The following is a 252,450-nucleotide window of genomic DNA, read 5'->3' as shown; positions in this document are numbered from 1 at the left end:
AAAGTCAAGCACTCAGGGTGCAGGAACAGCATTCAGGATAAATGCTTACAGCATCGAATATTCCAAGGAAATTAGCTGTGGCTGTGCCAATTGTGGCTTTGTCTTTACTTACATGATCACGTAACTGCAGTAATTTTGGGAAAGGTGGCTGACTTCTCTGTGTTGCTTATAGTCTTATAGTCCAATATTGTCCCATTATTTTAAACTATATACATACAATATATGTATACGTATAAATCACATATGGAGTTCTTCCTATTTCTGAAATATTTGCCTTGATATGATCCACTTCTTCTGCCTCCTTTTGAAATAAGTTGACTTGCCCAGAACGCAGACAGGAATTTTATCATCTCTTCTAGTCTTGCCTTTCCTAAGTAATTTCACCTTTGGATAATTTTCCCACATGATTCTTTTCCTTTTGAATCTTGTCCTTGAGCTTGGTCTGTTGCTGAAGGGGTTTGTTGCAATAGAGATTTCGGAACGCAAGAAAGAAAACAGATAATAAGTGGTAATTTTTCACAAGCTACTCATTCTTTTTGTACTCTATCACTTAGTAACAAGATTTTGGCCCTAAATATGGCAACAGAACTGTTCCACCAGTTTTATAGGCAGATATTAGAATCATAGAATCATTTAGATTGGACATATAAGATCATTAAATCCAACTGTTAGCCTGGCACTGACAAGTCTACCACTAAACTATGTCGCCAAACACCATATCCACACATCTTTTAAATACCTTCTGGGATGGTGAGTCCACCAATTTCTTGGGCAGCCTGCTCCAGCATTTTGTAATCCTTGTTGTGAAGAAATTTTTCCTGGCAGCGTATCTAAATCTCCCTGGTGCAGCTTGAGGCCATTAAATCTCAACCTATCACTGTTAAGTGGGAGAAGAGGCCAACCCCCACCTCACCACAAGCTCCTTTCAAGCAGTTGTGGAGTGTAATGAGGTTTCCTCTGAGCATCCTCTTCTCCAGGCTGAACAATCTCAGTTTTTTCAGCTGCTCCTCATAAGACTTGTGCTCCAGACTCCTCACCAGTTTTGTTGCCCTTCTCTGAACATGTTCCAGAGCCTCAATGTCTTTTTAAAGTGAGAGGCCCAAAACTGAACACAGCGCTCAATATATGGCCTCATCAAAGCTGAGTACAAAGGGAGGATCACCTCCGTGCTCCTGCTCACTTGACTGATACAAGCCAGGATGCTGCTGGGCTCCTTGTCCACCTGGGCACACTACTGGTGCATGTTCAGCAGAGTGCTGACCAGCACCCCCAGGACCTTTTCCACTAGTGACCATTCCAGCCACTTTGCCCGCAGCCCGTAGCATTGCATGGGATTGTTGTGTGCAAGGTGACAGCTATGTAAGTAAATCCTTTCTGCTATTATTACAGTTAAAGGTCTGAAGGTTTTAAGTAAGAAAAAGCATACTCCCACTTTTCTTTCACTTGACATAGCCATGTTTCCAAACCTAAGTGTATATCAAGATATAGAAATAAAGAAAAAAATACTATTATTTCATAAAAGAGAGTTTGCGTGATCATTTATTTGGGAACTATTAATGAATTACTCACAAGATACATACATCAGGCAAGAGGGCTTGTCTAGGTTATATTTAAGGGTCCTGTTCAGTGGTTTTATGATTCTAAAATGCATGAGAAAATATATGACTGTCTGGAGGTGGTATTTGATGGGCAAAGCAAGAATTTCCATGCCCATACTTGAATATGCATGCCATGTTAGCTGGTGTATGGATAATTTATTTGAAAATTCAAAGAAACTATAGTATGTTAATCTCAACTGAAGATAATGAATTGCTGAGACTATTAATTACCTATAATGTTTTTCTACTCACGAGACTTCTGAGTACTTTGAACACAAGAAACTGGGAGAGGGATTTTTTTAAAACTTTTTCTTAAGAACTTTTCCTTCCCCATCCCCTCTGCCAAAAAGCCAGCTATAAGGAGAAATACTTGAAGATTTAAAAAGTACAAAGGGCATGGCAATATTCAAAAAAAGAGCAGGTAACAAATTGTTCAATTAATCTGATTCACATTCTGCCAAGTATCTGTCAAGTGAGCTTTTTTAATATTTTTTCTAATTTTAAAAATTTTGCATAAAACATGTATAAAACATGGGTGAGTGTGTTCCTAACAGCACTTCAGAACTACTCAGAGAAGCATTTCCTGCATGATTCGTATTATGTCTGCAGTCATCATGTTCGTTAACAGTTTAAGAGGTTATACAAGATCTCAGTGGGATAGAATTAACTTCTTTCACAGCACCCTGTATAATGTTATATGTTGGGTTTGTGAATAAAACAGTGCTGCTAGCACCCCAGGGCTCTGGCTGTTTCTCAGTAGTGCTCGCAAAGACTCTCTATTTCTCACTCTGAGCAAGTAGTCTGGGTAGGAACATAGCTGAGATGGCTTACCCAACTAGGACAGAGGGATATTCCATTCCATATAACTTCATGCTCAGCATTAACAACCAAGGGATCTTTCAAGTTAGCCTTTCAACAGAGACTTGCTGGGGCATGGGTCTGCTTGTGGGAGATGGAGAGCAATTGCCTTTGTATCTTTTGTTTGATTTTCTGGGTTGTTTTGTTTTGTTTTCTTTATTTCTGGGTTGTTTGGTTTTCTTTGTTTGTTTCTTTGCCTGTTTCCCTCTTTTCTTCACTTACTGTACTGAAGAACAACAATTTTCATTGTTGGTCTTCCTGTTCTCTCCTGTCTCCCAGGGGATGGAGCCAGTTCTGCTGGCTGAGTGCAATCCACATCAGAAGTAAAACATACATTCAATATCAGTAAAACGACAGGTAGTACTAAGAATTGTGACATAATGACAAATGAAAGCAGAACAGTCAGAAAAAAATGTCATATGAATTACCAGTTAATTTTTGAAGTACAGAAAAAAACACATTTTTTTTTTTCTTCAGATTTACATTAAGACAGATTTATTCACTGATTCACAGAATCATAATGTTTGGAAAAGACCTCTAAGATCATCTAGTCCAACCATCCACCCATCTCCACCATATCCCTCAGTGCCACTACCATACATAGCACCTCCAGAGACAGTGACTCAACCACCACGATGGGCAGCCTGTTCCAATCAATTTCTTCTCTTTTTGAGAATAAATTTTTCCTCATATTTAACCTCAATCTCCTCTAGTGAGACTTGGGTGCATTCCCTTTCATCCTATTACTAGTTACATGCGGAAAAAGTCCAACCTTCACCTCCCCACAACCTTCTTTCAGGTAGTTGTAGGGAGCTATCGATAAGCTCTTCCCTGAGCCTCCTCCAGACTAAAAAATAACAGTTCCCTCAGCCACTCCTCACAGGACTTGTGCTTCAGACTCTCCACAGCTTCATTACACTTCTCTGGACTTGCTCCAGAGCCCCAATGTCTTTATAGTCTTTATCTGTGAACATGCCTCTTGTTTTTATTGTCTCTCAATTTTCTGGATCTCTATGAATTCTTCCTTGGATAAATGTCTTCAGAAATGTTAATTGAATATGTTAGTAATTTTTCACTCTAGAAGATGACAGGTTGAAAACCAGTAGCAACTCAGGTGGCAGAATATCTTTTGATTATGGCGGTATGACTCTATCATTTTCTTACTTTTTTTAATCCTCACAAAACAAGGATCTCTCATAATCAATCCAACCTCCTTTGTCAAATTTTCAAGTAATGAATAGCTTCTAATTTATATTTGCTACTGCACATTTTATTCTGCCTCCTCTGCTCATCTGTTATATTGATATTTTAATTTACTGAATGCATTTCAGCACTCTGTCAGGATTAGGTTTTAGCCAATTCTGTCATTAATTTGTAGCATTATGGTTTTCAGTCATCTGATGAACATTTTGAAAAGAACACCAGGATGCAGTCCCAGTCAGTGTAATTCAGCTGCCTTCAGACAGTTCCAACACTGAGCAAAGGACTGAGGGCTGATGGATACAGTATGGCCCACTGGAGCGCAGGTGCAGACCAGGCAGGTATTTTAGCTGCTGTATGTTGTCCCATGTTTACAGAATCACAGAATCACAGAATTGCCAGGGTTGGAAGGGACCTCAAGGATCATGAATCTCCAATGCCCCTGCCACACACAGGGCCACCAACCATTCCACCTAATGCTAGACCAGACTGCCCAGGGCCCCATCCAATCTGGCTTTGAACACCTCCAGGGACGGGGCATCCACAACCTCCCTGGGCAGCCTGTTCCAGTACCTCACCACTCTCTCCATAAAGAATTTCCCCCTGACGTCCAACCTAAATCTCCCTTCCCTCAGCTTAAAACCATTTCCCCTTGTCCTGCTGTCACTCACCCTTTCAAAGAGTTGATTCCCCTCCTGTTTGTAGGCTCCCTTTAGGTACTGAAAGGCTGCAATGAGGTCACCCCGCAGCCTTCTTTTCTCCAGGCTGAACAAGCCCAGCTCTTTCAGCCTGTCCTCATAGGGGAGGTGCTCCAGTCCCCTGATCATCTTTGTGACCCTCCTCTGGACCCTCTCCAACAGCTCCCTGTCTTTCTTGTACTGGGGGCTCCAGACCTGGACGCAGTATTCCAGATGGGGCCTCACAAGAGCAGAGTAGAGGGGAACAATCACCTCTCTGTCCCTGCTGGCCACCCCTCTTCTAATGGAGCCCAGGATACCATTTGACTTCCAAGCTGCAAGGGCACACTGCTGGCTCATGTTAAGTTTTTCGTCTACCAAGACCCCCAGGTCCTTCTCCACAGGGCTGCTCTCAAGGACCTCTCCTTCCAATCTGTATGGATGCTTGGGATTCCTCCGGCCCATGTGCAAAACTCTGCACTTTGCCGTGTTGAACCTCATCAGGTTCACCCGGGCCCACCTTTCTAGCCTCTTGAGGTCCCTCTGAATGGCATCCCTTCCTTCCACCGTGTCAACCACACCACCCAGCTTGGTATAAAAACTTATCCATCGAGTGGTCTACCCATCAAATCCACATCCCTCCATTTTGGAGAGAAGGATGTGGTGGGGGACCATGTCAAAGGCCTTGCTCAAGTCCAGAGGCCTTGCTCAAGTCCAGGATATTTGTGCAGCTATGCCATTGTCATGAAAGTTAGCAAACCTAATGTGCATCATAAATTATAGCATTGCTGAAGCTGCTCCATGTAACAAGGTATTTCAACACCGTAACTAGGCAAGTTACAAGCCAGTGGTGCTATCAGGGTTCTGTGGAGGCCTGGGCACAGCGGTCCACAGAGATTTCCCATGACAGTATAGGGCAGCAGCTCAGAAGCTGTGGCCAGACATAACTTTTATCCACAGATTAACAGCATTATTTTCAACTGTCTTTGTTACTTAAACATGAATGCATGTGTCTAGTCATCTGGCTTTTTCCATTAACTAGGTTTTTGCAGTTCCCCAAGGATTTACAATCAGGCAGTTGGAGAATGCCACCTTCCTTCCACTGCTTTCTCTCTTCAACTGGAGAAAAAACTCAGATCTGTCAGAGCACTGTCCTTTACTGTGGTGAAGCCAAATTCTCTTAATGCAAAAGGAGAATGGTTTAAGTGCCAGAAATAAGCTTTAATTTTAACTTAGCTTTTTAATAATCTAGGCAAGACATGTATGTATATAGCTAGGGAGACTATAAACCATTTTTTTCAAGGTAATAAACTGTTGGGTTTGTTGTTGTTGTCAATTGTTTTGTTTGTGTTTTCTGATACTTTGAACAAATTTTGTATGACCATAATGAATGACAAGTGAGAAGCATAAAAATTGCAGGCTGCTTCTGTTCAATGCAAGGTTTTTGACACTGGGTGTCACTATTGTTTCGTGCAAGGGAAGACGTTAACTACTTGCTGTAGAAGTAGAATGAGCTGTTACATGGCTGAGCATCTTTATCAGCTGTGAAGTCTGCAATGCATTAACTTAAGAAAGAAGATATAGCTAATAGCGCATTTCTTCATTATTACAGCTTACATCTCATGAGATTAGAAGTCATAAAGCCAGTAATGTTGAAAGCCTAAAAACTATTCAAACTAACACGGTCTAGGAATCAAGCAGTAAAATCTCTTCCATTTATGATATTATTAAAGATTTATTACATATATAGAAGTAGATTTTGACATTTTTCAATGTTATGTCTGTGCATATTTGAATCAGGCGCACATACTTATGACCCAAGACTAGAACTGCATTTAATTTTTAAGCTGCCAAGGAACACAAGAGATTACATTTTTTAAAAGTCATTATGATATTCTACCACAGAAAACCCAAGAGAGAGATGAGCCTCATTTTCTAAGGCTCTTTTTGTGCACTTCCTGTTCTGAAGACCTTGAAATCTGTATTGAGATGTAGTGGAAAATTGGTAATGTGAAAGTAGAAAGTCATCCTGCACATAAGGGTTATCCCTGAGGAATGGGAGATGATTTTGTTTTAAGACTGAATGGCTTAATATCTCTGGGTGGAGAGATGAAGACTGTGTACGTATTTATCATGCTGTTAATCAGATTTTGTCTTTTCAGAATCTATATAAGTATACAGGAAGAAACATCCACAGTAAATTAATTTTGCCATCATGTGCAGTGATACTGCATAATTCTGTTAACTATGGTTATCCAGTTCCATTTTAAAGCTAGTTATCTTTCTCGATCGCAGAACTATGGAAAAGCTGTATAATTTTATCATATTTCATGATTGGATATCACCTACTTGTCTTCAGATAAAATTTATTCATGATCAGTTTAGCTGCCGATTTCATCCATTTTATGTTAGTTTACATCACATCTGCAACATAGTCTACAAAGCTCTGGGATCGATATTACCTTGTTCTTTCAGCTTTGGAGTATTAACTGCTATCAATTGCTTTTTATCTCAATGTAAGCTAAAACAACACTGAAAAATACCAAAGAGCAGGAAGTCTGATTACTGTATTACGCAGTTGACATGTTGGTGTGTGTGCATATATGACTGATAAGCAGTTAGGTAACAGAGTAAACAGGAAACTAGCTAGTAAAAGCATTAATGAGGTTTAAACACTACTGTGATATTGATCTAACAGGGATGTGCAGACTGGTTACAGAAATAAGGCACTTAAGATAAACAGCACAACTTGATCACATGGGAGTGAAAAGAACTGAAGCCTGAGTGCCTGCTTCATATACAGAGAGGATATTAATTAGATAAACAGGTGATAGAAAATGGTATGTAATAAGGAGGTGAAAGGTACCATAAATTCTATATGAAGGAAAACTGTGCTTTGGACTGAGTTGTTGGATGCCACTGCACACTGTTTGTTCACCAACACTCATTATTGTTGTTGTTACTTCTGATACTACCTGAAAAAAACCAGGGCTTGGATAGATTGCGTGGCTGAATGTTATGTAAAATCCTTTCTGAGAGACAGGAAAATACTCTGGAGCAATGAATATTAATACTGTGTGCAATATGAAAGTCCACCTCTGGAATACCCAAGTCAAGGTCCCAGAATCCTTAGCTGAAGCCACTGGGAGATTCAGAAGCTCTTTTGTAGAGAGGTTACCTTGAAGCTCTTGTTTTTGTCTGTGTTATCTGGATGTCTATTTTGCAGCTTCACTTCTTTTCTGCTTGCTCTTTTTCTATTCATACAGAAGACTATAGAAACTCAGTGGAAAAGCAATCATGACTGAAACAAATAAAAAAGAAAATAAGAATATGTGCTGTTGAAGCATATATGTACAGTAAAGGCTGCAGATAAGTGATAAAGCTCATAATAAATTGCACAGAAATCAGACTTAGTACGGAGAACTTTGTCAAAAAGAATGTGAACAGAAGTTTCCATATCCTCCATCCATGTAGATCTGTGGTTTATAACAAGATACTAGGGTGCTAAAGTTATTCCAATAAGAGGCAGTAAGATCTCCTTACCTAGCAGAATGCATTGAGGAGAATTATAAGCTCATTAAGATAGGGACTGGAGTCAGCTGGAATTTTGAGAAGGATCTATCTGCATTTTCTCTTCTAAAAATAATAAATAAATAAATAAATAAATAAATAAGACTTTTGCAATTATACAGCTGTATTTTACTGGGGCACAACAAAAGCAACATCATTTTTAGGCAGAAAAACTTGCACCTGCTGGATGAGACCTAAAAATCTGTACGAGACAATCTCCTTTCTGTACTCTGTGTTCTTCTAGAGCTGGTCTCTCCAGAAACTTTTAGATACCACCTGGACTGCAGGCACTTCATGAGGGGAATGGCAAAGAGACACTGTAAGTCTTTCTTTTGAAAGCACTTTCTATGACCTGCCTTTTAAAGAATACTATGCAGCTGCCTCACCATCTAGCACTTCTTGCCCATCCCATCCCATCCCATCCCATCCCATCCCATCCCATCCCATCCCATCCCATCCCATCCCATCCCATCCCATCCCATCCCATCCATCTGTTTCTTGAGCTGAGCTATCTCCAAGTTCATCTTAGCATTTGCTCAGGCAAAGTGCAGGTGTTGGGAAAAGTAGCCAACCACCCTGCTGCCTTTTCCACAGAAAATTACAGAGTCAAAGAATCATAGAATCAAAGAATGGTTTGAGTTGAAAGAGACCTTAAAGATCACCTACTTCCAACTCCCTGCTGTGGGCAGGGTTGCTAACCAATGGATCAGACGGTCTGGGGCCCATCCAGCCTGGCCTTGAACACTTCCAGGGATGAAGCATCCACAGGTCTTCTGAGCAGCCTGTGCTAGTGCCTCACCACCAGCTGAGCAAAGAAATTCCTCCTAATATCTTATCTAAATCTCCCTTCTTTGAGTTTAAAGCCATTCCCCCTTGTACTGTCACTATCTGCTCATGTAGAAGCTGGTTCTCCTTCCTGTTGATATGCTCCCTTGATGTACTGGAAGGCCACAGTGAGATATCCTTTAAGTCTTCTCCAGGCTGAAAAAGCCCAGCTCCCTCAGCTTTTCTTTGCAGGAAAGACATTTGATAAATGACAAGACAGTAAGACAGAGATGGTCCTGTACTGCATGAGAGCTGCTAAGGAATTCCAAATGCAGAAGTGAGGAAAAAGATAAGGGAGGAAAAAGAAAAAGGATCCGAGTTGATATTCACATGGGAAGCTGGCACCCATGTAAATGCATGCCACTACTGTGAAATTATGATTGACATAGCCTATCATTTATCTGAAGTTATGGAGGCATATTTGGCCATGTAAACTTTATCCATAATTTTACACAGTAAAAGTGTGTGTTACTTCAGCAACTTTTTATGATTAAGCTGAACAAATTCTCATCCAGTATAGCAGCTGGAGGAAAAGACAGTGAATAACTTTCAGTTGTCTTCACTTTTAGCTGACTGTGTTTTGTTTTCTGTGACCATTAGAGCAAAGCGTAGGTTTGGTATTTCAAAAGCATTATTTTGACAAAGCAATTTGCCTTTATTGTGTATGACTCTCCTAATGTTGAAAATTTGGTAATTGACGAAGCTTATTATTTTGGGTATACTAGTAGCTAGTAACTGAAGACTGTCACAGTTTAGATCACTTGCATAAATTATCACATAGAATATGAGGCAAGGCAAGTGACATCATAAAATTTTACATGAAATACATAGACACCTTTGTTTGTCCTTGGCCCTTTGTACAGCACATAATGATAATGCATGATTGTTTTGCCTCCCTACCACTTACCCCTTCAGGTATCACTATCTGATATTTGGTGATACATTACAGATACGTATGTAGTTTCATACGGACTTTGATTCACAAAAATTTACAATGTCAAATTTTCATATATCAAAGAGCAAAATGTAAGTCACTAAGGATCAGAAGTGTATTCAGTACCCAGTGAAGAGTTCTTGCTCCTTGAAGACCAGAGGCAATTATCCCACAGAGATGAAACTGCGACTTATAATTCAAGAATATTGATGTTTCATGTTACAAACCTCGTGGTAAGGGAAGGAGGTACCCAAGAAGAACTACTTAGAACCACTGAACACCTGAGAGCTCTATTTATTATTTTACAAGTTTGAATAAGGAAATTAATAAAGAGAGTGTAGGAGAGACTAAAAGCATCATTTTTTTCCTTACACAAAAGATTGAAGCAGAGGTCAGAACAAAAACATTTGGAAAATAGTAGGACGAGGCCAGTTTTTATAGTAAGCCCAGAGAAGAAAGAGAAATTGAGGAGAATCTGGCCCTTACACTGAAAACACAACAGAGATTCAAACCTTTGTCTATACAGCAGGGGAGATTCGTATCTGAGTCTCTCTTTCAGGATTAATGATGAATGATGAAACTGGGGAGTAGAAAATTTTTGAAGCCGTTATGTGTTTGATGAATTATACTGTAACTTTTCTAAAGATACTGTTCTTCTGCAAAGAAGTGACTCTTTGCGGTGGGTGGGAGGAATAACTTCAGAGAGTAAGTTCCCCAGCACACTGGCTGTCTATGAAGACATAAAAGAATATTCCCACACAGGGAGGAGAAGAGACTTTCTCTAAGATAGAACGAATGCTCATGCTTAGTAACAGATCTCAATTTTAATGACAACAGTAAAAGGCTCCTCAAACAAGAAATGAAATGTCATAAAATATAATTTGTAATTTGACTTTTCCTTCAGATGATATTATAGAATATGAAAAGTCTACCTAATTCTAACTGACTGACTTGCTTGTTTGAAAATGGAAGTCAGGATCCAGTTGCTCTTGACTTGCAATTTGTTGGCTGAAATTCTCATTTGTTTGTACTGAAGACAACATGTATGTATAGTCATATCATATCTTGCTGGTACAGTAAGATAGCATCAGCAATTCATATTATGAAAAAAATATTTTAGGAAAAATTTAAGCATGCGATCTGGCACTCTAACATGGAATTAAAAAAAAAAATCACAATTAAACATATGTCTTATTGTTAAATGAAAGACTTAGCCACTTATCTGCACAGTTACAGACATAATATATAACATACACAGTATGCATATAGTATATAACATATACAGTATACACAGACATAGTTTATGAACAGTTGGGTGAGATCTAAGGGTAACTCTTCCTTGTTCTTGTGGGGGACTTCAACTTCCCAGGCACCTGCTGAATTTATAGTATAGCAGATATGGAACAGTTCCGGAGGTTTCTAGAGTGTGTAGGAGATAACTTTCTGACACAGCTGGTGAAGGAGCCAACGAAGGGAAGCAAAATCCTGGACCTGCTGTTTGTTAATAAAGAAGGTCTTGTGGGGGGTGTAAAGGTTGGAGACCATCTGGGCCATAGTGATCATGAGATACTAGATTTCTTGATCCTTGTTGAACCATGGAGGGGAGTCAGCAGAACTGACACCTTGAACCTCTGGGGGGCAGACTTTAACCTTTTTAGGACCATGGTTGAAAGGGCCCTTGGGAGGTAGTTTTGGAGAGCGTGGGAGCACGGGAAGGCTGGGAATACTTTAAGGAAGTAATTTTAAAGTATTCTGACCATCCCCAAGTCATGGGAGACGAACCAATGGGCAAGGAGGCCGGACTGGCTGAACAGAGACCTTTGGCTGGAACTCAAGAACAAAAGTTTATGGTCTCTGGAAGAGTGGGCAAGCAACATAGGACGATTACAGGTATGTAGTGAAGCTGTGCAGGGAGAAAGTTAGAAAAGTCAAAGCCCAGCTAGAACTGAATTTGGCTACTAAGGTAAAGGACAACAATAAATATTTTTATAAATACATCAACAGTAAGAGGAGGGCTAAGGAGAATCTCCATCCCTCGCACAGCATGGTGACCAAGGATCAGGATAACGCTGAGATACTTAATTCCTTCTTAGCCTCAGTCTTTAATAGTAAGACTTGTTACTCCCTGGGCACACAGCCCCTGCACTGGTAGATAGGGATGATCTTGCATGATCCATGGTTTTGGACCTACTCCAAAAGCTGGATGCTCACAAGTGCATGGGGCCAGATGGATTGCACCCCAGAGTGCTGATGGAGTTGGCGTATGTCGTTACGAGGCCACTCTCCGTCATCCTTTGGCAGTCCTGGCTAACCAGGGATGTCCCAGCAGATTGTAGACTGGCAAATGTGATGCCCATCTTCAAAAAGGGTCAGAAAGTACTCAGTACTGGTGAGGCCTCACCTTGAGTACTGTGTTCAGTTTTGGGCGCCTCAGTACAGAAAGGACATTGAGGTGCTGGAGCAGGTCCAAAGAAGGGCAACGGGGCTTGTGAAGGGCCCCGTTAGAGGGGGCCATATTAGAGAGTATGCCTTACGGGGAGAGACTAAAGGAATTGGGGCTGTTTAGTCTGTGGAAAAGGAGGCTGAGGGGAGACTTTATTGCTCTCTTCCAATATCCAAAAGGTGCTTACAGCAAGAGCGGGGTTGGTCTCTTCTCACTGGTGACAGATGACAGGACGAGGGGAAATGGCCTCAAGTTGTGCCAGGGTAAGTTTAGGTTGGATATTAGGAAATGCTTCTTTACAGAGAAGGGTTGTTAAGCACTGGAATAGGCTCCCCAGGGATGTGGTTGAGTCACCATCCCTGTGTGTGTTTTAGAAGTGTTTGGATGTGGTGCTCAGAGACGTGATTTAGCAGTAGGTCATTAAGAGTTAGGGTGGTATGGTTAGGTTGTGGTTGGACTCGATGATCTTGAAGGTCTTTTCCAACCTGAGTGATTCTATGATTCTGTGATTCTTTATTCTTTATTTCAGCTATTGCATTGTCTCATTCATTATGCGACCCTTATGACAGAATGCAGCAGGTCAAACCGGTTGCACAGGGCACTGTAAGAGAGAAGAGAATGTTAATGTTACTGCTTCACTGAATACCTGGGTAATCTACAATGTACAACTTATATATTTCCCAAAGTAAAATACCCTTTCTAATTTCTTTTGCAGATGCAATCATGTTAGCTAAAAATGATGGCTGGAAGTTCTACTTTTGTTGAAAGGGAGGAAAAAAAAATGTATAAACGTGACACATTATTTCATTTTATGCTCTGCATCACACCCTGCCCTAAGGTAGAAGGCGACCTTTCAAAAGCCCCTTCCATCTCATGCTAGATATTAATCCCTCCGCTGGTAGTGCATAGAAGTAGCAAACTTCTTGTTTGTTTGAGACCTTTTTCCACTCAGCTAGACAAAGCTCCTCAAGCTGATAAGCTTGAAAAGCTGTCTGCCTGAAGATGGCGGTGTTTCATTTGAAAGAAGAAAATTTGCAAGGGTTGAAAACTTGGATCCTATTTTATTATTCATTGTACCACAGCACGTAAGTGACAGGCTGTCAATAATTAAAAGGAGGGCAGGAGAGGAGAGAACACGTTTCACAGCCTTCTCACCCTGCCATAATTTTTCCTTCTCTCTCAGCATGAAGATTCTCTGTGACTGTGTAGTAATAATCTATTTACAGGCATTACAGCACCTGAATTCCAGTCTCCAGCAACACTTCTACTAGGAAATCTTTCATTTTCTTCTTCTTTTTTTTATATTTTGTTATCATTTGCCAGTTCAGATTTACAGTGAAGCAACTGTGCTTAAAATATTGGTGGTTTATTGCTTCCACTTAATTTTTTTTGTTGTTGTTTTTGAGAATACTTTGAATTTACAGTGCTAAAAATCATTTTGTATAATCACATCGGTATGCAGCTTTGAAGTGGCTAGAACCTTAGGAGAGAATAAATTTGATAAGTTATTCAATACTAACAGTGGTTTTCTTCAGTAGCTCACAGAATCATTACAGGTATCTTCTGGCATTTTTTCCTTACATGATTATAATGTGAAAATCTACTTGTATAAATAAGCAAATACACCAGATCAAATAAAAATAAAAGCTATCTTAATACTTGGACAATACTTATTTTTAACTATCTGTAATTTCTGTCACTGGTTTATATGGGTGCATTAATATCTTTTTACCGCTGTGATTGCAGACTCCACAGTACAGAGGTTCAATGCAAGACATAAGAAAATGTCATGAGTACAGGAGTTCATGTCTGGTTACAGAGTTGAAGAATTAGTTTTTGATGACGTGACTACCTTTCAATATTTATGAGCTGCTTCCAAACAAGACCTGTGATTTCCAGACTGGGTTATGAGACTCACATATTCGGACAAAAGGTAAAACTGGGGCTTGCAACCAGCAGTGTGAATTCATAGCTCCTCACCATAACCAGGGGTAAACCTTCGCACCACAAATGTGCTTCTCTAGACCGTGAGATTTGTTGTGTATCTCACACGGCAGACTTAGGTAACCTTCCTTGAAGAGAGGAAGGGCAGAGCACACAACCTTTCATTTCCTCTGAAAGATTTGACCTCTTCTGCTTCTCACTTATGGTTTCTGTAAGAAGTTCACTTTCTGCACTGATCTTGCTTACAGTACTTTTAAGATCACAGACTTCGCATCCATTTGATACGCTAATGCGTGCTGATCACATCCTTGTTGCCACAGACAGATATTCTGTGTCAGGAAAGGGGCAACAGTTTTTTAGGACTCTGGCAGCAGAAAGAAGATACAAAATGCAACAGCGTAGGAATCAGTCACGTTTAGGTCACATTAAAAGAATTCACCATGCCATGAGGCACCGCTTGCTGCCCTCTCTTCCTCCAGTGTGCACTGGGTGTCTGTGGGCAAGGCAGTGTGCCCAGGCCTCACGAAATCAGACGTGCAGACATGCCATTTAGCTCAGTAATTATTTACCAGTGATCAGATGAGTGGATGTACGCAGTCCCTACAGCTAATTGTTGCAGCTCAGAGTTCCTGTAACCAGCGTGAAACAAAGGAATGCTGGGGGAAGCACAGTGCCTGCAGCTTGTGATGTTCCAGTCCCCATGACTTGTGCGTGTTTACAACTGCACTGAGCAGTGGAATCTCTTGGCGAGCAAAGAGCAATGCTCTAATTTTGCTCCCACACATGTGGAAAGATACAAGAATTGTTACCTGGTGTTCCATACGCTATGGGATTTTTGTGTGGGATTTCTGGTTTGTGTTTGCGATTTTTGGTCCTTTTTTGGCGAAGGGGTCATTTCAAGGACACATAGAGCAGTATGGAAAATTTCTTACTGCGTGAAAACATGACATTCTAAGTGGTTCCTGATTTTAACTGGGGTCATTATTTCTAATCAAGGGCTGTCAGCAGATTTCACTTCATTGGTTTTGCACTGGAGAGTGATCTTGGAAAAGGCATGTAATAAAATAAATCACTGCAATGTAAAGTGTTACAGGAGATGGGAGGAATTTTAAGAACTGGGAGTTTTTGGGGGGATGGCTCCCAAACAGGATTCACACATGTTCCTTCAGGTAGAAACAAACAAAGAAAGCCCACACCGCATCCCACCCATCCCTCCCCTCTTCCTCTTTTGCATCTCTGAGGAAGATGAGTCAAACACTGGTTTGTAGGCATGCGCAGGTGGAGAACACACACAACTATTGTCTAGGTATGGGAGTAGATGCTGATGTCTTCTGAGAAAAATCCACTCCGAGAGCCTCTGATTTTTGTTATAGAAATAACTGTGGCGAGCAAGGGAGCATTTTGTCTTGCAAATCCCTGAGATTGTAAGATAGCCCACTGTAAGATTTTATGGTAAATTTATAAACTATCAATTTCATTTACATCAAAATCTCTTGTCTGAATTCTTCTTCATCCCTCTGTCCCTCCCTCAAATGTTTCTATTTCTAGCAGCCAAGAAGCAGAAAGGTTGCAGAACAGCCAACTCCCACTTATTACTCTGTATGTATTACTCTGATCAGTATCTGTTCATGAGGCTGATTGTACGAACTCATAACCTTGGTAGGTGTATAAACAAAAAAATAAATGAAATTAAGCATAGATAAAATATTCTTGGAAAAGATGGTCTTCGGTAGTGTGGCAACATTTTCAGTTGGTGCCAAGTCTCTGCAGTCTCTGTCTTTGTCTTTGCCAGAATTCATGTTAGCTACTACTGGCAAAATCCTACAGGCAAACCAGCCCTTTATCTGGAAGTAGCAGCTGCAGCACCACATTTCAGATAAACCACATCTGTCAGTAACCTCTCAAAATATCATCACCCTGCTCGCATAAGAGCAGCTATGATCAACATCTGTACTTGTGCAAATTGCATACCCCTAAAACCAAAGGAATACCTAATAGGCAAATACAAAGAGATGGTCACCTTGACAGGTTATATGAATGCTGCTAAGTATGTGTTAGGATAGTACACTTTAGTAAGATGGAATGTATTCTTAAAGAGTAGATATATATTGATTGACATGCATGTATCTTCCACCTGTCACCACAGCAAGGACATGTATTATTAGACAAACTAGCTTTGCTAGGAAATGAAAGACATTTCTAGGTGCATAAGGCTCTTCAGGTTCTGTGCAGTCTCATAGCAGAGAGCTGGAAGGGAACAAAGTCAAATGAATAAGAAAATGAGCTTTGCATGCTTGATGTGTACTTTTAAATTTTTTCTACACCTGTATTTTTAAAGAGAGTTGTTTTGTTTTTTTTCCAAATCTTGAATGTTCTGCCTGACACTGTGAAACTATCCCAGATTCCACATGAATACTGCACTTAGGTTGCTGAATGCTGAAAAGGCAATGAAGACTTTCCAGTTTTTATCCACAAGCAAAGTCCAGCTTAGCTACATGAGACTGAAGATAATAAGGTCACATCCTGCATTATGTACTGTGACAATTCTGCTGCACTAGGTGTAAGAGGAGTTCAGGAAATGCTGGAGACAGCTGTGAGTAGCCCTCATCTCTCAGTGCAGGACTTACAAAATTGGCTGCTGCTTTGCTCTCCCTGTGTATTTGTACAACAATTTCTAGAATACTGGCATGAAGGGAGGTCCTGAGCTGTTGACAGACTGTGCCTAGTGAAACAGGACTCTAGACTGAGAGGAAGCCCATAATGCCCCAAGGAAGGGAGAAGTGCTGGGGCCTGTCTCCCACCCGTGTACAGATGTGCTGCAAAAGATGTGCTCTCTTTGCTACTTAGATTTTATTTATCTGTCTGAGACTTAAAATGCAGTTTGCATACTTGTGATTAAATATACAAGGGCTGCAAAGCTGGGAAGAGAAAAAAAAAAATAAGGCAAGACTTCCTGTCCTTGAACGGAAAACTCAGATTTCAAAAATCTGTCTTGGACATAAAAGCTCTTTAGTGGAGGTTCAGATTGGATAAGAAGAATTTCTTTTCAGAAATGCTCTGGAGGCACTGAAAGAAAAGGCAGATGCAGTACTTAAGGATGTGGTTTAGTGGGCAGTGTTGGTGGTAGGTGGAGAGCTGGATTAGACAATCTTAGAGTTCATGTCCAGCAGTAATGACTCTGATTCTGTGATTCTACTCAAGATCAAAACCTTCAAAGTACCTAAAGAAAACCTGAAAGCCGTTCTTTCATAATCTGAATAAATTGACTATTTTCATCTATATGGAGGAAAACTTTTCACCCACCTGAACTCGAATGTTTGGAGTCAGCTTTTCATTCAGCAGTCTTCACCTCAGAATGCTATTGTTACCATCCACAAAATAATGTGTATTCCTCTCGTAGTAGCACGTGCAGTGTGCAGCATAGTTCACATCTATGATGAATATAACTCAGAAAATTAAGAGAGGTAGCTCCATTCTGAAGCACAAATAAAGAACAGTGTGGCATGGCCATGGTGGTTGCAGAAAGCTGAACATCATTATGGAAAACTAGTACCAAAACACCTGCTTGTCAGCAGTTACAAGAACTTGAGCATATGCTACCTAATTTTGTAGAGTGACATACCCATTCTTCCGAAATTTAATATTTACTCAGCTTCTTTTTAGAAACCTGAAAACTGTCTTGCTATAAAGTGAGGTTATTTGGAAGTAATTGCATAAATTGCTTGTCACATATGATATTCCTTTACTGCTTGAGAAGTACTCTCTCAGCTGCAGTTTAATTTGGGCAGTAGCGCCTAATATTCTTTAATTAAAGATCAATATTCCCCATGGATTATCCTATGCTTTATCCTTTGCTTTGTATTATCGTGTAAATTCTAATAGGTTATGATTATGTTTTTGGATAAGTATTCAGAACGAAGCTACTCACTCAGATGCTTTGGTCATGATTTTGCTGTTTAGAATAAACTAAACACACCATTCCTGGATGTGTTTTAAAACCATTTGGATGTGGTGCTCAGGGGCATGATTTAGTGGAGGGATGTTAGAGTTAGGGTAGTATGATTAGGTCATGGTTGGACTTGATGATCTTTAAGGTCTATTCCAACCTGAGCAATTCTATGATTCTATGATTTCTATGATTCTATGAATTCTGTGACTTATGAAGGCAATTTTTATTATTATTATCATATAGTTAAAGTTGTTCTGTGGTGACATATACTCCTCCAGAATGATTTGTGTAGTGGCAAGAGTTTTAGACAGATAAAAGATACTATTTTAACAGGTACCTCAAAGGGTGTTCATAGAGGTTGGAAATCATATATATGCATGAAACAAAGCTGTATTAATTGCACGAGATGTAGTTAAGTTGAAAGATGTAAGAATGAACGAGGGCCTAGTAGGAGCTGTGGTTTTGGTATGAAGACGTCTGGAACACAGTTAAGATTAAAGGAAAAATGCACTTGGCTTGACTTATTTTAAAGTTTCTTACACTGTCTTCAGGTTACTCAGATACTGATTTTATAGTGCTGCCAATAATAAGGTGTACGGACTACTAGCTTGTAAGATCCACAATACAGTACAAGCCAAGAATGATGCCAAATAACTGGTTGCTAGCCTCTCTGCTGTGCAAATCTGTGTTGGTGAATGGAAAAGTACATTAGTCCTACTCTTCAATTACTGAGATGCAATAGTAGAGCATGCACAAAGTATTTTTTTCTTTTCTCCATAAGGCATTTGGAAATAATATTCAATGCTTTTTTTTTTTTTTTCCCCCAAAGGAAGTTTATTTTAAGATACAAAAAAAAAAAAAAGGACTTTCTCTTAAGTTATTTTAGGATAGCTAAAATCAGAGGCTGCAGATTAAAGCTTTGATCTGAATGTGAGAGAATAGTGAAATACAACTATTTTGGTTTGCCAATGCCCTTTTCAGCTAGCAGACAATTTACAAGGACAGTATTCCAGCAATATTTTAAGCTTTGAAACTTGGATCTCTTATCAGTAAAAGCATTCTGATGTTTCCATTCAAATCAACTGCTCCAATCAATTGTTTGCTGATCGCTTGATTTGCCTGTTCCTTTGATAACAGGCTTTTCATAATTAATTGTTGTACATTTCCACACACATCAATGGGGCACTTTTGGGAACAGTATAGCTGAAATGGAAAATGGATTCCTTAGTAATGGTTACATAATACTTATCTGTTTGGAACTTAATTGAAGAGATAAGCTTCCTCTTCTCTTCTGTTAGTTCACAGCTCTCAAACAGCTTTTCTTAAGGAAGGGCCTTAAAGTAAGCACTGGCAGTCACAGCCACCAGTGAAAGGAGGACAGAGGGGTTTTCTGTTGTCTTAGAAAGGAAGTCTTAGCCAAGTGAAATAGCAATGGCTTCAAAAGTGCAGGGAAGGGAAAAAGAATAATGTGAGCCTTTTCCCTGCTTACTAAGGGCACTGTACTCAGCAAGTGTGTCTTTTATAGGAGGCTTCTAAAGATTAATGAATCCAGATTCACGTTACCACGAAGAGGGGGAAAAAAACCCAAAAACACTTATCTGTATTCACAGAAGGGGAATATTACGCAGAGGCAGGATAAGAGCAGGATAAGAGTCACATAGGGAAGCTGTGGCAGAATTAGAAATAAAATTCAAAATGCAACAGTCATTTTCTATGGTTTCACTTCCCTTATTTTCCCCTTAATGGGTGCTGGGAATGAATTTAGTTCCACATCTTTATATTAGAAACTCAGACTGAGGAAGTGGGGAAGAAGTGTGCAGAAATGTCTTGCTTCCCTGAGCAACAGAATCTCTGAGACAAATCCTAAAACTCCGTAGTGTCTTAAAATGTCTGAAATGATTCAATAACTTTAGGATTAAGTGTTCTAAAGACTTCATGTTGCAAAATATGTTAAATAATTTCCAACTTTGAAGATGAAATTGAAACAGCTTGAAGAGACATGAGTCTACATATAATTTTAAACTATTTTTTGACATACAACTTAGGATCTATCAGTATGAAAATCTCCACAATGTAAGAAAATTTAGTCTTCATTAGGATATAGATGAAAAATTATAAATCCATCCTCCTTCCTCTACTGCACTGCATTTGATTTAAGAGAATTTTAAAGTCGTTACTAGCTTTTACTTTTTTGTTTTGTTTTGTTTTCTTACCCCTTTAACCAGTATTTCCCAGCTTTTGTTTCTCAAGAAATGCATTGTTTATAGGATCTGAAACCACTTGTGGCCACCGGAGTTACCAATCCTCGCAGCCCATGGTGACAGGATGTACCATTAGGATGTTGCCTTTACCACATCAGTTTTCTCCACAGCTTCACAGGAACAACTGAAAGTCAGAGGCAACTTATTCAGAAGGGGAAAAGTATTTTAAAAAAATAATAAGTCTAACCATGATTTGGGAGACTAATTGTGATGCGTTGAATTTGATTGGGTGCCAGACACCCACCACGTCTCTTTTTCTTCCCACCCTCAATAGGACAGGGGGAAGAAATAAGATGAAAAGCTTGTGAGCTGAAATAAGGACAGGGAGCTCACGCAACATGTAATGTCATGAAGAAAACTGAGTTGACTTGGAGAAAATTAACTTCTTGCTAATTAAAAAAAAATAGAGTAGGATGGCGAGAAACAAAGACTAAAAACACATACACTCTCTTCTTCATCTCAGGCTCAGTTTAACCCCTTCAAGACTGATTCCTCTACTTTCTCCACTCTGAAAAAGAAGGATAGAAAATGTGGGTTTTGGTCCATCCTCCCCTCAGGGGTGAGGGAAGCTGCTGCTCTGCACATGGAGTGCCTCCTGCCCTCCTGGAATAGTGCTGCAGTGCCACGACTGGAAGGCTGGTTTCTGGGCTGAGACAGGAGAAGAACTGACTGGTAAAAGGCAGTGAGAAAAGGCAGAGTCCCGCGTCCTGGACATCCATGGCAGCTCAGGAGGCCATAGAGGTCTTTCCTGAAGGACAACCTGAATTATCCTACCAGAAGAGTGGCAAGAAGGGATCAGCCTATCAGTCCTCTAGATTCAGTCTGCCTCCATTTTGTCCGTGTTTCCTAAAACCTTCATTCTATACTAGTTGGCATTCAAATGAAAGGCAACTTTAGTCATCCAAAGACAATCTGTGGCACAAGTGGAACTACACAAAAGATTCGCTGGGGTCCCATTGTAATTCCAGTTGTACTTCTGTATGTGATATACTAGCTGCTTCTGTCATCTTGCTTAGTCACAGAGCTTTCAAAAAATAAAAAATAAAAAATAAAAATTGCTTTGGCTGACATGTATTTTTTGTAATCCATTTCCTGAGTATTTTTTCCATCATTTTGAAGTGATTCATTTCTGGGGATAGAGATATTGTTATTGAATGTGAGCTAAGAATAACTGAATAGGATGATCTCATTTTATTTATAGCTTTGTAGATAGAGATTAACACCATAGGCCAGGGGTTAATGTCAAATTGTTTTCTGCTATGCTGTGTAACTTACATTGAATTACAGCAAGGACCTCTACAATGGACAAACAGTTATCCCCTCCCAACAATCATATTATGTGCACTCCTAGTTTTACAGCTTCTAAAAAGAAGCTGTAAAAGAAGAAGGTAGAAGGAGAGCCATAACCTGAAGCTGAATTCCTGGTTTGAATCCAGACCCCACCCGCCATAAATGCTTACTAACTGTCACAGACCTGTGCATTTCTTTTTTCTTTTCTGGGGTGACACTACAGTTAGCAGTACAGATTAGACTAATGTATTTCTTGCTGATGTGAAACAGCTCTGATGGTTGGCCCAACTACGTTCTTTTCCTCTTGCCATGCTGCGTGTGTTCTGATAGCAAGCAAGAGGCTCCAGGAGCATATCACAAATGACATAGTCCATAAGGGAGTGCTAAGCAAAAGCAGAGTTTTCCAAGGCAAGCTGCTCTCGCATAGGCCTGCCTCTCCTCCAGCTGTGAAAGAAGGGCACAAGGCACTGTTTTGTTTTTTTTTTTTCTTTATATGAAAATATGAAAATACTAAATCTCAACTGCGATACTTGGAATTACTTTCTTCTCAGTATGCTAGTTTGATTCTTTAATCACAACTACGAGTGCATCACATTGGATGCAAACATTTTGCCAGAGGAAAGAAAAAAAAAAAAAGAGGTCATGAGATTTAACTGTTCATCCACACTGCCTTTGTTACGGCCAGAATTCCCCACATTGTTCCAAATGCCAAAGAGAAAACAGAAAACAAACAGAAGCTACTACTCTTTCACCAATACCATCTGCATTTTCATCATCTGCATCTTACATGCCTGTTATCAAAAAATTGTTCTCAATGGCTCGGTTATGCTGCCGTAGCCATATGATGCATATGCTGAGGAACAGTTTGCCCAGAAGTGTTTTTGGTTGGGCCTTATGTTGTGCTGAACAATTCAGAAGTAGGTCAATTAAATATTACCTGATTACAATTAAAGGAAAATCTCATCTCTTTGGCATCAGCTCTGGAAACTGTGGATGCAGTATCCTATGCCACTTGCATGGGTTGCCATGCACTGATGTGCTCAGTAGTGTCAAAGGTACCAGGGACAGTTGTATTTCTAATATATAACAAAGAATTTCTAATTTAAAGAATTTCTGGTTTTCATTAGCACTTTTTTTTTTTTTTTTTTTTAATTATAAGGCAATTCCAAATCATTGTTTTAAGCTTAGTTGTCGTTTTTAGAATATTCAAGCTCATGTTTTGATTACTTGCACTACATGCTGTGCATACAAATACAATTAAATGATTATTTGCACTCAAGCAACCACTAATTTTAACGTTAACTCTGCATTTCTGAATACATCTGATGGGGTGTTAACACAAGCAGAAGAATCGTGGTGCTTGAAATGAAAAAGCCTTTATATTTTAAAAATCTCAGACAATTCTGTTATTTGCTAAACACAGATACTTTGGAAGGACCCTCAAAGTTGCAAAGGTCGACACTGAACCGTATAAAATATATGTGTGTCTCGCCACCCTCACAGTAAAGAATTTCTTCCTAATACCTAGTCTAAATCTACTTTCTTCTGGTTTAAAACCATTTTCCCTTGTCCAGTCACTATCTGCCTGTATAAAAGTCTCTCCCCAGCTTTCCTAGGCCCCCTCCAGTTACTGGAAGGTCACTATAAGGTCTCCTCAGAGCCGCCTTCTCTCCAGGCTGAAGTGCCTCAGCTCTCTCAGCCTGTACTGATAGGGGAGGTACTCCAGCCCTCTGATGTTCCATTTTAGAGAGGTGAAAATTTGCACCGTAAGCCGTACCCATAAATACAGATTCTATACTCTCTTAGAATTCAACAACAAGTGCATTGGATACAGTGAGCTCAAGGTTAAAGCCGTATTTATTAAGTATATAGAGCCATACGTACTATGAGACAGTTAGATGAGTCACTGGCAATTTAAAATTGCAAGAGAACATAAAACGTGCAAGTCTGAGGATGCAACAGTATTGAGCCTCATTCCCAGGAGCTAACCACAGTAGAGGTTAGAGTACCCTACAAATCTGGGAATTTTGTGTACTGAGTTGAACCATCTTGAATCAGGAATGGTTTGAAAAAACTATAATAATAATTAAAAAAAGACAACACAAAATTAGTAGAAAAGTTTAGGCTATTTGAGTCATTTTAGAGTAAAAAAGTGTTTGGGGGGAATTTGTGAAACCCTGTATTGATTTTCTACCTGCATTTTCTTAAAGTAGTCAAATAAGTGGCAACATTTTTTGGAAATTTGCAGAAGAAATAATGACAATGAATGCTGAAAGGACTCTTTGTGTTTGTCCATTTATTACCATTCTGAAAAAAACACAAGCCCAATACTTGTGTTCAAGCAATTGTAATATTTTTCACTTCATTTTTAAGTCTTAATAGGAGAATGTGCAGTAAGTACTCCTGTTGCAATCAGGACTGTAGAGTTTCAAAGCAACCAGCTGCAGAAGAGAGCAGAACTTCAGCAAATATGGAATGGTTGAAGTTATACTGCAGTGATACTTACTAATAAAGACCAGCTGAACAAGGTGTAGCATGGCAATTGTGCTTTCAGGGATCACCTGCACAGTGACTGCTGAAACTGGAGTGCAGCTACAGGACAGCAGAAGGCAGTGGAGCTCAGCTAGGTGTGCCAGTAGCAGCAGTCCTGCTTCTGCAATACCCATAAAACCCTCTCTCAAAGCACACAATAGCAAAGGAGTTTCAATAGACTGTGCATTGTAACGTAGATAGTATGTATGTTTTGCCAAGATTGAAAAATGTTTGTAATAAATTTCTCATTAACAGCCATCATGATAAACAGTTAATATAACAGATGCACTCCAGCTGTCTTTATTAACTTGAGGACAGCAATTAAAGTAGCATCTGTACTTAACTAAATATAGAGTGTGTAAACTCTCTCCTCTAACTAGTTAGTAGTTATAACTAAGAAATGTTTTCAAAATATCCACAAAATATCCATGTTATGCCACAGCTGTACACCTCTAAAAAGAAAAATAAATTAAAATTACACAGTTCCCTCCTTTAAAAAGGAGTCCCTCCTTCCATCAGTCAGTTGTCAGGACATACTATTTGCTTGTCTTTCAGTTACTGCTCTTTGGTTTCAAATAGAAACTGACTCTAAATATGAACCTAAAAAGGAGCCCTCTTCAGATGAAAAATTATTCTGTAGTAGAATAAAACAGGGCATCATATAGAAGTACATGAGATAGATATTAGCCAAGGGAAGGCATGGAAAGGTGTGAAAAGGGCATGAAAAGACTAAGAGGATATGAAAGATATGAGGGTTTTATAGATAGGAGATAAAGAGAAAAATCTGCAGTCAGGACCAGCAAGCCTCTGCTTTCACCAGCTTCTATGCTTAAAGCAGACATATATACAACAAAATATAAAGAAGATGGGATCATTTTGCTGAGCAGTGAAGCACTGATTTTGTGGATCACAAAACCAATCATGTAGTTTGCTTGTTGTACAGAGTTGCTCAGTACAGAGCTGCTGTGTATCAGCAGCTCACAATGATATAGTTATTATCTCTCCTCTGGTTTATCTATGCAATAACAAACATACATTGAAAACAGAGGTAAAACCAAAAGTATTCCAAATTCCAATATTATTGCCTAAAAAAAAGAAAGTTCACCAGAAGACAAAATTTCAAAAGTTACAGCTAGTTTGAAGTTACGTAGGTTGCTCCTACCGTAATACCTCCTATTAATTTCCATAGAAACTACAATAGATACAAAGAGCACAAGAAAGCTGTTTGATAAAGAAAATTCTCAGATACATAATTTAATACTATTTTCAGCATAGTCACCACCATTAACTATGCATTTTCACTAGTGATCAACAGCAGCTTGTATGTTGCACTTACAGAAATCTGCAAGACAAGATTTCTCTGTCGTGTCATTGTCTCTGTTACTGAAACAACACCCACCACCTCACTGTGCTCACATCCACTGTTTGATCTCCAGAAACATTCAGCAAGCATCAATGAATGTCAGGGGGTGCCATTTTTTTTTCTACATGGAGGAATTCCACAGCACACCTTTATTCATCTGCACTTCCGTGTCAGATGCCATTTTGTCAGGCTGCCCCTCTGCTGTCATCTGTCACACAGCAGCAAAATGTAATGGAATATTGGTGGGAATGTTCAACCTCTGCTGCCATACCACCAACACCTGCCTCTGATGTCATACACCAATGTAATAAAGAAGAAGGCACTAGTTTAGGAACAGCCTTCTTACTATTTAAGAAACGAATGCATTCATGTTTGTAATGAGTGTATCAAGGAAGATGAAGAACAAAACTGTACAGAATGTGGAGGCAAAGGAATAAAGATTTCGGTATATTTTGAAATATTACTTAATTTTATTTTATTTTTATTTTTTTTGCAAACTGACAGAAGCTATTTCTTGTACAAGCATGTAAGTACAAAATCAGGATAGGTTTACGAAATGATCTAAAAGTGTAAGTACATTCTCCAAGACCACCTAGAACTAAGCACCTTAGTTATCCAGTTCATTGAATGTAGAGGATTAGGAACCTCTAGAATGAGATTCACAGAAATCAGTATGCTCAGAATATACTTAAGAAATTGAGACTCAAAAGACAGAATAAAGAAGAGCATTTGGCACCCAAATCCTGCTGGAATATGTATTTTGGTTGCATGCCTACTTGTCAGCTTTGCTGCCCCTTTGCATTAGACAGAAGTACCAAGTAATAAACTATTTACAGCTTGCTCTTTTTCTATCCCCTCAAGGGTGTTTCCTTGAGGAGGTGAAGAAATTGATTTTTCTCTGTCCAGTGGTTCTCGTCTTATGCTTGCGTTCCTTAAATACAGTCCTGTAACTGAGCTGGCATTGGAACAACCACTGATAATGGATGAGATTTAGCTTTTTCTGAGCCCCCCTTTTTAACTGAAAACCTGAAAAATACTGAGCAAAAAAAGCTATGAAAAAGTTATGTTCCATTTTCTACTGCTAGGATTCTTTGCTTAGGGCAGCTTTCATAAGTATTCTTCCCATTTTTTTTTTTTTTTTCATTTACCTAGGAGAAAAAGATAACTAGAGAAACATTTATGGCTTTGAGAGAGGGGAATGTATTAGGATTTGATTTACTTAAAATATAAGAAGGCAGAGAGCAGGAAGTAGCTTCAAAATGCTCAAATGCTACAGCATTGAATCAAAAATCACATTCCTGAAAACTCATCTACGCAGACTTTTCTCTGACATCAGATATTTGCTATAGCTTACATTAACTGTTGTGTAGACAAAAATTAGACTGCAAGGACAAAGAATAGTCACAGCAAGCAGATTATATTTAACCTCTATCTGGCACGTAGATTAAAACAAGATGAGAAAAATAAGACCATGTGTGCACTGAATATTTTATATTTACTGTACCTCTGTCTTTTTTGCATTATCAAATTTAATTATTGCTCAATTAACATAATCCTCTAGATCATTACTGAATAAATGATTTATGTTTGCTATCATGCTGAGTCCTCATATCAGAACATTCATTGATATGAGTTTGCCTGATATGAGAAAGAATGTTCTTCCTGATTCTGTACTGCTAACCAAGCAGTATTTGTTGTTGTTTCCGTGAATTTTTGTGTTGTACAGTAGGATGGGTTTTGTTCAGATACATTGCATTGCCTCCATCCACTTAGACTGTGTGTCAGAACAGATGCATAAACTCTGGTGTTCTCTGCTTGACAAACTTCTGCTAGATTTTTCACTTGGACACATACATACTTCCTACCAGCAGGAGGTAAAGCTCTTTAAAAATGCAAGGAAAAGACAAGTTTTTCAGTGTTGCCTTTACTCCCTTAGCAGTTCTGCCAGGTTAGATGCTTAGATATCTACTGTTCAAATAATTCCATCAGACCTAGTAGATTCCTATTTTAAACAAGCTCACAATGCCAACACGATGCCCAAGTGCCTTCTATTCCTATCAAAAGAAATGTTGCAGAACATTACTTTCAAAGGTCAAAAATGATCTTGAACCTCTCCAAATACTGAAGAATCACACCATTGTGGGGCAGTAATTGTACAGACTCCTTGCAGGCTGACAGGCTGAGTTGGTTCTAATTCCTATATACACCTAATCTGCTATTATTACATTAAATCTTTGTAATACTGAGTTCTGGACTTTCAGCCCTTGATACAAAATTAAAAGAAAGTAATTTCCTTAAAGAGATCTCTTTCCACCTTGGTGTGGATTGTAATATATGCTTTGAGTTTACAAGGAGTGCATCGATGGTCTAACATCGTGAATAGCAAAACAAGCGGCTTGAATGCAATCAGGACTGGTTTCATCATGTGCAGAAGTGAAAGATGAGTGCACTAGTACTTCACTGTTCTGCTGTGGCTACAACTAGATCTTCAAGCACAGCTGTAATGCGCTCTATATTCCTAATGCTCAGGTTTGCAGCACATTTTTCAAACTGATCTGGAGGTTCGTATGTTTACAAAACATGTGAAAGCTTTATTGCTCAAGTGCTTGATAAATTAACAGAAAGAAGTACTTGTGCTGGTAGCGAGGAAGAAACAAAGAACTCAACATTTTAAACCAAATGGAAGCATATAGGAATGATTTTCAGAAACCACGAGGTATGAATGCACTTTAGAGAAAATATTGCAGACAGTTATTTCCATAAAATGTATATGCCATAGAGTATTAAAAATGCTGATGCGTTGCAAGAGGGTCACACATTCATTTCTGGTAGAGCTCATGTCAGCAGAGCATGCAAAGCTCACCCAGGTAAATGCAAGCCCCCCATAAAAACAACTGAAACCTAGAAGTTGGAGCTGTCATACAGAACCTGAGAAATCCTCTAGTACATACAAAAGGTCTTACAGTGTGGTTTCTCCTGCAGCTTTATTAATTGTTCTCCACTACATTAAGGACAATGAAATAAAAATAAAAATAAAAATGTGATTTTTTTTTTTTTTGTTAAGATCCAATGCTTTTTGACTTGCCTTATTTTTTGAAATGAAAATAAATTAAAAAAAAAAAAAAAGCACAAAGTATGTAGGATTTGTGTTAAAAAAATTTGGCATTTGCAGTGCTCAGCAGAATGGCTGGCACATCAGTTACAGAATGTGAAGGCTGCATTCCCTTCTCTGCTAAAGCACTCTGTGCTGGGCAACAGTGCAAAATGAACTGACACCAGGTAGTAATCTCCACAGGAGTACTTTTCTCCTCCAAGGGAAATCTACATTTTTACTGTTGCTCCTCTCAGTGGAGTAAGTAAGAAGAAAAACAGGTGTGTGGGGCTCAGCTAGGGCTTCAGAGGATCCAGCAGGCCCTGCAGTTGATCCCTTGCACATGGAGGCTCAATTGCAATTACAGCGTGGATCTGTTCATGCTCTTATTTCTCCATTGGCTTAGAGGCCATGTTTTGGGCAGTTGCAGGGGGTTTTCTATTGTTCCAAACACAGTTGCTTCATGCTGGAGAACTTCTTATCTATTCAGACTTTTTCAAGTACTTAAGGAAAAATCCCAGAAGTTAAAGCCCGTGTTCAAAGTTTTTGTTTGCTTTTTTCATTTTTTACTTTTTCCCAACTATTTTTTTGCTACTTTTATAGTCAGTCTACTCTTCAGAGGAATTGTCTCTTTTTACACAAAATAGTTCTCAGTTCACTCTCAAGGGGAATCCAGGAAAAGCATCAAGGCAGTGTAACTGAACACTGTTTATCCCCTGCCTCTGCAGCAGAAGGAAGGTCATTTCTTTGCCATTGGTTCATGTCTGTAGCAGCTGGAATAGCTCTCTTTCCCACTCCTATTAGGTATGACCCAGAAATTGCAATCAAAATTGCTTTTAATGTGAAGCAGTTAGAGGACAGAGACATTTACTGAGACTTGAATTCAGATTTGAAAGACAGAATATAAACACCCAGAAAGAGAGAGGAAGCACCACAAATCTGCCAAATTGAAGAAATATATTATCAAGCAGATGGGAATGAAGACCTTTAAACACAAGTCCCATTTGTCTCACTGGGAACTGTAATTGTAATTCAGTCAGCCAGAAAAATGTGTCCCATAAGAGGGTCATGTTTTGTTTTGTTTTGTTTTTGCCAACTTGTTGGCATGGTCTTATAGGACGCCGAGCTGATACATGCTTGTCAGTAAAAGGTAAAACATAAAATTACTGCATTCTTTCTGTCTCAAGATTACTTCATAAACGTTCTTTCAATTTAGCTCTTCATCTCAAGAAATAGGTGTCCATGAAGCAGGAAGAAATGTTCATCACTTTTGAATGTTATATGTCTTTTATGAGAAATAATTGTGACTTGCTTATATGTATTGAGATTATTACTTCTTTTTTTTAAAAAAAAACCACAAAACAGCTGGTAGTAGTGATCTCAGCACAGCACACAGTTAGAACTGGATATATGGGACAACAGTGCTAGAAATGCAAATGAAAAGTTGTAATTGAAAGCAAAAGGTTGTTTAACTCTATTTAGTCAAGCAGGTAATTCTGACCTGAGCAATCAAACAGTTTTAATAGTATACTTCAACCTACAGAGAAAGATCAAGGGCACATAGAATTTCTCACATGGCTGAAGTAATGAGACCGTTTTAAGTAACAGAAGATAAACCACTGAAAATAGAGATAGATTACATAAACGGTAAATTAACACAGTGCAGTAGTTAAACTTGATGGTTGTTCTGTTTAGCAGAAAGGTTTGTAGACATTGTATTGTCTGCCAGAATTCAGGAATACAGAGATCATATTTATTTCGCTTGTTTAACCAGATCCTTGTGACTGAAACTCTTCCTCTCGGCTTTTTCTTTATCTCCTTTTGCAGGGACTCCCTATCCTTCCTTTGTTCTTCCCAAATTTTATTTTGCGAGGACGCTTTATCCTTGTTTCTCCTTCAATGACTGAAATTGGATAGCAGTACATTTACAAACTGCCCTTCAGTTTTGCCTGCCCTCTATCCTGGGCAACCATTTTCCATTAAAAGAACTGTCTCACTTGGTCAGGCCGTTGATCCAGCTGTCAATGGCACTCTGACATCAGTACTCATCTCACCCAGTTTAAATCTCCTAGTATTTTGAAACCAGATAAAAGGTACCTAGGGTCACTTACTGCAACTCCTGCAATTGCGTTTAGAGTTTAATATAATAATAGGCTTTTAAAGGTAAGTGGGGTATTATTAATTACTTATGGCAACTTCCAAAAACTGAATCAGTTCTTTCAGTTAAGGCTTCTCGACTGCACCTAGCCCCAGGACAGCAGAGCATGCAGGGCTGCAAACTATCTACCAGAACGTCTAAATCTCAGATGTGGAGCTTATATTGTTGGAGCTTCTGCTTTGCTTCTGACTGTCTGCAAAAGATAATGTGGCCTAAGTTTTCTCTAGTAAAGCTGAAGAGAAAAACTCCAGTCTGCTTTGCCCAAACTGTGGAAGTAGCTGAGGTTAAGTCTCAAATACTCAGTTCCAAAATTCAAATTTACATAAAATCTTCTTAAAAGTCATCTCAAATAATAGGGGACTTTTGACTTCTGAAGATCGGAAGAACTGAGAATTCTTGTTCTTACATTGCTGAACAAATGTATATTTTGTTAAGTGTTTTGCTCCTTAAATTGTACCACTCAGGTCCGGGAAGGCTCTGGCACAAAGCTTTCTAGTGGGAAAACTCAGTAGATTTCAGGTTTTAGATTGCAAACTAATTCAGATTTCAAAAGCAAGCAGCTCCTTATTTTTATTTGAGGGGCAATGAAGCAAGGGGAGATTAACTGGAATTGAAGTAGCGGGATGAAGTAGACTGTGTAATCGTTGACAAAGAATTGATATTTTTAGCAAGAATTTGAATACCTTAGGAACAACAATCATCTATTTTGAGGTGTTAGTGAATTTGGAATAGCTCATTCCTACTACTTTTTTTCTTAAATATAATACTTGGATATCACAGCAAGACCAAAGCTGGATTACAGTCAGATTCATGTCAGATGTCACTGCGCTAACTCTGGCAGATCTGATTACCATGCATACAGGGTGCTGAAGGCCCATTTATTCCAGCCCAATAGCAGTAAATCCTTTTGAACCAAAAGTGGGCAGATAGATACCTCAGAAATAGTTTTTTCACTTTTTTATGCCATGAAACTTGGGAAAATAAACTCTGCTTGATTGAACTGGCACCAATCGGAGCTAACTCTGATGTTCTTCACTAGTGACACCAGATAAAGTAAACAGCTAGGAAAGGAAACAAAGTCCAGAAAGATGTGTTGTTGTAGGCAGCAGAGATGGAAAGATGTTCTTGCTTCTCCCAGACTAAATCTGCATCCTCATCTGTTACATTTTAGTTTGGAAGTAGTGACACTTGAAAGGAGGTCTGGAGAGCAGTGTGTATTTCCATTGGTTCCTTTGACTCTTTCCATCCATAACCTTGACCTTTGGCTCATTCACTTCCCCAGCAGGCAGTTTTTGGAAATTAAATAAAATACTATTTATGCTAGTATGTTTTGAAGGGGAAAATGAAGTTTTCTGCTGGCAAAATGTATGTAGATTCTATTTTTTATTTATTTTTTTAATCAACTTTCTGAAATCTTATTCCTGCAGTCAAACCTATCCAGAGAGGGTGATATTGTGTTAAACTTGAGCCTCCCAGGACAGATTTGTTAGAACATGGGCAAGATAATTTATAAATAGTAAAAGACTAAACCAGGAACAATAAATATGATTTCCTGCCTGTTCACAGAGTTCCTGGACTCCATTAAAAAAGTATATAATAATCTTATTAAAACAAAAAAGCAAAAAACACACAGTCAATTACCTTGCATATAGCAATGTAAATTTCACCACAAGTAATTAAAATATTGAAATTCATATTCCCTATTTTGTAATGCATTTGTGCAAGATTAATGTGTGGCAACTAATATTTGCCCATTTAAGCAGAGACTCGTGAAGGGCATTTCCATTTCTGATCTTTTCTTTCTGCTCTCATCGAGTTTTACTAAGCTACCTCAAAAATATTAATGATGTTTTTGCATGATATCCAGATATAATTTTTGAGGACCAAGAGTTAAATCAGATGAATAAAATGGTCACATTGAAACTACCACAAATGGTTGTTTCTCTTTGTTACACGTATGTGTTTCCTGCGCAAGAGAAGAAAGCTCATTAGCAAAAAACAATTTCTTACTAACAAACCTCACTTTAAAAGCTGTTGATCAGGGTAGTTTCCCTTTTTATTAGATTCCACCTATCCTGGGTTGAAAACAGACAAAATTAAAATTCTGTCTTGGCAGAATCCTGGCTTCTACATAAAAACAAAATGTATATGGTATTTTTTTTAGTACAATCAACTTGAATTCTAGAAAAACAAGTACTATCCATATATATCAAATTGAAAAGCCTTTAAGGTTCAGTGATATTCCTTCCTGACATTTCAGGTTTAGCAGGAGGCTAATTAGGCACAGTTTCAACACCACTGTGCTGCTTTAATGCATAGCACAACAGGCCAATTTTAAGCTACTTACAAACTTAGCAGCACTAAGAGATACCAGCTTGAGACTTATGGCAAGTTTAGATTGCCTTTTTTCCTTGCACATTTACAAAACATACTGAAATTCTGTTTCTCAGCATAGACTAATTGGACAAACTTTTTTCAGTGATGTGCACTTAAGGCCAAAACTTAGAAAATGTTAATTTATTTTATATGATAGCGTTTAAGCACAATGAAAAAGGTAACATCCAGATGTCCATATCCACCAGGGTTTAGGAAAGTTGCTCACCAGTCTGGTTTGTCTTGGTCATTACACATTAAGCACTACATTTATATATTTGGACATGGGTGAGCTGAGACTGCCAGCATGGCTTCACAAAAGGAAGTTGTGCCTGACCAACCTGGTGACCTTCTGTGATGGAGTGATGGGACAAAGAGAAGGCAACTGATGTCATCTACCTGGATTTCTGCAAGGCTTTTGACATGGTCTCCCACTGCATCCTTATCTCTAAATTGGCAAGATACAGATTTGAAGGGTGGACTATTTGGTGATAAGAAATTAGTTGGAAGGTTCCTAGTGCTGTTCTATACAGTGTGAGAGATGATTTCCAACACAGCAATCTTGTTTTTTACAGTTTTCTAGATGTGTTTTTTGCCTTTCACACATTATTTTTTCTCTGTAAATTTATCATTCTTCCCTTTAAATTGCAAATAAACAGGATGAAGAGCATAACATATCCAAGATAGTCAATGGATCATACTATCCTGAATATTTCTTACTGGCGTCTAGTATTGTAAAAATCTTTTTCTCATTCATGAGTGGTGTATGTGTTTGGAGCTGATGTTCAGCAATTTATTTTTGAGACTTTCAGACATGTTTTCCACTTGACTTGGCTGACTCAATACCCAAGACAAAACTTGGATTTGTGTTTGGAATACGACAGATACTCCAATCTTTGTTTCAAATTGTTATCTTTTAGAGCAAAGTCTAATGAGTTCATTTTAAATTAAGCTAAAACACAGATTTGAAATTCAGTGTAAAGTTTAAAAGCAACTCTTCTGAAGGATTTTGTAGCTTTTGGAAAATGTTTCCTTTTGCATGTGAAGTGAATACACTTTGTTATTTTCACACTTGAGGATCCTCCATAACAATGTGAAACTAGCTGTAATTTTCATCAGTCTATGTATTTCCTTGTCTATTACCAAGACTTAAAAAGCTTGCATTAGCATGGTTGGATACAGACACTTGAAATTCTTACTTCTCTCAGGATCCTGACTTCTTGATAGGATATTGAAGTCCTATCTACTTTTATTTCCAGTTTGACCTGCTGCACTTACATGGTTTTAATAAAGGGCTTTGTCTGTTTCGATTACTACTTAATATTTTCTTTTTCCCCTCCTCAAGTTGTGACTTCTTGCTTATTCTCTCAGAAATCACTGTATACTTCTGAATCAAAGCTGAGAGTTTCCTGGGAATTGATTTCACTGTCTCTTCTTCTGAACAGGCTTTTTAGAAGTGATTATTTTTTCTAGGACAAGCTGCTCCAGTTTAACTCTCTTTGCAGAACTTCCCACGTTACAGTATTTCAGATGTACCAGGATGGTGCAACGTCCAAACATCCTCTGACTGAATAGGAAGAGAAGACAAGGTACTCATTTGTAAAGGGAACACAGCTTTGTCTTTGTTTTCTTGATATTTTAATGTATGTTGTTTCTACTCTGTCACTAAACTTTTCTATCACATTCACATTGCGTTAGGAAAAAGAAAAACAGTCACAAAGAAAAGACTTGACTTGAAGGCAATTGTTTTGTGTAATTAAGCACTTGAAAACTCAATTTCAACTTGTCCATATCAACACATACTGTGATATCTTTACATTTCTAATTTTTTACTGCAGGTCATTCTTCTTTTCTCAGTGTACTGTATAGGACTCCTTGCTGCCAGTAATTAACAGGTCAAATGTTGTCTACTGTCCTTCTTGAACAGGATCACAGGGAAGAGAAGATGCCTGTGGGTACAAATCTTCAAACTCAGCCCTATGTATGCTGCAGATCTCATAGTCTACACAGCCAGAAGAGAATAAAGAAAACAGAGCTGTAATCACCATTCATTGATTTAGAAATGTCATGCCAGCCACATTTCAGACACTGTACGGTATTAATACTAATCAGCATACATTAGCAGCCAGAAATGTTCACAACTGTTCTAACAGCTGAGTGCCTCCGAGCTAAATTGAATTCATCCCTCAGACACCCATTAACACCTCTCCTTCCCATTTAGATAATAGAACACAGTTGTTCAGGAATGTTTATGAAACGACATTCATTTGATTAATAAGTGACCTTGACTGAATGAGAATATATGCTCTCTGGAGTTTAAAGGATCTCCCCCTTTTCCAGCAACCTTGTCAGGGTTACAGCACTCCAAATCCTTACAGAACTCATAGGTGTGCAGTCAGTAATTATTGTGGGTTCCTGACAGAGGTGGCGGTTTTTGCTTTTTGAAAGGTGTTTGGGAGGATTGTTGTTTTTTTTTTTAAACAAAATTTCACATCCTAATATTCTAATTGTAGAAAATAATAAAGAAATCTGAGAACAGTGATCTGTTTTTAAAAATAAATCAGTATAATTCTTTTTTTTTTTTTTAGTAGCTTAATCCACTTTGAAAAACTCACTGACTCCAGTGGAACATTCTTATTAAGATCAAATGAAATATTGAAGTTTCATATATTGTTAATTTTATAGGACTTTATATGATTAATTAAGGATATTGGAAACCTCTGATACAACGGCGGAAAAAAAATCAGCTTAGTATAGGAAGGCTTTGTAGAGCTGCATTATAAGAGTTTTTCAATAATAGATTAAACAGACTAAATAATTAAAATGTCATTTGATGGAAGTCAGACAATTCTCCTTTTACTTCAGCATTACACACTGAACTGTATTTCAGCTCATAATATGGAGGTGATCCTTCCTCGTCTGTTCTTTCCTTCAAGGAAAACTTCAGTCAGGATTAAAAGCAAATGACAGTTGTTGACTACAATGTTTATTTGCAAACTTCAGTGGGAAGCTGGGTTCAAGATTCTTGGGCATGCCTGACTATGCTTACATTCAGATGAGTAGGGGAAATTACAGAACCACACCTGGCTTTGTTCTGCAGGAGACACCTGGGATGAGAAGATGCAGCCTCTGCTGACTGTCTCCAGGGAATGCTTTTACTTTTGAGCTCATCAGCCCTGAGCAGCAGTAATTGGTTGTGTCTCTGGCAGAACTGGAGGCCTGAGCTGCAGAATCTCCATCGCAGCAGACCCAAGTTTTTAGTGCACAGCCTGAAAGACACAGTGGATGAGGCAGCAGCACACCCAACCCAGCATGTGGCACAGAGCTGGCCTTGGTGAGAGGCTGCAATGAGCCTAAACTGGGCATTGCTGCCTGATTCTGAATAGACACTGGAGTGGAAGTCCTCCACTTTGCAAGGCAGTGCTGTGAGCCCATCACTGCCCTTGTTTTTCCTTTAAAAAATTTTAATGCAAATCCTAGTTTAGAATTTTTTTCCCACTGCAGATTTGCCAGTAACTGTTACAAGATATTTCCTTTCTGTAGAACAGCTGCTTATACTCAATCTTATTTAAGTGAGATACAAGTAGAAGTAGAGATATTCCGAAGCTGGTTTGTAGCTATTTGCATATGTTAATTTCAGTTTTTTTGGAAGCACATTTTCTCTGTTCCATTATTACAACTTCTTCTGTATTATTTATTTTTCTCTCTGTTGCTAGAATTGAAAACTCAGTCACGTAAGATCATCACAATGTGGAGATCACTTGTGTGCCTTTTCTAAGGATATTCCCTGCACTTATCAAGGATCTCCTGCAGTTCGCAGTTCAGTGACCATGGTACATGTAATACAATGTTCATCCTTTCCAAGTGAGCAGTGCTCTGCGCCCTACAGCTTAGAGGTGAGCTGGGTCTGTGGAAGTAAGCTACTGCCCTTGAGATTTTAGCAGTGGGATATTTGCCCTCTGGCTGTATTTGTGAACTCATCACAAGCTGTAGCACAGTACTGTGGGATTTCCTGCTCCAGGGATTGCATATGCCAGGGAGAGGTGCTGTGCCAGGGCACTGCAGAGGCAGGAGGTGCCAGACAGAAGCCAAACACACCCTGAGTTTCTGGTATAAATCTTGACAATCCTGAGTAAAGTTGAAGACTTCTGAGAAGACCAGGATTTAGCCCTGAAAATAGTCAAGAAAATGAGCTTCATAAGTAGGTATGGCTGACAGAGCATAAGGTAATGAACGTAAACGTTCTGTTTCAGTCCTGCCAATGTTCAGGAAAATAGGGGTTAATGCAGACAAGAAAAACACAGAGCTGCTGTTGAATAACATATGTGGAGTTGTTAAAAGGGCATCAGCACTGTTCTTCCTAATTAGAACATCTGGCAATAGTCCAGGCTTTTGTCTAGCTGCTTGGGTCAAAAGTGTAGCAACAGTCTGAATGTAATATAAAATAAACATCACAATGGGTATTATACTGAGTGTAATAATAGTTTGGCATGTAATGCATCATTATCTCTCATTAATTTTCGACTGGCATGATAGAAAAAAACACAGGGCCTTGCCATTGAGTTTAAACGTAGCTGGTCTTGGGTTCACAGAATTTTCTTTCGACCTTTGATTCTTCCACCACAATCTTTATGCTTTAACCTTTATTGATATAGGAATGGACCTCTTTAAATTTCTAGTAGAAAGGAGAGATGGAAAATCTAAATTACAGCTCCATAAATAGAAACAGAGTAAATGTAAAACATTTTTTTTCACATGTGTAATTTGTAGAAATTATTTTCTCTGATCATAAAGGCTTCAGGCTGAATTTCAGTTGCCAGAGGCATGCTGGTTGTGAAGTATAGTGTTGGAAATTAAAAAAAAAAAAAAAAAAAAAAAAAGTTGAAAGATAAACGTTTAATTTGTGACTATCACTCACTTTACATTTCAGAATGATTGTTGAGTACCCATAAGATGACCATGATTGCCAATCCAGTGATGTGAGCATTCAGGAAACCCTACCTGAATCTGCTGCAAGCAATTAATGTTGGTTGCTCAGTTAAATGAATCAACACCTGTACCCAATACAACAACAGATGGCATTATTTTTATATTTTTGCCAGCACTGATGTTATACCACAGCATAGTAAATCTACAAGTAAAGCACCTAAATTTAAAAGGTATTGTGAGAGAAGAATGCTGGTGTGATGAAAAATTAATCATTTTCTTACCTTCAACAACATTTGATATGAGGAAGAACAAAAGTCTACCTACAGACCCAATTTCAAAATCTGCGCACTTGTTGGCAGAAATTGTGTAGTAGTTTGATATAATGTTTCCTACCTGAAAGCAAAGAACTATACTCTGCAATGATAAGATTCTGCATTTCACTTAGCTGCTTCCCATTTCCAGATTCTCCTCTACCTGTGCATCCCAGAATCCCTTTCCATGCACACCATTAGTGTTGCCAGCAAACCCCCTTGCATGGACAACCTATGCAGAAAATCAGGGAACTAATCTGACCAAAAAATCACCTGGCAAAGCAGAAGTTTCAAAATGGAGATTAGTATCTACATGCTGTCCTCCTTTCCCAGGTAGTTGTACTTACACAACTGGTGGTATTACACAGGGCCAAGGCAAAGAAATAAGCAACATGAAAACACGGTTCACAGAGGGGCATATGTTTTTAATCCATCAATGATTAATAAACCAAGATTTTAAATTGAACTTTGTTTTCTGTGGTCATTGCAAGCTCCCAGAATATATTGTTGAAAAAAAGGTGAAAAAATTTCCTTGAGTTCAGTTGCAACTGAGTTTATTCTTACTCAGCTTTGCCTGCACCAAATTCTCAAGGAAAAAGTAACAAAATGAAGTCCTATTTCAGATTTTTCAGGTTTTTGCTCTCTCAAGTTTTTTTCCTGATTATTTTTGTTTTGTTAATATAAATACTAAAGCCAATCAAGAGATCTGCTTGGTTTCACTGAAGGTTCAGAAGCTATATGTCCTACCTGCAATATTTGTTAAAGAGTATAAAATGTTCAAAAGTTAACACTCACCGAAGGACACTGTTAGCTTTATTTTACCAAACTTATTAAGGAAAAAAAGACAAATTTCACTGGATATTCCAAAGTGATTCATCCTCATTGTTTGAGAGAAAAAGAAAAAAGCTATGTGCTAAGAAACCAATTGTTCTAGACCTGTTTGTAATACATTGCTCCACAGAGGCAGTTCCTTCCAACTGCAGGGTGATTCAATTATGACTGTGATAAAAAAAAAAAAGGCAGGAAGAGTGAGTTGGTATTTGGTAGAAACTCTGCATGGCTTGGAGCAAGGCTTGTTGGACTGTGCTGTTCGAGACTGGAGAGCTGGCAAAGGTTGAGGACAGGTGGGTATACTGACAATGCAGCACAGACAAAGCTAAGGCACACAGGATAGGTGGCAGTGAAAAAGTGAGCTCTTTACTTGCCCAGAAAGGAGAACAAGCAGTACCAGAAGACCATTTAATCCCCACTGAATGCAGTAAGAACTTGGGGAGCTCCTGCTGGACAGGACCAGGTTAGGATGATGTGACAGCTGAAAGAAGGCACGATTTATGTGAGGTAAATTTACTATGCACTGTAAGCTCAAAAGGGTTTTGTCTAGCATGTCTTATTTATAAACTGTTTTAGGCATAAATATTGGCCTTTAGAAAAAAATCCTATGGATAGTGAAAGAAGGAACAGAACTGTGACTAAACAGTGAATTTCCACATGTATTTAAGATCCTTGGTCTGAAATAAATGCAATAGCAAATTCCTTCTGAATGATGCTCCTTCACTTTATTAACCTTCAGGTTAGCATGCTATATATAAAAAAAGACTGATTCAGATTAGGTCTAGAGGTGAATTGCAATGCAGTTCATATAATTTAAATTCAGTAATATACTTCTGATTAATTGTTTTGATAAAATGATTATGTGCATAAATAACTGGATCAAGCACTACCTCTGCATGGTAAAGAAGTGTTTGGGTCATCTGGAGAGAGTTCTGGCAGCTGGCAGGCAGTGAGTTGATCAGCACAGAGAAAACTAAGCTACAGCAGAGGAATATCCAAAATCCAACATTAGGTACCTAGTGCATGCTGGTGTTGGAAACAGAAGTACTCACTGACTTTAAATAAGAATTGGGATAGACTGCAGCTCATCTGGAATGTGAAAGGCTGTTGTTTCAGCTTAAGTGCCTTAGCATGGGAACTGCTAACTCTTAAAAAGACATTTTTGAAGTCTCCAATATATCTTCTGCTTTCCCACAGGAGTAAGTTAGGACATTTAAACTTATCCTTCTCATAACTCATTTCTTTCACATGATAACAGTTTTGCAATGAGCTCCTCACCCAGCACTTTGGTGACATATTGTGCCCGGTCAGTCTGGCGGCCTTCTACAATGGAGTGACTTCCTAAGTTGAAAAGGCAAGATTGATTGATGTCATCCACCTGGTCTTCTGCAAGACCTTTGACATAGTCCCATACCACATCCATATCTCTAAATTGGAGAGATATGGATTTGAATTGTGGATTATTTTGAAGATAAAGAATTCGCTGAATGGTTGCAGCCAGAGGATCTTAGTCAATGTCTAGGTAAGGATCAATCTGAGCAGTGTCCTCCAGGGGTATGTCTTGGGGCTGGTGTTCTTTAACATTTTTATCAGTGACAAAGAGAGTACCCTCAGTAAGTTTGCTGATGACACCAAGCTGAACAGTGCAGTTGATAGAAGAAGGAAGGGATACAATCCAGCAGAATCCAGACAAAATAAAAAAGTGAATCCAAGTGGACCTAATGAGATTGAACAAGTGCAAGGTGCTGCTCCTTGGTCAGGACATTCCCAGATATATGTACAGACTGGAAGATGAACTAAGACAAGGACTTGGGGGATCCTGGTAGAAAAAAGCTGCACATGGGCAAGCAGTATATACTTCCAAACTGGAAGGCCAGAAGGTATCCTGGGCTGCATCAAAAGAGGGGTAGCCAGCAGACAGAAGGTGATTATCTCCCGGAGCTCTGCTCTTGTGAAACCCCACCTGGAGTTCTGTGTCCAAGACCAAAACCTCCAGGATAGAAAGGATGCGGAACTGTTGGAGTGCGTCCAGAAGAGGGTCGTGAAAATGATAAAATGCCTGGAACACCTCTCTTCTGAAGAAAGATTAAGGAACTTGGACTTGTTTAGCTTGAAGAAGAAAAGGCTCCAAGGAGATCTCATTTCTGGTCTTTCAGAATTTGAGGGAAGCTTGTAAACAGGAGGGAGATAAAATTTTTGCACAGGGATAGGATGAGGTGGAGTGCATTTAAATTAAAAGAGCAAAGATTTAGATTAGGTAATGGGATGAAATTCTTTACTCTGATGTTGGTGAGATACTGGAATAGGCTGCCCAGAGAAACTGTGGATGCCCTCTGCCTGAGAGCGTTTGAATGAGGCCCTGGACAGCCTGATCCATTGGTTGGAAATCCTGGCCATGGCAAGGAGGTTGGACCTTGATGATGTTTAATGTCCTTTCAAACTCAAGCCATTACATGATTCTATGCTTTAGGGATATACAGCATTTATTTGATGTAGAAAAGACACTGATGTTTTCTTTTTGGAGACTAATCCAAATGCATTCAAGATGATTTGATTTCAGGTTATTTGAAGCAGGTAATGACAATTTTGACATACAGTAGCATGCTATTTCTTTTTGAATAATCTACATTTTCCAAATACATTATGACAACTGATTTTCACCCCTTTCATATGAATATTTCAATAGGTTTCTCTCATACATTAAGAATTATAAACTTAGGTAGGATTTGTTGCCTGTTCATATCATTAGATATCTAGCCACAGAACTAGCTGAAGATGTAGCATCCTATTATTCATTAAAGAAATGGTTAGTAACTTGAGGCCTTCACTGAGTATTAGAAGCTTACATATTCTTTTGGACCTAGAGAATGCATGGTTTTAGCAGTTTGGGTTTTGGTGTTAGATCAGATTTTAAAAAAAGACTCAGGTTACCACCTGTGAAATTTTGAAAATTCTACTCACAGTAAAAAAAGCACTGATAAATTCACACGCAATAACTTCCAGCTTCTTCTTTCCAAAAAAGCTTAACTGTAGAGTGAGAAACTTGACTATGAATATCTTTGAGATTCAATAATGTGCTAAATAATATTGGTCTTTTCAAAAGTCTGTCTTGTTTGTTTCAATAACAGAGCCAAAGGAAGTGAGAGGCAGCCAGATGGCCAGAACACAGAATCTTATGAGAAAAAAAAAAAAAAAATCAGTGTGAGAAGATTATATAATAGAACAAAGTATTCTTTCTTCATCAGAATATCCCTTTTTCCTCAAAGGATGGAAGACTGCCAAACTTGCCATCTTGCATTAGAAATGTCACCATTTGTTGTAAATGTGAAATGTAGCCACTTTCAGCCATTTGGTATTAACCCATCAGCCATACCAGCTTCATCTTCAGTGAAGTGAAATGAAGGGGAAAACAATAATCTGGTAACTTTTTTGTCCTACATTGAACTGCCCTAGTAGTCTCTGATTTCCTGCGAGAATGTTTCTCTTTTTATCTTTTTAACCATACCACAACAATGCCCTCACATCTCATAGAACATTTTCACATTATTTAGTTCAACCAGTACCATCTACCCAGTTACGAGGCAGAGGTGAGCGTTCAATAATAGAAAGATGAGTCTGCTAAATTGCTCTGTTATACTCATTTTTAGAACTGCAAAGTACTTAAAAAATGTGATACCAAATACTAGTGTCTGTTCCAAGAAATAGGAAAGAAAAAAAACGTATCACACTAGTATAAGGATTAGAAGATTATAATAACATTGGAGTATATAATAAAGTGTAAAAAGAAATCAGGCAATCAAATTTAAATTACTTTTTTATTATGTAATCATAGAATTGTTGAGGTTGGAAAAGACCTCTAGGGGTCAGCTGGTCCAACTCCCCTGCTCAAACAAAGTCATCTAGTGCAATATGCTCAGGACTGTGTCCATATGGTTTATGAGCATCTCCAGGGAGGGAAGCTCCAAAACCTTTCTGGGCAAATTGTAACAGTCATGCATGTGCACAATAGTGTTTCCAGATACTCAGAGAGAATATTCTGTGCTCCAGTTTGTGCCTGTTGCCTCTTGCTGTGGCAGGGGGCACCACTTATCTGCTTGAATGATTCCCAGGAATAAGGCCCTGAAGAGAAGAAGCACCCAAGAAAGTTGGTTAATTTTCAGTGATAACCTCCTCCAAGCTCACGAGAGGCTCATCCCAACAAATAGGAAGTCAGGCAAAAATTCCAGCAGATGTATGTTTGTGACAGATTTGCTCCAAGCCAAACTAAAACATGAAAAGGAAGCACACATTGGGAGAAAATACAGAGATACTGTCTAAGCATTCAGGGCTGAGGTTAGGAAAACCAAAATCTAACTGGAATGCAATCCTGCCAGTGATCTCAAAGACAACTTAAAAAGGTCTTCTGTATATACATGGTTGGCAAAGGGAAGACAGAGAAAATGTGGTCTCACTGCTGAAAGTGGCAGAGTACAGTGAAAAGATAAGGTATCAAATGCTTTCTTTGCCTCGGTCTTTGCTGGCAAAAGAGGTCCTAATGAGGGGAAAGCAGCTATAAAGATTCTAGACATCCTGAATGAAGGGTAGCTGATCATCCTTGTCCTGAAGCTGCTATAGCTTCTTCAGGCCAATGTCCTCGAGGCTCTCCTTATCTTTTCCTCACATGGCAGCAACACTAGTTACCCTGAAATTTCTCAAAGCTTTCCTAAGCATTCCCTGATGAGCCCAAATCAAGGCACAAATATTGGATTACAGTTTCCTCTATGTTAGGATCATCATCATAGAACCAATACCCAGTCCCGATCTTTGATTAATACGTCGTCAAAAGTGTGACAGTCTCTATCCAAGACAACCTGTTTTTCCCCACTGTCTACTAAGAAGAGATCTAGTTCAGATGAGGGAGATATGGGAGATCGAACTGGGTTATATAATCAAACTGCTACACAGAAATGTTATATAAGCCCTTTACTTGTAAGAGAGGCAAATTCATAGTGCCTTCAATTTACAGATTTTAAAGTCATTTAAGAAGTGAAAAAGTGAGTAACATTATTCTCATCATACAGGCAGGAAAAATACATATAGAATCTGTATAATCAACAAGAACCTGCCTGCCGTGTTCATAAAAATCTGCACAAGTAAAGGTGACTACTCTTGCTGTCACCACTACTGAAACACACCATCCACTGCATCACTGTGCTCACGTTCACTGTTTGGTCTCCACTAATGTTCAGCAGGCTTCAATGGATGTCAGTGGGTGCCACTTTTTCTGCATGAAGGTATTCAGTGACACAACTTTGTTTCATATGTACTTCCATCTCAAAAACCACCTTGTTAGGCCTCCCTTCTGCTGCTACCTATCACATGGCAACAAAATGTGATAGAATTTGGCAGGAAGATTCATCCTCTATTGCCATACCATCAACATTGTCTCTGATGTTGTGGGACAGCATCACTAAATAGGACACATTACTTTCCAAGCAGCCCTCATAGACATCAGATCACCATCTACTATAGCTTTAGTGCTCCAGTCCAAACTGGAAGAATATAAGAACAAAAATCTTGTAGTGAATATTCATAGAAAGATGCTGCACTCTTCAAAAAGCAGCTTAAGACTGCATCAGTTCAAAAACTGGAGTTAGCTGTAACACTGTGCCCTGATCCTTGTTTAAAAATAAATAAAATGTCACCCTGATCTGTACAGCTACATGATGATTTAAAAGCAGTATAAAATCTAATAAGACGCCCTCAAATTAGGAAGTCAGCTGAAGTGACAACTGATAGATGTACATGCTCAGTAAAAGGTCTGACATCTTCTCTGTACCTTTGCGCTGCTTTCCCCAGTCCCATCATCTTAGTATTAATATCCAGACTGAACTTTAATCAATTTGCTTTCAACCATGCCACAGTCTCTGCTAAGCTCTTAATGAGATGCTTGATCACACTGTCTGTGCAGGATGAGCCGCAGATACAAGATGAGTGCACGCAGTCGTCCTGAAAATGTTTCTACCTATATTTTCTCATAGGCGGTCTTAATTGCAATTCCCTAATACTTATATTGAGCAGAACCATGACAAAGAATCCCATAAAGTATCCTTCAGGGTAGAATAACTACAGATCATTTAATGATTATTCACTTGCTTATTTAATAACAAAAATCTATGCAGAAATCCCAACACTGCATACAGCAGGTTTTTACAGGATGTTTCAGTGCCTCAGAATGTATTTAATTAAGTTTTGACTCTTTTTTGCTTTGGAGGATTCTTGTATCCTACTTTTCTACAGTCAGGATTATTGAGTTTAACTGCTTATACTGGAAGAGAAACTATATCCACACAGCCAATGATGATATGATAGAATTGCAACAGCCTGAGGGGTTTCTGAGAAGCATCTTCCATATATTGTTTCCCACTATGGGAAACAATGGATTGGTGTAATCAGCTCCCATCCTCCAGCAAAATAAAATCAAGAGCAGATCAGTGAGAAAGTAGTGAGAAAGAAGCATTCTTAGGTGCCTCTTTTCACTGCATGCATTAATTGCCATGTCTTCCTGTGCTGCTTCTCTTCTAAATGATTTACCATTCTGCTGATGTTACCATGCTTATTGCCTAACATAATCATATGCTTTTTCAGACTGAAGCAAACCAGTATTACAGTGGTGACAGTGGGATTTCTTTTTAATAATTCAGTGATAATAAATGGCATTAATGAGTACCTGCAAGACACAGTGACAGTATATACATAAATATATATGCCTATTCATATTGCTGTGCAGTATATTTGTTCTTTTTTCTTGCATGATGGTTTGAGTGGCAGGATTTTGGTATCACGGTGCTGCAGGGATGGTCTCTATGAGAAGAAACCAGGAGCTCATTGCACTCTACAACTTCCTGAAGGGAGACTGTGATGAGGAGGGGTTTGGCCTCTTCTCCCAGGCAACAAACAGGACAGAAGGAAATGGCCACAAGTTGCACTGGTGGAAATTTAGATTGGACATAAGGAGAAACTTTGTCTCTCAGAGAGTGGTCAGGCAGTGGAATGGCTGCCCAGGGAGGTGGTGGAGTCGCTGTCCCTAGCAGTGTTCAAGAGGCATCTGGATGAGGAGCTATGAGATCTGGTTTAGTAGGTTGTGGTAGCAATGGTAATGGGAGGATGGTTGGACTAGGTGATCTTGTAGGTCCTTTCCAACCTTGTGATTCTACAATTCTATGATTTTATGAGCTACCCAAGTTGGACACTGCTGGCTACAATCAGGTTGGCTCCAAAAGTGTTGGCACTGGCATGGTACTGGCCAAAGCTGAGCTCAGTAGTCACGCTAGTGGCACTCCATGACAACAAATTTATAGTAGGACCTTAGTCCTTGGATGGACCCACAGCAGACCAAGTGGATGTGGCCTGCAGGAAGCTACTGCCCAATGGAGAGCCCCTGCAGGATCAGGCTCTGGGCTGGAGCTGCAGCCTGACGAGAGGAGCCTGCAGTGGAGCAGTCTTTTCCAGGAAGGACTGCACCCTTTGGAGAGTGGCGATGGTGGAGCAGTTCTTGAAGAATTGTACTGTCAGAAAAAAACAGGTTGAACCAGTTCACAAAGAACTGTGCCCACGCTGGAGCAAGGAGGAGACTGAGGAGGCAGGAGTAGCAAAGAGGAGATGTGATGGACTGGGCACAACACCCTTCCTTGTCCCCCTCTGCCTCTCAGGTTTGAGGGGAATTAAAAGATCAGGAGTGAGGTTGAGCCTGGGAAGAAGAAGTTAGCGTTGGGAGCAGGGAAGTTATTTTCTGTTTTTATTTCTCACTCTCCTCCTCTGTTATTACTTAGCAAAAAAATTAAGTTTCTTCAAGTTGAGTGTGTTTTGCCCATGATAGTAATCACTGTGCAATCTCCCTGTCTGAACCCTGACCCGAAAGCTATGTCATCTTATTTCCTCCTTGTCCTGCTGAGTGGGTGAGAGAGAGGCTGGGTGGCCATCTGGCAGCAAGACAAGGTCAAACCACTAAATTTTGGTGTAAAACGTCTTTTTTACATTGTTCCAGGAGAGTAATTTTCTCTGTATTTTCCATTCCTTTTTTTTTTTTTTTTTTTCCCCCTCAATTCTATTCCTAAATAATCTTTCTCTGAACAAACTTTTAATTTTCATGTTCTCAGCCATATTTTTTTTCATACATATGCTGCTGGCAATGTAAGAGTTAATATCAGATATTTCTACTTCTGAAATAAAGACAATATTCTGCAAAATAAATGGAATAAATCCTTATTTTTGTAACTGAAACGTATGAAGGACTAGAATGTATTTTAGATTAAGTTTGCAAATCACACAAAACTGGGAGGAACAGTTCAGACCGTTGAGGGCAGAAAGACCTTGTAAAGATTTTGACAAATTAGAGGCTGAGTAATCACAAAGTTAGTAAGATCAAGTGCCAGATTCTGCACCTCTGGCATGGCAGCCCTGGTTACAGACTGGGGGGGGAGAGGCAGAAGAGCAGCCCCATGTTTCCATCTGGATCTGGGCTCTCTGGCTGGCATCAAGATGAACATGAGCCAGCAGCGTGCCATGACAGCCCAAAAGGCCAACCATACCCTGAGGTGCACCAGGCCCAGCACTGCCACCAGGAGAGGAAGGGGTTGTCAGCTCTGCTCTGTGCTGTGCAGCCTCACCTCCAGCACTGGGTGCCATGTGGCGTAATTTTGCACTAAGGATATAATAATACTTCTATCTTTTCCCCCAGTGGTTTTACCTCACAAGAAACACATGAGTTGCAATAGAACTCTTTTATATTTTGCAACCTGCAGGTGCAAGGACATCTTCCTTGAGTTCCACATATATTGTTCTAGAAAGTTGCCCACTGTGACCTAATAAGTAGTGAAAATCTTCCAAACTGGGGAAAAGCAGCTGAAAGTTAGTCAAAAGGTCTCAGTGATGAAGCTGATGGTGGAAAACAAGGAAAAAGTAGGTGGGCACTTGACTACTTTTTTATCCTAGTTACCACTGAGCATGCCCAAAGGGACATTAGTATATATTAATTAGTCCTTGATATGGAATGAATATGTATGCTAATGTACTGCATATGCATGTCTTAACTGTTTAAATATAGAACCTGAACTCTGAAAGAGTGAGCTTGACAAGGTCAAGTCACCCCATACATATTGTGAGAAATAAAGGAATGCTTCTTTCTGACACTGCACTGGAATTAGTTTTCCTGGAAACTGTCACAGCGTAAGAAAGACAAAAAAATTATTTGAGAGCGTCCAGAGGAGGTCTGTGAAGGTGATGAAGGGTATAGAGGCAAAGATGTGTGAGGAGCAGCTGAGGTCTCTGGGTGTGTTCAGCCCAGGGTGGGGAGGCTGAGGGGAGGCCTGATGGCGGCTGCAGCTCCTCGCAGGGAGCAGAGGGCAGCGCTGAGCTCTGCTCTGTGTGACAGCGACAGGGCCCGAGGGAACGGCATGGAGCTGTGACAGGGGAGGGGAGCTGGAGGTCAGGGAAAGGGGCTGCACCACAGGGCGGTGGGCATGGAACGGGCTGCCGAGGGAAATTCAGAAGCATTTGGGCAATGCTCACAGGGTTTGTATTTTGGGTGGTCCTGTGTGATCCAGCTGTTGGAGCCAGGGATCCTTGGGGGTCCCTTCCAAGTCTGGATATTCTGTAAGCCTATGATCTTAAATCAACGACTTTTAGGACAGTCAAGGTTGGAAGGGACCTCAGAAGATCATCTGGTCCAGATGCTGAAATCCACTTATATCATGACTTACTTAGCAAACAGCTGAATTACTGCATATCTTCTTGTGCAGGAATGAAAGGCAATTTTTCTATTGGTTAATCTTCCATACAGCTGTATATATTTTTTAATGTGCTGTATAATTGCTATATATTGCTGTCACTCTGATGTTATTTACTGGAACTATAATAGTGTTCAAAGGTCCTAACTGAGGTCAGGATCCCATTATAAAGCTGCTCCCAAGGTGCAGCAAACCATGAGCACATATAAATCACTTAAAAAGCAACACTGGCACAGTATGGCACAAACAGATATTTGGTAAACCATTTTTTGTATGTCTTTCTGCAAAGCCTGAGATTTGGTTAGGGCTCCTAGAGAAGAGATTGAACAAGATGATGAGATTTGTTTACAGACAAAAAGTTGCCCATCTCCTGGGAGCTAGTCAAAAAGGGAACAAAGCCACAAAATTAGATCTCTTATAGACAAGAGAGAAAACAACTGAAATCCAACTTTGCAAAAGAGAAGCTCACGCTACCACAATCTTGTTTAGAAAATAAAGTAATACTTAAAATGTCCATATCTTAGAATCTGTGGGCTGTCAGCAAATCCCTCACAAATCCTCCTCGCTGTCAGACAATTTAAAGATTCTGTTCCACCAGTTCATATCTGAGCCACCTAAAAATTTGGCATGATCCAGGTGAGGATGTGTATGATGACACACAGATTCAGAGCTGTGGGTTGTTTTTTTCTTGATTTTTAAAAGAGATCACATGCAAAAACATAGAAAACATAGTTTCTCCCTCTCTCTTCTTCCTTTGCTTTATAATTTTTGTTTGTTTGTTTTGCCTTTTTTTTTTTAACATGGGATTTTTTTTCTTTATTTTGTGCCTTCTGGATAGTCTTGCTCTGGGGACAAATCAGAATTATAGAGTACGATGCTGGAAAATTGCTACATTGCTTTTGCAGAAGTGAGAACATGTGCAGTAGTGGACACAATAGAAACTACATGAAAAGATGCAACAGTCTGAATACGAAGTCGAAACAAATGGTATTTGGAATAGCTATTCTTCTCTCTGTCACATATTTGTATAATAATAGACATAAATCTAATCACTTAAACACTACTTACAGAAAGTGGTCACTAGCTCTGTGCTCGTCTTTCTGGCAGCTCCAGGCCTTTGTTGTGATTTCAAGAAGTTAAATACTGGCATGTGCAACACAGCAGTCAGAGAATGCATACTGTATCATACAGTACTAAACTAAAAAAATCAGGTCCTAAGGGCCTCAAATTGACTGTCAAAAAAAAAAAAAAAAAAAAAAGTAGATATTTTCTAATTTATTCTGTCTCAGTTCTCTCCCTGTCAAATTAGAATAATAATTCCTCTCCAGCTCATAGAAGTGCTCTGAAGATAAATTCATTAAGATTTGTAAAGCACTCAGCCACTATAGTGATGAGCACTACAGGAAAGCCCAAGAGGAAATTAAAAATTCTGTCTTCAGAGCAGAACTTAAAAATGTGGCGTGGGACCATACTGAAAAATAACAAAGAAGCAAAATGGTGAATAGTTACTCATTCAGTGAGCACTATCTATTATATTGTGCACAGCAGGAGACAAGAGTCGTGGGAGGAAAAAAGTGTATGTGATTAGTTAATTAAAGCCAGGCTCAAAATGTGTACTTAAAAAAAAAAAAAAGGGGAATAAGGGGCAGGTGGGCAACATAATTCCAGTAACTCCAACATTTGAGTATTTTACATTCATATAGCAATAAACTTTTAATGTTTATTATGGAAAAAAAATAACAGTTACCTACATTAATTCTTTCCACTGATATAGAATAACCGAGGCTATAGCTATGTCCATTGTTACAGCTGGTCTCCGAGTTTCAAAGATTTGATGCTCTATCCCTCCTCTCTCAAATCATCCTGATATTTTCATTACAATGCGTGGGATCCTACCAGAGACAACTGATGCTTTACGAATGTGACATATAAAGTGAGTTGCTGTTGAGATAATCTCAAGAAAATTAGTTGTATCTAATCCATGGTACATGAATGAAATCTAAATTTTGATTGCTGAGTTATCCAAGGAACATCAATCTTATCTGAGAATAAATTATGCTTGAGTATATTTGTTTTTTTTTTTTTCCAGTGTAAATTCTCTTGTTTAAAGAACTAACAGACTGCCTACAGCATTCATTAGGTATTAAATACAGGAAAAAAAAATTACCTTTATGTATTTTTGGTTTTGCCTTCAAAAAACCACTTTTTAAATTCTGTTGAAATTGCTCTGATTATCCTATATCTAGTAATTGTTATGGAATTTAAGCAAAAATATCACTTGTAATAAATAGTTAATGCGCTTACAGTAATTGTTCTGCATATCTGAATGTAGGAAACAATGAATAGGCACCCAAATGGATATGCCATTAATATATCTTTTTTTTAACCTCACTGTCCTGCTGGTAGAAATCAACTGCTTTTCCAAAAAGGATGAGTACACTTATTTGTTGTATGAAAACATAGGATAAATTCCAAGACAAAGGAATGAAACATGTGAAATGAATTTTCTCTTCTAAAATGAACATTGCTTTCATTTCCTTCTTGATGTATGTATAAAGAGATCCTTCCTGTCAGTGTTTCAGCAGAATATTTGATTGCTAGTGTTAAGTATCATTATGCATAAAGTTGCATTCTGTTTCAGACCAAATCTATCAAGACTTGCCAGTGATATTTTTCTTCATCTAAAGCTTTAGATTCCACTTACCACATACTTCCAGTGCTATGGCACCTTTTTAGATAGTCCCAGTGTGCATCCATGGATAAAGGGACTTGACCAAAATATTTATATACTTTAGCCTCCAGCTGCTGGAGTGACCAGAAGCCTCATTAACAGATGAGGGCCAGACTGTAAATGTTGCTGACTCAGCCACGTCCAAGTCGAGCAGCTTATGATCATCCTGGTCATCTCAATTGTTATTACATGCTCTCAGGCGGAACCCTGTAACACATCAGTGATCCTGAGCATCATACAATTTATGTATGATGAATGTTTCATGTAATGTTTCGTATTTGGGTACACAGTACAATTTCTGCTCTCTGAGTGATGCTCACGTGCTGATGTGCTTCAGTGGCTGCAGAGCCAGCAAATAATGACAGAGAGGAATAAAAGCTGTAAGTAACCTTGGGCATGTTTAGGGAATCGGTAGTTGGGATAACCACCTTGGCAAGGGCTAAGTTTTAGGTCTCTTCAGCATATACAAGTCACTGCTCCTTTTAGAAGAAACATGCAAAGAAGAAACACTCTTCCTTTTTTCCTGCCCCAGAGATATGAATGTACTCTGAAACACCATTGCAACTGATGCTAAGTGGTCTCTGGAAGCTATGAAACATCATATACACTCATAAATTAAATAAAACAAGGAAATGTTTCTGAAAATTGAGGCCAACCAGCACAGAAGGATTGCTGCTTTTCTTGTAAGGTCTCTAGGCACGTACCCCAAGCATGGTCCACAAGTAAACCACCTTCTGGAGGATGGAAAGGCTTCCAAATATTTTCACTCCCAAATCATGTGCAAGAATAACTACGAGCAGTATTAAGCACAGGACAAAAATATGAGAAGAATTATATCAGTATAAGCCTATCCTAAGAGTTTGGTAAGCTTAGGATTTAATATCCAAGAAAGTAACCTTTGTTGCCTATCACAAATTACTTTACCCACAAATCCAACTGCATTTACTGTCACTTTTAATCAGAAACATACAATCGAGTGCACAGTTTTTATAGCATTTTTGTTTCTGGGGAATGATGAATGCTACATAAATTTAGATGACTTTATTATTAGGTATTCCAATCTTAAAGTATTCTGGAAAGCACAGCATGATTTACACAGTCTTAATCAAAGGTTTATGCCAGAATTCATAGCTATTACCTGGCAATTTTAGAGAAAGTTAACAAACTTAATGCTAAGTTGGAGTGTGAGGCATTTATCCTGCTAAAATAAGAGGCAGATGCTAAGCAAAATTTCATGTAAGTTAAATTTAATCTCCATAAAAGTGCAGGTAGCATTATACAAAAATCACAAGAATGGCTACCAATTAAACAAATAGAAGCAACTTAGAAGGTGAACAGTTGAACTTTGACACACATCCAAATTGATGGCCACCTCACAGCTTCATGATCTTATTGTCCATTAAATCTAAACTCTGTCTCAATCAGTAAATTCACAGTAAGGAAAAGCACTTATGATTGTGATTATTTTTAATTCAGCTTATCAGATAAGAATTTTCAACTGTAGCTATCTCACAGTTTCCACCAGAGACGGACTGAGAGAAATGAAACAAAAACCAGATGCATTTACAAGCCTTTACAGATCTTCTAGAGAATTGTCATAGATTTTCACAAAAACAATGAACTTTTCAGACAGCTTGTTGGTGAGACTTAACATCCATTATGCATGGCAGCCAATTTGTGCCAAGTAAGCAATGAGACTCAAGATAAGAAAAACAAAGGATTTCTTCCTGGATTTAATGATGTAGCTATCATCAAATCCAGCTATTAAGTGAATATAGAATTAGGGACGGATATGACTCTCTGGCTTGCACTAAGTTATACCAGATTTTCTGTAGTGCCATCTGGTGACAGCTGGCTTCAAGTAAATATTCATGTGGCATTTCAAGATGAATGTGAGAAACATTTTTAGATAGTGCTATTGTTTTAAAAAACTTAAAAAAGAAAAAAATACAGAAAGGACAGATACCACTGCTTATACTTACACGAATGATTTCTGTACTGAAGAAATAAAAAACAGGATTGCAGGGAATGTAGTAAACTTATTAGAAGTTTGTTTAATTGCATACAAAGACCTATCTTAAAATATACTCATTAAAGTTGCTACAGCAGATACTCTAGGGGAGGGAAATATCAGGGTCATGATTCTCAAAACTGCTAATAACACATTAACATCATACAAGATCTGCACAACAAAAGCATGGACAGAATCCAACATCCTTGATCAACATTCGTTTGTTCTAATCCTTAAACTTTTGAACTACCTTTTATCTTTGCTGTTTTCAACTTCATTCACTGAATATATTGCAAGATCTGGCATGGCTTTAAACATTCTCTCTTGTAGTATTCCTATATCCAGGTTAGGCTTTTATGGATGCAAAAACTAAAAAACTGGGGATCTGCGGTTTGTAAGATACCTGAAGGTCCTTCTATGCAGTAAGCTTAGCACAGTCCAGCTGTATGGCTGGGCAAGAAAGAAAGCCATCATCAACCTGGACATCACTCACTCAAGCACAGTGAAGGAGCTACTCAGCTTTATGCCACATTTTGTAAAGAACAATTAGAGTAATATTTCACCCAGGTTGGAATGCCTAATATGAGAAATATTGACAGACCAGAGAGAGTTAAGCACAAGGCCACAAAAAGGGTCTCCATCTCTCTCAAATATTAATTCCTAGTAACCTGCTGCTAGGATACTGAGTGCATCAATAGATTTTCTAATAGAGTCTTAGAATCATAGGCTGGAAAAGATCTCCAAGATCATTTAATCCACTGTCCACCTACCAGCAGTATTTCCCCACTAAACCATGTCTCTTAGTACAGCATCTAAATATTTCCTGAACACCTCCAGGAACTGTGACTCAAGCACCTCCCTGGGCAGCCCATTCCAGTTTCTAACCACTCTTTTGGAGAAGAATTTTTTCCTCATATCCAATTTGAACTTCCCCTGGCACAACTTCAGGCCATTCCTTCTAGTCCTATCACTAGTTAATGAGGGAGAAGAGGTTGGCCCCCACTTTGCCACAATCTCCTTTCAGGGAGTTGTAGAGAGCAGTGAGATCTCCCTCGAGCCTTCTGTTCTCCAGACTCAACAATCACAGTTCCCTCAGTCATTCCTCATGCAACTGTCTTCCAATCCCTCAACAGCTTCATTGTACTTCTCTAGACATGCTCCAGGGCCTTGATGCCTTTCTTGCTGTGAGGATCCCAAACTGAACCACCGAGGCGTGGCCCAGAGTTGAGAACAGGGATACAATCACTTCCCTGCTCCTGCTGGCAACACTATTTGTGACACAAGCATCGATACCATTGGCCTTCTTGGCTACCAAGGCACACTGCTGGCTCATGTTCAGCCTCAACCAACACCCCCAGGTGCATTTCCTCCACACGGTCTTCTAGCCACTTTGCCCCAAGTCTGTAGCACTGCCTGAGGTTGTGGCCAAAGTGCACAATCAGGAACTTGGTCTTGCTGAGCTTCATCCCATTGGCCTCAGTCCAGCTACCCAGCCTGTCCAGATCACTCTGCAGGACCTGACTACCCTCAGGCAGATAGACACTTTCTCCCAAGTTGGTATCATCTGTAAACTTATTGAGGGTGCACTTAATCCTTTTGTCCAGCTCATCAATATAGATTAAAAAAGACAGGCTCCAAGTGACCCCTGGGGAACACCACTTATAAGCATTCACCAGCTGGATTTAATTCCTTTCACCTCCCTGTGCGCAGCCCTCCACCCCATTCTCCACCCAGCAAAGAATGTATCTACCCAAGTTTTGGGCTGCCATCTTTCCCAAGAAAATACTGTGGCACACAGTGTCAAAGGCTTTGTTGAAGTCTAGGTAGACCATGTCAACAAACTTTCCCTCATCCACCAGTCAGGTCACTTGATCATTGGAGGTGACCAAGTTGGTCTAGCAGGACCTGCCCTTTGTGAACTCATGCTGGCTGTGTCTGATCCCATTTGATCTCACACAAGGTGAGATCTGTTCCATAACCTTCCCTGACACTGAGGTCAGGCTGGCAGGCCTGTAGTTCCCCAGATCCTCCTTACAACCTTTATAGATGAGAGTCACGTTGGCTAGCCTCCAATCCTCTTGGACCTCTCTGGTTGCTGACAGATGGTGGAAAGCAGCTTGTTAGCTACTTCCACCACTTCCCTCAGCACCCCCAGTGGATCCTCATGGAATTGTGACAGTCCAGGTGGAGTAGTAGGTTTCTAATTGTCTCCAAATGAAATGTGGGAGGTTTATTCTGTTCCCTATCCCAGACTTCCAGGTCATGGAATAGAGTACCCTATGGATATTTGGTATGTTTTTTAAAGACAGAAGTAAAGAAGGCATGAAGAATCTCAGCCTTTTCCTTATCCTCAATGGCTATGTGCTCTGCTGCATCGCCAGTAAAAGCTGGAGATTCTTCTTAGCCCTCCTCTTACTGCTAATATCTTTGTAAAAAAGTTTTTTTTTTTCTCTTTTACTACACTGGCCAGGTTTAGTTCAAGCTGGGCTTTTACCTTTCTAATTTTCTTCCTGCATATCCTTACAACTTATTTGTTCTCTCTCTGCCTTGCTTGACCCTTCTTTCACATGTGGCAGATTTTCTTTTTCTCTTTGACCCTCAGAAAAAGATCTCTGTTCATCTATTCCTGTGTTCTTTCCCACTGGCTCCGTGGCTCCATGGGATCCTCACACACACGGTGGAGCACCACCCTCCTGCTGGTCATAGAAGTTCCAACTAAGCTTAGCCCAAGACTTTTGATTCTTAGGAGTGTTGCACATCTGCCCACACATTTTACAGATGCTGACCTGTTGGCTAACCTCTTGGCTTGATCTTGGACCTGCCTGATCCTCACTGATTTATGAAGTATCCTGGCTTGGGGCTCCCATCCTAATTTCAGCAGCCCCCACCCACACTTCTCCTTCCTTTGGTGGGGGTGGTGGGATGGCCATTGAGGTCTCCAGAATTCTCCTCGACTCCATGACTCCTGGGGAGACACTGGCCCTTAGAAAGCACCTAGCTCTCCCTGTGACTTGGCACCTCTACTCAACTACATTTTGAGGAGGCCAGCTGTCCGCATTTACATAAAAATACTCAAATTTAGGAGTCTAAATTGGCACTATGGGAATAAGGCACCTAAACTTGTCACACGGTGACAAATAATTGTGGAATTCACACATAGTAAGGGTTCAAGATAGTAAGGCTTCCATGTCTTGCTTGAACTGAGACAGAATACTAACATCAGAATTTGATATTTACAAATGGATTATCTATAGAAAAGGTGCCACTGGAAACACCAGATTATGTATTTTATTTGAAAATCCATTTTAAAGTCTTATGCAATAATTAAGCTCACCACAGTGCAACAAGGCCAGACTTCCCACACGCTGTTTTCAAGGCTGGGCATGTTGTTCCATTTATAAAATATATAAGAAAGAGACTCAGATAAATATGTAAAATGTATCTTTCCATGTGCTAGCTTGATTATCTAAAAGGATCATAATAAATCAGAACAAAACTGTATTTTCTGTCTGAAAAGGCTTATTTTTTTAGCTAAACACTAACACTGTTCCAGACATTTAATACAAAACATCCAAGCAATTTCTGTAATTTCATATTTAACAGCACGTGAGGAATGCTGATAAGCTACAGACATTTATTCTTATATTGCACTTATATTAGCAATCTTAGTGCAGGTTCTACTAAAATAGTATCAATATAATCGTAGAATACCTATTTGAGCAGGAAAAAAGCTTGTGTATTACAGTCAATACTATCATCACACACTGTACAGATAAAACAGAGATAAGGTTAATATTTATGAAACAAAGCAAACAATTATCTTTGACATCAGACATCAGACAAAGGATGAAATATAAGTAAAGGAAATTGTCTGCACAAACAGGTGTCCCTGGAGACTTTCAAGGTGAGGCTGGGCCAGGCCCTGGGCTACCTGATCAAGCTGCGGATGTCCTGTTCATTACAGGGGAGTTGAACTAGACAACGCTTAAAGGTCCCTTCCAACTCTAAGTATTCTATAATTCTATGATTCTATGACCTCTCCTCATCATCAGACTTTGAAGATGTCAGGTTACTCAACTCACCATGTTGCTTTGGGTACCAGTTTATACACTCCTCATCCTAAGTGCTTCTCCTTAGAAAAGACACATAAGAGGAATGTAATCTTACAAACCTCCCTTTTGTGTCCTATCTGCCTTCTCATCGATTTTCAAGGTAATCAAGATGTTGACGTTTATCTTTTCCTGAAGAATTATCTTCAGCTGCTACTTTCATTTTAGAAAGACTAGTACCCTTCACCACAGTAGGTATAATCATAAAATGTTTGGATGGATTAAATCATCATACATCAAAAGGAAAATGATGTTTTAAAGCAAAGGCTCAACACACAGTTCATGGATCAAAATCTCCTAACGATTATTTTGTTTTGTTTATATTTATGCTTATCAGTTTTGTTCAGAAGGTAATTCCACCATAGCTGTGTCAGTTTGACCTAGGGCAGTGGAATATGTTGCAGCACAAGAGAAGAGACATGCAGTGTGAGAAAGAGACAGGATTACCTGAAAGGGAAGTTCCACTTCAATGTGCTTTTTTTCTTAACTATTTCATCCATTTATAAAACTATATGTGCAGTGAAGCATTTAACATAGTTAAGCATATGTGAAACTACACTTTGTTTCCTCCTCAGAGTAGACATGGCAGTGACCAAATATAAAAATTTATGTATGTAGAATCTATTTAGAAGGATAGCAGACTCTTTTTTTCAAGCTGGGTCATTTCCTTTATCTGCTTCACAGAACTGTTGCATAAACTTCTGAATGTCTCTGGGCAGAAGTGATGGAACAGCACAATGGGGAGTAAAGAGAAGAACACCTGGTGGTGGAAGTTTTCGTAGAAGGTGTAAGACTGATCTAAGTTATTCTACCTGCAGACTTCACATCATGAATCTACATTCTGAGAGATAAGATCAGCAGAAAACTCTCAGTGCTTTTATTTTGTATTGACCAGGTGGTTTTTGGACCACGTGAATAATAAATATCCACACCTTTCTCTGGTCCATATAACTAGGAAGCACAATAAACATTTCATGACTTTCTAGGTGAGACATTTAGCTGAGACATTATCATTATTCCCCAAGCTTACTAGTAATGTACAGCTTTTAAGTCAGGAAGTGAAGGGGAACTTGAAATAATTCTTCAGAGCAGATCAAACATTTTTTTTTTTCAGAAAGAGAATATTACAGATTAGCAATTCTTGCTCCATAGAACTAAAGGAGGGAAAACAAAACCAGAAAACAGTGCATCAGTCCACGATGCCACCTGATGTACACAACAAACAGGGGCTTGCCTATTAAGAATAGGGGTCCAGTGTCTGTAATGACTTTACATAAGCTTTGTAAGTGACTTTTTAAATTGGCCTAAGTGCACAGGACTGTATCCATGGAGCTTCTGACCACTTTGGTTCCCTCCCACATCACTAACCGGTGCAGTGCATCATTTACACCCCAGATTCAGACTACAGCTCTGTTCTGGGTATCGAGCAGCATATCTGTGACTACCTTTTAGGTTGCAGCATATGACTCTAATTAATGATAACATCCATACATTTATCAGGAATTTAAACACCTTTAGGAAATTGGAGATTTGAATGCTTGTCCTTAGCAACAGATTATGCCTGGCTCTCCATTACGTGCTTGTTTTCTATTCAAGTATTATCAAGAATCACTAGCTCTTTATAAGAGTGAATCATGCCTTCAATTTTCTCAAATCATTGGTAATCTTCCCTTTTGACTGCTCAGTTTTTCTTATTGTCTTTGAAATTAAACAGAACATGCTTGCATCTATTTTTTTCTGGTGCGAGTAAACTGAAAGTCTGAATTCTCTCAAAGATGTTTTTTTGCAGAGTCCATCTTTCACATAACTATTACAACTAATAAATTGTGTGTGTCTGTACGCCTGCTTGCCTGCATATGTAAACACACATATATGGAAAGGTAACTCACATATAAATGACAGATGTTCTCTTCTGCAAACCCCACTGTCTTCTATTTAGACACCATGCCCAAGGGAGGCAATTATTCAAGGTAATCTGTAGATGCACAGGAGAACAATAAATAGTAGTTACTAGGGTTTAAAACTGGGAAAACCCTGTCAGGTTACTCTGAGGAAATCTCCAGGCACATTAAACACAAAATGTGTGGTTTTAAATAACACAGCACAGACTTGAAAAGGGTCTGAAGGCAGCACTATTCAGATCGTGGTGTTGTCATAGCAACAGACATTGAAATTCAAAATATGAAGCACAAAATGGGGGTAGGAGAAAAAGAAGGGTAGAGAACAGAAAAATATCAAGTAATCATGAAAATCTTTAAAAAGAATATGAAAATCAAACTTGCATGACCAGTGATAGAAATAATTCAGATATACTTATTCTGCATATTACTGCTTGCATTTCTTTACCTTCTCCATACAACAATTTGAAGATGCTTTATAAATATTGATAAGCTATGCCTTCTAACATCCCTCAAGGAAAGTATTAAAGTTACTATTTATAGATAGAAATACTGAGGAAGAGAGAGAGGTTTGTTTGAGTAGAATGCCTATGGCAGAAGTGAAAAGAAGAAGTTCATCTGTTTGCTCCGCTCTGCGCTCACTTGGTCTTCATTTTATTGCTTTAACATGCCTAGGTTTTATGATGTTATTCTCTAGTTATACAATAGAAAGTAAATTTCATGCATTTTCATAATAGTGGTAGTAAGAGTACTCTATATCTAACACAAAAGCTCCAGTCCCTTTCCACAGTGTGTGCAGTTATTAAAATCCATCTATAATATTCTGATATAATAATATTAATGGTAATAATAAATACATAGAGAATAAGTAAAATAGTAAATCCTTTTTTTTTTTTTTCTTCCCCCTCCCCCCAAGATGTAGAATAATACTGAAAAATACACTCATTCATGCCCAACTCATCAAGGAGCCACAGCAAATGTAACTTAACAGGAAAGAATTAATGTGCAGTTTTTGGGGATTAAGGAATCTTGTTGGCCGAAAACTTGAGATTGCCAGAGATTTTTTCTATTTTTATCCCTCACTGATGTCTCTTTGCAATATTTTATTCTACCTCTATAACTACTTATCTGTATTACTAACTTGTGTATAATAGAATTCTGAAGTATATCCATGAGAATTTTTGATGTTGAATTTTGCAGTGACTTCCACATTAATTTAGCATCTTGAAGGAGTGATAATGAAGAACTTTCCCTCTCTCTCTGTTTCCTACATTTTTATATCCCTTCCAGGCATGTAATATAATTTGAAGCTGCTGTCATTCTTGAAGTAATATAACACTACAGTATCTGTCTCCTAAGACTAACTTTAAGGTTTTTCAGTATCAGTATCAGCAGTATAAACCAGACAACTTGCATGTAGCATTCAGGAAGTTTAGGCAATGAGCGATAAACAAAGAAATTAGATAAAGGTAGAGAGGAAGCTTTCAAAATTATGAAAATGTGCTGACTGAACTACGGGCTGGCAACATACCAGAAGACTGCAGAAAACAAACAAACAGACAAAAATACAAAAAGAAAACAACTACTGAAACCTAGAGCTTGACTGAGTAGAACAAAACTTCTACTACTTAGGAAGCAAACTCCTTGGGATTTCTAGGGTCATGATAACTCTAGAAGGACTAGATCTATTCTAGTGTCACAATGACTGAAAATCATCTGGTAATTAGGAAGCTAGCAGAAATTAAAGCATGAGTTCACAGAGGATAAATAATGTGAGAGGTGGAGACAGAACCAAGGTACTACACCGAGTTCTTCACGATATTCTCCTTGACAAATACTATTGCTCCGGACAGTTTGACCAGGAAGAACTCTGCCTTGGTAGGTGTTGAGGTGCTGTTCCACAGACCTCAGCATTTGTCCAGGAACTCACTGAGCTCCTCTAGTGCTTTCTATATTTTGCAGCCAGGTCTGAAGCCATGCTTCTGTGCTACCACTGTCCATAGCAGATTCAAGGAGTAACATTGACCAGATTTACTTCAGCATAAAACTATGGATTTAACTTGAGTAGGAGCAAAGTGGGGAGGCTAGAAGACAGTATATTTGGGAATTTTGAGTGAATGGGCTGAAGCAAGACCTTTCATTTCCCTGATCCTCTTTTTCACCTTTGGATACTTGCAGAACTTGGTTCCTCTCCTTCCTGAGAGGGGCAGAAGAGATGATGCATTGTGCTGAGTGGAGAAGATGTCCGGGGTGGTGAAAACAGAGGACTATATCTTCAGTCTGGTAGAAATAAAGCTGTCAATTCTGGCTAAAAATTGCAGTGCTAATGTACTTCTAATGCTTTCCACATTCAGTTATCGGTTGCAATTTCTAAATAAAATGAACAATTTGAATTTCAAACAAGCTTGCATATGTCTGCACTACACTGCACTGACTATAGTACAGGCCTATATTTCTTTTGTATTTATTTAATAAACGTATGAAAGGTTTGGAAATTTAAACTTACCACAAAAAGAAACCAATAATCCTTTCTTCCTCAAAAAGCTGAGACAGCCCTTCAGTAATTCTAATTCTAAAAATTCTAAGCAGAACATTAAAAGAAAAGGTTTCTTTTGTTGTTTTTTTGTTTGTTTGTTTTTGTTTTACCCTAATACACGTGTACCAGTTTTCATCTGTTTCTGGGCTCTCCGGGAGAGTTAATTTACCAAACAACAGACATAATCATAATAGGTCTTCTTCGACCCTTTAAGAAGCTTGACTGAAGCTATCTGCCCAGTACAATAGGACACAGCTGAAATCAGACTGAGTAAGGCTGTTGATACCTGCACTTTTCATAAAATCATCGATTATTTCAATTTTTTTTTTTTTTTAATTCAAACTATTACACAGTTGTAAAGTACCTGCAGGTAAAACACATCTTAAACCACCAATGTTTTTCATACACGCTGGCCTAAAAACAAATTCTAGCTCAGGAAGCCTTGGTTTGGAATGTGTTTGCTCTGCCCACGTCCTGTTTTCCAGGCCACTGCTGTCAAAACAGAGAAGATTGAAAACTTCACTATTCATAAAGTTTTCCCAAACCTCTTAAGTTAGTGTCACAGTAATAACACCACAGCACGTAACTCTGTTTTGTTTTCCCTTGGTGCTGCCTGGTCAGCTTGTCAGTTATCTCCTCACAATTTGCCACATTCCCATGGCATTCTTATCTATGATTTACTATTAAAAAACCCACCAGCTGTCTAAAGGCTTGAAACCCTCTGTACCTGCAGCTCAGTGCTGCAATTATGCAAATATTCAGCTGCTAACGCCTGAACCTAGCCGCCTACCTCACTCTCAGCTGTGTTTTCTATGTGGCAATATGGGCATTATGAGCGCGTGATGCTCCGAAGAAGACATACTTATTTTCTGAGATTGTGGAGCACGATTTTTCAGCGCTGTTGTATGATTTATCTCTTTATTCACACTATTTCAGCAGGCACTTCTCAAGATGCCTCGCTCCCTAGGACGTTCAGGACTTTTTCCGTCGAACCTCACCCGCTACCGGCGCCATCCAGGTCAGGTTAGGGGCGTACCCGCAGCACAACCCCCGCAACATGGGGGAAACCCATCCACCCCCCCCCAGCCCTTGACGCCGCTCTAGTCCCGCCCCTCCCCGCCTTCCGCCAATCGAGTCGCTCTGTGAGCCAAGGGGCGGCAGCTGTGTCGCGTGTTCCCTCGCCGATTGGCCGCTAGCCACTGAGCGTCACCCGGGGGCGGAGAGCGCCAGGAGTGGCTGAGCGGGAGAAGGCAGCCGGGAGCTGATTCGCCGCCGTCCGTCACGTGGTACCGGAGGGGTTGTGACGCCCGCCGTGGCGGAGGGGCTCGGCTTGTCAGGTAGGTGGGTGCCGTGCGCGCCGCCGCCGCTGGTGCCCGCGCCCCGCCAGCAGCACCGGGCCCCCGGGAGGCGACTGCCCTCCCCACGCCCGGTCTGGCCCGGCCGTGCCGCGGGGCGGGGGGACGGGGAGCGGGTAGGCCAGGCCGAGGCCGGCCAGGCGCGGGGCTTCACCTGCGGGCGGGGCGGGGCGGACGCCGCTCGCGCTTCCCTCCCCAGGGGCTGTGGCGGCATCCTGCCGCCTCCCCCGGCCCGGCGCGGGGCGGCGGCTCCGGTTCCAACCCGCACGGCGGCGGCGGCGGCTCCGCCCCGCGAGGCTGGAGGCGCGGCGGGCGCCGTCCCCGCCCCCGCCCTAGGGACTGCTGCCGGGGCCGGGGGTCCGAGCTCGGGGGAGCGGACAGGAAGAGGGCAGCGCCCGGCGGCGGCACTGTCGCGAGCCGAGGGTCGGCGGCTGCCGCTCTGCCGTGTGTCTGCCCCGCGAGCGCCGCATCCATCCCACCGCTCCTTGCTCCCCTCCGGCGGTGCCTTGAGGGTTGGGGACTTCTGAACTCCTTGCAGGTTCGGTTTCGAGGGCGCAGCAGGCGCTTCTTAGGGCCGCAGTGTGCGTGTGATGTTTTCAGGATCCGGTCCGGGCAGGGGCACCGTGTGAGCTCCTGGGCTTGGTGTCTTGGGGGACATGACAAGCTCACGGGTTTGGTGCATGAAGATGAAGCGTGCAGAATGGCATTACCTGTTCTTTTCCATGCAGTAATGCTTCTTTTCCAGTGAACTGCTCGTTAATGTGGACATTTCTGGGTTTGTTGCTCTTTTCGACAACCCGTTTTCTGTTCTCCTAACAGGAGAAAAAGGAAGTGGAACCTCCCAGTGATGTGACATAACTTTCCCACGCTCTTTAACAAACTTCCTCAGAATAACTCTGATGCTCTGCCTTACCTTGTTTTCAGTATCTTTGAACTAATTGAAGTATGGGCCACATCTGAAACTCTTGATTTTCAAGACCAAAAAAACTTAATGGGTGTTATTATAAGTGTACTGACAAGGTCAGACACGGGTCCTACAGAGATCACTGACGTGGTGAGCTGTGTGTGCGAGTCTTTGGAAGGTGCGAGGAGGTGGGAAGTTGATACTTGAAATCTGTCTGCAGTCGAAACAAATTGCTGCTGATACACCTATTATGGGATGAGTTATGGTACCTGTTTCCCCCTTTAACTAGTTCAATTTTGATCTATTACGGCAAGCTGTCAGTGGTGCTGCAACTTGAGGATGTCCAGTTGTGCACTGTTATCCCAGAGGAGCTGAGCGTTGGTGGTACTTCTTAGAAGGGAAAGGTATAAGAAATAAGGAGAATAAGGGAAAGATATATAAGAAGCCCTATATGTGCAAGGTTCCTTTCTGACTGACCAAAAGCTTGGTAAGGCCTTCAGTTGCATCAGGGGAGATTCAGATTGGATATTAGAAAAATCTCTCAGAATGAGCAGTAGTGCATTGGATCAGGCTGCCCTGGGAGATGGTGTAGTGGCTGTCTCTGGAGGTGTTCAGGAAACAGATGCGTGTGACACTGAAGGGCATGAGTTGACAGTGGACTAGATGGTCATAGAGGTGTTTTCTGACCTTAATGATTCTATGATTTTATGATTTAATTATCACCAAGATCTTCAGAATCATAGAGTGATTTGGGTTAGAAGGGACCTCAAGGATTGTCTAATTTCAGCATCTGTGATGCAGGCAGGATTGCTACCCCCTCAATCAGGCGCTATCCAGCCTGACCTTGAACCGCTCCAGGGATGGGACAACCACAGCTTCTCCAGGCAGCCTGAGCCTCCTTGCTTTCTCACGAGCATAACTTCATTCATTACTGAATCTCTCAGGAACGTTCTCCTTCAGTTGGCGTTTGAACTCCTGTGTTAAGCACATCTGAAATCTCTCTGTCACTTGACTGTGAGCGCAGGCTGGAGTAGGGGATGGGAGGATTCTAAGGCAGGGTGATGAGAAGGAAAAGTGGGCCTCCCTTAGGAGGATGACAAGTTCACATGTGCTTCACTGTATGGAGGAGACTGAGCACAGGGAAGCAAGAGCATGTGACTGTGAGCTGCATGTCAGCAGGAGCTAGAGTTTTATTTCTCTTGCTGAAGGCGTTCTGTGCCTGTGTTAGTGCTTCACAAAGCACGCAGGAGAGTTTGCTGACAACAGGCAGGCTGGTTCTAGGATCCAGCCCCAGGCAGGCTTCCCGTGGCCTGTGCTGTGCCTGCGCAGAGACCCCACTTCCTGCCTGCTGCAAGGGGAGGTGGGCCGTCCTGTTGGCCATGGGCTGGCAGCTGGCCTGCGCTACGCCTTACAAGGAGGTGGGCGAACTGCATGAGGTCACCGCTTCGCAGGGAGGAGGATTTTCTACAGTGTGTGGGAAGTGGGTCTGGAAGAGGAAGGGGTAGTCTTTGGCTGAGGGGAGGGAGGAGGAGCGGCAAGAGGAGAGCTGAAATTCACTTCTGCAGAAAGTAAACTGTGTACGCCCTCTTATCTGGAGATAAAGGAGGCTGCCCTGTAGTACTGCTGAGTTACATTTTTCATGTATTTGCCTTATAAACATAGATTCAGAAAACTTGAGCAGGGAGGATTGTTAAACAGGAGAGGGAGGCTTGGAATGGTTGAGTATTTGGCATTTAATTAGGGAGTAAAAGGATTTAAAGTACTATGTGTGTAAATATGCATTAGGTGACTACAGTGTCTTAGAGAAGATTTATTTTGAGAATTAATAGCAAATTATTGGAATTCATGACATTTATTTTTGGATTTTAAGAAAGGATGATTACCTTTATTTTTAAGAGATACATGTGTGGTGGTGCACAGTGTGCAGTGCACAGGAGGTCTTGTAAGTGCTTACCATGCAGCGTGTGTCTATAATTACTTGTTTTTTCTTTAAGGACAACTTCTTGTGACGAGGAGTTTGGATTGCCATCATCTCATATCATGAAATCACATTTCAGGGTACGGCTGTAATTTTTTGAATTATTTTGACAAGTTCAAGTGCAGAATTAGGTTTGTTTCAAGTGCCATGAGTCTGAAGCAGTTTAGATTTTCTCAGTGCTGGGTGTTTCTCTGATAAGTTCCTGGTAAGTTTCTGCTCTGTGTGGTTATTAATCTGAGTGATTGAATCATCATCTACTTTAAGTCTCAGACCACTGTTTCATCTACAGTTGCCAGTTTCCTTTACATTACTGCCTTTCTGCACTACATGGAAGTGCCAAATGGTTTAACTTCAGTTTCCAGCTCACTTTCCCACATCTGAGCTTGTTACTAACTGGCTCACTGCACTTGTGTAGTTGACACAGCCGAGCACGGAGACAGCTCCTCATGCTCATTGCTGTTCTGTGGCTTGGTGACTGTTCTCTTGCCAGGGGTACTAGTTTGTCAGGGCTCCTCATCTCCAAAATGGATTAATCAGCTTGAAAGGACATAGTTCTGGTTGCTTAGTCATGTCTGTGTTGTGAGCTTGCTCCTTGAGCAGCAGGGATATTTTGTTAGGCTTTAAGATGTCATTGTGCTTTTCTGCTGAGGGCAGAGGTACTGCTTGGGCCAGAACTTGCACTTAGTTTCTTGTTTGGCTGAACATGGTGTAACAGCAATAGTTGTGTGCTTTGAGACATTCCTGTCACATAGCTCTGTGATGACACTCTCACATGAAGCTTTCTACCATTACAGGAAAAATGTCATTTAGGATATGCTTTACAATACTGCTTTCACGATAATGTAATCCATTTGGAACTACAGTCTCATTAGGCACCAATAATGAAAATACGTAATGAATAACTACTTAATTGTTTTTATTGTTGAACATTTTTCTACATGATGTTCAGATTTTGTTTTGAAAACTGTCCTTTCACAAGGTCTTTTGTAACTTTCATCATAAAATCTTAGTGCCTCCAGCCTTTATTCCATATTATGGTTTTGGAAGCTATTTATTTTAATGGAGCTGAGCCATGAAGAAATTAATACTTAGCATCAAAATAAATTACCACAATTAAGGCCTAATGAAAAATCAATTATCTTTTAAATAGAGGCAACCCGTAAAAGGTTTGTGAATTGTTTACTGTTATGCGAGAACTCTTCAACAGAAGAAGAAATGGAATCCAGAGTAATATTAATGTGTATTAATCACAAACCATTTGTTCCTTGAAATTGCCCATTTGGAAGCTGGGACACACAAAATTACAGCAGTGAGCTTGATGGCATGGTGGAGATGAGCCCCTCTGACAGAATGCTGAGTCATCCCCAGAGCTTTCCATCCTCTAATAAATGAGTCGGGCATTTATTGGGGTTTGTAATTACATGATCACAAAATGCATGTTCCAAGGAGGGTGGCATTTAGAGTTTCATCCTCAATTTGTGACTCTCTTAATTTCACTACTTGATTTGTCTGGTCTGCTACTTTTCTTCAGCTCTGTTTATGCATCACTTTTTGCTTTAGAAAGACTGGAAAATCTGATTCCATACTTCTACAGCATATTGAAATTCACGTTGTTATCGTATTTACATGGTTTGCAGTTTGTACTGCAATAGTAAGTTGTTTTCTCTCTGAACAAAACAGACTGGACTGGAGGACTATGAATGTTATTTTCTGAGTATTTAATAAAGGCAGGGTTAAGTTTATTTGGTGTTTAATGCTCAGACAAGTAACATGTCAATAGTATTTCAGCTGGTGTTGAGTAAATAAGTTTAACTTTGGTGACCATATGAACAATTAAGAATACAGTCTTAGTATAAATCTGCTTAGTCTTTGAATATTTTGAAGCCTCTCTTATCTGTTATGCAATTTTATGCAGATTTTTTTATTCTTTTATTTTTTTATAATGAAATTAGTGTAGTATCTTGTTATCAGATCTGTTAAGATACAGCCTTTGAATATATATATTTTTTCTTTTATTTTTTTTCCCTTCAGGGAATATCTGACTCTATAGCAGTAGTTTCTGCTTGGAAATGTTCATTAATGTAAGATAGTATCCCCGTTAAACTTGTTCCAGAGAAGGGGTGCAGTCAATAAGATGATTAAATTTAAAAAATGTGAAAGCATGGACAATTCTACAAAACACTGAATAAAGGTATTTAAAAAAAATAAAATTGTCCTATCCCTTCAGCAGACTGTTACGACAAGTGCTTTTGTAGACAGTTTCAATGAAAATCATTCAGCTTTGGAGTGTCCTTCTACTGACAAAAAGCTAAAAAGCATGAAAGCAGAACACACCTGTGCTTTTTGTTGGTGTGAATTTGTTATGTGTTAAAACACACACACACACACTCACACACTCACACACACACACACACACACACACACACACACACACACACACACACACAATGAATGGTGTACTTTCTTTGAAGGAGAGTTGCCTTTCCATCATTTCCATAATATATATGTTTATTCACCAGTTCAATTAAGAAGATATGGTAACTGAGCAGATGAAAGGAAATGCTTAATTTGCAAATTCAACAAGGAAGCAGTTGAAAGTTGGAGAAAAATGGATTTGATGGATAGACAACTCCCTGGATAAAGGATTGGCTGGATGGTTGCACTCAGAGAGTTGTGGTCAGTTGTGCAATGCCCATGAGGAGACCAGTGACGAGTGTTGTTCCTCAGGGATCACTGTTGGGACTGGTGCTGTTTAACATCCTTGTAGGCGATGTGGACAGTGGGATTGAGTGCACTCAACAGGTTTGCAGACAACAGCAAGCTGAGTGGTGCAGTTGACACGCTAGAAGTATGGCATGACATCCAGAGGGTCCTGGACAAGTTTGAGAGGTGGGCCTGTGCCAACCTCATGAAACTCAACAAGGTCGAGGTCCAGCATTTGGGTTGCGGCAATCCCAAGCACAGGTACAGGTTGAGTGGAGAATGGCTTGAGAGAAGCCCAGAGGAGAAGGATTTGGGAGAGTCAGTTAATGAAAGATTCAACGTGAGCCTGCAGTGTGCGCTTGCAGCCCAGAAAGCCAGCCATATTCTGGGTTGCATCAAGAGAAGAGTGACCAGTAGGCTGAGGGAGGTGATTCTGCCCCTTTACTCTGCTATTGTGAGACCTCTACCTGGAATACTGCTTCCAGTTCTAGAGCCCCCAACATGAGAAGGACATGGAGCTAATGGAGCAGGTTTAGAGGAGGACAAACAGAGATGATTACAGAGACCTGGCTGGAGCACCTCCTCTACGAGGACAGGCTGTGAGCTGGGGCTTTTCAGCCTGGAGAAAGCTCCAAAAAGACCTTATGGCAGCTTTCCAGTACATGGAGGGGGCATCCCTGCCTATAGCAGGGGGGCTGGGACTAGATGATCTTAACCCTTCCAACCCAAACCATTCTATGATTCTATGAAATGTGCAGTTGTGAAACTGTAGAGAATTAAAGGTTTGTAAGAAAGTGACAGGAAGGCCTTTCAGTGACCATTTCTGCTTCTTGCATTGGGTGAATGTTGAAACTGGAGTGGGAAATTTCTCATCAGTAAATGTGTAAAATAAATCTGATTAAGAAGCTTATTTGACATCTGAGAACAGGTCATTTGTCCAGATTAGTCTTTTTTTTTTTTTTTTTTTTTTTTATAATTCAGAGAGGAGAATTACATGCTTAACTCTGGTCAGAAATCTCAGTTTTATACAGTCCTTGTCTTCCTCTGCAGGTTAAAAATAAGAATATCATCAGTCTGTCTTGATTGTGTCTGCAGTATGGTCCATGAAGACATTATGGATTTAGCTATTTAAACAGATGGTTGTTACCAGTTATTGCAGCAAGATAGCTCATGTCTTACTGCATGTTTTTTCTTAGATTAAATTGGGATTTCAGATATAAAGATGGAGTTAGTGAAATTCCTGTAAAGTATCCTGGAAAACAGTAAGGCAAGAATTAACAGAGGGATTTAAATAATTCTTGCAAAAAATACAAATGTTTCCGTAATTTTTTATTTTTTTTTTCATTAACAAAAAAAAATGGTATCCTCTCTGGAAAGAATACTTTTGAAACTCAGAATGAAATACTACTGTAAAAAACAAAAACCAAAAAAACCTAACAAGCTGCTGTTGTAATAAGTTCATCTAGACTGAGTCTTATGTATGCAAACACATTTCCACATCAGGCATTTATGCATGCCTTTTTTTGTTCTTGTGCACTTCAGCATCATTTTTTTCCAGAGACATTGGAGGTAAAATGTCTGCATCTTGCCGCATTTTGCTCTGACATCCAGGATGTTATAAGTAAACACAATTAAAGCTTAGTCCCTTTATACATTTTCGAATGTATATAATGCATTTCAGGAGTGTTCTTTATAACTAGGGATGATATCTGAGCAAATCTGACTGAACCTGTAAAAGTAGGATAGCTTTTTTCATGTTTCCTGAAGAGTTGTAAGGTGTTTGTATTAAAATTTGTTATGCATGTGAATTTGCACTGCAAGAACGATATTTGAGAAGCTGCAAATGTCTGGTTCAATCATCTACCTTTTGAGTGACTGCCCTTATAGTGAGAATCACTTTATCTCATCTAAAAAAAGGAGTTACCATAGTAAGCATCTTTCAGGACGTGGAACATACAAAGGAAAAGTCATCCAGATGAGTTACAGCAAATAAAAATTTCAGGCAGTGTCTTTTATCAAATTACATTATATGATTTATATCCTGCAGTGTAAGAGTCTGGCAAACCAGCTATGAGGAAGGGACTCTTGGACTTGTGTTTCTTATGGGCTAGTTTCCTGTGTAAAGTACCATGAGGCTGATCTACATTTAATGTGGTACAGTGCCGAGGAAATAAGTGGCCTCAGGAAAACTGAGTGAACTATGAGTTAACTAAACAGAGTGTTATATAAATCAGAAGGATGTAGTTAGCTTAATGAAGGAGGAAAGAAGCAGCCACCACCGTACTGCTTTCTGAGTTTCTTTTTATTGAATGATAAATACTGTTTTTCTCTTACAGAGACCTGTATGTCATATATTACAAACCATTGGTGAGTCTTTAGTCTAATTGTTTTGGCTTCTGGAAGAAATTCTGTCTGATGTTGGGCCATAGGGAGAAAATAATACAGTTGGATCATAGCAGCCCTGTGCAGCAGAGTAGGCTTGGGAAAGGGTGGCTTGAAATTTGACTGTCAGAAAGTGGGGTAGAGGGTGCTGGTTGTCAGTCGGCTGAACATTGGTGAGCCAGCAGTGTGCACAGGTGGCCAAGAATGCCAGCGTCATCCTGGTCCTTTATGTGGCATTGGTGAGGCTACACTTTTGGTGCTTTGTTCAGTTTTGGACCTCTCTCCACAAGAAGAGCATTGAGCTGCTTGACTGTGTGCCAGGAGAGCACCAAAGATGGTGAAGGAATTGGAAAACATTAGCTATGAGGATTTACTGAGGGGACTGAAATTTTTTGGTCTAGAGAAGAGGAAGCTGAGGGAGACCTTATAGCCCTTATAGGTTCTGCCTCTGCTCTTATACCGCCTATGTCTTCCTCTGATGTTATAGGTCAGCATAAGAAAATATGAGGCCTTACTTTTGGAGCAGCCCTCACAAAGTACACACAATTATATATTGATAATGTATAAGTCTGGAGAGTGCTATTCAGGCTCCAGTTGGTCCAGGAGAACCTCATGAAGTTCAACAAAACCAAGTGCAAGGTCTTGGACATGGATTACGGCAATCTCCACTACCACCAATACAAGTTTAGGATTAAAAGATTGAACACAGCCCTGCTGTAAATGGCTTGGTGGTACTAGTGGTCAGGAAGCTGGACGTGAGGCAGCTGTGTGCCTAGAGAGATGTGGACTGTTTGGAGCATGTCCAGAGGAGGTCCACAAAAATGATCCAAGGGATGGAACACTTCTTCTACAAGAGTACACTGAGTACTGAGGCTGTTATGCCTGGAGAAGGCTGCAAAGGACCTGAAAGCAGCCTTTTAGTATGAAAGGTGGGCTGTATGAAAGAAGGGACAGACTCTTTAGCAGTGTCTGTTATGACAGGAATGGGAAAATGGTTTCAAACTAAAAGAGTGTAGATTTAGACTGGATATATGGAAAAAATCTTTTATAGTGAAGGTGATGAGACACTCAAACAGGTTTCCCTGAGATGTGATGGAAGGTCTGTCCCTGGGGACACTGAAGGGGGCTCTGAGCAAGCTGATACAGCTGTGAATGTTCCTGCTGACTACAGTGAGGTTGTACTATAAGGATTCGGTGATTTTGTTTTCAAATTCCTTTATCAGAACAGAAATCACAGCTGCGTATTTTTCACTGTTCAGAGCCATGAGTTAAGCCATTGTATCAAAACGCATACAGTTTTTTTACCTTTGTTTGTGTCAGTGCTGGCCTCCCCATGCCCTGGTTTCAGCTGACAGAGAGTTAATAGTGCACTGATGATTTGATTGTTGCTAAACAATGGGCAGGTGCCCAGGGCCGTTCCACTGGGAAGAACTGCCCTTTTAAACTGCAGGGAGGGGGTGGACTGCATTGTTAGCCATGCTGGGCCACATGCCGTCTGCAGGCCATGGGTTGGACATGCCTGCTTTAGATATTTATAAACATTAATCGGATCCTCCTTCAGTCTTTTCTGCAGGCTGAACAGACCCAGGTTACTCAGCCTTTCCTCATATGAAAGATGTTTCAGCCCTTTATCATCATTGTGGCCCTCTGCTGGACTCCTTCTAGGAGATCTCTATCTTTCTTGAACTTGGGAGCGCAAAATAAGACACAGTATTATGGTCATCAGGGCAGAGTAGAGGAGGAGGATGGATCACTTCCCTCAACCTGCTGGTCATGGTCTTTTTAATGCACTTCAGGATACCATTGGTCCTCTTGGCTACAAGGACACACTGCTGGCTCATGTCTAACCTGCAGCCCACCATAACACCCAGGTCCTCTTCTGTTGGTCTTTTTCTTCAGTGATGGGTGATATGAAATGAGAAAGTGTCCTCTAGCTATGCTAGAGGAGGTTTAGATTGGATACTAGGAATAATTTCTTTGTGGAGAGGTTGGTTTAGTTTTGAAAAGGGCTGCTGAAGGAAATGGTGGAGTCCTTATTCAAGGTATTTGAGGGATTTGTGGATGCAGCACTAAGGAACATGTTTTAGTGATGGGACTCAGTAGCTCAGCTTGGTAACCAGCAAGCCTGATGATGATTAGGGTCTTTTCCAACTTAAATGTGATTCTCTGATTTTGAGCAACTGAATAAAGAAATGAAACAGTAGCTTCAACTTCTTCCTAACCAAGTGAAGATGATGTCTAATAGAATAAAATAAATTAGTAAGGGAATATGTGATTGTGTATAGAACAAATCATTAGTAAACAAGGTTATCACAGAAATGCTTAATTTCAGCATTGATTTTTACTGCCCTTTTAATTGCAGTTATTTCTGTCCTCACTATTCATTCAAGACCACTCCTCTTGAAAATGTCACATTTGACTTGTCTTTTGTTGTTCCTGCTTGTTTAGAATTTTTTGTAATATACTTAAATAGCAGCATGAGCCATTGATCTCTGTGTTTATAGGTGTTTTTTTTTTTTTTTTTGTCTGTTTGGGGCAAACTTTTTTGTAATTTTAGCATTGCAAGCTTCTTTGTAACAGCTCTCTACTTTAGGAGATAGAACCTTTGTAACATTAGAATAGCAGAACTGTTTATACTTCTTCAGAAGACCTACCAGCCACATAACTATAATAACAAAAAGTAGATAAATGAATTAGATTTTTTTAGGCTAGTATTTCTCTGCTGTTTATCAGACCTCATCAGAGAATGCTACTGTTAATTACATTAATATATTCATGTGAGAAATTTGTGTGTTGGTCCATAGTTTCATTCTTGCTTGAATTACATTAATTTTTGAATATGCAGGGTATGCATCATACACATATGTGGATATATATGAATGCATACATACACATACAGAAGGAGCAGAGAGAGTCATGTCCTTAGTTTGGATCAGTACAGTTAGAAAGATGGAACAGCTACAGCTTTAATTTGGGATTTTGACTTTCCACTTTGAAACAGGTCAGAATAAAAGTGACTGGAATTGTTCTTCATAAGCTATGGAACCCCCCCATTCCAATTTTGAATAAAAAAGTGGAGTAGCCATGATCAAAGGAAGACTACAGGAACATAGCTGTAAAGGGAAAAGCTCCGCAGAGAGCTCGAACATTTAAGAAGATTGGATATATTTGATCACAGCTTCTGTTGAGATAGAATCGTTTTTACCAGCCTCATTCTGTTTTTCTGTTAACATCTAACGTGGAGATAATTGTTGCACCACTGCTGAATACAGAGTTCAGAGGAAATTCTTTGTTCGGGTCCTTTCTATTCAGGCTGTGCTTTTCTTTGGCTTCCCTTGCAGTCTGTACCCTAATTTAAAGGAAGTTTAATTCCTGGAAAAAGATGGGAGGAAACCCTTCTTTATTTGTAATCCTGTGGAAGGTAATAAGAAACTAGGTGCGTGTCCCCTTTGTAAGTGAGCTGTGGGGTCAGTGTGATGTTTTTTATGTGGCATTGCCTCTTTCAGAGTTACTGGGAGTGCTGCATTGAGTCCTTGAGGCACAGTGGCGGAGTATGATTGTGGCAGTCTTGCTCTGCTCTTCTGAACTCTTCCGTAGCTGCCTTCACCTCTGTTTACTCTTCTGCATGGTGAAACTCAGTCTCAGTCATAGTCAATGGTTCTGGCCCAGTTCAGCCTGATTGTGTGACTAATGGGGCAAGTGAACCTGCAGACCCATTCCCTGAGATAGGTCTGAAAACAGAACTGCAACAGTGAGCTAAAGGAGACAACTAATTTACTAAATATGATAGTGGAATGTGAGAAAACACAATATAATACAATATAATTGGAATTGAAGCTAACAAATAAAATGGGAGAGAGGGTGTCCAAAACCAAAGGCCTTACTCTCATGCTGAGGGCAAGACAGGTAGGTAGCAAAGCTGCAGTGATGAGCTGTGGAAGAAGAGGCAGTCTTGTGACTCACGAGCAGTTTTCCCTGTGAATGGAAAATGGAAACAGAACAGTGAAGTCTTCTGGGATGTAGTTCTTCTCTTCTGAGAAAGGTACCCGAAAATATCATCAATCCACGGAACTGGAGCATTAACTCTTTAACTCCCAGTACAGTGTATGATGTTATGGTGTGTAACACCAGTAACAAAAATAATAAAACCATGACAATCATCTGCCTTGCTGTTTGCCTCTGGCTGTTGGGTAGAATATTCCTCATGATGGATGCAGGCTTGGTTGAACAACTGCTCCTGAAGAGCACCTACTGTGTAGCTCACTGCCCGAGTGCCAGCTCTTGCTTGTTATCTGTTTTTACAAGAGTCTGAGATGGTAGTGAAGTGGCTGGAGGCCACGATGTGTGAGGAGCAGCTGAGAGCTCTGGGTCTGTTCAGTCCAGAGCAGAGGAGCTGAGGGGAGGCCTGATGGCGGCTGCAGCTCCTCACAGGGAGCGGAGGGCAGCGCTGAGCTCTGTTGTGTTTGACAGTGACAGAGCCCCAGGGAACAGCACGGGGAGCTAGCTGTGTCAGGAGAGAAGCAGGGAGGATGTTAGGGAAAAATTCTTCACCAGAGGGCAGTTGGTTTGGAGCAGGTTCCCCAGGGCAGTGGGCATGACTGTGCTGGAGTTCAAAGGGTGTTTGGACAGTGCTCTCAGACATAGGGTTTGAATTTGGGGTGGACTTGTGTGGATCCAGGAGTTGGAGTCGATGATTCTTGTGAGTTCCTTCCAGCTCGGAGTATTCTTTCATTCTGTGATCTAACATAGAGCGTGCTAAGGATGTTTTCAGACCATAAGGAGCTGGGAGTGGCTGCAAGTGTGGTGGAGAATGAGAAAGTGAGAGCCTCTGGAACAACGCAGCCTGTGTCATTAGGTCAGCAGGATAGTAGTATACAGTGGTTCATAGATTGAAATAGTATTTTACTGTTGGGAAGAAAACAAAAGCACTAAGGTTTGGAAGTCACATGAAGCAGCCTCTGCTCTTCTCAGTGCTGGCAGTTCACCACCAGTGCTCCTTATTAGGCTGTGAGCTAAACTGATTTGGGAACCAAATATGAGGGAATTTAGGGAGCATCAGTGGTCTAGAAAATGATTTCAAATAAAAGACTGAAAAAATTAGAATTGGTTAGGCAGAAAATTATACGCTTAAGTTGCAAAGTAGATAGTCTCTTTTCTCTAAAGTCACAAGAAAATAAAATTTGGTCACCGAGAAACTTTTTCCCATGCTAGAAGCAGAGGAATGCTGAATTGGAGAAGACAGGCTTAACAGAAATCTTTCTACTGTGGGTAAATGTCTTTCTTTGGTGGTAAAGGAAAGATTTAGGTGGTGACTTTAGGTCGTGTTATGTATTGTTTCTAACTTAATCCCATCACATCTATTACTATCACTTGCATGTTTGAAAACAATGCCTTCAGGTAAGTGAAGATGTTTTATAATTCTGACCAGAGAGGAGTCTAAAAGTGGTTTTATTCTTTTTGATAACATCACTGCTGCTTAAGAAAATTGTGATATTCATCTACCTACAGGTGAGAGCCCAGTGTACGAGTTCGTCTGAGTGAAGTCCATCCAGCTCAGAACTAGCTGTTGAGAAAGGGCTGTTGTCACAGATGTAGAATATTAGTGCATCGGGCATGTTTTTCCTGCTAGTGCAGTTTGGAGATGTCTTGAGGTAGATGTTCTGTATGTAAGATTTGTTTTATGAATTTTTGTAATAATTTTTGAACTTGTTTGTTTCAAAATATCTTTAGGCATTAAATTCATTCAATTATTCACTTAGTGAAGAAGTACTTAAGAGCAGCTTTTTAAAGTTTCATTTGATGTTCCCACATTCTTGTGGGAAGCAATTCAGACATCTGATATATCATGCCACTTTTTGCTATCACTTTTTTTTGTACTTCGATCTGGCATATTGTGGTTATCTGTTTTGCAAGCTAAAAAATTCTCTTTACTTTCTTTGTGCAGAAGCTGTTCCATACTCTGATCAATATTGCCTATGCTTCATGTTCTTCATGAGACAGAATAGAGAGAGAGAGGAACACCGTTCTTACCAGCAATCTAAGAATATATTCTCTGATGTTCTCTCTTCCCTTCATATCAGAGAATATATTCTCCAATATACTGGATATTTCCAAACCTGACCACTTCAAAGCGCTGAACAAATGTTTTTGAAGTTATATGCTCAGAGACAACCAGAGTATTCTCTTGTGTGATGTTAAGCAACCTAGAATGCTGCACAGCATTTACTGATACATTTCTTCACCTGCTGTTTTACATGCCTGTTTCTCGATATTCTGGAGTTTGTCTGCAGGAGTTTGTTATGAAGCATCAGTTTTGATTACTTTTATTTGTGCTATTTACAAGCTTAAGCACAGATATTATATGAAATAGTAGATATTTAGGTGACCAATCCAAATAGATGAACATGGCCTAGCACAGATTCTGATGATGCTTCTGCCTCCCTCCCCTGAGGAACTCAATTCCTTATTCCTGCTTACAAGGGCTTCCCTTCTGTATCAACTTCCTAGTAGATAATGCAGCTGGAACTTTTCTGATGTGTTTTCTTTGCTACCAAAATTTTTTTGATTCTCTTGTGTAGCGGTTAGTTTGCTCCTGTCATTTAGACGAGTATTGGAAAGGTTTTATGCTACCAGGTTCAAATTCTACAAATGACCTCCATGTAGATGAAAACAAGCACGTAGACATGAAATCAGTAGTAACCAGAATTACAAAAAGAAAAAAAAAAAAAGGTAGTAATTTTTGTAGTATTTTTGTAGTAATAGGCAAAAAACCTCCTTTCTGATATGCTGAATAATATTGTGTTTAAAAAAAGATGTGAATTTTACCTCTGTGCAGAGAATGGAAAATGTAGCTTTTCTCTGTTTCAGTAGCTGTGGTCTGTTGTTTTATTTTTGGAAACAATTATTTTAGCATATGTGTTTTTTTTTTTTTTTTTTGACAACTGCCTTCATTCAGATGTTGATAGTAGTATGCATTTTACTTCATGTTCTATCTGAAGCAAGAAAAAGGCAAGAAAGGTTTTTCTGTCCAGTGGAATGCTGTCATTTCTAATTGGTTTATATTTGTGATGGGAGGATAGAAGCCAAATTTATGAGAGCTGTTTTGAAGGTAATGATGTTGGCCCATGGTGTCAGAGGTGATATCGCTAAGTAGAGGTTGAACCTTCCCACCAATATTCTGGTATATTTTTTTTTACCATATGACAGATGGCAGCAGAGGGGCAGTCTGATGAAATGGACACAGAAGTGAGTATGAAACAAAGTTGTGTCACTGAATTTGTCCATGCAGAAAATATGGCACCTATTGACATTCATCATCAACACTTGCTGAATGTTTAAGGAGATCAAATAATGGATGTGAGCACAGTGAGGTGGTGGGTGGTGCATTTCAGCAGTGACCAGACTCCTCTCTTTCAGACTTTCATAAGCATGACATGCAGGTTCTTGTTCATTGCTGGTGAATGTGCCCAGCTCATGGTGGCTACTTTGTTGAAAATCAATGCTTTGTAGCTGAGAATTTGCTCTATTAAAAAGTGTTCTTGTGTTCTTTGTATTCGTTGTAGTTTCAGTGGAAATAAGTGGGAGGCAGTACTTTTGGAACAGCTTATGTATTCTAATGTTTTGCTCTTGATGTTTTGTTCTTGGTAATTGGTGGAGACTTTCTTTTATGTTCTTAAATCTTGTGCTTTGCAACTTATTGCAAGTATTCGCTTCTTCTATTAAAGATGGTGAATACTGCAGTGACTCTCATCAAGTGCATTTCTTCCTCCTTTCAAACAAGTGCCCATGACTGTTGTTTTCCTTGCAGTGATTGAATGTAAGCATTACTTACAGTCTTTCCTATTTTTGGTCATGGAGAATGAAAGTTTTGTATTTATGTTAGGCAGCACTGTTTCTAGAATGTCACTAAGTAACGAGAAAGGAATACTAAATAATATCTGCTTGAATGATATTTGTTCACATTCTGTCCTTTTGTAAGATTTAAAACATGTGTTCTATTATTAATGCTTTGTTTTAAACTTAAAAAATAATATACAAAAGATTCCTGATTTAATTTTAAAAAGATATGTTATGAGATTGTGTGCAAATGCTTAGGGTGAGTCGAAATGTACAGAACAGCTTGCACTTGCAAGCTACATGCGAACCATCTTTCTTATTACTTTTATTTTATATACTTATTTAATATAAAACTTCAAAGATTCAGCCTTATATTGCTGTTTGCTTCACCAAGATTGCAGTTCAGAGTTGCAGCTTTAAATTTGATTGCTGTAGTGTTTTTAACTGTTTGTCTTTTTTGTCTTTTTACTATTCTGGATATTACAGTAGCTAGGGCCACAGAAGAAATTTTTGTGTTTGTTTGATCCCTTTCTCATGTTGCTGTTTGTTTTATTACAATCTAGTGAAAATGTTGCTATAAAGTTTTTCTTGCAAATTTTGTCAGGGAAGTTTTAGTTTCCTGTGCTTTCATTTTTCTTATGGATGTTTTTTTTCTCCTGTTCTTATCAAGAGTAAAGTGCAGCAATAAATTAATTTGTCTAATTTTCCAGCCTTAGTACACTGTTTCAATAGAAGAGTTTTTCCAGAAAGAAAAGTAAACAATTAAATATGCTTTAGTTACTTGAGTGTAGAAAAAACACTTCGTCTCTCAAAAATGGTATAAAGTGATAGCACATGACTACTTACAGTCATTTGAGAAGTCTTCTGAAATTTTTGTTTTCCTCAACTATATATTTTTTGTTTTTTAAATATTTTCTGTGATTAGAAACTGAAAATGGAAAGCAGTGTATCTCGTTCTAATTTTGCAATGTATTTTAAAAATGCTGAAATAAAATCCAAACTGTATTATCTCTTTTTCTTTCAGAGAGCTCCTAGAAAGTGAAAGTATATTTCTGAAAATCAGAGGAAGTAGCAGCTGATGTAAAGAGAAGTATACTAAGGATCACTACTCGGGGATATTTTTTAAGGTACGTGCTCTGTATTTTGCAGAAAAGTAATCCTAAAAATAAGCTGCTTGTTTTGCCATGGGTAGAGTAATATTTCATACTTATTTTGAAATGGTTAGGCTGGGTTTATGTTGCTCCTTTGGATGTTTATTGGTGGCAGTAGCTCTGTGGAAGCATTAGTTCATCTCGACTGTGTTTGTACACTTAGCATCAAATGTGTGTGTGAATAATGTTCTGTGTATGTGGTTAGCATAAAGAAATGGTAGTTAAAACATATGTTTTTTGTTTCATGATGTAAATTCTGGGAGCAGTTCCTATACTAGGAGAAATTCAATAGTCTAATTTTTATTTAGTATGTAAATGGAAGGCTATGGATGATTTGCTTCCTTGTTTTAATGTAGAATAACTAGAATAAGCCTCACAGGTGGACTGTGTAACAAGCTGATCACTTTTTATAAAATAGTTTTAAAATTTTTGTAGAATCCTTGAATTTGAGTATTTATTTCTCCCGAATTCATGTCCTTCTCCGTTTTCTTTTTTTTTTTTGCATTACTGTTAACATTTCTAGAAAGGGACTTCAAAACATAAACAATCAAATATGCTTTAGTTAGTTGTGTGTAGAAAAAATACTTCATCTCTCAAAACTGGCATAAAGTGATAGCACATGACTACTTGTCATGTAGTGACAGTGATTTGGAATCTATGTTTAGGAGTACGGGAGTTCTTAGCAGATCAAGAATGAGAGTGATGCTCTAAGCATACTGTTTTCATTCCATCTGCTGGGGATGCAGGTGAGTGCTATGCTTCCTTCTGAATATAATCAGGGGCATGGCAAGCTTCTGTTTTGTGGTTTCTTGCTTGCCTGCCTTGGCCTGGACAATTCATCACTCACATTACAGAACCACAGGTTCCAAATGATGGAGGTGGATCCATCGTTATTTTTAAGATTAGCAGTCACATTTTTAGATATATTTCATAGCAGTGTGTTAGAGAAGACACAAGCTGTTAAGGTTAGGAGAGCATACTGGGGAAGTATTGCTATGTATGTGCTGTTCTTCTCTGCTTGTTTGCTTTTGATCATTGTTAGGCAGCCAGTACCTTTGATCTGACACTCTGCGGACACTCTCATGTGCCGGGGGATAGACTGCAATCTTTTAAGTGCAGATTGTTTGTGAAAACTATTTTCTTCAGTAGCTGAAATCCAGAAAGACTAATAACACTAGAATATTGGCTTTATTTGTTGAAAGGAGTGTTACAGGATAGAAGAATTAACTGACTGTCTTTTAAGCTTTTTTCTTAATACTGAGAAATTTTAACATTATTTCTTTAGAATCATAGAATGATTTGGGGTGGAAGAGATCTTAATGCTTTCTAGTTCCAGCTGCCTTGCTGTGGACCACCAGATCAGACTACCCATTCCACCTAGCCTTAAGCACCTCAAGGGATGGGGTATCTACTTCTCCAGGCAAACTGTTCCAGTGCTTCACCACCCTCTGAGTGAAAAATTTCCTTCTAACATCTAACCTAAATTTCCTGTCATTTAGTATAAAACCATTCTCCCTGTTCTGTGACCAGCATACTCTGGAGCCCTTCTCTTCTCCAGGCTGAACAAACCCAGCTCCCTCCACCTTTCTTCATAGGAGGTTTGTTCCAGCCCTCTAGTCATTCTCATGGCTCTCCTCTGAACACTCGTCAGCAGATCTGTGTCTTTCTTGTGCTGTGGGCCTCAGGCCTGAGACCTCTGCCCTCATGAGGGCAGAGTAGATGGGGACAATCCTTCACTATTCTGGCCACCCCTCTTTTGATGCAGCTCAGGATACTACTAGCCTTCCAGGCTGCAAGTGCACACTGCTGGCTCATGTCCAGCTTTTCATCTATGACGACCCACAAGTCCTTTTTGGCAGAGCTGCTCTCTGCAGACTGCTTCTCCCAGTCTGTCCACATCTGGAACTGTCCCATTCTAAGTGTAGCATCTTGCACTTAACATTGTTGAACCTCATTAGGTTTATGTAGGTCCTCTTCCCAAACTTGTCCAGGTCCCTCTGGATGGCATCTCTTCCTTCTGTTACATAAACTGCATTGCTGAGCTTGGTGTACTGTCTGTATCAGAAGACACTGAAGAGTACATGTAATTGATAAAGATACTGAAGAGCACGTTGCTGTGGTAGTGGCTGAGCTAAACCACACAGTATCTTCACTAACTATCTAAATATGGAACTGTTCGAGAATGGTTGCTCATTTGCAGTGCATTGTTGAATGTACTTGAAGAGCTTACTACTTTTCAATGATTAGCTTGTTATTTTGTGAGTGATTGTAAAAAAGCAAATTACTTATTTTTTTTGTATTGGCTCTGCAACATATTTTAACTGTTGAAACTTAGCAAATATTGGCTGACCAGTTTGTATATCCACTGGTTTTATAGTGTGTATATCTCAAAATAAAAACTAAATTAACTGAGGCTCAACTGTCCTTTTTGATACCACTTTTATGAAACATGCTAAAATTCACTGTAAGACATCTTTGGCATGTGAAATGCAAGATAAATTGTGTGGGTATCTACCAAAGATAGAGGAAAGATAAAGTTTTTTTTTGTTTGTTTTCTATTTTTTTTTGTATGAATTCGTCATATTGTGTTTCCATCTAGATACTTCAAAGCATGGTGCCATCTTAATTTTCTTTCCCTTTAAGAGTAACTATACTTCAATGTCTTTTTGAGGGATTTTTTTCATAATATCCTTAACGTTACCTCCCATTGTTTCCACAGTTAATTGTTCCTTTATTTACACACTGCGTTGCACAGCTCAATTTTGCCACTAGTAATAGTGATCATGGGGAAGTATGAGGAGAAGTCGACCAGAGACAGCAGTCAGGCTTGTCCTCAAACTGCATCTCCCACTGATGTGGTTGGAACAGAGCACCAGTTTGATGTGTTATTGGTCTGACCCTGAAAGGCAGCTATCAATTTATCTGTCCATGCTAAACAGGGAAATATCATACCTGGAAAAATACCTGTCTGCATTAGTGCCAGTTGAAGTCTTTCCAGTTAACACTGGACCTTTGAAATAGCTTTGCACTTTTAAAAAGTATTTTAAGTACAGATTACATAGAAAATGTTTACTAAATCCTACAATTTTGACTTCAGATAAACAACTGTATAATCTACTGGTTTCATTTGTTTCCCATATAGAATGGAAAGTGTTGGGTTTAGTTTCCAAACCATTAAGTAGCTTGGATCTTGGAGATGTGTTATGTTAACTGTTTTTTTTTGCATCCATAATCCATAATCAGGCACATAAAATGCACCTGATATTAGCTGAATTTTTTGATTCAACATTTTCACATTTTATGAGGGTGCACAGAGGCTGTGCTGAGAATCATCAGCAATAAAATTTTATCCTTCATAGTCGTACCAAATCAGAGTTTTATCACTTTTGTAAAACAAATTTTTCCTTTGCTACTTCTGTCATAGTGTGTGGAATAATTGAAAACAAAGATTGCTGTCTAGTATGTTCTTGTAAAGTCTAGTACAGTTCTTGTCTGTGTACTCAGGCATCTACTGCTGTAACCAAGTTTCTATTAGTTAGTAAAGAGAGATTAGCAAGATGCAGTTAGTTGTTATTGGATTTCTGTCCTATTGATTTTTGTGATCTTCTTGCTCCAAACTAAGTCAGTAGAAGAAGAGTGAAATATCATGCTGAAAATGTTTCCTGCCTCTCTTGCCCTTCTGCGTCTTACAGTGCAAGGCCAGACTTCTTCTGGAGATTCAGTTCCAATCTTTCCTGAATCTCAGATGTAAGAAAACAGGCTTACAGCTTCTCTTGTTGCTAATGTGCTTGGCAGCTTAGTGAATGTACTAAAATGTGCTAAGAGAAAAAAGTTATTGGACACAGAAGTAGATGTAGATTTAGGTAGTGTTGAAAAACTGTGCAAGTCATGCTAGGAGGTACATGCTCTAAGACTGTTTCTTTTATGTGTCATACTAAAATATTATCTTTGTCAGATGCTTCTTTAACTGTGAAAATGATTTAATTAGTACAACTAGTAAAACATAGTTCATCCTTTTTAAATAGAGCAAGTATAAATTATTCATAGTTGCTGCTTATGATTGGGCTCTTACCATTCAGGAAGAATTTTGAATATGATGTGTGGCTGCAAAGTTAAGAACAAGAGGAAGCTTGTGGCAGCTTTAGGGTTACTCATATAACCTTGATGTCCTTCTGTTGTGTACATGCATAATAACCCGGTGTTGCTTGTATTTTCTTTATGGGAGCTTTTGTTTCTTTCATCAAATCGCATGGCTTCTGAATAGGTGCGTAATAGATTTATCAGTAGAGGATGGTGATGTTTAAAAACTACTACAAATGTGTATTTTTGACCTGCAGCACTTCTTATGAGATTATTGAATGATGTTTGTATTGTGCAACGAGACTGGATTGCTTTGGGAGAAAACTGAAATTAAGGACACTGCCCTAGTGTGTTCATCATGAGAACAGAGGAAGGTGGCATAGGAACCTGTCCAGGGGTATCTTTTTTACTTTTGGCAGGTTGACTCTCACTGTTAACACAGTGTTTAGGAACAAACTGTCTAGTGATTTTCTAATTATCCATTTACTGGAGATGCTACACCTGAGAACTGATGGTTTATTTGGAATTTTCTGTGTTCTTTGGATAATATCCGTAACAGCCAAATGTTTCGGGTCGCTAGCAGTGAAACAGTATAATGGCAGTTCTTATCATGTGCATAAGTGTGTGTTTCTTTGCTTAAATAAATCGGTTTGGTCTTCAGTATCTCATAGGTACTTTTATGTGTTTCCTCAAAACTCCACCTTCAGTTAGGGAAGCACTGTTATACAACTGTGTTTTGAAGAAGGGAAACTGAAGGACACAAACTGATATTAATTAATCTGGCAGTTGAAAATAACAGGGCATGAGGTCTCCTTCAGTCATAGCTTGGTGTTTGGTTCTCTGACATTTCTCTTGGTTTGCTTTAAGACGACTTAATGTTGTGGTTAAGCCATTTCAGTTTTAAGTGTTAGCAGATGCTCTTTGTAACTGTAAAGCTTTTTTTGTTTTGTTCCTCATGATTTTTGTTTTGCTTTCAGATGTGTTGAGGAGCCTCTGTTTTCACCTGTACAGTTTATAGTGCCTTAAAAATGGGGTTTGGAAGTGACTTGAAGTATTCTCATGATGCTTTATTAAAACTGCAAGACTGGGAACTACGACTGCTCGAAACGGTCAAGAAATTTATGGCCATGCGTGTAAAAAGTGATAAAGAGTATGCCTCCACTTTACAGAATCTTTGTAATCAGGTAGATAAAGAAAGCACTTGTCAATTGGATTATATCAGCAATGTATCCAAGGTAAGACTGAGGAATTATGAACTTGGAATATCCTTAGAATTAAATGTTTGATTTTTATGTTTGTTTTGTTTGAGTTGGATTCTTCATGATTCATCTTCTTGGGAGTTAATGTTTCTGAAGTGTTTAACTCCTTTTAGTTCTTTGTTGGATTGGGGAGCAGTTGAATTCCAGTCTTGCTTTGAATTTAGTAAGTAAACTGGAATCCTAAATTCTGAAATTTTGATATTTTATGTCTCCATGCTTCGCCTCCTACTTTGTTTTGAAAACAGAATATGTTGCAGTGAGCTTTTAAGACAGTTAAATATAAACTATTGTTTATGTTGTATAGAATTTGTGACAGAAATAGAAAAATGCCAGGAAACTTAAGGCAAAGCATAGCATACCAACTGTTATTCACACCACAGTGTGTGATGTTAAAACAAAACATTAATTCAGGATGTTCCTTGCATTTGTGAAGTTATTTTCCATCAAATTTACAATAACTTTGTTGACCTTTTTATAAAGATAAGGCTATGCTTTCCCCAGGTTATTGTCAGACTTGGAGTAAGTACAGCGAAGGTATAGATGAAGGAAACTTCCCTGTTCCACCTGCTAGTAATCTTTCCTCTTGACTTGGATTCCTTTCTGACTACAGAAAACAATTCTGTTTTATGGCTTATTCAATTTTTGATCCTTCTGCTGCTGCAGTGCTTACACAGTTCCTTCAGTCTGGCATGAGTCCTGATCTCTGCAGGAAAAGACTGGTTTGGGGACAAGTTAAATTCTACACAAAGCAGTTTTTATGCAGTGAGCTTATGAAATTGCTGCTTGAGATCAAGTTATGGCATTGCAGCAGGAACATTAGTGCTCTGTTTGCAGCCATCTCGAACAGTACTAGTGAAAGTAAAGTGACTGTGTGGCTTGAAAGCTGCACTGAAGTAGCTAGCTTGCTTCAGCTGCCCTGAAATAGCACTGGGTAGTGTTTATCTGTAATGAATTCTGTTGTTGCCTGCCCCACCCAATATTTCTTGTCTTGCAAGCTGCTGCGCTTGTTTTTTTTGTGTTTGGTTTTTTTTTTTTTCATCTATGTGTTTTGGTGATGTGTTTGAAAAGCTGTTCACATAGTTATGTATCTTACCCACAGTTGTGATGATTTTGGTAAATTTACATAAAGCATTTTTGTTCACTGATGTATGGCAAAATCACGTATTTTTTTTCAAGCTTTCTGCTGTCAGATCCCAGAGTTTTTACAGAATTACAACAATACCATTAATAGTTCTTGCTGTTGCTGCCCCACTGGAATTGTTCTTTTGTGGTGGCAAAAATGCCTTGCACAAAACAGAGTGGATTCTGGCTAAAATGATGAAGGAGCACTGGCACCAAAATGCTGAGCGTTGCAAGCCTTCAGGTTCACCTTCAGGTGATTAGCTCTCTGCTCAGTGCAGTCACTCTATAGTGACTTGTGTTTTGTTTTGTTTTGTTTTTTCCAGTGAACACATAAGTTGTAAGAAGCTGAATATGTGCAACCATTTTCTGTTCAGGTTAAACAGAAGCATTTGTTTCACATTTTTAAGTGCTGTTTTGGATGTTGCTACTCAGGTTAATCTTTCAGTTATTTTTGTTACTTTTATTTCATTTTTCCATCAAGGAATTGCTGTTTTCCTCTTAAGCCCCTGATCTCTGATCTTTCACATAACTACAGAAATATTCACTTAATACTGATAGATCATTTGCATAGGCTTGCCTTGAAGTTACACTGTCAGCTTGGATTTTATGCTAGCAGAGTGATATATTGTCATATTGGTTTTAGTAGGTAAAATATCTAAGTTATTGTTTATTTACTTGAACTGTTTTAATATATATTGCTATTTAATTATACTTTTTGTCTCTTTCTGACATTTTACAGAATTAAAATCTGACACAATTTTTGTGGGATGTAAATTAGTATCTTATATCTCCTGAATTAAAATACTATCTCTGCATATTTATATATGTTGTTTTGTGTGCACACATGTCTAAAAATATTGCAAACAATTTTATATTTTACTGCTTTTGCTGGATTATGAGTTTTTATAGGAAAGGAAGTGCTTTGCCTTTTCTGATGACCCCACCCAGCTGCTTTTTTGTCCCACATAAATTTTAATTTTTGTAGTTTTTCTTCTGTTATAACCTTTCACCTTACCTTCTGCTATTTTAAAACAATAAAATTATACAGAACACAGAAATTTTGTTCAACCAGTGCTTTCTCATGTGAAAAAAAGGAATATGAGGAAAGGGAAAATGTGCAAATTATTTTATTTATTTTTTAAATTGACCAGTTTTCCCTTGGTGTCAGTCTTGGGTTCATTTTTAAATAGAAGGACAGGTTTTTGCTAGGTTCCAGACTTAATTGGGCTTGTTTGGTGAATTGTAGGCTGACTATTTCCTTAGAATTGATTGAAGCTGTGTTTTTCAGTCTGGCAATAAATCACTGTTAGGAACACACTGCTTTTATTACTTTTTCACCTCTGAGAGTGCTCTGATGAGCTTTTCTGTAACCGCTCTTCTCATATGTATTTTTGTGTTGTTTTTATCGTACGCAGCTTTGTGACATGGCTTCTGAAGTCATTTGGAAAGTTCTCTGTAAATGGAGAGAGAAACACTTTTCAGATGTAACCAGTAATCTTCAGTCTCTGAGCTTATTATATAACACCATGCTTAAAGCAGTTATGCCAGCAGTTGCTAGAATGCTTATCAGCTAAAGGAAATATTATAGATGGTTTAGTGCATACAGGAATTAATGTCTTTCATTTTGTTCTCTAAATTACAGTCTGGCTAGCAGCGCTGTTGTGTATATGTATGTATGCATGTGTATGTATGTACATGCTCATATAAACATACATATATACATATTTATATATGATAAAAAAAAAAAAGACTAGATCTGCCAAACAAATGAACTTTGTAAGTTTTCATGATTTAAGGAGGATTTCTACCTTTAAAAATATTAAGACAAATGCAGTTAAAGCTAGTGTGCTAGCTGCATTCAGTAACTGGTAATTGTATTGGAAACAGCCACGCTGAAATGTTAACTGCAGTACAGCAGTCTGTGTTATTGAATTATATGTAATGAATCCAATGCTGTTCCTATCAACAAAGTGTAAAGGGCAAGGATTTTTAAGGGTAACAAATACTTCCATCTGAACTGAACTCTAATTCTTGACTTTACTTCTGCAGTGCATCAAAAACCTCTCTGCTCAGCGCTCAGTTTTTATCAAAAGCCATGATATGTTAAGCAATCCTGAAAATAGACTGATGGGATGGCTAAAGAAGTTATTAAAGTAATGCTGCAGAGAGCCGCTTGGTTGCCGTGACAGGGAACTTCTAAGCTGTTAGCAACATTACATTGTGCTGCTGCTGGTGGCTCTTGTGCTGTCAATTATGTGAAGCAGCTGGCAAATGGTGTCCTTTTGAACAGTAATAATTCAAATGCATATCACTGTGAGATATTTAGAACAGGACAAAGAAGTCGTTTATTGATCAGAGTAAATGATCAGGTGGTGGGAAAGCAAAGAGCACAGGGATGTGCTTGTCAGATGTGTTGAAGATGTGATCTGAAAAAAGCTGTAGAGCTTTCATGAGTGTTCAGAAGTGCAAAGAGTACTCTGCAGAGTGACTGTGTGATGCTGCATTTTTGTCCCTGGTGCTTTTTTTATGAGTTTACGACTAAGTTCACTGCGTGATTTTGGATTTTGTCACAGGAGAATGAATTTTTGTGGAAGATCTCAAGTGAATTTGGGAAGTTCATTTTTTAATTTTTTTTTTTTAAATTATTATTATTTTTTACTGAATGTATATTTTACCACAGTCCATTTTCATTGTTTGGTTATTTGTAAGCCAGAATAAGTGACTCTTCTCTCCTGATTTTATTTTATTTTTTACAGTCTTGGTTGCTTGTAGTACAACAAACAGAACAGCTGAGCAAAATAATGAAGACACATGCAGAAGATCTCAATTCTGGGCCTTTACATAGGCTTACAATGATGATCAAGGATAAGCAGCAAGTGAAGAAGAGTTACATAGGGGTTCATCAACAGATTGAAGCAGAGATGTACAAGGTATTTTATTCAGATGCTCTTCATAGATTTACTGAAATTTTGTGTACTTAAAAAATAACACTGAGAATTTTTTTTGATTTTTTGTTTTTGCTATTGTAAAAGTGGTATCTAGACTGCCTAGTTCAAATTTTAGTTCCTTCCTATATGTTTTCTCACCACAGCTACCTGACAAGGCAGAGGAGGAAGTCTTTCTTCTGTATGAATTTATTTGGTCAGATAGTGTAGGAAATGCTCCTAGAGGATGATTCTCATTTCCATCTCTTTTACTTTTCTCATTTTGCTGTAGACATCCACTGAAAGCTTTTCTTATTGAGTGATTTTGGCAGCCTGGACTGTTTGGGGTGGAGATGGGATTCTAATACTTATTCTAAAATATAAGTCAATTGTAAACCAAATATTAAGGCTGTAGGTGGAGCTCCTCAGGACCCTTTCTATTGTCAGTTGTGTCTGTGATATTGACAGCACTGTGTCTTGTCAGTAAAGCTGACAGAAATCTCAGTTTAATTCAGGTGCTCTGGGGGAAGATTAACTGTAAATGTGAAGAAACAGATTGGTAGTCTAAAAGGTCTCATGAGAAAAGCACTGTTTCTTTTAGAAGAGATTTAGAGATCTGGAGTAGTACAAAACATAACATACGAGTAATATAGTACAAATATTGCAGACTAGTGAGAAAGAGATTCTTGGGCAGGTAATGAGAATAACCTTACTTTAGTACTAAACATATCTCATGTTAAATCTTTTGGCTTTAATAGGACTGCTTCCATAATCTCTTGGGAGTTTGGCATCTTCCCTGGGTATTAACTTTGGGAAGTACATCTTTTTTAATGCATGTTTGGTAGAGACTGTCTTATCTGATAGAATTTCCAAGCCAAATAATCACTCACAGGCACTTATGGATTAGTGCATCTGGAAATGCTCAGGATCAAAGGTGGAGAAAAAGTGGTGTGATAAACTTACAAAGAATCTGAGAAATTGAAAAAGAAAGAAAATACAATAAAGAAATTAGGGATAGCAGAAACAAGATTGCTGGGTATTTATATATGCTTTTAAAAGAGCCTGTATTAAACGTTCTTTTTTTCTTTATAAGTTCACTTTGATAAAACGTTCTTTTTTAAAAGAAGACAGTAAGACTTCTTCAACAAAATATAAAGTAGATTAAGAACTCCCCAAGTATTAAATTACAGGCTATATTTATTTTAATCAAAGGTGCAGAAAACACATGATCGTGCGAGTTTTTTTACCATCCTAATGAATAAACTTGCACTGATCTTTGTACCCCTTCTCTCTCCATCTCCTCCTTCTGCCTTCCTGGCTTTCCTAAGAAGCACTTGATAACATTTTGGTTAGATGTGGTATGTTCTTTCTTTGTTAGCTGACATTTTTTATTCAAAGGTTCTTTGTCAATGGAACACTTCCAGAATGGTTCCCAGAGATCCCAAACACTTTCTGTGTTCTGTGGTGTTAGATCTGTTTCCATTATATGTGGTAAGAAAGTACTTATAATTTCCCAGAGCTTATCCAAAACTTGTAGAGAACACTATTTAGATTTCATAATCTTCAGGGTATCTGGTAAAGAACTGTTTGCCCTCTCATGAGGGCCCTTCTTTCTTATTCTAGAGACCTGTGCAATGAGGAATCTTTTTTGATGAAATTACTGAGGGTAATGAAAGGCATGTTTTTTAGTAAATCTTGAAGTTTATTTCAGTTCCCATTGAGATCTTTCATATATTTTCTTTCTGTGTGAATTTTAAGGGAAAGAAGTAGACACTAGCTAAGTGGGAAATATTGTGTAAATATAAATTGGGATTAGGTTAATCCTTAACCACTTCAGCTGCTTAAGAGTAAACAGAGGATGGAGTTGCTTTGTTTTTCTCTGTTGGTGGAAAAATACATTGGACCTTAAGGTTATTACGAAGGTTTTGTAGTATTGTTGGCCTAATTTAATTTCCAGTTTTCTGTTAGAAAAGCACATTCATCATTATGTGTGTAGTAATTGTGTTCATTGCTTGCTAATCGTGTTCTTCTGTCCATCGCTTAAGGTAATTTTGTAATACAAGTGCGCCATAAATTTTATTTCTCCTGTGCTATGTCTTTTAGTCAATAATAAGAGTAGTTGTGAATGATTTTACAGTACAAATAAATGTGAGAATGTGGGATGAACAGTTCACAAAAGGTCTTATGTTCTTATTTTTAAATTGAGCCTTTGCACAGATGGCCCAGAAGTAGGAATTATATGTAGCGTCTTGTTTGCTCTTGAGGGAGTTTCCCTGAGTCTTCAAATGTTGCTCTTGAGAGTGAGAATAATGGTATCTGGACCTTACCTCACAAAGAAAGGAGGGATTGTGAATGCCACTTTTCGTCACGCCATTTGCACAAGAACCAGTTTTTCTGTAGAACAGACTTCCTTTTCTAGGCAGTGGAACATGTGCTTTATTAGATTAAGTTCCTCTTCCATGGTAGCCCATTGTGAGAGTATGTTGTTTTGTCAAAGTTTTTACATTTCTTTAATATTTACGTCAACCTTGTGGTGTTGTAGTGACTGGTTTGTAATGAACTTGTGTTACAAGTTCATGAATTATGAATATTTTTGAGCAGTGAACTAATTTTCACTCTGTAAATGAAAATAGGAGGTTGAAGAGTCAGCTTAGCATTTTGTGGTGCAAAATGGTATAAATGTAACTGTGTCTGTTGAAAGAAACTCTGTCAGTACTTCATTCCACAGTACTTTTTAAAATTTTTTGTGAATTTAAGTTTCATGGCAGATAGATTTTTTCATACACAGATGCTATTTCTAAGCTATTTGGATAAAATTTTAGATCCAAAAGTTCTACTGTATTTGTATTTGAGACATTAAAAGAATTCCTTCTTGTGTGATTGTTTTCATCTTGTATGGTTTAATGATCATCCTTTTTGCTGCTTTTTTCATTTTGACTGAAGTGAAATAGTGTTTGTATTAAGGTAGATTTCCTAAACGTTTCTCCTTACGCTGCACTGCAGAGATGCAAATGGGGAAATCACTTTCAGGCCTCTTATTTCATTCTGAACATTCATTGATTTTTGATTTTGTTACGCTGCGTAATAGTCTGGTAGGATTATTGCAAGCCAATAAAAAGTGGCAACATCCTTATTTTGGAGTAAATCTTATATGACATCTTTAATGTTGAGAAAAAGTATTTTTTATGCTCTTTTTGCTTCTGTTTTTCTTGAAGGTCACAAAGACAGAACTTGAGAAACTAAAATCTAGCTATAGACAACTAATAAAAGAAGTAAATTCTGCCAAAGAAAAGTATAAAGAAGCCGTGGCTAAAGGTATGACTGACTTTAGTTTATGTGTTTACTGTTGCCTTTTTTCAAATATACTGTAACTTCAGAGTGAAACTAGGTAATGCTTTTATTTTGAACAACTTAATGAAAATGTGAAAACTCATTCAGAATCTTAAGAAAAGCTAGTTGTCATCAAGATAGTTTGTTGATACGCTGAAAATGGTGAAAAAAAAAGTGGTAGTCCTTCACGAAAAAAGAAAGATAACTTCTTTAAGCTCTTCAGTTGTTCCTTTAGTGGATGCATTACAATGTAAAATTGCTCTTATGAGCAGTGTTAGTAGTGAAAAATAAGTTGCAGCTCCTCATGTATCTCATAGCTGCAGCCTCCTTGTGTCTTATGACCTATTACGGTTTGCTGAATAGCATTATCAATGCTATTGATAATGCATCATCAATTCTGATGACAGCAGAATAGTTCTAAAAGTTTTCAACATTAAGGAGCAGGAGAAAAAAAAATTAAGAAGTGATGTGTCCAAACTTCATGAATTTAGACTTCCAGTGAATTGTGTTAATGATTAGGACGATGAAAGACTTTGCTATAAGATATTTTGAAATACCTTGTTAATAATTGATCTCACTTGCCTAAGATTCTTTTTCTTTAAATAAAATTAATTGCATGATGGTGCATAAATATAATTCCATCTGCAGTGTTTTTATGTCATTCTGATTAACTGAACTAATACTTGGTTAGCCATATAACAACCAAAAGCTGTTTTCGAGACACATCTCGCTGTGTATTTTCCTGTTTCCATTTAGTATTTGGCTTCCACTAATACAGTTCATGGTTGATTTAACTTTCCCTACTGTTTTACTGTATTAACAGCCTCTGACCATCAGAAAAACTGTTTTTCCCCCCAAAGAATTTCAATATTATTTTGCTACTACTGCTTCTGTATTACCTGTATGCAGCTAATATGGTTGCGTATTTGCTGGTCAGCTGAGCTGTTTGAGTATTGTTAAGCCATGGTATTTTCAAGGTGTTTCTGAGCCCTCAGGTGGTCAAAGTAGTTAGCAAGGTGTAGTTATGGAATTCTTAAAATTATAGTACTTCTTTGTTCCAGGCATTAGTTGAGTAGCAGCTACTTACTAAGTGATGTGCTATTAGGAGATAGTCTTTTGTTAACATGAAAACTGGTTTGGTTTTTGAGTCTCAAGGAATGATTGAAAGCAAGAGAAGGAACATTGCATACCATAGCAGTGGGAGGGCTGAATATTGGAAATAAGCTGAAAAATATTTAGTTAAACAGAAAAATGAAAATTGTTGTGACTAACTCTCAGAAGAAACATGAGCCAGTTCATTTCTCCTTTTATAAAATGTGATTCTTGACAAACTCTGTTCCTCTGGCAAACCAATTCTTCATTACAGTGACTGACCCCTCCTGTCAAGAGCAGAAGAAAACAACTACTCTGCAGGAAATGTGATTTAGTCCTTGCTCCTGGGCTGGAGCTGGATTACTTCTAAGTCTGCACAGTACACATGCAAGTTAGTCAGCATAAAAGCAAGTCTTAACAAAGGAATAACTTACAAATTTCTGTTTTGCAATTGTAATCATTTTGCAATTTGGTGACTGTACTGTTTATAACAGTACTTACAGTATTTTTACTAAGAAAATACCTTTACTGAAACAACTACTGAAAGAGGTACATGTGTTTCTCTACCTAGGGAAGACAGTTCCTTTCCTATTTTCTGTTTGAGTTGTTAAAAGCATACTTAGATTTTAAACTAAACACTTAGAGTATTTAAGTGAGAAATCGAAAGTCTGGCAAAATTAGGGATTATTGATAATAATCTTTAGAAGAAGCTGATTTTAAAAATTTTTTGGCTCAGGTAAAACTTGGCTAACGTGTGTCATACTTTACACCAGCTAACAGGACAGTCACTTAGAATCAGCATGTTGATACTTTAGAGAGTTACAGCTGCTTTCTTTTCTAACTGAAAATACAAAGAGAATCTGTGTAATACCAACTGAACCACTCAGTTTAGTGCTGTCTGCAGACCTGCAGAGGTCCCACTGTGTATGTTGGTGATGAGGATGCTGGAGAACACTGGTCCCAGGACAGACATCTGGGAGACACCATTCAGGACCAGCTTCCACCTGAACATAGATCTGTTGACCACAGCTCTCTGGCTTTGACCATCCAACCAATTTTTTTCCACCGACTAGTCCAGATTTCAAATCCATATCTTTCCAATTTAGAGATAGGATGTGGTATGGGATCATGTCAAAATTAGATGACACTTGGTCACTCTTCCCTTTCCAATTGATGCTGTCATTCGATCTTAGAAGGTCACCAGATTGCTTAGGCACAATTTGCTGTCAGTGAAGCTATGCTGACTGTCTTGGATCACCTCCCTGCCTTGCATGTGCCTTAACAGAGCTTCCAGGAGGATCTGTTCTATGATCTTCCCAGGCACAGAGGTGAGGATCAATGGCCTGTAGTTTCCTTTCTACCATTCTTAAAAATGGGAGTGATGTTTTCATTAGTAACATGATTTGCTGTTCTTTTGTGGACCAGTGATTACCGTGGGTATCACAAATGTAGCTTGGCTGGTTATGCTTGGGTGTGGAGATCTCTGTATCAGGCAGTATGGTTGGTGCTAATCATTTGATTGATGAGCAGTTCTTGTCCTTTACTGTCCTTACTTCTGTCTATGATTTTATGGGTCATGAGAGAAAAGCAAGTTGGGAAGGGTAAAGTCAGCAAACTGGACTGGTCCAGTGCTTCTCTGATGATATATACTTAGCAGATGAGAATCTGCACAGATTCTTTCTAATAATCTCTTCTGGTTTTAAAATATTTGAGTTGGAACATTTTGTAATAATGTGCTTGGAATGCACAGTGTGTTCATCTGCAGAATTGAGCAAGAAGGGCATGTTGGGATCACTTGGAGAAAAGCTTGAGAAGTACTGGGTTATCTTAATATAATGAAATAGACAACCCTTTGTAATCTTTGGTATGTGTGCTATACATAAAAAGATGTGTCACCTTCTTACAGCAGTGGCCCATAATGACAGTCACATATTATACGTACAACTCTAAACCTACAGTGATATTCTAACACCAGTGATGCTGAGTAACAAAGTAAATAAATACAGTGCAGCATGTTGACTTAGCTGCTGCAGGAAAATGCATCAAAACAAAATTAATGCCAGATAAAAAGACATTGTTTTTCCCAACAAGAGTCACAAAGTTCTAAAAAGTTTCATAAATAATGAGTAAAGAACACAAGCTGGAAACCGTAGAACAATTGTTGACATTTCTCACTACAATCTGAATCTCAGTTTTCCTACGTTTAAAAAAAAAAAAACAACTAAATAAAAGGAAAGCATCAATTCTTAGACTAGCATTTATTTTTACAGCTGATTTTGGTATTTGGTGGTAGAACGTGAAATGATTTTGTATCAGGTAATCTTTACAAGCTGAAATACTGCCAATATTGCTGTGGTAGGTTCATATTGGATTTTAGTACAATATCATCTTTACACAGCAACATTTATATTTTACTGGAAATACATTTTGTACAGATGTTTACTGCATTCTTGTTGCTAGTTAATTACTGACTGAATGTGGAAAGTATTATAGCATTTTTAAGTAACAGAATGGATCTGAAATAAACAGTAAAGGAAAAATATATTGATTCAGTATATTATTTCATTATTTCATTTTGTGCTGCTCCAGTATAATGGAATAACACATATGAGATTTCCCTACACTGGCTTATGTTCCCTGACGATGTTGTAATTTAAGGGAGACTGGAAACCTAGCACATGACAGAGCATTGCATCTGTTGGAAGAATGCTTTCTGAAACCTACAACTCTTGTGATATGATTCTTCAGATTTCATTTGTCTTTTGTGTTATATATTGAATGCTCGCAAATAAGACAGCTGTTGAAAAAGCTTTCATTCAAATTGTTGTCCTGCTACTCTTTCTGCTATCTGAGTGGCCAGGAAATATTTTTATTAGATGGCTGGTGCATTAATTCTGTCTGTAAAATAGTGATTATACTACTGCATTTCCTGGTGGCATGTGTTGCCTTTAGGGTTTGCTGAAATGAGAAAAACTCGAGTTTATTTTTGACTGAATCTAACATTGTAAGATGAAACAAATGCTGTTTGTTGAACCAGTCTGTCTTATTCACAGATGTCAGTAGTCTGGGATGGATTTCAAATCAATCATAAAATTGTTTGAGTTGAAAGGAACGCCCAGCGGCCATCTAGTCCAACTCACCTGCAATGAACAGGACACCTAGAGCCAGATCAGGTTGCTCACAACCCCATCCAGCCTGACTTTGAATATCTCCAAGGATGGGATATCCACTGACTCTGTGCAGCCTGTTCTAGTGCCTTACCACCTTTGTTGTAAACTGATCTTCCTTATATCCAGTATACATCTCTCTTCCTTTAGCTTGAAACCATTTCCCCTTGTCCTGTCTCAGCAGATCCTGCTAAAGAGTCTGTTCCCTTCTTTCTTACAGTCTCCTCTTTTAAGATACTGAAATACTCTTAGGTCTCTCTGGAGCCTTTTCTCTCTCAGCACGTTCTGGCAGGGGAGGTGTTCCATTGGATCATTTCTGTGGCCCTCCTCTGGACATGCTTCAACAGATCTGTATCTCCTGTGCTGAGGACTCCACATCTGGATGCAGTTCTCCAGTTCAGGCCTCACCAGCACAGAGTAAATGGGCAGCATCACCTCCCTCTCCCTGCTGGCTACACTTCTTTTGATGCAGCCAAGCATAAAGTTGGATTTCTGGGCTGTGAGGGCACATTGCTGACTCACGTCTGGTTTGCCATCCACCATCCAGTATGCCCGTGTCCTTTTTGGCAGGTCTGTGCTCTTTTTGGCCTACAGCTTGCATTGGTAGTGGGCGTGAGTACACTGTTGTAGTTCATAGGCACTACAGCAGTGCTTGCAGAATGCCAGGGCTTTTTCTTGTGTGTGAAATAAAACTTCTAGAGAAGGAAACTCTTTGGTGTTATGATGGAATTTGGAACCAGCTTGAACATGCCATTTCCACTCATAGTGAACATGCAGCACCAGGGTCAGAGAATATTTATTAATGGTGCTTATTCAAACATCATACTGCAGATTGTGTTTCAATTCTTTTTATTTTTGTACTTTGTTTATTTAAGTGCTGATATGCATAAAGTAAATAAATTCATTGAACTAACTCTTAACTCAGAAATTTAGGTCTTCAGTGTTCTGTAAACTTGAAAACACGAAGCATATACACATATTTTTTTCCCAAAAGAGAAGTGTTTGTTTCTTGCACTCATTAATTTGTTAGATAAGGTTTGGCAAAAACTTGTTATCCTTTTCTAAGAAATAAGTTGATTGGAGGAGGAAGTGGGTGATTTTCCTTGTTGAATTCATGTAGGCTTCTCCCAAGACATAAAGGGAAGAAAAATACCTTAGACGAAAAGAAGATGGAAGTAATATCTTTGCAACAGTAGTCTTTTGAAAACCATGTTAAGAGCACTATGATTGCATCTCTTTATTTGGAGAGTAATGTTAAGATTGACCAGTATCAGACTTTGATTCCAAAGATGAAACTAACAATCAAAATGATCCTAGTAGGGCTGCTTGGATATAATGCATTATTTTATTATGTTGGCCCACAACATCAGGGGCAGATGTTGGTGGAATGGCAGTTGAGGTTGAACCTTAACAGCAACATTAACTATGTTTTTTTTGCTGTGTGACAGAGTGTATGAAGCAAAGGTGTGTCACTGAATTCTTCCATGGAGAAAAAAATGTACTCTTTGGCATTCATCAGTGCTTGCTAAACATTTATGGAAATCAAACGGTGGATATGAGCATAGTGAGGCAGTGGATGATGTATTTCAGCCATGGTGAACAGTGGGTCTCTGCTGCACACCTCTTCTCCATTGCTGCCAAAAATGCATAACTGAAGGTGGAGACCATGTTGAAAGCAGTGTTTTGTAGCTGAAAATCTGGTCTATAGAAAAGTGCTATTATGCTGTTTATAGCTGTTGTATTTTCTATGGAAATACATAGGAAGCATTACTTTCAGAGCGACCTACATATATTAGTTGCAGCAGTTTGCATATAAAGTGCCTATGTAGATCAGTGTAAGTTTTTAAAGTATCTTGATTTCTGGTCTTATGGAAGTGAAGCATGGCTCAGTATGGGAAACAGTGCTTTAAAACTTGCATCACAGGGTCATTCACTAGCACTTTTCTTGTGATTGGTAAGAACTATCATAAGACAAACTTGTTTTGGTAGTTGCTATTGATCTTGGATGTACCTAGCATTATTTAATTCAGGGACTGCAGGGACCAATCATGTAGGTAATACATAGTAAATATTCCAGGGTCTACAAGTTGTTACAACTTTGTTTCCCATTCAGTTGTGAAAGACTGAAAGTATCAATCAAACCATGAGGAAATGCTGAATAGATGAAATGAAGACATTAGAGGGTTGCCTCTGAAAGCTGAAGTAACAAATTTTTCTCAAGAATTCACTGTGAAACATTTTCTTTATTATTGAGATCAGTTACCTTGAATAAAACTAGTTACTCTGCCTTGAAATATCACTATAGTCTTTCTTTTTTCTGTCATAGAATGACTTGTGTTGAAAGGGACTTTGGGTGGAGATGCCAGCTACTAGATCAACTCCTAGGTCAGAATGCCCAGGGACCCATCCAGCCTGGCTTTAAGCATCTCCAGGGTCTGGGCATCTATGTTTTCAAAATTGCTTGCTTTAATATGAGAAGTGTGTACAAAATTCACTTGAGAGAAGAAGAAGGCAGAGATCTCACTAATACTCCCTCCATTCACGAATCTGTGGAAGCAGTTATAAGGACTAGTTCAGGATTCTTTCGTATTAAGGTATCATATTGCTTTAAAAAAATGTTGCTAGAAGATGACCTATGTGAAAGTGTTAGTCATCTCACTGATTAGTATAAAAAACATTTTAAATAGAATAATACAAGGAAATGATAAAAAGGTGCATTCTTTTCTAGGCAGAGTGACATAATGCTGTTTGATAATGTTTCTCTCCAGAGTTAATAAGAAAAATTTTCTCATTTAAAGAGGTTTGCTATATTGAAAAACAAATTGAGAATCAGCAAAATGTTCAGTAGTTACCTCTGTTACTGGAATCGTTGGGAAATAAGTCTATGAAAAGATAGACACAGTACTGGGGAATTATTTGAAAAACTGTTATTATAAACACTATTCACTATCTAATAGATGGACTTTTATATGTTATTGCTGACACTTAGGAAAAAGATTCTAAAGTTAACCAAGAAGAAACATTTTTCTGACTCAAAAAGTTTTATTCTGAAGATTTGCCTTGTGTACCAAAGGATGATTGATGCTTTATTCTATGATAATAATAAATTTTAAAAAGCCCTAATACTCACCCTCTTTTCGCCCCTTAAAACTTGTCTGAAATCAAATGCTGTGATAACCCAGTGAAATTTTAAATGACAAGCTTCTTGGCTTTTCATGGGAAGCAAATCTAGGCAGCCTAATAAAGGCAGATGCTAATTTAAACTAAAACCACTCTTTGCGTCTGAGCCGCAGAATAAGCCAAAACAGATGAGATCCAAAGGAAACTTCTAAGGTGACAAAGGAGAATAGCTTGTTCTGTTATCTTACTATGTTCTAAGCATTATCCAGGCCATCTGTGTATTTCCTTATGATATTGTGTGGTTCCTTGCTGAAAGTTTGCTATTTGAAAAATGAGCTGTCTGTTTAGTAAGGGATCCTCTATCCCTGAATCAGCTGTTTTTATCTTCTCCTGTCATCTCTTCTTTCTCCAGTAACAAAGTACTGTCTCATCACATTGTACTACTCTTAAACATTGCCTTTGTTGTTTTTCCTGTTTTCACCTATAACCAGAAATTTGAGCAGATTTGCTTTTGCACTTCCTGAACTGAAAGAGGCAGTGACTTAAATTCTTGATGTCATGCTTTGTCCTACAAGTTTCTCTGAGATTCTTGGCTGTATTTTTTTTTTTTTTTTGTCTAATTATTTTCTTCCCCACTGTTGTTTATGTATGGTCTGTGAAGATTTTCAGATTGCACTTTAATTTTTATTTGATATGCCTTAAAATTCTGCCGCTTTTCTCTCTCCTTTGTTGAAGGAACTTAAGAGCATGTAGCTCAAAAAGTAATACTTTGATTTGCTCTTCTAGACAATTTCTCTTAACATTGTTGCAAAGCAGTGCAAGTTAATCTTTATTTAGAGTTCTCTGGTAGAGATCTTTGTGTGAGCTGTAGGATTTATTCATTACTTTTGAAATGACTGTGTTTGTTTTTTGTTTTGTTTTGTTTTCTTACTAGCTGATGTTCTATGTAGATACCAAGCAATTATTTTGTAGAACATTCAGTTTCAGAATTCTTTGTAACCACTTTTTGTGTTTAAACTATCCAAAATGTTTCTATTTGAACTTTTGATTTCAAGAGGAATGCTTTGAATTCCATGTTGGTCAAACCTTTGATTTTCACTGCATGCATTTTCTCTTTCAAAATGATAAATTTGTAGTAAAATGATTTTATCTCTTGGATCTTCACTTGTGTTGTTGGATATTACTTGATATTTAGCTGAAACTCTTAAACTGGAAAGCTTACCTGGAATCTGCTGTTTCAGAAACAATAGAGTATTGGTTATTTCTTAATTCACACTACCATGAAGCTGAATTTGAAATCTGAACAGCTAAACTTCTCCTAGTTCCTAAGTGTTGTACTACAGATGCCACCCCTCAGTAGATGGATCCTTGTGTGCAAATGAATGAATATGTTGCACTATATGTGAAAGTATTACAGCTTAGCAATTTCAGTAGAACAGTATTAACTGTAATCTAAATTTGGAAAATTTACAAATGTTAAATTTTATTGAAGTTGGTGATAGCTAAAAATAATGAACATATAAAAGATTTTAAGCCTTTATTTAACACTTCTTGACCAAACATTAAACACTGAGGGTAAAAGTTGTAAGGAGAAAAAATTGAACTTCTCAGTATAATTATGTCTTTTTAATCCAAAATACATATGAAATTTTTTCTGCTTGTGCAATATTTATTTTCTGAGGGTCAGTTTCTTTGAGATGTTTTCACTGTGGATTAATACTTATTTAAAATATGATCAAATAAACTTTATGAGCTGATTTTTTCTTAGTTCTAAAGAGTTGTCCAGTTTACATTTTGACATTGTAAGTGAATCTGTGCTTTTAATAGAAAACACCCTACAAGAGTTCTTCTGGATGGCTTCTCTACTATATGTAACAGAGTTTTTAACAGAAATTGAAATACTTGACTCTCTGGAATAGTTTAACAAGAACACCAGCCTTTTCTTTGCAAATGTCAAACTTTCGTAATTTAATTTTTCAAGCTTCACAGTACTTGACATATTGTACACTCAGTTTGTTTCCATAAACATTGAACACATTTGACAACTGATGGTAGTGGGATTATATCTATTCATAAAATTCTGTATACAGATAAAGAAAATTTGATGTTTTCCTCAATATTAATTGACACATAGAACAACTGTGTACTCAGCCTCACTGCATTTTTCTGCTTTAAAGAATGAAGTATGGGAGTAGTAGTGTAGCTACCTTTCTTTTATTATTTCCATGTTCAGAGACTGCATTTGAAAGTAGAATGTGTATGGTAAGTTGATCTAGTTTAGAATTTTTGGAGTTATTTTCCTAGTGAGTGAATAGCAAAGGCATTTAGTTCTTACAGCATAAAACGGAGTAGTTTAGCCATTAATAAGTGTCATGAAAGTGATACAGTGCTGATAGTTATGTAGTAGTTATTATTAGCGGTGTGATTAGATTAGCTTAGCTGTTGAAAGCTCTCTGTTGAGGTGTTTACTGATGGAGCTCTGTGTGGTTTTACAAATGTTGATTTTTGTTTTAACAGGTAGAGTATGCCAGCTTAAAGACATGCGTTGACAAGCTGCACAATTTAAGCTCTTAATTCTACTGTAATATTTGGAGATAATTTTGGTTTATGTAATCTAAACAGTCCAACATTTCCTTCTCTGCTGCCATGTTGACGTCCTTTGCCAAGGAGTTCTCAGCGCAGTGCAAGGGTTAGGCTAAGTTTAAGCAAAACTGAGCTGGTCCAGTTCGGAGTTCCAGCTGCCTTGTCCTGTCGTCCAGTCCTCTGCCTTGTCCTCTTTCATCCAGTTCTGAAACTCTAACTACTACTTGATGTCTTCCCCTCCAAACTCTCTTCGGTCGCTTTCCATTATCTTTACATGTTCTTATTCTCTACAAACACCATCTAGTGTGTGTTTTGTCTATCAGCAGCCAAGATGATGCCATAGCCTACTGTATTTGAAAGCTGAGTCTTTATTACACTTTGATTCATTCTCAGATTTGCTGAAGTCTTTTGTTAGGGGGTAATATAGTCAACCAAGTACTCTAAGAATGGGAAAGTGGGATACTACACTATTCCACTGTCCTGTGGTCTTGGTACACTGGTGTCAGATGCGCTCAGCAGTTTCTAAGTTCTGGAATGCTATTCTGGCCATGCTGTTTTTTTCCTGCCCTGAAATGATATAGGTTTGATTTAAAAAAAATAGCTCAGTGTTCTTACATTTTGGCAAAACAAAACAAAAAAAGTCTTCCAGTGAAGCATGATTTTTTTTTTAATTTGCTTGAGTCAACATCTTCAACAGCATCTTCATCACCTCATATATTTAGCCCCAACTAATATTTCTGAGGTCTATCCACTGAGTGCCTAATTCTTCCATTAAAAAAAACTGATTATAATATTTCTGTTATAATGTTCTCAGATACCTTTAGAGTTCTAAAGCTGAACAGCTTCCAGTCCTGCTAATTTCTGACGCCTCAGAGGAGAGATTGTTTATCTCTTTCATAGAGAGACATTTCAGCATGGAAAATTCTGAATGTTATTCATAATGAACATGAATGGAAAATACTCATATTTTTTTTCTTCCCTACCAGCTCTTTTTATATAGCTAACTATCATTTAGACTTTCTGACAAGCTTACTGACTCCTGTGTATTTGAAAGAGCACCAATTTGTTGCTGTTCTATAAGTTTGTCTCTCAACTTTTTTTGACATGCCTTAATGTGTTTCTGTATTTTATGAGAGTATACCTTTCTCTGTTTCTTGTTTGACAAAATTTCAGCTTTTTAAGATATACATTAAGGTTTTAATCTGCTGTGTCTTTCTTTTCACTAATGCTTTGTGATACGTAGTTCACATGTTAAAATAGTCTTTTATTATTTAATTTACCGATAAATTAAAAGAAATGCAGCAGTTTAAATGAGATTGTTCTAGTTAGTCTATGTTAATTTGTGCTGATAATTGTGAATCTGCACTTGATAATTGCAGATAAAGATTCATTTCAAATGCTTTAAATTCCTGGAAGAAGTAATCAGACAATTCATAAATATCTGATTTTTTATAACAAGGACATGAGGAAGATCTTATAAGTTGCAGTAAGGAATCATCGATATAATTTATTATCCTTTCATGACGATGACAAGGGCAGTGCATGATCAGGAAATATTCCAGTAGAGATGCAAAGCTGTCGGCATAAAGCTGGTTGGTGAATAGGTATTAAGGGAGTCCTGTCAGAATAATGTATCATGCAGGATATATGTTGGGATTGGATGTGGGCGGTCTTTTAGTGTATCATCACTTGGATCTAGAATTTGATTGTTAAATTTACAGGTATCAGTATACCTTAAAGGGATTTAAAGTGCATTGGAGGATAGCTATAGGGTTTCAGATCATTCAAGAAACTCAAGAGACGGCTAGAAATAAATAGCGGTCTGTGTATATATATATATATACACCACTATTTATATATATACATATATATTTATATATGTACATATATTTATATTTACATATATATATATATATATATATATATATATATATATATATTTATGTTTATGTTTATGTTTAGTGCTAACATGTGTATGGGAACCCTTAAGTCACAGCCTGAACCAGGGATTGAGCACTGGGAGCACAGATGCAAGCAATTCACCTACATGACTGGAAGGGATGGACTCTGGGTCCTAACCTCATTTTAGGGCTGGTAGCCAAAAGGAAGCATCTCTATTTGGAGATCTCCTTCTCTGGGAGTTTCTAGTGAGGCTTGATCCATGGAAAAGGGTGAGCTGTTTCTTCTTTATTACTTAATTGTGATCATTGCCTTTCCTGGGTGATCTGAGACCTGAAACAAGTTTGAGGCAGCTATATCAACTGCCTCCTATCCTTACAGCATGATTGTATGGTGTTCAAAAAAAGCCTTTTTTTTTTTTTGGGGGGGGGGGGGGGGGGGGCAGGGAGGTAGGAGTGTAATTTACCCTTTGGCTTCCAAAGTTGAATTTTACCTGAGGTTACATTTTTGTAAAGTTGTGAGCTATTTGGCACTAAGGGAAAACAGGATTTATGGGGGAAGGCTATAGCTTAGTTAGTGTAAAGATTAGAACATTGGGTGTAAAGATTAGAAGATTGGGTGGAAGAGGAGAGTGCATTATCTTCTGCTACATAAAAAACGAATTACAGAGGGCTGTAGGATCTATTTTTCATGTCACACATGGGTAAAATAAGCAACAGTTTAAATTTATAAATTTGTATTGGAGAATGAAGGAATTAGATGATAGGGACGTGTTTTCAGCTAGCACAGCACTAGGCTTGAATGGTACTGGGAAGTTGCATAGCTGACACTGGAGATTTTAGGAAGACATGTCACATATCTGTGTAATTACTGTGGCTAAAAGTAGAATAGATGACCTCCTGAAGTACCTTGTAGCTCTCTGGTTCAGCACTGAACTGATCTGATAGAGCTAAGATGCAGTGTTGACCTCCTGATCAGTATACTGACAGTGATGAGGAAATGTTAAGTTGTAGTAAAGCTGAGAGTTTTGTACAGGAATAACAGTGCTGGAGTTCAGCTCCTAATATGAGACTGTGTCAGTGCTTGCTTAGGATGATATGTAGCACTAGAGTGCTTGCTGAAAATAAATGACAGCTTTTGTGTAAATCTCAGTTAGCAAGACATCTCTTATTTTCCTCATTTAAGATGTGTGTTCACTTTGAGGCAAATGAAATATTAGTGTTTCAATAGTTGTGTGAGTGAATTTTTTAGCCTTTATTCTTGACAGTTATATTATTTCTATACCAATGCAGACAGTGGTTTTCATGTACTGCTAGGTAAAGAATTCTTGTCAAAGTAAAAGTAGTTTTTTTTCTTACCTGGAATAAGAAAACCAACAGATTTGGTCGTATTAGAAACTTCAGTATGGTCAAATTTATTTCTTCAGAAAAATACTTTGGAAAAGTTGTATTTCCAACTAATAATAATTAAAAAAACATGTGTTACCAAATATCTTGGATTGATGTTTCTGTAGGATAATAATAATAAAAAAGTGCAAACCTATTATGCATCAATGAGATATCAGTTAGATCTATGCCACCCACAAATCTGTGTACTTTTAATTCACCTTTTCTTTTTTTGTTTTGTTTTGATTCTGTTTTCCCTTAGGAAAGGAGACTGAGAAAGCCAAAGATCGATGTGATAAAGCCACTATGAAGCTTCATATGTTGCATAATCAGTATGTATTGGCACTGAAAGGAGCACAGTTGTATCAGCACCAATATTATGACACTACGCTTCCTCTGTTACTTGATTCACTACAGAAAATGCAAGAAGAAATGATTAAAGCCCTGTAAGATACTTTCTTACATATTTTAACTTGCAAATGTGTGTAGTATTCTAATTTATAGCATTATTAAAAATTAGTAAACTGCAATCAATTATTTGTATATCATGGGTACTTAAAAAAACTTTTAAACTTTCAGTTGACAATAATTGTGCATAAATAAGTTTGTTCAAATACAAGCAGTAGTTTTGAGGGATTACTTATGCATATTGGCAGGACACTGTCTTAACTTTTCAATTTAACAGATTAATTACAGTGTTTACAATTTATCCTCTCCTTCATCTGGAATAATATAGAAGTTTGTTGCCTTTCTAGTAGTCTTATTTTTATGAAATTTTGCCACTAAAAACTTTTGCTTAAACTGTCCATCCATCTTGAAAGTCATTTTGGAGGCGAACCAGACAGATCCATGGTCAAATGTGTGGGCAAATAACAGGGTCTTGTAAACCTAACCTTACTGTGAGGAATCCAACCTTCATTTTTAAAATACAACTACCTTTTCCCTGGAAGATCATTCTCTGCATTATGACAGAAGATGCGTAACCTGATTATCCTAGAGAACAGACATCAAGCTTTCTTTTCTGGTCTGTAGCTGCCATGCTGCCTCTGTGACCTTCCTGAAGAGTTCCTGAAGAGTTTCTTGAAGAGTTGGTTAGGTCTTGTTAGGTGTTTTGTAAGTCACTAGAAGGCAAAATGGTTACTTCTTTTTATAGCTATTGTTCGGTTAGATATGAGGCAATCTTCTGTAACTCATTTTCTTACTTTTAATATTTTATATTAAAAGTATTATATATTAAAAGTATTACATATTTATTATATAATATATATTATATATTATCTATATTTATTATATTATTTATATATTATAAATATTTTAATATATGTTAGTATTTATGTCAGCAAATAGGAAATGAGGGAGAATTAAAGATTTTGTGCTCAATATCACAGAATCACAGTATGTCAGGATTGAAAGATCATCTAGTCCAGTGCCCTTGCTGGAGCAGGAACACCTAGATTAGGTCACACAAGAATGCATCTAGGCGAGTTTTGAATGTTCCTGGAGAAGGAGACCCCACAACCTCTCTGGGCAGCCTGTTATAGGGTTCTGTTATGATATGCTTGTGTGAAGCAGACATTAATGGCCCCATTATCAGTATTAGTGTATTACTGTCATTAATTCTGGTGCAAGAATCTAAATTAAGTAGACTTCTGTAATACTTTAAGTCTTTTTAATCTTAACGTATGTAGAATCACAGCAAGAGAACACAGTTAAATTTCTGCATTGTAATTAAGTTGATTTTTTTTTCCAGAAATTTGAGTTAAAGTAATACACTGAAGAATTTCATTGTATAAAAAGGGACTATTGAGCCCACTTGCATTTGCTGTCTGTGAATACAAGCTTGAAAAGTATTTTTTTGTCAATTTTAAAACTTTCTATTTTAAAACTGAATTGATTGGGAAATTACTGATTTCTGATACCGTGACTTAATTCTACAAAAAGAAACGGTGATTTCATATGTGGAGCTTGGTATTGTTGCCATATAATTCCTTAATAGTTCCGATTTCACAGACCAGCTAGTTTGGTTTTTATGTCGATAGATAGTAATTGTCATTGATTCCTTTTCTTTTAGATATAGCATTGTTGTAGCTGATATTGGCCTATCGTTTGTTGCACTCTTTGAACTCTTTTCTGGAACTTTTTCAGACACATTCACAGGCAAGGCAAGGTCCCTTTTCTCCTCAGAAAAAATACTGGAAAAATTCAAACAATTAATGATATTTACTGAGTAAACATAGTTAAAGATCATACCCAGGAAAAATGTATGATTACCTTTTCCTCTGTGTTTTCCTCTTGGCTGGTCAAAATCAAAAGTATTTTAAAAGTCTTGCCATGCTTCAAAACCTGGCAAGCCAGCAAGTTTGTCAAAAAAAAAAAAAAGAGGGTTCTTTTGTGGAAAGCTGAAACTTAAGAGGGAGCGGGAAAGTATTCTGAGGAAATGTCACTGGATGCTCTTAAAATTTGTGGTAAAATACTGCCTGTTCTTTTACCACTTACCATTAATCACGAAATGATTAATCACTTTATTTTCCCCACTTCTGGAACTGACTAGAAGGCTGAATGGCTTGTATTTTCTTGTGTGAATTTCCTCTTTGATGTTTTTTCCTTTTTTAGTTAACATGTCAAAGTGAAGTATGCTTGGTTTTGTCTAAATAACAAATTCATAAAATAACTGTATGATAAAGGATAAATAATAATGAAGAAAAAAAATTGTTAAAGGAAATTCTCATTCTTCAACTCATTTTCCCGTGTTTCAGAATGTATTTTGTTATTCAGGAGTACATGAGATGCTTAGAGTAGATGATGACGAGCATGATGATTCCTCTGGTTGTGAAAGAGTGTCATCCATAAGTTGTGTACATTCCTTTTTCTTGTAATCTCTACAGCTGTAGTTTATCTACTCTGTGTATTTGGATATCAATACAAGGATCATGGTCTTAGAGACATCTCCACTTATAGCCAATTTATAAAGAAAAAGGCCACAAATGCTCTGTTATTGCTTTAAGTAATATACATTGTCTTATTTTTTCCCTTTTTAGCCAGTTGCAACAAGAATTTATAGAAACAGCAAACTGAAACTTTGAAGCATCTCCAATACCATCTATGCCTTCAATGCCATGTTATACTAGAATTTTTTTTCCTCTCTAGAAAAGGAATCTTGGATGAGTATAGCCAGATCACCAGTCTTGTTACAGAAGAGATTGTGAATGTCCACAAAGAGATCCAGACTTCAGTTGAACAGATAGACCCTAATTCTGAGTATAACGACTTCATAGATACTCACAGGTACACATTTTTATCTTGGTCTGCATGTTCATATTATTTTGAGTAAATCTTGCACTGAACTGCAATACTGCTTGAGTGGTCAGACTTGAATTTGTTTTTCTTTCACCTTGTTACTTACAAAACTCTATTATAATTTGAAAAGTTGTTCTACTTGCATGTACAGAATGCTGCTAGATGTTTGTTTAACCATCTACCTCTTTGACTGTTGTAGAAAAATAAAATCCATGTTAATGTTATTGCATGTAAAAAGTCATAGCTTGGTTACTGACACTGGACTATAAATTATGATCCAGCTTCAGTGCAATCTAATTTGCTGTGTATTTGGTTGGAGTTTGCATCCATTGTAGTGCTATCTGTGTATGCTTTATTTCTGTCACTCTCCTGATTGTGGGTAAAGTAAATGTTAGGCATCACAGTGTACATTGTGATTACTGTGGAGTGAGCAGTGCCTGAAACAACAGAGCATGCAGATAATGTAATAAAGTCTTGTATTTTTAAATTTACTGCATTTGCTACTTATTGGGCCGTAACTCCATGTAGGTACATGTGGAAATATTTCTAAGACCCCTTATTTTATACTTTACTGTTAACATATGTGAGTTGGTAATTGTCAGGTACAGGTTTATAGCAGGGTCAATGGCCTGTGCAAATAGGTGTCTTCTGAGAAACTGTGGTTATCCTATGAACTTAATTCAAAAAATTGTATTTTATTTTATGCTCATGTGTTTTTAAGACATGTGTATTCTTTATTCAAAGAATAAAGAAGGTATATGCAATTGCTACTTTCTGTTCTTTAATTATGTTCTATTTTAACTACATTCCAATTTTATAAATACAATATTTATTTTATGAATTAGATCTTCAGAGGTTGTTGAACAAGAAATAGAATTTGATACATCCTTATTAGAAGAAAATGAAAACCTTCAAGCTAATGAGATCATGTGGAATAACCTGACAGCAGAAAGTTTACAAGTCATGTAAGTCATCTTTTTCAAAAATATCATCCTTTGGAAATGCTATCATAGCTTATATTGAATACTTATTCAATTCATTGCTGTGTTCTTATTTTTAAGGTCTGTTTTCTCAAATCATTATTTTCAAGCTGTAAACTCTTACTGATTTCCGTTCTTATTGTTCGTTTGCACATACCCAGACCTTCTGAAAACTTGCCAGCGCTTTCACTATAGTTTCACTTTCTCTGCAATTATTTTATACACTACCCCAAATGCATCGTTAATCCTCCTTAGACATTTATTTACCTTCCCAAAACCGTTTCCACATTTAGTACTCTAGGAAAAAGTACCGGAATCCACTGATGAAGCCACTGAGTACAGTGATGTCATCAGTGACTTAAAGTACCATCCAGAGAAATATCACTAATGCTTTACTTCACTTGATTTCTGTTTGCTTTTGTTTTCTAAAGGAAATCCATTATTAGAATTTAAAATATATTAGCTTATTAAAGCAAGTATACCTTTTGTATTACATTTCATGGGAACTTTATTTACGGTGATAAAATGCATATTTACTTATTTTGGTTATTGCCTATTTAAATCTTTTCATCGATTTTACCAGCTTTACCTTTAGTCAGTTGCCACTGCCATTCAATTCTTTTGCTGAGGTCATTATTCTTAGTATATTCTCATTATTTTATTAACCTCAGCTTTTCCATAAAACAGCCCATTGTAGTTGCTTCAAAGATTAAGATATACATACACGTACAGTTAATATTTCTTATAGCAATTTAAAACTATGAAGTGAGAATAATGGTTGGTTTGTGATTCTTTGGTGTCTCTACTGTATATCCATGCTTGACATGCTTATGTGCTATAGAAAGCATAACTAGTCCAAGTTAGATCACTGGTGAGTTGTGGTTTTTAACTTTTCTGCTTAATCAAATTGTTTCTTGTAGATTATTCTGAAAACCAAGATTATAGGAAATCCTCAAAGCAGTGAGATATTTGGAACAAAAACATGGTGTGTCTTCCATAGATTATTCTAATCCTTTTTATTCCTCACCATGAGAGATTCCTTGGATTTTTTTTCATTTATTTTTCAAGGTCACTAACTAGCATATCTTTTCATAAATTTATTCTTAAATAGGTATTGAAATAAGTTTTCAAATGTAAATTTTTAACTTTCTTTGTTAAATTTGTCCTTCTTTGTACTGAAGGAGCTTCATCTGTTATGTCAAATAATCCTACAATAGTTAAATCCCCTTCCTTCTTTAAGCATGCTTCTAACATATTTATTTATTTATAAATCTATTTATATATTTATTACTAAACTGAGATCATCCCTCGGTATTTAAACATTGTACATGCAAATCAACTTTAGCTCAGTAACAGGAAAAATACACTTATTAAATCAGTCTTTTTGATCCATCTTTATGTTTTTTTTAAGATTCTACATTCAGTAGTTCAGAAAATTAGTAACTTTTTTTGCTTTTATGAATAAAACATTAGCATTTCTAAGTAAAACATATAAAAGGCTAGTTTTCTTGTAAAAAAGATTGTCAAGGTTCTATCTATTTATGTTTGTAAATTTGCACCTAAATAGTTGTCTAGATAAACACGTTTTCAGTACAACCTCCTGTCTATAAACTCAATGTTCATCCACTTCTAACTCTTTTGTGCATTTGAAAGACAGGTTTTATGGTATGATAGTATTTTTAGAATAGAAATAAACAGTACTTATAAACATTGCCTTCTTCAACACTTTCATTTTCTATTGTAGCTTATACTTTTTTTTTTAGCAAAAAAGTTTAAGTGTAATATAACATCAAAGATTGGCTTAACCAACAAGGAAAACCCTGGAGGAGAATAGTAAAAGGACAACTATTCTGTTATCTCTTAGCCTATCATATTTTTCAGCTAGGAAATGCTTAGGGTCTGAAGTATTATTTGTTTCTAATATTATTAGGTATATTTTACATTTGTGATTTTTGTCCAATCAGTTTTAATATGTACAAAAATCTATTGTCCACAAAATTTCTGGTCAAGGAACTCTGATGTTTAACTTAAGTTTCACTTTTTGGCAGTTAAGATCTTGTTTTGGGAGAACATATGAACAATCTACTCCTTTCCACTCATGATAATCTGAACTTGTCATAATCCTACTCTGTTATCTTTTTTCTTTCAGAATAGTGTGTACCCGTAGTTACCCCTTTCACAAAACTTACGTGCACCTTTTATCAAGTTTTTCATTTGTCATGAAGCATTTTCCAGGTTACTTTCTGGTTTTTAAGATTTTTGGATTTCCATGTTCTTGCTCTACGTTATTTTTAACAAATCCAGGATTATTATGCCATTTGATTTCCTGACTGAAGCAGAGAATCAAGTCAGTGTTTTCAAAGTCATCTATAATTCTAAGGTGTTGTTTCTGAGTGGTAGTAGTCAGCTTAGAGCTATTCACTGCATAAGTAAAATTATGGATTTTTTTTTCCAACTGTATATTTGCTTATTTCAGTATGTACTGAAATTAACCTAGATGACAATCCAGTAGTAACATAATTCAGACTATTAGAATTTTTCTGGATCTTCACATTCAGATACCATTGTATCAGCATTCTCTGTCAGTTTTTAATTGCCCTTTTGTTTGGATTGTTATGAACGTGCTAAGCAGTGCATATTTTTGTGGAGATTGACTACATATCTCCTAGCCAAGTGAAAGCTGACTGTTTATTCTGAGTTTGTTTTTATTTTTAAAATTTGCTTTTTATTGCAAGTGAGAACTCCAACTGCTCAGTTCTCTTCAAACTGCCTTTGCTGATGTGCCTTCTTAACTGCTTTTTAGAAATTTTTTACTGTAGTCATGCTTTAGAGCCACTAGAGGAAAACAAAACAAAACAGGTATTTTTACCAGTGAAATGCATTACTAGAAATCTGCAAGTAAGTTCAGAATATTTATCAACAGATGATGACTTCTTAAATATCCATTCTGTATGTGCTAAAAGAGTAAGAATTTGGCAGTTGAATTCAGCTTTAGCATTGAGATTGGTGCCTTGGATCTTGTAAGTCCATTGGAATGTTTCTGTGCAGAACTAGTTTCATTATAGACGAAATGGAGCTAGATCCAGTACATAGACTGTATTTATTGTCTACACTTTGATGAGATTCAGAGACGTGTATTGATCCAAATTAAATAACTGCTTAAATCAGTTGATTTATCAGTTGAGCGTATTACGGAAAAATGATAGTTTTAAGTACATTACTTACTAGAGAATTTAATAAAATATGTGAGTTTAAAATATAATTAAGAATAAGTAATGATTAAAACAGGTTCAGTTTTATATTTTTAGGTAAGTTTAACTAAAAATTTGGCAGGGAAGTAGATCCTATGGAAGCTATGCTAAGGTACATGAAAGACAGGGAGGTAATATGGTAAAGCCATACAGCTTCACCAAGGGCATATCCCACTTTAGCCTAGTGGCCTTTTATGATGGCGTCACTGCATCAATGGACTAGGGAAGAGCCACTGATATCATCTATCTTGACTTCAGTAAGGCCTTTGACATGGTACTCCACAGCATCCTTCTCTCCAAGTTGGAAAGATATGTATTTGATAGGTGGATTGTTCAATGGATGAAGAACTGGCTGCAAAATCAGAGAGTGGTGGTCATTGACAGAGTGACCAATACTCTTTGATACCTTCATCAGTGACACTGACAGTGGGGTTGAGTGCACTCTCACCAAGTTGGCTGATTAAACCAAGCTGTGGAGTGCGGTCAACATGGTCAGGATGCCATTCTAGAAGGGCTTGAGCAGTGGGCCTAGGAGAATGTCGTGAGGTTCAACAAATCCAAGTGCAAGGTCTGCACCTGGGTTGAGGCAACATCCACTACTAATACAAGATGGGGATGAAAAGGTAAGAGCACAGACCAGCCAAAAAGGACTTGGGGGTTCTGATAGATGGAAAGTTGGACAGCAGTGTGTCCTTGCAGCCCAGACAGCCAACCATAACCTGGGCTGCATCAAAAGAAGCGTAGTCATCAGGTCAAAGGGGGTGATCCTGCACCTCTACTCAGTGCTGGTGAGGCCTCACATGGAGTACTGCATCCAGATGTGCAGTCTTCAGTACAGGAGGGACAAAGATCTGTCCAGAGGAGAGCCACAAATAAGGAAGAAGTCTTTTACAGTGAGGTTGGTAAAGCACTGGAACAGGTCACCCAGAGATTTGGTGGAAGGCCAGTCCCTGGACGGTGCAGGTGAATCAGTCTCTGTGCAACCTGATCTAGCTGTGGATGTTCCTGTTCATTGCAGCTAAGTTGGACTGGATGACCTTTAAAGGTTCCTTCTAACTCTTAAGGATTCTGTCATTCTAGGTGGAAGTTGATGTTGACTAGTTCATCTTTCTAAGTAGTGTGGGAGATGTGGTGTCTCCTGATACACATTGATTATTGTCTCAGAATAGTATAGGGAAATTCCAAAAAGCATAACAATGAAAATTTATGCTTGTCAGCTATTAAAGTATCTCAGAAATTTTCAAAAAAACTACACTGATAATCTGTTTCAATCTCATGCTATCATATAAAATTAGATATTTTTGAAATTTTAAAGCATTTCAATGTGTTGATTCTGCATGTATGCAATCATATATTACAGTGGTGAACAATCTCATTAGTTTGGTTTTAACTTATTGAATACTTGTGCTTTACTGTATCTATATTTAGTACGTACTGACACTTATTCTCCTCTGAAGAAACTTTCTGGTGTAGAATTTAGGTGATCAAAGCCACTGATTTTAGAACTCAAGATCATCAGTCCGTTTCATATTGTTTCAGCACATGAGGAATGTGTAGTTAAGAAGTCATCCTCTATTCATAAAGAATGCAATATATTGATCTCACTTGCAAATTTGTAGATGTAACATCTGTTCCCTTTATTTTAATTGTTAAGCCGAATGCAGCGTTGATTAAAATACTGGTTAGAAAGCTGACCAAAATAATCAACAGTATTTTCAGTTAAAGAATTGGTAATTAATTTTTAAGCAAGGTATTAACATTTGATAATTGGTATTAAATCAGAGAGTCAGTGTAAGAATTGTCATTTCTGAGAAGTTCAGTGTACAGACTTTAATAATCTAATAACAGTAAAATTGTTCATTAGAAAAAGAGAGATTAATGTTTCACGTGTTGCTTTTTTCTAAAAATAAACATGCAGATGCTTGTTCATTTGGGAAGCAAGTAATTATCATTCACTTTATGGCTTTTTGGTAGTCATTTAAGTCTTGCATTTTTTAGGACTGTCTGAAGAAAGAATATGTTTAAACATATTCGTTTGTGTATATTGTGTGTATTCTTTTGTATATTGTGTAGAATACAGCAGGAAAACTTGTTCACTATTAAGATCAAACTATTTTGGTATAAATGGCACATTGGACATAGCTCCTAGAGTCTCTGTAAATTGCTCTATTGTCCTTTGCTGCTCACCATTCTGGGATGGTTTAGGGCAATGTATTTGTATAGTAGCACCTATTTGGTCTCATTTCACTCTTGACACGTGTGTGCACATGCATGCTCCTCCGAAAGTAATGCCTCCTATTTTATTATACTGGCCCATGACATCAGAAGTGAATGTTGGTGGTATGGCAGTAGGGTTTGAACATTTTCCCCAGTATTCCATTATGTTTTGTTGCTGTGCAACAGCTGGCAGCAGAGGTGTGACAAAATGGCATCTGACATGGAAGTGTGTTTGAAACAAAGATTTGTCATGGAATTTCTCCACATGGAAAAAATGGCACCACTGACGTTCTTCGATGCTTGCTGAGCATTTATGGAGACCAAACAATGGATATTAGTACATTGAGGTGATCGTGTTTTTTCAGCAGTGATGACAGAGACATGAAAGACAAGCCATATACCAGGTGGCCATACGCGGATTCCACACCATGAAGTGCATTTTGATGGGTTCATCTATACAAACTGGTGGATTATGACCAGAAAACTCTGTATAGAGCTGATATATTGGCTGCAGTGTGTTGGGAATGGTGATGATAGTGTTGGAATATCACAAAGTTTATGCCAGATGGATCTCATGAATTCTTACGTAGGAACAGAAAGAACACTGTGTGCCAGTTTGTCAGGATGTACTGAGCTGTTCATGGAATCACTGAATTGTAGGGAATGGAAGGGACCTCTAGAGATCACCAAGTCCAACCTCCTGCCAACGCAGGCTCCCTACAGCAGGTTGCACAGATAGGCATCCAGGGGGTGCTGAATATCTCCAGAGAAAGAGATTCCACAACCTCCATGGGCAGTCTGTTCCAGTACTCTGTCACCCTTACCACGAAGAAGTTCTTGTGCACATTTGTGTGGAACTTCTTATGGTTCAGTTTGTAGCTGCATCCCCTTATCCTCTCACTATACACCACAGAAAAGAGTGTGGCATTGCCCCTTTACCTCCTGTACCTTAAATATTTATTGTCGTCGATCAGATTCCCTATCAGTCTAATTTTCTCAAGGCTGAACGGACCCGGATAGCTCAGTCCAGAGCTGGATACAGTATTCCAGGGAAGAGTTGAGGAGGAGGATCACCTCCCTTGACCTGCTGGCCATGCTCTTTTTGATGCACTCCAAGATGCCATTGGCCTTCTTTGGCCACCACACTGCTGGCTTTCAGTCAGCCTGTTGTCCACCATTGACATTGGCTGTCCTCCAGTCTTCAGGCATTCCTCCCATTCTCCAAGACCTCTCAAAGATAGTAGTATGTGGTTCAGCAGTCACCTCTGCCAGCTCCCTCTGCACATGTGGATACATCCCATTGGGGCCCATGGGTGTGCACTGATGTTGCCAGGATGCTCTCGGACCATCTCCTCCCTCACCAAGTAGGAGCCTTCCATTCCCCAGGCTCTCCCACTTATCTCTGGAGTCTGGGATTCCCAACAGGACTCTTTGCACTGAAAACAGAAGCAAAGGTGGTGTTCAGTATCTCCATCTTCTCAGCATCCTCCTTTACCACAACACCCCCCTCATTTAGTAAGGGACCCACATTTTCTCTAGCCTTCCTTTTATTGCTGACATACTTAAAAAAGCCTTTCTTATTAACCTTTATCTCCTTTGCCAGATTCAATTCCAGGTGGGAAAGCAGCTGAGAATTCCAGCTGCTACAAGGCTGACAATATCATTTTCCTGAAATACATCATTACATTTCCAATAGTGTGCCCTTGTAGCCAGGAAGGTCAATGGTATCCTGGGATGCATTAATAAGAACGTGACCAGCAGGTTGAGGGAGGTGATCTGCTCCCCATAGTCTGTCTTGGTGAGGCCACATCTGAAATACTGTCCAGTATTGAACTCCCCAGTTCAAAAAAGGCAGGGATCTCCTGGACGGACTCCAATATGGAGGTGACAAAGATGATAAAGGGCCTGGAACATCTCCCGTGCTAGGAAAGGCTGAGAGACCTGGATTTGTTCAGCCTGGAGAGGACTGAAAGGGGATCTGATCAATGTTTATAGATATCTAAAGTGAAGGAGGCAAGTAGATGAGGCCAGAGTTTTCTCAGTGGTGTGTTGTGATAGGATAAGGAGCAGTGTCAAAAAACTTGAGCATAAGAAATTGACACAGATAAGTGGAAGAACTTCATTACAGTGAGGGTGACAAAGCACTGAAACAGGTTGCCCAGAGAGGTTGTGGAGTCTTCTTTTTTGGAGATATTCAAGACCTGTCTGGATGCCTGTTGGCATGACCTACTTTTGGAAACCTGCTTTAACTGGGGGGTTGGACTTGATGATCTCTTAAGGTCTGTTCCAACCCCTGCAATTCTGTGATTTTGTGATTACTAGTGATGAGACATGATGTCATCACTACAAGCTGGAATCAAAGTGGCATTTCATGAAGAAGTGGCTTGAATTCCTCATCAAAGAAAAAGCTCAAGATGCAGCCCTGAATGAGTGAAGTGATGTGTGCTGTTTTTTGGGTTAAGAAGGGGTGATCCTTCTGCATTTTCTGGAACCCAGACAAACCATTAACTTTGGACTGCTGTATCATGACTCTGAGTAAACTGAAGGCTTGAACTTCCAGAGTTAGGCCAGAGAAGAAGGCAACCTTTCTCTTGCAATCTGGTAACACTAGACCCCATACTAGTTTAAAGAAAAAGAATGAAGCACATTGTCAGTCTTGTCTGAGCTGTCCTACCATACCCATGTTATAGTCCGGTTTTAGCACTGTCTGACTGTCATCATTTGGGCCAGCAAAAGATTGTGTGGTGTACATTTTCCCAGCAGTGATGCTGTCATAGCAGCTGTGAAACAGCGGGTCGCTCCTGCTGCTGCGGGTTTTGATGAGTGTGGCATGTAGGCACTTGTTCATCACTGGTGAAAATATGTAGCTGATGGTGATGACTACACTGCACATAGTATTTTGTAGCTGAGAATTTGCTCTACCAAATAGTTTTATTGTGCTCATTGTATCTGTTGTAGTCTCCATGGAATTAAATAGAAGGCATTACTTTTGGAGCAACCTACTTATGTAGTAATGTATATGCCACTTTTTGGTGCTCATCAACACATATATGTTTTATATGAATGCACACAGGCACTCTTTAGAAATTTTTCTCCTGGCTTAACAATAGTTTGATTTGAACGTATTTTGTTATCAAAGATTGTGTGGTATTAAAAAAAATTGTTAAGAGAAGTATACAGCTTGCTCTTAAAATAAGTGTTGTATGAATTAATAATGTAGGACTTGTTCTTTCATTGTCTCTAACGGTTTTTCATTATTTTCTTATTTTATCCCAGCTGTCAATTCTTTGTATTTACTTATTCAGTAGAAAGTTATTAATTTCACGAAGCATCTCAGATATCAGCAGTATGTTAGGAAGGCTTTAATCCACAGAACTCATCATGGTTTATAGCTGAAGTTTTCTTGGTAGAAGAGCCTGTGGGCATAGATAATTTTGCAACCTTGTAGATGCACATAGCGTAGTACAGACCTGTTTAAAAATTAAAAATGAATGCTTCTTAGGGAAATAAAAGTTTTCAAATATGTACAGATTCTATATATTTACACCATGGACTTTGGTATTATATATCTTACAGGTTAAAAACAGTAATAGAAGAACTCATCCAAACACAGCAAACACTTTTGAGCAAAGAAGAACTTGTGTTGGAACTAGAGAAAAAAATAGAAGACTCTTCTAAGACTTGTGAAAAGAAGTCAGAGTAAGTGGAATTAAAATTTCTGGTTGTAATAATGCGAAGGAAAATGTCTATAATGCCATTCTCTTAAATAAGAAATAATCTCCAGTCTTGTTCTGCTTTTGTGAGAAAGTAATCTTACTTATAAATAACAGTAAACTTTCAACTTCTAAAATAAGCCTTCTTGACTCCAGATCCTAATTAATTAGAAAACTGAACAGCTCTATTAATTTAATTTTTTTTTGTTATATTGATGGTAGCTCAGTAACTGAGCTTTTCTTAGCATTGTAACTTCAGCCTGAATGAAGAAAAAGAATCAATTCGGATTGTCTCTTTGTTTGACATAGTTTGTTGTATACGTGTGATTTTGTAGAAGACTTTTTTAGTTATGTGGAAGCTGTGTAATCTTTCTTATGTAGTAATGTTTAGAAGTTCTCATGTTAAGTTCATTCTTCATGGTATTTGCATTAGAATAGTGATTGTAGAGCCAATGCCTTGTGGTACTGCTCAATAAATAATGAAGGTGAGATTTTAATGGTTGTTTTACGTGTCATAAATAAAAGATTTATTATAATTAATACTTTTAGGGCAGGATCTTTCATCTCTATTTCATACTCACATCCCAATCTTAAGTGAAGTTACTGTAACAGATAAAACCTTTATTTTTGTAGTGATGTCTCCCTAGTTCTCTTTGTGGTCAGTCGTAGTCTTACTGAACATTTGGTCATAAATACTGATTTACTGTAACAGGAAATTGGAATGCAATACCTCAGGTGATCTTCATTTGCTGTAGACACATTCTTAGCTCTTGGAAGGCATCTTATCAGTTGGTACTGTCAAATGCATTTCAGTCACTTTCAAAACTTTATGTAAGTATACAGTGCAGACTAGGAAATTTTTTTTTCGTTGATGAAGGACACATACTCACAATACGTTTTTCATTTATTCAGTTCATGACCTACCTTACTTTCTCACAGGATAAACGGTTTGAACTGGATGGATATTGTTCTGATTTACCATAGGAATGCTTGTTCATTGTCTTGCTATCTGTTACATCTCTCTGAAAGTAGTTTGTACTCTCCCTCTGTTTCTTGTGTGCAGGCTCCTCTGAGTAATCTGTAGCAGATGTTTGTATTGTTGAGGAGATTATTTCAGTCCAGACATTGCCTGTCTTGAGTCTATGTTATTGTTGAGCCTCAGGTTTCCCCACTTCTTTCTGACTCATTTTCATCACTGCTAGTCCGAGCAATTTATTGACTTTTCAGTGGCAGTCTGCACTGGGTATTGTTTCTTGGTGTCTAATTATGGCAGCACATTGAATTGAGTTTTAGACCTATTGCGCTTTTCATTAAGGCATGTTGAAGTGCATCTTGAAATACATCACTTTCTCACTTGCAGCCCTCTTTCAATCTTGCAAGGATTCACTCTTAAAAGACACAAGCAGTTTTATAGATAGTAATTCCTCACATGTAAAAGGAATGATCAATATTCTGTGATGGATTTGGGCAAACTGTCATGTAGCTATTCCTGGTGTACATCATGTCACAGTTGAGAAGGGAATAGCTCCTGAGTTTCAACACCTAGGGTCTTGTCTATGGTTCGTGATGAGTTGTAACCATTCTGCATTTGGAATGCTGTCATTTTAGATGATAATGTGTATTCACCAAGGTCCTACTGATGGTGGAAAGCCATCATTTTTGTGGGGAGATGCTTGGTCTTTATTTTCCCTCATTGATAAGGATGAGATGAAGAAAACTGTCTTGGGGAGTTCATATCTTTGTGTAATGTTTTTAAATATCTGCTTTCTCATGCTGAACTTTACTTTTCAAGTCTTCCATTTATGTCTTCATACACTGCACTCATCCTTTTCACACAGAAGATCATTGGACTGCTGTAAGGAGTTTTGTTCATTGCTAACGTGGAACACTGCACACATCCTGGGATATGATTTTCTGTCTTTTGCCACCAGTGATGTCTCTCTTACTACTTTGGAACTTGTTTGAGTAACCAGCTAGCCCAGGATCAGTTTCTAAAGGAGCAATCTTGCCATCCATGACTTTTGGCTTGTAGTGCAATCAGCATATGCCTGCCTACACAATGTTTAGTGTCTGTATGTATAAGTTATGACAGAGTGACTTCTTCAACAGACAAGGCCGTGTCCCCTTCTTTGTCAGATGGAGCTGAAACAGTGGATATACAGAATTACGAGGCTTGCTTTTGATTTTTTTCAGGATTTTCCCGTGGTCTTTTGGGTGGTGTCAACAGAAGTGCTTGAACCTTGTTCATGAGTACAACAAACAACTTCATTTCTGAAGTAGGAATAATGGACTTGATAATCAGGAATAATTCATAAATTTCTTTTTTTCTTCAAATGAAGAGCATACAGAATGACAGAATACTGTAATTTTTCTTTAGTGTCCTTGTTCATGGTAGGCCTGGTCCCTCAACTTTCTTTATCTGCTCTTTCAGATTATGAGAATTCTCTGTTTCTTTCTAGACCAAGCTTCTGGGCTCAAGTGGAATGTTCTGAGTGTGTTAGTGTTGTACCATAGATGATTCACACTCTTGGACAGATTCTGTCCATGTTTGGTTTTGGCAATTATTGAAGATAATAGCCATCTAGCTTGCAGGTGGATGTCCTAAATAGTTTGCTTGTCCTTTGCTAATGTTTGATTGTCTGTTATAGAGTACCTATTGAAGTTGAGCATGTGAAGATCTGTTTTATGGCCACCTTCATTTAATTGATCTCCTGCATATTCATTATTAGGAAATCAGTCATTTCATTGGTGTTGTCTCATGCTTCTGAAGCTAAATTTGTACTTGATGGTCTCAGTGCAAGGTGTGTGTTTCTCTTATTCACATGGGTCACTTCTGGGAGAACTGAAGAGTCTGGGGCTATTTTTTTTTTTAATCTATGCAGAATGGTTCTCTAGTGGCGTGCAAGAAAGGTGAAAACCTTGCTGACTGTGGCACTGGAAACAATTAAGAGCCAAGTACAATTTTTTTACGTGCGGCTGCAAGGCCACTTACAGGTTTTTTTTTCCAGATCTGTTTCATGTACTATTTTTCCCAGGAAGCTTCTAGAACTGATACAGTCATCCATGATGCAAGTATTGTTTGAGAAATGAGAATCTTTGGTCTTCTATGAGGCTTTTTTTAATAGGGCAACAGTTTGAAGTCTATGAGTGTAATAAAATATCTTTAAAAAGAAGTATCAGTAAATAGAATGAAAACAAGAAAGTGGACAGAAAACATAACTAAATATTAATCTGAAATTCTGGCTCGGAAGAGAATTAACTGATAAGACGAGGTGACACAGTAGTAAATCCATACAGCATTCTGCATTGCACTTCAGTAATGATGTTTTAATAAATCCAAATGGTTGAGGTTAAAAGATTGCTGTGCAGGTCTAACGTCCAGAGGTTAATAAAAATGTAAATTTCTACAAACAGTAATGAAAACGTTGAGTGGTTGAGGGCAGCTGTCGCTCTGCATTTGGAATAAGGTCAAAGGTAACAAGTGGGAATGTAAAAATATTCCTGTATTCTCTTGTATGTTAATGGTGAAATACTGTGTAGTAGTGGTATAAATGAGACCACAAATAGATTAGGGGGTATGATTTCAATAGCTGTTGAAAAACAGAGAAGTATGCAGAGCAGAGTGAAAATCGCTTTTAGAAGACAAGAAAAAAGTTGTTGTAGCTTTTTTTTTTTTTTTAAGCTTTCATAAAATAAAAAATATACCTTAAATTATGTGCATTTTAAAGTTAATTTTCTTTTCAGTATTGTTCTCTTGCTGAGCCAAAAGCAAGCACTGGAAGAACTTAAGCAAACTGTTCAGCAATTAAGATGCTCTGAAGCAAAATTTGCAGCCCAGAAAGAACTACTGGAACAAAAAGTGCAAGAGAATGATGGGAAAGAACCACCACCTGTAGTGAATTATGAAGAAGATGCCAGATCAGTCACTTCTATGGTAAGCTTTACAGAATTATACAGTCTTACTATCATATGTTGTTCCTTAGATCAGCGTTTCATGACATATGAATGGGTGACTGGAGTGAATAAACTTCTCTTTCCATTTTCAGAAACTGACTAGTTGGAAAAACAATTCAGTTGTGTGGTTTTATTTATTTATCTATTTATTTATCTATTTATTTATCTATTTATCTATCTATTTATTTATTTATTTATAAGTTGCAATAATTTACATTACTCTTTGTATATCTGCAGACTTAATTTGGCCTCCTGCACCCTAGAGACTTAACTTCTCATTAGATTGTTTTATAATTAAAAGTGTAAATCTTTAAATAGATTTAATAAACTTGAGTATGAGTTATTGATAATTTTGTTGGCTTTGTTGAAGCAATATGTTCACAGTTGCAGACAGAAAACTAACAAATAAAAGCTGTTGGAATACTGCATGCATTATGTCACTGAGAAATTAACTTCACATACTGTAATCATTCCATTTAACTCTTACTTGTTAACACCCAATTCCTTGCAGCTTATTTTTAGTTGGCCTCTTAATTTTAGATGGCTCTTTCTAATAAAAATAAACTTGTGTTAGTTTTTAAGATTCTGTGTAATCTTAAAACGTACTTGTCTACTTTTTTGGGGGGACTTCCCTTTCTTAATTATATGCACTTATGTTGAGATAGTAATCATAGAATCATAGAATGGCTTGGGTTGGAAGGGACCCCAAGGATCATTGATTTCCAACCCCCTGCCACAGGGCCACCAAACTTCAGATTTGGTAACTGGACCAGGTTGCCCAGGTCTCCTTCCAAACTGGTCTTTCCAAACCTCCAGGGATGGGGCATCCACAACCTCTCTGAACAGTCTGTTCTTGCACCTTCACCTCTGTGAAGAACTTCCCCCTGACATCTAATCTAAACCTTCTCTCATTGACCTTAAAATCATTCCCCCTTGTCCTATCTCTGTCTAGCCTTGTAAAAAGTTTATTCCCCTCCCCTGCATTATAAACTCCAGGTGAGGCCTCACAAGCATTGAGGGTAGGATCACCTCCCTCAGCCTGCTGGGGCTGGCTCTTCTTTTGATGCAGCACAGGATAGAATTGGACTGGACTGCAAGCATTCATTGTCGGCTCATGTTGACTCTTTCATCAGTTGACACTCCCAAATCCTTCTCCCTAGGGCTTCTCTCAAGTTGTTCTTTTCCCAACCTACATGTACTTGGGATTGCGTCAACCCAAATGCAGGACCTTTTACGTGGCCTTGTTGTACTTCATGAGGTTGGCATGCGCCCGTGTCTCAGGCCTGTCTAGGTCCCTCTGGATAGCATGTCTTTCCTCTAGTATGTCAGTTGTACTTCTCAGCTTGTTGTTGTCTGCAAACTTGCTGAAGGTATGCTTGATCCCACTGTTCACATCACCTACAAAGATGTTAAATAACATTGGTCCTTACACTGGACCATGAAGAACACCACTCATCTCTGCTGTTGACCACTAACACTCTGAGTGCAGCCATCCAGCCAATTCCTTATCCAGCAAGTGGCCCGTCCATCAAATCCATTTTTCTCCAATTTGGTGACCAGGATGTCATGTGGAAGAGTGTCATACACTTTGCGCAATTCCGGATAGATGACACCAATTATTTATCCACTGATGCTGTAACTCCATCGTAAAATGCCACCAGGATTGTCAGGCTTGACTTGCCCTTGTTTAAGCCATGTTGGTTAGCACCAATCACCTCATCTTTATTTTCCACGTGCCGTAGTAGGGCTTTCAGGAGGATCCACTCTATCTTCTTGCCAGGCACAGAGGTAAGACTGACTGGCCTGTAGTTCCCTAGATCTTCTTTTTTTCATCTTCTTGAAAATGGGAGTTATGTGTCTCCTTTTCCAATCAGTGGGAACTTCATCAGGCTGCCATGACCTTTCAAATCTGATTGATAGTGGCTTGGCAACTTCATCTGCCAGTTCCCTCAGAACCCATGGATGAATCTTATCAAGTTCCATGGTCTTGTACACCCTCAGGTTCTTTAGATAGCCTCGAACCTGATCTTCATTTACAGTATGCAGATTTTCCTTCTTCACACCTTTGCTTTCTGTAACTTGAGTGATGTAGCGAGGACACTTGGTAGTGAAGTCTGAGGCAAAGAAGTCACACCTCAGCTTTCTCTGTATCCCTTGTGTCCAGTTCTCCAGTTTCCTTCTGGAGAGGGCCCGTGTCTTCCCTGGCTTTCCCTTATAGGCTTTCTTTTTGTACTTAATTAAGTCCACAATCTCCTCACTGATCCACGAAGGCCTCATGGTGTTCTTTCCTGCTTTCTTTTTTTCTTGGGATGCACTGCTTCTGGGCTTGGAGGAGATGGTCCTTGAATACTGACTAGTTTTTTTGGGCCCCTTTTCCCTCCAGGGCTTTAGCCCACGTCACCCTGCAAGCAGTTTCCTGAAGAGTTTGAAATCTCCTGTCTTGAAGTCTGTGTAATCTAAATGTAGTGTGATACTACATTTAATTGTACTTATTTGCTCTTCTTGAAAAATTTGCTGTAAATGTGTGATTTGAAAATTGTTTTCCTACTAATTACTGATTTTTTGTTTGGCTTATGTTGTGAGTACATCTTGAGGTTTGTGAATTTTTTGGGTTATTTTAAGTTTAAAATTGCAGACTTCTTTATATAAAGTATTTATTTAGTGCCACACAAATGGAGCCAGTATCAAAAGGGAGTAGTTTTCAAATTGTTTTGTTTTTCATCTCTTAGAATATGTAATAGTATTGTATGACTCTCACATGTAGGCTGGCTCTGAAATGCTGTTTTATGTGATTTTGTAAACAGAGTTAGGTAACCTGTATTTTGTTTTGTAACTTCCTTTGTATCTGATTCGTCCCTAATGTAGGAAGGAGATAAATACTATGACATAGATTGTTATTTCTAGTAAAACAGCTATTTTTATGCCAAAATGATATAGTATCGAAGTTTTTAAAGATTATGTCACTGTCACAAAAGTTAACTGGAAGCTTGTGCTAGATCAGTGGTTAGTCAATGAATGGATCGTCTGTCACTTGTCTTTGTATATGTATATTATACTTACTATTTTAAGTGTGTGACAATAGTCTACCACAATTAAAACGGAGAAAGTAACAAGAAAACTCCAGTATTATCAAATCTTCTGATTAGAAATAAAAGTATTGACAATATTTGGAACTTTGCAATGCAAGTGTAACTTACTGAAATGTGCAGCAGTGGTTTGCATTTCATGTTAAGAGATTACACTTAGAAAATCAGTGATGACTAGAAAATTGGTACAGAACAGGAAATGTTCAGGGACTGCAAAAGCCTGGCAGTAGATTTAACTGATATAAAGTCATAATATGAAATAGTAAATAATTTTGTTTAGCAATAATATGGTGGAATCTGTATGCCAGTTTAATGTATGCCTTCCCGTATCCTTATATGGTAGAAAGAATTATTGTAACAGCACAGAACAGTATTTTAGAGTATTTGTCTGTTTTTTTTTTTTCCTGAGAACTACTTGTCTTTTAAGTAGAATACAGCAATTATGCTATTTCAGCGTAATTGTGGTTCATGTAGTCACCGTCCCTGGAGATGTTCAAGAAACATTTAGATGTTGTAAGGTACATGGTTTAATGGAGACATATTGCTGGCAGCTGGATGGTTGGACTGGACAATTTTGGAGGTCTTTTGCAAACTTGTTGATTCTATGATTCTGTGATTCTATGATTTTGCAGTATGCTGTAACCACTGGTAAAGCTAAGACTTGGTATTCTGGCTCTGTAATCTGGAAAAACTTGTCAGCAGGTGGAGCTCAAGCTTTTAAGCCAAAAGACTGGTTATAACTGAATAGTCATCATTTTTCATCATTGTTTAAAAAAGTTTCATCATCTATGTTTAAAAAAGTTAGATGTGACATAAAAATATATGTTCTCATTTTTCTAACATTAAATAATCTGAAGTGGTGCTTTGTTTTTTTGTTTTTTGTTTTCTGCTATTTTTCCTGTTGTTTTTTGAAGATGGTAAAATGTAACAGTGATATAGTAAAACCCAACACGTGTTCTTCAGCAGCATGTAAGCTAATCAAAAAACCTGTACAGCTTTGCTGTTTAAGGAGTAGCTGTGCAAAGTTGCTACACATTTTGCATGTGCTCATTAAAGGATTCCTGGTTGAATTCAGTTGTCAGTGTGGGAGGCACCTGCACTATCAATGAATTATTCTAGGAGAGTGTCATCCTTTACACTGTGTGTAATAGAGTAAGAGTAGGCATGTATTAGCACAAGATTTAACATTTCTGAATTCCTATTATATCTGTTATAGCTGAGGTATGTATCCAAAAGAAAAAATATATATAAAATTTCACAGCATTTATGATTAGTTTTACTATTTAAAAGCCTTCAGAGATTCTCAGTGATCACTGTAAAAGTAAGATATGTTAGCTTTTGGTGGAAATTATTTGTGGCATGTATTAAAACAAACAAACAAAGACACAGAAGAAAGAGCACTGTATTTCCATCTCTGTTTTCCAGATTTTGTGAGTCCGTGCTCCTTCTAATAGCGTGATCAACATTGTTTGAGGATTTGAGACAAATATTTTTAGGATTCTCACTTGTACAATCAATAGGTGTACAGAGGTTAGGCCAAGTAGGCTTATCGCAGTAGAAAGATAATAAATGAAAAATGCTCACTGGTGTAGGTTTGTAATAAACTCCAAGAGGAGCAATCTCCAGAAGATCCTTCCTTGTTGGCAGGCAGCCCTTAAATGGGATCTAGGGGAGGTGGAGCCAGGCTCCCCCCTTCCAGTAGCACAGGAGAATTGCCTTCACCTGTGCTCCCGCAGCTGACTCACTGCTTGCCTTAGGTGGTCAATCAGTGTTTTGGGCTGTGATCAACAGTTCCCAAACATCACTAAAATTGAAATCAACAGGTTTTAATTAGTTTATGAGCTCTGAATTTTTCTAAGTCAACTATTTGTAGGAACTGTTGAGTCACGGTCTGAACCACTGATTGAGCACCTGGGGAAAGGACCCAGTCAGCCCTGGGAGTGGAGTCTGACTCCATCTCTCTTAGACCTCATTTAAGGGCTGACTGCCACAAAGGGTGTTTGGTTGGAGAGTCCTCCTTTGTGGAGTTTCCTTTGTGAGCCTAGATCTTCAGAGATGGGTGAGGTAATTTTCTTTGTAACATTTTCTGCTGTGCTAGTTCCCGTGTCATTACATCGCCTGTAACACCATTCCGTTGTATTGATCTTTTTGATTGTGCAGATTTTAAAGAACACTTAGAGGAATTATGTGATTAAAGATCCATCATGAAATGAGTTTTAGGTTTATATAATAAGGCTGTAGAAATGTAACACGCATTATCTGTGCTCCATGGGGTGGTTTACTTAGTGCCTGGCTTGATGGTTGCTGAGGGAGTCCATGTAGGTCATAAAAGGGGGAAAAAAAATTGCCCCAGGAGCTATCTGGGTTCATTGACAGGGCTTTAAAACACTTCTGAAGTCTGAAGAGAGCGATAGTGATCTTGCATGTGACCAGATAGCTAAGTTAAAGGGACAGGGTGCTATTGGGGTCCTCAACCTGCTGCTTCTTAAGAAGATGAAAGCAACAGGCAAGTCATTCAAAAGAATTAAGGAGTTATCCTGCATGAAGGTGACAAGAGCTGCTGCCTAGCTCAAGTGCTTCTATAGCAGTGCACACAGCTTTGGAAACAAACAGGAGGGGCTGGAAGACACCGTGCTACTGGAAAATTGTGATGTAGCTACTGTCACTGAAACCTGGTGGGATGATTCTCATTATTAGAATGTGGCTATTGATGGCTACCAGCTGTTCAGAAGGGATAGGCAAGGAAGGAGGGGAGGAGACATCTATGTCTCTATATTAAGGAAGGAATAAAGTACAAAGAACAATCCCCAAAGAATGGCCATGAGCAAGTTGAAAGCCTGTGGGTGAGAGTTAGATACAAAGATAAAAAAAAGAATCCTTGTGCTGAATATAGGCTGTCTGATAAAGTGGAGCGTGCTGAAAAAAAGCCTTCTTTCTCCGGCTATTGGAGGCATTGCAATCCCAAGCTCTTGTCCTGTTGGGGGACTTGAACCTTCATGGCATCTGCTGGAAAAGAAGTATAGCAAGTTGTAAGCAACCCAGGAGGCTCCTGGAATATACTGAGGATAACTTCTTGAGCCAAGTAATAGGAGCCACACAGGGGGTTGTAATGCTGGACCTGTTGCTCATCAGTTTGAGTGAACTAATCAGTGACATCAGGATTGAAGGCTTCCTGGTCTGTAGAGGATGTGCAGTGATGGTTTCAAACTCTTGAGGGTTATCAAACAGGCAAAGAATAAAATCAGGATGCTTAATTTTAGGGAAGCCAAATTCCAACTCTTCACGGAACAGAACTCCCTGGCAACTTGTCCTCAAGGACCAGCGAGCAGAGCTGGCAGATCTTTAAGGAAGCTTTCCTTGGGGCACAGAAACTCTCTGTTGCCAGATGTGGAAAGTAAGGCAAGAAAGCAGCATGGCTTTCTGCTGGTCAAACGAGGGCAAGAAGAAAATGCACAGGCAGTAGAAGCAGACAGGTAACCTGGGAGAAGTGTAGGGATCTTGCTAGACTGTGTAGCAATAGGGTCAGAAAATCCAGGGCCCAACTGGAGTTGGACTTGGCAAAGGGCAAGGAAGATAAGAAAGGCTTCTTATACTGGCACAGGTGAACATACTCTCCCTAGTGAGCAACACTGGCAAGCTGGTAACAGCAGACAAGGAGAAGACTGAGGTATTCAACAACTTTTTTGCCTCAGTCTTCACTGGACAGTACTGAGACCAGCACTCATTTTAACATCTTCATAACAAGAGTGACAGTGGGATTGAGAGCAATCTCAGCAAGTTTGCAGATTACACCTTGGGGCACAATGCTGTGGTGCGTGGTTGACGTATCCAAGGGGTGGTGTGCCATTCAGAGAGACCTAGGCAGGCTTGAACAGTGATCTCAGGACAAGGCCATGAGGATCAACAAATCCAAATGCAAGGTGTTGCACATGGGTTATGGCAGTCCTCACTGTCAGTGCAAACTGGGGATGTAAGGATTGAGTGAAAAGGACTTGGAGGTACTGATGGATAGTAAACTGGACATGAGTCAGCAGTGTGCCCTCGTGGCTCAGAAAGCCAACCACATCCTGGGTGGATGCATGTCCAGCAGGCTGAGAAAAGTGATTCTGCCACTCTCCTCAATGCTGCTGAGATGTCACCCATAGTGCTGCATCCAGATATGGAATCCTTGGTACAGGAGAGATAGGGCCTGTTGGAGTGCGTCCAGAGAAAAACCACAAAAAGGATCCAAGGGATGAAGCACCTCTACTAGGAGGACAGGCAGAGAAAGCTGGGGCTGTTCTTGGAGAAAGAGCCAAGGAGACCTGGTAGTGGCCTCACAGTATCTAAAGGGAGGCAATAAGAAGGAAGAAGACAGACTCTTCAGCAGGGTCTGTTGTGATGGGAAAAGGAGAAGTGGTTTCAAACTTAGAGAGGGGAGATTAGTTTGGATATAAAGAAAAAGTATTTTGTGGTAAGGGTGGTGAGAGATTGGAACAGGTTGCCCAGAGAGGTGGTGGAGGGCCAGTCCCTGAAGATACTCGAAGTCAGGCCAGAGGCTCTGAGCAACGTGATCTAGCCATGGATGGCCCTTCATTGCAGAGTAGGTGGACTAGATGACTCTTTAGAGTCCTTTCCAACTACAGATGGCATGGAATCATAGAATTGTTCATTTTCTCATATTATCTAAGGCCATGTAGAATCTTCAAACAGATGCGGGGAAGCAGCTTCTGTGACAGCATTATCAGGAAGCTTGATGGTATAGATAGATTTTTTTTTTTTTTCCTCTTAGTGACTCAGAAGAATTGAGCAATTTCTGTACTTTGTAGTGCAGTACCAAGCAGATGCCTTGTTTATCTGCTCATGTAAGTAATTTCCTGCTGATTTGTGGCTCATTATGTTTATATAAAATTAAGATTATGTAAGAGTCCACTTATCAGGAAGGGGTAAGGGAGTTGTTCACAGTTACTTGCAGACTTCTACCACATTATTTTGAGACTGTAAAAGGTCTTATCAATGGAAACAGGACCAGTGTAAATCCATGCAACATTGGTACCCTTAGCCTCTTTCTTATTTATCAGCAAAAGAAACACTGACAGTGTAGTCATCTTTTAGAAATTGTGCCTATTAATTTATATAAGACTTGTACATAAGCAGCTGTTGGATTCCTGGGCAGCTGAAGTTCAACTTAACGATTTTTGCTTTGGGCTGCTTTTTAAGCTTGCTAGCTGGGACTTATGTTCTTGCAGACAGAAATTAAAATGCTCCAAATGTCAGATGGTCGTAGCAGGTGAGAGTGAACTATGTTCTTCTTGCTGTAAGGGTATGTTCTAGTTTTATTTTCTTCTTTTCATAAATCCTTTTCCTGATGGACACGCATCGAATAAAAGGCAATCCACAGAGATATACTAAGGTAAAGAATAGATAAATCCCATCGCACTTTGTCCTGAGTGGTGGATGTTACTGACTGGCCCAGAGTTTAAGAGATAAGAGATAATGAAGCCTCTGAGCTTCTTTCTACTGAACATACCTGGAAATTTCTGAAGTAAAAGATTAATTTAGTAGTAATATTTTGGTAGACTAGGAATCAAATTATACATAGTTTGCTCTGGAAATAGTGTCTCCTTCTATGGAAACTGCAATAGATATAAAGAGCACAGGGACATTATTTAATTTACAAAACACTATTTTTCAATGTAGTGACTATCATTAGTTATGCATTTTCACTGGCAGTAAAGACAAGCCTTCATGCCAAGCTTACAGAGTTTGTACAGGTGAAGGTAATGCACTGTTTCTCAACTGCTGAAACACCACCCATCAGCTCATGGTGTTGACATCCACTGTTTGGTCTCTGTAAACATTCAACAAGTATCAATGAAAGGATGCAGTTTTTTTTTTACAAAGAGGAGGAGTTCAGTGATACATCTTTGCTTCACATGCACTTCCATATCACATGCCCCTCTGTTGCCATCTGCTATGCAGGAACAAAATATAATGGAGTTTTGATGGGGAAGTTTCAATCTCTACTGCCATGCTACCAATATCTGCCTCTGACATTATGGGCCAGCATAATAAAATAGGAGTCAGTACTTTCACAGCAACTCTTGCATGTTTCTGAAGGTCAGCATATTATCTGGAGAAAAAAAAAAAAAAAAAAAAAAAGAAAAACATGTTGAGCAAAAAACTGTCTTGGGGAAGGGGAAAATTAGAAATGTGAATGAACTTCGGAAGGAATTGATGAAAGTAACTTGTTCAGAATATTTTGCATGATGAATTACTATACCGTCTCTGAAAAAAAGGAGAATGTATGTACTTCTCCTTAACTGCCAAAAATAGTTCAAGAGCTTTCAGTATTCCTTAAGGAAGAAGCCTTCATTCCAATGTTGCAGCATTGCATACCCCTGGGGGATCTGTAATTTCATTCAAAATCATCCCTGGAATATGGAATGTTTTACACAGAAGATTTGGTTTGAAAAGAACTCACATGTTGGTATCCACTGTAAGTTTCTGGATGATTCTGTGTGCATCGGGAGGAAAGTAGTAATTCTCTGCTGGAATTGTTATTGACTTCTTAAATCTTTTTCATAGTGATTGGACTGATATAGCGTAATCATCAACTTTTCATAGCCTTTAGGGAACTCAAAGAAAAGCAGTGACAGAATTTGCCTGCTGTATATTGTCTCCTTTTCTTTTTTTTCTTCTTTCTTTTCTCTCCTTTATTTTTTTTTCCATACCTGTTTGAAAATGACCAAATTATTGAAGGCAATGATAATGCTTCTGAGAGTACATAGAGTTATAACAAGCCTTTGACTGTTACTTTAAGTTTGTGATTAGTGAAGATAATTTCCAGTTCCAGGTGACGTTCTTTGGCATGTGTGCTGCTTCTAGAGGTATGATGGCGTGTGCATGTGGCACGTGTAATTTCTTTATATCAGCTATTAACCATTGCAGAGACCAGAAGGAATAGAGGCTCAGCAATCCTGATCTCGCATAAACATGTCGTAGAGTTGTGCTACATCTGATTAATCTGCTAAATTCATTGTGTGGAGCACTGTATATATAGTTTGGTCCTTCAGCCAGCTGCACTGTAAAATTGTTCGTGCTGAATGTAGCTTAGAGGTTCTTCGCCTCTGTCTTCTTATTACTAGCTCATACAGCAGTCTTTAAACTTTTTAAATTACCTTGTTTTAATGGCTCTCGTGAACATATGTCAGCAGAGATTATTATAACTGTATTTATTCAAATTTTATAATGAAGTTACTGTCATAATTAAGTAGCATTTGTCAGCTTGACTCATTACACATCAGATTTTTTTAAAAGTTAAGCTGTCTGCTGATTACCTAAAACTTTATAGTTCCATTGAGAAAGTGTTAACATTAAATGGTTTGTGGATGCACATGCACTTCTAGCTATTAAAGTGTGTGTGTTTCTAACACCTCTCTAACAGACTGTAACTTTCAGATGATGGTAATAAAAAACTTCTTCACTGTTAGTTTGCTTTGCAAGTTTTATGTTCTTTTAATGTTTTGTTCTCTAATATATGTTCAGCTTTCTGCTGTTTTTAAATTTATGTTCTTGGCATTTCAAGTCACTTTCATGAAATCTCACTTGATTCCCTGATTGCTTATTTTGACGTTATTAGCAAGGAAGTAAACAGGTTTATACGTAACTGCTGAACTATAAACTGTGGATTCTAGGTTAAAAACTATCTGGCCTACAAGGATGAAAATGTTTGGAAGCAGAGAAAACAGCTCCATAGCTAGAATGTTGAGCAAGATTGTGACTGGCAGATGTTGACTTTGACCAACAGCTAATACATCATCACGGTATTTTTGAATGATGAGCTGCAAGAGGATATGAAACAATTTAGGTTTTCTTGTTTTTGTGAACACAAGGTACTGCAGTAAAACCAGGGCTACTTAGTTTAGTCTGTTCTTGATTCTTTATTTATTTAGACAGGATGGTAGCTAGAGATGTCTTGTGTGCATATTCAGATCTCTATTACTGTGATGTAACAGTGGAAAGCGAGGAAGAGAAAGATCATGTTATGACTGCATTCCCTTTTAGCATTGCAAATGCTCTACAGACTCAAATTGGGATCCTTTTAATGACTTCAAACTAGTAAAGTGAAAACAGAAGAATTAACAAAATAATTGTATATCAAGTTAACAGCATTATTATTGATTAATAACAGTGCTGTTGAAATCAGGGGGACAATTCACATGTGTACATTTACATACTGCTTTTTGGTAGGATTAAACTCCAGTTTTGCTACTTATATTTTTCCCAATATACTGGAGTTATTAGCTATTGAATCTTTATTTTCCAAAAGTATGTATTAATTCCAGATTTGGCAGTAAGCCTTCACAAATCTGAATTGGTTTCTTAAATTGCCTTTACTGATAGCAGTTCTGTTTTGCTTGGTATCATTATTCAGTCAATTTAAGGAGGAGTGCTAGAAATTGGTGGTATAGAAATATTTCTATTAAGCAAAGCAGGAATTCTGTTGTGAACTTTGTGGACCTATGTGGAGTACTGCATCCAGTTCTGGGGCTCCCATCTTAGGAAAGATGTGGATCTTCTGGGAAAGATCCAGAGGAGGGCCACGAGGATGACCAGAGGGCTGGAACACCCAGCCTGTGAAGACAGTCTAAAGTAGGTAGCTTATTCACTTGGGAAGACTCCAGAGAGACCTCATAATGGCCTTCTAATAATTAAAACAAGATCATAAACAGAAGGGAAAGCAACTTTTTACACAGGTAGATAGTGATAAGACAAGGGGAAATGGATTTAAATTAAAGGAGGGGAGATTTACTTCAGATGTTGGGAAAATTTTTTACAGAGAGTGTGGAGAGGTGCTGGAACATACTGCCCACAGAGGCTGTGAATACCCTGTCCCTGGAGGCTAGGTGAGGCCCTAGGCAGACTAGTCTAGCACTTGATCTAGCAGTTTGCAATCCTGGCCACGGCAGAGGAGGTGGAAGTGGATGATCTTTGAGGTCCATTCCAGCCCAAGCCATTCTGAGCTTACTCTTTGACCTCTCTAGCTGTCTTGCAAAGGACAGTTAGTTTACTTTTCCACAAAGCTACCAGGGGAGGTTGCAGTGCCTCAGCTTAGATGATATATGTTAAGCATTTTCTTCCTGGGGACACGGTTGATGTTCTTGATGATAATCAGGTGAAATCAAAATTGTTTATTTTAAAAATAAATAGACTGGTTTTGTATATAATAATTAAATGTCCTTTGTCTTTAAAAATGTTATTAATAGCCAGCATTAAAAGGTACTCTGCTTCTGCAAACTCCTCTAATACATATTTGCGTGTTAGAAAGATTTACTACTTATTTTGAGGATGAAGGTGACATTTTGCTGACATTTCATATATAGCTTAAATAATTGGTCCTTTGATACTCTAATTAAAACCGAAAATATAGGACAATCTATACAGTTTAACTCTACGTTCTGTTCCAATAGTCATTCAGAATAAATCAATAGATCAAAGCATGATATTCTGTTACCTTTTTAAAACTTAATTTCCTAGGGCTCAAATATAAGACTTTGCTAAGTAAAATCTACTGAAGTTTTTCAGATTTTCATCTCCAGGTAGTTTGCCTACCTCTTGTTTAATGATCTTTTTAATTGCTGAACCAATTTGTTTTTCTGAACCAATAAAACCAGCTGTCTAGCGTTTGTTGAACCATTAATGATTCTGATAACTGTGAAGTGATTGTTTTGCATGGAAGTTATGATTTATATTTTCATAATTGCTTATTCTTCCCACTTTTTGTCCTGCTTTCACTTCAGTTTGGTTCAAACCTTGTATGTCTCTGAACATACCTGTGTATGTATGCAGAGGAGTGTAGGTGGAAGCCTGTAGCTGTCAGTATTCCTCAGAGTTTGGTAGTGGGTCCAGTCTTGTTTTGCATTGTCATTAGTGACCTGGAGAGAATGCACCCTCAGCAAGTTTGCTGATGATACAAAGCTGGGAAGTGTGGCTGACATACTAGAATGCTGTGCTGCCATTCATCAAGACCTGGGCAGGATGGAGAGCTGGGTGGAGAGGAACCTTTTGAGATTCCATGAGGGCAAGAATGCAGTCCTACATCTGAGGAGGAATAACTACATGCATCAGTACAGGTTAGGAGCTAACATGCGGAGAAGGACCTGGGTGGTCCTGGTGGACAGCAGGTTGACCATGATCCGGCAGTGTGCCAGTGTGATGAAGAAGGCCAGTGGTATTCTGGGGTGCATTAAAGCATGTGACCAGTGGGCTGAAGGTGGAGATTCTTCTCATCTGCTCTGTCCTAGAGAGGCCACATCTGGAGAGCTATGTCCACTTATTGGACTCCCAGGTCAAGAAAGATGGGGAACTCAGAGAGAGTCTAGGGGAGGGCTGCAGTGGTGATTAGGGGTCTTATGGGGAAAGGCTGAGAGACCTATCTTACCAATGCATATAGGTATGCTAAAGGCTGGGAGTCATGTGAATGGTGCCAGGTTCCTTTTGTTGGTGCCCAGTGATAGTACAAGGAGCAATAGGCACAAACTGGAACACGGGAAGTTCCATATGAACATTAAAAAAAAAATTACTTTGAGGGTGATGGAGCACTGGAACAGCTCACTGAGAGAGATCATTGAGTTCCTTCTCTAGAGATATTGAAACCCACCTGGATGCTTTCCCGTGCAGCCTACTGCACGGAATCTGCTTTACCAGAAGGTTGAACTAAATGGTCTCTTAACAGCTCCTATGATTTTGTGATAAGTAATCTCAAAAGCAGAAAAGCATCTTTGGAAATAAAGCTTGTATTTTTTTTATGAGAAGCTAAGAATGTTCTTTCATGTTATATTTTATGTGAATTACTGCTAATAGTCTTTTTGATAGTAACTTCATATTGAGTAGTTACATTTCTACAAACCTGATTGTAGCAACAGTTCTCTGTTTCTGACATATGTCAGTAATGAACTCTAGGTTACCTTTCAAAACAAGCTCTAAACATACCTGGAAATATCAGGTCACTATTTATTTCACGTTCATAATCAGTAAGTATGCTAGAAATTATCAGGAAGAAGCAGAATAGAGAATAAGGTATAGACTTTATGTAATTTGATGCGTGTACACTTTCTGAATATTGTGGAACTGCAGAATAATGTAGATTTGAAGGGAACTCAGGAAGGCCATCTGATCCAGCTTCTTCCTCAGAGGCGTGTGAGCTTTGTGGTATTGGTCTGCATGGGATCTTCATTTGAGTTCTGGACGGCACCGACAGTGGAAATCTCTCTGGGAAGCTTCTGTATTTGATCATGTTATTCATTGTGATGTTTTATTGTCAAATTTTATAAAAGTTCAGTAAGCAGCTGAAAAAAATTAAGGAAGGAGAACCTTTCCATGATTCTACCATGTAAGAACTTCACATTTGATACAGGCTACTCTAACATTTCAAGTCTTTAGAGGATGAGGAAATGCTCTGGAGAGTTATCACTGTCTTTTTCTTACAGGCCACCAGGATTCTGGTACAACCAGGAAAGTATCTTTCATCTCCAGAAGAGCTGTTCTCAAATTTCATGCTGGCAGATTTGTGCTTTTTAAGCTACCCCTCAATTTGGAAGGTGGAACATTAATTTACATCTGGTGCAGAGTTTTACAATATGTGTGCATCAATTATGCATCACGTGTGCTGCTTTGGAAGGTGTTACCGTTATTTAAAACTGAAAATACTAGCTTATTTGTGAATGATTTTTGAATAGCTGAGTTGCTTAATTAGTTTCACTGTGTACTTGAGGTATTTTTAATTAGCTTAAAATGCTTTAATTTTTAATAACTTTGTTACACTTCATGGCTCTGCACAGTGCTGCCCCCAGTTCTAGATATATACAATGACAGAATAAGATAATGCAAGTCATTATTCCTCTGAAGGTTCTTCTGGTCTGCTGAGCTTGAACAATCAACTTTTGTTCAGTCAGCAACCAATTCTGTCTGGAGATGCCATGTAAGTAGTTCAGAATATCAGTTTTCATTTGCACAGAATGAATGATTCTCTTATTTTGTACATTTAGCTTTTCCGAGGTTCCCAGTTCTGTCATGGGTGAGAGGGGTGGGGTAGGGGGAAGAGAAATCTTTCAGTGTTTTGGCTTTGAGGTTTCAAGATCTTCAGACACATTCAGGTTTTTGATGCGTCAACATTTACCACTCATTTAATGAAATTAAAAATGATCAGTAAGCGTTAGAATCTGTAGAGAAAGCATTCATCATAAAGGTTTTGCCATTAGTATATTTGCATATCAGTAAACAGGCCAGAGTGACTGTTATATGTGAAGTGTATTGCATCTTTTTCAGACCTCCTAAATAACATCTCTGCTGAAGTGACTAGTGCAGACTGTCACTTTCAGAAAGTGACGCTTTCTCTCTAGAGGTTCTTTGAAGAACTCTTGCTTATAAATCATAAAACTTCATTCTCATGCTAGGTGTCTATAACATTCTAAGAGTAAAAATCTTAATCATTCTCCACCATATCTGCGTTTGAGGCCTTAAGATGAATATTGTTCTGACACTTTTTTCATCAGAGAAATCACATATTTAAAGCAGGAATGAAGCCAGCATTCACTTCACATAAATAAGAGCATTTTAATTGCTCTTGCAGATATTGTCTTTTGTCTCTTTTTATCTGTATGTTCACTGAACATATCATTTCCAATAATTACCAAGAATTCTACCAGTCTAGTTTCATCTTAGCACTCTAGTACCTTTCTGAATTAATTTTTATCAAAATCTCTGAGGACCAGTTCCCTTATCAAACCTCAGAACAAGTATTATCATGCTTATCTTTTAGATATTGCTGATTGTGTTCTTCCAGTTGTAATCTCATTTTTTTGTGTGTGTGTGGGAGCATGTTTCTTTTTTTCAACTGGGGAGTCCTTATGATATTTCCTTTTCCTATGAAGCTTTTCTGCTTTTATTTGCAAGCCTGCATCATCATCTGTATCTATGCCGATGCTTTGTATCTGATACAAGGTCTTTCTTGTATTAAAATATTGCCTTATTTGAATCACCAAATGTATTTGTTGATACAACTTGTATACAGATTTGTTTATTTGTATGTGTCTGACCAGACTTTTTTGCAGGATTCAATGTATGCTGCATTATAAGTTGTTTCTTACTTCTAATCTTCTACTTTTTGATGGAGATAGTAACACTATTTGCCTTTTCCCCAGTAGAATTACTACTCTCTTAGATTTTGTTATAGCTTCTTACTTTCTTGCTCCACTAAAGAGAGTATATATTATTCTTCTTTTCTAATAATGTCTGAGATGCAGCTATTTCTCTGGACTCTTACAGCTAAAAAGCTTTTTTGGGCTTTTACATTATGCAGCTCAATTTAAACAGAATCATTTGCCTTACTCTTTTATCCTGCCCACATTCATTCAAAATAGTGTTGTGAAGATGATTCTTTAACCTTGTCATTTTGATTGTCACACCTCTGGGTGTACTGTATTGTTTTGCATGCACTATAAGATCTGCAGTATTTTTGCCTAGTGAAAGAACAGCATGGTTGGCAAATGGGAGATTTTTGCCATGGGATGCTAACAGCTGTAATGCATGGCCACAGAAGGAGTACTGGAAAAAGATAACTGGAATGATAAGGATAGCTGAGGTGTATACAACTGGAAGGAGTGTTTCAGCATTCCTTATTTGGTGGTAGTAGAAATGTAACATGGCTGCTTCCAAAATTGATTGCTTTTAGAGTATGGCAGTGTTCTGATCTTATGATTACAAGTAGCTGTTGTCAATCAGTTCCTCAGTAACTGGTTAATTAATATTACAAAATCTGTAAAAATAAAAACACTAATGCTTTGCATTATTTACCAGTCATAATGACAAGAAGTCACATTTGTAAAATGAATTTTTATATTCCATATGGAAACTTATCGATCAGACTTGCGTCATTCTCAGGTACGTGGTTGGAATATAAGTGTTTTTAGGTTTATTTGTCCACTGTCTGGAAAATTCCTACTCTAAGTGTCAGCCCCAAGTCTGGTGGTGACTTTTATTAATTCTTTCTGTTGAAGAAATACATGTTCTGTACAGACAGTATTTATTTTCATGTGTATATAATGGTAAAGTATAATTTATTCTGCAGTAATTCAGTCTTTGCATAAAATATTATAGCGCGGGGATTAGTTTTCTTTTTAATAAAGCTGGTCTAGTGTAAAATAAAAGAAAAAAGAAGTATGCTACCATTTTGCTAATATCTCAGAAAGTAATTAATTCCAGCTAAAATGAAACTGAATCAGTTAATACTTTTTAGGAGCTGCAGTTGTGTATGTTAGCAAGCATGCTGTTCCATAGGGCTCTTTATAACAATCCCTGTTGCTGAATTCTTAATTTCTTCCCAGTGTCCTTCTCAAGTTTGTTAGTGAAATAGTAGTGTGATGTTTTTTGTGAGTGTATCTAGAGCATATGTGCTGACTGCATAGACAGCGTGGTTTTATTGATTGGTCAGATGCCTGGTGTTAATGCTGGAATGAGTTCTGTTGAAACAAAATGAATTTTGTTTCAGGAAGTCTTTGCTCCCTGTTGGGTTTCCTTCAGAATTTTTAAGTAACTTAATATCCTGAAATAATCATTTTTGCCTAGTAAATTGTTTACTGAATTCTGAGGGCCTTGGTCAAGAGATTCAAAATCTATTGTGTTGAAGATGACTGAAAAACAGCTATGTTGTTAACATTTTACTCAAACTAGGCTTAAAATACCACCTTGACTTATTCACAGAATCACAGAATGGCCAGGATTGGAAGGGACCTCAAGGATCATGAATCTCCAACCCCCCTGCCACATGCAGGGCCACCAACCTCCCCATTTAATACTAGACCAGGCTGCCCAGGGCCCCCATCCAATCTGGCCTTGAACACCTCCAGGGATGGGGCATCCACAACCTCTCTGTGCAGCCTGTTCCAACACTTCACCACTCTCTCTGTAAAGAATTTCCCCCTGACATCCAACTTAAATCTCCCCTCCCTCAACTTAAAACCATTTCCCCTTGTCCTGCTGTTATCTACCCTTGTAAAGATTTGACTCCCCTCCTGTTTATAGGCTCCCTTTAGGTACTGAAAGTCTGCAGTGAGGTCACCCCGCAGCCTTCTCTTATCCAGGCTGAATAAGCCCAGCTCTCACAGCCTGTCACTGTAGCGGAGGTGTTCCAGTCCCCTGATCATCTTTGTGGCCTTCCTCTGGACCCTGTCCAACAGCTCTCTGTCTTTCTTGTACTGGGGCTCCAGACCTGAATGCAGTACTCCAGATGAGACCTCACAAGAGGTCAATCACCTCCATGTCCCTGCTGGCCCTCTTCTGATGGAGCCCAGGATGCCATTTGTGTTCTGATCTGCAAGACCACACTGCTGGCTCATGTTAAGTTTTTCATCCATCAGGACCTTGAGTTGCTTCTCTGCAGGGCTGCTCTCGAGGGCTGCTCTTTCCAGTCTGTATAAATGCCTTGGATTCCTCCATCCCAAGTGCAAAACCTTGCATTTTGCTCTGTTGAACCTCATTACGTTCACCCAGGCCCACCTTTCAAGTCCCTTCCTTCCACCATGTCACTGTGCACCACTCAGCTTGGTGTCATCAGCAAACTTGCTGAGGGTGCACTCGATTCCATCATCAATGTCATTGATAAAGGTGTTAAAGAGCACCGGTCCCAAGACAGATCCCTGGGGGACACCACTCGTTACCGGCCTCCACCTGGACATGGAGCCATTGATGACCACCCTCTGTCTGCGGCCTTTCAACCAGTTTCTTATCCATCGAGTGGTCCACCCACCAAATCCACATCCCTCCAATTTGGAGAGAAGGATGTGGTCAGAGACCATGTCAGATGCCTTACTTAAGTCCAGGTAAATGATATTGGTTGCCTTTCACTTTTTCAGCAATGCCATCACTCCATCATAGAGGACCACCAGATTGGTTAAGCATGATCTTCCCCTGGTAAACTTAACTAATAAGGCAGTACAGGTTAAAAAAAGATAGCTGGGTTCTTCTGAGTTGTATTCCTATTTTAGTTTAGGAAATGATTTATACTTCATATATTTTAGCAGCGTTAAGTATGTATCCTCAGAGAAAACTGACTTTCTGCAAGGACTAATCAGTCCATCTAAGATACTCTGCATCTGAGCAATGACCAAATATAGTTCAGGTTTCCCTATAATTAAATGGAATAAATAAACTACATGCCATAGTTCCATTTGTCATGTATTTGATGTGTGCTGTGCAGGCAATTTAATAATCTGTACGATAGAAGAGTAGTTTCAGTACATCAAAGGGAATGTGCAGTGAAAATTCTGAAGTACATTTATAAATATACTGCATTTTGAACAGAGCCCAAATTTATGTCTTCAGTCTGCATTTTAGTGTTCCTTCTATTTGAATTGTCTAGTAGGCTCTGTGTAATGTCCTGTGATATGGTACAGTCCGTAAGTCTTATGGGTACTTTGAGAAAGAAAACCATGTTTAAAAACCCTTTTTGATAAGGAAAGACTGGTGACTGTAGGCCCTTACTAGTTGAATGGAAGCTGTTAGTGTAAAAGAGAATGAAAACTGAGTTTGTTTAGGAGAAAAAATTTGGAATTCTCTCATATTTAGTAACTTTTTTTCCTGTCATCTTAGAAGTGAACATGTAAATTACAATTAAATCTACTGGTTCACTTTTGAACAGATATGTGAAATGAGTTGATCATTCAACGCTTGGCAAGCATGCAAACAAAATTAGACTGCATCCAGTAGTTAATGAAATTTTTTTTTGTGTAGACAATTTAATTCTGTTAAAAAGTTATTTTATTAAGGCATTGCTTAAACTTTATTCTGTAAACTAAATTCCATTTGATAGTCATTGTAATATAAGTATACTCAGTATGAGGTTAATAGATTTTGTTGCCCATTCGGAAGTTGCAGAATAAGCTGAAACTGAAAATCTACTAATGTAATAAATGCAGTTTTTTTAGTTGAGGATTGTACATTTTGGTCACAACAACCCCAGGCAATCCTGCAGGCTTGGGGACAAGTGGCTGGGAAGCTGCTTGGTGGAAAGAGACCTTGGTGCACTGATGGACAGTCAACTGAATATAGCTAGCAGGGTGCCTAGGTGACCAAGAGGGCCACTGGCATCCTGGCTTGTATCAGGAATGGTGTGGTCAGCTGGACTAGGGAAGTCATCCTGCCCCTGTACTCAGTACTGGCCCCACTTTGTGTCCTGTGTTCAGTGTTGGGCACCTCAGTGCAGAAAGGACATTGAGGTGCTGGAGCAAGTCCAAGGAAGGGCAACAGGGCTTGTGAAGAGCTTGGAGAATATGCTCTATGAGGAGAGACTGAAGGAACTGGTGCTGTTCAGTCTGGGGAAAGGGAGGCTAAGGGGAAACCTTATTGCTCACTTCCAATACCTGAAAGGTGCTTACAGGAGAGCGGGGTTGGTCTCTTCTCACTGGTGACAGGTGTGACAGGATGAGGGGAAATGGCCTCAAGTTGTGCCAGGGTAAGTTTAGGTTGGATATTAGGAAATGCTGCTTTACAGAGAAGGGTTGTTAAGCACTGGAATAGGCTCCCCAGGGATGTGGTTGAGTCACCATCCCTGGATGTGTTTTAGAAGTGTTTCGATGTGGTGCTCAGGGCCGTGATTTAGTGGTAGGTCATTAAGAGTTAGGGTGGTATGGTTAGGTTGTGGTTGGACTTGAAGGTCTTTTCCAACCTGAGTGATTCTATGATTCTGTATTAAAAGCTTTGAAGCAGTTGTTCTTGTAGCACTACCAAACAGATGTAGTCTGTCACCGTTAATGGTTTAGTTAACCTATAGCTAATTGGAAAGAGACTGCTGACTGGTGGCCTCTGTCCATGAGTTAAATGATGTGTGTTTCTTAAAGTAGCTTGGCTTTTTCTGAGGGTAAAATTATGAAAAATAAATCCAATTTGTCAATGTTAAAAACATTTACTGTTGTTATTCTCTGAAAGATTCTTTGATATTGAGAGCTGATGATGATATTGAGATCTCTCAATTAGAGGTGTAGAACTGTGCAGGCTTTGGACTAACTTGCATTACAAGGACCTTGGACTTGTCACTGATTTATGCTGAATTAAAGATGGTTAAAAGCTGGTTCAGTGTTCTAATTTTGGTGACAAAGACTCTTTATTCAGAATTAAAAACTTAGACAGTGGTTTCTGTTCTTATGGTTTTGCAGTGCCAGAAATTGATTTTCAAACTGATTAGTATTAATATTTGCAGTTAGTATACTGTTAGCAAAGAACACATTAATTAAAAAGGAAATAACTCCACATACATGAAGTAAGAGTAAAGTAAATGTGTTTTTTGAATTCTATTATATGGGTTTTCCTTTTTTATTGTATCAAGCCAATATTTTTTGGAAAAAAGGTATTTCAGGAGAATTGAGAATTAAATGCTCTGTTTTAGGTTATAAAAGAATTCTCTTTATAGTTAACAGTAGTGGTATTTAAAATAATGGCACAAGATATTTAAGGAAGTAGAAGTCTGTGACCTTTTAAATTTATATGTATTAGTTTAATCCCTCTAATGTTGACATAGTCTTACTGGTTTGTATTAATAGAGCCTCAGTCTCTCTCTTAATCCATGATTCTAGATGCCATGTTCTCCATAATTCAGTTACTAATGCTTAGAGGTAAACTTCTATTGATTTGTTTGGTTTTGCTGGAAATTCTACTTTTCCTCCTAGGACAAGAAGGACAAAGTCTCAAGATTTGACACTATACGTCACTCCATAGCTGGAATTATAAGGTCTCCAAAATCCATGTTGGGCTCATCATCAGTAAGTAATAATTAGTGTTGCAGTACATTCTCTTGTTTGTCAGCTTAAGCAAGATTTCCATCTACATAGACAAAAATTGTAATATTATTAAAAACATTGTTCTGCCTGATCAGTGGTCATGATAATACTATTGCATAATAGTGTGTAAGAATAACACTAATATATCATGCCTGTAGGAAAAATAAATCGTATATTCTTTGCAGTGGCCAGCGTGGTGCTGTAATTCTAAGAGTGCTCTTTCCTGTGTCAGTTCACTGGGAATGCTATATAATGTGATACTTTGTAGGGGATTACCAAGCACATTATGGGCATTTCTGCAATGATTACATTCCCCTTTGTATACAGTGGATATACAAATGAAATTTGCTTCACGTTATTAGTATTTAACTCTTAATGTGGTTAGCTATTCATCTTTTTCATGCTGACTATCACAGTACTGTGTTGATTGCTAAATGGTGTGAACTGTAAACTGGTGTATGCAGCTATCATAGAATTGTACAAACTGATTAAGGAAAGTGTTTATTATAATATTGAAGTGCATGAAATAAATTAGAGAAGTACAAACAAAAAAGTCTGTTAGCTACATGTTTTCGTATATATTTAAAGCTTATTGGAACTTCAGAAGTAAAACTATATTTTGGTTTGAATGCAGTGATATTCAAAAAATGCTATCCCATATTTAGTTGGTTACCAGAAGTTAAATATTGTGGTTAACTGAAAAAAAAAATAAGGACTTCTTTATTTCTTCTGTGCAAAGCTGTGGAGAAGCCTAGAATTTCCTCAAGCAGCCAAGAGTTAAACTGTTATTTATGAGTTGACACTTAAGTGATCTATGGGTTCTGAGAATGGAAAGGTATACAGTAAAATTAGTTTGATCAAATGATGAGAGGAAACATGAAAGAAGAGCCAACTTTTCTGCACCAGTAAGTCTGGGCTATGTATTAACAGAATAGAGTCTGAATGAGTTGTATAGTAAACATCAGCTTCTACCATTCTGATTAAATGAGTCTATTTTTTATCAGTGAAGGATTTGGTGCAGATGGCTGTTCCCGTTTATAGGATAACTGCACGTGTTGTGTCTCTTACATCAAATAATATTAAATTTTTTAGATTTAATAATGATGATCATAAAACATCACTTTGTACAAACTGCAAGTGATATTTTATTATTATGGCTTTATCTTAGAATTTTCAGGTCTGTACATTTTTACTTCTATAGAGTTTTTTTGATAGGTAATTAAAACTTTTCACTTCTTTGGCAGAGTAGGTGTTGACTTCCAATGACACGTTGGCTTGTAGAACGGAGCTAGATTTGCTGCTGGTAGAATATTCTACAGGGAAGTGTCTCAAAAAGTCAACATAACTGTATTGCTTTGATTTCTAATCTCTCCTTGTGCCTTTTTTACAACTTGAGATTAAAAAAAAATCTAGATAAAATCTTGGTTTGTGTAAGAGTAGAAAATAAAATACACAAAGACTAAGAATATGTGAAAATGAAATTTCAAGTAAGCTATTTGTTTAATAAAATGTTCCCATTGTTATTCTTTTCATTGGGAGAATAAGTGCAGAAATAGTTTCTCTTTTTCTGAAGTTAAAAGTACTCTTTGTTTAATACTTCTTTTTAGTAAGAACAGTAGCTGGGGACTGCTTGATTTTTACTGTTGGAGAAAAGCTGCTATTTCAATAGATTGCTAATTATAGGGAGGAAAAGAAGTTTAGAATAAGTTAGGAGGGCAGTAATAACCTGAGCATGATTGATAGGAGTGAATATTTCTCCTTTCTGGATGAAAAGCATGATTAAAATATTTGAGGGTATCCCTTTGCTGAAGTAATTGGTGAGCAAACCGTGGGAATAAGTGAAGAAAGAAGAAAAAAGAATTTGGGAAGGAGAAGAAAAAATTTTGTGTGGTTTCCTTTCCCTCTCTATGATCTTGTTATTTTTTTGTTTTGTTTTGTTTTTCATTCAAACTAACAGAAATCTTAAAAATAAATTAATAAATAAAATAAAATAAAATAAAATCTGCATTTAAGGTACTGAATCGTGCATTTGATAGTTCCTCTGTGTTTATGTGCATGTGAGCAAGACTTTTTTAGTCACAGAGTGACACTTTAAAACACTGGGGCCTAGAATGAAAACAGCACTAACTGGTAAATTTATTTTTAATTAGTATATGTATTTAATTATAATTAAATTTAATTATATATAATATAATTACAACGTATATATTTAATTAGTATTGAAATGATGATATTCTTGTACTGGTCTTTTTGTGCTCTCAGCTATGTTTTTGTTTTCCAAGGCTGGGGTGAATATCATATAATGTGGAAAATATTTTTTAAAAATAATTTAAATAATATTCAAAACATAAATTTTTACCATTTGTTTCTTCAGAGAAAATACTGTAATTCACCTTCTTTATAAGTACCCCCCCAGGGTAAGGTAAAAGATATAGGCAGTGTAAGGTAGGGAATGTGTAAGGTCAGCAAAGAATACAACTTTTTGTTGTTTACTTCTATGTGAATAAACATTAGTTTAAACAAATTTAAAGCTAGGAGGAAGGCATAAGCAGCATCGTAGCTAGCATTTTTAAAATGTTTTCTTGTTTCTTCATGAGCCTTTTCTGTGTTTTATTCTGGGGATGTGATCATGATTTTCTGTCTAAACAGTGACTCACACTTTACCCAGTTTGAACGTAAGGAGATGTTATTATCTGGTGACTGCCTCTTCTGTAAGCTTTAAAATAAATTACAATGTCAGGTTTTTTAACTTTTTTTAAAGTTTTCTTTTGTGAAGGGTATGGACTAGTTTATTGACTCTGAGCGGTCCTTCTATCCCTAGAGTCATTTCCTTTGGAGTAGAAATGTATTTATGTGGCAAAGGTTTTGCTACTTTGAACCCCTTAATGTTTCTTTATAGCACAGCAAAGATCTGTTTTTTGTGTTTTTTTTTTTTTTTTTTCTCAGCATCTTTGATGCATAAATATTCAAGTGAATAACCTCTTAAAACATTTTGAAAGCTTTTTTGTGTGTGTGTGTTTGTTAGGGATTTCTGCAAGAGAATAGCTTAGTGTCATTTAAACATGGGAGACAACTCTAGTCTAAGAAGTGTTTAACTTTTGACAAAATTGAGATGAGTGCCTTCTTGACCAAACAATGTTCTGGGCTTTTAGTAGTTCTCTATGCAAATAAATGCAGTACCTTGGAATACTTCTTTTTCTCCAAAAAACTGTTATCTTTCTATTCAATCTGTTATTTTTTCTTCGTAGTCCTTCTTAGTTTTGAATCTGTAATAAAGCAGAATTGGTAAATGAGTATCCTTACTCATGGCTAGAAAGAGTGTGTTTGTTACTGTTTTGTCAGATCTCGCATCTGAAATAATTTGATAAAAGAGATGCCCAAAGATGTAGATCCCACTTTTGATGTCTGAGAAGAGGAGGCCTAGTCAGACTCTTAGATAGGATCTCTAGTTTTCCATGAAACTCTTGGGCTAACAAACTATATCTTCTGAGGTGTTACTTGGAAAGGCAGCCAGAAACCCACAGACAGAGGCATTTGTTGTACCAGATACGTGACTATGAAAGTGCTAAAGAATTACATACATTTAAAAGGAAATTTTCAGTAGACTCCCTTTTTGTTGTTGTTTTCTTATTACCTCTCAGAGAATTCCTAATGGTTAGGGATTTGTTTCTTTATTTTGGATTCTTTTTTTTGGTTGGGTAGGTAATCTTGACCTGAATATCCCCTCAAGAAGATTGTAAATTTGCGTATTGCCTCCATCCTGTCCAGAGCCATGTCATTTTTTTACTCTTGCATGCACAAGTGGAGCGTTTCTGTTCACTTTATCCAGCCTATAAGGGAAAAATAGGATTGTTGTTTCACTGGGTTAGAGAAGAATCTAGAGGTTCATTCAAAATTCTGTGTTTTGTTTCTGTCTGTTTGACTGTGCTTAGCTGAGATGTGAGTCTTTATTCTGCTATCCGAAATGCAAGTCAGCAGGCTTGCATGGGAGATATCCATGTATCATTTAACTCCTGACACAATACAGTGTATTGTTTTGTTCAGAGCTTTTCCAGCTGGCAGTGAGAATTTGTATGACCCCTGACACTAAGGATTTCAAATGACATAAAGCTTCTCAGTCTAGTCAGAACAATTAAATCTGAAGATATCATTGAATATAATGTTTTTCTAAGTGTTTTTTTAAACAATTCTAAGCTCATTTAAATTAATATATAAAACTGTAGATTAAAACTCATTACCTTCTGCTTACAATCAGTGAAAATAGTATCTTGTAATCATTATGGTTTCAGAAACTCAGTGCAGGTTCATGAACGCAGTATATCCACATGTCTGTTCTCTGCTGTCATGTAAATGCTGGGGAAGATGTCACTTCGAGTATTAATTGATTGGTATGGAGCTTTTAAGTTGTATTAAAACAATTTATCCAATGTAAGTGCTTTTTGAATTCAGGTTTTTCTCTCAGAAGTTTCTTTATATGAAGAAAATCTTCATTTTTAATTGTTATTAATAGCATGTCAGAATGTTTAAAACAGTGAAAAGGAGTCATTGGTCACTATTGTTCAGTATGGCTTAAGAAGAACAGCCAAGTGAAAGTTCTTACGTGTTTTTATGGATATTTCCATAGACTTAATGCTTTTCGTGTGAACAGACTTAATTGTTTAGATAATAGAAAAAAAAAAAGATTGGTGTCCATTTTCTGTAAATATGCAAGCCTTAATTTGTTAGTAGAAATACTTAATCTAGATACATAATTTAGAAATTATTGTTTTTTATCATGCTTTTCATTTAAAAGTAAATTCTAAAAATGTACAGTCACAGTAACATTTTTCTTCAATATCTTTCCCAAGTTCTTTGATGTAATATCAACCACAGAGAAACCGTTGGCAGAACAAGACTGGTATCACGGTGCAATTCCAAGAATAGAAGCCCAGGAGCTGTTAAAACAGCAAGGAGACTTCTTGGTGCGAGAGAGCCACGGGAAACCTGGTGAATATGTCCTTTCTGTGTTTTCAGATGGACAACGGAGACACTTTATCATACAATATGCTGATGTACGTCTCTGCTATAGTACTAAATATTCAATACTAGGATATCTATTACTAAATGATTTAGTATCTACGTAATGTAATATTACATATGGCTTTAATCTTTAAATGAAATTTGTTGCAAATATTTCAATTGGTATTCAAACCAGGGGAGAAGGTTATTCTGGGGAATAAAAGAAAAATATTATTTTACCATATATTGAAAAGCCAAAATATTTCTGTAGATGTTATGAAATCCAGAACTTGCTAGTGCTCATTTCTGCATGTACATTTATTTATTTTTAAACCAATTTTTGTACTGAATACTAATAGGTTACTTTTAATTCAGACTAATGATGCTCTAACTGAAAAATTCAAATAATATGTGCTGTTTCCTGTACAGTTGAGAGTTTAAATCCCTTCTGCTCTGGAGATACTTTAATTCTTTTTAGCCCTGTGAATGTTGTTTTGTTCAGTAGAGCTCACAAGATTTTGAATACTATGCAGCACATGGGACTTAGTAACTTAGATTAAAACTGCCATTCTAGAAAGTATGTCAATATTTATATGCCTTTACCTAATGTATTTTTAATATTCTTAATCCGTTACTTGTTTTTGTTTATATATGTATTTTTCTAATTACCCTTCAGAATTCCAAATTAATTCCAAGTGCAGCAGTTCTTATATCTGTTTTCATATAACAAATTATTCTATGTTTTCAAATATAGTATCATTCTTTGTTTTGGTTCAGTAATGATGACAGAACATATTTCAGTCTTTCGTTATAAGGTCTCCAAAAATTCTGTCAAACTTCATAGAAGAATGCTCATGTTTGGTCTCGTAACTAAGTTTACACTATGGATATTTTCCATGTCTAAATCTCCATCTGGAAGACGGTGTACTGTGTACTGGTTTATTTCTTTTTAATGAGGGGCTGCGATATTTTTAAAACTATGAAAATTGTAGATGTTTTGTACTATCGGTGATTATGGATACTTGTCTAGCTGGACTTTTTAGTAATCTTCATCTGGGATTTTTACTGTAAAAGTGAACCTTGATACAAAGCCAGTGTTATAATTTGATTTTTTTTATAGTCTTTAGTATTTTGGAATACCAGAGTGCTAGTTGGGAAAATAAGAACAATAAATTAATTATAACTAGACACGCAGAATCTTAAAAGATGCTTGGTGCACTCTGACCCTGACCCAGCAGAATTAAGTATATCTAATATACTTGGTGTGATTGAAATCATTTTGTGCACATCACTATAGATAGAGCTCTAAAGTCAGAGCAGAGAAGTTTTTCTAATTATTTCTTTGAGGCCACTCTTATCTGTAAGCTGAAAAATTAAATAAAGCTGTCTTTTTTTTCCCCAGTAATTTTATTACTTCCTCTCAGGAATCATATTTGAAATATAACAGCGAGATTGTTTAATGTTGCATAGCTTGGCACAGTCCAAACATCATCATGTCACTAGATCTTTCTGCTTATACATTTATTAACAGGATATTGCATTAGTCTGGTCCTGGAGTGCATTTAGGGAAGATTTTGTTGATAATCATGAAAGCTAAAACTTCTGAAGAAATGCAGAACTCCTTAAGCACTCTTAGAGGATGAATTTTCTGTATTAATTGTGGAAAAAAAGGCTTTAATTTTAAAAAGAGAGTAAAGCTTTTTAGCCTTTAAAAGGAGTTATAACTAGTGGGACTAAATAGTCATACTAAAGAGGAAATGGATTCCTAGACACTTTGGTAGGCATGTTGTCGGAGTTTAATTCAAGATTTTAATAACTCTGTTTACATTGTACAAACGAAGGGTAATCAGATTTCTGACTGTCAGATCACTGGGGGTTTTGGTTTTCATTCAGTTGTTTTTCTGAATCAGGGACTGCTGAATGCATTAGGATATATGCAGGATATATATTCTTTACATAACTTATTTTATCTCATTTTAAGTGTAAATCTTAATGAAAGCGTATATGAGATAAATGAGTTCAATTGCTTAAATTTAAGCATCAAAATTCAGTGCTGAAATTTGTTAGTCATTCAAGACTACTTTTTTTTTTTCATTTATTCTGTTTTGAGTCTATGCTGTTCTAAATATATTTGTTAGTGATCTTAATGGTCAGGATCCCGTGAAAATACAGAGAATAAAACAACATTCTTTGCCCCAAAGATTTTACATAGATGACAGCAGATGGGTATAAGATTGGGGCTGCAATGAGGGAATAAAAGCAGTACTGATTCTTATGCTAGGCCAGTTCTTAGAACATCAAGTTTTTTGAATCATCAGAACAGAAATAAAAATGGGGCTATTTGAAAGGAGCTGGAATTAGTGTACTGCTCACTGAGCCAGTATCTACTTTTACACTTAGCTATAATGTACAGTTTAAGACATGAAGGATGAAATAAACACTTACTTACACTTTTCTTACTGTCAAATGTAAAGTCAAAGATAAGATAGGAAGATACTACTTTCTTCCTCATACTGTTTTAAAAAATGCTGTATTTGCTAAGACAATGTTACATATCTCTAATACATTAAGGGATTTAATTGTTCCTATTTTGTAGATTGTATAGCTAAAATGAAGTAAATTGACAAAAATGGAGGAGTTGAAGGGAAAGAATTTTGTCCTGGCCAAATATTCTTTGTTGGTTATATGCATGACTTCCCTTTGTTTTTAGCATCCATACCACTCTGGTCTCTTCTGATAAACATTAATCCTTAAAGGATGATTCTTGGTCTTGCACTTTATGCTAGAGTCTACTAGTTGAATCAAACATTGCAAATGCAGTAAGATCTAAGTAAAAAAAAAAAAGAAGTTACTTATATCTTGTCCAGTTTATTTTCAGATGTTTGTTTTAGTTCATTTTCTGTTATTTATAAATAAAATATATATTATATTATACAGTGTTAGGTGCTTAGGAATTCAGTATTGTTTCAGGCTTGTAATACTTCACTCTGTCATGGTTTAAGTACCTCAAGTAGCCCCATCTTTGGAAATGCAAGTGCTGCCCTTTTCTTTAAACTTAAGAGTTTTAGTAAATAGTTATTTTATTCTTTTACTGCAAATGAGTGATTTGATAATTTTGCATTTATTAATGAATTGTCTTATCATTCCATGAAATTCATGATAGTAGAAATGCTATTAAATAGATAAGGACAAAAATATAACTTTGTGAATGTGAACGTTTCTTTGTTTCTGTTTAAGGAAGCTTTGAAAAGCTTTTTTGTAGTTTTTGCTTTGAGAGAAACAGTAATTTCCTTTTACCTCCATACAGAATCAGTATCGTTTTGAAGGAACTGGATTTCCAACTATTCCTCAGCTCATAGAACATCATTATACAACAAAGCAAGTTATTACAAAGAAATCAGGAGTTGTTCTACTGAATCCTGTTGTGAAGGTAATGCATGCATTTCAAGAACTCTTTAACTGAAAAGAGTAGGGAGGGTTTGTACTGTTATCTAAAACAAATTCCTATGCAGCTTGAAAGATTTTTCATTCTTGCTTATTGTTCTGTGACTTTCTGAGATTTTTTCAGCCTTCTGTGCTCCACGTAATGCATTCCTATAAAATAACTTTCCATACTGATTCTTAAAATAAATCTTTACTATATTGAATAACAACATTCAGTCTTAAAATATATCCTTGTACTTTTCCTTTTTCTGCTTTGCATTTCCTTTTAGAATTTTACTGCTGGCCAAGTAATTCCCATGAAGTTGCAATAAGGAATTTTTCTTGAATAAAGTAATGTAAACAAGGTTCTTTTAAGTGGTGGAATTCTAGCAAAGTTTGGAAAACTTGTGTTACCTCATGGTTTTGCCTCTATTTCATATAAGGTTTTGATACAGGCATGGAAACAAGTATTAATTACCCTGACAGCATAACTGCTGATTTGAAATTCAAAATTTCCTTATTAATCAGTATCATAGTGTAATGACTTCTGTGAGAGGAATGATAAGGGACAGAACTATTAAACTATACAACTATTTGGAAAGCTTAAAGAGAGTACCTGTGCCGTTTTCCCAGAGTTTTTAAGTTAATATCTGTTCAATTGATACTTCATGCATATGTGAACTGTTTTTAACAGGAATCTTGAACTATGAGTAAGCCATTTGCACTTGATGAAAAAAAAACAAAAACAAAACAAAACAAAAAAAACAACAAATCAAAGAACCTCAGACCAGTCTGAAGAATACATATAGCACCTTCTGTGCTACAAAAATTCTTTGAAGTGTAACAATTTCTATTTCAGTTTCCTAATACAAACTCCCCATTCTTCACCTTTAATAATCCTAAAAAAATTAAAGCATATTCATTTTCTCAAAATTAATGTGGTTTTTGTGATCTTCTATGCTTACCTATTATGTATACTTCCAAATTTAAAGTATGGCAGTTGTTAAGTACATATTTTTAGTAAATGTCATGGTGATTATAAAATTAAGACTGTTAAATGTAAAGTATTGCTTAAATTCATTGATGAATCTGAGAAAACTTGTGACTTCATTTTTGATGTGCAGATAATTATATTTTTCTATAAACTCTTTAAGCTAAAAAGAAAAGACTGCAGAACTCCAAATGAAATCTTTCTGTTTATAATTTCTTTTACAAAACTGTTTTTTTGTTTCTGCAATTGACATACTGTGAGAGCTGCTCTGTTTTTGCAGATGTAAAATAACCGTATGGTATGTTACTATGTACTTAATAATAAAATAGTTGATTCTTATTATTAAGGTTAAACAGGCTTGAAAAATACAGTTTTTTTTATTGACTGTTGCTGACTTTGAAGGCAGAAAGCTTCTGTATTCCTGACATTTTTTTCGTCTTCTTGGGGGGTGAAGGTTTTTATGTGTAGTTTTCTATAATAACAAACTGTGAAAGAGTGCTTCTATTACATACAATGTTGAGGAAATATACGTTTCCAGATATCAGTTACTGTAATTTATCCATGCCCTTTGAGATATAAATGCAAGTAGAAATAATCTGTGTGAATAGGTAACTTAAAGTGCAGACATCATAAGTAAATTTCAGAAAGGGCATGTGTACTCTGACACCTAATTGGGATTATTTTCCACATTATATTAATATTGGAGTATCTTTGATGTTTTCCTTAAAATTCATTTGACAATCTGCAAGGTCTGTTTCTCCTGTCGTCTTATAGCTGCAAAGTAGTCTTTGACATTTCATGCAGTCGTTAATCTTTTAATGCAAATTGCTGTCTCTGTAATAACCTGTTTAGGAAATGAAAGTTAAATATGACAGAGAACTTCACAGAAAAACAATTATGCCATGTAGTTTGTTTTTGCTTTCCTTTCTTCTCGCAGTCATTTATCCTCCTTTACCATATTAGCAAAATTAGTGTTCACCTTCTGTGACATTGCCCTTGAAAGGAACACTCTTAATTGTGCTACAAAAGGCCTGTCCTCCATCCATTTTCTTGCAGACCAAATCAGCCTGCTTGGAATTTTAATGGTATATAATAATAGAATTTAAATTAAAAAACTGCTGTCATTAAAATGATATCTGCAAGTGATTTTTTTTTATGGAAAAGCCTCTTACTTGTATTTATTGCACTCTATGTTCTTCAGTGTATTATTGATAAAATAACTGATTTGAAGAGTGCTAGAGTAACCTCAGAACATACCCAAGGACTTTTTAGCAGAAAAGCTATTCTAAATACATAAAACATGCTTTCACTTTCTACTGTCTTTGACCTCATGTTTTTCAAGTATTTAAATTTCCTAAAATACATTCTATTCACTTAAGAAATCTGTATTAAGTTGCAGATATGCTCAGTATGTTTAATAAAAAATGAAATTATCAAGGACATAATTACCAATTTCATTTGGTTATATCCGCATTAACTTTTTAGCTTGGATCAGAAATACATTTCTGAAGTAAATCTGCCCATTACCACTTAGGTTTTGAACTTTACTCCTTTAGACAGGAACAGAATAGTAAGATGCACAACTGATGATGGGATCTCAGTCTTCATAATCTGAGGAGATCTGGTCTGATATTGTCCCTTGTCCTTCCATGTTTATGTTTTAGGGTCTCTTCAGCAGTTGTTTACTCTGCTAGTCTGCTGCTATTTGATTACTATCAATATAGTCAGTCTTTGGACCTTCTGCAGTAAACTCAAATTCCAGACTCATGGAAAACAGAATGCCACTTCTTTGTCAGATGAGTTAGGCAGTACATTTGCTGCTAGTGGCTTTCAATTCTGGATCTATTTTGAGGTTGCGAAGAAGCCTTTGTTATGGCCTCAAACAGGCACATGGAAAAATGATGAACTGTAAATAACGTTAAGTGAAGTGAAAGAAAAATGAAAGGTGTATTTGATTTTAGCGGTTCCAATGGTGAACAAGTTTGTAAATGAGTTGAGAATTCCATGTGGGTCTGAATCTCAGTGTGAAGTTATGAAAAAATGTAAGTGAGAAGATAAAGGTAGTGATACTCTTTTCATAAAAGTCACTGGTAAAAATCTTACGTGACTTTAATTCTTCATTCACCAAACCTGTTTTAGTTGTAGTTCATATTTAAAAGTGTTTTGATCTCAGCTTTCAAAGACTGAAAGTTTAAACAAGTTATGTGCTCCGTGTTCTAGCTTTTCAGTACTTCTGTCATTCAGTTGACATACACAAAATACCCATGCAAAACTAACCAAAATTTCTTTTCCCAATTTTGGGTTTCCCATGGTGTTGATTGGTTTTGCAGGTATTTTGTTTGCTCTTACTCTGTTTACAAAGTTCAGTGTTGCAGACAGCGTGCATATCCAGGGTGAAAGTAACTCACATTTCATAGGCCTTCAAGGTTGAACTGGAGGAATTAGGGGAAATTGCTGAAGAGTCTCATTTTCAGTCAGACTTCTCAGAAGTCTCAATACCCTCTCAATAAGTAGACTTCTGATTTTATTACAGAGCAGTGCTAATACTCAATTAGGAATACTCGTCTTGAGACGTGAAAGAGTTAAGTTGGAGTAATCAGTGCTGCCTGCTGGGGAGGACATCTTATGTTTGTTAGATCTAAGAACAGCTCTTTTGGAGCTGAACTCTCATGTAAATGGAAGGAGACTATAGCAGCAAACAGTTCAGCTATCAGTGTCATGTAGGCTAGTTTTTTTAGTGCCAGAGAGGATCAAATTGTGAATTTCCTAGATGATACCCACACACCTGGCAAAGCATGTAGAAGTGCCAGGAAGAACCTTCTGTGCATGGTCTATGTGGGATGATTTTTGGCCAAATATGTAATTCTCCTGAACACAAAGTCGAATATGTGCACTTTCAATTGTTAAAATAGATCTTTCAGTTTTTTTAAGGAATTTATACAATGAGAAGTATGGACTTACACTACCTACAGATATAGATCGTATTTTCTACAAAAGCATGAAATGTGATCATACAGAAGACGTGTGAAGGAAACTGTCAGTGTTTTTTTAGTGTAATAGGAGAATTTAGGCAAATTTTCAGTATTTCCTTTAGTTTAATTCTGGAGTCTGAAAAGGAGCAGCTATCGATATTTGATGACAGTTAAGTATATTAGTATTAGAGATACTTTTGAGTTAGGCTTCTATTTCTTCAGAATTCAGAAGTGTTATGAGATTTCATTATAAGGCTTTTAGTAAAGGGGGCTGCAATAGTTCTGATGGATAATAAAAGGAATACATCTTCCTTAGTGGTAGCCTGTACTTCTGAAAGTATTACATCCTAATGAGAAAGGAAAAAAGAGAGTAGCTTTGTGCGAAGCACTAAACCAAATTTATGTGTAATTTCAAGTACTTTGAAACTTAAAAAGTTAGAGGAATGTTTTTTTCAAGAATATTTTAATACTGTTGCAATAGCAGTGACACATTGGAAACCCTAAACACAAAGTAACAAATATTGTTGTATATCCAGGTACCTTGTGACCAAAGACTTATGTAGATTTTCTACATGGCCTTGGAATTAAAAATCTGCTTTAGGGAATGTATCTGTTTCAGTATTTTCCATTTTCCATTCCTTTCCATTTTCAGTTTTAGAGCGAAATTGGAAACTAGCATTCTTAAAGTGCATAAACATTTGTTTATGTTCGAGACTACAAAAAGTAGTAGTTTTCAAAGAGTGTATTACTTTCTTTTCAGCATACAAGGTATCATGTTTGAAGGATCTCTTTAAAATTTTCTGTCCTAGAAATACTAAGTGGGCATCTTGTCTGCATGTGCACTCCTAGTTTTTGTACATTCACATAAAATTAGTGCTGTAGTACTGCATGGGTTGGAATTTGGAGTTACCTTAAGCACAACTGAAATCAGAAAACAAAACATTTTGAAAATAATGGAACATTATGAAGAAGATGGAAATAAGCCAGTCACACACACACACACACACACACAAAAAACCAACAATGTTGTCAAAAGGGTAGAAAACAAACTGTGGAAAATTTTTAAGTAAAGGTGTTTTGAATAAAACTGATAATTAGGAGAGTAATCTACTTCAATTAAAGCACCTTTCAGCAAAGGTGGTCTTCTCTGATAGAGTGATGGCATTGGTGGACAAAGGAAGGGCAACTGGTGTCATCTAAATGGACTTGTCCAAAGTCCTTGATGTGATCGTGCATGACATCCTTATCACTAATTATCACTAAATTGGGAAAATAGGGATTGGAAAGCTGACAATTAGATGGATAAATAATTGGTTGGATGGTCATAGCCAAAGGCTTGTTGTCAGTGGCTCTATGTCAGTGATGGGTGATGCCCTCCAGGGGTCTGGCTTGACACTTCTGCTCTTCAGCATTGTGGTCTCACCATCTATGTCATTGACAAAGTGCATGCGCAGCAGGATTGCCAGTGCCATTAAACCAGATTATGAAATTTAAGGATGGAGTAAGTCCCCCTTCTGAAATGGGCCCAGTACAAGGTGCTGTGCTAGCATCAAAGCAGTCCCAGGCATGTGTACAGGCTGGTAGTAGGACTTGAGAATGGTGGTGGGGAGAAAGACTTAGGGGTCATGGTGGATGAAAAGCTGTACGTGAACAAACAGTACATGCTTGCTGCCCAAAAGGGCGGCTATATACTGTGGTGCATCAAAAGAGTGGCCAGCAGGGTGAAAGAGGTGATTGTCCCCATCTACTCTGCCATGTAAGGCCCCATTTGGAGTTCTGCATCCTGGTTGGGGGCCCCCAATGCAGGAAAGATGTGGAGCTTTTGGAGAGGGTCTGGGTGGGGCCATGAAAGATGATCAGATGGCTGGAGCACCTGTCCTGTGAAAACAGGCTTATGGAGCTGGGCTTGCTCAGCATGGCTGAGGAGACGCATCATTGCAGCCTTCCAGTATTATAAACAAGAGGGGAGTCAACTTTTTATGTGGTCTGATAGTGATAGGACAGAGGAATAGTTTTACTAGAGTAGAGAAGATTGAGACTAGTTGTCAGGGGGAAGTTTTTCACAGAGTGGGTGGTAGGGCATTAGAACAGGCTGCCCAGAGAGGCTGTGGATGCTGCATACCTGGAAGTGTTTAAGGCCAAGCTGGCTGGGGCCCTGGGCAGCTTGGTATAGGGGCTGGTAACTCTGCGCATGGAGGGGAAGTTAGAGCTAGAAGATCTTTAGTGTCCCTTACGACCAAGCCATTCTGTGATTCTATAATTCTGCACGCACAGACTTTTGTCCATACCTTGAAAAAAACTTGGACTGTAAATGTAGCTTTTCAGTCTTTATCAGAAATGTTATATGAATCGCTGATATGGCACAATAATAAAGTTTGATTAGAATTAGGTAGAGTTGCGGTAATAAAATACTTTCTTTACTGAAGTAATATCCTGATTTTAATGGATTCTGACTGCTTTCATAAATTTGTAATTCAACTCTTCTATAATAATTATTCTTTGTAAAATTGTGAGCTAACAAACTTCATGAAGTCCTCTAATTTTACACCTTCTTTTTCACTAGTGCATTCAGTTTGACTTTAATAGAAATAAGAATTCTGAATTTACAGTACTATTTTCATGGTATGATTGAAAACTGTGAAACCGTACATAAATATAGGCTTTCATGACTGCAAATACAGAATGCATTTGAGACCAAGACTCTGTGTTTGTGCTCTTGGATAACTCTGTAGGATTAGAGCACTACGGAACGAGTTACTGTGGAGTAGCTTGAGATTGCTTGCACCAGGTTAAGCAGATCAGTATGTTAAAAAGGAGTCACATGTGGAGAGGAATCAGACAGAGCAGACCTCTGTTGTCAATCAGTGAATGAAAAGTCAAATATTCTGTATTTTAAAATAGTCATGAGATTGGCTGCCACTTTTCCTGCAATGGTACCACAGAAGTCTGCACAACATTTTTCTTCTCCTCACAGAAAAGTAATTGGCACATTGACTTTATACATATTTTAGCACAGATGACTTAAACCAGAAGTTCTATACTGTGTAAAAGAACTCTTCTAAGAGTTCATGATTTCTTGAAGTTTCAAAACAGCTCTGAGTTTAGAAGCTCAAAAGGATGGCTGAGAAATGTATTGCTTTCTGATGATGAAAAATTCAGTAAGATTGATAGCTTATTTCTACAAATCAGCTGAAGATACGCATATTATGCAAGCAAGACTTGTTGATTTTATTTTTTAATAATGTGACCAGGTGATACAGGAAAGCATGAGATTGTTGGAAAAGGCAGTAGTAAGGAACTTAACATAGTTTCTGATTTAATTTGTTACGCTACTTTGTTAAAAAGGTACTGTTCTTTTCTGGAAGAAATGGCTTCATCCTGGTATTAGACATCATGAAGGTACTTCATAAAGAAAAACGTAATTTAGCTAATTTAGCTACAGCTAAGAAGAGTGCTGAGTGTTTGTTCTTTTCTGTCATTACAGCCGTAAAAATTGTTTCTTATGATAAATTGGAGCTTAGGTTGATGTTGTTAAAATGGATTAATTTAGGTATTAAATACCTAATACATACTTAGTTGTTTTTTTTTTGGTGCAGCTTCATTTGATTGCAGCAAATCCTGTGGATGTTGCCAAAGTACTTGTAATAAATTAAATGTTTTATCTGTTGAGGAAAAGAAACTAGCTAAATGGAAGCAGCTGGTAATTTGAAGTATGTGTCTAAGTATTTGGCTACAAGGAGACTATCCTGGACAGTTTTATATACATCTGTAGTCTCTCAACCCAGTGAAAAAATTACATGAAGTTCAAAAAGTTCATATGTAGTTGGGGTTGGAAGGAAGAAGTAAAAGTGTGTGTGTTTGCTTGTCTTTGTGCATCTGTGAAAATATTTTGGCCTGTTTTAACAATTGAAGTGATTTTTTGCTTGTATGCATAAAACAACTGAGCTTTCTTTTTTCAAATCATAAGCAGTTTTTAAATGAGTAACTTCATGATTAATTTTCTTTTGAGTCTGCTTCTTTTGAGTACTGGTGTTCTTTTAGAAGGTATTTCTCATAAAGGGCAGGTAATTTCTGCATGCATGTATTTGAGGTGTGTATGATTTGGGGTACTTCAGTTTAGGAGGTAGGTTACTATATTCAATAAAGATCAGTGCTGTTAGTTTCCTGAATGCTTTTGAAATACAGTGGTTTTGACATAAATTCTCCTTTCCTTATCTTGTGCTTAAGGATTTCATGTTCTGTCTTTTTCTTCATCCTTCTCAGCTTTTTCTGTTATTTTTCTTTATTTCCTGTACTTTTCTTGAAATATGCTCAGTATCTTTCTAGTCATTCAGTGAATAAGAGAACATAACCTTTGCAAAATACTGCACACCCTTCCAAAAAAAGCAAGGAAATCTGTGATTTTTTTGTTTGGTTTAGTTTTATATTGTTTTCTGGAGTCATTTTCTTTACTGACCTTCAAGAAAGCAAGCTCGCAGAAAAGCTATACAGTGATTTGAGGTCACTTCTGCAGTTTATTTGCTACATAGTAGCTTTTAAAGATCTCAGTTTTTCTTGCTGGTTTATGGCTGTTCAGAATTTGGTTTAGCAAAAAGGTTGAAATTTACAGTCTTTTTAATGAAAAATATCAAGTCATATGAAATAGGTTTACCTTTGTGAAGAAAAGTTAAATCTGCACTATTTCTCTGCTTTACAACTCATTAAGTTTAATCAACGTGTTCTAAGATGGCTTAATACACTGCTGATGATAATGCAAAACATTTCCATAATGTATTTTACAGGTCATGAATATTTATTGTGAAACAGTTTTAAAGATGCTGGTGCACTTTTTCAAAATCCCTCCTGTAAAACTAGCTTGTTCTTACAAAAGTCTCTCACTTTTCCCTTCACTAGCTACCTGTATTTCTATATTAATCTGGAGAACTTGAAACACAGTTTACAAAATTGATAGACTTATACCTACTGGGACAGGCAGCATAGAAAATAGTGCTTCTAATGTGGAAATGAGAAATGATCTTAGTAGGCTCTATCCAAATATACATAACAGTTACTAGGGTTTTTTTTGTATCTGGGTTTTTCTTTTGTCTGGGTAAATAATGCTACAACGGCGATAAGTAAATAACAATGATGATGAAATAGAACTTCTCTAATTTATTCATCCTGTGATGAAAATTGATCAGAATTGACTCTCTGTTCCCTCTTATAAATCTTACTTGAGAGTCTGCTATGTAAGAGTTTTTGCCTAACGGTTCTCTGAAACAAATACAAAGACAGATGGCTGTTTCTTTTTCTCCCCTTTTCACTCTCCTGCTAAAAGTGCTACAATTTTTAAAAACAAATGTTTAAACTGATGTTCATAAGTTTATATGTAGCTCTCAAAGTGTCTGTTTTTAAAATATTTTGTGCCTAATTGTATTACTGCTGGTTGCTAATTAGAAAAAGTGCTATGTTGGACTTGTTCGTGATTGAAATTGTTACCAAAATTGTAGAAAAATTATGCTGGGGAACTGTAACACTAAATATTTATTCTGGTTTATATTTTTCATTTTATTGGGAGCTGTTATGATTCTTTGTAGCTAACAAGTAAACCTTCTTTCTGGCATAATAACTCATGATTTCCTTGATGTGGTTTCTGTCAGTGATGGAAGATACGTAGAAGGAAAACTGCCTCAGTCTTGAGCTTAGTTATTTGGAAGAATTTAGGGTAACACTAATAGCATTTTAGTCTAATAGATTAGAAAAGGGAAAATAGTATTGTGTGTTGTACAGGGACTATCGACTGTTGATACTGTGGCCCTAGTGGCTTTGCACACCATTCCAGTACCTGTATCTCTCCTGATAAAGGAATTATATGTGATTGATTTCTTACTTATTATATTACTCCAGGCATGAAACTTATCATCATAAGTGCAACCGAGAAACCAAATATCCTGGATAGACTCAAAGTCTGAAAAAAGTGCTTAGTAGGTGATATTCATAGAAACCTTAAGTATCATGTGGACAGTAAGCCAATACCCAAATGTCTGGAGGGGTCAGCACCATCAAGGCTGACATGAGAGTCCTGACAGCAGTCTTCTCCTGGCCAGGGCACAGGCCTATACCTTACGTTGCTGCAGCTGAGGGCTGCCACATCCACTGCTGTCTCAGAGGTGATGCTGCCAGGCAGGGCTGTGGAGAGGCATCTGCCAGGGTCAAATCCCATGCAGGGGAGCTGCTTCCAAATGCGGCTTCATTTCTCAGCCCTACTCTAGCCCCTCACACTTCTGTCTGTGTCAGACTATGTGCCCTCATGTCTGGAACTGAACCCTGACTTGAGGTGACTTTTGGGCTGGCCCTGGCCTTCCCTTGTCACTGGGAACCTGCCCAGCAGGTCTGTGGCTGTGCCAGACCCTGTTATGATGCCTGGCCTTCATCCTAACCTCTACCCACAGTCTAATTTACCAATTTGACAGTGCCCTGCTGTATCACAGCAAACTTGGATTATCTGAATTTGAGGCTGCCCTGCCCTGCTGCCATGCTGGAGGCAGTTAGATGTATGCTTGCTGATGAGGCCACTGTCCTGTTCAGTCCCCAGTGCCTCCTGTCTCCCCATTCCCTAGGGAACAGCCAGCCCTCACTGCAGTAGCACTCAGGCTGATCTGTAGCTAAAAGGTAGATGGTAATGCTGAACAAAAAGGATGTGACTGTGTGGCTTCCAAAGGCAGGAATGCTTTTCTCAGCCAGATTCTAGATGTGGGCTGGGGAACAAGGATCCCTTTTGCCTGCTTAGGAAACTTGTATTTGTACTATCCAGAGTAGTCTCAGTGGGATCCTTGCTCACTTTTCACTTTCTTCTCAAGAAATTTCCACCTTAAAGAGGTTCCTTCCTGTACTTTAGGTACTTTGTCATTTCCCCAGTACTCTTCCAAACAGTATCTCAGACACATTCTTTTGCCAGATAGCTCTTCGTATCCAATAAATGATTATCTCCCACAAGGCAGTAAAGCTCTTTTTGAGCTAAGCCAAGTCACTTAATAAAGTATGGTATTCGTGTAATTTATTTTCTGCTTCTTTCATGTTTATCTTGAAATTTTAATGGTAGGTTTGGATGCCAGAGGACATGCAGAAAAAAAAAAAAAGTAATATATTAAAGTTTCTGTGTTTCTTAAACAACCCTATTTGGAAATAAGGTACATCGTTAAGATACCAAGCACGTGTGTCCAAGCACTAATTTTTCTAATAGATTTGTCTGAATTTCTTTCAAATTCTCCAGTCCAAAATTAGCAGTTAAAAACAAAAATAAGCACTAGGTAAAGTGTGATTTATGGTTGATTTGCAAGAAGTTTACATCATAATAAGCTCCTTTTGCAGGTTTTGTGGTTTAACCCAGCAAGCAGTGTAGTAGAACAGAGCCATTTGATCATTCCATCCTCTGTGGAAGGTGCAAGAGAATTAGGGGAAAGAAGAGTAATGACAACTTAATAGGAAAGAAAAGTAGGTAATGGGAGCTTGGGATGAAAAAGGAAAAAGAATACACAAAGCAAGTGATGCATAATGCAATGCAATTCCTCACCATCATGGACTGACTGATACCCAGACAGTCTCTAAGACAGCAGCCTCTTCCAGCCAACTGCCCCCAGTTTTATAATTCTGCGTGATGTCATATGATATGGAATATCCTTTTGACCAGTTTAGGTTCTCTATCCCTGTTCTGTCCCTTCACAACTTCTCGTGCTTCCCAGCCCCTTCACAGTCAGGACAGTGTGAAAAGCTGAAAAATCCTTGGCTCTGTGCAGGTACTGCTCTGCAAAAAACTGAACTGTCAATGTGTTATCAACATTTTTCTCATCCTGAATTCAGAACACAGCATCATACCAACTGCTAGGAAGAAAATTAACCCTATCCCAGCTGGAGCCAGGATAGCTGGAAATAGTAATGGCAATAATAGTCTCGTTTGTTCTGATCTTCTTTCTCATTCAGAGTAGCGTATGGTTAGGTATGAAAACCTAATTAATTTGCTCTCTTTGATTTAGAAACAACTCTATTGAAATTAGATTTTTTATGACTCAAACTGGTAGTCTTTAATAACGATTCATCCGTACCTACATTAAAGTTTATCTTTTATTTCCTGCTGTGCTACCATTTTATTTTATATCACTCGGTTTTTTTTTGTTTTTTTTTTTTGCACACATGATTCATTTGTAATTATTGACAGCTGTCCAGAAGTACAGGACAATGCCATATTTAATTCAGCACAATTTGAGCAGAATTAGTGAGATAGTATACCTGCAGTAGAAACAGTGCAGTCCTTGTGGCTGTCTGCCTTGCAGTTCTGTTTATGAGTTTAAAGATAATTATTTTAATCAATGACACTATTTCAAAACAGTGCTTAATTGAATATTTACCTTGTTGCAAATGAAATTATTTTTTAAAATTTTCTAATGCCAGATTTATACGTTGGCATGATATAGATGTCTCTCTTATCTCTTAGTTTCTTTCCATCTGTCTGCGCTGAAGAAACTGCCTGGGTGCAGGTTGGCAGAACAAACGACTTAAATCATTTTGCAGGTGCTGAAAGAGTAGATAAAATTTTAAGCTCCAACTTATTTTTTTAATACTACAGAACATTTTCTTCAACTTGACAAGTGTAGATACAGAGGGGCCATCTACAGTTTCAGACTTGCATTCATAGGTGAACTTGATGACAACAGTTGGGGGACCCCAGCACAAGAAAGATGTGGAGCTGTTGGAGTGGATCTGGAAAAGTAGCACCTCTCCTATAAGGAAGAAAGACTGAGTGAGCTGGTATTGCTTGGGCTGGAAAGGGAAGGCTCTGGGGAGACGTTATTGTGGTATTCCAGGACTTGAAGGGAACTGTTAAACAGTGAGGAGACTGACTTTTTATATGATCTGATAGTGGCAGGACAAGGAGGAATGGCTTTAAACTAAAAGAGAGGAGATCTAGGTTAGATATTAGGAAGAAATCCTTTACCCAGATGGTGGTGAGGCACTGGAACAACTGCCCAGAGCTGCAGGTGCCCCATCCCTGAAGGTGTTCAAGGCCAGATTGAATGGGGGCCCCAGGCAGCCTGATCCATTGGGTGGCAACCCTGCTCGTGGTAAGGGGGTTGGAACTAAATGATCTTGGAGGTTTTTTTCAACCCAAACCATCCTATGATTCTATGACTGCCGTCTTTTCACTTAGAAGCTCAATATTAACATTCACAAGGTGAAAATTGTATTAAGGGGTTTAATATTTGTGTTTTAATACTTCCTAGTGGAAAAATTTCTCTCTTCATATTCTTTGGAGGTACTTTTCTGCTCCTTTAAGTTTTCACTGAACCCAAGAGATAGCAGAGACCAGGAGACAGGAACATAACAGGAAAACTTAACAGATGAGGGGAGTTGACTTAGAAGTGCTGGGTTACAAGTTCTGGTCTGTTAATTGTTTTACAATATGTGTCTTCTGCTAATTTCTCCTGGATCATGTGGAAAGTATTATTGGTGTCAGAATCTATTATATATACACAGAAGTTAAAAAAGGAAATGAATGATTGCAGTCGGAAGAAGCGTGATGTACCAAGGGCTGTATCGTTTTGTTCAGCTGTCTGTTTTTCAGGTTGGTCCAGATGGTGCCCAATGAGTAGTAAAAGAACAGTTCTGAAGAGATATCAATTAGAATGAGAAGGGATTGTCTGAGTGTCTGCTGCAGCTGTACCTGCCACCTTTTCAGTCATGTAGGCACAGGAATGGCTTATGCAATTAGTCTCTATCTTAAGACAGAGTCTGTGTATCTACAAAAGTAACTAAAGATTTCTGATCACAAAAAACTCTAATAATTAGGAAATTTACTTATCATTCATGTGAATATTCCTTTATAATGAATTTATATTTATAATTTACCTCTGAAACAGACTAACAAGGCACTACTGTTTGCATATGCTCACGAATAATTTTTTTGAAGCCAACAGTAGGAGCTTTAGTAACAAAGCTGATCAAACTTTGAATTAAAAAAAAAAAAGGCAGAAGCAAGATACTCAGTGAAGATACTCAGTGTAATTAATAGCTCATGCTGATATAATAAAAAACAGAAGGTTTTCCTAGAAGAAAGATGTAGGTAGTGATTAATATGCTACTATAATAACAACTCTTTTCCCAGATCAGTTGATTACAGCTTATGGTGCCTTTTTATTTAATTATTTCTCTGAAGGATTATGCACTGGATTTTTGCTTTATAAAGAAGTGTTTGAAATGCCACATTGTCAGTTTTCCAAAAGTCATTCACTGAAATATAGAACATTGAGAATTAAGAGGTTAAAAAGACAATAGTATTTGACTTTGTAACTTACTGGCTTTTGCAGTATTTATTTCAAAGTTTAAAAGTTTTGTGTTAGTACATCAAGGAGCTATTTGTACACTTATTTTCTTTAGAGCTTTATTTCCCAATTGTTATCTTAAATTTGAGCTTTACTGGTGAAGGCAAATGCACTTTGATGGCCTTTTCCAGCTGTTCAAAATATAACAGCTTCTGAGTGAGGCATCCAATCAGCAAAAAATGCCTGACAAATTTTACAGATTTTAGTGAACAAAGCATTTTTAATTTTTAACAAAATCAAATCGAGAAGATGAACGAAATACTCTTAAAACTGTTCAGCTTCTTTTAAGATAATCTTAAGATTTGTTCTACAGAAATGTTGTTCAGAAATCTCTGTACACAGACTGTGCAGTGTTCTGTACTTGTTACCTAGGATTCAGCCATAGGGGTTGTATGTATGTTTTTTTAATGGCTTTCTTTCTAGGAAATAAGTACTTCCTATGTTGGGATGTGTCTTACCGATTAATTTAATGGCAAATAAGTATACATTCAGTATTTCTTTTTAAAATTGGAAATATGTTAAAGTTAGTTATGACTGTTGCATTGCCTTCAGTTAGGATGCAGTGTTTGGCAGAAAATATAATGTACTAAATACCTGGTTCTATGCTGATAACTAGCATGCTTGACCTAGCATGTTAGTTACAGACATGTTGTTTCTATAAGAAGAGAGTGAATTCCCTGTGTTAAGGTTTAATTACATCCATTTCTCACAGGCTTATCTAGATTAGAAGAGAGTTGAGATCATTCAGTCCAGCCCTCCCCCCACATAGGAACTGTCAGCTAGAGTGGGTCCAGTTTAATATTGAATGTCTCTGCAGATAAAGGCTCAGAATCTTTCTGGGCATCCTGTTACAGTGTTTCATCACTTACATGAGAAAAACACTTTCTCATGTTTAGAATATATATCACGTTTTCTCATTTGTGCCCATTGCCACCTATCCCATCACTGGGAGCTGCTGAGGAGCCTGGCTCCCTCTTATTCCTCCCCTGCCATCAAGTATTTATTTGCACATGTGAGTAACCTCCCATTTTGCACCAGGAGATTGGTCTGTTAAGATTCCACTAAGAAGTCAATCAGCAAAGCCAGCACGGTTGATTTGGTCTTCTGTGAGCTTTAATGAGTTATTATTAACAAAAAATGCATAGAATCTTACCATTAATATAATTAGTATTAATGGTGTTTGTGAGGTGATAAGCAGATGAGGTGCTAATAAAGAAATAAAGTTGTTAGTCATCAGCACTGCATAGATCCAATGATTTGTGTTTATGTTGTCTTTTCAGATATTTGGCTGCTATGTATCAAACTATCAAAGAAGATTAAGACCTGAGATTTAAGATATGCCATATATACCCTGTTAATAAGCAGAAAAATGAGTATATATTTGTATTCAGAAAATAAATGTTGATTTGGGTTTGGGTTTTTTTTGACCCTGCAGTAAGTTATTTCATATTCTAAAATGAAGGTTCTTAAGTGGTTTTGACACGTCATTTTTAAAAACAGGGCATTAGATACTGTTTCCAGAGCTTGCATGAGAAAGTGCATGTGTTCTGTTTATTAGCACACATACTGTCTACTTAATTGATGTATTTAACAGGCTATACAGTACATCTTAGCATTTCTTTGAAAAGCATGTTATCTGAAACTTGTTTTCAACTTCCTGGTGTGCTTTTGACAGAGCAGTCTGTACAAAACATTTCTTTAGATACATTTCAACTTGGTGAAGTATATGTAACAGAAAGTATGTTTTTGGTACTATTGAACATTCTTCCTTCCTTTTCTTACCATAGGATAAGAAATGGGTTCTCAATCATGAGGATGTCACACTGGGAGAATTACTGGGCAAAGTAAGTAATCAAGTGAGCTATCAACATGCAAATAAATATGTATTAGTCATTAAGTGTATTTCCTATTTCTTTATCCTTCAAATTACTGTGATTTTTATACCAATTATTTTGCTTTAATACATGAGGTAGTATTGTGCTTTACATAAATGCTTATTGCATATGATGGTGAATTGTATGATGTGTCTGCTGAAAATATTTAGCATACATATTTTTCTTATTTGTAGGGATTTTAAGTTAATTATGTGTCTGCAAAGCATTGTATTACAGTTTAAACTGTGCAGTCTTGCAAAAAAAAAAAAAAGAATATTGCTTAAAAATATGAAAGGCATGTAAGTAAAAAAAAAAATTGAAATAAGATGATAATGTAGGCAATATTCATTAAACCAAATATTCATTGTTACTGTATGATTTATTGTAATTTTAGGTAATCTCTCAGTAGTAAGTCACTCCACAAGTATTGCCTCCTATTTCCTTGAAAACTACAACTGACACAAAGAGCATAATAACATCATTTGATGTAGCTAGGAATTTGCTTTAAAACAGTATTTTTCAAGGTAGTCATCACCATTAGCTATGCATTCTCACCAACAATGAACAGGAACCTGCATATTCTGCTCATAACAGTCTGCACCAGTGGAGGTGACCCTATTGCTGAAACGCACCACCCAGTGTCTCACTGTGCTCTCATGCACTGTTTATCAACATAAACATTCAGCAGTCATAAACAAATGTCAATGGATGCCAATTTTTCCACACGGAAGAATTCAGTGACACATCTTTATTTCATAAGCACTTCTATATTATATGCCATTTTCTTGGACTGCCCATGGGATATTGGTGGGAATGTTCATCTTCTACTGCCATGCCACCATTGTCACCTCTTACGTCATGGGCCATCATAATAAATAGGAGACATTATTTTTGGAACAAGCCTTGACTGTGTATAAAGTTTCAAATGAAACAGTTTATAGCACAAATTCTGCATAGCAGCTGCAATTCTTACAACTGCTTCTACTGAAATGTAATACCTGACTTAAATTTTCAGCACTTCTGCACCTATTAAGACAGTTGAAATAGCCTGAACATTGATTTCTATAAAAGTTTACAAATGTACTCCTTTTTTTTTTACAAAACATTTTAATAAGTTGATAAACACAGTGCAGTCTTAAAGCTGATTTATTAGGATATGCAGCTTTAAACTTTTAAAACAGATAAACAGCTTTCTTGGGAAACTATATAAATCTGTAGTGTATTCATTTCTGGAATGATATAATCAAACTAGAAAATATTAGGGTGAGAAGATCATTAAGATATTAAATAAACTGCAGCTGTTGATCCTTTAAGTGAAAAATCTGAGTCTACTGGAAACAATGGCTGGGAAAATCATGGAACACTGATGAAGACTTAGCAAAGTGATTCTGTCAAAAAGGGCAACAAGGATGATCTGAGCAACTACAGGCCAGTCAACCTCAACTCCATCCCTGGAAAGGTGATGGAACACTTTGTTCTGGATGCCAGCTCCAAGCACCTGGAAGAGAAGAAGGTTATCAGGAGTAGTCAGAAGGATTCACCAAAGGAAAATCATGCTTCATCAACCTTGTAGTTTTCTGTGATGTCATCACAGGCTGGGTAGATGGAGGAGAGCAGTGAATATTGTCTACCTTGACTTCCTCAAGGTGTTTAACACCATCTACCACAACGTCCTTGTTATGAAACTTAGCATGGGATACATGAGTGGACAGTGAGGCTGACAACTGGCTGACTGGCAGAGCTCAGAGGGGTGCCATCAGTCGCGCAGAGTGTGGTTGGAGGTCTGGAAGTAACAGTGTTCCCCAAGAATAGGTGTTGGATCTGGTCTTGTTCAACACTTTCATGAATGACCTGGGTGAAGGGATAGAGTCCACAGCAAGATTCCCAGTGATACAAAGCTGGGAAGGAGTGGCTGGCACACTGAAAGGCTGTGCTGCCATTCATGGAGACCTGGGCAGACTGGAGAGTTGGTCAGGGAGGAACCTGATGAGCATCCTAACAAGAGCAAGGATAGAGACTTTCATCTGGGAAGGAATAACCACATACATCAGTACAGGTTAGGGGATGACCTCCTAGAGATGAGCTCTGCAGAGAAGGACCTGGATGTCCTGGTGAACAGCAGGTTGTCCATGAGCCAGCAGTGTGCTCTTACTCTTTATGGCAGTGTGCCATACTCTTTATTCTGCCCTAATGAGGCCACATTTAGACTACTGTATCTAATTCTGGGATCCCCAGTTCAAAAAAGAGGGATCTCCTAGAAGGATTCCAGTAGAGGACCAGAAAGGAGGACCGCAAAGATGATAAAGGGCCTGAAACATCTCCTGTATGAGGAAAGACTTGAGTAACCTTTGGTCTGTTCAGCCTGGGGAAAAGAAGATGGAGAGGATCTGATAAATGTTTATGAATATCTAAAGGGAGGTGGGAGGCTTATGGATGAGGCCAGGTTCTTTTTGTGGTTTGTAGTGATAGGACAAGGAGTAGTGGCCTAAAACTTGTGCATAAAAAGTTCCATACTAACATATGGAAGAACAACTTTACAGTAAGGGCAGTAGAGCAGTAGTTGCAGGTTGGCCAGAGAGGTTGTGGAGCCTCCTTTAAGGAGATATTCAAGACCTGTCTGGATGTCTATTTGTGTGACCTATGGTAGGATATCTGCTTTGGACTCAGTGATCTCTTGAGGCCCCTTCCAACACATGTGATTCTATAATTCTGTGATTCTCTGAAAGTAGAAAATTTTGTTTCCCTTCAGCAGTGAATAGTCCATTTATTTGCACAGTATTAATTATATAATACACACAAAATGAAATATACAAGTATGTAGTGTATGTAATACTATATTATATATTATTTATATTATAAATCTTATATAAAGTGATAAATATTTTTAAAAAGAATTAAAAGCATTTAAAATAGTTTAATAGTATTTAGTTTTCAATGTTAAATACTCTTAAACAGAAAAGTAGAGGAATAGCATGTTAGGAGTCACACAGTGCCTTTCTAGATAACAGAGGTCCTCTAAAAGTGCTGTTTCTGAAGCATTATAGATTGTGAGCTGACATGCTTGCCAGCTGTTTCTTAGACATCTTAGGGTGTGTGAAATAATACTTGTCTTGTGTTTAGACACCTGAATTTCTTCCGTTGGCATTGCTACTGCGATAGTAGGTTCAATCTATGAGTTTCTTCTAATAGACTGGTGGAGTAACTGCAACACTTGAGAGAAAGGCACCAGACAGTGGTGGACTCCCTGCCCCACCATTATTGAGCAGAGGGAGGAGATATAAGAGATGAGGAGTGGAAACAGGTCCCATTTTACTGTTACTGGCAGACCCGGTTCCTGCCTTCGTTGATTCCCCAGGTGCTCTGTGTAATAGGTTTGAAGCTCTGGAACTCCAGGCAGAGGTAAGTAAGGATGAGGTGGAAAGTCCATCCAAGAGGTTTTCTAGAGTGAGAAGGTTGACTCTACACTTCATGAGTGCCTCCTCTGAGGAGGAAAAAAGGGTAACTGTTGTAGGCTCCTTCCTTCTGGGAGGAACAGAATGCCTCATAATGTCAGCAAAGCCCTACCAGTAGGGAAATGTTCTGCCTCCCTAAGGCCCAGGTCAAGGATGTTACTAAGGGTGTCCCCTGTCTGGTTGTTATCACCTACTGATAGTTCAGGCTGGCTGCAGTGACATTGCTGAGAGAACCCTGGGGACTATCAAAAGGGACTTAAGAGCATTGAGGTGGTTAGTTGAGGGAGTAGGAGTTCAGGTAGCTTCTGTCGCTTCAGTGGCACCAATGGATATGAAGAGGAGCAGGAAAACCCATCTCATAAATACATGGCTAAGAGGCTAGTGCAACTGCAGGAATTTTGGCTTTTTTTTGACCATGGGGAAGTTTACTCAGTGCATGGCCTGATGACTGCAGATAGGTCTTACCTGTCGCAAAATGGGATCCTAAGTCAAGACCTGGCAGGACTCATTGAGAGGGCTTTAAACTAGATATGAAGATGAAAAGGGCTGAAAGAATCATAGAATCAGAATTGCTTAGGTTGGAAGAGATGTTAAAGATCACTATGTCCAACCACAATGTAAACAAACTACCCTAAAGAAGGCTCACTAGAGATTCTACATCAACATTCCCCTAGAGAGCCTAGGGGAATGTTGATGGGGTTGGGCAAATGGCTCAGCTGAAGTGCCTCTACACCAATGCATGCAGCACGGGCAATCGAAAGAAGAAGCTGGAAGCCATTGTGTATCAGGCAAACTTTGACTTGGTTGCCATTACTAAAATAGGGTGGGATTGCTCTCATGACTGGAGTGCTCACAGTATTCTCCTGGGAAAGATGGCAGACCATGGCTTGGGCAGGTACACTCTTTGCTGGATAAAGAACTGGCTGGAGGGTGGTGGTGAATGGCATTAAATCCAGCTGGCGACCAGTCGTTAGTGGTGTGTCCTGTTTAATATCTTTATTGATGACCTGGATGAGGGGATTGAGTGCACTTTCAGTAAGAATTCAGATGAAGTTGGAAGGATGTGTTGACCTGCCTCAGGGTAGGTCTGTATAGATCCTTCATAGGGATCCATACAGGCAAGTGGGATGAAGTTCAACAAAACCAAGTGCTGCACACTGACCACAACAATCCCAGGCAACCCTACAGGCTTGGGGCAGAGTGGCTGGGAGACTGTGTGGAAGAAATGGACCTAAGGGTGTTGGTCAACACTCAACTAAACATGAGCCAGCGGTGTGCCTAGGTGGCCAAGAAGGCCAATGGCATCCTGTCTTATATCAGAAATAGTGTTGCCAGCAGGAGCAGGGAATTATCCTTCTGTACTCAGCTCTGGTGAGGTCACACCTTGAATACTGTGTTCAGTTTTGGGACCCTCACTACAGGAAAGCCATTGAGGCCCTTGAGTGCATTCACAGAAGGGCAACAAAGCTGGTGAGGGGTCTGGAGCACAAATCTTAGAAGAATTGGCTGAGAAAGCTGCGATTGTTCAGTCTGGAGGAGGCTCAGGGAAGACCTTATTGCTCTCTACAGTCACCTGAAGGGAGGTTGTGGTGAGGTCGGCCTCTTCTCCCATGTAACTAGTGATAGGGCTAGAGGGAATGGCACCAAGCTGTGACAAGGAAGATGCAGGTGGAATATCAGGAAAAATTTCTTCTCTGAAAGAATGGTCAGGTACTGGAAGCTGCCCAGAGAGGTGGTGGGGTCACTGTCCCTGGAGGTTTTTATGCAGTGTTTAGATGTTGTGTGAGGGACATGACTTAGTGGGAAATACTGGTGGTATCTTTACAGTTGGACTGGATAAGCTTGAAGGTCTTTTCCAGCCTTTGTGTGATTCTATGACGCTCCTCATTATTTTTTTTTTTCCTGTTTCTCTTATCTTGGCAATAGAGTCTTCACATATGTTGTGTAAAGAAATCTTTATCGCTGAGAAAAGGAAGGAAAAACTGCCAGCATGTTTTTCTGTTTGTTGAAATCATTGACAGTTTTGTGTACCAGAACACGGGGAAGAAATTCACGTGGAAGTATATCAGACATATATTTAAAATGTTGTAATTACTGTTTGGGGGAAAAACAAAGCTTAACTAGAAGTGTGAGATCTTGAGATCTCTTTTTTTCCTTTCCTCCCCATTTTACATATTTTACTCAATAATAGATTTCTGAAATAACGTAATTTCCTCTTAAACTTTTGTGCTATTTTTTTTTTTTTAAAGTTGAAAACACATCTGATGGAGATGTCTATCTCAGGTATTTTTCCAAGCAAACTAAAATAAAAGTAACTTGCAGTGGGTTGTGTAGGTTACACTGGACTGTAAATTGAAAACTATTGAAAAAATACAGTAGTTAGAAAATGAAAGAGGTTAGGACTTAAATTATTAAGTGTATTAAAAAGAAAATTGTAATTATGCAATGTATTTTTCTCACAAGCCAAATTGAACTCATATGACATATTCATATAATAGGTTTATTTTCTCTGTGTGGACTGATTGTACTAGGATCATGTACTTGAAGAAAACTTCATAAACACAATTTATAGTTCTTTAACAGTTATTTAGCTGTTTCTAGTTTATTCATGAATATTTGCAATGACTGGGTTATTTAGGATTACTTTTTTTCTTATTTTAGGGTAATTTTGGTGAGGTGTATAAGGGAACATTAAAGGATAAGACACCCGTTGCTGTAAAAACTTGTAAAGAAGATCTTCCTCAGGAATTGAAAATCAAATTTCTGTCAGAGGCCAGGTAGGTGCTCTAAGTTTGTTTTTTCCCCCAAGTTTTCTTACTTTGTAGCTTTACAAAATGGGAACTTTGTAAGAATTCAAAGAATTAATAGCCAGACTTCTTCCTTTTTATTCTCCCTCAGTACTTGCACTAACTGTTGCCCTGATAACTGTACATACACGTTTTTAATGTGTATGAACAGCAAGCACCTGCACTTGTTGAAACCACCTTGACAAGCAGTGCCTATAATCCATACTTTCGATATTGTAAATGCATCCATTTAGAATTTCTTTGATACATGCCGCAAGGATTACAGTAAGAAGCCTGGAAGATACTAATTTAAATGAGATTATGGTACAGATTTAGTAACTTCCTCTTTCAGTCCAACTGCTGTATTGGGCAGTAAGTGGCGTTCATGTCATAGCACACTAAATATTCTGAATACAGACAGATTGTGTAGCTATCTGCATAGATAGTTTCTAAGAACTCAGGCTCAGGATAGAAGGATCTATTGAGATAATCTCATAATTATTTAAACTAATTAGCTGTTCTGGCTGTGAAGCCCCAAGCTAATATAATTAATATATGTATGCTGTATCTGCTGAGTGTTTTTAAACAACTCATAACTTGGCAACCACAGAGATTTTTTCATTTGCTTAGCAGTCAGCCACTAATGGAACAGTATTGTATGGAATATTATATGAAAAAAAAACACTTAAATCAGTTATTTTTCATTAAATCCGCATGTCCCAAGTTTCACTCTCATTTCTAGAAAAATTAGGAAAAAGATGAGGTAGTTTAAGTTATCAAATAGTAGAAGAAACATTTTTAAGTTAAAAGATCTCTCTGGAATTCTTCTTAGACCTTCAGTTCACTTATAAATCATAGCATACTGATTTAGGCTGTCAAAGTTCTTATTAAAGTATCGTGTAAAAAGATGTAAATGTTTTTGCTTAATTCCAGAAATTAAAATTGCAGTATTTATATTCTTTTAAAACTTACTGTATCAATTAATCTTGTGAATTAAAACTGAAACGAGTGTGCATTTGAAAAGCGCAGCAGGAAAATGTAGAGGCTTGCTGTGCATGCATTTTCAACAAAGCTTCTCTTCTGATACACCGCTGAAATGCTGTTTAATTACAAGGGTTCCTGAGAAGCTACAAACCTGTGAGAATATTTTTCACCGATAAAATGTTATGTAGACAAATGTTAAAACTACAGTGAGAATGAGCTACTAGTGTTCGATCTTGATCTTTGAGTAAAAATACCCTCAATCAGAAGAATGATTTGTCTATTACGTTGATCTTTTAATTGATAACAGTAATTCTACCGAAAATTCTATTAAAATAATATTAAGAGTGTAAGATATTTTTCTGTTTAATTGGTTTGTACAATAAAGTTTATTAATATAATAAACTTACTGTATGTTTTTCAGAATACTCAAACAGTATGATCATCCTAATATTGTAAAACTCATAGGAGTTTGCACACAAAGACAACCTATTTATATTGTTATGGAACTTGTTCCAGGTAATTTTTTCCCTTTCTTTTTCGATAAAATACATTGTTTTCAATGTCTGTATTTGCATTCCTATGATGAACCTCCTTCACTACAAATTCCTAGAGGTTTTCTGCTATCATGTACCAGCTTAGGAGTAGAGTCAGCTCCTCAAAGCTGTTCCAGATTTTTCTGTAGACAGTCAAGACAATAGAATTTGCTACAGAGGATCTCAACCATATCTTCATTTTTCTCCTGTTAAAATATTACATGTTATTTCCATTAGCAATAATTTTATGTAGTACTCTTTAATAAATCAGATTTGGATAATTTTTATATAAGATATTTTTCTTTATAAAAATACATGCTTAGTTCATAGGTTGCCCTTGATTGATTTTTGGAATATTGTGTTCATGTTGCTCACCAGTGGCTGAAGAGAATCTCAAATTATTGGGATGAGTAGCTGGCTTTTCAACAATTTTAATGCTCTGTTGATTCTCTTCTCTGTAAATTTTGTCATTTTGGTGGCCTGCAGTACTATTTAGTACTGCAACACTGATCTGTCACTGAATTTGTCCTAAAAACTGTACTTGTTTTTAAGTGTTTTAAGAATCATTTCCTTCATGAAGAATTAGGTTGTTTATAATTCTTGAGGGCTGACTTTATTACAAGAGCAAAAATGCAGTCATTGATCCATGAACTCGTTCCAAGTTCATCTTCTTCAGCTGGGGGCCCCTGACATGGACGCAGTACTCCAGATGAGGCCTCACAAGAGCTGAGATAAGGATGCCAACTCTGAGGTATTTAGCAGATGAAAGACAAAACATTTAAATTAGTTCAGGAAAGTTCTTCTGATTTTAGTTTCCTGTTTTTTTAATTGCAAGTTTGGTTGAGATCACCTAAAATAATTGTAATTAGTGCTTAGATTTGATATTCAACACTTTGAGTGGTGGTTGGTTTTGTCTGTGTTTTGTCTTGAACATACTTTAAGGTATTTAGGGAGTTTAACTCTGGAATTCTTTGTAATAACTTAAAAATGGCATGGTGTATGTTAGAATTCTATTCTGTGTCTGTCTAATAAGGGTTATAGTTCATAAGTATCTGACTATTTTCTCCATGTGGAAAAAAACTAGCAACAGCGCCATTAAACGTGGAACTTCCCCTGTGTTAATTTTCTTGTGTTCTTTTTATCGTTTGCCCTTTTTCGGTTTTTATATTCCAAATACATATTTCCCATGTATTTACTGTGCCTTTCAAGCTGCTGTGATGTGGTTGCTTTTCATTGCAATTTGGATTGCAATTCAGGGATTCTGTTATTTCTTTTTTCTTTTTTTTTCCCCCTGCACTGTCCCAGACCTGAATAGAATTTATGACGTATGGATACGTACTTGCATTTATGTAACTGTGCATCAGTGGGAACAGCAGAGAAGATGCAAATTCGTATTTAAGCATCTGTGCATCCTTTGTTTCGTGCAGAAATAACTCAGATGATCTCCCTTCCCCTAGCTGACACCTTTGGAGCCACGTCCATTCTCAGCCTTGTCCTGCATGCATTCCTGCAGGAGCCTTCACAGGTGGAAAGGGGAGGAATGGCTTATTAGCTGACTGTGGTGATTTTTTCAGGAGTGTGTGGGTATGGTGTCAGTCCAGTCCTTTTAGCTTCTGAGACATGTAGTGGAAAGAGCAATCTTTTAAATTGACTGAGATAGAAGGCCTAGAAAGAAGAAACTTTTTTTTTTATTACTTTAACCATATTTTTACAGTGATACTATTGATGATAACCCAGTCTTAGATTTGATATTCTTAGAAGGTTTTATAAATCAGATTGAAAACATAGGTGTAAGAGACTGATTTTTTTTTTTTTTTTTAATTAAGTTTTGTGTGATACTTTTAGTAATTTGACGGAATCCAGCAAACTGGTAAAAGGCAGTTTCTTCAGAGGTCTCAGAGATCATAGCAAGTACTTTAAGAAATATATGCTTTAAAATTCTAATAAAATATGCCCACTGACCTACAGAAGATACAATCCTTTTTACATTTTAGAAAACCTTTATTGAGTGATATGCATTTTAATATAAGAAAAAAAATAATACAATATATTTTTAAAAAGCTTTGTTTTCACGTTTTCTGGATAAGGAGCTGGCATCACTGTACAAGTAAAGAGGCATAAGAAACAGAATCTACAAAAACAAAAGATGATGTTCTGCCAATGGTTTCATATTCGTTTTGACAAACACAGCACAGATGAAAATCTCAGTAGGTTGTCTTGGTTACCTACTGACAAGAAACAGTGACCCTGGTCACTGTTCTAAGGAGCATTATTTTGCAGATATTTTCTATAAATTTATTTCAGAATGTGTTTATTGTATAATCATTTTTATTATTGCTTTCTATATGCTGGTCTTATAATTGACTAGAAAAACAACTTTTATTTAAATTGAGTTACCGTCACCTTTCCATTTTTACTTATAAACAGTTTATGACTTTGTACATTTTGTACAAATTTGTACAAATGTCTTTGTACAAATTAACAGAGGCCTACAGAAAAAACTTATTTTATAGGCCTAAGTAATGGTGAATAGCTGCTGTGAGAAAGCAGTTTAGCAAAGCATTTAGTTTTAAAAAGTTGATTCTGATTGCATAATGGATAAATCTGTAATAACCTTTGCAGTACACTTGTAAATAATAAATTTATCCTTTTTTACTTAAATGACATTGAATTATTAATTGAAAAAACCTACTACCTAGATCCTTTCAAAGGCACAGTATTGAAGTTGCTGCTTGGTTTCTAGACTATCATGTAACAAAAAACAATACATATTTTACAATAATGTGTTTTTTTCCATAATTTGTATTTTTTATTTTTATTTTTTAGTGAACAACTAAAAATCATGACCTATTAGGACACGATGTCTGTGTAACAGCATCATGTTAGTGGACACCTTCTCATAGAAATTTTTGATTCTTATTTAGTAGTTATGACACTTTCTCTGTGACTTTAGTTATAAGTTTGAAAATGTTAAAGACTCCTATAAAGAAGGAAAGTTTGAGGAGAATATTCCCCATGCACTTATATGTCCATTATTTTTCATTACTGTGTTCCTGATGGAAGCTGGACTTCTCTTTTGTTGTAAGCTTACCCTTCCTCACATTTTCTAATTTCGTATTCATGTCTTCTGCTCTTCTCATTCCTTTATGGCTCTGACTTTAGAATGGTGCTTGCACAGTGTACAGGTACATGTCCAGCAAATCCTCCAAGTCAGATGTGCACGCTTCTAGACAGCATCTCAGCCTTAGGCTCCTGGGCATATGTTGTTCTGGGATCCAGAATCTGTAATTACTTGCAGAGTTCACTGTGCATTATGGCACACCAGTCTAATTTGTTGAATATTTCCTGATCATCTACACTGCACATGCATAGTAAGTGAGATGCATGCAATGGAGGATCAAAAGCAGTTGGATATTCACATAAGGAGCCTGTAAACTTGGTTTACAGCATAAAACTTTACCTGGAGACAATAATGCTCCAAATCTGTCCCAACTGATTTTGACTCGTTTTGAGGCTACAGAATAGAAAAAAAAAACCAAAAAAACAGTATTGTGATTGCTTGTTTTTTCTTCTAGCACTCCACTGTCCAAAAGCAGGTTTCAAATGCTGTTAGAACATAGGTATTTAGGACTCCGTGCCAGAAAGTCACGTATTATTTTGCAGTGTAGTAAAATAAGTCTTACTTGAAGTATCAGGCAATTAGTTTTATGTTTTGCATTGAAAGAGGGGAAATGATTCAGATAAGCTCCAGGAAGAGTAGAGTGCAACTCTCAAGTTGCTATTTGGTGCCCAATGTTTTCATGCTTTTCACTATTGGAACATGTTAGTATTATGAGAAACTGTGATAATTACATAAATTGCTGTAAGTTATGTTATTTGCATTGTTCTTACTCTTCTTCTGGCAGTTTTGTAATGCAGTATCAGATGAGCAGGTTTGTTAAGATTTACTGCTAAGAAGGTGGAGGTTTTTCTAATACTTTCTGACCTAAAAGTACAAATATTGAAACAATATGCAACTTAGTGTAGTAGTTTTTCAGTAGTTATTCAAGATGTATTTTAAGTGTTCAGTTTGTCCTAAGAAAAAGTTGAAGTTAAATGAGAATTGTTAATAAATTTCAGAAGAAGTTGTTGAGATGTGCCAAATGTGTCATGTTAGTATAGAACCCTGAATTTGTTTGGTCACATATATTTGACTACAGATTTAATCTAGCTGAACAGTAATGTTGTAGAGGTGGGATTCTGGTTTTACAATTGTTTGGGGAACATTGCTGCATATTTGAGATTCTAGTCTTCTCTGCAAAAATATTGAAATGTAGGTAAGGCTTTCTCAGGAACAGTTTCCATTATGAGGAGCAGAATATGATGTATGTTATTTTTCTGTGATGCCACATCCATCTACAAAATTGGGTGTTACACCCATATTTTCTGAGTTAATTATAGAAAGAGAAATAATAATGAAGAGCTGCTTTGATATTCAGAAAAAGAAAAGAACAATTTGACAGAGTCTTTTAAATGCCACACAGCCCATATGGAGTTTTCATAACAGCTCGTTTTTTGCAAGTTTAGATAATGATCAGAGAAACTGACTGGAATGCTGTTGTGTGTAAACAGGCTAGAATCTTTACTGGCAGCCTGAGAAAAGAGATCTAGAATTTTGCTAGGTTGTAGAGATTACCTGGAAAATGATGAAGGAGTTGAAAAACTTGCTTCCCGTTGATTCCTTCTTTGCAAGTGAACCCTGCATCTTTCAATGGAGAAGACAGGAATGAGAGAAAGTAACAGATCATGGGTCTTTTTATGGCACTTTTGAGAATAAATTATTTTAATTCAGTTAAGTCATTGAAACACTCAGGGTCACCTAATTCTATTTTCTTTTGCTCTTAATCATACAATCTCCCATGCGATCAAAAACAAACAAACAAACAAACTTAGGGGAGTCTTTTCTTTCTTTTCCTAGGTCTAGGAATTAAAAAAGAAAACCAAAATAGTATGTAATCTATAAATGCATAGAACAATTCCAAGTCACAGAATTATTTCTTCTCCTACTTGATGTTTGTTCCAATTGATTTGGGTTTTAAGTTGCCTGAATTTATTTTATAGCTAGGAACTTTGCATATTTGTGAAATGTGTGTTATGAGATTGAGGGATTTTAAAGATAGCTGCATGATCTTGTGGTACAGATACCACTTCCTGCCAGTCTTTCAACAGTTTAACCTTCAGAGGTTCCTTCAGAGTCTGTACAGGCTTTCAAGGTAAGCACCATTATCACGCCTCCACTGTCTCACCCTGGAAGGATTTTCTCAGTTGACTGCAGATGCAAGCATCATTGTAAATTCCAGCTGTTGAATCATTACAATAGAAGGAAGCTTGCAGTGAGATTTTTCATGATCTATTCCTACCAGCTTATGGACTGTTTAGTCACCAGCATACATCTTTCATTCTGTTCAGTAATCTGATATTTTGATAAGTTTGTCTGAATTTGTTGTTAACTCTGGGTTTCCACTATTGATGTTCAGCTTTTATATAGACATGCCCAGCTTGTTTTCAAGGTGAAGTTCAGCAAGGTCATTAACAGCTATCTTTGCAACTGAATAAGGTAACCTGTTCAGATTTGAACTGAATTATTTGAGATGCAAATTAAGCATGCCATTAACAAAGGAACAACTCAGAGGTGACAAGCTTTATTAGTTCAGGTGCAGCACTGCATGATTTCTGCTGTGCTGGCTCCTAGACACATTCAGAAAGGACAGTGCCATTTCTGTAATACCTGTAACAGAATCTGATACAACCATTACTAGCCCAAGCTTTGGGGTTCTCTCTATACATTGTTTGTGCTATCCTGACTGTATTTGGCTTTGTTCCATCGTGTCTTATTCTTCTGAAACTGTGGTGACTCCTTTACTACATTCTGTATGTTAGAACACTTTGATCTCCAGAGGACATGTTGGTTTGGAGGAATCTGCAAATAAAGACAAGCGTTCTTCCTCACCTAGTGGGCCCCCTTTCTGGTCTTTGGTAGAAATGACTACAACACAGCATATAATGGAGGAATGCCTGAAGATTTGGAGGTGAAGCTGATGCTAACCTTCTAAATATAACCTGGCTTTTGTGGAATTACTCATATTTTTTGTATGCAGTAATATTTTAGGGCATAGCACTAAATCACAGCCAACTCCATATATTTCTGCTGTTAGCTATGCTGAAGCTAAGCCCATTTGGGATCATAGTCTTGGTGCTGAGACTGAGGTTGTGCGCCATTTTTTTGCTAATATGATGAATAATATCCACATAATCTGAGATTTACTGCAAGTTGGAATGTCTAAATAAAATACCTTGAATGAACAAGACCTGACTGTACCTAAGAGTAACGTGTACACTGCGGCTTTCCTCAGCCTCAAGTTTAAGTCTGCTGTCTCTGACAGCAGCTGATTATATTTATAGGCTTGGAATTCTGATTGATGCTATTTTTTTTTTTTTCCATGTTCTGTGATTCAGCTGCTGTGTTGTTTTCTGCTTTGTATGTTTTATCTATTCTGTGCTTCTAGAGGCAGTGACATCTGAATAGAGATTATTCTGTCTTCCCCATTACTTTTTCTTTAGGAATTCCTTAATTCTTTAGTCTCTGGCTACTGGTTATATTGCAGATCAGTTGCTGACATTTGCCAGAAGATTTCAGATCTCTTTCATGTCTCACAATCCCATACAGAATTACTGCACGGTGCATCAAAAATCAATATGAAAGAAAAAGCACTTGATTGAACTCTATGCAGAGTCAGATAAGGTGCAGATGTTTAACAGTGATAGTGACTGTGACTTTGTTTTCCATTCAAGTTTTTTTTTTTTTTCCCTCTGGAAGATAGTTTATTTAACTAAAACCTATTTGATTCAATACCTAACTTGCTACAACCATTTTCTTTCTGCCCTGTGGCTGCCTTTCATGCGAATATGATCTCTTTTTCTTGCTTTCTGTCTATTACTTTATGCTTTCATCTTGCTTTCTGTTAAGCTTCTAGCTTCTTTTTATTTGTCTCAGCTCTTCTGCAAGCAGCCTTGCTGCTTATTCTGCCACCTTCTCTTTCATTAGTAATGTCACACTATGAACCGTCCATGGCTTCCTTCTGTCTTCCAACTTCACCCTCTCCTATCCAGTCCTCTTGCAAAACACCTATGTGCATTTAGACCTCATTTCTTCTTCATCTCTTCTGCTTTTTTATGCATTTTGCTCTCCTATGAGACTCTGCCTTTCTTCTAATTTCTGAATGGTTTCCAGCTGTAAAAATATTAAGAAGGGAGAGGGAACAGTCAGAATTCTTTGCTGTGTTATAGGTAGAGGTCATTAAGGTTTCCTTTTAGCTCAGACCTCCTAATAAAGTGCAATTAATTTGATAAGACCAAAATCCCACTTAACAGGCTTCTTTTCTTGTAGTATTTGAGACTAGTTTTAGATTTTTATCTTTTAAAATATTTTAGATTTTCATTATACAGTTTGGTTCAAGGCTATAGAAAAATAAATGAAAATTTAGTCCATGACCAAGTAGACAAAAGATATAAAGAAATCTCAAATCAACTGAATATAAAGATTCAGTTTTTCTATAGCTGCAGGAAATTCTCTACTATTTATTTTTTTAGTTCTATTTGGTGGCATTCATTCACACTATTTTACTTTTTGTTTTACATAAAATATTTATTAATATATCTTCATTTATAAATAAGCGTTTGTTGTTTTTCTTCTTAAAGAAGAATTGTTGTTCATGTGTATTCTGTTGGAGAGTCTATCTCTGCTTTCTAATCTGCTCTCCCTTTAATGGATATTGACTGTTATTTTTTGAACATAATCCACTTACCAAATGAAAGACTTTCTGGGGGAAGATGATTTTCCTTTTAATTAGTTTTTGAAGTAGGTGACTTTTACCTACACATAGACCTGTATCCTCATCACCACAAAATGTCCAAGTTGCCTTGACAGAATTATTTTGTGTGGCATGAAGGACAACATTTTGTCTGTTGATGCCTTGCTGTAATTTCTGGGTTCCTCTCAACTGGTGATGGAAAGCTAATTTTGGGGATCAGTGGTTACTGCAGCACAGTCATTGGCTTCATACTCCAGTTTAAGACAGTTGCTGGTCATTGTTAGTATTTGCCTCTTTTGTAGTATATTACTACAATAGTACATTACCTTGTTAAATGAAAGCAAAATAGCATGTAAAATGAGTTCAACCCTTTTTGTCCGCTTCATTTTGAGTGCACTTTGTACTAATGAATCATCTGCACTGTATTGTCATAGAATCATAGAATCCTTAGAGTTGGAAGGGACCTATAAAGGTCATCTAGTTCCAGTTCCCTTGCAGTGAACAGCTAGATGACGTTGTCCAGAGACTGATCCAGCCTCACCTTGAAAGTCCTCAGGATCAGGGCTTTCACCACATCTCAGGGCAACCTGTTTTATTGCCTCGCTATCCTCAATTTAAAATTTATTTTCCTTATATCTAATCTAAATCTACAGTCTTTAGGCTTGGAACCATTTCCCCTTGCTCTATCACAACCGACTCTGCTAAAGAGTCTGCCCCCTTCTTTCCTGTAGCTCCCCTTTAGATACTGAAATGCCACTATCAGATGATCTTGGAGCCTTCTCTTCTCCAGTCTGAACAGCCCCAGCTCTCTCAGCCTGTCCTCCTAGGAGAGGCTTTTCATCCCTTGGATCATTTTTGTGGCCCTGCTGTGGACACACTCCAATAGGCCCATGTCTCCAGTACTGAGGACTCCACATCTGGACTCAATACTCCAGGTGAGGTCTCACCACTTGTCAATGATCTCCATCCCGACACTGAGTCACTGACTGTCATTCACAGTCCACCAATGAACATTCTCTTGTTCACTGATGCAGTGACACCATCGTAAAAGGCCATTAGGTTGGTCAGGTGGACGTGACTCAACCTAGTGAAGCTAGATGTGGCTTCACCAGGCTGTGAATCTTCCTAGGAAAGCCAAGCTGATTCTTCCATATCAGCTTCCAGTCTTCCATGTACCTTAACATAGCTTCCAGGACGATTTGCTCTATGATCTTTCCAGGCAGAGAGGTGAGACTAATACATCAGTAGTTCCCCAGAGACATCCTTTTTACCCTTAAAAGTGGGTATGATGTTGCCTTTTTTCCAGTCACAAGGGACTTCACATGATTGCCACGGCTTTTCAAATATCTTTGAGAGTGTCATAAGTCATTTGCATGTTCTGGTGCAAATATTTTCTCCATGTTTACCTCTTTGTTGCTTCTTATCTTGTCCTTGGCTCTCAGTGCAAGTTATTCTTTCAAATCTTGTTCTTTCCTTCCATCTTTTGCTTTCACCTATATATTCATCTCCAGTCAGACTTTGTTTCTATCAGTGTTAACAGTGCTATTACAAAACTTTGCATGAGAGAGACTTTTATTTGGCTTGCTTAACAGGAAAAATGAAGTTTTAACTGGATTTTGCAATACTACTTCACAGGTAGTTGAAAAACTTCTGGTTTACAATTTCTGTTACTTAGTTACAGTGAGAAAAAGTAGGGGGAGAAATTGGAAATACTGCCTTACACACAAATGATCTACTAGTAGAAAAGTGAAATCACAATGTTTTAATGAAAGTTAAAGAATTTTTAAGTGAATGCTAAGCATATTTAAAGACATTTTTAACAGTTTGTCAAACAGCTGTTTAATTAAAAAACTGTTCTTGAATTGCTACCAATGTATGTTTAACATACATTAAAAATCTGTAGTTGTAAGCAGCAGTGCTTATTTGTCTTAGTTGAAAATGCATACGAGCAGCAAAGGAAATGTGCATTTGTTGACTTGAGGCAATCAAAAGACTGATGGTATGAACCCTGAAATTTACAAATACAGGTGCAGATAAAACATTTCAATAATATTAGTATAGCTTATAAAACACTTACGAATATTGAGTCATGGATCTCCTCCTAGTTAAGTGACTACTGAGAGTTACAGACAGAAGCACTTTGTAGTTGTGGGCTGTTTAAAGAAACTGCAGCTTAATAAGGCTATTTAGTAAAGGAAACTCTCCCACATCATTTAATCTTACAAGTAAATAATAATTTCTGCTATGTTACTATATGTATCAATATTGCTATAATTATTGTTTTGAACATTGTTTAATCTATGTTTTTAACCTGGGTGAAATATATACACTATCTGGATATGATATAAACAGCTAAAGTGGAAGATTGCCTGTCATAATGTCAGAAGTTTATTTTACGTATGTTCAGTTATCAGTACTTATTATTACAAAAATACCATCAGTGCCTAGAACAAGTAGGATGGTACCATTTGTAGCACCAGCTAAAGAGAGCACTGAAATGTGAAATGTTCCTAGTTATAAATGCCATTAAAGTCAGAGATTGCTAAAATTAAATAACTTGTAAGCAGATATTATTTTTCTCTTTGCTGTTTCTTGACTTTTGGCTTCTTCTCATAGATCACAGGTTTGTTTTTTTTTTTCTCTTGCAGAACTTCAGCTTGGTTTTGCATGCTCTATTAATTGTACTGTTACATAGTCGTAAAATACTACATAAAGTACAGTATAAAGTTTATGTTATGAAGCATGGCCACTTGTAGGAGATATTGTTATGTAGTATTTTCTCTCTGTTAAGATGTCTGTACATAACAAGAAGTATTTTATATTCTCACATGAAAGACTGCTTTAAAAATCCAATTATTGAAGGGAGCCTTAATATAGTCATATTGCTTTCTGCTTATGTAGTACATATTGTCATTTACTTAATAAATCAATCATATTAGGCAGACTCTCCAGTTCTGTTATTTATTTCCCTATAAGCCCCAAACTGGTAGTTGATTTCTGCTTGGTAGTAATTCTGTAATGGTCTGATTATTCCTTCAGCACTTACAGTGGTTGGAGCAGATCTCATTTCATAGTAGTGTTGTGTGCATTTACTGGAATATCAGCCAGCCACGTAGCATGCAATGGAAATTCTGCATCTAGGAGAAAGCATTGCTGACTATTTTGCTGCCATCTAGTTTTGTTTCAGTTGTTTCATAGTCTAGTTGATTTGTTTATTTCATTTTTATCAGCAGTTATTACTTTAGAGATTATGTTCTGACACTTTGCTACAAATAGTGAATTGGGGGGTTATATTGAAACTTGTTTTCAGAAGGGCATAAAGATACTACATAGCTAGAGCTCTGCACTGAAGAGTGTGTATTGATATCCTCAGCTCTGAAAATACTCATGTGGATGCTTTCCTGCCAAGATAAATAGCTGCAGCAGCCTATAAAGAACAGTCAGTTTTGTAACAATAATGAAGATGATCAGGTTTAACCTAAAACGGCATGTATCCTGTAAGGAATTAATTGTATGTATTGTTGCTATTTTTATTTTGACAATAGGTGAGAGCACTTTCAAATCAGTATTGAACAGAGTATTTAAAAGGCATTTTCATGACCTCTGCTAAAGGAAAGATAACAGAAAACAGAAAAGCTAACATACCTGCTGCCTTTTTTCACTCTTGTGACAGTGAGACAGATCAGGATAATTTCTATTGAGTGTGTTTTGCTGATAGTTATAAAAAATACTATATACAGCTTGAGGTATACTGTGCTATTTTTGCTCAGAACTCTAGAAATTCATGCAATACATGCCGAACACTGAAAATCAAGCACATCCTGATGGTACAAATATACATTAATACCATGGGACATTAAAGGCTCACACTCTGCCAGTTTGACAAATCCTGACACAAGAAATTGAGCAGCTTTCAGTGCTGATCAAGAATGAGCCAATAAAAATAGGTATCTTACTCTGATTGCCTATTAGGAACATTTTATAGTCTTTGTATTTGTATTAGAAACAAATTTATAGTCTTTGTTATTTCTGAATTTTGGAATGGAGATGGTTAACTTTTCTTTTGATGCCCCACTGCCGCTTGTTATTTGAGAGCAGAGCCCTTACCGTTGATTGTGGAGAGCAGCAACTCATTTGTACAGGGAATTTCTGTGTATTTGGAGGAAAACTGATCTTTCAAATAATTATTTTACTTACTTAATTTTTCATATTCAGTTCAGAATTCTCTTTTAACGTTTACATAATTCAGAAGGATTTTTTTTAATGTTTAAATTATGTTTTTACCACCGATTTTTTTTCTTCTGTGACCGTTTTATCTGAAACCTCAGTGAAGATGAGTTTATGTTCTTGTTAGATAAAAGGAGTTTTAATTTAAGTAGCCTCTGTATTCTGTGTGTTAAATGAAGAAAGATAAATTATTTCTTAACAGTATTCTTCTGGAGAGACAAAATTTCATACACAAGTGTCTGGGAGAAAATATTACACAGACGGAACCTCTGTCTGTGGCAGAGTTGCTGCTTTGTCCCGAGTGTTTCATGGAAGCTTGGAGTTGTTTAATAAAGGGAATTCTGAGTTTAAGCTAGATTCTCACCTTAAGAAAGTGAGTTAGAATAGCATATGGCTTGTTAGCTGGATTCATTCAAGCATGGTGAGTTACAAAGCTCATCTATGCTGATGTACTCCTTAGAGTACCTTCTTAGAGGTCCCTCAGCAGGAGGTGAGAGGTTCCAAGGCAGTTAACACTTCAGTGGCCCAGGGTCTGGACTTTATGTGTCCCCGAACTCTCTGTCTCATGTGACCAAAATTCTTACGTCCTCCAGCATATGATTATGCACTTACATGATAGGAAGGCAAAGAAGATTGGAAATACTGCGTGTACTGTAATTTATGTCATGTTTTTGCATGGCTGGACACACAGAGCAGACTGAACTTTGACACTTTTGCTGCACATATACTCTTCTGTCACACAAGAAGTATTTTGAATATTTTTAAAGTATCAGGAATAACTTGCTGAATGTATAATACAGTGAAAAAAACAGAAACAACACTGCAGTTTTCACAATATATCTGGATATATTGTTTTGCCACTTCATCTGAGTTACACATGTCCCTGACTTTTTTGTTTTCTTCTTTCTTTATTCTACTTCATTAATTTTCCTGTAATTGACCGTCAGGAGTAGTAATGGAAGAGTAAGTTGTTATAAGTTTTAGTAGTTCGTATATATTGTTGAGAGGTTAGTGTGCTTCTTGTGGCACAGATATTCCGATATGGAAAAACTGGATGTGTAAAATAACCTATAGATTAAAAATTGCAGATTTACATAAATTGTAAAAAAAGTAATTTGTCTCCCATCTTCTTCACAATGCTCTGTTTTTAAGCTACTAGTGTCTTTAGGGTACCTAATGAGAGAAAATTTGGAGTTGCTATGCAAAATATGGACAGTTGTATTGCTTTTGTTTCTTCTCTAATCAGTGTCTACAGGTAGTCATGACCCTCTGAAAAGCAAAGTAAGAATTTGAAGTCTTAATTTTCGAGTCGCAAGCATTTTGAGCACTCGCAACAGGAATCAGTAAGAAACAAAAAAAAGATTAAAAATCACTACAAATTAAGTAATTACTAATCTTATCTTAAAAGAACACCGAAGACCAGAATCACTAGTAGTTTTCAATGCAGACTTTAGTCGTTTTTCATACTGAATGCTCTGTTAATGCAGAATATATACATATTATCAATTTGATAAATTTGATTGGAGAGTTCTATTCTGTAGGATGGAACTTTTAGAAATGACTTTGTTGCTATTTGGTTCATTACAAGTTGTACTGAGAGTGGAAGAATGCTTCTTTTCCTTGCCACAATGCTATTTCCAAGGCAGAGTTTTATCAATAACTGTTTTGCTTTGAAAAAGAATTCTACTTTTGCTGTAAGGATTTTAACATTACTTCTGTGATTGTACCTACAGTTAATCTGATCTTGTTATAGAACTTTGTATAAATAGACCTTTCTCATTCAGGGCTTGTTTCTTAATTTTTAATAAGACTGTGTGCAAAGGCGTCTTTTGTCTTAGTTTATCAAACTGAGCTTATCTTTCTTTCAGTTCTTTCTGAAGTAAGTTGTTGGAAATCTCAGTATTCAAAATAGGAATATTGATTGATTGAGGATATATATATATATATTTAGAATGTTGTAGCATCATAGAGCAGCTTGGGTTCGAAGGGACCTTGAAGATTCCATTATCTGGTTCCAACCTCCCTGTCCTGTGTAAGAGCATCTCTCAGTAGATGAGGCTACCAAGGGCCTCATCCAGTCTGGTCTTGAGTGACTCTGTGTGCCCTTACATGCTTTTTCTATAAGGTTTCTCGATGTACTCTTCCACAGCTGAGATTGAATTTGTTGAGATTGGAAGAATTTCACATTCATAAAGGCTTACTAATCATACTTTCTAATTAAAAGATGATTCCTATGTATAGAGCAGTAAGTGCACAGTATATAAACACAGTGATTTTTATTAGCTCTGAGTGCAGTATCGCTGGTTTGTATGTGTTCAAGGAGCGAGGGGGGATTGCTTTAAAATGATTTTAACTGTCTCCTATAACCAGAATGTTTCTGTTTATACATGCAATAAATTACACATACTTCAATGGAGTTTTTATCTTCCTTTTCTCTGGCATTATCTATGAGTCAGCTATGAAACTGTCAGTAACCTCTCAGATTAAAAGAAGGATGATTATTGCTCAGTTGAGTTTGCAATATTATTCTGTTCTTTTAAGATTTCATGAGAATTTAAAATTAAATATTCTGAGATAGAACCTGTCAGACTTTGAAGGTGTAATACATGTAACTATCTTCTGGAAGATAAAATGGAAGTCATTTGAAATTGGCTTTAGTTTCAAGGGCATCCAGTCAGGCCTTCATTTCCCATCTGTGGATTATCCAACCTTTGAGTGAAGGACCTTGTAGGCTCCATTGTACCAGCACTGCTGTTGGTGCACTCCGGATGCAATATTTGCCTGCTCGTGTGCCTGCCCAGCGTAAGCTGTGTTTTAAAATAAAAGGTCACTCACCTTTCCTGTCGTCATTGTATGCTGTGTTCTGTCAGTCTAGTTTTAAATGCTTAGATGACCCATAGTTTCAATTACATGGTTTGTGCAAACCTTTTGTTACTCTTACAAATTATTTTAAGCAGACTGTGTTTAGCTGCTACGTACATTCATTCCTTCCTAAAAATTGCCAGAGATCTGTGACTGAAGAAAGAATGTATCAGATAGTATTAATCACGTGTTTATTTGGAATCTGGGTAATAAGAAAACTGAATGCCAACAAGTAGAGGTGTGCCCCAGGGGCCAGTACTGGGCCCAGTTCTGTTTAACATTTTCATTAGTGATCTGCTTTATGGGGCAGAATGCACCCTCAGCAAGTTTGCACGTGACACAAAACTATCCAGCAAAGGGCCACAGAAGTAATTGAGTGCCTGGAGCACCTCTCCTATGGGGAGAATCTGGGAGAGGAGGCTCAGGAATGATCACATCAATGTCTAGAAATACCTTAAGGGAGAGTGTGAAGAGGATGGATTTAGGCTCTTTTCACTGGTGCCCAGGACTATGGACAGTGGACACACACTGGAACAGAGGAGGTTCTTTCTGAATGTCAGGAAGCACTGCTGTGCTCGCAGTTGGTAGAGCACTGGCACAGGTTGTCCAGAGAAGTTGTGGGGTTTCCTCCTTGGAGATCTCCAAAAGCCACCTAGACATGATCCTGGGTACCCTGTCCTGGGTGTTCCTGCTGAGCAGAGGCTGGGCCATGTGAACCATACCAACCACAACCATGCAGTCATTCTGTGATAATATTTTGTGGCTTTCCCATAGTACTACTGTACGTACAGAAAAAGCAAAATGAAAGAAATGTTTTCTGTGTATTATTTTTTCAGAGTTTTCACTAAGAGACAACATGTCAAGCCATCATCTTCAAATCATTGCACTAAAATAAACTTGATCTCTGAAAAAATGAGTAAATGAAGAGTGCTCTAATAGATGGATAAGATACTAATTCACTTTTCTGTTGCTCCGTGATAATATTTAAAGGACCTTAGAGTTATGCTCTGCAACAGCAAACTCTTTTCTTTAACAATCTCTGATTGTATTTCTTAAAATATGAAATATAAATAGAACTGAATTCCAAAGAAAATTCCACATGAGACTTTTAGCTATATAATGTCTTTCTACTTTGCTAAGAAAGGTAGTTTATGAAATTGTATTGCAGTGCAATTACTTGCAAGAGAGAATTGCTATTGTCAGTTTAGTGCATTGAGAAGAGAAACAAAAGGCTAGAGTAAGAGCTGGCTACACATTTTCAAACAAATATTGTGACGTGGAAAGCTTCACAGTGATTTTTAGTCTTTGCCTGGAACAATGAAATATATTTTCAAATAAATTTTTAATATGAATATTCAATCTGAACATGGTGGTGCAGTGTTTGTAGAAATGCCTCCACTGCTTATGTTTGTTCTAAGTCAGGTTTTCAGAAACTTTTGTTTACAAACACAGATTGCCTTTCAGGAATCCTTTCTGCTGGCAGCTTCTCCTCCTGAGACAGGACAGCAACAAATCAGTTACTGCAAAACAATGAACTGTGGAGCCACAGTAATATTTGTTCACTTTTAATTGCTAGCATCAAATAGGTGGTTCACATTGCCTGATGAGTAAAACACTTTGTTACCTCTCCAGTGGCTTCAATGTACTTTGAGAAACACCACCTCAAATCAGTTAAAAAATCATTGGAACATGAGGTAAAATGTCTTTACCATGAATGCAGTCTGGCGCTGCAACAGCCTTCCCAGAAAGGAGGAATGATGCCACATGCTTGTCAGTGTTCAGTAGGCACTTGGATAATGCCCTCAATAACAAGCTTAAACTTTTGGCTAGCCCTGGACTGATCAGGCTACTCAACTGTAAGATCTCTGAAAGCTTCTTCTAGTCATTCTGTTGTTCTACTCTACTTCACTCTAAAATCAGTTGTTTTCTTGTACCCAATAGGAAGTAATCATTTTATTAGCAATTATTTTAAACGTCTACAACAGTCATTCTGTGATTAGAGAACTGTATTTGTCACAAAGCAAAAGTTGTTTTTGTCAGCAATTTTCATGAATGTCTGTATTTAATGTTGCACTGCTAAAGATATTGTTTGTAACAAAACGCAGCTTGTATTCATCATGCAGTGTACAGTTTTCATCCTGGTCATAAATTCTTTCCTTCCTTCTCTTAAGCTAACTTCAGACTGATGGGTTGAGAATTACACTGAATAGCTTCATTCTGTTTGGTCTCTTGACCCTAATGAGAAATAAATATGAATGTCCTATCTGTCATGTCTCATTGTACAACTTTGTCATTTCTCTAGGAGGCGATTTCCTGTCCTTTTTAAGAAAAAAGAAGGATGAGCTGAAAACCAAACAGTTAGTGAAATTTTCATTAGATGCTGCTTCTGGTATGGCGTACCTCGAGTCGAAAAATTGTATACACAGGTAAGAAAAATACTTTTTTTCTCATACTGTAATTTTGGTCATTTGGAATGCTAGATTAAATGTTTATGGTGCTTGATATTAACACAAAGGATCTCTAGAATTTTTGAAAAGCTACACTTTTCCTGAAATTGGGTATTTTGTTCATTTGGGTCAAAATAAATACTACAGTATTTGGTTTAAGTAGCTCATTTGTTTTAGTATAGATTGACAGTGGTTTTCTCTGGTGAGAATTTGCTTTATGGAGAGCATAATTCATACAGTGTCAATTAATTGTGGTAAAAAAAAGATACCTGTGAAGCTTCTATCTTCATTTACAGGTACACACATAGCCAAAACAGAAGTTGAGGTGTATGTGCAGTGTGTTTCAGGAAATTCCACTGATATTTCAGATGATAAAGTAGTATTATCTGGATTTCTTTATATTAAAACAGTAGGAATTGTATAATTGATTACATTCTCCAAAATATGGAAGAGGGTCAGGCTTTATGCTCTCTGGATACACTGTTTCTGGTTTTTTGTTCGTTTCTTTTTCAGTTTGGCTGTGCCCTGGAGCTAATTATTCTCAGTTTCTATCAAAGTGACTATGCAAATGTACATAATTTCCACCTACTTTCTCACAAAATATCACAGTGTAAACAGTGATAGGGCTGGAAGATGACTAACAAATGATGTTAGTCCACTTTTCTGGGATACTGTAAAGAACAAATTGTCATTTTTAATGCTGATATTTTTCATTGTTCTTTGTGTGACATTTGTAGATAAACTCTGCGTTACTGAATATACATCATTAACCCCCATATTTAGTACAGTTCTAATGAATGCTGTTCTTGGAGATCTGAACTGTATTTCTCTCTTTCTTTTTTTATCAAAAATGAAGGTAGATTTATCTTTGTAAACATTCCTCCTGTTCTTCTAATGTGATAGATTTACCAATGCACCTAGTACGAGTTAAACATACAAGTCAGGAAAAAGTGCCTTCTTTTTTAACTTTCAAAATCTTCACAGAGGTTATTTATAATCATAAATATAATTTATGATATACATTTATAATCATAAATAACCTTAAAATATCACAGAAGATTATTGCTGAGAACTACCAATTCCTTTAAAAGCAAAAGTAAAATTTTTAGTAAACCTGTCCTGAAGAAAATTACAGTTTCAAAATGCAACCAAGTAGGCAAATGAGCTCTTCCAGAACGCTGTTAGTTTTATGAAATGCATAAATTAATAAATCTAAATGTGCATTTCCAGTATTACTTTATCATTCTTATTTTCTGGCAGATTCAAAATTTATTCAGTTTTATGTCACTGGGCATATCATATGCCTACTATACTTATGTTCTGAATTTGATACCTAAATATGATGAAAAGCTCTGAATCAGACAGCAAACAACCCAGGCTAGTAATGTTAGTAGTAATAGCTCTGGTTTTCTTCCCTTCCCTTCCCTTCCCTTCCCTTCCCTTCCCTTCCCTTCCCTTCCCTTCCCTTCTCCTGTCTGAGGATTTCGAATGTTTGTCCAACCAGCCTTAATGACTGGTTGGATAGACATACGTCCCTCTGAATGTAGTGCCTCCTATTTATTTCCATGGAAGGTACAACAAAGGAGGCAATAACGCTATCTGATAGAGCACATTCTCAGCTACAAAACATTATTGTTCAACAGAGTTACTACACATTTTGACCAGCAATAAACAAGCATCTGCATTCCACACTTGTAAAAATCTGCACCAGCAGATGTAATTCTGTGTCCCTGTCGCCATTCCCGAGAAGCAGCACTGTGCTCTCATCTGCTGTTTGATCTCCATAAACATTTAGTGATCATCAGTGAATGTCCATAGCTATCATATTTTCTACATGGAGGAATTCACTGAGACACCTTTACTTCATCCGCACTTCCATGTCAGACACCATTTTGTCAGAGTGCCCCTCTACTGCCATCTGTCAGACAGCAACAAAATGTAACAGGGCATTGGTGGGAAAGTTCAACCTCTACTGCTGTACCACCACCATTTGCTCTGGTGTCACCTGGCAACATAATAAAATAGGAGGCATTACTTTTGGAGCAGCCTTTGTGCATTTATCAAGAAATCCCATCTGCTGCAGAAGCACAGAACATCTGTCACTTGCTGGATATTGTGAGCCTATTGCATGTCAGTGAACACAACACTGTATGCAGCAGATATGTTAAATAAGAGTGTTAAAAATACCACCCTGTAGTGCTTTGTCAGCAAGTTCTTAGTATAAGGCTCAGAACTCCTTTGGAGCTTAAGGCCCTCCTTACCTGACCACTGAAGATGCAATTACGTGACAGTGTGATCTCTTCAAGGAACATGGGAGTCTTTGTTCCCTCCTTGTTGGGTCAAGGTAAGACAAATTATTCATAGGTATATTTTATGCTGAGATTAGAATGGAACAACTTAATGTGTAGCAGGAAGAAGATTTAGTATAAAAAGAACATTAGTTGTTTTGAAATAACAGTACGTTTGTTCTCTTTTTATCAAAAACTCCATCAAGTAAAAGCGTTTCTTAGATTAAAAGGAAAAAAGAAAATTAGATACAGACAAAATGGAATGCACAGTGGAATATTTTTTTATTTTGATTAAAAGTCAGAAGGATGTAATTACTGTTACTGAAGAAATACTTTATCACTAGATATATTTGCAGCAAAATGATTTTTTTTTTCATTTCCATGTTATTGATTTTCCACAGCATTCTATTTATTGTCTTAAATATTTGTTCAGAACCTTGCTTATTTTGTTTTCTTTGCAGCCTAGATGAGCATTATTTAGTGCCATGTGCGTTTGACTAGCTGTTAAAGACTTGCAGCTTATTATATGATTTTTAGTGCCACTTTTTAGTTGTAGCTGCACTAGCTATACCTAGCCAGTATATTTTAAATTTAGATCTGTTCTGGCTTTCTGATATTGCTATCCAAGTCACACCTTGGCTTAGTCTTCCAGTAATTGGGCCAGTGCAACAACTAATCTGCCCTTTGATTTTCATTTCTGTGCATGGTGTGGTGTTTCAATGAGTGCAGGTGTAAAGTTTGAATTTGTCAGACTTAGAATTCTTAATGCCTGTGAGGGATTATTTGATCTGCATTTCCATCTCCTCTAGAGTCCAGAAATCACTTGTTCTTTGTTCTCTCTTTGTTCTGTTTAAAAAGCAGAAATGAGTGGGCTTAAATAAATAAAATAATAATAAAAAGGCTGCTGCATGAAAAACTGCTTTTAAAAGAAATAACATTTACAGAGCTATGCAGTTATTTCATCTGCATATGATTAAAATGAGTTTAAAGTATTGTTCCCTGCTTTTCATTTTTACCCATTGCTATTGTTTAGATCCATTTTTTTTCTGTTAATTAGAAACAGAAGATTAGTGGAGATGTGATAACTTCAGTTGTTTTCAATAAGCATTCATGAATGATCTTCTTTAGCAGAACTTGATTTGCATGTGTTGAATGTCCATAATTCATTTATAGTTTCCAGACCTACCCAGGGCAACTGTGTTGCTCAGAGAATTTGAACATCCTTCCCCCTCTACCCCTCTCCCACCAGTATCGTGTTTTAAAGAAAATAACTGAAATTATGGTAGTATTCAGTTGGAAATTTTTTTTAATACAGAGAAAAGCAATTGTGTTTTGTGTTTCCTTTTTATCATTTGGTAGCCAGTACAACTTTTCAAAATTAGAAAATCAGTTTTGTCTAGAAAATATTATTTCTGTGTGCAAAATTGTCTTGTAGCTTTATCTGTGAGTCATACATGCATGATTCTAATTCAAGCTAGCAGAAATATATTTTTTTTTTCAGTTAATTATTTTGTTCAATTGTGGTTTCACTGCTTTACTTGAGAATTAAATTGCTCTTATCCTTCCTGAAGAGCTTTCACAAACAAGGAGTAGTTTGATTTTAAAAGTAACAGTTTAAACAAATTTCAAGATGCAGTATTAGGAGAGAACCATATTAAAAGTTAGAATCCTAAAAGTAGTCAGTTTATGGTTAGTAAATACTTTCACTGAATTTCAGCAGCCTTCATTTATTCATCTGCCAAATGTAGCATAAAGTTGATACCAGCCTCAAATCAGTTATTTTCAATGTGTGAGAAGATGTGAAAAAACAGAATTCAAGGTGTATCCCTTTAGTCAAGCTTTCCTTTCAGTCTGTGCAGCTACTATTTTGGAAATCTGCCATACTTTGAATTAAAGATGTATTCAGTGGTGAGACAATCATGTTGTGTATTCCCATTTCTCCATTTTTATTTATGGTATTTCACCTTTTTTTTTTCCTTAGTGCAAATACAGTATTATTTAATGTTGTTCTCTAGGTACTACAAACTCCTCATTAAGGTAAAAGTGGTTGGCTCAGCTTCATACTATGAAACTCGGGCTCTGTGCATGTTAATTTAGGATTTCTATAGTTCTGATTAAATATGGGCAGTTAATTAAATTATAAATGACTGGGAAAATAACTCTTTTATCTAGTTTACATGCTATTTTTTGTTCTCAGATTTTTTCTTTCCCTTTCATTGTATTAACTATTAATGTAAAGAATCTTGGAAAGAGGCATCAACTCTTTCCCAACCAGGATTTGGAACTATATTGAGTGATTTAATTAGTCTTTCCTGTGAATCTTTTTTTTCTTTCTGTTGCAGTAGCTCAGCTGCACAAAAAAAAGATGAAAAGTGATCTTTTCAGCTTGCTGTTCTGTTTAGTGTATCAGTAGTTAATTTAATTATCTTAGGGATCAAGAGAGTAGTGGTTTAAATTCCAGAGCTGAGCAGGTCTCCTTTCTGAGAGCATGGAAGAATCATAGAGTAATAGAATGGTTTGGGTTGCAAGGGACCTTTTAAGATCATCTAGTTCCAACAACCCCCATGTATAGGCAGGGACACCTCCCTCTAGACCAGGTTGCTCAAAGCCTCATCCAGCCTGGCTTTAAATGCTTCCAGGGAGGGGGCAATTGCAACGCTGTTCTAGTGCCTTACCATTCTCACAGTAAATAATTTCTTCCTAATATTTAGTTTAAATTGTCTTCCAGTTTAAAACCATTTCTCCCTCTCCCATCACTACATGCCCTTCTAATAAGGGCATAATTCCCTCCCCAGCTTTTCTGTTGGTCCCCTTCTGGTACTGGTAGGCTGTTATATGGTGTCCTCAGAGCCTTCTCTTCTCTGGACTGAAGAGCCCCAACTCTCACAGCTTGTCCTCACAGGGGAGGTACTCCAGCCCGCTGATCATCTTTGTGCCCTCCTCAGGACTTGCTCTAACAACTCCATGTCCTTCCTGTGCTGGGGGCTCCAGAACTGGACACAGTAGAAGTATAGAACCACTGAATAGCTCAGGTTGGAAAAGACCTTAAAGATCATCAAGTCCAACTGCAACATAACCATACTACCCTAACTCTTAATGACCTACCGATAAATCATGTCCCTGAGCACCACATGGGTTTTAAACACATTCAGGGATGGTAACTCAACCACTTCCCTGAGGAGGCTATTCTAGTGCTTAACAACCCTTTCTGGAAAGAAGTGTTTCCTAATATCCAATCCAAACCTACTTGGTGCAACTTAATGCCATTTCTCTTTGTCCTATCATCTGTCATCATTGATGAGAGACCAACCCCACTCTCCTGTAAGCACCTTTCAGATATTGAAGAGAGCAATAATGTCTCCCCTCAGTTTCCTCTTCCCCAGACTAAACAGACCCAGTTCCTTCAGTCTCTCCTCATAGAGCATATTCTCCAAGCTCTTCACAAGCCTTGTTGCCCTTCCTTGGACCTGCTCCAGCACCTCAATGTCCTTTCTGCACTGAGGTGCCCAACACTGAATACAGTACTCGAGGTGAGGCCAGTACTGAGTACACGGGCAGTATGACTTCCCTAGTCCAGCTGACCACACCATTCCTGATACAAACCAGGATGCCATTGGCCTTGGCTACCTGGGCACACTGCTGGCTCATATTCAGCTGACTGTCCATCAGTCCACCAAGGTCCCTTTCTGTCAACCAGCTTCCCAGCCACTCCTCCCCAAGCCTGTAGGGTTGTCTGGGGTTGTTTTGACCAAAATGCAGGACCTGACACTTGGACCTATTGAAACTCATTCAGTTAACTTTGGCCCATTGATCTAGTCTATCCAGGTCCCTCTGTAGTGCCTTTCTCTCCTCTGACAGATCCCTCCCAACTTGGTGCTGTCTGCAAACTTACTGAGGGTGTACTCAGTCCTCTCAAAAGCAGAGTAGAGAAGCGGAAAGACCTCCCTCAAAGTGTTGATGCTTTTCTTGATGCAGCCCAGGATATGGTTGGCCTTGTGGGCTGCAAGCACACACTGCAGGCTCATGTTGAATCTTTCATTATTTGACACTCCCAAGTCCTTCTCCCCAGAGCTTCTCTCACGCCATTCTCCAGTCATCCTGTATCTTGCTTGGGATTGCCCCAACCCAGATGCAGGACCTTGCACTTGACCTTGTTGAGTTTCATGAGGTTAGCATGGGCCACCTCTCAAGCCTGTCCAGGTCCCTCTGGATGACGTCCCTTCCCTCTAGTGAGTCAACTGTACTTTTCAGCTTTTTATTGTTTCCAAACTTTTTTAGGGTGCACTCAATACCACTGTTCATGTTGCATACAAAGGTGTTAAAAAACACTGATCCCAACGCTGATCCCTGAGGTATCCCACTCATCACCTTTCTCCACTTGGACATTGAGCTTTTGACCACAAATCTCTGAGTGTGAGCATCCAGCCAATTCCTTATCCAGGGAGTGGTCCATCCATCAAATCCATTTTTTTCCAATTTGGTGACCAGGATATCATGCAAGATAGTGTCAAATGCTTTGAACAAGTCCAGGTAGATTATGTCTCTTCCTTTATCCACTGACACTGTAACTCCATCATCAAAAACCACCAAGCTTGTCAGGCAAGACTTGCCCTTCGTGAAGCCGTACTACCAATCACCTTGTCTTTATCTTCTGTGTGTCTAAGTCGGGCCTTCAGGAGGATCAACTCCATGATCTTGCCAGGCACAGAGGTGAGACTGACTGGCCTGTAGTTCCCTGGATCTTGTTTTTTTCCCTTCTTGAAAAAGGGGGTTATGTTTTCCCTTTTCTGATCAGTGGGAACTTCATCAGGCTGCCATGACCTTCCAAATATGGTGGATAGCAGCTTGGCAGCTTCATCTGCCAGTTCCATCAGAACCTGCTTACTTGATTTCTGTATCTACATCCTGTGAAAGACAGCAGCTAAATACATGTCACTGCCTCCTTTTGGCAATTCTGTGCTCAGTAGAACAGCTTTTTTCATTTTGAAATATCTCGTTCTCCATGAGCATGTTTTCTTGTATACTGCATTCCTTCTATAGCACTAACAGATTAGAAGTTGGTATTGCAGTACATTTGTTGTAATTTCTGTGCTGGTGATGTCTTAGGAAGAAAGACAATGTTTCTGTGGAATGGATTTGCCTTTCTATCATCTAGATAGGCTCATAAAGGTTTATTGTGGAAGCAGTAATTTCTTACAAGATGATGTCCACTTCAATAATTCATGAATTTCCCTGAGGAAGTATTAAAGGCTTCATAAAGGAAAATATTAGTCAAATAAATATTATATCTGTGACCTTATTTATATTTTATCCTTGGGAGGGCTATCACACAAACTTTAGTTACTGATCTTCAGAACACTTATTAGTCTTGTGTCTGTGTCTGCTTCTATATACACTAATTGTCATTATTAATTAGATTTTTATGATTCATTCAGAACAGCATGTATAAAATTAAGTGATGGCGCAAAAATGTAGTTTCTATACCTTTCATATTTGATTATTTATTTCTTTATTACTGTATCAGAAATGTCTATACTGTTAATGGCTAATTATAGTTGATTGTGCTTCAACAAGTAAGTCTTTCAGGGATGTATTATCAATGTTACGGTTGAGACAGCACATCATTGAATAACTATGACTTTAAATGTTATTTATATGATGTCTCTGTCTCGTATAAAGTTGTATTTTTTTACAGTATGGGTATTAGAAGTCGTATTTATTCTATTTAAAGCTATAATCCCAAATGTGAGCATTGATAAAAAGCTTAAAGTGTGTCTTGGCTATTTAATAAAGGTATGTTGTTATTGTTGGGAAAAAAAGAAACTTCATTCTGCCATACTGTAAAACACTTTTGTCAATTTTTTTATTTCTTCCTTTGCATGTGTTTTATGAAACCTTCCATTTTGCCTCTTGTCTAGTGAGCTTTATTTCACTAAATCCTGTGAGTTTATCAAATTATACTGTGCAGTTACAACACTATGGATTTTGCACAGGTTATTATTTTTTATTTTGTTTATTAGTCATAATGTAAGTACCATAGGAAGTGGAAGAACCGTTACAAATGCATGGTGTTTATGTGGATAGACGATCCAGACTTGCAGCAGGTATTCAGGAAGACTGAATAACTTTCTCTCCTGCGTGTTTTGCTAATAACTGATGATTTATCTGCCCTTTCTGAACAGAGTAGGTTTAAAAGACAGCTCTTTGGAGTCCTAGTTGTTGCTAAGCAAATCAAGGAGGTGTTGATTATTGCCTAAACAGTGGCACTGTTCTGTAGCCACAACCCTTGACGCTACTCCTCATGCAGGGAGTGGATGCTGCAATGCTGTACAGGCAGCAGTGAATATGGACTCTGCTAGTGCTGTACCAAGATCTTTGGAGTCTTCAGCCTGTCTCTGTTCTCCAAGGGTATGGTACCGTTGAGGTACTTCTGTTTGTGCAGAGTAGCTTTATTTATAATCAACCTATTTCCTTTAATAGTGTTGTGAAAGTAATATGAGGAACATTTAATTTCATATTTGCTATTGGAAGCATTTTAAACTTTGGCAACACAGTCCTGCATTATAATCTGTGTCTAAGCAAAAGCAGGAATGACATCTTAATATATCATCTTGAAGTTCTCATACTACTTGGTGACATGAATCTGCAAAACAGAGTAAGTCTCATATGAATCTGGAAAATATAAAATTCAGGAAGGCAATCTTTTTCATATTTTAACTTTAAATTTCAGTTTTATAAATATATGAAGTCTAACTAGTTAGAATGCAGAATTGTTAGCTTAAATTATTTATTTGCAATATGTTTACTTTTTATATGTCATTCTGCACTGCATGCTTCCACCCTTTTTCATGGACTCTTCTCACAGAGTGTTGCAGCAGAAAATTCAGGTGTTTCTTGTGGAACTTTGGAGTTTGCATCATTATGCTTTAGAAAAAAAAAATGACAGGAAGTTCTTTCTAGGTAGAAATGAAGACTAATTATTTCATTTCAGAAACTTTAATTTCTTTATTTAAAGTTTAAATTGGTGTCTTTGTTAGAGATTATTCAATTGTAGTGGGACATTGGTTCATATTTTTTAGCCTACAAAAGAGATTTTTGCAGATTGACCTGTTCTTGACCACAAAAGGATCTTTATTTCACAGAACAGGTACTACTTTCATCAGCATTGCCTTTTGTACATTCCATGTCATTGAGGACCTTTATAAAAATACTTACAGTACTGTAGTAATCTGAAAGTGAGTATTCAGAAACTCAATTCCTCTGGCTGTATCTAGAATTAATAGATTGAAACATTCCTTTCTTAGAATTGTTTTCATGACTAACATAAATAATTATACATTCAAATAGATATGCCGATTTAAAAAAAAAAAAAAAGGAAAAAAAAAAAGAATGGGCATAAGGCCACATGCATCTACATGATTTCTTATGGCAAGCTTTCATTGAAAGGCTTTAGACTCTTGTTCTCTTGATCTGATGACTGTCTGCTACACTGTGCTTATCTAGGTTTCTGATCCATATCCCTAGGCTGTTGATTAATTCTTAATAGTTTTTGCTTAGCACTGTCATTTTGTCTTCAAAACGTTGTCAGAAATGCCAATCTCAGGTATTGCTCTTATGACTCAGAAGACTGAGTCATCAAGAAAGCAAGTTCAAGTTAACAGCATTTCAGAGTTCTAACAGCTCTAACAGTTTGGAACTCCTCAGTCCTTCCTTTTGCTCTTCTTGAGGCAGCACATTCAGATAATCAGAGGTAGCATTGTCTTTTTTTAACAAGAGGTAGGGAAGTGAGAGTTGTAATCTCATCTTTCAGAATTTTGTCTTCCCAAACATTAAACAGCAATCCTTGAAGTTGTGTTCTAACAGTGACTGGACTCTTGGATCACTATCACTTGATTCCACACTTTGATAGTCCATAGCTTTCTTGATTCCATAGTTTGTAACACTGTCAAGTGCTTTTCACCCAGTTCTCTCCATTAACAAGGCAGGACCAAGAATCAAGTAACTTCCCTGGATATGACTCACATTTTTGTTTGTTTGTTTGCAGCTTTCAAAGTATCTAATCTTAGTTCATTTCTTACAATTGGATGCTATGAATATCTATCACCCAGCTACTTGATATCTATGGGATTTCCACTTCAGATTCTAGTCATGCGTCCATTGAGGAGTTTATTAGGGCTTGTAGAATTTGCTGTGTTTGGAAATATCACTCTTTACTCTTCATCAGACAAGGAATCTTTGAGTTTTCCACCAGGTTCTGTGTCGTGTAGAATACCACTGGGAAACACTTGTATTCTCAGTGTATATACAGACAAATACTTAAGGCTACATTATTTCTGAGTTCTCTGTTGAGTTGCAGACACAATCAAGACAAATTCTGGTACTCTTCAGAGCACTGTCCAATCTTGGGAGTCTTTGGTTGAAGCCTATATGAAGGAAAAAAGCATTGTTCTTTTATTGCTGCATGGACTGTCTGTTCAGCGCACAGCAAGGCTCAACATTGGATACTGTAGGATTAAAAAAAATCTGTATAGAGCATGAAGATTTGTGTCAAAAATACATCTGAAAGTGTGGCTCCATTTTTATACTAACATAGTTGATTCTTGATTTCCAAACTTTTCTATACAAACAATAATCATGAGCTTGGAATATGGAAGTGTCCTGAAGTACTGTATTGCAGCATCAGATATAGTCCTGGGCAGAGTTTGAAAACTCAAAAACCATTACCAGATTATCAAATTCTAAATATGCTGTAATGTATCTGGATTTGACCTATGATGAAGAAATGCTTCTGAAAAAAGAGGTGAGCTTCCTTCTACTCTATTTCCCTAAACTATTGAATCTTGGCATAGCTGAATGACAAAAGATTTCAAAAGGGAGAATAATACATTTTTTCTGTGCAGACCATGTATTTGTTATAGAGATTGATACTGCTTTTCATTGTATGCTTTATTTGAAATTCACCCCAACCTCCAATAAAAGCAAATTAGTTATGTCCTGCATCTCCGATTCAGCTTTTCGTAGCTGCAGAAATAGCTCTGAAGGTTTCTGATTAGAATAACAGATGCATGGATTTGGATGATCGGTGTGCGATATAGAAATGTCAGCCTGCATTTTTGTTGACTCTAAAACTTAATATATCATGCTATCTCAGTAAGGCCATGCTATGTTACATATACATTCCTGAATTATGTTTGTCACAAATTCCTGATACCAGAGAATTTTGTGCAGAAAATGCATATTTGAATGGTGGCTTTTTGGTGTTGTGGTGTTTGGTTTAAATAAGCAGTAGAGTACACAGGTGAACATATTAACTTGTGAGCTAACTTTGGCTGGTCACCAAGTGCTCACAAGGACGGGGGGAACAATCTTGTGTGATTCAATAAGGGTAGGCTTAGCAATTACCAACATGGGCAAAACAGACTTAACTTTAGGAATAATAATTTATTGCCAATTAGTAACAAAGTAGTATAGTGAGAAGCAAAATAAAACTTAAAACACTTTCCCTCCTCTTTTCTTCCTAGGCTCACTTTCAGTCCCCGCCTTCCCCATTGGAAATGAGGCTGTGCTCAGTCCCTTACAGCTTCCCTCTGCTGTTCTTTCCTCCTCACACTCATCCCCTTTTCCATTGTGAGCCCTTCACATGGGTTGCAGTCCTCCACAGGCTGCACAAGCCCGAGTTATACAAGAACTTCTCCAACATGGGTCATTTCAGTTGCCTGCAGACCTTCAGTAACAGGTTACTCCACTGTTTGCCACCTACCATCTTCAGTTCCCACCACAGGCTGCTCCCTCCAGGCTGCAGCTCCAGCCCAAGGCTGCTCCTGTGGGGGTGTCCATGGGCTGTGCCTCCTCCAGGTGTCATCCACTGCTGAACTGTGGACACCTCTGTGGCTGCATGGGGAGATCTGCTCCACACAGTGCCCACAGGCTGCTCCCCTGTGGGCCTCTTCTGGAACCCTTCCTGCCCTCCTTCTGCACTGACCTGGCCGCTTCTTTCCCATTTCTCACTCCTATCTCCCAGATGCTGTTGTGCAGCAGTTTTGCCTCTCTCAAATTGGCTCTCTCAGAGCGCAGTCAGCATCACCCATGGCTCAGCTCTGGCAGTGGCAGATCTGACATGGGGCACTGCTGAGCTCTGCTCATAGAGGCCACACCTTCAGCCCCCCAGTACCAAGACCTTGTCATGTAAGCCAAAGGATTATGTAATGATTAACACATTAATCATGTAACTTGAGTGCTATTGTCTTCTTCTTCTTTTGTTTTTCTTTTTTATTATTTTTATTATTTTTTTAATTCATGCCACATTGCTTTCTTCAGCTGCTGTTAGGGCAGATTTTGTTTGCTGTTAGTAATTTCTAGCACAAATTATCATTGCCATTTGCTAATTTTCTCATCAAATATCTCATTACTGTGGCATCTATTAATAGAAGTGCAAAACAAAGTTGTTGTTTAACTATGCTTGTTCTGAGGCTAACAATAATAATAAAAAATTACCAGAGGCTGGTTTTGTATAAGACATAATAAATTCTTCTGTTACTCAGTTTGTAATGGCAGATTGGAATTTCTTCATAGAAAATAAACAAACAGAAATTTATTTTTTCTTTCTGTGGAGGGCTTTTCTTTTCAAAAGAGTTATAACATTTCATCTCTATTATTTGAAATCTCCTTTCAGTTTCATTTTATTTCTCATTATTATGCAGCCTGTCAGCTGAACGGCATCCTGGATATTTCAGTCTGATAGTCCTTCATATTCATGTTTAAAATACCTGTTAAAGATCTTGATGGAGTTGATATTTTCATTCTGTGATAAACTTTCCCTATTAATGATTATGCTTGAATATCATCTTTGCAGTATTCTCTGCAAAATGGGGAATATATCCTTTGAGATTTCAGTATGTCATTTTTCGGAGGGTGCTGATTAGAAATATCACAAAGAGAGAAATTGTTTGGGCATATTATTGCCAAAGATTACATAAATTATATAAGTTACCTAAATTTTACTTTGTCTAAATTACGTAAGCTAAAGATAGTGAAATTGTTTAGCATGTTATTTTCTGCTAATTGTTTAGCAGAACTACTGTTTAGACTTATTTATTTTTAAAAATAATATTCAGATTGACAATTAAGTATTGTAATAAAAATACATATGACGGAATTCACCAATAATTAATATAATATAGGGAAAACAAAAGGTGAATTATTTTTCACGATAGCTAGAAACAGCTTATATATAGCATATATATAGCAGTACACTTCTGCTTTTTGTCTCGGTACATCTCATTCCTCAGCAGCTAGAGTTTAAGTTTTCCATTAGAATGTAACTCTTTTCTAACAGCGTTACTGTCTGCATTGTATTTTTAAGGAAACGTGAGTGTATACGCAACCTACACATAACTTAAAATCTTAATTTAACACTTAGGAATTTGTTTCTTCTGAAAGAAACTAACATGGAGGCCTACAGGGATGAAATCCTGCAGTTGGGGATGAGACCAGAACAAGGTTCCTCTTCAAACTGCCTCTGGCAGTCCATCCCAGCTATTAATTGCCACAGCATTCCTCAGGTTTTAGAGATAGCATGACCGTTTTTGTTTCTTGACTTCTTGGCTCTGCCTTTTCACTTAAAGAAATGGAAATGACGCTGAAATTATATCAGACAGAAGTTACTGTGTAATTCTTAACTGGGTGTGTTCACTCTTTCTGATCTGACTGCAGTGAAATGAATGAACATCCAGAGTAATCAAAAGCATCCATGTTTATCATTAAGTTCATGTACTGACTCACATGTTGATAGTTTGAGGGTGGGGAAAAAACATAGTGCTTATGATATGTGTGCAATACACAACTTAAGTTGCTATCAGCTACAATATCTAGGCATTTCTACTTCATATCCTTTTAGTTCCATAGTTCCTTGACATGGAAGTCAAGGATAAGAGATGTAGTCTTATCTTCCTTTGCTCTAAACAAAGAAATTTTAGCCTCTGTGCTTACTACTGAGCTTTAAAGAGATAGATATTGCAGTACCAGATGTATTTCCTCCATGTTTTGCTAGCTGATGCAGTCTAGTTTCATGGAGAAAAGAAAGGGAATATCTGCAAGTAACTTTGAAATTTTCTAATGTCTTCCATAGACGAAAATGTACCCTTATTTTGAGCAATTTAAACATTTACATATGGTTTCAAGAATAGCTCTGTTACCTACTTTCTTGTTCAGTATACTCCTATTTTTCAAACATTATTTTTTTAGAATCGATTTAAAAATGAAGCTTGGAGAGTATTTTAACTTTAATAATAATACTTAAGAGGAAACGGTAACGTGTGAATCTGAATATCTCAAGATATCGTGGGAAATCAGTATTCAACAAAGGGTCCTAACCTCCCACTGAAATTGAATAATAAATGAAAGGCTTAGATTTTTTACATCTGTGAATTAGAATTAGCCCTGTCTGTTAATACTGGCTGTCTGGTTATTTAAAATAAAATACTGGTTTGCTTGCCATCTTTGTGGCTAAGAGTTTTACTACTAAATCGTACTGAAAAATTAACAGAGCGAAGGTTATTTACAAAAGATACTGCAAGGCCAGTGTTGTATGTTTACCAAAGAACACTAAATATAGTTTTGAAGTTAACAGAAAAATTAGCATCAAACTCAACTATAAACAATGTCAACAACTTTTTTTTGTATACTTCAATATAGATTATTCAAAAAGTTGTAATCAGCATGAAGCTGCAGTGGTAATTCTTCTCTATTTACTTTATTTTGGAGTTCAAATATTTGTATTATAACTACTGAGAAAATTGAGGCACCCTCTGGTCCAAAACCATCAGATACTAAATATAACCTGGAGATGCAAGCCATATTTATGACTCAGTATACCACTGATGGTGTTTTTACTGATTGTTTTAAAACAATTTTTTTTAGTATTTGTTCCAGAACAAAAATGTACTGCAGATTATAGTATTTGCAGTGCGTAAATGATGTGTTAGGGCTGGATGATGAACAACCAATTAGATCATAGAACAGGACAAAAGCAGAAATAGATGGCTTAGGAAGAGGAGAAGAACGTGTTGCCAGTCAGCTCGGAAATGAGATAAGGATTCTTCTTTGATCATGCATCATTGACCAGAAGGTAAGTTTGTGTAGCAAAGCCAAAGCATGGTATAATATACACCGTGCTGGTTTTTATTTGTTTGTGTGTTTTTTTTTCTTAGAACAGAAAATTCTAGTTAGTATTTCTAGAAGACAAAATATGTGTTACATTAATACATTATGTATTGGTTTCTCATTCTGATTCTTGACAGTACAAAAATAAGTGTGCCTCAGTTCTCTCAGACAGGAAGATACTTCAGATCTAATCAAAACCTCATAGGCTATTTGTCAGCGGTAATAAAAAAATAAATGATGGCTTTTTTGAGGGAAATATTCCCATTTTCTACTTTTTAAGTAGAGATATGCGTACAAGCTTACAGCTGTTTCATCAATTAAAATAAAAGTTTAGCTGCTCGTTCTTCTGTTAGTGCCAATAATTATATACCTCTCTGTAGTGTAGTTGTACACTGCACTTTAGAAAGTTTTTCTGGACTTCCTCAGAGCTTCACATTGCTACAGTTTTATCACTGAATTATTAGATTCACTGTAGACATGTATCTGCCTGTATAATGAAAAATAGATGGAGGAAGAATGTGAGATGAATTTTAGTGTGCTTTCTTGAAAAAAAAAGCTAAGTTTATGCAACTGAAAAACAGTGTTTTAGAAAGGATAATATTCTGCAAGATTCTTAAATGGTGTGTAATTCTGCATATCAAATTACTAAGAAAATTCTGTCCAAATTACTGTTGGTCTTTTTAGAATCAAGGTATTTTTCTTATAAAACTGGGAGAAACTTAGGTGAGTTTATGCATGTTCAACTCAATTCAAAGGAAGATTCATTTCCACAAGGTATTTCTCATAAAAAGATTCTGAGCAAATTTAATGTATCTTAAATCACAGTTGCTAAGAATGAGTAAAGTAGAACAGACAGTGAACTAAGTGCATGACATGTTTTCTTTCCTTTTGCCCTTTGTTGTTTTCAGCCTCTTTCTATGCTGTTTGGTAGAATTGTAGTGTGAGGATACATTTTATGAAACTTTTTTATATTACTCTGAGTATTGATTGAAATTGGGTCTTACTGTTTGTCAAGGGATATTTCAAAATCCCTTATGCAAGGCAGTAGGCACTGAAGAAAGCTTTATTGGCATGTTAGCTGATTTGGAAGATTGAGAGAGATCATCAAGGTATATGGAGCTGTAAGAACTGTTGAATCAATGCTACAGTATTTTGTTGTTCACAGATAGAAGCTGAGTCACTCAAGCCTGATAGAAGAAGTTTCTGGCAAAGCTGGATGTCAGATAATTCATCAAGTCTCATGGGTTCTGAGAAATATAAATAGATCAGTGAAATAAGGGCCAAGTCCTAGCTTTGACAAACTACATATGAGAATTATGATGGCAGAATAAGTGAAAATCCTTGATTAGAAAGGCTTTCTGCTTTTGGATTAATTTCTGGGCAGAATTTTTCAGATCAGTGTGATGAGTAAGCTTATAAATGCTTATAAAAGTAGTTTTTAACCTTGCTGGCTGTGAGCATCACTTCTTAATATTTAGCTAGTTATAAACAGCTCCAAAATGAACAAATTGGTTGTCCTGTACATTTGGTATCATAGACTTTCCTGACCTCTCTTTCACTGCCATGAAGCCACCATTTCTTCCCATTATTGCTTATACAGTCTTTTCCTGCATGCCATTATTCAGACTAGTTTTTTCTTCTCCAAAGGGCACAGGTGGAATCCTGAACCTACTCCATTTTAATTTTTATTTACAGGGACCACCTCTGCCTCCCTTTCAAATTTAGTGTGATCCTTATTAGAGTTAACATAACTGCTGACATGAAAATTAGCCTTAAATAGAAGCTTAGTATCATTCTAACTTGATACGGTCAGGGATTATCATGTTCCTGAGCAGAAATTCTGAGTACTGTGAACGTGGATGGCAAAACTGAGATGACAGAATTTCTTATGCTGCTGTTGTCTTATTTCAGCTGAAGTCAAGTGTGTAATAGTATTACTCTGGTAACAGACATTTATTTATCCTGTTTATTTTTTACTGTGTTTTAATTTGTAGAGGTTTGTTTGGCTTCTCAGAGTAAATTATTCTTCTATAACACAGCTGGACTTCAATTATAAATTGAAATTAATGATTATAAATAAATAGCCATCTTTCCTACCACAAGAGAGCATTGTAGGCTTCAGAAAAGGTAATGCAGAGAGAACTCTCAGAAAAAAACTAAAAGTTAGGGAAGATTTTTGTACATAAAATATATACTTTTTCTCTCATGTAGCTGTTGCACTTTTTAACTACTAATCAGCTTCTAAAGTCCTTCAACTTCATTTTGATTAGTATTTTGTATCAACTGATATAGGGCTTGATAATCTTTTAGATTTGACAACCAAACAAATTCATTTACTATGCAGCATATTGTATCATATCTTCTTTTGTAGAGATACTTAAAATTGCAGTAGGTATTCACATACAGGAAATAGGTTGACTAGTTGGTCAGACAGAATTTCTTTATGTAACTCTATGTATTTATGACTATTCTGTTTCAGTAGGTAAGGGTCTACAGTCATGTATGACTTGCATATCATGTTTGACTGCAGTGCTAGCTAACACATTACTCTTGATAAGAAAGAAGAGAGAAACATTTAAAATTCATACATACCTAATGTCTCTTCCGAATAACCTGGCCTGTCTTTCCTGTTTGAATGATATGCATCTGATGTGAACATGATTTTGTTCTACATACTTTTAAGAAACAGTAGTGCATTTTATATATTAATCTCTTATTCCACAGTATTGAGTTAGGAGAGGACAAACTGAGGGTTAACCATTGTATAGGAATGTGAGTAAGGAGAGGACAAGATAAGGGTTAACTATTGTATAGGAATGCAGGTAAGCAGGATGTGAGGCCAAATAAGAAAAGGACATCTCCAAACTCTGTTGTAAACTTGAAGAAACATTACACAGGGTCAGGATTGGATTACTTCTGTTAAAGACAATGAGCCTTCATCCCATGGCCACCAGAAGGAGACCCCAACTGCCCACAGCGCACGTGCAAGAGGGAGGGACCATATGCTGATGGGTTCTCGGAAATGTAATGAATATGTATGTGAATTCCAGGAAAATCATTGATTATGTATTAGTTCGGCCTATATCTGTACCAAGCTTTTGCCCTACATGGTGCAAGTTAGGAGGAACGATCCCCCTTGCACTCGGTGTTTGTGCAGCACTGATTAAAATATACCTGCTTTTATAACTACTTTGTGGTTATAGAGTTTGATTCCGCATGTCAGTATAATTAATATATTTTAAAACCTATGGAGAAAAAACAGAAATATATATTGCCATATCTACTCTATTGTTGTACTCTTTATTATTGTTCTGAATCATTTAATTTATTATTTATTTTGTTTCTTGGCTCATAAATACTGGTTTGGCAACAATAATAATCTGAACTTCCTGCTTTTAAGCTGTTCTTATATCCCTGGCCTTTACTGTTGTTTCTGTCCTTCATTTTATATGTGTGGGTTTTGGTTTTTTTTCCCATTTCTGTATATTTTAGCTTTTCTTACTGTAGAAAGTATAACACCTTTTCTGTTTATGCATACAGTCATAGATAGTAGTGTTAATGAGCAGAAGAAAGTTACATTCCCAAGTCAAAGCTATAAATAATTATGATTACCTTTGATGATACTGTGTTATGACTATTAATTTGTCATAGTTGAGACTGCAGAAAAGCTTAATTACAACAGTGGGACAAAATATTTCTTGCCTCCTTCTGCAACTCATCAGGCTGTGAACACATAGTGGAAATGAAATCAGCAGAGCTAAACTATGCAAGGGAAAGAAGGATTTGCTACCAGTAAGAACTGGAAAGGTTACAGCTTTTTTTTTTTTTTTTTTTTTTTTTTTTTTTAAATGAGAGGAGCAGTAGCTATGAGGAAGCTGTATCTCAGAAACATCTTCCTTATACTGTAAGAATACAATGACTCTTAAACAGAGAAGAACTGAAGGCAAATATAATCCTGCAGGAGTTGTAAATTGGGCTTTTATTTAATAGTGGATCAGAAATAAAAACCAAAACAGTACAAAGATTGTGTCAGCCCCAGAAAATTAATAATATAAGGGTCACTTACAGTGACAAATTTTTGCAGATTATGTCCAAAAATTAAGGACTGGGAGATCAGGAAAGAAGATTGAGTTGCATGCTTTTTTAATGGAAGCTTTTTTCTGTAAGACTGAAGAGTGATTATTTCTAACGCAGCACCTACAGATTCATGGAGCAGTTGATGCTGGAAGGTACCCCTGGAGGTTGTCTGGTCCAATAGGGCCACCCAGAGCAGAGTGCCCTGGATCAAGCCCAGGCAGCTTTTAGAGATAGAGTCATAGAATATGATGGAAGGAACTCACAAGGGTCATCTAGTCCATCTTGAGACTTCACACATGTCAACCCAAAATTCAAGCCCTATGTCTGAGAGCACTGTCCAAACACTTCTTGAGCTGTGCCCAGTGCCCCGGAGAACCTGTTCCAGTGTCCATCCAGCCTCTGATGAGAAACTTTTTCCTAATACCCCTCTGACATCCCCCTGACACAGCTCTGTGCCGTTCCCTCGGGCCCTGTCACTGTCACACAGAGCAGAGCTCAGCGCTGCCTTCCTCCCCCTGTGAGGAGCTGCAGCCACCATGAGGCCTTCCCTCAGCTCCTCTGCTCTGGGCTGAGAACACCTGGGACCTCAGCTGCTCTTTGCACATCTTCACCTCCAGTCCCCTCACCACCCTCTTAGCAATGTGTGTCAGTGCTCCGTTGCCTGCACAGCACAGAATTTCTCTCTGGTGTTCAGAGGGAACCTCCTGCATTCCACTTTGTGCCCACTGCCTCCTGTCCTTGCCCTGGGCGCCCTCTGTCCTATCTGTTCTCTCCTTTCAGCTATTTGTATTAAGATTTCTCTCTGAGCCTTCTTTTTTCGAGGCAAAAGAAAAGTCCCAGAAAATGTCTAGTTTTAGGCTTTTTTTTTTTTTTTAATATCTTTACTTTTGTTTACAGATTGTCTGATTTTCTTGTTTCCAACGGACATTTCTCTGCTCTTTATTTCTCTCATTATTTTTATTTCTTTGCCCTTACTGGTGTTTGCAGCAGCTTTTAATCTGTTCTCATTTGGAAGTTCAATTAAATTGCTATTTGACTTTTCCTCCAGACCATTAGCAAAGCTGATAAATGAAAACAGACAACTTCAGTATGTTGCTGTGTGTTCTGACACTGTTGCTCATCTTATAGAAAATGTCGAAAATACGTCACAATACTTATAATACTTCTTCAACATCTTCATCAGTGACATAGATGATGGCACTGAGTGCACCCTCAGCAAGCTTGCAGATGACACCAAGCTGAGTGGTGCAGTCAATACATTGGAAGGAAAGGAAGCCATTCAGAGGGACCTGGACAGGCTGGAAAAGTGGGCCCATGAAAACCTAATGAGGTTCAATGAGGCCAAGTGCAAGGTGCTACAGTTGGGTCGGAGCAATCCCAGGTATTTATACAGACTGGGGGAAGATCTCCTTGAGAGCAGCCCTGCAGAGAAGGACTTGGGGGTCCTGGTGGATGACAAGCTGGACATGAGCCAGCAGTGTGCACTTGCAGCCTGGAAGGCCAACTGTGTTCTGGGCTGCATTAAAAAAGGGGTGGCCAGCAGGGAGAGGGAGGTGATTGTTCCCCTCCACTCGGCTCTTGTGGGGCCCCATCTGCAGCACTGCGTCCAGGCCTGGGGCCCCCAGTACAGGAAGGACATGGAGCTGTTGGAACAGGTCCAGAGGAGGGCCACTAAGATGATCAGAGGGCTGGAGCACCTCTTCTGTGGGGGAAGGCTGAGGGAACAGGGCTTGTTCAGCTTGGAGAAAAGAAGGCTCCAGGGAGACCTCATTGCGGCCTTCCAGTACTTCCTCCAGAGGAGATGTGAGGTGATCTCTGAGAGGGAGGGAGATGTTTCCCGTAGCATGGACACATGATTAAATGATACAGTTCCTAGATGAGTGGCTTATGAAATGGTTACAGATAATTTTTCTGATGGAAATTGTTGCTGTAAATGATGCATTTGTTTCCATTACATGGATGCCTGTGCTACCCTTTTGTGGGCATTAACAGAGTAATCAGAAGCAGAAGCAACCATTTATTATCTCAACTGTTTGTCCTGCCAAAACATCAGTACCCAGTACACGTTCTTTGACTGGGGCATTTAGCGCCATCATGGCAAATGGGGTAGCATTTCCTGTTGTTGAAGTAACCTTAGGTAAGGGGGCAGGGTGAGATTTCCCCAGAGCTACAGATAGGTTTCTGCTCATTTGGCACTTGCTTTGACAGATGTGAAGCAGCAGGCAGTGTGGACAAGGACGGTCTTTTAAGTGGTGCTAACTTTTGCTTTTGTTTAAACAATGCTGATGTTTTGGTTCAAGTCTATTTCTGCTGGTGGAACACCAGCTCACACATGTTCTTTCTACATTTGTTTCCTAGTCAGCTGTGTGTTAACTATTCTTGGTTTTGCTGACTTTTCTTTATTCACCATCCCCTCAATTTCCCTAAAGGCATTTGCAGGGGCATCTTCAGATCTTTCATCCTAATTTTTGGCATCCTGTGAATTTTTCATGGTAAGAGCACAAGCTGGAGAAGTCAAAACTTCACTTTTACCACATCTGCAACTTCATTTGTTAGCAGTATGTGCCACCAGCTGTTTTACAGTGCATTGCAACTCACAGCACTCCTGTCTGTGCAGTAATTACTTCTTATACAATCACCTTTGCATCTTGCAACTCTCTCAATGCATAGTGCTGTAACTTCACAGTCAAGAGTTCTAAGATTGTCAAGAGCTAACAGCCATCCAAATCTCCTCATTAACTAGCAAGAAAACTCTGATGCCATTCTCCTGGGCATTTTGCAGACAGCCTCTTCAATCATCTTGGAGTTAATAACTGCTTCATCATCGACTTCAGATCCCACTTCCAGTGGAGGGATGGTAGTCAGGGAAGCAGCCAGGCAGAACCAGCATTCAGTGGTGGGCTGTTCTGCAACACGGAGAGTCCCCAGTGCCACCACCTCCCCAGTCCCCTGTTCTTTTGCCAGCCACTGTGTGGCAGTTCCTGCACCCTGCCTTCTGCAACACAATTGTGAGCCAGTTTAGACAGGAAGAAAGAACCAGCCTAGACCTGTGGCTGAAGTGGAATGAGTGAATTTATTGTTGTTACATTGCCAGTTGGATCATCCCTAAAGGAACACCTGAGCATAGGCTCACGGGCACGGGGAATGTAGGCACAGTCCATGCTGGAGGTTTACTCGTGTGCTGTTTATACCTGTTTATCAGTGGTTCACTTAAGCATAGTTTACCACCGTGCTGTATTCCCAGCTGCAAGGTCAGTTGAGCTTATTTACATTCCTCGCTTTCATTCTTTTCTCACAACATCCTTTTTGCCAATTTTTCTGCTTTTAACTCATTTCTCCTGACAGAAACTTCAGCACACTGTAACCTCATGTTCCTTCTATATTGTCTATGTCAGGTTCTACACACAAATTTTTCAAAATCCCATTGCTCTCTTCTTCTTGTGGCCAGAAGAGCGCTAAACCTTTTATTTTACTTTCATATTTTTATTTGTGGATAGAAAACCTTTTGCAGAGCACAAGTAACTTAGAAACGGAGGGAAGGTCAAATTATTTGGTAACTTGGTGAATTTACATAAAATGGATAGTCGTGGCCATGCTATTCCTTTCCATTTTTACTTATTATAATGTCTACAATTTATTAGACATAAAGTTTCTTACATATTTCTGTTGGAATATTTCTTACATACTTCTAACTGCAAATTTTGCTTAGCTGTCTAGAGCAATTAGTAAACTATTATTCTTCTTAGCTTTAGAGTTTTTCTAATTCATATAATAGAATATTTTTAGAATGCTGAAATATCTTAACATGTTAGTAATCATTTGTTTTTAATCTTTAAATGTAGAGAGATACACTACAAGGTACAAACTACAAAATGTTTTTTTCTCTGATGAGAAAATAATGTTAGCAAACAATCATTATGTATCTGTGTCAATTTAATTTCCATTGCTAAATTACTATGTTACCTGCGCCATCCACTTGAATTTTCCTTCACTAATTAAGAAAAATCTGCAATGTGATGGTGGCTTTGAATTGTAGTTGATCTTCCTCTCTTTGGTATCGGTTTTCTCTATGTCTTTCTCTTAAAAGAAACCTTGTCTTAAAAGAAGCATTCCAACCTAAGAAGAAAGATTTTGAAATACATATATATTTTTTAACTGGGACTTGAAAAGCACTGCAAATTCTATTGTATTCATTTATCTTTTTCTATACAAAACGTATAAGAGACAGAATGCTGACCTGTATTAGAATTATGCCCTTGAATGTCTTGGTTCATCGAGTGCTTGTGATGTTACATGTCAAATTTTCATGCTCTACCTTTCACTGTAAGTGTTGAACTGTTTTTAAACTACATACAAAGCATAATAATATTAACACTATTTTTTTTTTAAACAAAATGATGTACTTCTTTGCTAAAAAGCTTTGTCATAAAATCAGTGCTAAATAGTATGCTGCTTTTGACATTTTCTTTAAATGCATCCTGCAAGCTTTTCTATCTGTGTTGTATAATTGTTTATCTCTTCACATGTTACTAGGCTTTTAGATAAGTTAAACCAGTATTTAATACCTCTGTACAGAGAAATGAATGATATTTTGACATTGTGCTTAGGAACAGAATAAGCAAAAGATTCAAAACAATTCAGAAGAAAAGCCATCCTTTTTATAAAAAGGCAAGGACAGTTACTGTAGCAAGTTTTGTGTCATCACATAGAGTGAATAAATCCATGATATTATCACATAAAGAATGTATGAGTTAATACAGTCATATACACTAGTGTTGTGTTTCATCTTAATGCCTTCTGTGAATGCAGTACTTGTTGAAATTATTACATGAAAATGTTATTTGACTTACTATGAATAAACCATCTTCTTGAATGTCTGCTTTTGGAAATGAAGATGCCTGTGACTGTAAAAGTACAAGTACAAAATGTAGACATCTGTTCTGGACCCATCTTGGGTAATTATTCATCTTAGTTAATTACTTTTTGGACACCCAATTTCTTCCGTAATTCCACTGAATATCAAATACATTTTGAAGGAATATTAAAATTTTTTTTAGTATCATAAGCATATCCATATTTTCTATTAACATGTAAGTATGAGGAAAAGGCGGAGGCATTTAATGCCTTTTTTGCCTCATTTTTTAGTAATAATGATAAACATGGAGTTGCCCAGTCCTCAGAGTTGGGGGACCTATGTTTGGAGGAGCAGTAACTTTCTACCTAGAGTCTCTGGAAATGTAAGAAATGTTTCTGACAACCCAACATTCATAAGCCCGTGGGATCTGACAGGATTCACTGCCAGATTGCTGAAATAGTTAGTGGATGTTATAGTTGGATTCTTCTCAGCAATTTGCCAAAGATCTAGGAGGCTGATGGCTGAAGGACAGGTAACGTCAGTAGTTCACAAAAATATCAGTTTCATGTGTAGACCTGCTAACAACCCTTCTCTTTTAATCAGATAATAGACTATATTGGTTGAATTAAATATGCGGAGGGAATAAACTGATCCTGTTCACTAATTAATTACTTGCTTTTATCACTTAGGAGCATTTTAACTGCATGATCCAGGGAGAAGATATAAAACAGCTAATTAGTTCAGAGGGGCAATCTGTCCTGCTGCTTTAGTAATGAGGAGTTCACTCTTTTGATTTTCTTTAGTTGATGGGATTCTATTCGAATAGTAGGTATCAATTTCTGCATACTTCTTTAGAGGTGGAGTCCTTTGAGAAAAGTTTGAGGTTTATGTCTTCTCTGATAGATACGAATCCAGATGGTAACAACTCCCAGCACAGAGTAATTGCTTCTACTTCCACTTTGGCTTGCTGTTGAATTCTTAGCAGAAGCCTTACGTGAGCTCTCTCTAGCAGTTTCAGCATATTCAGCCTGTGTTAGTGACTTGTAGTCATTGCCCTGTTTGCATTTAAAGGAACTGCTTAAAACTCAGATCTCTGATTTACATATCAATTTTTATTTTCTAGTAGTTGGGGAAAAACATTGTTTCTGATAGCACTATGAACTTCCATAATTATGATATTAAATAATGATAGTCATAGCGTCTCTTTTAGTAAGGAACTTGTTCTGTAGCAGCTCTGTGTAATTTGTGCCTAATTTTTATAGCTTACACAATGTGAAGTGAGGAATATTTGTTGATTTTCTATGTTAAAGATGCATGCTGATTTTATGGATTTACTGCAGCAACTAGCAAATGCTGCAGGAGAAGAAAAACAATGTCCCACATGCAGAGAGAGACACCTAATTCCATGCAATTATATCTGCACTTTTTCAGGATGTTTGCTTTAGGGACATTAAGGAGAAGAAAGTGAAAACAAATAAAACATTGATTTCTCTTTGTATGTCTTTTACAGGCTATCTAGAAAGTGTGAAGAGTTACTACAGATATCTAACTGAAATTAATAGTGTAGTAGTAGTAATAGTAGTAATAGTGTAGTATTAGTAATAGTGACTCTTCATAGCACTTTCTGTCACAGGCATTATATGTATACATGTCATGTACACTCATGTCACTCATGTCATGCACCATACATAGTGACTCTTGAATGAAACCCCATTGTGTGTACTTTGTATGGAAGGTTACAATGCAAACAGTTTTCTTTAAACTCCATATCTGTGTTATATTGGAGCTATCTGAAAGAAAATTAAACCTATAGTTTATTAATTAATATAACTTTTTAAATATCTTTTCATTTTTTTTCAGATTCGCACTATAAGTTCTGTAGTAAATCATAGTGGTTATTTGTCTCATATTGGAACAGAAAAATATGAATATCATCTTGATGTCAGACATGAGGAGAAGCAGTGCAGAAGCTGCTTGGAATATGTTGAAAAATCATAGCAACCTCTCAGCATAAAAAAGAAAAGCATGAGGTGGCTAATGTAATACGTTTTAATATGCTCTTAAGTGTGCAAATACAAATGAGGAACTCTGGATGATTCAGTAGATGAGAATGGAAATGCTAACAAGGTACCCTAACTTTCAGGGCAATTACAAGACATAGGAATGAAATAATAAAATAGATAAATAGACACTGCTAAGAAATTACAAGAGAGAAGGGAGAAAAGAACCTAAAAAATACATTTTCAGTGGATGTAATTTCAGAACCTGAGGCTGCTGAAGGTGAACTACTGAGAATTATACTGTAGTCATACTGTTTTATCCCACCGAATGGCAAGGTATTAGTGTGCAGAGGAGTAGAATTTTTGGTGGGATTGTCACATCCCGACTGTGTGGAGGGAGGAATGACTGAGATTTGCAAATCCCCATGGTTAGATTAAGGTGAAATAACACTAAAGGTGTGTACATGAACATAAGCTTTAGTGGAAGATTTCTAGAGAACAGCTACCCTGCAGGCATTGGCTCTCTCACAAGTACATCTAACTAAACTGTGAGGATTTATGAAAAATCAAAGTAAGCTTTGCATTACTTAGCAACTTTGAGAGGAAAAATGCAAAGAAAGATCGGGGAACAGGGAGAGTACCATCTTGGTTGCAGCACTGGACCTGCCAATGAGGCTGTTCTGTGTAGAGTCCCTCGTAGACTTGCACGTGCTCCTGTTTATTGGCCCCAGTTCCTGGACTTCTGGAGGCTTTTCTTGCTCCATTTCCAGGATTGGTTGCATGACAAGAGGCCTCTCCTCATGACTTGGCTCTTGCTAAGCATTGTACTGGACCTTTCTTTCAGCTCAGTTAAGGAGTGGCTGAGATATAATCAAGGGAAGATCAGGTTCATCAACATGGCTAAACTGTCTTGTCTGGGGCTCATCACTTACAGATAGCAATAAAAATACTTCTCGGTGTGATAGATGGGTAACTGACAAAAATAAAGCATCAACAGTTTGCCCAGAAAGACTGATGGCGAACTTGACAGTTGTGTCCACCCTCACAAGTTGCAGACTATTAGCTAGCCACTGGCCCGTGATTCCTCCCTTGGTGCTTGTATACAGGATGTCAACTTGAATGGTATCATTCTGCAACCCACTCCTAAATAACAGACAGCTTGAAAATCACTTGCATGAAGCCAACGCTTCTGTGTCTGTGATCTTTTAGAAGATCTGGTGTTAATTTATGTACATCTAGAAGATAGTTGCAAACTTTACCACTTTCTCATATTTCAGTTTGATTTTCTTGGAAATGTAATAGGCAATGTTTAGTAATAATGACAAGCACTTCTTTTAGGTGATCCTAAAAGATAAATAAAATTGTCACACATGAAACAGACAAAAACTGCGTGAACTGCATGTAAGCTTTGCATACAACATTATACTATTTATTATATATTTTCCCTAATAATCAGAATTATGAGGAACAAACTTAAGACAGCTCAGTGTTTAGCTTTTTCTGAATCTTACTCAGAACTGATTTAAATGCTGGTCTGACTCAAGTAAGGAGATGTGCATGGTTTTAACTAACTGTAAATTTTCTTTCACATATGACCTACTCCTTATCAGCAACTGTCACAAGATCTAGACTAAATAGAGTAAAATGGTAAAAAAAAAACCAACCCTCAGAGCTGAAATATAACTGGAACCTCAGCCATAAATACTGGGAATGTCATGGTGATACATTTTTCTTGAACATAAGCAGTAACAAACTGGTACTGGAACTGAGCAATATCTCATACTAACATTAAACTATGTATGATGGTACATATTGAGCCAGTTTAGATATTTGTGCATACTTTCAGCTGCAAACTATGATTTCAGATGTGTTTTTAAGGAGCACAGTTTCCTTAACTGCAAAAATAACTGAATATGTATTAATGTAGCATGACGCTCAAGAGGCATAAATTATCTTACTGACAGCAAAGCTGTGTGAGTCAGCTGCAGTTTAAATGTTCAGATCAAATTTAATGGTTACCTACAAACAAAGGCTCTGTATGTAGCAAATAATACAGTACAAAATCAGTATGCATCAATTGATCAAAATAGTTGCAGACATAGGAACTTTAACACCTGTAAATATATGGATCAAGACTTTTACTTAAAGATGAAATTTAGTTCAGACCAATGTCCTGAGTGTCACTGCCATGCAGCGTGTTTAGAGCTGTTTGTCATTGGTTCAGACTTTTCTTCCTGCTGTAGGTACGGACCCAAATTTGGTGCACACCTTGGGCAAAGCTCCAGGTTAGTTTCCTTCAAAAATAACCTAGTTTCCATGCTCTAAAATCACTCTTCAAAACCAATGACTGTCCATTAAGTGCGCACAGGGGGTTCACTTCAAAACGGCTACAGCTCCAGTCTAAAATGTGAAAGCGAGTGTAGTTATTTCCCATGGAATATTAGCTATCTAAGCTAAAAATATTCACTGTGTATTTATTTTAAGAATACTTTGCCCAGGAGTTGTAGCTACTGTTACAATTCAATCCTATTGTTTAAAATGTTTTTCCTCCAAAAACCATCATATGTATTTTATTACACTGACTGGAATTACAGTAATCACTATTATTCATTATTTTAATATAATGTGAAATAATGTAATAAACGAATACTGCATTAATAATACATTATTTTCATGTATTTGTATCTCAAACATGTGTTGCATAGAAGCTACATTAGGTCTTTTATCAGTTATTATTACAGCCTCTCTCCTAATCTAGAAAGGTATATTTGAGATCAGAGAGAAAGGAACGTTGTTGATTTTTTAAGCTTCTCACCTGTCACTGAGCCAAAATGCCTTTTTCTGTAATACTCAGTAGCTGTATTTTTAATGGGAATTCCAATGATAATATGTGTAATATGTAAGAGCTAGTTCTCTGTTTTTTTGTTTTGTTTTGTTTTTTCAGTGTCTTTCCTAACTATGGGAAGATGTTTTAGGCATCTACTTGGAATTCTGTTTCATTTCACACAAAATCTGATCTGCTTACATGCAGATTTGCTTCTCCATTCAGCTGCTCCTTCCACCTCACTGCAACCCTGCCATGGGCTGAAGTCCTTCAGGATAAACCTGCTCCCGTGTAGGCTCCCCTCACACTGCAGTCCCTTCAGAAAATACCTCTCGTGGTCTCCCCACAAGCTTCTAAAAGCTTGATCTGTGTGGTGCCACTCATTTCACTGGCAAATTGAGCTGTAGTAGAAAAGACTTGCTAAATTGTTTCATGTTTTTCTTCACATTTTCCAAACAAGTAGTTTTAAACATGTAGAAATGTGGAGTTAATGTTTCTTGTTCTAACCTAGGGATCTGGCTGCAAGGAACTGCTTGGTGGGTGAAAGCAACATACTGAAAATAAGCGATTTTGGAATGTCTCGTCAAGAGGATGATGGAGTATATTCATCATCAGGCTTAAAGCAGATTCCTATCAAGTGGACTGCCCCAGAAGCCCTCAACTACGGTAAGGATGTATCTGTTACTTCCCCGCAGAAAGTACCTGCAGTACAAGAAGCAGGAGGGCTATCCCATCCACAATATTTTAGTGTATATGTAGTTTTTCCTTGGATTCACGTCAGATCAAAAAGATTTAAAATACTTTAGTGGTTCATCATATTTAAATGGTATATAAAGTACCATTCTACTTTTGAAAGGAATAAGGCAGCAGCTTGCTGCTCTTATGTTATTATCGAGCACTAAAATAATGCTCTGGCTGTGCTACTGACTGGTTCTAGTGGACTGATTTGTTAGTCATCTGAATCATTACCAAAAAATGGCAGATTCTGCATATTTAGAGCAGTGATTGCTCTCGCATTTCTTTGGAAATGGTAGAAAATGTTAATATTCTGTGTTAGGTAAATCATTGCACTTGAAAAAAATTAAGACTGCTTTATATTTTTTCAACTGACTTTTTTTTTTTTTTTTTTTAACCTGTAGTTTTGTATAATGCTGTGCTGTTCTCACACTGGGGGAAAATCCATTATTTCTGATTAAGGGAAGTGGTCCATACTATGTGTTTTAGATACAAAACAAAAATAGAAACTGTAGCATTTAGCTTTTTAACTTGTGAGTGAAACTAGAAAATAAGATTTTCTAAGTGAATTGAACTGTGAAGAGTTAGCATATTAAATGGATGATGTTATATTTTAAATGCAGTTCTCTCAAATGTCTACAAATATTTTGTCCATCTCTTAAAGCTTGAGTTTAAAATCCTGCATTGGAAATCATAACTTTGTGACTTGACAGGAAAATGCTTCATTTAGTTAGCACTTTTACAGAAGTTAATGCCATAATACATTAAAGCAGATCTGTCCTTTGTAAAGCTAAAAATAAATGCAGTTACAAAAATTGATCCTATATTACCAGTTATTTTCTGGAGTTCTAGTGTTGCTGCTGGTTGCTGTAGAATACACGTTCTATTCTGGTGTTTGTTGCGCTACAGCAGGTGTTTTGAAAGCTTTATTTTATTGTTTCAAAAGTACATAGAGTATACTGATATATAATGGAAACCTGGTGCTCATAGCCTGATGCAGTCCAGTGAACTACATAAAATAGGAAACAGTCTTATTACTTATTACTTATTACTGCAACTAGCAGTGTTCCCCAGAGGTCACTACTGGGTCTTTTCTTATTCAATCCTTATCAGTGACCTGGATGAAGTAATACAGTGCACTGTCAGCAAGTTTGCAGATGATAGAAAGCTAAGAGTAGTTACTGAAACACCGAAAAGATGTGCTGCCATTTAGGAAGACCTTGGCAGAGTAGAAAGTTGGGCAGAGAGGGATCTGATGAGCTTCAGCAAGGACAAAAGTGGAGTTTTAAACACCTGGGGAGGAGTAACCATCTGCATTAGTATGGTTTAGGGGCTGACCTGCTGGAGAGGAGCTCTGTAGAGAAGGATTTGGGTGTCCCGGTGGGCAACAGGTTGGCCTTGAGCCAGCAGTGTGCCCTTGTGGCCAAGAAGACAGTGGTATCCTGAGCTGCATTGAAGAGAACTTGGTCAGCAGGTCAAGGAAGGTGATCCTCCACTTCAATTCTGCCCTGGGGAGGCCACATCTGGAATACTGTGTCCAGTTCTGGAATCCCCAGTTCAAAAAAAGAACCTCTAGAGAGAGTCCAGTGGAGGCAACAAAGATGATGAAAGGCCTGGAGCATCTTGCATACAAAGAGAAACTGAGTAAACTGGGTCTCTTCAGCCTGGGCAAAGGAAGACTGAGAGGGGATGTGATAAATGCTTATAAATATCTAAAGTGCAAGGGTCAAGTCAATAGGGGTGGACTTTTTTTGGTGATGTGCAGGAATAGAACAGGGAACAATGAGCAGAAGCTAGAACACAGAAATTCCATACTAACACAGGGAAGGACTTCACTGCGAAAGTGGCAAAACACTGAAAGAGGCTGCCCAGAGAGATTGTAAAGTCCCCTTCTCTGGAAATATTCATGATCTGTCTGGATGCCTACCTGTGGGGGTCCTGCTTTAGCCGGGGGGGTTGGACTTAATGATCCATCCAAACCCTACAATTTTGTGATTCTGTGAAAATAAGCCATCTTGAATATTTTTACTGTCAGCAGTCTAATATATGATATTCAAAAAGTGGTGGTAGGTTTCTGGGTATTTTTGAAGGACTATATTTTCTACTCCCTTGAAAGATACAAGTAAAAATAATGGGTTAGTGTTTTACAGTGCTGATAATGTGACCTATCTACTGCATTATTTTGTGTGGGTAACATTGAAGGCATTTATTAATACCAGACTGAAACAGAACTAAATGTTCCATGACTCAAAACTACTGTTCATGTTGGTTCTTAGTAGAAAAATGTAAGAGTTGGGAGAAAATGAAAGAGAGGGAAATTTGGCCGTTGTGTGAATGATGCAGTGCATAAGAAAATAAGAAAAGAGGGTTTTTTTTATCACTTTCGGATTCACTGTATATATAAAATGAATAGAGTCACACACATACACACACACACACACACAAAAAAAAAGGAGAAGCCAACAAACAAACCAGAAACTGAAGTTGTGATCTTTAAACTGGATTAGGAAAAACGGAGTGGTCAGGGAGCTGTGTCTGAAGTTACAACTGAAATCCTGATGCTACTGGAGTTTGTGGAAGATTCAGCGTTTACTTCAGTGGGCACTGTTCAGTGGCATTCCTTACCATTATTCTTATTTGTGGTTTTATGATTTCAAGGAAAAATGTTAAAATTAGTGGATGCCAAACTCTGAAGAGAGTTGATATACCGACAAGAAAACTAATCTTATTACAAAGAGCACAGTGAATGTTCATAATTACCATCTACAAGGCACACTAACTAATATAGCACAGCTGGAAGTGATACTTAGTTTAACAGTAAACTGAACTTTCTGACGTCAGAGCAGTTGACATATCCCTGACTGTCACTATAATTTACATGTATTTTACTTTTTTTTCTAGCCAGAGGTGGCTTAGTTTGCTTAATCTAGTGGTTGGAGATGAACAAACAATGTATTCATAAGCATGCATGTATTTTTAAGACCGAAGATATATATATATACAATGCAATAATAAGTTACAGAAATATAAACAAAAAATTGATGAAAGAATTGTGGGAGGTGGATTTTTAAGGTAACATTTTCGTAGATCCTGCTACAAAAGGCCTGGATCCTTCACTTTGTGATGCAGTGCCTTTTTTAATGTGAATACATCAGAGACAATGATACAAGAGCTCTTCTTCTTCCATGAAATCAGGTTTTCATTACACAGAGAGGTTTGGAAGTCAGTTATCAAAATTTACTGTCTCAGAAGGATAGTTGGAACAAGCAAGTCCAGTTTTTTACTTTTACTTTGACTGATTGGCTGCATCAGTTTTTCAGGGTCAAATTAAACAGCAGTTGAAGTCCTTTTGTATTAAAAGAGTTTGTTTTTTTTTTTTACAGTAAGAAGTAAGTAATTCTTAAATTACCAGCAAAATAATTGATATGGTAAGGTTATCTCAATCATATCCTTTGTGTAGCAAGTCTGTTTGTCAAACTTCTTAAAGTTGGCTTGTTGTATAGTTATTGTGTTTAAGATGATATATCATTTCAAATACTGAAGACTATGGTATTTACAGAGTGTTTATTTGTAGCTACAGCTTTGTTCAGCTTAAAAATTCCCAGTATAATAATACTTTATAAAAAAAATAGTATCTGAAATCATTTGAAGAATGAATTTCTCTGTAGACTAAGCTGTGGGTTTTCTCCTTTTCTTAGGGCGATACACATCAGAGAGCGATGTATGGAGCTTTGGAATCCTTCTGTGGGAGACATTCAGTTTAGGAGTATGCCCATATCCTGGAATGACCAACCAGCAAGCACGGGAACAAGTTGAGAAAGGTAGGGAGTGAAAGAAATGCTGTATACATTCATGAGGATGTAGTAGACAAAGAAGGATAGCAAGTAAATAATATCTGGAATTATTTATCTGGAATTAGCTATCTGGAAATGTTAGCAAAAATATTGTGAAATTATTTACTTGATAATTCTAACAAACATAGATGTATATTAAAAATGAAAAGGAATATATTGACCATTGACTTAAAGGAGGAAGGATTTGTAGGCATTATATATATGCATAATATATAAAACATACATGTGTGTTACTAAAAGGTAAGATGAAGAGAGGATGAATTTACTGCTATGCAAAGCAGAGGCTTGAAGGGAATGAATTATTTAAGATTATGCTAATGCACCTATAAATATTCTAAACTTCTAGAAGAAAAAATCTGTATCATTCCATCTTCTATGTTAAAGTATTTCAGATGAAGTTTTATCAGTTACAGTGGAAAATGGTAAGCTGCTTGAGCCATAAAAGCTGCGTTTCTCCCCTACAAAATAATCAAAAGACTTTTCTTAAAGTAGCAAATAACTATGAGCAGGATTTCAGGACTTTGATTTATTTTCATCATATTTAGTGACATTTCAGAACTCTATGTAGTACTACTGTGTAAAACAGATTCTAAATGAGTAAGACTGGTAATTGATTTTTAAAAAGCGTAGTTTGGTGAGAGGAGGGGGGGGGGTTGTTGTTATTGATTATAATCACTGTAGATGACCATCAAAGCTTATCCTTAAAAGGCAAAAGCAGAAATTCAGTCTTTGTCAAAGCAGAGACATATATGTTAAAATAAGTTTTACTACCTAATTACTGTTTGAATCCACTGCAAAGAAATTGGTCCAGATGAAAAATTAAGAAGTATTTTTTTGCCTTTCTAGTTTTTTTGTACTATGGCCCATCAGAAATTCTCTTTCAGTTTTTCTTCTAGAATCATCATTTCTTGTATCGTTCTTGTGTTTGTCTGGTTTTCACAAAATTACAGCTTATCTGTTAGGATAGTCAGCTAGGATACTCCAGATTTTCATCCTGATTTATCTGTCTCAATTCCTCAATCAGTATGAGTCATCAGTACATTTAGTTACTTGAATGCTTACAATTAAACCAGGATAATTTCAATCCCAAATTGAGTATATAGAGTATTTACGGACAAAAAGTAGTTGCTGCCATCACTGTTTTGAAAAATTAGTTTATAGGGACAACTTTATGAAGGAAAGGATTTTTATGTGGCTTCATATTATCTGTGTGTCTTAGAGCTCATTTGTTCTTCTTTGAAGTTGCACACATAAATCATGCACTTACAGCAGACACATATAATATAAAAAATATCAAAAATAGTTCTATGTTTTACCTGTTGTGTGAGCCTAGTGTCATTTATACTCTGCTTTAGAAAGAGAGAGAGACGTTTCTACAGTAAGCCTGAAGTCACAGAGCTGTGTTAGCTGTAGAACCCTGTGTGTCAGCCCACTGTGCTGTTCTCTGTCTGTAATTAACCCTGAGAGCTGTATTTGGTAAACAGTTCACAGAACGACAGAACATCTGAGGTGGACAGAGACTTCTAGGTCCCATCTGGTCTCCTGTTCAAGTAGGGACACTCAGAGCATGGTGCCCAGGAACAGGCAGCTTCAGGAGATCTCCAGTAAGGAGACCCCACAACCTCTCTGTACAGCCTGTGCCAGTGCTCCATCACCCACGTAGCACAGAAGTGCTCACTGATGTTCAGAGAGAATGTCCTGTGTTCCAGCATGCGCCCACTGCATCTTGTCCTGGCATAGCACAACCCTGAAAAGAGCCTGGATCCATCCTCCCTTCAGGTATTTGTACTCAATGGTGAGATGTTCCCTGGAGGTCTTTTCTTTGCCAGGTTGAACCTGAATCTAAGCATTCTAAGCTTTAACTCAGAAGAGAGATGCTTCAGTCTCCTCAGTCTTCTTTGTGGCCCTCCTCAGGACTCTTTGCAGTCTGTTCATGTTCTCTTGTAGTGGAGGGCTCAGAAATGGACCCTGCTCTCCATATGTGGCCTCACTCAACAGTGTTTAGAAAAGAGGAAGGATTACGTCCCTCCACCTGATAGCAATGCTTTGCCAAACAAGGCAAAGTATCCTACTAGCCTTTTTTACCACAAAGGTACCTGCGGTATGTACTTCTGTCTGGCTCACATTCAACTTGGTGTCCACCGAGACTGTTGAGGCCTTTTCTACCAAGCTGCTTTTCAGCTGGGTTGTCCCAGCATGTCCTGGTACCTGGGGTTGTTATTCCCCAGGTACAGGACTCTCCATATCTCCATTTTGATCTTTATAAGGTACATTTTTCCAGTTTTTTGAGTTCCCTCTGGATGGCAGCATGACAGTGGTATATCAGCCATTCCTCCCAGTTTTGTGTCGTCTGCACACTTGCTGAGGGTACACTGTGCCACCCACAAGATCCAAATCATTAATGAAGATGTTAATCAGGCCCCAGTACTGAGCCCTGGCGTATTTCACTAATTACAGCTCTCCTACTAGACTGTGTGCTTTCTACTGGGCCCGACTGTTCAGCAGATTTTCAGTCCACCTGTCTGCACATTCAGACTGTATTTCAAGTGCTTCTCCATTCAGATCTACTGGAATGTATTGCTTATAGCCTCACTGAATGAGCCAGCCGTGTGCGCTTGCAGCCCAGAAGGCCAACTGTGTTCTGGGCTGCATTAAAAAAGGGGTGGCCAGCAGGGAGAGGGAGGTGATTGTCTGCCTCTACTCGGCTCTTATGAGGCCCCATCTGCAGCACTGCGTCCAGGCCTGGAGCCCCCAGTACAGGAAGGATGTGGAGCTCTTAGAGCGGGTCCAGTGGAGGGCCATTAAGATGATCAGAGGGCTGGAGCACCTCTCCTGTGAGGAAAGGCTGAGGGATTGTTCCTCTTCTCTTGGAGAAGAGAAGGCTCCAGGGAGACCTCATTGTGGCCTTCCAGTACTTGAAGGGAGCGTATAAACAGGAGGGGGAATGATTGTTTAAAGGGATGGATAGTGATAGGACAAGGGGGAATGGTTTTAAACTGAGACAGAATGAGGTTTAGGTTAGATATTAGAAGGAAGTTTTTCACCCAGAGGGTGGTGACGCACTGGAACAGGTTGCCCAAGGAGGTTGTGGATGCCCCATCTCTGGAGGCATTCAAGGCCAGGCTGGATGTGGCTCTGGGCAGCCTGGTCTGCTGGTTGGTGACCCTGCACATAGCAGGGGGTTGGAACTGGATGATCATTATGGTCTTTTTCAACCCAGGCCATTCTATGATTCTATGAAATCCCTTGTTCTGTCATCTACAAATATGATGATTTCATCACAAAGATCTTCGGATTGGCTAATTACTCCCAATGACTTTGTTATCCTTCATGTGCAGGGAAATGGCTTCCATGATTAGCTGCTCTACGATTCATGTGAAGCTGACATACCTGTAGTCACTGTGTGCTTCCAGCCCTTCCTGAAGATAGGAGTATCATTTACTTTCCTCCTTGTTCTTGGACATTTTCCCAGTCCTCTTGATCAATCAAGTACTATCAAGATAGGCCTCTTGGTGACATCTCCGTCAGCACTTGTGATTGCTTCTCATCAAGTTCTATGAATCTACATATGTCCAGTGTGCTTAGGTATTCCCTGACCTGATCTTCTTCCACCTAAGATGCATTTTCCTTGCTCCAGACTTTTCCTTTTGTCCTTCAGGCCTAGGATTCCTAAAAGCCAGTCTTGCTAGCCAGAGACAAAGAAGGCATTCAGTTCCTCAGCCTTTTTCATGTTGTGTCCCAACATCCTAAGCTTTCTTGAGCAGTGAGCCCACATTTCCCTAGCCTTTATTTTGTCAAAGCCCTCCTTCTTGCCTTTCACATCCCTGGCAGGATTCCACTCTTGCTGGGCTTGTTTTCCTAACCTCAGCCTAGGGTGCTTAGCCATTGTCTTTGTATTCCATCCAACATACTAATTCTCTTCATGCTCCCTTTTTTTGCTTGAGTTTTGCCAGGAGCTCATGGTTTTTGACTGCAGGCATTCTGGGATTTTTGGTTTACTTCTGCTCATTAGGAACTTGCCTTTACTGTTCTGGGTACATCTCTTCAGTCCATTCATCTATGGCTTTTGAATTATCAGCTGCAAATAAGTGGTTGTTTATTCTCCTGTTCATCTTTAAGTCATTGACCTCCTTTAGTTTTCAGAGCAGACTGCCTACAGAGCAAATCAGAAGAATATAGTGTTAGGATGATGTGGGAAAATACAAAAATAAGTTAAGAAAATGAGGGGAAGGAAAAAAACAGATAAACTGTAGGTGGGAAGGGAACTTCTTGAGGATACAGAGAGTGGAAGAGCAATGAACATAAAGGTCTTTACATTTTAAAAGAGTAAAAAAATCTACTCCTGTCTTGATTATAATTCCCATGTTATTAATGTTCTTCCCAGATGGCTGGAGGGTGGGGTAAACAGGCATAGCATGATTAAAGCTTAAGAGGGTACCTAATTCCTAAGATACTGGAAAAAAAAATTATGCATGTTGCTGCCCTCAGCGATGAGAAACATATTGACAATTTACCCTACACAACTTAAATGTCATTAATACCTGGGCTTGGGTTAGATTAATACTTACCCATCCTTACGGGGTTGTGTATTGAAGAATTTGTTCATATTTCATGTAAAACCGGCCCTCAGTTTATTTTTTAATTGTCAGCTTTGCACATTTCTTTTTAAATTTGTCAATATGTATTAGTTTACAGTACTGAACTTTTTCCCCTTTTCTTGTGTACCAGGTTACCGAATGTCAGCACCACAAAAATGCCCAGAAGAAATATACAAAATAATGCAGAGGTGCTGGGACTACCATCCTGAGAACCGACCAAAATTCAGTGAGATTCAGAAAGAGCTATCTTCAATCAAAAAGAAAGTGACATAGTGATATACTAGTGCCAAACTCAATATGTGGGACTTCATTTTCCATTGAAGTATTTTTTCCCCTCAAACACTATGCGTTTATACAACATTATTTGCAATATTCATTTAGGATTACTTTAAAATTAACTGGTTTTTATATACATGTGTACCATCTTGAATTATGTCTATACCTGCATTAAAGACATATACTGCCAAATGCTATATATCACAGTAATATTGTCATTTAGGTTACATGTAAATAGGAAAGCACATACTGTAGATTTAAGGAACTGTGGCTTTTATGTGTTTTACAGCAAGTAACTGCTAATGACATTTTTCAGAGTTTTTCTACTTAACACAGTCTTCTCACTCTGCTGTCCCTGTCTCAGTTGTCAACACCAGCAGCTCTCTAACATGATGACTGTGTCATGCATGTTGGCCTTAAGACTGAAGACAGTTTTGACAAGTATTTCAGCTAGAAATTTTTGTATTTTTCAAATTCTGTATCTGCAACTTATTTTATTTAATGATAGCTTGTTTCAAGGGTAAAGGTCAATTAGATTCTGGATGTAAGTCTGCTTACCAAATAGCAAAATCCAGAAATTTCTTCTGTAGAAAATTGAGCTACATGTCCATTTCTTACCATGCTATAGTAAGTTCTTATGACTTTTGATGTTATTTACCTATGCCCTTTACTCTGCCCCTTTTTTTTCTCTGAAATCATCAGAATTCAGTAATGTGTCTCCTTTAATTACCTATGTTTGTTTAAGAAACAAACAAAAAAAAACAGTTACTGAATACATTCATTGTTAAGAAATACTGCAGATCATCTGTCTTCCAAAGAATAGGTAAAAACAATAGGCCAACAGAAGGAGTTTTGCTAGTGATAGCAGCATGTAATAGGTGACCAATAGCATTGATCTTAGAGGAGTTAAAGAATGTGAATTGCTAGATTTGCTTTTGATCCTGATTTTTTTCCCTTAAATTGGCAATACCCTTCAGTATGCAGTTGGAGCTTTTAAAAGGTTACACAAAAAAAAGCACATTCCACACATAGTGTTGAAGGGAAAACACTGTGTTTATATGGCATGAGGAATTATCCAAGAAACCCAAATAAGAACGTATATTTTAAGTCTGTGACAGGTGGAACAAAGGCAGAGTAGAAATACTAACCTTCTAAATTTTTAAAATCATTACAATCAGGTTTTAAAGGATGGGGGATAGACAAATTGTAAATGTCACCAAAAATAAAGGAAACTTGTAAAAAAAAAAAAAAAAAAAAAAGATAACATTCCATAGTATAAGATACAGTAGATGGGGAATAGAGGAAAGGTACAGTGTGTCGCTCTGACTTTGTGTTCTTTTTACAGTGGGGATTATTTTCTATGGCGCTACATAGAAACAAAAACAAGTTACAGTACCCTGGTCTGAACTCCAGAGTTAAGGTGCTTAAGATTTCTTCATGAGCTAAATAATTTTTTTCGGATCAAGGAATGTCTGTTACTGTTACTACGAGTAAACAGAGACTGAAAGTAACACAGCATTATTAGCCCTCTGTAGTGAAGTCTGTGGCTACATTGCGTTTTTTATTTCCCTTAAGGCGGCTTTTCTATCATCCACAGAATTTATGCTCTTTTAAAGCATATTTTGTGGTAGTGCAGGGTGATAATGATGAAGGGCTGTGTGTGACAAAAATATGTGTGATCTAAAAGAATTTGTCTGAGGGCTGCTCCAAAAGTAATGCATCCGGTTTTATTATGTTAGTCCACGACATCAGAGGCAATTGATGGTGGTATGGCAGCAGAAGGGCAGCCTGACAATATGGCATCTGACATGGAAGTGCAGATGAAGCAAATGTGTGTCACTGAATTCCTCCATGTAGATAAATGGCACCCAGTGGCATTCATTGATGCTTGCTGAGGGTTTGCAGAGCCCAAACAGTGAGGTGGTGGGTGGTGCATTTCAGCAGCGGTGCCAGCAGTTTACCTCACTGGTGCAGGTTTATACAAGCACAGCATGCAGGCTCTTATTCTTTGCTGGCAAAGATGCGTAGCTCGTGCTGGTGCCTGTGTTCAGAATTAATGTATTGTAGTTGAGAATTTGCTCTATCAAATAGTGTTATTGTGCTCTTTGTATCTGTTGTACTTTCCATGGAAGTCAGTAGGAGGCATTACTTTTGGAGCATCCTACATGCATACCCAGTAAGATGTAGTACTTGGCAAACTTGATGGCCTGAATTGAAATTTCCTTATCAGGAAGTTCCTTATATTGGTCATATTTTCCTTATAAGGAAACTTCCTTATACTGGACATATTTTCTTAGTACTGTATTTCCAAGTAGCCCAAAGATATTTTTCAAGACCAGTGGGAAGCATTCTTGTTCATTTGCGTGCTTTTAAGTATTACACACAGTTTGTGCCTTAATTTGCTTGTATGCTAATGCAAATGCAAGTGCACTAAGATTAAGAAATGCACCACGACGATATGGAAAAATCCCTGTCTCAACTCTATTATTAATTCAACTGCTGGTCATTAGGTATGCACCAAGAAAGTCTGCAAGTAAGGGTAATGGTGTCTTCTCTATCAGCATTCATTGCTTCTCTGGAGAGTTGATATTCTTCTTCTGTGAAAGAGATGAATTATGTTTCTTTGCTATATGCTCTTGACAGCAAAAAAAAAAAAAAATCTTCTTTTTAACGAAATACTATTTTATTTGTCCATCTTGATTCTCATATATAGATAAGAAATGCATTCTTATTTATTCTGAAATGATTAACATTTGTAATTCATATCACAGTTCTGTTTAAATGTAATGTACTTCTTAAAAAATGGGGATAATTCAGCAGCAAGAAGATATATTGTTGCTGCTGAAGTAAGCATAAGTTCAGCTAAAAAATAATCATTCTTCAGGAGAATACCAGCTTGAGTTTAAAATAAAATAAATTATAACACATATAAAAGGTATAAAATAAATTTAAACACATAGTCTCTTCAATTATTTAATGCTTTTTTTTTTTTTTTTTTTTTTTTTTTTTTTTACAATTAATTTTTCAGTGTTTGTGGCAGAATTTGTTCATCTTTTCTCATTTGTAGTTAATGCCATTATACTTTAGGAAGTGCAATCCATACCTATGAATACTTAGTCTCTAAGTTTCTATGAATTTCTTGCTGGAGAGTTTACAAACAAAACTGCCCTATGGTGAAATGTAAAAGACAGACATAGTATTCAAGAGCCAAAGTCACCGTATCTGCTTTCTGTGAACTTTTGATGACTGAAGACTTGCATTATGCAGAGGTTGTGCAGGTACTTGTACCTGCATGTAGCTTGTAGACTTGGTTTGCTATGGAGAGTTCACAGAAAATGTCAGTCTCTCTTAGACATGCAGTATTTCAAGTAGGTTCTTAAATCTGCACTCAGATTCAGCCAGGTGGTGTCCAAAGGAGTTCTGAACTGTGTACAGTGCTAAATGGGAGGGAGTCAGAATACTCTTAAGGGCTGAGCCCCGATGTTAGCTTCAGAATTCAGCTGTCGGTGAAATTCCTCAGCATTTCAATTTTATTGTAAGCAAAGCATTGAAAAGCATCATGTCTGTAAACAAACTCACTTCAGCAGAGGTGTAATCTTTAAGAAGTAATGCTCCACCAAGACCTTATCCTTCAAATGTACATTTTCATCAGTTTCTAATAAAACCAATGAGGCAGTTTTTCATGTAGTGACTAAAGTTATTTTGCATTTCTTCTTCAGTTTGTAAAGTCTCATCCTGTTTATGTGAAACAGAGAACTAGTTAAGGAAATAGTAGCGTATTGTTTAACCTGTGTCTTTAACCACCTGTTATAATTACCCACACCTGAAGCTTACTATGATGTTATCCATTCATTATCTATTATGACTATTTTAACTACTTTGTTAAGCTTATTGCACCCATTGTAAAGATACTGTTGATAAAAAGCACATGCAATAAATAAATAAGTAAGAAAGAAAATAAATAAGTACTTCTCCTGAGGTTACATAGAATGACCAGAACCCAGAAGCATTTAAAAATGCTTTGCATCTCTTCCCAGATGTCCTGCTGCATGGATAGTACTAGTTGTCATTAACTGCAAAGCCTGTGTGCTTAGTCTTACTGTCACGTCCTCTAAATGGCAGTGCCACTGATGCATCTTCAGCTGTGAATTATTGGAAGAGATGAGTTAGTGTGTAAATAGTGTCATCACAGATGATATTGGAGAGCATTAGTTCGGAGATGGCTGGTTGTAACAAGCAGTGATAAATCATTCTAAGGATGGAATAAAAAGAAAGAGGCAAATTGGGAAAATCCACTTCCTATAACAGCTGTCTCATTTGTAGGCAGCGCTAATGTTGTTACACCAGTGCACTTGTATTTGTAGTGTTTTTATGACTAAGCGTAAAATAGTTTGCTATTAAAATAAGAGTTCATCAATTACTATTTTTTTCTTAAAGCATAACAGAACTTATGATATTCTTGCAAGGCCATTTCTTGGATATTGTGGAGGGAAGAATACAGAGAGGAGGGAGAGATGCCCCTTGTACCAAACAAGGTATTTTCTTTTTCTTCTCCTTTTCTCAGGAATAAAGAGTGGTCTGGTAAATCAGCTCTATTAAACAGGTTTTCCTCCGATTTCCACCTGCAGAAATGACTGTAAGAATGGAGTCATTAAACACTCAAAATGGCTTATAAGAAAAAAATGCATTAACGGCAATGCCTATCAACTTTCTATAAGAATAACATCAGTAAAAAGAGTATTATTTGTAGTCTTATATTAGAATTCCCCCAGCACAGCATTCCTTCCTAAAAGAAAAAAGAAAAAAAGACAACAAAAATAACAACAGAAAAATAACCCACGTAAAAGTCTCAAGCTGAAAACCTAAAAATCCATTGTCAAATTCTGAATGCTCTCTCTAGTATTGTCACTGATCCTTCACTGAAGCAGATAATGCAGCTGTGATTTCATCTCTGTCCATTTCTCAGCATTGCATATTTGTGCATTATTAACACTCAGCTTCACTTGCAGACTTGGCTTGGTGAGAGTGTTCCTAAATTGCCACTATTTGGAATTGCCATCTAGTTTTAGGACTACAAAACCTTATAGACCAAGTACATAGCTGACATTTGTGAGTTCTGAGAGAGGTGCGTCTTCCTCCATTTAAACCATCCAAAAAGTTAAAGCTTTTCTGCTTTTTAAAAGAAAAAGAGATTCCTCCTAGATTACACATGTTGAAAACGTGTGCAAGAAACTTATACCACTAAAAAAGCACAGATCCGCATTATCATCTCTGTGTATAGCCAGCTCAGTCTTTGCTAACGTGAAGAAATTCCTAATTGTCAAATTCTGTAGTGATATGAAACACTTATTTTGTTATGTAAACTAGTTCACTCAGATCCTGTGCTCAGATTATTCAAGATCCTTCCACTGCTCACAGAGAGGTGCCTGGGGGGTGATTCCAGCTGAGCTCTGCTGTAGTGCTCTGCGTCCTGCATCTCTGAACTGTTCTGCATCTTTGAACTGCCACATAGCACGCATGGTGCATGTCACTTAATTCAAGGAAGTTACTCTTGTGACAGAAAAACGTCAAATACATCTCTGGCTTAGTTTGACTCAAAAATATGATAGTGCCATTATACCCTCCTGTGGCAACATGTTTGTATGAAGACTGAACTAACTGTGAATTAAGGTGAAGCGCATTGCCCAAACTGTGTTTCCAGTCATGCCACAAATCCTGGGTATATCATGAATTGTACATACCATAGAAGACACTGAAAACCAGCATTCCTGACTGCCTGGTTTGTGATACAGAGCGTCCTGCTCACACTGGAAAAATTATGAAGCTAATTGCACTCCTAGAAAAAGGGATGATTTGCTGTCAGACCAGATTCAAAATGCTATCTCTGAAATTAGTAGTAATGACTTAATTCTGTCTAAACCTCCTTGTAAATATGCCTTCTAATTGCCAGGAATTTCCTCTGAGTGTTGATTTGCATTGTTTATATCCATTTTTCTTTTAGAAATTTGACTTCCATATGTGATACAATATTTACTTATGCTGGTAGTTTTACCCACTACCTCCAAATGCTGAGTCGTGCAGCTCAGAGCTGAGCATTGCCCAGTCTGCAAATTCAGCTGGGAGTCAGTCTTCCAGGAGGTGTCCAAATTGATACATCTTAAGGCTTTTTAAACATCAGCAAAAGTAATTGTTTCGGTTCAAATCTGGTACAGTTTTAACAGCAATCTTCCTTATAGGAAATACCGCTTTAGTAGTAGCGTTTGCATTTGATTTGAATTTGACAAGAGGGTAGAACTCTTTAGTGCAAAGGCATAGTTAGCTGCACCACTCTAGTGCAAAGGTATAATTCCTACCATGAAAGTGAATTGCTAGGTTCCAGTTACAATGGCTAGGTGCTCTTGGCCATTCTGGTACATGGCATGGATGCAGCCAGGTTGCTGTAGGAAGGGCCTTGCAGTCTGCATGGAACACTTCTGTAAAACACTTAATGTCCACTGCATTCTACCAACAAACCTGCTGGTGAGGGGAAGCTAGCTGCATGGTGAGTTGGGCTGATTGCTGGCATTGCCTGAGGTTGTGCATAAGGGGAGAGCAACAGCATTATTTCATTGTCACTGTCCAAGCAAACAGAAGAGGAAATATGCAAGAGGGACAGTGGTATTGTTCTCTTTCCTTCCATCTTCTGTTTGGTCATGTTACAGATCCAAACCTCCAACAGAGCTAGGCACTAGGGAAAATGTTCATATTCCTGCTATTGTGTAACCTGTAACTGACAGGTTAACCTGTTGGGTTTTTTTTCTAGGAAACACGTAATAGGAAGAAACAGGCTCATTGCACAGGACACAAAAGTCAGGCAGACTCCTAAAAGGAAATGCTGAGGTCTGAAACCCCATACACTTGTCCCTTCTGTAGAAGGACTGTGTAGTTACATGCGTATCCAAAGGACTCCCAGAGAGTAGTCTGGGGCTAATCATTGTAGGATGCATGTGTTTATTTTCCTTTGTGCCATTGCAGCAGATGGGGATGGCAGAGGGGCACTGAGGGAGGGCTGGGTCTCGGAACCACATGCAAAGGACCCTGGACACCACTGATCCTGAGTGGGGTACAGCTGGGAAACAAACTTGATTTCTTTTCTAGTTTGTGCCTGAGTTAAACACCAGCAAGTTTAATATCAGGTAAAGCACCTTTTATGCTCCTTGTTGTTTAAAACTAATACATTTGTGAAACATTGGTAATACATAACAGTGGAAACGAGTGCATGGATAGTAACACATGTAAAAACAAACAAAAAAAAACCCTACATCACAGGTTCATCTGAATTCTAAGCAAGACTGAAAAATGATGACTATACAGTTGCCAGTTGTCTGTCCTTTATAATTTTAAATAGATCTGCAATCTAACTCCATTTATTTGCCATTTTTTTATACACTTTAAGGTTACCCTTTTGAACTTCAGCTAACTTTTTTATTTTCCTAGGCTGATACAAAACAGATTTCTTGTAAACTGCAGGCCATTTTTGAATTATGCTGTCTTTTCTCATGGACCAGTTACAGGTCCCCTTTTTACTGTACTCTTCCAATAAATGTAAAATATCTGTATCAAGCTGTCTCATTTTCCTTGATATTGAAAGGATGTATTCATTTACTTGCTCTGTTAGGGAAGACCTAATAGTTCTCAGAGGAATACTACAATTCAAAGTAGTCTGTAGTTCTCTAAGAAAGAAAATCAAACGTTCAGGTTTGTTTTGTTGGGTAGTTGTTTTCTGTGGCAACTTCAGGAGTTACCCATTTGATTCTTATGCCTAGTTTGCCTCACACTTGTCTCCTCTTTTAATTGGGAAGAGACAAGAAAGAGTAACCAAGTGGGCACAAGTGGAAGAAAATGTTGGAAGAGGCTTGAGACCTGGGGCTTTAGCTCTGCAGTGCTAGTGATGGTGTAACATCACTCTCGTTTTAATTCAAGCTAGAATTATGCCAAGAAGCAAAGCACTGAAAAGCAAACATCCACATTCTGCAAAATCCTTCCTCTTTCTACACACATTTCCAGTTAAGAGCAATGCAACAATGTAAATGCATATCTGAGATCTGTACTGTTTATTTTGCATGATTTAGTGCTCTGTTCACTTGATGTGAAAAAAATTGTTGTTCACATTACTCACGTTTTAAATATTTTGATTGTTTAGAGCTATTTTGTGTTTTACTTTGAATGAAACCAATCTCTGTAATAATTTCCTCTGTGATAATTTCCATTTTCACCGTGCTTTGATGCAGTTTCTTCTATTTCCATAATCACTTTTTAGTGTTAGTTAATATTAAGTCTGCAATACAGACGTTATGGCTGAGGTAAAAAAAAAAAAAAAAAAAAAAAAAAAAAAAAAAGATTTAAACATCTTTTCAGATCTTGTGGTTATAAATAAGTCACTGAAAGAACTTTTCCAGCTTCCTTCTGCTCCCTGCAGCTGCACCTTGCTTGAGCACCCAGCACTAGCAGAGTGACAGGCTTTGTGTACCCACGCATTTTAAGGAATTAAATATTACTGTTCCCTCTTACAAACTCTTTGACGTACTTTTGTACACCATCTCCCAGTAACCATTCCTGAAAGAGACGTAAATCCAAAGCTCATTCCTTGGATGTGCTGATGGGTAATGAAACAGAAGACAACACAGCGTGGGATTGCACATAGCCACGGTACCTTTCTGCTGGGTCATTTATTTGCAAGATTATTTTAGTAAAATTTGCTGCAGTTAAGTCTGTTCTGCCCAGCAATGTCCTGCCTCTCCTACATTGTTTGAAAACCTGTTTCTGCCAAACACCGGACAGCACTGGATCATCAAATTTCCTCCTTTGAAGTGTCACAGCAGTTCATTAGGAGATCAGCCTTTAAGGTGATCAGAGTCTTTGCGTAGTCCCACATTTTTACTATTTAGAAGTAAATTTAAAGGAGCTGGAGTATAAAGGATTACATTCATGAGACTTCTCAGAAGATCCTGATGGAGATTGCACACCTAAGTACCACTTTAAATAGCAGTCATAGCATTTCCATATTCTTAAGATGCCTGATGTAACCATCCCCCACATCTTCCCCTAACAGACATGGTCTGCAGTGACAAAAACAGTCCTGTGCAGAAACGTGTGCCACAATTCCAACACTACAAAAACACCTTGTTTCATATTTCAATTCAAGCTGAATTTTCAAATTAGCACTTCTGTGCCAATCTGACCTGTGAGTCCTGCTCCAGCAGGTACTGTGCAACCGGTGAAACTCCCCACAGAATACATTTAGGCATAACAATGTTGATAATGGATAATAGCATTTGCATTCATCACATTTTATGTAATTGCCCAAGGTTAACATGTTAAAGTGAGGTTACTTAGTTCTGCCTACAAGCAACAGCCATACCTCCCTCCATTTTACATCCCATGTTTAAATATGTTTTGGTATTCATGTACAAAACCTTTCCTTAAGTTTGGAGAAATAGTTTTAGTCAAAATATAGATGCTCATTAGTCTTGTTCAGAGACACACAGAGAAGGATGACATCAGAAATATGTCCCTGCCTTCATCCTGTTCGTTATGGATTTGGGGGATTGGGATGAAGTATGTTTGGTGTGGGGAGTGGATTTTTTCCCTTACAGCATGTTTAGGTCAGTGGCCTCCTGGTTTGCTGACTTCTTTGAACTTTGCTTGTGAGTCCCTAACCTGCCATGACCTCCACGCTCAGGGAGCTTAGCTTGGACCAAGGACTATACACCATTCCTATTTTTAACTTCTTTGATGGATCTGCCCAATTAACCACCCCACACACTCACTCCATGCCTCAAACCAGCATAGATGTGAGGAAACTTGCAGTAACTCACACTTAGTCAGCATGGAGCTGATGTACCATGAGTATGATGTACCAGCAGTGGCATGATTACATGGTTCCAATATGAAAATTGTTAAAATCCCAATCACACACATTCAGTGAGGCAGTTGGATTTTAGTCCTCTTTTGAGTCATGTTCTAGTCACAATATTCTTCAAAAAGAATTGAGGAAAGAGTGAAATCAAACTACAGGCTAACTGTGAGTACTCAGAAGAGCAGACTGAGATTTGGTCATTATGTAATGGAAAGAAGCATGTGTCATCTTCAACACACATTCAAGGCTAATGAAATATTAATTCTCTGACAGTTCAAGGAAACATGAGATTGCTTTAAGTACAGCTGTGTAGTATATTGAAAGATTTATCTACTTTCTCTCTTGAAAGCTTGCATTGCTAAGTGTAATTTGTGACAGAAGTGGTATGGAGAGGGATAAGGAGGATAATGTAGTTTCTTAAGTTGTTTCTGCAAGCAGTAGCTATGAAAGCCCATCTTGGTTACACTAACGCAGAAAATTCAGAGCCACTGTAAAGTTAGACCAAAACATTACTCTAAGTCCTTACTTCCAAGTCTCCCACTCATCTGATCCCACAAACTTGTGGAAACAAAAATCCTTTCCAATACTTTACAACCCTGAGTTTGAAACAAAAATTAAAAATATTATAAAAATAACCCTGGGACTTGGATCTAGGCTATTAACTCACACCCTATCACTTGTCACCTGGGAAGAGTTTGACATCACGCTGTAGCCTCCTTTCAGGTAGTCACAGGGAGCAATGAGGTCTTCTCTCAGCCTTCTTTTCTCCAGACTAAACAACCCCAGTTAACTCACTTAGTCCTCCTAAGTCTGGTTCTCTGGTTTCTGCACCATCTTTGTTGCTCTTCTCTAGGCACACTTAAAGTGAATATCCTTCTCATAGCGAGAAACCCAAAACGGAGCACAAGATTCGTGATATGGTCTCACCAGAACCACACACAAGGAGAAAATCTTTCTTGGTCCTTCTCGCCACACTATTTCTGACATAGGCCAGGATACAATCAGCCTTTTTGATCACCCAGGCACACTGCTAATGCATGCTCAGATGAATGCCAACCAACATCTCCTGGTCCTTTTCTGTTGGACAGCTTTCCAGCTGCTCTTCCCCAAGCCTATGGAGCTCCATGGGGTTGTTCATGCAGCACGCAACCCAGATCTCTGCCCTCAAGAGCAAATACACCATCCAAATATTCTCCTGTCTCTTGTGGTGAGGGGAATGCCCTCCTACCCTCATAAACACAAGCCCTCACTTGACAATGGCAGTAAATGAGGAAAACAGTGACAACTTGCATTACATCAGCTCTAGCTTAGAAGACATTTACAGTACTTTATTTCAAACATACAACATACACTTCAGGTGTATTTAATCAGCAACAACAGGCCTGACCCAAAATCCCTTTTTTTTTTTTTTCCAAAGAAGTAAATATCTTCTCAGCTGCTCATCAATAACATGGTGGTCTTATTAGGATATCTTACAGCATGGTAGTGGCAGACACTTCTGCCTTCTTGCTATGATGTATGCAAGAAGTCTCCCACTCTGTATCTGCTTCACCTCACTCTCTGAATTCTTCTCATTTTTATCAAGCTCAAAATTTTCAGGATTTTTTTTGTTGTTGTTTTAAATCAGCATATTGTTTAAGGAGGAGAACTAAGAGAAATGCCTTCTATTAGATGCACTTGGCCAGCTTTGAAGAGGCTGTCAACCATAACTATCTTTTCCTGCAGTAGCTGGAATTTCAGATACAAGAGATGCTTTTAATAGTTTCAAACAAAGAGTTTCAATTGTTATTTGTACAAACTAACATATTTCATTTCCACTTTTATTTTACAGGAAAATAGGTTTGCCTTGCATTCTAGGACAGAAAGTAATTTCCATACAACTCATGTCTTAAGCACCTGTTTTTTGATCCCATCAGAATCACTCTTCACACAGCCATTTATATGGGACACCTGGGACAATACACACATTTCTCTGACAGGCATTCAGCATATTACAGTAACCAGTTGTGAGTTTTCCTGAATGAGCTCTGCAGGAAAGTGCTATCTGCAGAAACCCTGGCTCGCCAGCTCCCAGCCCCAGCAGCTCCCCTTGTGCACAAGGAGGCTGCAGAGCTGGCTGGGTACAGATAAACAACCTTGCAACTGCTCAGCTGACCCAATTAAGAAAATGATAACCCAGAATAAGGAACTCTTGAAACCATTTGGTCTTCTAAAAAAATGTTGAGATAATCCAAACTAAACACAGAAGTTGAAATCTTGCCCCCTTTATTCGTTTGTTTGTTTGTTTGTTTATTATTAAGCCTTTTGTAAAGTAGGTATACCTTCAAGAGCATGTACCAGGCTAGGTGTCCAGGAATTCAATACATAACATGTGGAGATGTTACAATGCACAACAAGTGACATAGTCCACAACTGCAGTTCCAGCCCCATAGATTTGAATTTTCTCTGCATTGCAACAACAGGCTCTCATAGCTGTCAGCAGCCTATGTGCCTCTACCTCTCCCTCATTGTCCCAGCTGGCAGAGACACCCCCAGGATCCAACTCTCAGCTGCAGGTCTGTTCTGCTCTCTTCTGAGCCAAGGAACACTGCCTGAAATCACTTCTCAGAGCCAGAGAATACAGACAATGTTGGAAATAACTAGTAACATTTGCCATAATTTGTCACTTGGGAATTACTAGGTTTATTACTGGAACTCCCCTAATTACATGATTACCATGAAATAGGAGATTTAAGTGAATTTAAAACTAAGAGACAGGAAAATCCATGATCCATTTGTCAGCCATATCTGCTTTGCTGATGTTCTTTTCTGAACATTCATGATGTTCTATGCTGGTTTACAGGAGTTTTTATTGTAGGGAGGCTGAAGATAAGTTCATTAAGAATAATTTTTTGGAAAAAAAACCTCTGTCATACAATTGCAGAAAACATCAGCTTCAGGGACTTCTGCAAGCAGCTATGTGATTCAATAGAGAGAACACAGACTGCTGGATATCACCACTAGTTCATAAATTATTGCAAGACCTGATGGTCACTTGCAAACACACCATTCATCTCTCAAAGCCCAGCTTTGACTCTTAACCTTGATGTTGACAGGAAGAAGAAGCTGAGCCTGGTTTGTGGAGGGGCTGGTCCCAGTTATGGAGGGTGGACAGGAAACTTCCCCTAAATTTCCCTCCTTCCTCTTGGCCTTCCTAGGAGAAGGATGAAGAGTGTACCCCACTGAGCAGCTGTGATTTCATCTGGTTCTGAGACTCTACTCCCAGTGAGAGCTCCCTGCACCCAAAATGGGTGGCTCAGAGCTCATACCACATCTGGGTGTTGGGTGCTCTCAACATTCTGAGCCCTGCCCACAATATCCCCACTGTCCATGGACCTAACACCTCAAAGAAGGTTTCTTACTCACAGTGATGTGAGTGTTCATTGCTCTCCGTCTCCTCTGATGCTTGAGAGGGTGGTGATGAAGTCATTCTGAAGCAACAGAACTGAAGAGCCAAAGTTCTGTTGGTTGAACCTAGTATAATTATCATGATATCTCTTGATAGTGATAGGGCAAGAAGGAATGGTTTTAAACTAAGACAGGGAGGTTTAGGTTAGATAATAGGAGGAAATTTTTTCACTCAGGGGGTGGTGACATGTAGTGGATGCCCCATCCCTGAAGGCATTCAAGGCCAGGCTGGATGTGGCTCTGAACAGCATGGTCAGTGTTTGGCAAGTTTGCACATGGCATGGGAGTTGAAACCAGCTGATCTTTAAGGTCCTTTTCCCAGGCCATTCTATGATTCTAAGATCATGGGGATAAAAAAATAAAGGTAATTAAATACCTTCTTTTTCAAGAATGGTAGACATGACTTTGCCAGGCATCTTGGGGAGCTCTTGCTGTGAGGTTAACAACAGCTTGTGTACTGGAAATGCATTTCCATAAATCTGTCTCAGGCAAGAAAAAATTGACAAACATCAAAAAATCAGAGCACAGTCTGTTCTTTCTTTTACTTGGTTATTATTAATATTCTTCAGTCATCGGGATATCAAAATCTTTGGCAGTGATGGATGCAATTTAGCTACTCCCTAGAGATGGCTTTAGAGAATGCATAATCAATTTTATAAATGAGCAGCTGGCCTGCACAGCAAGGTGCACTCTGCAATTCACCAAAATGAATCATGAATTGCATATACCCTTGCATTAAGAAGATTGGCAGTCATCTTAGAAACTGTTTGGAGGAAGTCTTATTTCTTCCACGTGCTGCAAGACCAACCGATAGTAGTGGTGTTGGGGTGGTGCAGTGGCCATGCAGGCCTAGGACAGCTTCTAGGACACAGCCATAGCAAGACACAGGGGCAAGAAACAGAAGTGTATTTCAGTCTGCCTGGGTCCTGTGGAGCAGTGACAGCTGTGAGGAAGTCAGAGGCTGGTGTTATGTCCTTTATGAGCCCAGCAAATGGGTATACTCAGCAAAGTGACAGGTATTTATTTTAATATTGATCAGAAGTATTTCACTGCAGAAGCAGGAAAAAAAATTCACATGCCACGTCCATTTCTCTCAAACTTAGTGATCTCTGGGAGCCAGGACAAAAGTTTGCAGAGGCCCAAGGGCATTTGGTTGACTTTCTGCTGGCCTTTCAGTCTAAAATACAATTTCTCAGGTCTCTGTGTGGCAATGATTTGTAACTCTCATATTCCCATGGAGAATAACCCATCCGTTACATCACCTCCAGCAAAAGCTGCACTGTGACAGCTTTCTGAGGTCAGGTAGCCTACTGTAATGCTTCAAATGGGCAGGCATGCCATGTCTACACTTTTTATGATTCCTCAGAAGGAAAAATAGGGCAAGCAGAAAGGCATGGAAGAAAATGTGGACGCTAATGGACCGAGCAACCACCTTCTGCATGGAAGCAAATCTACACTCAGACGTGTTTTTTCCTCGTGGCACATTCTCTGGATAGAGACCACCTCGGTGTCCCTTCCCATTGGAAGTGCTGTCCATCCCCACAAAAACTTTCCTGCAGCTCCCAGGTGCCTTTGATCAGTTTGGATCTCATGGTAAGATGCAGATGGCAAGAAGGGAACAAAGATGATGGCATTGCTCAGAACTGTCCTGGGTAGTTTATTTGTGACAGTGTTGGATTCATTCTTGAGAGAATTATGGCAGTAGCTGCTGAGGCTGTGAGCTACGTTCAGTAGCAGTGTGAACTGCAGGAGAAGAAGTGTGCTTGCAGGTGCACATGCTAATACTTTTGGTCCCTGGGCTCTGGATATGCTGCAGGAATTCAGCACACAGCCTCAAGCCTGCTGACTTTGCTGTAGGCCTGCTGAGTCCTTGCACTTTTTAATGAGTTCAGCAAAATACCGATAATCCTCTCCGCACAGATTTAACTCACAAACACCTTTTTTGGCATTTCAGACACCTGACATTAATGAAATGCAAAATTAAATGCAGCACCCAACAGGCCTGTTGCATTGCAATTACCGTCATGGCTTGTCTATTTTTACTATATGAGAATAAATAAAGCCAATGAAGAAGACAGGGGGAGCACTGCATATGTAGGTAAATGGAAGAAAGCCACACAGAGATTTTGGCACTTCACACTGGTTACTGTTTCAGCACCAAGACCATGGATAAGAGCACCATGTGGAGTAGCACAGCCTTTTTTGGGTCTCACTGCACCTGGGCAGCCACACAGAGGTGCAGTAAAGGATCTCTTGCCAAAATGTAGAATAACCTTAATGGTTAGAAGAGCCTTCTGCTCTTCTGCACAGTACAACTTCAGCCTGAAGCCCACACAGCGGCTGCTGCAGTGGTGGTTCCTGAAGTGGTGATGGCCATCACTGCAGGGCCAACCTCCTGGCAGCTGGCAACCATCCTGGATAACATGGACAAACATGAGCAAAAATGCTCACTTTCTAGCTCTGGACACCACTTTCCTTCCTCTTGTTGCCCTAGGTCTGAAGCCAAGGAACGCAGGAGCTGAGCATAATGCTGATCAGTTCCTCCCCCTAGAAGAAATTTAAGGTAAGTTCTGCACATTTGAAGTTGTATTTGGATCTCAGCTACTTTGTGCTGGCTGCGAAGGAGAGATGCTCATCACAGGGAATGCCCCCTTTGCATCCGCATCTTGTTTCTTGACTGTTCATCCATGCTTAATTTTCATTCACTTTTTTTTTTTTTTTTTTTTTAAATTCAATGTCACAAAAACATCACAAAGTACTTTATTTTTAACTTTTTAAACAAGCTTATTCTGTGCCTACTGAGCAATTTGTCTTAAAATACATTTTTAAAAGGAGCTGTAGACAAGAACCTCTCTGTCGCTAAAGCTTAAAGATTTTTCTACATGTGGGAAGCTTTCTTTCCCTCAAAAATAATATCGCAATCTCATTAGGAATGATTCTGTTCTTGCTGTGTTTTCTGCTGAGTCCCTGGAGAAATGCTCCATAATCTAGGATTGAGGAGAGCATTATGGCAGTTACGTGGCAGTGACACTCCATATGCAGCAAGCAGTTATTCACATCCTCCCTTTTGAAAGCAAAGTTATTTTCCCAGGGGAGATCAATCTGTATTTCAGAAAATACATTTCCAAGTCTTATTCTTTCACTGTTGTCTCCAAGAACAGACAACACACTGTCTGTGTCAAGTGGAAAAATTACAGGAGAGCGAAGTGCTGTGCCACTCAGATCAGGTTGCATGGCAGGGCTTGGCTGCAGCAGCACTGCCAGGGGCACAGCTTGCTAGCAAAGCCATGACCTTGCCAAGTGAGAGAGGAGCCTGAGTCCTTGGAATAAAGGACAGGGTCATTCACTAGCTAGGCGTGCCTGAGGACTCCTTTCTGGCTGGCTGGATGAGCAAAAGCAGTTCTTGCATGGCTTTTATTCCTTGTTAACAAGAAGGCTAGATGGCCAGCACCAGTCCTTAGTACTTAAGGACCGCAATGGTGTGAGTGAGTAAGAGGCAACGTGCAAGACCTGAACAGTGACACCAGCCTCACCTTCTCTGACAACAAATCTGTAAATCTAACAACATCTGTTTTTCCATTGCTGTATCTGATCACAGTCAGTGTCAAAAAATAAGAGTTTGTAGAACTTTCGAGACATCCTTTGGTTCTACTTGCCTTGAAGAATGCCCCATGGCATGCCCGTGATAGCTTATTTTCAGATTTGTACAAATTCCAAGAAGCAAAAAATAGCCAATCACTTTCAAATAAGTGGATATCATTTAAAAATGATAAAAAAAATCATTTGAATCATTAAAAGCCTTTCTTTTATTTGAGTGAATCTGACAGCCAATGGATTGACAGCTTGTACATAAACTCAGCTCTAAAGGAAAGGAGCAGGCATGTGAGCCATGGGGTGCCTGAAGAGAACTGTGCCCCAACCCACGTCTTCCGCACAGCTCACCCTGATACAGGGACAGCAGGGCAGAGTAGGCCCTGTGCTTTTGGAGCCTGATGCTTTTGTTAATGCGTAGGTCTTCTCAGAAATTTCCCTGTATTCACAACAAAATCTTTTCCTCCTTAATCAGCAAGATGTCTCACTAGTTGTAAGCAGCAATTACCTTCTTCTATATGACAGGGCTTTTTGTTGGGTAGCATGCATACTTCTTTCCCTAAGAATACAGTCACCAATCTACATGGTGAGTGGAAATAAAAAAACACTTATTATTATTTCTTTTTGTGAGAAATAGGACCAACTGTCAAGCATGTATTAATTATGTGTTAGAAAAGATTATTCCACAATTCAGTGCAATTCTCACAGTCAGTCATCAAATAAAGGGTGAATACAAGACAGCAGATTTTTCTAGACCTAAATAAAAAAACCAGTTCAGCAGAGATGATCGTGTTAGATCTACAATCACAGGAGGCACACTTGACAAAACGCTTCCTAACTGTGCTGCCCAGGGGATTTACAGTTGGTTTCTGTCCAAACATTATTCAGTCAGACATCTTTCTTCTGTGGGCACGCTGTAGGGAAGCAGAGCTGGGAGGGACATGGGGACCAGGGCTGTTACAGCCATTGCCTTCCCTATAACTCTTTCTCTCCCCCCTCCTAACCCTGCTCCACACGGGTTAAATTATCTAGTTATTGATTACATAGGAGGCAATACATCCAAGGTTTTTCATTGCTGTCTTACAAGCGTGGTGTCTACTGCAGCTGAAAAGGAAGGCAGTTAAGTTTCATGGGGGTGAGTGGGTGATGTCATCGGTGTCAGAGTGCGGCCCCCGGAGTTCAGCCCTTATGAAAGCCTGCAAGAAGAGATCAGGGCATCATCACAGAAGGGGATCATCACAGGAGGGGCAGGCAGTACCTGGGATGCCATTAGAGAAGAAATCTTACGTTCATACATATCCCAGCTCTTGTTTCGTGCATCTT

The 252,450-nt window shown here is 37.9% G+C and overlaps 1 protein-coding gene across 5 annotated transcripts; it reads left to right on the top strand.

The window, feature by feature from the left end:
• The first annotated feature begins 63,435 nt into the window (after positions 1 to 63,435).
• Positions 63,436 to 235,460, top strand: FER (FER tyrosine kinase). Of its 5 annotated transcripts, none has more exons than XM_090132110.1 (21): positions 63,441 to 63,526; positions 66,443 to 66,506; positions 80,372 to 80,474; positions 85,556 to 85,813; positions 89,716 to 89,889; positions 93,099 to 93,198; positions 106,722 to 106,905; positions 109,607 to 109,744; positions 110,602 to 110,721; positions 119,781 to 119,903; positions 123,662 to 123,851; positions 145,659 to 145,751; positions 150,617 to 150,820; positions 154,075 to 154,197; positions 170,296 to 170,352; positions 176,496 to 176,611; positions 178,026 to 178,120; positions 195,379 to 195,502; positions 225,240 to 225,394; positions 229,162 to 229,284; positions 234,046 to 235,460. In XM_090132110.1, the coding sequence occupies exons 4-21, from the start codon at positions 85,607 to 85,609 to the stop codon at positions 234,186 to 234,188; spliced, it is 2,469 nt and encodes an 822-aa protein (XP_089988236.1). In that variant the 5' UTR covers positions 63,441 to 63,526; positions 66,443 to 66,506; positions 80,372 to 80,474; positions 85,556 to 85,606; the 3' UTR covers positions 234,189 to 235,460. The 5 variants fall into 5 exon arrangements, with proteins under 5 accessions (XP_031460894.1, XP_089988236.1, XP_089988237.1 ...); XM_090132111.1 differs by lacking the exon at positions 63,441 to 63,526 and adding an exon at positions 63,882 to 64,082; XM_031605034.2 differs by lacking the exon at positions 66,443 to 66,506 and having other exon boundaries at positions 63,436 to 63,526.
• The last annotated feature ends 16,990 nt before the right edge of the window (positions 235,461 to 252,450 follow it).

Source organism: Phasianus colchicus, chromosome Z (assembly GCF_987193195.1).
Source record: "Phasianus colchicus chromosome Z, bPhaCol1.hap1.1, whole genome shotgun sequence".
In the NCBI taxonomy this organism is placed as follows: domain Eukaryota; kingdom Metazoa; phylum Chordata; class Aves; order Galliformes; family Phasianidae; genus Phasianus; species Phasianus colchicus.
The sequence above is the reverse complement of the archived record's forward strand: the minus strand, read 5'-3'. Positions and strand labels throughout refer to the sequence as shown.

Bases quoted from the DNA above. Each gene is read 5' to 3' on its own strand.
- FER (XM_031605034.2), top strand. From the start codon at position 85,607: ATGGGGTTTGGAAGTGACTTGAAGTATTCTCATGATGCTTTATTAAAA. The intron at 119,904-123,661 runs GTAAGTGGAATT...TTTTCTTTTCAG, and splicing joins ACTTGTGAAAAGAAGTCAGA to TATTGTTCTCTTGCTGAGCC. The intron at 150,821-154,074 runs GTACGTCTCTGC...ACCTCCATACAG, and splicing joins TTATCATACAATATGCTGAT to AATCAGTATCGTTTTGAAGG.